At 38.4% G+C, this 288,358-nt stretch overlaps 6 protein-coding genes and 1 long non-coding RNA gene across 14 annotated transcripts in view; 6 read left to right on the top strand and 1 right to left on the bottom strand.

Annotated features, from left to right (window-relative positions):
* Positions 1-48,061: 48,061 nt before the first annotated feature.
* Positions 48,062-51,279, top strand: LOC113891872. Its single transcript, XR_003510894.1, has 2 exons — positions 48,062-48,277; positions 51,054-51,279. It is a non-coding gene; the product is annotated as an uncharacterized LOC113891872 (long non-coding RNA).
* Positions 51,280-67,807: 16,528 nt separating this feature from the next.
* Positions 67,808-80,681, top strand: STEAP1 (STEAP family member 1). 2 transcript variants are annotated; one of them, XM_027539318.1, is made up of 5 exons: positions 67,808-67,899; positions 73,670-73,785; positions 76,101-76,613; positions 77,416-77,580; positions 80,320-80,681. In XM_027539318.1, exons 2-5 carry the CDS (start codon positions 73,702-73,704, stop codon positions 80,575-80,577), a joined length of 1,020 nt encoding a protein of 339 aa, XP_027395119.1. In that variant the 5' UTR covers positions 67,808-67,899; positions 73,670-73,701; the 3' UTR covers positions 80,578-80,681. The 2 variants fall into 2 exon arrangements, with proteins under 2 accessions (XP_027395119.1, XP_027395120.1); XM_027539319.1 differs by lacking the exon at positions 73,670-73,785 and having other exon boundaries at positions 67,811-67,899.
* Positions 80,682-118,031: 37,350 nt separating this feature from the next.
* On the top strand, positions 118,032-149,000 carry STEAP2 (STEAP2 metalloreductase). The gene is made up of 5 exons (XM_027539317.1): positions 118,032-118,231; positions 133,610-134,134; positions 136,942-137,469; positions 140,350-140,514; positions 142,642-149,000. Exons 2-5 carry the CDS (start codon positions 133,643-133,645, stop codon positions 142,927-142,929), a joined length of 1,473 nt encoding a protein of 490 aa, XP_027395118.1. The 5' UTR covers positions 118,032-118,231; positions 133,610-133,642; the 3' UTR covers positions 142,930-149,000.
* Positions 149,001-155,304: 6,304 nt separating this feature from the next.
* On the top strand, positions 155,305-223,466 carry CFAP69 (cilia and flagella associated protein 69). Of its 6 annotated transcripts, XM_027539310.1 has the most exons (23): positions 155,308-155,640; positions 164,730-164,789; positions 166,211-166,276; positions 168,824-168,933; positions 171,661-171,737; positions 175,195-175,293; positions 178,285-178,434; positions 178,536-178,713; positions 180,402-180,525; positions 182,909-182,957; positions 183,054-183,175; positions 185,838-186,054; positions 190,027-190,191; positions 193,226-193,344; positions 195,019-195,137; positions 201,620-201,701; positions 207,315-207,507; positions 208,888-209,025; positions 209,601-209,677; positions 211,149-211,346; positions 212,988-213,074; positions 214,636-214,740; positions 215,235-215,786. In XM_027539310.1, the coding sequence occupies exons 1-23, from the start codon at positions 155,521-155,523 to the stop codon at positions 215,403-215,405; spliced, it is 2,826 nt and encodes a 941-aa protein (XP_027395111.1). In that variant the 5' UTR covers positions 155,308-155,520; the 3' UTR covers positions 215,406-215,786. The 6 variants fall into 6 exon arrangements, with proteins under 6 accessions (XP_027395115.1, XP_027395112.1, XP_027395111.1 ...); XM_027539314.1 differs by lacking the exons at positions 214,636-214,740; positions 215,235-215,786 and adding an exon at positions 221,950-223,466 and having other exon boundaries at positions 155,305-155,640; XM_027539311.1 differs by lacking the exon at positions 214,636-214,740 and having other exon boundaries at positions 155,305-155,640.
* A 636-nt stretch (positions 223,467-224,102) lies between these two features.
* LOC113891361 (protein FAM237A-like) lies at positions 224,103-225,235 on the bottom strand. The gene is made up of 2 exons (XM_027539309.1): positions 224,833-225,235; positions 224,103-224,355 (listed from the first exon to the last, which is right to left on the bottom strand). Exons 1-2 carry the CDS (start codon positions 225,192-225,194, stop codon positions 224,334-224,336), a joined length of 384 nt encoding a protein of 127 aa, XP_027395110.1. The 5' UTR covers positions 225,195-225,235; the 3' UTR covers positions 224,103-224,333.
* Positions 225,236-245,363: 20,128 nt separating this feature from the next.
* Positions 245,364-272,301, top strand: GTPBP10 (GTP binding protein 10). Of its 2 annotated transcripts, XM_027539308.1 has the most exons (11): positions 245,364-245,550; positions 248,511-248,704; positions 252,390-252,481; positions 253,144-253,288; positions 261,053-261,126; positions 263,136-263,188; positions 265,460-265,567; positions 266,088-266,165; positions 268,224-268,347; positions 270,039-270,126; positions 271,615-271,691. In XM_027539308.1, exons 1-10 carry the CDS (start codon positions 245,518-245,520, stop codon positions 270,107-270,109), a joined length of 972 nt encoding a protein of 323 aa, XP_027395109.1. In that variant the 5' UTR covers positions 245,364-245,517; the 3' UTR covers positions 270,110-270,126; positions 271,615-271,691. The 2 variants fall into 2 exon arrangements, with proteins under 2 accessions (XP_027395109.1, XP_027395108.1); XM_027539307.1 differs by lacking the exon at positions 270,039-270,126 and having other exon boundaries at positions 245,368-245,550; positions 271,615-272,301.
* Positions 272,302-286,377: 14,076 nt separating this feature from the next.
* The window catches only part of HUS1 (HUS1 checkpoint clamp component), a 12,457-nt gene continuing 10,476 nt past the window's right edge, over positions 286,378-288,358 (top strand). The window contains exons 1-3 of the mRNA XM_027539305.1: positions 286,378-286,572; positions 287,377-287,504; positions 287,605-287,781. Coding sequence (XP_027395106.1) covers positions 286,521-286,572; positions 287,377-287,504; positions 287,605-287,781 — 357 coding nt within the window. The 5' untranslated portion in view covers positions 286,378-286,520. The remainder of the gene's footprint in view (positions 286,573-287,376; positions 287,505-287,604; positions 287,782-288,358) is intronic.

The following is a 288,358-nucleotide window of genomic DNA, read 5'->3' as shown; positions in this document are numbered from 1 at the left end:
GGTTACTCATCAAATGCACAAGGTACAGTTTCCTGCTAATCTCTGAGCAGCAAGTTTCAGCTCTCTGCCAGTCTGTGGAATTCTTCAAACAAGCCAATGACACTGTCCCACTGCAACCATGAGGTATCTTATCCTCTTTGTACTACACAGCCTGCCTCCCACAGCCCCCGCTTGTTTACTCCAGTCTTGAGCACAACCCCTATGAGGCCCTGTGTGACAAGGCCCTGTCCTTTTCTATCAGGTTGTGAATGCGTGTATATCTTCCCATCTGGCAGTTGGTTTTGGCTTTGCTACGGGCCTCACCCTCCCTGTGTTCCTCCATCCTCAAGTATGCTAGTCCAGGCTTCCTCAAAACACATCACTAATTCCAAGAGTTGTCAGTGTCATCTGTCCAGTGCTCGGTGTTCAGTCATCTCCCTAGGATAGGAATTCCTCCCTCACAGCGTGAAGAGGAGGTTATTCTGTTCTCTATCTCCAATTTTAGTCAGATTATGTCGTGAAAGAACTCTGATAAAGAATGCATGCATTTTGCCAATTGACAATCTTCAGTGAAGTTCACTACAGAAATAAAACCCTTTTCAAATGGCACTTGGTTAATAAGACAATTAACCACTGTAATCCCTTTGATCTTAATTCAACTTCATTTTGGAAGGTATCGTTTACAACTATTTCTATCAAGTCAGTTTAACTCTAACTTGATTTCTCATCAGAAATGAAAACATTACACAGAAGGTTTTCTTCTATGCTGAATATCAGAGGTATCCAATTACTCTTTTTGGCTGGGAGCAGATGTTGAAGCTGAAACTCCAATATTTTGGCCACCTGAGCGAAGAACTGACTCATTTGAAAAGACCCTGATACTGGGAAAGGTTGAGGGCAGGAGGAGAAGGGGATGACAGAGGAAGAGATGGTTGGATGGCATCACCGACTCAATGGGTATGGGTTTGGGTGGACTCCGGGAGTTGGTGATGGACAGGGAAGCCTGGCGTGCTGCGGTGATGGACAGGAAGGCCTGGCGTGCTGCGGTTCATGGGGTCACAAAGAGTCAGACATGACTGAGCGACTGAACTGAACTGAACTGAGAGCCTGCCCACAATACCTTGGCTATCTCGAGTCTGGAGATCAGCATCAGCTCTCACAAAGACCACTTGCTGAAAAACAAAACCACCTGCTGTCTGTACTTCTAACTAGAAGGGTTTCCCTTTGTTGTAGAAAGCAGCTTCTTTATGAACTTGAACATGTTTTCTTCTCTTCACCTCTGGGTTTAACGGTACCTCCCATAGAATAAGGAGTCTTAACTTATTATAACTCAATAATAAAGGCAGAAAATTGAAGCTCGCTGTATCCTGTCAGTATGATTCTCTCACCAGAAAGAAAAGGTTAAGCGCGAAGGTTGACCTTGCCAAAGTTAAACATAGTCATGGCTTTTATTGAAACAATCTTGTTTTATAAAATGGGGAAATCTTTACAAAAGTATCTATTCAGCTGTAGATTATCATAATTTCCCACCTCATGATTCTGGTTTTATTGAATTTTCTTATTTTGTAGTTTTCAATATTATTGGCTTCTGCCTTTCGCTATGATTTGACCCTCTGAACTTGCTTTTGTGTGTTTAGTGTAGATGAATACACATCATTAGCCAATAAGGCAGGTGAATAAGCTAGTGCAGGTGTTGTGAGGTATGCCTTTCAGGAAAGGTGACCACAGTATACTACAGAGTTTAACTTCCATAGCACTGGGGCTGCATCTTCTCTCCTGTCCTACTTTATTAATAAACTCAGATAAAAAGCACAACTGACATCACTGAACATGAACTATTTGCCAGGCACTGTGATAAGCACTTTTTTATGTGTAGGTTCATTTGATAACACTCAGCAGCCCCAGGAGCGGTCCATTATTCAGTCACAGAGTTTTGGGAAAAGGGAGCTTTTCCCGTGTTTATGTTATTTCTAAATTTTTATACCTGCATGATTGACAATGAATGCAGTAGCCACATTTGATAGTTCTGAATTCTCCCACAAGAAAGTAACTTATTTATGAAAATATGAGCACAAGAAAAAATCAGATAAATTACAAAGTTTTTGCTTTATAAAAAAATTGAAGATCAGAATTTTTATAAAGCTACACATATTCACCTGATGAATAGGAATTCTATTCCTAAATACTTATCCCCACCCCCTCACTCCTAACTCACAGTATAGGATTTCCCATCCTCTTGTGTAATCCACAGACTGGGGAACAAGTATTGGTCGGGCAAGACTTATCTGCTTCCAGCCTAAAGGTGTTCAGCCCTGGTTAGGAAGTATCTTTCTCACTGTAATCAAGGTTAATAACTCCCACAATCATTACGCTCTGTTTAAGCAATCTGAAGCCTATTCTTAACTATCTAAGCAATTCTGGAGAAAAATGTATTTTAAACTTTGAAGGAAACTAAACTGAATCCATTAGCATTGGAATGAACTGGGCCCACACCCACGACAGCTACATGTAACCCTGATGTCCCCACTGTGTCAGTCACTGTTAGGGAATCAGTCTCTTAGTGTTGCATGTACTGCCCTCTTCCTAGAGGCAACCTCTGAGTCTGTTTGATTCCTATGATCACTTCAGCCAGGAATACAGTCCCACTTTTTTAAGGATGACAGGCGAATACCTAGTTGATCTTTTATCATTCCATTTACCATTTAAATGCCACCTATTTTCAGAATGTAATAAGGTGGATGGGAAACCCAGACAACTTTCATGTATTTTTTCCCAGTGCTGGATGTCTCTGGCCATGATGAGTCCCCATAGTCTCTGGTTATGATTCTGGAGTACACGTTTGTAATTGGTTAGAGACGATTACAATGTAATTGCTTGCATCAGTGGTTCAGTGGTAAAATTCTCGCCTGCCACACCGGAGGCCTGGGTTTGGTTCCTGGCCAATGCACCGCACTGTGTGTTTTGGGCTTCTCTGGTGGCTCAGATGGTAAAGAATCCACTTGCAATGCAGGAGAATTGGGTTTGATCCCTGGGTTGGGAAGATCCCCTGGAGAAGGGAATGGCAACCCACTCCAGTATTCTTGCCTAGAGAATCCATGGACCGAGCCTAGCGGGCTACAGTCCATAGGGTCGCAAAGAGTCAGATACGACTGAGTGACTTTCACTAAAGGAGAGCCATAATAGTGGTGTCTGCTGCCACTTCAAATCATAAGTTGGTGTCCATTCTGCTCAAGACAAATTATTTACTCAGGCTTATAGAGAAGGATCCAATATAGGCCATTTGTCAGTTATGTATTGTAGGTCTCCACATTGGTGTCCTAAAGGATGGCAGCCTTGTAGGCGTTTAGGGCTGTAGTCATCATAATTTCAATTTTTAATCAAGCCTATTTTTAAATTAACAATTTAACTTCAGCAGCTTAATTGGTAAAGTAAAATAGTAAAATTTGTATTATTTATTTTACAACCTAACTTAAGGGTGGCAAAGCAAACTTGGTCACTGGAGCTTTTTAATTTTCAGAAAAGATTCACTTTTCTGAATGTGGCAGTAAGAGGAAACTAAATGATAAGGATAGTTTTACTTGAAAGTCTGATATATATATTAAATTCAGTTTTGTACTTAGGACTTCATGTTTTGTATGTAAATGAAGCTTCAGTTTTGAAAGCTTCATTGCTTCCTTAACTGCTGCCATCACTACAAAATAACATGCCATGATTTCAGCACTTCTCCCCACTTGTCAGTGGTTTCAAGCTCACATCAACATAAACTTCCAGCATCACTTCAGATTATGACATAATACCCCCTAGATGTTAGGTTAAATTTTTTCTCTCTTTATTTTTCTATTCTGTCAGGTAACCGCGATAAGCATGCTAATATAGCATTGATGGATGTTGTTGAACTCTTTCAAAAAACACAACTTTTTTATTCAAAATGGAGTAATTGAAAGGGCACTCTAGTATGGCAGACTTCATAAACCTGAAGTCTTTAGTATTCATAAATTCCAAAAAGACTACTCCTTCATTTCTGGGCAATGATTTTAAGGAAAACTCACTCATATTTAAACATATTTAGCTGCTCAACTATTCAGCAGAGTCTAAAACAAAGAGAAATACAGTCCCTATTGCCTTGCATAGAGTGTACCTGAGTAAGAGACAAGGCATACCCGTCCAGGTGTCACTCTTTGCTTTTTGGTATCAGCTTCACTCTAGCTGATTTCCAGCCCCAGAACAACTAATAAGTGGGAGTCCTGCCAATGACTGGAAATAGAAGAAATTCCACCCCCTACTCCAGCCAGAACATTTTTCCTTTCCTCATCACCAGCTGACTGCCAAACGCTTTGGCTTATAGGTGGCATCTGAGAGTATTTTCAAGTTCTGGATATATGTAGAGCAGAGTATCACATCATGAAAAGTGATTTAAAGGACAGAAACAGGTATTGAATAATTCAATCTGTCTCTCTGTCCTTCAGTGAACCCTTGCCAACATCCTCCACCATGACCTTTTCCATCATTTCCCAAAGGGAAAAGAATGTCTCATTCATCTGGATATCTTTGTGACTTTTGCAACATTTACTTCACCTTTCTTTAAACACTATTTACATAAACTTAGCTTTCCAATGAACTGTTGACACAGTACTCACAATGCAATCAATCTGATTTTTAGCAGACAGTACAGGTGTCTTCATGACTAAGATTAAAAAGGCTAAAGAAAATGAAGGATATTTTAAGACTAAAATAATGTAGTGTTGCAAAGAGAGGAACAGTTAAATATTTTCAAAACTGTTATAAACATTCTTTATATAGAAAGGAAGTTTAAATTAACTAGGTCATGTGGAATTGATGACACCTCAAAACTTCTAGAGTTCATATCTTGGAAATATTTACAAATAACTTTTGAAACTAAGCGGAACCAAAATAAATAAAAAATAGTACAACGCAACTGTTTTGTTATTGAAAATTGATTCTGCAAATGTTCACTAAGGACTTCAGAAGATATCCAGTTTATACAGCTTACAATTTAGAGTCTGGTTACCCAAGAATGCCACAAATAAGTTGCTTGTGAGGTGTTTCTGCATACCACTGCACTAAAAGTGAAAGTCGCTCAGTTGTGTCCGACTCTTTGCGACCCCATGGACTGTGTAGTCCATGGAATTCTCTAGGCCAGAATACTGGAGTGGGTAGCCTTTCCCTTCTCCAGGGGATCTTCCCAACCCAGATATCAAACCCAGGTCTCCCACATTGTAGGCAGATTCTTTATAAGCTGAGCCACAAGGGAAACACCACTGCACTAAGAAATGCTATTTATTTTGACAATCATTTCCTCACTTATGTCTAAAATCATTATTCATTTGAAATCCCTTTTTTTTTTAATGTATCTTACTGCCACCTTGTGGTTAAAATGTTTTTCTTTCTTTTTTCTTTACAAATGTGTATGTCTATGTGTGTATGTATGCGGATGTCATTTCAATGAAAATGTAAATTTCTGCTCCAGAGTAATTTTTAGTAATACTACCCATATTCCTAATAGCAGCCACTTTAGATCAAACAAACCCTTTACTTTTTCATTGTTAAATTAAACTATGCATCTTTAAGTGAACTATATTTCCAAATATACTTGCATATCTATATATTTAAAAGGTTTTCTTCTAAATTCTGACATTATTCCACAAAATGATCATAGAATGAGATAGAACATGACTCTGGATCTACATATACAAAGAGGAAAAAAAAAAATAATGAGGCCATCAGTCACATAGCTTAGAGGAGAAAATGACAACTTTAAGACCAGTAAGAGTCTTCAGCCTTATTAAATGCTGCAGGTATGGAGTCCCACTATTAGCATATAAGATCTTTGACAAAATACCAAGAAGGCCAGAGGCAAATCAGATAATCCGACAAGAGTCAGACAGTCAGATTCTCCAGGAGCTAGCTTCTTCCTATTCCATGTGAACCCCAAACCAGAAGCTTTAGCAACATCTGAGAGCTTGTTAGAAATTCAAGGTCTCAGTGCCCAGACAGATGTATGAGGCATAACATCTGCATTTCAAAAAGCTCCCCAGGTGATACATATGAACGGTATAATTTGGAAATAGTGCTCTATCCCTTGTGTTCATGACAAGATGTTGCTTACACTGATTGAAACTGTTACCTCTAAAGATCTTGCAGATATGGTTAATAAACTTCATGTGCCTATAGGCTTCAGAATGTGGTCAGTTTTTTCAAATTTCCTACCCACCTGTGCCAAGAACTGGCCATATATAAGTATAAAAATTCCTATAAAAGACTTGTCAGAGGCTATTATCTCTGTTTTGATAAGTAAATTAATACCTAACACAAGAGAAAGGCATGTGATGATGCTGGCTTTCAATTTTTCTCTAGTTATTTTCTTAATATTTTAATGGGAGAAAAGAGCTTTTTGATTTAGTAACAGTAATGCTAGTGGATGTGAGAGTTGGACTGTGAAGAAAGCTGAGCACTGAAGAATTGATGCTTTTGAACTGCGGTGTGGGAGAAGACTCTTGAGAGTCCCTTGGCCTGCAAGGAGATCCAACCAGTCCATTCTGAAGGAGATCAGTCCTGGGTATTCTTTGGAAGGAATGATGCTAAAGCTGAAACTCCAATATTTTGGCCACCTCATGCGAAGAGTTGACTCATTGGAAAAGACTCTGATGCTGGGAGGGATTGGGGGCAGGAGGAGAAGGGGGTGACAGAGGATGAGATGGCTGGATGGCATCACTGACTCGATGGACGTGAGTTGGAGTGAACTCCGGGAGTTGGTGATAGACAGGGAAGCCTGGCATGCTGCGATTCATGGGGTCTCAAAGAGTCGGACACGACTGAGCGACTGAACTGAACTGAACTGAACTGAATGCTAGTGGTAAAGAACTTGCCTGTCAATGCAGGAAATGTAATAGATGCAGGTTCAATCCCTTGGTCAGGAGGATCTCCTGGAGAAGGACATGCAAACCTTCTATTCTTGCCCAGAGAATCCCCATGGACAGAGGAGACTAGCAGGCTGCAGTCCGTAGGGTCACACAGAGGTGGACATGACTGAAGTGACTTAGTAATGGAACAATGAAGAGGTCCAACTACTATTAGGCTCTATCAGTACAAGTAAAGTCAAAATGTTTTCTTAAGCTACCAGGTATTCATTCATCATTTCAAAAACATTTATTGTCCACCTCTTTTCCATTAGTTGCCATGACAGACATTCAAAGATCAGATCAGATCAGTCACTCAGTCGTGTCCAACTCTTTGCGACTCCATGAATCGCAGCACGCCAGGCCTCCCTGTCCATCACCAACTCCCAGAGTTCACTCAGACTCATGTCCATCGAGTCAGTGATGCCATCCAGCCATCTCGTCCTCTATCGCCCCCTTCTCCTCTTGCCCCAAATTCCTCCCAGGATCAGAGTCTTTTCCAATGAGTCAACTCTTCGCATGAGGTGGCCAAAGTACTGGAGTTTCAGCTTTAGCATCATTCCTTCCAAAGAAATCCCAGGGCTGATCTCCTTCAGAATGCACTGGTTGGATCTCCTTGCAGTCCAAGGGACTCTCAAGAGTCTTCTCCAACACCACAGTTCAAAAGCATCAATCCTTCAGCACTCAGCCTTCTTCACAGTCCAACTCTCACATCCATACATGACCACTGGAAAAAACATAGCCTTGACTAGATGGACCTTTGTTGGCAAAGTAATGTCTCTGCTTTTGAATATGCTATCTAGGTTGGTCATAACTTTCCTTCCAAGGAGTAAGTGTCTTTTAATTTCATGGCTGCAATCACCATCTGCAGTGATTTTGGAGGCAAAAAAAAATAAAGTCTGACACTGTTTCCACTTTTTCCCCATCTATTTCTCTTGAAGTGATGGGACCAGATGCCATGATCTTTGTTTTCTGAATGTTGAGCTTTAAGCCAACTTTTTCACTCTCCTCTTTCACTTTCATCAAGAGGCTTTTGAGTTCCTCTTCACTTTCTGCCATAAAGGTGATGTCATCTGCATATCTGAGGTAATTGATATTTCTCCTGGCAATCTTGATTCCAGCTTGTGCTTCTTCCAGCCCAGCGTTTCTCATGACGTACTCTGCATATAAGTTAAATAAACAGGGTGACAATATACAGCCTTGACGTACTCCTTTCCCAATTTGGAGCCAGTCTGTTGTCCCATGTCCAGTTCTAACTGTTGCTTCCTGACCTACATATAAGTTTCTCAAGAGGCAGGTGAGGTGGTCTGGTATTCCCATCGCTTTCAGAATTTTCCACAGTTTCTTGTGATCCACACAGTCAAAGGCTTTGGCATAGTCAATAAAGCAGAAATAGATGTTTTTCTGGAACTCTCTTGCTTTTTCCATGATCCAGCAGATGTTGGCAATTTGATCTCTGGTTCCTCTGCCTTTTCTAAAACCAGCTTGAACATCTGGAAGTTCACAGTTCACGTATTGCTGAAGCCTGGCTTGGAGAATTTTGAGCATTACTTTACTAGCGTGTGACATGAGTGCAATTGTGCAGTAGTTTGAGCATTCTTTGGCATTGCCTTTCTTTGGGATTGGAATGAAAACTGACCTTTTCCAGTCCTGTGGCCACTGCTGCATTTTCCAAATTTGCTAGCATATTGAGTGTAGCACTTTCACAGCATCATCTTTTAGGATTTGAAATAGCTCAACTGGAATTCCATCACCTCCACTAGCTTTGTTCGTAGTGATGCTTTCTAAGGCCCACCTTACTTCACACTCCAGGACGTCTGGCTCTAGGTGAGTGATCACACCATCGTGATTATCTGGGTCATGAAGATATTTTTGTACAGTTCTTCTGTGTATTCTTGCCACCTCTTCTTAATATCTTCTGCTTCTGTTAGGTCCATACCATTTCTGTCCTTTATTGAGCCCATCTCTGCATGGGCTCATGCAAATGTTCCCTTGGTATCTCTAATTTTCTTGAAGAGATCTCTAGTCTTTCCCATTCTGTTGTTTTCCTCTATTTCTTTACATTGATTGCTGAGGAAGGCTTTCTTATCTCTCCTTGCTACTCTTTGGAACTCTCCATTCAGATGCTTATATCTTTCCTTTTCTTCTTTGCTTTTCGCTTCTCTTCTTTTCACAGCTATTTGTAAGGCCTCCCCAGACATCCATTTTGCTTTTTGCATTTCTTTTCCATAGGGATGGTCTTGATCCCTGTCTCCTGTACAATGTCACAAACCTCTGTCTATAGTTCATCAGGCACTCTGTCTATCAGATCTAGTCCCTTAAATCTATTTCTCACTTCTACTGTATAGTCATAAGGGATTTGATTTAGGTCACACCTGAATGGTCTAGTGTTTTCCCCACTTTCTTCAATTTCAGTCTGAATTTGGCAGTAAGGAGTTCATGATCTGAGCCACAGTCAGCTCCCAGTCTTGTTTTTGCTGACGTTATAGAGCTTCTCCATCTTTGGCTGCAAAGAATATAATCAATCTGATTTCGGTGTTGACCATCTGGTGATGTCCATGTGTAGAATCTTCTCTTGTGTTGTTGGAAGAGGGTGTTTGCTATGACCAGTGTGTTCTTTTGGCAAAACTCTATTAGCCTTTGCCCTGCTTCATTCCATATTCTAAGGCCAAATTTGCCTGTTACTCCAGGTGTTTCTTGACTTCCTACTTTTGCATTCCAGTCCCCTATAATGAAAAGGACATCTTTTTTGGGTGTTAGCTCTAAAAGGTCTTGTAGGTCTTCATAGAACCATTCCACTTCGGCTTCTTCAGCGTTACTGGTTGGGGCATAGGCTTGGGTTACTGTGATATTGAATGGTTTGCCTTGGAAATGAACAGAGATCATTCTGTCGTTTTTGAGATTGCATCCAAGTAATGCATTTCAGACTCTTTCGTTGACCATGATGGCTACTCCATTTCTTCTAAGGGATTCCTGCCCACAGTAGTAGATATAAGGGTCATCTGAGTTAAATTCACCCATTCCAGTCCATTTTAGTTCGCTGATTCCTAGAATGTCAACATTCACTCTTGCCATCTCTGTTTGACCACTTCCAATTTGCCTTGATTCATGGACCTAACATTCCAGGTTCCTATGCAATATTGATCTTTACAGCATCAGACCTTGCTTCTATCCCCAGTCACATCCACAGCTGGGTATTTTTTTTGCTTTGGCTCCATGAATAGTATGAAAAGGCAAAATGATAGGATACTAAAAGAGGAACTTCCCAGGTCAGTAGGTGCCCAATATGCTACTGGAGATCAGTGGAGAAATAATTATGGAAAGATAATGGCTACCTCCTTCAAAAGCTCCCATGCATGGACTGCTACACTCAGTGCCCCCAGCCCTGCAGCAGGCCATCACAGACCCATGCCTCTACCAGAGTCTCCTGGACTCTTATGGGCAAGTCTGGGTCAGTCAAGACCATACACAAGAAAAAAATGCAAAAAGGTAAAATGGTTGTCTGAGAAAGCCTTACAAATAGCTGTGAATAGAAGAGAAGCCAAAAGCAAAGGAGAAAAGGAAAGATATACCCATTTGAATGCAGGGTTCCAAAGAATAGCAAGGAAAGATAAGAAAGCCTTCCTCAGTGAAAGACTGGAGATCTCTTCAAGAAAATCAGAGATACCAAGGGAATATTTCATGCAAAGATGGGCACATTAAAGGACAGAAATGGTAGGGAACTAACAGAAGCAGAAGATATTAAGAGGTGGCAAGAATACACAGAAAACAATCTTCATGACCCAGATAATCACGATGGTGTGATCGCTCACCTAGAGCCAGACATTCTGGAATGCAAAGTCAAGTGGACCTTAGGAAACATCACTACAAACAAAGCTAGTGGAGGAGATGGAATTCCAGTTGAGCTATTTCAAATCCTGAAAGATGATGTGTGAAAGTGCTGCACTCAATATGCCAGCAAATTTGTAAAACTCAGCAGTGGCCACAGGACTGGAAAAGGTCAGGTTTCATTCCAATCCCAAAGAAAAGCAATGCCAAAGAATGGTCAAACTACTGCACAATTGCACTCATGTCACATGCTAGTACAGTAATGCTCAAAATTCTCCAAGCCAAGCTTCAGCAGTTCATGAACCATGAACTTCCAGATGTTCAAGCTGGATTTAAAAAATGCAGAGGAACCAGAGATCAAATTGCCAACATCCGATGAATTATCGAAAAAGCAAGAGAGTTACAGAAAAACATCTATTTCTGCTTTATTGACTATGTCAATGCTTTTGACTGTGTGGATCACAACAAATTGTGGAAAATTCTGAAAGAGATGGGAATACCAGACCACCTGACTTGCCTCTTGAGAAATCTGTATGCAGGTCAGGAAGCAACAGTTAGAACTGGACATGGAACAACAGACTGGCTCCAAAACGGGAAAGGAGTATGTCAAGGCTGTATATTGTCACCCTGCTTATTTAACTTATATGCAGTGTACATCATGCAATTACAGACTGGATGAAGCACAAGCTGGAATCAAGATTGCCAGGAGAAATATCAATAACCTCACATATGCCGATGACACCACCCATATGGTAGAAAGCGAAGAAGAAGTAAAGAGCCTCTTGATGAAAGTGAAAGAGGACAGTGAAAAAGTTGGCTTAAAACTCAACATTCAGAAAACTAAGATCACAGCCTCTGGTCCCATCACTTCATAGCCAATAGATAGGGAAACAGTGGAAACAGTGACAGATTTTGGGGGGCTTCAAAATCACTGCAGATGGTGACTGCAGCCATGAAATTAAAAGATGCTTGCTCCTTGGAAGAAAAGTTATAACCAACTTAGAATACTAAAAAGCAGAGGCACTACTTTGCCAACAAAGGTCCGTCTAGTCAAGGCTATGGTCTTTCCAGTAGTCATGTATGGATGTGAGAGTTGGACTATAAAAAACACTGAGTGCCAAAGACTTGATGCTTTTGAACTGTGGGGTTGGAGAAGACTCTTGAGAGTCCCTTGGACTGCAAGGAGATCCAACCAGTCCATCCTAAAGGAAATCAGTCCTGAATATTCATTGGAAGGACTGATGCTCAAGCTGAAACTCCAATACTTTGGCCACCTGATGCAAAGAACTGACTCATTGGAAAAGACCCTGATGCTTGGAAAGACTGAAGATGGGAGAAAAAGGGTATGATAGAGGATGAGATGGTTGGATGACATCACTGACTCAATGGACATGAGTTTGAGTAAATGCTGGGAGTTGGTGATGGACAGGCCTGGCGTGCTGCAGTCCATGGGTTTGCAAAGAGTCAGAAACAACTGAGTGCCTGAACTGAATTGAACTGAAATTTCTAAGCATCCCATAATCCTGTCAAGTTGACACATAAAGTCAACAATCACACTAGCTTGTTCTAAACAACTCACTTGATGTCTCTCTGGAACTACTAGGCTTTGTACCATCAGAGTGTGGGAGATAAATGCTATTTGATGGAAAAGAATTCTCCTACCAATGCAGGAGATACAAGAGATGTGGGTTCAATCCCTGGGTCTGGAAGATCCTCTGGAGAAGGAAATGGCAACCCACTCTAGTTTTCCTGCCTAGAAAATTCCATGAACAGAGAAGACTGGCAGGCTACAGACTATGGGGTCACAAAGAGTCAGACACAACTGAGCACACATCATAGACATAAAAAACAATTTTAAAGCTATCTGTTTTTAATGGTCATTAGCTCTGTTCTTGCCCAACATTAAAATCAAATCAACAGAGTGCATATCTCTATGCATGTATGCTACGTCGGTTTAGTCATGTCCAACTCTTTGGGACCCTATAAACTGTAGTCCACTAGGCTCCTCTGTCCTTGGGATTCTCCAGGCAAAAATACTGGAGTCAGTTGCCATGCTGTCCTCCAGGGGGGTCTTCAATCTCAGGGACTGAACCCACGTGTCTTATGTCTCTCGCATTGGCAGGCAGAATCTTTACCACTAGCATCACCTGGGAAGCGCTCTATACTTGAGAATAAAGCTCAAAAATTAAGCAATATAGGCAACATAAAAAGCAAATATAGAGAATGGAAATATGAAGCTTCACCCACTAAAACATGTGTCTGCTCAGTAGTCTCCACACTTTAATTAGAGAGCAGGACCTAAACATGGAGAAACCAAAGAGAGTTCTCCATTTACTTACTGGCACTTCATATGTATAGATCAAAAACAACTTACTTGTAGTAGAGTATCAGTATCATATAGTATCAGCATATAGTATCAGATATCACAAATTTTGATCCACAACAGTTCTGTGTATCCAAAGTGCAATAAAAAAGCAAGACTTTTTTCTGTCAGCATCAACATAAAAGTTTTCCTATTTCAAGAACAACACTTTAGGCTCCCACAGTCCCTAAACTCGGACAATATCCCATCCTTTTCTAAAAGTCAGGAGTTCTGAAAACTGAGTGGCATTTCATTGGGTTTAAAATCATCAGATTCCTAGTCAAGCTACTTACTCTGAGGAAGGAGTAATTGCATTATAGGTTTAGCTAGCGGAGGAACCATGAAATAATTCTAACTAGAAAGTCGTATCTGAACACCTCAACTAAATCAATAAAATTGGGAAATTTTTACATTAAAAATTTAATCATTTTGCCATTTTGGGGGGGTTTCTCTGTTGGCTCAGACAGTAAAGAAGATGCCTGCAATGAGGGAGACCTGGGTTTGATCCCTGAGTTGGGAAGATCCCCTGAAGAAGGGAATGGTTCCCCACTCCAGTATTCTTGCCTAGTGAATTCCATGAACAGAGGCAGCTGGCAGGCTACAGTCCATGGGGTCGCAAAGAGTCAGACACAATTGAGTACATACGCATGCAGGCTATATTTATACATACAAGCAAGTTCACTTGAATTCATATTTTAAAGCTGAGTTCAGCAAACAGAACTTTTCATGTCTCCATATTATCAATAATTTGTTCAACTGAATTTTCACCCTTTTTAACCAGTCATTTTGTTTCTATATAGACACAGCCAAGCAGAACTTCAATTTTCACTTCATGTTTTGCTTGTTATATTTGGTTATAGTGTTATATAAGTGTTGGACTTGCCATCTAACAACATTCCTATTCCTTTGTTGTAAGATCATTTTTTGTCTATCATAAGACACCAGAAGTGGCCTCTATCAAAAGTCTTCAAAGATATTTTGCAAGGAAAATTTCCTTTCCAATTCCATGGTTTAATATTTTATGAACTGGAGTATGATCTTATGACCTAAAACATAAAGCTCTTAAATCATCTGCTTTACTATATAAATGTTATTGGTCATAAAAATTCTCCCAATCTCATTTTGAATCCAGCTGTTATAACTGACTTGATGACCTCCTGTGGTAATAAACTCCACAGACTGTATAAAGGCAATCTGGGAAGCAACTCTGTCTACTGTATTACTTATACCTACTGAAGCTGGTGTGAACAAGGAAGAGGTGAGCAGGGGCTCAAGTTTTTTAGAAGTGGAAATTGGACTAATTACTTTCCAGTGACTATAGCTAACAACTGTAGAATACCATACAAAGTGTGGATCTTCTCTGTGTTTTTGCTAATTGAGAAAACTTATTATTTAAGAAAGGAAGGTTATCTGTGTGTATTGTATGTTAATTACTTCCTTTCAAAACCACCTACTACAATATATTAAGTGCACTTCTAGTATGCATCTTTAACTTGGAATATAATTTAGTTTGGGCACTGGTTTAAGATGTACATATCTTTCAACTCATCCATCTACTTTGGCTTTTACCTTGGCAACACAAGCATCAGGTGTGTAGCTCACAAAATTTTATATTTTGTTCTTTCTTATAAAAAGTACTTTTTCCCATATTGTTTGTCCAAATATAATTTCAAGATATGATACTTAAAAAGGGATCAAAGATTTTCTCTTGATTCTTCCACCAAAAAAAAGTAAAACTTGGGAGAATGAAAGCAAATGTAAGAATAATTTAGATCCAAAACACTTTACTGAAAAATGAAATAATACAGGACAGTCTGAGGTAATTTAATTTGTCTATATTGATCAAATTTATTTATATAGCAAAAGTGTTGATTTCTGTTCTAATTGGCCCATGTAGACACAATTAAAAGCAGCTTTCTTGTAAATCTCTATCTCTTTACTCCTTTTATCTCCAGTGGGAAAAATTTAAATATCCTATAATTCTGCTGAATTTCTCTCCCATGTTAAGTTGAGACATTCCACAGTATCACCTCATTAATCTTGACCATACTACTTCAGGTAAATAATGAGAAAATATCACTATGTGCATTCATGAACATGTGATAAAACACAGAAAAAGGTAATTAACTTGCCAGAAGTCGTACAACCAGTCAGCCTGGACCACATCCATTGCCTTCTGTCTCCTAAGGCCTCATGTTCCACATTCTCCGCTTGGCCTCACTGCTCCCTGCCTTCACACGGGCAAGTGAGCTTCTGCTACACTTCTGAAACCTGAGCAATTTTATGATTCAACTTTGGTTTTCATTTTATCCCACTGTGCTTTTTCTTTTAGGATATATACAGCTATGTATTTGGGTTGAAGTTTTTTGTTTTGTTTTGTTTAAACTTTCAGCTATGAGTTTTTTCACCCTTAAAAAAATTTTGCAACAGAGCTCTCTCAATCCATCAGTGATTCAAAAAGTGTTTTGTTTTCTTCTACATTTATATCACTGCAAAACACTGAAATCCAGCCATCAATTTGGAATGCTGCTCATAATTCTGAGATTCTATTATTATGTGGCTATTTCTTAAACAGACTACTTACCTATTGCAGAATTAGAATTATAGAAACAGAATTAGAACAGGCACTGAATTTGGGGCTATAATGAAGGAAGAACATATTTGAGAATCTTACTGTATTAGACAAGGGAATCAGAAAAAGCTAGCTGGGGAGTACCAGAACAGAGGTTTGAATAAATGGGGCAGGGGGTGTCAAGTAAGATTATGAATGACCTGACCTTAGTAATGAGTCAAAAGAGTTCCAATTTGATTGGTAACTTTGGACAAAAGTTAACAAAATCCTTTCTTTTCTGCACAAGACTGCTGCTGCTGCTGCTGCTAAGTCACTTCAGTCGTGTCCGACTCTGTGCGACCCCAAAGACAGCAGCCCACCAGACTCCATCCATGGGATTTGCCAGGCAAGAGTACTGGAGTGGGTTGCCATTGCCTTCTCTGCACAAGACACTAACCCTCAATTAACATGCCATCACATTCCTCTGAAACCCTAATAAAAGTAAAATGTTCGCTATATTACTACATAACACTGCTTACAGTAAAAATGAGCCTGAAGGAGAAAATATAAATGAACTCTAAAGAACTGGTACAGATGCCATACTTTGGATTTCCCTGAATGCGGTCACTCTTTTAACTGACATGTCCTTTCAAGGACCCTGGAAGCTATGACTGTGGGGTTACTGCAAGAGCAATTGGCACCTGTGGTGCACAATATTTCTAAACCAGACAGTTCCCTTGCCCCTGAGCTATTAGATTGCTACAACTACCTCTGAAGAAGAAGACCTACCACTGCCCTATGCAATTTGTGCCTTGCTCCCTTTGAGTAGGCTCGCATTAATGTAGCCTTTGATAGTCAAAGTGAGTCTGAATGTTTAGTTGGGCCTAAGAAGACCCTGCTTATTTAACTTATATGCAGAGTACATCATGAGAAACGCTGGACTGGAAGAAACACAAGCTGGAATCAAGATTGCCAGAAGAAATATCAATAACCTCAGATATGCAGATGACACCATCCTTATGGCAGAAAGTGAAGAGGAACTCAAAAGCCTCTTGATGAAAGTGAAAGAGGAGAGTGAAAAAGTTGGCTTAAAGCTCAACATTCAGAAAATGAAGATCATGGCATCCGGTCCCATCACTTCATGGGAAATAGATGGGGAAACAGTGGAAACAGTGACAGACTTTATTTTGGGGGGCTCCAAAATCACTGCAGATGGTGACCGCAACCATGAAATTAAAAGACACTTACTCCTTGGAAGGAAAGTTATGACCAACCTAGATAGCATATTCAAAAGCAGAGACATTACTTTGGCAACAAAGGTCCGTCTAGTCAAGGCTATGGTTTTTCCAGTGGTCATGTATGGATGTGAGAGTTGGACTGTGAAGAAGGCTGAGCGTTGAAGAATTGATGCTTTTGAACTGTGGTGTTGGAGAAGACTCTTGAGAGTCCCTTGGACTACAAGGAGATCCAACCAATCCATTCTGAAGGAGATCAGCCCTGGGATTTGTTTGGAAGGAATGATGCTAAAGCTGAAACTCCAGTACTTTGGCCACCTCATGGGAAGAGTTGACTCATTTGAAAAGACTCTGATGCTGGGAGGGATTGGGGGCAGGAGGAGAAGGGGATGACAGAGGATGAGATGGCTGGATGGCATCACTGACTCGATGGACGTGAGTCTGAGTGAACTCTGGGAGTTGGTGATGGACAGGGAGGCCTGGTGTGCTGCGATTCATGGGGTCGCAAAGAGTCAGATACGACTGAGCGACTGAACTGAACTGACTGAACTGAAGAAGACCACACAAGTATGGTATGATAACCAATCCAGATTGACCATAGTTTCTTGTGTGGCAAGATAACATAAAAGTAATGGATGACTTGAGTGTTAGATGCAAAAGTGGTGTAGGGTTCACTGTAAATTAGGGGAAAGAGTATGGGATGCATGGTTGATTAAAGCAAAGAAATATTAGAGGCACAGTTGATTAAAGTAGTGAAATATAAAGTGGCCCTTAAGATATTGAGGGCTTAGATCAGCATGGTGATCATAGAGAAAAAAAATATATAACAAAAAGGACAAATCTAAGAGATAACCTGAAGAAAAATAACTTGAAAACAAATAAGAATATAAAAACAGAAATTATGAAATGAAAAATGAGCATAACAGAGAAGTCACTAACAGAGGAAGACAAATAAGGAGGGAGCATTACTGATGAAAACTCAATGAACATCAGTTGTCTTCTAGACACTGGCAGAGACTCAACTGTAGCTATTGAATGGACAAGGCTATAGCAGGTCTTGGCTACAGACATACCCATCTTTGTAGTTGACGGAGAAACCATGAACGTGGATGAGGACTTCAAGATACTAAACGCTTAGACAGAAGAACTGGGGATTAAGTATTTAATATTGGAGGAATTCCAAGAATTAAGGTGTAGGAATAAGAACTAGAAAAAAAAAGTCACACACACAGAAGTAGGAAGTGATCAGTAACTACATGGAAAATGAAGGAGGGAGAGCTTTGTCAAAGTTATCCGAGAGGTCAAAAGAGAAAGAGATCAATAGGGACTTTTGAAAAAGAAATATGTCAAGAAGTTAAGAGGTCATGAGAGGAAGAAAATTAAAACCACATTTGAAGATCACTTACTATTTGGCAGAAAAAAGAGAAATAGGATGGTAGCTAAGAGAAACATAGGGCACCATGCAGCTGTGTATATGATAGAATCATATTTGAAAGCTGATTTATGGAAATAAACTATTGAGGAGTTGGCCAATAATCAATCGAGAAATCAGAAAAAAAAAAACATATTTATTGAGGACTACTGTGAATCAAGCAATGCACTAGATGCTGGAGGTACACAAATATGACATCATTATTTCCCCAAGTAGCTCATAATATAGGAAGATAAGTAATACATATAAATTAGACATAATGTGACAAGTGCTACTTAGGGAAGAGGGAACCTAGACTGGACAGCTGGGGCAAGGCTTTGCTTCGGAGATGATCTTAAAAGTGAGTTCACAGGGACAGGTAGGAGTTGAATGGACACGTGAAAGTGGATCATGTTGCCAGGGAACACAGCATGTGCAACAGAACATGGGTGTGGAAAAGCTGGCAATTTGGGAAAACAGCAATACTTTTGTAGGCATGGCACACAGGATGGAAATTAGGGAGTCAAAATAGATGCGACCCTTAATTAATGGTTAAAAACAAATAACAAAAAGCCTTTTAGTCAAACTAGAGCCCTTGATGTTCTTCTGAAAGCAATGGAGGTCGACTGAAGGATGTACAGCCTTTAAAAGAAGCTTTCGCCGAAAGCTGTAGTAGTTTCCTATTGCTGCTATAACAGTTTACTTCAAATTCAGTAGTTTAAAGGAACACAAATTCATTACCTTCCAGTTCTGTAGTTCAGGAATCCGGAAAAGCAGATGCTGGGATCGCAGGTGCCGCTACCGTGGTTTGCTTGGGACTCTCCTTGCCTCTGTTTTCCGCTGTGGTGGTGCTGTTGCTGATGGTGCGGCTGGACCACAGTCTACCTGACCAAGTTGGTGAGGAAGGTGACGGCCTCGGGTCTAAGATGCAAGTCCGTGGTGCCAGGGACCGGGGCGCAAAGCCCAGACGTCTTCTCTTCCAGTGTGTTGTGCCTTCGGAACTGGAGGCTGGGCGGACGGCGTCCACGTGTGTCCACGTGCAGTGGAGTAAACGAACCGCACCTGAGAGAGGGAGGGGTGTGACTGCCTTCGGTCCCGCCCTGGAGGCACCCGGAAGTGAACTCAGGAGGGCCGGCGGCCCTGCCTTGCCCAGTGACTTTGCACCTGGGAGAAAAATCAAATGTCCCCTTGGAAAAGGCATTGTTTGCCCTCATTGTCTTTAAGGCCACACCCTTCCAGAGACTCTGGTATTGGGATGAATCTAAAGCAAGTTGTGATGTAGATCAGTGGTCTCAAGCTTTAAAGTGCATACCATCATCTGCGATTTCTGTTAAAATGCACATTCTGATTCAGCAGATGCTAGTGGGAGGGCGGGGTCTGCATTTCAGGCCAGCTTCCTGGAGCTGCTGCTAAGTCGCTTCAGTCGTGTCCGACTCTGCGACCCCACAGATGGCAGCCCACCAGGTTCCCCCGTCCCTGGGATTCTCCAGGCAAGAACACTGGAGTGGGTTGCCATTTCCCTCTCCAATACATGAAAGTGAAAAGTGAAAGTGAAGTCACTCAGTCGTGTCCGACTCTTATCGACCTCATGGACTGCAGCCTTCCAGGCTCCTCCATCCATGGGATTTTCCAAGCGAGTACTGGAGTGGGGTGCCATTGCCTTCTCCGAGAGACTCAAAAGTAGCATACTCAAGTAGCAAGGACTTCGGTAACTAGCTTCTGACTACTAGACTTCTAATTGTACCTTAGACCCTGATTCTTCACACTAATACCCCTTAAACCACCACATACACAAACACACACACACTGCCACCTGGACACACACATCCTGGGTGTGCGGCCCGTTCTTAAGTTATTTGGGAAGGGTAGTACAATTGTCTGACCACACGCTTCAAGCAGCCTTTTTAAACTGCGTATTGGGGGTGGGGTATTATATGAGAGGAATAAAATCATATAAATTCTCAAATGTTTGATAAAAATTCCAATTAGGACTAGTATTTGTTTTAAATAGAATACTGTAGTTTAGCTTTGTGTGTTTTAGGTTCAACAGTAAAACGAAATGATAACTTAACACTGCTTGGTTGCATTTAAACTTGCAAAGTGAGATTATACAGAGGAATCCTTAGAGCGAGGGCTGGGTTCTGCCACTTCCTAGCTGCTGTAACCTTGGGCAAATTACTCTCTGTATTTCCATTTCTTCATCTTTAAAATAGAAACGATAGTTGTACAGATCTCCTGAGATTATAGAGAGCATTAGATCAATTCATCTACGTAGAGCCTTACTACTCAACCTGAGATTCAAGGACCAGCAGCACTTGTATCCTCTGGGAGCTTGTCAGAAATATAGAATCTCAGGCCTCGTTCCTGATGTACAGAATCAGAACCTGCATCCTCATGCGATCTCCAGGTGCTTCCTCTGCACACACGTGGCATAGTGCTTAGTGTGTCATAAGCAGTATAGGCCACTGCTTATTTAAATAGAAGTTTTGATGTTTGGAAAAAATTTAAGCCACATGATTTCCTTATGCTGCATATGTGACAAAAATCCAAAATATAAAGAACTTTTCAAGACTAAAAAATAAAAAACGAAAGGGAAATCCAGAGTACGTCTCACTACGCTGAAGTCAAAGTGATGGTAGGAAAGCGTTCCTTTCTACAGGCCTCAGGGGAGCATCTGTTGTGCTTTCCTTTGCCTGTTTCTCAGAATCTCCCACACTCCTTGGCTTGTGGTTCATTTCCATCTTCAAAGCCATCAATGTCCTATTGAGTCTTTCTCATATCTCAGTACTCTGATACTTAACAATTCTACATCCCACTTCCATATTTAAGGACCCTTGTGACTACACTGGATCCACCGCAGATAATCCAAAATAATCTCTTCAATTTCAAATCCTCAATTTAATCACATCTGCAAAGTCCTTTTTGCATCATAAAGTAACATATTCACAGGTCCCAAAAGTTAGGATGTGGACATTTTTGAGAGATTATTTTTTGGTCCATCACAAGTTGCATTATGTTATTTTTTTTTTAATTCTCTTTAGTATCTGGCTTAACCAAAGGCAACTTGATCTTCTGCATTCATCCACTGCAATATTATACAGCAAATAACCTTTGGAAAACTCTGCTTTGCACTTTTGAAAGAATGGAAATGAAAAAGGAAAATAATGTTTGAATATTATAATAAAATAATTTTAATCTTGTTAACTGCCTGAAAGGGTCTCAAAAATTCAGGGATCCTGAGCCACACTTTGAAATCTAGCTGTATTAGCACTTTATAGGCCACAAGAATCTGAACATTACATAACTGAGCTGAGTAATTTACAGAATTGCTGCAGTGAGATAGAAGACATTATTATTAGAACTCTTTACACTTTGAATATAAAGTTAAAATTATAAATATTTAATTGCCCATCATCACTGTCTATTTATATTGAAAATATATACATATATATTCTCACCAAATCTATTGCATTGTACCAATCAGGAAATATCTCTCTCCTAAATCCTATATGTATTTTCTCAATTCCTTTCAAAGCATCTTTGAGAAAATCTACAGTTTGAAAACTAGGTAAAATGAGTGTGCCATTATATAAGAAAACAACTGAAATCACAGGTATTTTTAGTGGTTTCCTTGAAATACTCAACCCTAAAAATAACAGTGAAACTCAGAAGGCAAATTTCTGGATAAGAGAGAATGTACAAGAAAGCAGAGCATCTCAGTGGAATATGTATTTGCCAGTGATAATAGGAAAAACAAAGGCCATTATCATTTTTCCCAAATTTAATGCAAAGGACTAGCAAAAGAGAAAACATCAATTCAGAATCTCTCACAGTCCCAAAGACCCTTCTGCCTTAATGTATGAAATAAGTGCAAGCTTCCCAAAAGATTATATATTAGTCAAAGGATTACATTTAAAAAATAAAGCATTATTTGCAAAAATAACTACTGGAGGTACTAATTAAAAATGGCCCTTGGGTTTCATTCCCTGATATAATCTATTCCCCTTTCTATTAGAAATACCGAAAAAAAAAAGAAAACCAACAAAGATTGACCGATAGTCAACCTATTGCCAGAAACCCAGAAGAACTCTTCCATAATTATGCCTCATCAATGTCACTGATTGAACACCGAGAAACACAATTTATGACATGAATATTTTGCCAACTAGAAACAGTAAGCTGCTCATCCTAAAAAGATGTAGGGAAGATACACTATCATTTACTCACTCAGGAATGCAAGAGACTTACAAGCTAAGAAAAACTGAGCAGTCACCCCAAATTGAGTGGACACTGTATTTTGAAGCAGCCAGAGTTGTGCACCTTAACTCTGCCTTCAGTTTATCTTTCCATAGACAGAGACCAGATCTCAATTCCAACTGCAATAAACAGTTGGAATAATAAACAACAGCTCAAAAACAGAGACGGAAGCCCTATGTTGTCACATGCCTCTGCAGTAATATAAACCCCAGTAGTAAAGTACTTCTGTTAGAAATAAATTAAAAGTTCAGATATTGTACAGGTCCTGCATTGCTTCCTAGTGTTAAAATTTTTTAAGCAGAAATGGTAAAAGAATAACCCACACTTCATTCAGCCAGCAAAGATAGATAACTGCTGGACACTGGGAATTAGAACTATGTGGCCACCCTGTTTCTGGAAGGGATTTATGTGGAGTTCAACTAGCATCACATTGGTAGATTGTAATACAAACACTTTGGCTGTTTATATACATCCTATATAGTAAGAAGTCTCTTCACTCCAGAGATGGTGGAGAAAGCATGGTCTTTCAATTCACATGGAATGAGTTTTAATCCTAGCTTCTGCACTGCAAGCCTCAGCTTCTTGCTCTATTACATGGAAAAAATAATCATTGATATATAAAAATATCCAGCCGAGTGTCTAAGCTGGAGTGGACACTCAATAAATGACAGCTATTATTATAAGAAACAATAAAGAGAGGAAAATTAAAGAGTTCAGTTCAGTCGCTCAGTCGTATCCAACTCTTTGCGACCCCATGAACTGCAGCACGCCAGGCCTCCCTGTCCATCATCAACTCCGAGAGTTTACCCAAACTCATGTCCATTGAGTCGGTGATGCCTCTAACATCTCATCCTCTGTCACCTCCTTCTCCTCCTGCCTTCAATCTTTCCCAACATCAGGGTCTTTTCAAATGAGTCAGCTCTTCACATCAGGTGGCCAAAATATTGGAGTTTCAGCTTCAATTTCAGTCCTTCCAATGAACACCCAGGACTGGTCTCCTTTAGGATGGACTGGTTGGATCTCCTTGCAGTCCAAGGGACTCTCAAGAGTCTTCTCCAACACCACAGTTCAAAAGCATCAATTCTTCGGTGCTCAGCTTTCTTTATAGTCCAACACTCACATCCATACACGACCACTGGAAAAACCATAGCCTTGACTGGACGGACCTTTGTTGACAAAGTAATGTCTCTGCTTTTTAATATGCTGTCTAGGTTGGTCAAAACTTTCCTTCCAAGGAGTAAGCATCTTTTAATTTCATGGCTGCAGTCACCATCTGCAGTGATTTTGGAGCCCCAAAAAATAAAGTCAGCCACTGTTGCCACTGTTTCCCCATCTATTTGCCATGAAGTGATGGGACCAGATGCCATGATCTTAGTTTTCTAAATGTTGAGCTTTAAGCCAACTCAATTAGGGAATTCTAAACAGAGAAGGAACTTTAGGGTGCTTTCTTGCTTAGTTGCACAGTCATGTCCAACTCTTTGCAATCCTTTGGACTGTAGCCCACCAGGCTCCTCTGACCGTGGGATTTTTTTCAGGCAAGCATACTGGAGTGGGTTACCCTTTCCTACTCCAAGGAATCTTCCCAACCCAGGGATTGAACCCGTGTCTCCTACATTGCAGGTAGATTCTTTACCTATTGAGTCATCAGGGAAGCCATCAAGGGCTTTGGGAAACCACAATAAGGTTAATGATCACTCAAGAGAGTATTGGGAAAATTCTCAAACATTGTGGGCTTGTTTGTTATGTTCTACTCAAAAAGCAGAACAAGTCACTTAGCATCACAGCCAGATTGGCTTGCTATTTCCTTAGCAACAAAATCATGCAAAAGAAGCACAAAACATGCCCCAAAACAACAAAAACAAAAAAATGGTGATGTAAGATCCACATACTGCCCATTGAACTCAGTAAGTTCATGATCCCTAGGACATGCCCTCTGCACACATTAAAAACAATAATGTGTGGACCTAGCTTGACCATGTAGGGACAAAAAAACTCCCCCTACTCAACCTGGAGGAGGAGCTGACAATGGAAACATGATGTCTACTCATGAAAGACAAAGAAAGGACTTTGCTGATGGTCCAGTGGCTAAGACTGCAGGCTTCCAATGCAGGGGGCTCAAGTTCAATCTCTGGTCAGGGAACTAGATCCTACATGCCAAAACTAAGACCCAGCAGAGCCAAATAAATAAATAAAAATTTTTTAAAGAGAAACACAAAGAAGTTCTTTTTCCCCCTTCCCATTTTTCCTTTGATTATAAGACTGCAGCCCACTAAGTTCCCAGGGCATAGCACCCCTAGCCTGCCTGCTTGTAAGCCTCACAAGTATCCTATTCTAATAAATCACTACTTATCTATCACTTTGCCTCTTGCTGAATTCTTTTCTGCACTGAGATTAAAGGACTATAGTACTGGAACTCTTCAGAGGCCCCAAAATGAAAGCCAAATGGCTTCAATTCCACTTTCTCAAAAAATTAAAAAGACACAACCTCTAAGGAAAAGAAATAGAACTCCAAAGGGACAACAAAATGAAGTTAAAAATAAAGAGAACCAAAAGGATCTGCAGGATAAAATTTAAATTTTAGTATTAAAGGACTTTACCGTCTGAGCCACCAGGGAAGTCCTTAAGACAAAAATAAAACATGATAAAAATTGCAGAATTGAAACTGAAAAATATAGAATAAGTAATAAGTGCAAACTTGAAATGATCTCACAGAAAGCAAAGGGGAAAAATTCAGAAACAAATGAAAAGGATGAGAGTGAAAGGAAGGAAAATGGAGACTAAAACTAAAAATTCTTGATTTTTCTGAAAAATGCAATAATTATTAGATCAGATGCAATTTATCAAAGGTAAGCCTTGAAGAAAACTTCCCAGAGCTCTGCCAACCAACATATAAAGAAAACATACCATTGGGATATTGTTTTTGAGGAAAGTATTCCAACCATATGGAAAATAAGATCAGAAAGAGGCTTTCAAGAGAGAAAAGATGAAATTTGGTAATTAATGAAGACCTTACTGGAAGCTGAAGCTATAGAAATTATACATTAGCAGAAAAAGTACCTCTAGACTAAAGAGTGAACAAAAGTGGACAGATTCTGGTCGGAAGCACATGGCAAAATGAAGGAGAAAAAGGAGCTGTAGGAAGTAAATTCTCTGATTTTGTGATGTTTACACTCAAACTAAGTGCAGTTGGCATACATATTGGAATCAGCAAGCACGACAGGAAAGGGAAATTGCAGTCCTGCTTATGTAAACATACATGTTCAGAAAATCAAAACATTTTCTGGCTAGGTCTCATGGATCAGGAATAAGTTAACTCTGATCCAGAACACATTCCAAAGTAAAATATATTAGTGTAACATTTAATACATAGGCAATATGATTTTAACTCTCTCAAAGGGAATGTAATTACAATAATAATTTGTAGGATATTCCCACCCAGAAAAGATATTGATTTTCTTTCTTTACCTGGAGATAAAATAAGTGGAAATTTAAGAAATTTATCATTTTTAGTTATTATTCTTAACCAGGAAAAGCATAATTACTTAGTTTATAGTCAAAAATATTACAACTAAATGTCCAGTGACCATCCACGCTCAGGGTTCGGAGACTGTGGTTACAAAATAATCACCAAGAAAATGTCAAACAACCTCTTTGTCTCCACAGAAGTTTTCCCCAAGATTGTATTTATCATAATGCTCCAATATTATGGGTATTTTTAAGTTACATTTCCTTATAGCTCAAGCAAATAAAGCAAATGTTTAACATGCGAGGCAAAATAAATTTCATAAAGATGCTCTATCAAAGGTAAGGTAAGTATGTAAAAATAGAATTGCTTTTTTTAAAGCATTATAGTAAAATCACAACATATATGTTTTATAAGCTACCTTTAAAGAAGTAAACCATTTTATAATGTGACAGATGTAATAAAAAACAATCCTTAAGACTTTATATAAAAACCATTTATTTTCCATTTATAATGTCCCATTTCCTTGCATCATCAGATATAAGCATTTATCACTAAAAGCAGTTTTAAGTCATTTTATGAACAATTTATCTGAAGTATAAAGTTATATAATTATCTTTTAGATGCATTTTGCAATGAATTGAATCCTTTTTATGGTCTCCTGGAGATAAAAAGAAAACATTCACATTAACACATTTTACCTGATTTATTATAATGGAAGACTATATAAACCAAAAAGCTAATTTGATAAATCAAATCCAATTATGAAATTCTATAGAAATATGACACTAAAGAGGAAAATCATTCATGCTATTTCATCTGTTTTGAAGGACTACATATCATTACTTTGGGGTAAAACAACTTTTGAGGTGTTAGATATTTTCCCAAGAAATTCAGTTGTTCATTTGTTCCTATCTATATAACCTGGATTTCTCTCTTTGGCAGCTGAAATGATGTCACAGCAAAGAGGACAGCTATGGCAGAGAATTATAAGGAAAATTTCAACAGCATAGTGGTCCACCGATGACACAGACCTTCCAACACATTTATACACAAAGATTTATAGGCAGATTTAAAGAATCATCCTGTCCCCAGCCAGCATGCATCCCCATAGTTAGTACAGATGCAGTAGTGCAGAATCACTCTAAAAGAAGCAATTACGGGGGGGGAAAATGTCCTAAAATCTGTTAATAATTTACAACATTGTTTAATATATACTACAGCACAATAGAGCTGAGATTCTCTTTAAAAAAACAGATTCCTAAACCCTACCCCAAACGTACCAAATGAAGATTTCTGATGTGGTTCCCATATATTTATATTTTTTAATTTTTTTTTTACTTATTCTGGTGGGCAGCCAGATCTGAGAACCCTCCAATATATAAATCACTCCAACACAAATCCAGCTCTCATGAAACCCATCAAACTGTCAAATGACATTTACTTATAATTTTTATTTTTTGTCTTTTCACAGCTGCTGTGTGTTTTAACTTGTGTGAGAACATTCTTAGCCTCTTGACAGAGACTGAAACATTAAAATCACAATGTTTAGCTTCTTTCTAATTCCTTAGGTAAGCATTAAGGCAGAGTCAAAATCCAAAACAACAAAATTGAATTCAAAATGGAATAGTTTTATGTCTTCTTTGTATATTTCAAACTTGAAATATGGGTTTAAAATAACGCAAAGGGTTGTACACTTTGAATATTGGTGGCATAGTGTCAGAACTTTCCTCCTGGAAATCCCAAAAAGTAACAAGGAAAACAAGCATAGAAATGGAAATTCTTCCTTTAGCTACATGTAAAATACAACTAAAAAGAAACTACATAAGCATAAATAATTTCCTTTAAAGCAGACCAGAAGAAATGAAACATTGCCATTATTAAAATATATAATGCAAGAAAAAAAATACAACAGTTCTAAATCCATACATCCACTGGGGAAAAACAAAGTCAGTCTCAACTTTTTTTGAGATGAGCTCAAACACCTCAGGAGTAACATTTAACACTTAACAAGGTTAGTGGAGGAATTATAAAAATGGTAACCCAAGATATAAACATAGTCAAATGTTTCAGCTCAGTTTAGTTCAGTTCAGTCTCAGTCGTGTCCGACTCTTTGCAACCCCGTGGACTGCAGCACGCCTGGCTTCCCCATCCATCACCAACTTCCAGAGCCTACTCAAACTCATGTCCATTGAGTCGGTGATGCCATCCAACCATCTCATCCTCTGTCATCCCCTTCTCCTCCCGCCTTCAATCTTTTCCCAAATCAGGTTCTTTTCAAATGAGTCAGTTTTTCACGTCATGTGGCCAAAGTATTGGAGTTTCAGCTTCAGCATCACTCCTTCCAATGAATATTCAGGACTGATGTCTTTTAGGATGGACTGGTTGATCTCCTTGCAGTCCAAGGGACTCTCAAGAGTCTTCTCCAACACAACAGTTCAAAAGCATCAATTCTTCGGTGCTCAGCTTTCTTTATAGTCCAACTCTCACATCCATACATGACTACTGGAAAAACCATAGCTTTGACTAGACGGACCTTTGTTGGCAAAGTAATGTCTCTGCTTTTTAATATGCTGTCTAGGCTGGTCATAACTTTCCTTCCAAGGAGCAAGCGTCTTTTAATTTCATGGCTGCAGTCACCATCTGCAGTGATTTTGGAGCCCCAAAACATAAAGTCTGACACTGTGTCCACTACTTCCCCATCTATTTGCCATGAAGTGATGGGACCAGATGCCATGACCTTAGTTGAGTTTTAAGCCAACTTTTTCACTCTCTTCTTTCACTTTCATCAAGAGGTTCTCAAATCTTTGTCTGAATACAAAGGTACCAGTCAACCAGTTTTAACATGGAAAGAAATCTAATTTCCCATTCCCAGCCTCTTTCTATGTGGAGGGAGCACTACTAGTACAGCATTGCTCTTCAATGCCTCCGCCTCTCCATTCTCTCCTGAGAACTAACTACCTTAGCTTATTATTAATACAGTGGAATTAAGATCTTGACATTTGGCCCCAGGCTTCCCTGGTGGCTCAGGCAGTAAAGCACCTGTCTGCAATTCAGGAGACCCAGGTTCAATCCCTGGGTTGGGAAGATCCTCTGGAGAAGGAAATGGCAGCCCACTCCAGTAGTCTTGCCTGGAAAATCCCATGGATGGAGAATCCTGGTAGGTTACTGTCCACGGGGTCGCAGAGTCGGACACAACTGAGCAAGTTCACTCACTCACTCACTCCTTCCTCTCTGCGGTTGCTGTCAATAGTTGCCTGAGAACAGAGAATATAACATCTCAGCCACTATCAACCCAGTACCTGCTGCTGCTGCTAAGTCGCTTCAGTCGTGTCCGACTCTGTGCGACCCCATAGACAGCAGCCCACCAGGCTCCCCCATCCTTGGGATTCTCCAGGCAAGAACACTGGAGTGGGTTGCCATTTCCTTCTCCAATGCATGAAAGTGAAAAGTGAAAGTGAAGTCGATCAGTCGTGTTCGACTCTAGCGACCCCATGGACTGCAGCCCACCAGACTCCTCCGTCCATGGGGTTTTCCAGGCAAAAGTACTGGAGTGGGGTGCCATTGCCTTCTCCGCAACCCAGTACCACACTATCACAAAGCATGAGCTAGCTCATGCCTGCTTCATCAAACATCCCTGATAGCTCAGTTGGTAAAGAATCTGCTTGCAATGCAGGAGACTTCAGTTCGATTCCTGAGTCAGGAAGATCCACTAGAGAAAGGCTAGGCTACCCACTCCAGTACTCTTGGGCTTCCCTTGTGGCTCAGCTGGTAAAGAATCCACCTGCAATGTGGGAGACCTGGGTTCGATCCTGGATTGCTAAGATCCCCTGGAGAAGGGAAAGGCTACTCACTCTAGTATTCTGGCCTGGAGAATTTCATGGACTATATAGTCCTTGGGATCACAAAGAGTCAGACATGACTGAGCATCTCTCACTTTTGTCAAACTCATTTCACTCCATACTTTGCCCTTTGTCTCTGATCCTTCTCTCCCTAAAAAGATAAATAAATAAAAATAAATTTTAAAAACACATATATCAGATCTAGTATAGCATTCTAATGTAAGGATTTTTGACATTATGGGAGGGATAATTTTTCATGAATTACAAGACCTGACACCCTGCTTCCCACCTACTAAACGTCAGAAGTACTTCCTAGGCACTGAGACAAATGAAACTGCCTATTCAGATGCAACATATAGGGAAGACCTCCAGCCAACTCACTTGGTTACCAGCTTGAAGAAAAGGTCCTTTCATGGATGAGTCACTCTCTGGCCTGCTCATGACTCGGGTTGATATAGCTGCCTAATTCTTGCATTCAGTATTAGTAAGCACAACTTAGCCCTTCTTGCCTGTGAATAATAGTACAGAGAATAAATAACGGCTAACGTTTATTGAATGCATACTCTCCCAGGCACAATTCTAAGAATTTTAAATGTATTCATATTTAAACTTTGAGTCCTCAAACATAGTTTTAAACACTACCATCTTCACCATTGCATAGCAGAGGCACAAAGAAATCATGATACCATCATTGAATAAATAGGCAAGGAATGTTGGAAAAAAGATTCAGACATGGGAGAGTTAAATATGACTTGCAGATCATGTTTTCTGATGCAGCCAGAAAGTAGTTTTAAACTTGGGTAATATTTTGCTAAGTGCAGACCAAGAAAGTTCTTGACCTCTAAAAAACAAGTACTATGAACTACATGCATGAATTTTCCCAAAAAATTCTCCTGTTAAAGTTCTAATCCCAATGTGATGGTCTTAGGAGGTGGCATCTTTGGAAGGTAATTATGTTTAAATGCAGTCATGAGGGTGGAGCCCCTATGATGGAATTGGTGCCTTTATAAGAAGAGGAAAGAGGAAGAGACCAGAGAGCACTTCTCTCTTTCTTCTCTCTCTCTATCTCTTTCTGTCTGTGTGTATGTGTGTGTGTGTATGTGTGTGTGCCATATGAGGATACACAGCAAGAAGACAGCTGCCTACAAAGCAAGAAGAGGGCTTTCACCAGAGACTGAATCCATAGGCACCTTGGTCTTGGACTTGCCAGCCTCCAGGTCTGTGAGAAATAAATCTGTGAAGTTTGAACCATTCAGTCTATGGTGTTTTGCTATAGCAGCAAGAACTGACTACAACAGCCAGTGAAGGAGCATAAGAAAGAGAAGAAAAAAAAATTGTTTTGACCAAAATGAATACAAACACTTAATGGCAGAAAAGAGAGACTTTGAAGGGTCATTTGCAAAGTTCACTTCCTCAACCACTCGCTCCACAAGGGTCCCCACACCAGTCTCAGCAGAGCGGGGTCTGCTGCGGCCACACTCACCCTAGACCACCTCTGGCTTCGGTCCCCCAGGGATCAGCAGCATGGGTCACCCGCCACCGGCCTGGGGACCAGCCGGCAGCCTTTGCCTGCAGCAGCCATGTCATGAAGCCCTGAATAGTCCCTGAGCTTGGCATCGGTGAGCAAGAGCACCTGCTCCCATTGCCTGGGATGCAGGAAAGGCTGACAAGTGTAGTGCTCATCCAACGGTGTCCTGGAAACCAAGTGGAGAAAGGTTTTCAATGATCAGAGATAAGCCATGTTAAAAGCTACCAGTATGTCAAGTAACATGAAGACTGAGAACGACTGGTGATATGGAGGTTACCTTACCAATGAACTTGAGAAGATAGTTTCAATGAAAAGCCTGTGTATGTGTGTTAAGGGGGCAAAAGCATGATTAGTGGGCTCATGAGACTACTGGGCAGAATATAAACAACTCCTTTGGGGGGGATTTTGCTATAACAAAGAGGGAAAAAATGGGGCAGTATTTGACAGCAGGAGTAGGAGGTCAAGAGAGGTATTTTCTTTAGGATGGAAGACATAATAGCATGGTTTTTAATAGCATATTTTTATGCCGATGGAGATGATCTGGTTGAGATGGAAAAACTGATGATGGAAGAAAGAAAAGCAGAATAGCTGGAATGATGACCTTAAACCGGCAAGAGGTAGGTACATAAATGAAGAGGCTGGACTTAGATTGGAACACAGATAGTTCCCTACCAGTGCCTGAATGCAAGACAAAGTACAAAATCAATGCTTGTAGGTAAGTAAATTGGATAGGGGAGGCTTGTGAAAATTCTCCTCTGTTTTTCTTTTCTCAGTGAAATATGAAGCAATTACAACTAAAAGTGAGGCTAGGGAAAGAGTTAATATAAGTTCAGCATGTCCAAAATTGGACTCCTCACTTCTCGCCACTGTATTCATTAGACTTTGTTATGTAACAAACTATTGCAAAACATGCTATGGCTCAGATGGTAAAGAATTTGCCTGCAATGCGGGAGACCTGGGTTTGATCCCTGGGTTGGGAAGGATCCCCTGGACAACGGAATGGCAACCCACTCCAGTATTCTTGCCTGGAGAATTCCATGAACAGAGGAGCCTAGTAGGCTACAGTCCATGGGGTTGCAGAGACTCCGACATGACTGAGTGACTAACACTTTCACTTTCCCTTTCTATTGCAAAACATGCTGACTTAAGCACCATTTCTGTAGGTTGAATTGTTGCTGCTACTGCTGAGTCGCCTCAGTCATGTCTAAGTCTTTGCGATCCTATAGACTGTAGCCCGCCAGTCTCCTCTGCCCATGGGATTCTCCAGGCAAGAACACTTGATGGGTTGCCATGCCCACCCCTCCAGGAGATCTTCCTGACCTGGGGACTGAACCTGTGTCTCTTACATCTCCTGCATTGGCAGATGGGTTCTTTACCAATAGCACCACCCGGGAAATCCAAAGGTTGAATTATTGTGTCCCCTCGAAAGAGATGGTGAAGTCCTAACTTCTAAGACCTATGAATGTGACCTTATTTGGAAACACATTCTTGCAAAATTTTTAGTTAAACTCCAATAACTGGGGTCCTTATAAGAAGGTCATATGAAGAAAAAGAGAAATATACAAGGAAGAAGACCATGTGATGATGGAGGCAGAGTTTAGAGTGGGCATATTCCCTGCTACATTGTATGCCAAGGAATGCCAAGAATTGCCAGCAGCCATCCAAAACTAGAAAAATTAAAAAAAAAAAGATTCTTCCCTAAAGCCTTACGAGGAAGCATAGGTCTGGATATACCCCAATTTTAGACTTCTAGCTTCCAGAATTGTGGAGGAATAAATTTCTGTTTTAAGTCACCCAGTGACTTGAACTCCTGAGTTAACTCCTGATTTTGTGGGTCAGTTGTATAGTTCTAGCAGAGGAGCCTGGTGGGCTGCCATCTACAGGGTCGCACAGAGTCAGACACTACTGAAGCGACGCAGCAGCAGCAGCAGCAGCAGCAGCAGTCTAGGCCAGCTCGCCTGGTATCCACTGGGCTTACTTATGCACCTGTCTGGACATCTGAAAGCTGGATAATCTAATGCATCTGTGGTCTTTTGGCCAAGATTCCTCAGATCTTATGCGTGGGTGGGGGAGGGAAAGAGTGTTGACTCAATGTCACATTGCAAAGGAGTTCGTGTAAGGGGGAAAGAATTCTTGACCCTATTTATAACCTATCACTACACCTAAATCTGGGCTTCCCAGTTGGTGCTAGTGGTAAAGAACCCACCTGCCAACGCAGGAGACCTAAGAGATGTGGATTCAATCCCTGGTTCAGGAAGATCCTCTGGAGGAGGGCATGGCAACCCATCAAGTATTCTTGCCTGGAGAATTCCATGAACAGAGGAGCCTGGAGGGCTACAGTCCACAGGGTCACAAAGAACTGGACATGACTGAAGTGACTTAGCTAGCACACACGCACACCTAAATCTGATCTACCTGAAGCCTTCTCCATCTCAGTGGCCAGCAATTCCATCCTTCCATGCATTCAGCCTAAAACCTTACAATCATCTTTGACTGCTTTCTATCTCTCACATGCAAATGCAAACTACCAGCTAATCCTGTAATCTCTAACTTTAAAACATATCCAGAGTCTACCATTTCTCATTACCTTTATAGCATCCTAATCTAAGCCAGTATCATCTTTCACCTGAATTACTACAATAACTTCCCAACAGGACTCTCTGCTTCTACTTTTACCTTCCTACCATCTATTACTCTCAACATAGCTTCCATAGTCATACTTTTAAAATATAAGTCAGATCATATCACTTTTCTGCTTAAAATCCTGAAAGATCCCCATTTGACTCAGAGTAAAAGCCTACGCTCTTGAAATGGTTCATGAGCCTCACACAGTCTGGCTGCCCTTTTCGTCTCTAACTTTATCACTTCTTGTTTAGTCACTTAGGCTACCATAACAAAAATACCATCGGTTGAGTGGCTTATAAACCACAGAAATGTATTTCCCACAGTTCTGGAGGCTGGAAAGTCTAAGATCAAGTTTTTGGAAGATTAAGTATGTAGGCAGGGCTCAATTCCTGGCTCATAGGTAGACATCTTACTCTAACCTCACACAGTGGAAGAAGAGGTATCTCTCTGAGGCCTCTAATCCTATTCATGAAAGTTTCACCTTCATGACCTAATACCTCCCATGCACCTCACCTCCTAATACTAGCACATTGGTTATTAAGATTTACAATGTGAATTGAGGGGCAAAATAAATATTCAGTCTACAGCATTCCACCCCCTAAAAGTCAAGCCCTTCTCACATGCAAAATATATTCATTTCTAGATATCATCTTAGTCAGACATTGCAAGCAGAGAGTGTAAGGGATACCCACAGAAAGAGAACTGGGCATGCTTTCTTGACATATGAGAAGCCCATTTTTGGCCTAAGCCATTTTGTGGTCTAAACCTGGCCACAATGCTTGCCCTTAAACAGGTCTCAGTGACTAATCATCTTAAGGGAAGCAAATAGCGAAGGAAAAGCAGTTAAGAAAAAATAGTTCAACGATCAAATAGAGACCTAGTTCCTTTTCAAAAGATATATATATATATATATATATATGTATCCCTTGATATATATATATACACACACACATATACATATCAGATTGTTTTCATATCTTCGAGTTCTGCAGGAACTAAGGATCCCACCCAGGTGGAGGATGTTAACTGCGTGCTGAGATCTCAGACTTCTCAGAATCTAAGAGCCAGGATGCTGACTTTTTCTGACCCTCGTGATTTCAATAAACTAAAGCTTGGGTTCAAGCACCTTTTGCCCCAACACTATGCTGAATTTTCCTCTGCTCAAGCCCCTTCATGAATATGCACTTACTACCCAAATACCTTCATGAATATTCAGGTAACCGTAGTTTGAAACATCCCCAATTTTGCTGTCTGGGGAGACAATGCTTCGGCAAATATCCCCAGTGGTCTCCTTACTTGCAGCAAGTATTGAATAATAAATCCTTCCTTCTCCCACTCTGGCTGGGTTGTGTCTTTTGGCTGGACGCCCACCAAGAGGCAAACTCAACTTTCTGATAACAATATGGTTGAGACTAAAATTATAATTCATCCTCAGGTAAATTGCCCTCCAGTAATCCTCAGGTAAATTGCCCTCACACAAGTTTCAGTTCAGTTCAGTTCAGTTCAGTTCAGTCACTCAGTCGTGTCCGACTCTTTGCGACCCCATGAATCGCAGCACGCCAGGCCTCTCTGTCCATCACCAACTCCCGGAGTTCACTCAGACTCACGTCCATCGAGTCAGTGATGCCATCCAGGCATCTCATCCTCTGTTGTCCCCTTCTTCTCCTGCCCCCAATCCCTCCCAGCATCAGAGTCTTTTCCAATGAGTCAACTCTTCGCATGAGGTGGCCAAAGTACTGGAGTTTCAGCTTTAGCATCAGTCCTTGCAAAGAAATCCGAGGGCTGATATCCTTCAGAATGGACTGGTTGGATCTCCTTGCAGTCCAAGGGACTCTCAAGAGTCTTCTCCAACACCACAGTTCAAAAACATCAATTCTTCAGCGCTCAGCTTTCTTCACAGTCCAACTCTCACATCCACACAAGTTCATGTACTTCCAAAATACAACAGTTGGATAGACATAGGATAGACATTCTCATTCAAAAAGAGGGGAATCAGAAAGAAGAAAGGAGTGACAGGTCCCAGATCAGATCAGATCAGATCAATCACTCAGTCGTATCCGACTCTTTGCGACCCCATGAATCGCAGCACGCCAGGCCTCCCTGTCCATCACCAACTCCCAGAGTTCACTCAGAGTCACATCCATCGAGTCAGTGATGCCATCCAGCCATCTCATCCTCTGTTGTCCCCTTCTCCTCCTGCCCCCAATCCCTCCCAGCATCAGAGTCTTTTCCAATGAGTCAACTCTTGGCATGAGGTGGCCAAAGTACTGGAGTTTCAGCTTTAGCATCATTCCTTCCAAAGAAATCCCAGGGCTGATCTCCTTCAGAATGGACTGGTTGGATCTCCTTGCAGTCCAAGGGACTCTCAAGAGTCTTCTCCGGACAGGTCCCAAGCAAGTCCAAAATGCAACAGGGCAAATCCTATTAGAACTCAAGACTCCAGAGTAATCAATCCTCTTTGGTTCAATAATCTGTCTCCCAGGTCCCCTGGGGTGGAGAGCTTGCCTTCTGAATACATTGGAGAAGAAAATCTCACTCTCTAGATTGATTGGGGCCTGGTCCTACATCTTTGGATGACCCTGCCCCCATGGTATTTCTCTGCCTGGGCTCCTCCATCCAGATTTCCAAGGCTGGGGTCCCAAATCGATAACTGCTAGGAGGCCCTGTCCTTTGAAATCTAGGTAGAGATAGCCATACCCCTATGGCTCTGCTGGGCACAGACCAAGCCACTCCAGGGCCCACCCAGACTGGCAACTGAGGAACCATAGCACCAAAGCATGGAAGTAAAGCCCCGAGACATAAGGTGGTGCCAGGCCACATGCACCAAAATCCCAAAGGTGCCAGAACCCCTTCCTTTGAAACCAGTCTGCCTCCCAGGACCTTGAAGGCCCTTCTCCACAAGATAGCCCACAACCTGTGATAGGGATGAGAGCTCTGATGTTTTCAGAATTGCCTCCCAAATCACCCTTCTGTTTGCAGAAGAAAACAGATAAGCAGCTCCTAGGTTCTGTTGAGATGGCTGATCCTTACCAATCTTACTAAATAGTCATTTGGCCACATGCTTAGTATTCTCTTCTGAGCATACTTTCTCATTTTCTGCAGTATAAATGGGTTGAGATTTCCAAATTTTTAAGCTCTGCTTCTCTTTTGATTAACAACTCTGTCTTCAAACCATTTCTCTCTTTTCACATTTTACTTTAAGCAGTCAAGAATTATCTTTTGAATCACTTTTAACACCTCACTGGTACCCTCTGTGAAAGGAAAACCAAAATAGTGTGGGTATTGCTAAGAGAGTCCTCTAAAATGGAATAAGAAGTCATTGAGGAGATGGAACTTATGTACATTTCCGCCAGAATGGAATGTGAACTTTTGACCACATATTGTCTTAATGCAGGCATCCAGAACATCTGCACAGTGGTCCAGAAACTTAAGATACTTATCGGACCCCTGCCCTAAATCACTTACGACAGCCTGTCTCTTAAGGAAAACTATTTCCTTTTTCCATCAGAGCCAGTCATAATTCTTACAAGACAACATTAACAGCCTTGTAGCTTTTGCCTTTATAAGCCTCTTACTCTTTCTCTTCCCCAGAACGCTCTTTTGATTTTGCCCGAATCTGTGTGTCCCAAATTGCAATTCCTAAGACCCCAAATAAAACTTTGTTCTTTGTAGCCTCTAGACTGATTATTATTTGATGCCTCATTAAAGAGCTACTTTAAATTTTTGGCAGATGTTCATTTTATCTTTCTATGAGCATCGTAATTTTAGCTTTTTGAAAATTATACCTTATCACCATGGATCTAGAAATTATGTAAATTAAAAGACAGTAAGAAAGAACAACATTTTCACAGAATTGAATCACTGCTAACAATCAAAATAATAGCTACTATTTATTAAAAGCCTAATGTGTACCAAACATGATACTGATGTCAGCGCTTTGGTTTTCTTTCCAATGGCCCTGTGTTATTACTATCATTATTACTATTTCACCACACTTTAGGTGAAAAAAAAATTTTTTTTTTTTTTTTTTAAATCATCAAGTGAGTCGACTGAGATCACAGAACTGATCATTACAGTCCAGGTTTCAATCTGAGGTCTGGCTGATTTCTGTTTTCACTAGCAGTGCTACCAGCCAATCTCTTAATCTCTCTGGATATGATTCTGTCACCTATTATCAAATGGCAGCCTTTCAAGGTCCCACATGTTTTTAATTACAGTACATTTCCCAGCTACAAGCCTTAATTCATTCAAGTGATTTCCTTCTCTGAGTACATATTCAAAAAATCAAAAGGTGAACTTTTAATTTGAGGAGTTAAGAGATAAAAATAATACAGCACGGCACTAATTAAAGTAATTGAAAAAAATCAGCAAAAGTAATTAATAAAGCATCCAGCTAAAGCACTTATTTAGGTGCCCCATTGAGAATGGGGCCTGTTTCAGACAGGAAATAATGAGAGGGGAGCCACAATAAGATAAATTAATGAGCCCTTTAAACAGTATAAGTGATAAGTTGAAGCTCAAGTAAACTGGAAATGCTAATTAAATGTAAAGAGTGTTATGAGTTAGAAATTATGTGTTCCAAAAATGAGGGAGGCAAAAATCAAAGGGTGGATGAGTCTAAACCCAATGACCAGCAGCAGTGGCGATGAGAGATGGCTTCTAGACAAGGGCCCCTAAGACTGAGTCTCCACGAAGTGATGCAGAGAACAGAGGAAAACTACCCAAAAAACCTGGGTCCTCAAACCCACTCTCCTGTGACTGCCCACATCACCACTTCACTGTGCGTACAGAACACAGCCAGAAGCCATGGCACGCTGAGGCATCAACTGCAGCTGCAGATCAGAGAGGAAACACATACACAGCAAGCACAAAGAAACCCGGCAACCACACGTTTACAACTTCTACCTACACAACCCCCTGCAAACCTAACGTGTATAAACTGGGGAAGCCAATAAGCTAATGACTTCTTTGGTTGACCTTTCATTTGGGAACTTAGATATAACCTCAAACTGGCTTAACTTTTTCTGAAGCTAATCCAATTTCTGATGATGTAAAGAAAGGCCCCTTTCTTTGCTTCATCCCCAAGACCACATGATACAGCTCTGGAACTTCAAGTCAGAGACACTGGCTTTCCCTCTGGCTTCATTTACCTGCTCCGTGACCTTGGGCAAATTACTTATGTACTCAAAACCTCGGTTAGGTGAAGTGAAAAGAGTGAAATAACAGTTATCTCATTAGACTGTGGAGAGAACTAAACAGAATAGCATATTAAGTGCCTGGCCTGTGCCTGCCACAAAGAACTCACTCAACAAATATTCTGATTTATTCCTCTTCTTCCTTACAAAGTGCCTGGGGAATGATCCCAGGATTCCTTACTTCACTTTAAATAAAGACAAGTTATGCTAAATTTTCCCAATAGAATTAAATCACTGGAAACAGAGCTCTGTAGAATTAAATACACTCCCAAATTTTTCATGTCATGGCGTATTTAGAAAGTAATAGTATTTCTTTGGCACAATGAGATACACAGACAAGGCAATCTTAGCCAGCGGCAATAGGCCTATGGCTCCGGCCCTTCTACAAGTTGCCTGCCACCCCAAAGCTCACTTGAAACCCACTAAAGGCACATAAGTGAATCACAGTGTAGGCATTTATGGTAGGGGTCCCTGAAGGAGGAGAAACAGACATGGCTTTCTTGACATAAGAGAAGCTATTTTAGGCCTAAACCTGGCCACAATGCTTGCCGTTGCAGAAGAACAGGACCCTTCATAAATATGCAGGCACCCTTGCCCATTGGTGAATAATTATCCACCCTTATAGCTTAAAATTTCCCTAGTTTTGTTATTCAAAGAAACAATGGTTTGGGAAATATTCCTGGGCTTCTCTTTACTTACTGCAAGTAACAAACCCTTCCTTCTCCTGGTCTTTGACTTGGTTGTGTCTTCTGGCTAAATACCCACCAAGAGGCAGATCCAGTTTGTGGGTAACAACAGGTCACTTACTAGATCTTTCAAGGCATGGTACCCAGACCAGCAGTAGGAGCCACCTGGGAACCTGTTAGAAATGGATTTCTTCCCCATTCCATCCACCAAATCAGAACCTTGACCTGTGATTCTGATGCATGCTTTGAGAGTCTGAGGACTACTGCTTTGTATGGATCTCTGAAGTTCGTTAATTAAGAACCTTTTCTGTTCTATTGAACATACTAATTTTTTTTAATGTTACCATTTTAGTGATACATGTGACCCTTAGGTAGGATCTACTCTCTGATGACATTGAAGGACAGAAGAATTTGTCACAAAATATGCATAAGGATCATTTTAGGCTGATTATGTTTAAAAAACAACAGACGTGAAGTAAGCCAGAAAGAAAAACACCGATACAGTATACTAACGCATATATATGGAATTTAGAAAGATGGTAACAATAACCCTGTGTACGAGACAGCAAAAGAGACACTGATGTATAGAACAGTCTTATGGACTCTGTGGGAGAGGGAGAGGGTGGGAAGATTTGGGAGAATGGCATTGAAACATGTATAATATCATGTATGAAACGAGTTGCCAGTCCAGGTTTGATGCACGATACTGGATGCTTGGGGCTAGTGCACTGGGACGACCCAGAGGGATGGTATGGGGAGGGAGGAGGGAGGAGGGTTCAGGATGGGGAACACATGTATACCTGTGGCGGATTCATTTTGATATTTGGCAAAACTAATACAATTATGTAAAGTTTAAAAATAAAATAAATGTTTTTTAAAAATTAAAAAAAAAAACCAGACAGGAGAGAAACTGAAAACCAAGTCAAAGTTACCCTTTGGTAAGAGAAATTAACATTTATAAGGGGAATCTCTATTTATAAGGACGTCTCCCTCTCAGTACCAGGAGGAGGGATGTGTGTGTGTGTGTGTGTGTGTGTGTGTGTGCTGTCATGTCCAACTCTTTGTGACCGCCAGGCTCCTCTGTCCATGGGATTTTCCAGGCAAGACTACTGGAGTGGGTTGCCATTTCCTACTCCAGGGGATCTTCCCGACTCAGGGAGTGAACTCACATCTCCTGCAGCTCCTGCACTAGCAAGCAAATTCTTTACCACTGTACCACCCCAGAAACCCAACCAGGAAAAGGAGGATGACTACATCTACAGAAATCCCTATCACTGGAGAAGACAAGGACTTAATTCTGCATAGTAACCATACTCTTGTTTACTGTGCTTCGTCTGAAAACCTGGCTCTCCCCCACACAATATCTTTTGCTTTTAGCTAGAAATGTTATTTTAAGATGATGGCTTGAGCCAGCTTGGTTTTCCTGGGTATATCCTTTGTATGAGGGCTTCCCTTGTGACTCAGCTGGCAAAGAATCCGCTTGCAATGTGGGAGACCTGGGTTCGAGTCCTGGGTTTCAAAGATCTCCTGGAGAAGAGAAAGGTTACCCACCCCAGTATTCTGACCTGGAGAATTCCATGGACTGTATAGTCCATGGGGTCCCAAAGAGTTGGAAACGACTGAGTGACTTTCACTTTACTTTTCCTTTGTGTAAAGGAGGATGTCTGTGCTTTTTCTCCTGTTAATCTCTCTTATTACAGGGGTCAGGGGAAGGTCTCAGCCAAGTATCTAGAAGGGTAGAGGGAAAGTTCTTTTTTCTTCCCTACTACCTCTCCCCATATATGTATGGTATGCTTCAAGACCAAAAGGTAAGATTCTATAACCCTACAGCCCAGCAGCAAATTGTCACCTTAGGGACTGGAGGGTCGATATTTTCCAGGGAGAGGGATAAGGAAAATGAATGAGTCAGAGTGAAAAATATTTAATTCTTGGAAATCCTTTCCAAAGGGCCTTAGGTCCTACACTGCCTCCTAGAACCTGATTCCTTGAGCAACTATGCAACCTGATGTTTTGTGAAAGACAGTCTTGCTTAGAAGATGAATGAGATTTTTCACTTGGGTCTTTGGAGGGGAGGCCTTGACCTTTCTCACTCCATTTCATTATGAAAATTAAAGTTAAATAGCCTAATGGAGAAGAGGGAGATTTATTTCGTATTCAATTAAAGTATTCCAGATGATCAATTGAAATTGTGTAGTATATTAGGTAGCAAAAGTGAAAAAGAATCATTCTTCAGATTAAAGTGCCAATTTTATTACAAAGTAAGCATTTTGAAAAAGGACTTTTACAATTCAAATAGCATCTCACTTATCCTCTCATGGCCACAAAAATGAGAGACTTGTCCTTTTGTTGTGAATAATTTCCAAATGAAAGAGTCACAGTGGGGGTGAGAATAGCAGAGCTACAAAAGAGATTGATTCATCTTTTGACATTTTGGTTTCTTGTGTATTTATTAAAAATTATACCATTTTAGTGGAATAGCTTTTAATAAATGTCAACCTCAAGCATTTTCACATTTTTTAAAAACCAATTTCACATGTCAGCTGATTCTCTATGCTTCCAGTCTTGGTACAATTTGAGCAGTGTGCATTCAGGAGTCTCACTGGTCTCCACTGAATTTTCATCAAAGAGGATTAACAGTGCTCCAGTTAAAGATTTTTCTTCTGTGTTACACAACTTTATATCTTGTGGGTTCTTTTCCTTTCACAAATGCATGTTACTCATTTCTAATTTTGTTATTTTATACTTAATTAGAACTCCACAATATTCATTTCTGAAAACATCTTCTGAATTTCATAATGTCCTCTGTATTAAATAATGTCTTTAAATTAGTCACAGTAAATAATTTACCCCCCTAAATTTTTTGCAGGATATATTAATCTGAAAAGGATTTTGGGGTGGGGGTATCTAAATGTGAAATTGAAAGTGTATGCTGCATGCTAAGTCACTTCAGTTGTGTCTGATTCTGCCAGCCTATGGACTGTAGCCCACCAGGCTCCTCTGTCCATGGGATTCTCCAGGCAAGAATACTGGAGTGGGTGGCCATGCCCTCCTTCAGGGGATCTTCCCCACCCAGGAACTTTTATGTCTCCTGCATTGCCTGTGGGATTTATTATCACTAGCGCCACCTGGTGTTGGGAAGAAATTTTCCTCCACCCTTTCTAGGTTATTCTGGCTGGTCTAAGAATTAAATTGACATGAGACAGAATAATGGAGAAAAATCAAAAAGTTAATAACATGAACACGTGGGAGAGACTCAGGAAAAACTCATCAAAATAGCTGAAAACTTCACCTTGCTGCTGCTGCTAAGTCGCTTCAGTCGTGTCCGACTCTGTGCGACCCCATAGACAGCAGCCCACCAGGCTCCCCTGTCCCTGGGATTCTCCAGGCAAGAACACTGGAGTGGGTTGCCATTTCCTTCTCCAATGCATAAAAGTGAAAAGTGAAAGTGAAGTCGCTCAGTCGTGTCTGACCCTCAGCGACCCCATGGACTGCAGCCTACCAGGCTCCTCCATCCATAGGATTTTCCAGGCAAGAGTACTGGAGTGGGGTGCCATTGCCTTCTCGGTTCCAAGAGACAGGCTTACCTAAATTCCTCCCTGTCTCCACGTCTAGTTCATACTTCAGCCATTCATCTGTGGTCACGGCTCCCTTCCTGGAATAGGGCCTCTGTCTTCATTCTTTACACAGTTAGGGGAAAGGCTGAAATTTCCTACTGAGTCTTTTGAACCTTGATTGTTTTCACCTTGAAATAATCTACATGCCAAAGAGACATTTTGAGGGAGCAAATTTACAACAGTTTATGATGTTTATATCTCTTCCATTTATATACAAAATGATGTCATTATTATTGATCTCAAAAGTATGATTGATTTATTTACAATATTTTTCACGACTTTGTTGTCTTTCAATGTTTTGTACTTGCTTTTTATTGTCTGTATGTTAATTGCCACCACTACCAAAAAAATGACTTTAAAATGCTGAATGGGAATCTGCCACGTAGTTCTTGGATTGTGCGGTTTATCAGAAGAAACATAAAGAGGGGTAGCCTTCCTTTGGTGATTTTACTGAGAAGTTCTAATTTGCATAGCAGCAGGCAACAAAACGTGGTGGTTTTGAAATGAGAAATTCCTGGGTTCTAATCCTAGCTCTTCCTATTACATGAGTTGAATGACAATGAGAAAAATATTTAATTTTAAGTACAAGACACATAGCAAGGCTGACAGCAACTAAAAAAGTATTTTTAGAGTGTTTGTGCAATATCACCCATTGACCTGCAGAGGGAGGGATTCAGCTGATGTGGCTGGTAGATAATTATCCCCTTTTTTTCCTCAGAAACTGCATTCAAGGTTAAAACTTTTATATGTATATATACATAAAGCTATCCTTCCCCAATTAGAAAGAACTGTTCTTAAATCAAGAATATAAAGGAAGCCATGTTCCACTGTCAGAAGGATGGTATTTTAAAAACAGGGAGAATACTTATTTTCATCAGTATTTTTAGAATCAATTTCTTTAAAAGGGGCACAAAAGACTTTGTTTTTAAATTAGCATACCACTGTGGTCACAGATTTTTTTAAAAATTATAATTTAATACAAATTTCTTGAAAGAGAAAAATTAAATAAAAAGGGAATAAGCAAGTGGTGGGGGGGAAAGAAAAAGGAAGGAAGAAACAAAGCATTTGATGTCATTGATTGAAAGGAACCTAGATTATGGTCAGAATTTAAAGCAAACTAAACCAATATCTCCAAAACACTTAAACCGCCCAGCCAAGAACTCACATTGTAAGATTAACTCTGTTTACTAGCATAGTAAAAGCTCTGAAAAGTCCTGCAATAAAGAATATTGTCTATATTGTCTTGAATTGTCTAGGATTTCCAAAACTTCTTTAATCATGAAACCTTATTTTCCTTGAAATATCTCTAAACACTTTGCTGAGCTAGCTTTCTAAATAGTATAATTTGGAGACTGCGACTCTTAGCTAATCACTGGGTACATCTGAAAACCTAGGGCCAAGTCTTTAAATATTTGAGGTCCCAGAGATCTGTCATACTTTGGGCCCCACTGTCCATCTTCATATGCTGAAGCCTAAACAGACTCTATGCCATTGACTAATTATGTTAGATACTTGCACAGTTTTGTTTATGTGGTCCCTGTTCTATTAATCAAAATCCCAGTTATCCTCAAGACTCAGCTAAACTATCTTTCTTAATCCTCCTGAATAAAATTAATTTCATTGTGGCTGCTGCTGCTGCTGCTGCTAAGTCGCTTCAGTCGTGTCCGACTCTGCGCGACCCCACAGACTGCATTATGGAGGATCCTACAGTACTGTGGAGTCTTGACTCTAATACAGATTTTATTTGACTCCTGAAATTTTCTTTGCATAATTAAATCATACACATACATATTAAACAAAATACAGCTCTTATACTGCCTTGTATAATGACATATAATTTGCCTCTAAAACTGGGCTTAAAATCCTCTTGAATCTTTAAATCTTCCGTTAAATTCTACAGAATGCTTTACAGAGAACAGAAACTCAAATGTATTTCCCACTTGAATTAAATAATGACCCAGAATCAGAATCACAGATAATTTGAAGCTAGTTTAGAAAAGAGGAAATTGAGTTTGTTTCTAATATTCCCTCCATCCTCCATCTAGACCCACACTTACTAGATTAAACTTCTTAAGACAAGAAGATAAAACAACATATTTTACCCTCTGACATTAAAATATCATGGAGAAAAATCCATCCATAGTTTAATGATTTCTGAGAACTAGCTCATATGCATTATATTAGCAGATAATTTGGGCCTTTCAGTATGGGCAAAGATTGTAGCGCAGCTAACACATGCATTCAAATAAATGTAAAAAGTCAGTGTGCATAATTCAAATCCAAAATCCATCGAGTGGGTTTTATTGGCTCGTATCATCAGGAGAATTTCCTTTCCCCTTAGTTTACTTGCACTGGCACAGCTTTAGGGAAATGAATCTGCAGATAATGCTTTACTTCACATCGAGGCATGGAGGGAATTCTACGTTTCTCATTAATTTTCTTTATTGTCTTAGATTCTATTTCATGAAAAACACTTCTCAATAAACTAGAGTTAAAACTTTGGTGAGATGGAATCTAACCAAAGAATTCTTAATCTTCCAACAGACAAAAATTCTGGGAGCTGGCATGCTCTCCTAACTTCCTGAAGAACATTTTTTTTCTTATGATATTTATTGCTTTCTCTCTAATTTTACAAGCACTCTTGTACAAGAATGAAAAGTGTACATTGCACCTCACCCAATTGCACTTCACTGAGACTCGCAGACACTGCATTTTTTACAAACTGAAGGTTCGTAGAAACCCTGAATTGAGCAAGCCCACCAGTGCCATTTTTCCAACCACATTTGCTCACTTCATTCTCTGTGCCACATTTTGGTAATTTTCAAAACAATGCAGACTTGTTCACTGTTATTATTACTAACCTGTGGTGAATGATCTTTGATGTCACTACTGCAAAAAAATAATGACTCATGGAAGGCTCATATGACAGTTAGCATTTTTTAGCAATAAAGTATTTTTAATGAATGTATGTCCATTGGTTTTTCTGACATAATGCTATAGCACACTTAGACTACAGTGTGGTATAACTTTTACATGCATTATGGAACCATAAATTTGTGTGACTTGCTTTATTGTGATACTCATTTCAGTGGTCTAAAAACTGAACCCACGATATCTCTGAAGTATGCCTATATATCCACATAAGTGTCTTTTCTTTCACAGGCTTATGGAAATTAATTTGAACAATATGTTTATTTCTGATGACAGTTCATAATATGAGTTCTAAGTTCTTTACATGAATTAGTTCATTTAATCCTCACAACACTCTCATGGGCAGGTACTATTATGATCCCCATTTCATAGATGAGAAAACTAAAGTACATAAGGTTGGTTAGGAGCTTCCCAGGTGGCTCAGGGTCTGTGTTGGGCCCACTTTTAGCAAGAATCCTGCTCTATCCACTTAGAAGAGCAAGTCCACACAGTTGATTTCTGATCACTGTAATTATCTGATCACATTGCTCAACTGCTCTCTTTAATATTTGATCACTCGGGCCTGCCTTCTGCAAGAATCCTGTCAAGTTGGTTCAGCCAAAATCCCCCCTTAGTCCCAATGTTTCCTCTCAGTAATTTTCCATCCATTGACTGTCCCCCCGACTCCCCTCTACACCCCTTGGCTACAAATTCCCACTTGTTCATGTTGTATTCAGAATTGAGCCAGTTTTGTACCAGGGTCTCTTTTCCCCTATCACAACTGTCCTGAATAAAATCCGTTTTTATTACTTTAACTATCAACTAGCTCTGGTTTTTCTTTAACATAATACATCGGAAATTGCATGGAAAGGCGTTAACACACTTTTTATTGGATGTATATCTGTGCTATTAACCCATCAAAATGCATTCAACCATTCCCCCTAAAGATAGAAAGTGATGTCCAAGAAAATTATGAGAAGCAAAGTGCTGATGGGAAAAAACAAAATGGTGGGTGAAACACATATATTTACTCCCGCTACAGGCTTACTAAAAAGAACTCACAAGAGATTTATTATAAATCACAGGCCCACAGCAACAGGAAGAATGGAAGAGTGCATAATAACAACAACATTTGGAAGCTAGAAAGCAAATGGATGTTTTATAAATCATGTTGCAGATCCGATAAAAAAAATCCTGGCAGTGCTGAAGAAAGCCAAAAACAAACCAGTTTACACTGTGTTTGCTTGTGCTAAGTCACTTCAGTCGTGTCCAACTCTTTGTGACTCTATGGACATAGCTCACCAGGCTCCTCTGTCCATGGGATTCTCCAGGCAAGAATACTGGAGTTGGCTGCAATGCCCTTCTCCAGGGGATCTTCCTGTCCTAGGGATCGACTCACGTCTCTTACATCTCCTTATCTGGCAGGCGAGTTCTTTACCACTAATGCCACCTGGGAAGACCAATTTATACCATACTCTCCCCTGAAGAATCAAAATTGGTGAAAACACATATCGCTAGAAGCGGAGCTGAACAGAGGCTAAAGTCTATTGATTGAAAATCTATTTAAGAAACAGGGGAGGGAAAAAAAAAAAGAAACAGGGGAGGTGACGTCAAGATGGCAACCCAGATCATTTCCAACCTCAGTTCCCCTCACCAAGAAGACCAGCAACCAATTATGCACGGACTAGACACCATCATGAGAATCCCAGAACCTGAGGGTGAGCTTGAAGAATCTCCCTGAGTGACAGAAGGACCACACAAGCAGGAAAGAAGCACAGCTTTACCTTGGCTGCCAACCTCCCCCAGCTTGGCACAGCATCATGCCAAGAAGCCCGCTGGGCCTGTGGCCTCTCCAGGGGAAAGAGAGAGCACAGGTGGGTATCTAGCTGCCCCAGCCTTATGGAACACTTCTCAGGAAGCCCACTTGGGTCTCGCCTCACAAGGATCATGGGGACAATCTACAGAGTTAGACCAGTGGGGACCAGATAGAGACAGAGAAGCAGAGGAGGGCTTACAGCAATCAGTACTCAGATCTCGGAGGATTACGTTCCTCCGTCAGCTGTCCCTGGGCAGAGACCCAGCCAGCAACTGTGCCCATTCACAGAGCTTAACCATTTACCTTATTTGGTCAGGGAGCTAGGTTGGCAATTCTGCTTGACCTGGATCCCCAGCCAAGAGGCTACACCTGTCATGAATGAAGCCTGTTCTACAGCCCTGCTCAGGTAGGGAAGCAAATTTCCAGTTTCTCCCCAATGGCTGAGCCTAGCTTCCAGTCCCACCTGACCATGAAGCCTAGCCAGAGACCCTGGACAGCCACAAAGCAGCCCATCCTGCAGTCCCACTCAGACAGGAAACCAAGCCAGCAGCTCTGTCCAGTCGTTGGGCATAGCCTCTGGCCCCACAGAACTAGGGAGCCTGAACAGTGATACTGGGCAGCCCCAGAGCCCAGCCCACTACATCACCCAGCAGTGGAGCCCAGCCTAGGGACTGACACAGCTGCTGACAGAGCCGGAGCTTCACCGGAAGGGAGCACAGCCATGACCCCACCCCCGTCACAGAGCACAGCCTGTGGACCCACTTGAACACAGCTTCCCTGGGGGCTCAGACGGTAAAGAATCTGCCTGCAATGCAGGAGACCCAGGTTCAATCCCTGGGTTGGGAAGATCTCCTGGAGAAAGGAACGGCAACCACTCCAGTATTATTTCCTGGAGAAGCTCATGGACAGAGGAACCTGGCAGGCTACAGTCCATGAGGTTGCAGAGTCGGACATGACTGAGCTACTAAACACACACCACTTGACCAGAAAGTCTAGACAGCAGCACAGCCCAGCTGGCCAGTCTCCAGCCTCACTCAGTTATAGGAAACAGCTTTGGGTGATCAAGGTGTCAAGTTTTACAGTGTTAAATCATTATGATTTGAGAATGTTTTATAACTAATTATTCTTTATTAGGATAAAGAATAACTTACCTAGAACCTATTACTCTGAAGTGGAGAGTTTTATGACAAAAAAATAACCAAAGAATCCTAAAATATGTGAGACTGACATGGGGTTCAAGTAAACAAACATGAGAGTTTGGAAGGCTAGAGACACCTGCAATGCCAGGCAAAATACTTGATAAAACTGCTGTCCGTGATAACTTGAAAGACAGGCTGCTGCCTATGCATCTGTAGCTTTAAAATAAGTGGTTGGAAAGTGTTCTGTATTGTCTCCTATTGCCAGCCTTCAGCAAGGTATTATGTGGAAAAGATGAGCTCAGGCAAAAATTTGTCTGGTTTCCAAGCAATTACAGAAGGGAATAAACAAATTCAAATGCTTCACGAGGTTAGAAAATCTGTTTCTCCTTTCCCCAAATATGAAGAGAAAGTGAAAGTCACTCAGCCGTGTCTGACTCTTTGTGACCCCATGGACTATACAGTCCATGGAATTCTCTAGGCCAGAATACTGGAGTGGGTAGCCTTTCCCTTTTCCAGGGGATATCCCCAACCTAGGGATCAAACCTAGGTCTCCCGCATTGCAGGCGGATTCTTTACCAGCTGAGCCACAAGAGAAGCCCAAATACAAGGAGAGAAGGTGTTTAGACACCTTAAGCAACAAAATCCAATAAGACTTCTCAGCTAGGCAAAGTAACTCAGCCTTGCAACAGACATCAAAATAAGGGTGCCACCTTCCCAGCCAAACCCTGACTTACGGCATCCAGTCTTCAGTTGAGAGACACAATAGTGAAGACAGGGAAAGCTTATGAATTACATATAGGCGAAATCTATCTGCATGGTAACCAGCATATGGAACTTACCAAAAGTGAATAGATTGAAAACTGTCAGAATTTTGGTGGAACTACCAAAGAAATCAGGAGGATGGTTTAAAGATGCCTCTTTTGGAAAAGTTTTAACACAACCCTTCAGGAAGGAAGGGACAATGGAAGCTACACACACTCCCAGAAAAGGCATTCTCACCAAAGTCTGTGTCTGATGTGAGTATAAAGGGTAATGGATGAGAAAGAACTTCCCAAAAGGAAAGCCAGGGTCTGTGCAGAGCAGTGATCAAGGAAATTCCTCTCTGAAAGCAGAATCAGGGCCAAGGAAAGAATTTCTTCCACCTCAGGTTAGAAAGCCTTAAGAACGCTTTTTTAATAGAATTTCAGAATCTATGAACCAGAGATTGCCATGTCGCCCATCCCTTTCTTTTCCCAGTAGAGTTTTCTTTGTGTTTATCCTGTGCCTGCTCCACCATCCTAAGTGGGTAGGGAAAGATAACTTTCCTTCCCTGTTCATATGTCTATAGCTTAGAAGATGTCACTTCCAGCCCTCAGAAAGGGACTGCATCCCACCCAGAAATGTCAAACCTGGAAATGGATGCAGCAATCAGATAGGCTGTCTGTCTTGGATGATGTGTTCTACACATGGGAGGAATATGAGACAGTCCTAAGTACCAACAGAACAAGCAACCATAAAATTTTCTTGAGTGTTCACAAAACCTTTCCAGGCACAAGCTAGATTACATTTTCCCAACTTGCCTTCCATTTAGGTGTGATGGTATATAACAGAGTTTGACCAATAAAATATGAATGTAATGATATATCTCAGCTCTAGGTTTGGCCCATTAAAATCCCCCAAGGTGACCCTCCCTGTCTTTTTCTCTCTGCATGGCAGATTCAGAGATCCCAATAAGAGGATTCCAAAACCCTCGGGAACAGTACAGTCATAAGATCACACAAACAACAAGAAGTCTAGGTCCTCATAGAACCATGAAAGGAAAACCAAGAAAACAGCCAGGAGGCGACCATCAGCAAAGAGTGGAGAAAGTTTTCTAGAACCAAAGGACAATTCATTCTTAGTTTCTTCCACAACTTCCATGTTTCATTCAATAAATATGTACTTTTGTCATTGGAAGCCACAAGAGACATAATGTTTCAAAATAACATTATCATAGTTCCGATTGTTATCTTCATCCATATTGATATGCATATATGAGAATGGGAGGAAAGGGATAATTTTTATCTTTATGGGACAATCGCTTTTAAAATATTGAGAGTCCCTTGGACTGCAAGGAGATCCAACCAGTCCATCCTAAGGGAAATCAGTCCTGAATATTTATTGGAAGGACTGATGCTGAAGCTGAAACTCCAATACTTTGGCCACCTGGTGGGAAGAACTGACTCATTTGAAAAGACCCTGATCCTGGGAAAGATTGAAGGCAGGAGGAGAAGGGGATGACAGAGGATGAGATGGTTGGATGGCATCACCAACTCAATGGACATGAGTTTGAGAAAACTCCAGGAGTTGGCAATGGACAGGGAGGCCTGACGTGCTGCAGCCCATGGGGTTGCAAAGAGTCAGACATGACTGAGCAACTGAACTGAACTGAATATTTATTTGAATATGCTCATTACCAGCATTAAAAATGAACCAAGAAACTGGTAGACTCTCTCTGTGTCTGGGACTAAAGGAAAATATCCTTCCATTTTCGCAGCCTCTAAAAGTTTAGAAACAATCCAATGGACTACTTTCTACTTTTCTTTTGTCCAGTAGCCATGTGTATAAAAGATAGATGCAATCCTACAAAAATAAGACTTTTTTCTAGGGAAAGCTCAGAAAGCATAACTCTATTCAAAATATATTAGCCCATAAAATCAACTTACTACTATTCATATTTAGGAGCTTACTGAGAAATAAGTCTCTATAAGGTTATATAAAAAGTAAAGATAATAAAAAAAAAGTAAAGATAATAGAAAGCATTTTGAAGAGGTCACACACAAAAAGAACCATAGTTCTCTCGTAATGGGGAAAAAATCCCATTACAGGTAGCCTTTCTAGGAAGAAATGTATTGAATGCACCATAAACCTGAGAATACTGTGCCAAGGAGAACTAAGAGTCCATGTAAGTTGTCCTTTTGATTTAAAGTTATAATCCCTTGCCCTCCCTCAATTCCATATTGTATTTCAGCAACTCAAGGCTCTAAAGTGAGTTCATATAACACAGACAAGTACTATCTTAGTCTCATGCTTGCAAATACCCTGATTAACCTAAAGCAATGTGATTAGTGGGAAAACGACACCAGAATCAAAGTCAGGAGTCCTGGATTCCTGTCCTGGAGCTGCCACTAGCCAACTTTGAATAAGCCCTACAACTCATTTTTCTTTCCTGTAACATGGTTAAATTAGATAATCTCTAAGTCTCATGCCAGAAATTCTATGGCTCTCTGGCTGGTGGAAACCAGGATTGAAGAACTAACAGATTGTTCCGTCTCTGTTTGCAACTAAAAGACCCCCCTCCTCTACCACTCAGTCCTGCAGTAAATCTGGTCTTCCTTCCTTTTCGTTGTCCTTTCTCTTCTTCTGCCAGGTCCCTGCCTTCATTCAACACTACCGTCCATTATTCTCCAACAATAAGGGTAATGTTCACTGCGCCAAATACTTGACATTCATTATCTCACTTAATCCTGACAACTGCCTCATGAAAGGAGTAAAACTATTTTCTCATTTTACAGATCATGAGCCTGAGACTTAGAAAGATAGTCTTTGCTTCCCTCTACCTATGACTGTTATATTCTAGGGTGTATGACGGAACAATCATTAAACACACTGAATGGAGTCCTTGGCCATGGTGACGAGAGTAGAAGGAACAAATGAACAACCTCACAAAGTCTTGGCTCACAACCGCTGTGCAGGGTGAAGCCCATCCCTTACGTGACGCCTGAGGTTACAGTGGGGCTGTAAAAGTTGCTTTGGGAAGGGAGTGATCCCTCAAGCTGCTTTACTCCAGTAACTTTCCCAGATCTCAGCGGCACTTTAGCTGCATCGGGAGTTTAGATGTGATATATCCACCATGAACAAGGACAAGATCTTCACACTCATGAAATCTAATCACAACGGGTCAGGAACCAGAGACAAACATGTTGGTCACAGGGTCTTTCTTCCCCTTATACTTAATTCACTTTACTCTTATTTCTCTATGAGTATATTTTACTCACAAAGATGCTGTGAAAGCTAAACTATGAGAAGCGTTCAATTGTGACTGTAAAGAGTGAAAAGGTTTGGGGTCCTTGAGCAGGTCATCCTTCCTAAGCCCCAATTTCCTCATGTGTAAAATTATAAAAGTACCTATTTTCAAGGGTTTTTATAAGGATTGAATAAGATAATTTATACCACCTCACACTGGGTAGAATGGCTATTATCAAAAAATGAAAAATAATTGTTGGTGAGGATGTGGAGAAAAGGGGGAGTCCCAGTAAACGGTTGGTGGAAATATAAATAGGTGGAACTACTATGGAAAAAAGTATGGAGGTTCCTCATAACAAATTTATAATAAAACTACTATATAATCCAGCAATTCCACTTCTAGGTATTTATCTGAAGAAAATGAAAACACTAATTTGGAAAGATATATGCACCCCCATCTTCACTGTGGCATTGTTTACAACAGCAAAGATACAGAAACAACCCATGTCGACCGATAGAAGAATGGATAAAGAAAATCTGAAATATATGTGTGTGTGTGTGCATGTATATAAGTGGAATATTACTCAGCCATAAAAAAGAATGAAACCTTGTCATTTGTGACATGGATTACCTTGAGGGCATTATGCTAAATGAAACCAGTCAGACTGACAAAGACAAATACTAAATGATTGTCTTTACATGTGGAATCTAAAAAAAAAAAAAAAAAAAAAAGCCCACAAAATAAAAAAACAAGCTAGTAGATACAGAAGTTCAGAAGTTGGATTGATGGTTGCCAGAGGTGGGTAGATAGGAAGTACCTGATATGAGTGAAGGGGGATAAAAGAAAAAACAAAAAAACTTCCAGTTATGAAATACATAAGCCATGGGAATATAATGTATAACATGGTGACTATAGTTAAAAGATGCTTACTCCTTGTAAGGAAAGTTATGACCAACCTAGACAGCATATTCAAAAGCAGAGACATTACTTTGCCAAGAAAGGTCCGTCTAGTCAAGGCTATGGTTTTTCCTGTGGTCATATATGGATGTGAGAGTTGGACTGTGAAGAAAGCTGAGCACTGAAGAATTGATGCTTTTGAACTGTGGTGTTGGAGAAGACTCTTGAGAGTCCCTTGGCCTGCAAGGAGATCCAACCAGTCCATTCTGAAGGAGATCAGCCCTCGGATTTCTTTGGAAGGACTGATGCTAAAGCTGAAACTCCAGTACTTTGGCCACTTCATGCGAAGAGTTGACTCATTGGAAAAGACTCTGATGCTGGGAGGGATTGGGGGCAGGAGGAGAAGGGGACGCCAGAGGATGAGATGGCTGGATGGCATCACTGACTCGATGGACGTGAGTCTGGGTGAACTCCAGGAGATGGTGAGGGACAGGGAGGCCTGGCGTGCTGCGATTCGGGGGGTCGCAAAGAGTCGGACACAACTGAGCGACTGAACTGAACTGAACTGATAGTTTAAAATATTGTATTGTATATTTGAGGGCTTCTCTGGTAGCTCAGACAGTAAAGAATCTGCCTGCAGTGCAGGAGTCTTGGGTTCTATCCCTGGGTTGAGAAGATTCCCTGGAGAAGGGAATGGCTACCCATTCCAGTATTCTTGTCTGGGAAATTCTATGGACAGAGGAGCCTGGAGAACTACAGTCCGTGGGGTCACAGAGAGTCAGACATGACTGAGGAACTTACACTCTATTGTATTTAAAAGCTGCTAGAGAGTAGATTTTAAAAGTTCTTATCACAAGAAAAAGTTCATAACCATACTTGGTGACAAATGTTAACTAGACTTGTGATCATTTTTCAATATATACAAATATCAAATAATTATGTTGTACACCTAAAACTAATATAATGTTTTATGACAATTATAGCTCAAGAAAGAAAAGACAATTTATGCGAAATGCTTGAAACTGTAAACAGTAAATTTTAGATACAAATGTAAATATAGATTAAAACAAATATTATTATATAAGGATACAAGGACATATATATACACATAAGTAAATGCATATATGATAGAAGATAGAAAGATGAACACATACAAAAGTGAGTCTGTACATACAAAATCTTTCTTTCCAGTGAGTTTGAGAAAGTCCTTAAAACAGCAGCGCCAGAGGCTCCTAAGTTCATTTTTATTGCACAGGGCTCTGGCGCCACCTTATGGCCACATAGCATAGCAGCCCAGCACTGACCAACCACAGAAGCTGCGAAGTCTGACCTCTCCAAAGAATTTCCTTAAATACTGAAAAGATGAATAGCTTCCTTGATTGGAAGAACTCTATCTTGTTTCAGATGCAAACAGTGCATAAAGCTCACTCTATCATCCACAAACCCACGTGCGTGTTTTTTATTGAATTATCCCAACTAAACTTATTCTCCCTGTGCAGCTCAAGTTATGCCCTTAAGAATTCTGCACCTGTCAATCAATTGAGAGAGAGGCATGATACACAACTGACTAAAACAGGATCAGAAAGAGCTGGATGGAGGTGTGTAGACAGAAATGAACGTTTTGGAGGGAAACTAACCAGAATGCAAAAGCAAGACTAAGGGCAGGCTACACTAAGAGTTGGGTGGGAAAATTCGATTCAACACATTTTCTTTGAGCTCCAGCTCCTCTGGGTCAGGCTCTCTGCTAAGGGCTAGAGATCTGAAGATGGCTACTACCTTCAGAAGCTCACCGAGGAGATATCTTGAGGGAGTACTAAGGAATCACACCCAATACACCATGTTAGAAATTCTCTGTTTAACCCAAACAAGCAGTAAGTTGAGGAGAAGAAAACTACTGGATTTATAAAGCTAATTCCGGGACATCAACATGTTGCTAGACCAAAGCAAAGTTTAATCCATATATGCTACTTCTTCTTTTGGAAAGAAAACAAAATCTTCCCCTTTGTTTTCCCCAGAGAAAAGTTGTTCCCTCTTCTGAGGCCAAGTTCAAAACATTCCTTCTTCCATTGTATCTCCTCTCACCAACTGAATCCCAAATTCACCAACTGAAGCCCACTGTTTCTATGAACTTTAAGCACTCCAGTCCTAATTTTATTACTCAGGATTTGGTTCTGAGTGATTTTGCACTTTTTTCTCCAGTGAACTCAATCATTCATTTATCATGTCCCAATTTCTCCTAAATAAATACTGTACTCTTTGAAGGTACGAAACAGGCCCTCAATTTCTGCAGTCTCAAAGTCCCTGCCTCCATCGCTTCAGCTGGTCTTGATCCCCATATGGCATAAGCTCACTTACCATCCTTCACCTCTGCCCACAAGGCTATGTACATGGAACCTCTCCTTCTTCATCTTCCTTCCAAGCCCTCAGACAGAGGTGGCCCGCTTCTTCTCGGAGACTCTTTCCACCATGTTTCTGGTTTTCATCATCTCCATTCACTTTTCTCCAGCACCTAGCATCATTCTTTGGTGATAAATCCTTAGGTTACTTCCACATCTTGGCTATTGAACATCAGGGTGCATATCTTTTCCAATCAGTGTGTTTGCTCTCTTCAGTAAGAGAGCGGGGCTGCTGCATAATACAGCAGTTTTAATTTTTTGAGGCCCCTCCATACTGTTTTCTTCAGTGGCTGCACCAAATTTACATTCAGACAGTGTACTAGGGTTCCCTCTTCTATACATCCCTGCCAACATTTATTATTTGTTGTCCATTTGATGATAGGCATTCTGACAGGTGTGAGGTGATATCTCACTGTGCTTTTGATTTGCATTTCCCTGATGATAAGTGATGTTGAGCATTTTTTCATGTGCTCAACAGACTTTTTTCTTTCCTATCTCATTTGACTTTTTTTTATAACACTTGACACTGTGGACCACTTGCCCCTCCTTAAATTCTCCCCAGATGCTCTTCGTTCAGTAAGTGTTTATCAGCTTTTCACTATATCCTATGCTCTTACTTAGTTGAGGAATCAAATAGAAAGTAGCAATGCCTGCCCTCAGCACTTTCCAGTTTAGCAGGGAAAGCTGAATACCCTGTAAGGAGAGGTCAGGACAAGAAGTAGATGAGTGTCCTGGTCTTCCTACTGAACTTTTCCATGCTCTTCTTTCCCCACAACAAAGGTCTCTGCGACTATGGATCACATACCCTATTCATGTATACATCCCCAACACAGCACACATATACTTCAGTTTCAGTTCAATTCAGTCTCTCAGTCATATCTGACTCTTTGTGACCCCATGAATTGCAGCACGCCAGGCCTCCCTGTCCACCGCCAACTCCTGGAGTTTACTCAAACTCATGTTCATTGAGTCAGTGATGCCATCCAACCATCTCATCCTCTGTCGTCCCCTTCTTCACCTGCCTTCAATCTTCCCCGGCATCAGGGTCTTTTCAAATGAGTCAGTTCTTCACATCAGGTGGCCAAAGTATTGGAGTTTCAGCTTCAGCATCAGTCCTTCCAATAAATATTCATGACTGATTTCCCTTAGGATGGACTGGTTGGATCTCCTTGCAGTCCAAGGGCTCTCAAGAGTCTTCAACACCACAGTTCAAAAGCATCAATTCTTCGGCGCTCAGCTTTCCTCACAGTCCAACTCTCACATCCATACATGACTACTGGAAAAACCATATCCTTGACTAGACGGACCTTTGTTGGCAAAGTAATGTCTCTGCTTTTGAATATGCTATCTAGGTTGATTATAACTTTTCTCCCAAGGAGTAACGGTCTTTTAATTTTATGCCTGCAGTCACCATCTGCAGTGATTTTGGAGGCAAAAAAATAAAGTCTGACACTGTTTCCACTGTTTCCCCATCTATTTCCCATGAAGTGATGGGACCAGATGCCATGATCTTCGTTTTCTGAATGTTGAGCTTTAAGCCAACTTTTTCACTCTCCTCTTTCACTTTCATCAAGAAGCTCTTTAGTTCCTCTTCACTTTCTGCCATAAGGGTGGTGTCATCTGCATATCTGAGGTTACTGATATTTTTTCTGGCAGTCTTGATTCCAGGTTGTGCTTCATCCAGCCCAGCGTTTCTCATGATGTACTCTGCGTATAAGTTAAATAAGCAGGGTGACAATATACAGCCTTGACGTACTCCTTTTCCTATTTGGAACCAGTCTGTAGTTGCAGGTCCAGTTCAAACTATTGCTTCCTGACCTGCATATAGGTGTCTCAAGAGGCAGGTCAGGCGGTCTGGTATTCCCATCTCTTTCAGAATTTTCCACAGTTTATTATGATCCACACAGTCAAAGGCTTTGGCATAGTCAATAAAGCAGAAATAGATGTTTTTCTGGAACTCCCTTGCTTTTTCAATGATCCAACAGATATTGTCAATTTGATCTCTGGTTCCTCTGCCTTTTCTAAAACCAGCTTGAACATCTGGAAGTTCACGGTTCATGTACTGTTGAAGTCTGGTTTGGAGAATTTTGAGCATTACTTTACTAGTGTGTGATATAAGAGCAATTGTGCAGTAGTTTGAGCATTCTTTGCATTTCCTTTCTTTGGGATTGGAATAAAAACTGACCTTTTCCAGTCCTGTGGCCACTGCTGGGTTTTCCAAATTTGCTGGCATATTGAGTGCAGCACTTTCACAGCATCATCTTTTAGGATTTGAAATAGCTCAACTGGAATTCCATCACCTCCACTAGCTTTGTTCATAGTGATGCTTCCTAAGGCCCACTTGACTTCACATTACAGGATGTCTGGCTCTAAGTGAGTGATCACACCATCATGATTATCTGGGTCGTGAAGATCTTTTTTGTATAGTTCTTCTATGTATTCTTGCCATCTCTTCTTAATATCTTCTGCTTCTATTAGGTCCATACCATTTCTGTCCTTTATTGAGCCCATCTTTGCATGAAATGTTCCCTTGGTATCTAATTTTCTTGATGAGATGTCTAGTCTTTCCCATTTTATTGTTTTCCTCTATTTCTTTGCACCAATCACTGAGGAAGGCTTTCTTATCTTTCCTTGCTATTCTTTGAAACTCTGCATTCATACGGGTATATACTTCCTTTTCTCCTTTGCTTTTTACTTCTTTTCACAGCTATTTGTAAGGCCTCCTCACACAGCCATTTTGCTTTTTTGCATTTCTTTTTCTTGGGAATGGTCTTGATCCCTGTCTCCTGTACAATGTCACAAGCTTCCATCCATAGTTCATCAGAAACTCTGTCTACCATATCTAGTCCCTTAAATCTATTATATTATACATATATATACTATTATCAGCTAATATCTCAAGATAATAAGGTGAGAGTTGCCATTAGCTTCCCTGGTGACTCAGACGGTAAGTGTCCACCCACAATGCAGGAGGCACAGGTTCAAACCCTGAGTCAGGAAGATCCCTGGAGAAGGGAATCGCTACTCACTCCAGTATTCTTGCTTGGAGAATTCCATGGACAGAGGAGCCTAGTGGCCGACAGTCCGTGGAGTCACCAAGAGTTGGACACTACTGAGTGACTAACACTTTCATTTTTTTTCACTACTTGCTGGATATAAACCTGCATTTCAAATAGTCTTCTGTATGGTTTACCCAAAATTACTTCATAATCGAACTGACAAAAGATTAAATTTGGAGTAAGAAAAAAACTGCAAGCTGGAAAAGATATGGAAAAGAGGGAATCCTTAAACATTATTAATGGGAATGTAAACTGGTATAGCCACTATGGAAAAACAGTTAATAATAATAATAATAGAACCACCATATAACCCAGCAATTCCATTTCTGGGTATATGCTTGAAATAAATGAAATCACTATTCCAAACAGATATCTGAACTTCCACGGTCACTACATCATTATTCATAATATCCAAACAAGGAAACAACCAACCTAAGTGTCAATCAGTGGGTGAATGGATAAAGGAGATATATATATATATATATATATATATATATATATACACATACATATATATACACACACAAAATATGCACATTATATACATATTATATTATATATGTAATGTTATTATGTTATATATTATATATAGTTTTATATATTATATATATTTTATTATATATAGTTTTATATAAAATTATACATTTTATATAATTATATGTATAATATATAAAACTATATATATTACATTATAACATATAATATATACATAATACATATTACATACATATTTAGTATATATATCATATTATTCTGGGGTAAAATCACATTCCACAAACATTTACAAGTCTGTTCCACCAATCTCCAAGTTACAAGAGATACACAGATAAAAATTGCCGAGGACCAGCCCCGGCTGATCCAGGGTATTCGAAGGGGAGACGGCGTCGGCGACCTATTCAAATGGTAATTAGAGATATAAAGAGTAATAGAATGAGGATAGCTCAGTAGGAAAATTCAGTGGAGAAAAGAGGCTGAGTAGCTTGGTTTACGCGGAAAATCAATACAACCCGTGACACCAGGTTAGCTCTGACCACGGAGGCCGCAGGCGCCCTCTCGAATAGGGGAAGGTGCCCCACCTTAGACACCTTCTCGAGTGGGTCTTAGAAGCCCAGGCAAATAAGTGGTCGCAGAGGATATCCACGATCCAGATGGAGACTTCAGCCGGAAGTTAAAGGAAAGAATGACGTGGGGAGACCAAGCATTGGTGAGCAAGGCCCGTAGCTTTATTTTTAACAGGGGCTTTTATACCCTAAGTTACACATAGAGGATAATAGGGGATGCAAAGTCAGCAGTCTTTGATTCTTATCAAAAACCAGGGTTTCTTTCCTGCAAATTTATTGTATACAAATGGTTTAGGTGATTTACATCATCTTCTGGCCAGAAGGCCTACTAACATTTTATGACTCTTGACAAGAACTTATCAACAAAGACTTATTTTCTCTAAGAGTAATTATTTTAAGGTTTGGCGCCATCTTCCAAAGATAAAATTGCATTCCTATAGGGCGGATGTGTAATGGGTTTACAACAAAGAAAATAATTTATTACCTTAAGGGTCTAAAGTTACTAACACCAAGGCCACTACTTATTTTTTCTACATACCAACTATATTAATTAATACACATTCAAGGATACAATTCAGGGGATGTGAAAACTTGGCAACAAACATTGACTCATCAATGAAATCCTTTACTAGTCTTATTCTGACAGTTTCTAACTCTCTGAGAGGCTCTAAGCTATTTGAATATCTTAAGCTTCCTGTGCCTCTCGAGGCTGGGAGACTGTAAACAATCGTATGCATAGCTGTAGGAGTCCAGGTAAACTTGTCAGGCGAGTTAGAGAGCCATCTGAGGGGTTTGGATTTAAACACTCCTAATTGCCCAGGAACTTTATTAATTGGAGCTGTAAGTTAACTCTTTGACAGAGAGAGCGAGATGGTGGTAGGGGACAGCCCCCAGTAAAGTCAGAGGTGAGAGCACAAAGCAATAAAGTAGGCAGACTCTGGTTTTTTTGGGGGAAAATGCTCGAGAACATCCGGGCGGACTCCTGAGGCTCGATCCCGCCTTTGCGTATGCCGAGCCTCCTTCCTCATGACCTTTGTCACGAGCGGAATGCCTCACTGGCTCCCAGCAAAAAATGGCAAGATTTCTTCTCTCTTAAAGCTCACAATTTAATGAAGGTAACAGAAACACATATAAAAATCTCCAATACAAGACTAATTCTTAAAAATGCTGTAATATAATATCTAACAAGCTCAGGTAAGAGCTAAGCTACTGTAACAAAGGGGACCCAGATAGTGGTTTAAAGAAAATATTTTTTTCACTGATATGTATTGTGTGATACAGAGATGTGGGGCAAGGAGAAATTGCCTAGTTGAAGTTATATGATGAAGGTGGTGAAATCTGTCCTTTTGACTCCAACACTTCTATTTATCCCTAAGGTATAACCCTTTGACGGCCTTCCAGTACACAACTTCAGTATTCTTATATTTCACTCTCTATGCCGGAAGGTACTTTCAAAAGAGTATTGAGGGACTTCCCTGGTGGTCCAGTAAGACTTTGCCTTCCAGTGAGGGGAGGGGGCCTGAACCCTGATCGCAGAGCTAGGATCCCACATGTCTCTTAGCCACAAAGAAGGCATGGAGCAGAAGCAGTACTGTAATAAGTTCAGTGGAGAATCAGTTCAGTTCAGTTCAGTTCAGTCACTCAGTTGTGTCCGACTCTTTGTGATCCCATGAATCGCAGCATGCCAGGCCTCCCTGTCCATCACCATCTCCCGGAGTTCATTCAGACTCCCGTCCATCGAGTCAGTGATGCCATCCAGCCATCTCATCCTCTGTCGTCCCCTTCTCCTCCTGCCCTCAATCCCTCTCAGCATCAGAGTCTTTTCCAATGAGTCAATGAGGTGGCCAAATGGTCAAATTAAAAAAATCTTAAAAAAAAAAAAAAGGTACAGAAATATTCATTGATTATATGATGCAAATAATTGGTGAGGTTCAATGTGATCGCACTTGCAGGTACCTTTTCACAGATCACAACATATTTAAAGACAATCAGTTCAGTTCAGTTCAGTCGCTCAGTAATGTCTGACTCTTTGCAACCCCATGAATCACAGCACACCAGGCTTCCCTGTCCATCACCAACTCCCGGAGTTCACCCAAACCCATGTGTATCGAGTTGGTGATGCCATCCAGCCATCCAGCCATCTCATCCTCTGTCGTCCCCTTCTCCTCCTGCCCCCAATCCCTCCCAGCATCAGGGTCTTCTCATGAGGTGGCCAAAGTACTGGAGTTTCAGCCTCAGCATCAGTCCTTCCAATGAACACCCAGGACTGGTCTCCTTTAGGATGGACTGGTTGGATCTCCTTGCAGTCCAAGGGACTCTCAAGAGTCTTCTCCAACACCACAGTTCAAAAGCATCAACTCTTTGGCACTCAGCTTTCTTCACAGTCCAACTCTCACATCCATACATGACTACTGGAAAAACCATAGCCTTGATTAGACAGACCTTTGTTGGCAAAGTAATGTCTCTGCTTTTCAATATGCTATCTAGGTTGGTCATAATTTTCCTTCCAAAGAGTAAGCGTCTTTTAATTTCATGGCTGCAGTCACCATCTGCAGTGATTTTGGAGCCCAAAAAATAAAGTCTGACACTGTTTCCACTGTTTCCCCATCTATTTCCCATGAAGTGATGGGACTGGATGCCATGATCTTCGTTTTCTGAATGTTGAGCTTTAAGCCAACTTTTTCACTCTCCTCTTTCACTTTCAAGAGGCTTTTTAGTTCCTCTTCACTTTCTGCCATAAGGGTGGTGTCATCTGCATATCTGAGGTTATTGATATTTCTCCCAGCAATATTGATTCCAGCTTGTCCTTCTTCCAGCCCAGCGTTTCTCATGATGTACTCTGCATAGAAGTTAAATAAGCAGGGTGACAATATATAGCCTTGACGAACTCCTTTTCCTATTTGGAACCAGTCTGTTGTTCCATGTCCAGTTCTAACTGTTGCTTCCTGACCTGCATATAGGTTTCTCAAGAGGCAGGTCAGGTGGTCTGGTGTTCCCATCTCTTTCAGAATTTTTCACAGTTTCTTGTGATCCACACAGTCAAAAGCTTTGGCATAGTCAATAGGATACAAAATAAATAAATAAATAAATAAAGACAATAATGTTTTGGTGGGTTGCTGTGTTTTGTTTTTGGCCACACATCTTGTGGGATTCTAGTTCCCCTACCAAAGACTGAACCCAAGCCCTCAGCAGTGAGAGCAAGGAGTCCTAACCACCAGACTGTCAGGGAAACACCCCTGCCACACACACTTTTTTTGGTCACGAGATTGTGAGCATCGTCAAGCAGTATTTGGACAGAAATGGATCTGTAAGCCTTGGAAAAAAGCACCTATTCTTTTTTTTTTTTTTTTTTAAACTTTACATAATTGTATTAGTTTTGCCAAATATCAAAATGAATCCGCCACAGGTATACATATGTTCCCCATCCTGAACTCTATTCTTAAAATCCGTCTCAAACAGATGTTTGACTGTCAACTGTGCTGGTGAATAAGCAATTAAAGGGCTTGAGTTGGGGGGGAAATACATGGAAGTATTTTTTAAAAACCTCCAGTCTCAGGGGTGGATTCTTTCTGCCCCAAAGCACTTTCGTATACAAACACTGGAGACTACTGACCACATACCTTGAGCATTATTCTACTTGTAAAGAGAATTTATCATGAGACTAGTAGAATCAGCAAATCAGGCCAGTAGAGCTTTACCATGTCTGTGCTAAAATAATCATTTTGACACAATAGTTCTCCATGAACTTTAGGTGATTTTTTGCTTTGCTGCTAAGTTGCTTCAGTCGTCTCCGACTCTGTGCGACCCCACAGACAGCAGCCTGTCAGGCTCCCCGTCCCTGGGATTCTCCAGGCCAAGAATACTGGAGTGGGTTGCCATTTCCTTAAAACAAATATGACCATTCTTACAAAGAGATAGACTTGGAAATACTGTTGATCATTATTTGAATTATTGTGCCCTTAGGAGTTAGTTTGATTTCCAAAGGAGAGAAACTAAATACAGTTCTTATCATCTACTTACAGTTTACTGCCTATTGATCATTGTGATTAACTTTAACAGCATGATCATTTTTATTTTATCTATCATCACTGCACTCCATTTACTTCTTGAATGGCAGTTCCAAAGTAAAAGTACTTTTGGATTCTAAATTATTATATTTTCCCCCTGACATATTATTGTGAAATCACTAACTTAATATTTGACCCTATATTCAATTGAGGAGGGGCTTCCCTGGTAGCTCAGCAGGTAAAAAAAAAATCAGCCTGCAACGCAGGAGACACTGGCTGGATTCCTGGGTCGGGAAGTTCCCCTGCAGAAGGGATAGGCTACCCACTCCAGTATTCTTGGGCTTCCCTAGTGGCTCAGACAGTAAAGAATCTGCCTGCAATGAATGAGAGCTGCATTTGATCCCTGGGTTGAGATAATCCCCTGGAGGATGGCATGGCAACCCACTCCAGTAGTCCTACCTGGAGAATCCCCTATCAAAGAGCTGTTTTGTTAATATGCTTTCTTGCTATCTGGAGAAGGAAATGGCAAACCTCTCCAGTGTTCTTGCCTGGAGAATCCCATGGACAGAGGAGCCTGGTGGGCTACTGTTCATGGGGTCGCAAAGAGTCAGACACGACTGAGTGACTAAGCACCTAAGCCCCTTTCTTGCTAGAGTTTAAGCTTATTACAAAATATTCTGAATGATCCAAATTGCTTAGTAACTTACAGTTGAATTCCTATACTAAAATCCTCTAGTGCTCACAAGTCATACCAAAACTAACTGCTTTTCAACATTTGTATAGCATAGCATTGTTTTCCACAATCATAGTGATTTTTAAAAGCATGTGCTATACAGGCTGACTCAGAGCATCTTCAGATGCTTTGGCCTTGTATTTCTCATAAAAGAAAAAAAATCTTTCCCTTCACCTCATACCCAAGTCACAGAACATATGTCTGAAAAAATTGCAGAAACTTTGTCTGTAATATTAACTCCTAATAGCTCAAAGTTCTTTAATACTATGTTTTTTTAATCCAGGATAGTGTTGCCTTTATAACTATACAAATCAATTAGTAAACAACTTCACATTTTCAATCATTTTACTTTGAAACATACTACATTTATTCAGTACATTTAAAAACTGAATTAAAAAATTTTCAGAAGTATGGAAATAAAAATTTTAGTATCATTAAAAGCAAAAGTATTTGGGGCTTGATGCCAAATGTTTTAATAAAAAAGAAAAGCAGTTTTAAGTGGACCTTGCTATAATTAGCCAATTTATATTAATATATTAACTTCCTTGCCCTCATCACATACAAAATAAATTATGAAAAAGTGAATGCCCTTTGTTCTACCAAATCTTAAAGAATAAAAGCATATTGCTTTGTCTGACGATTTAAGACCTACCATTGTTTTTAAAATTCAACAATGCTTAGACATTTAGCAATTTGTCTTAATTTTTTGAAATCTGTGCTACAAACACATGTATAGTTTTTTCTAAAACTTTAAAAAATGATTATTTTCTAGTTTCACTACAAATAAAAATTATAAGATTCTATTTCTACCACAAGGCGTCAGTCCTTGGTAACAGTACCCTTCAGAGAGTTTTACCACCACCCTGTGGATAGTTAATGACTCCAGAAAATTACATAGTAAAATATGAACAGCCCTAGGCGCCATAGGTACGAGTAAAGAACAATCAAGGAAAATGTGATTGAGAGTTTATTTTCCTTTTACTAATCAGATTAGTTCTGGGGATGTTGTACACCAAATCCTCAAATGTTGCAATTCAGGTCTGAGACACTCTATCCGGAAGAGGAGTAAATCCCGGGCTCATATTTGCTCTTTCTCCATACTGTCATATTTTAATTACAGCCTTAAACTTTTAAATAGTGATGGTAACTCTGCATTAGGCTCGGAGTGCTTGATTGGGTCAAGGTAAGGGAAGGTGGCTTGAATATCTGAGGTGGGGAAGGGAAGAAGTAAATGTAGGGTTTAAAGGTTTATTTAGCTATGGGACAGGGTTTGTGCGGTTTAGGGTACAAGATTTCAACAATTTAGAGGGCAAAAGAGAATCGGATTCAGATTTGTCAGTTGTATATTACAACCACTTCAAAAATTTGCTGTGAAGTTTAAGATAAGTTAGCTAAGCTCTAAAGCAGTCCATCTCACAATGTGATCTGAGAGTGCTTAAGCATTACTGGGAACTGGAGAATTCATGCCCCTTCCCACATCGACTAAAGAAGAAAAGAAACAGCAGAGGGAGAGGAAGGAGGAAAGGTAGCTAAGTCGCTTCAGTCGTGTCCGATTCTGTGTGACCCCATAGACGGCAGCCCACCAGGCACCGCCGTCCCTGGGATTCTCCAGGCAGGAACACTGAAGTGGGTTGCCATTTCCTTCTCCAGGAAAGGTGGGCGTGGACAAAAATCAGTGTTTTAAATAAGCCCTACAGGAGATGTACGACTTCCCAGGTGACTCGGTGGTAAAGAATCTGCCTGCTAATACCGGAGACTCTAGAGACGTGGGTTTGATCCCTGGGTAGGGAAGATCCTTGGACAAAGAAATGGCACTCCAGCTTTCTTACCTGGAAAACTCCACTAATAGAGGAACCTAGCAGGCTACAATTCATGGGGGTCACAAAGAGTTGGAGACGATTGAGCTACTGAGCCTGTACGCGGGCGCTGGCGCATACAGCCGGGCGATTCAAGTTAGAGTTTGAGAACCACTGCTTTAAAGAACTGTATGAATGTTCAATAGTTGGGAGATTAAAGAAAGGCGAGGAGAAAGAAGGGAGAGAGAGACGGAGAGAAGGAAGGTAAAGAAAAGGAAAGGAAAGAAAATCGAGGATCGAGAGGGGGCGGAGTCGACCTCAGGCAGAGGACCCGGCTCTCTGAAAGGAAAACGGGAGTGGTCGGATGGCTCGGTAGGGGAAAAACCTAAGATGGGTTCTGGGACCTCCCAGGACTGTCCAGTCAAGTAGGAGCCTGGCAACGCCGGGCACCGGCAGGTGGCGCTGGACGGGCAATTGACAAGGAGGCGGGGTCTGCCCCGGGAGCTTAGGCAAGCTCTCTGAAGGCACGGGCGCCGCGTGGGGCTGACTGGCACCTCCGGGCTGGCGCTGTGGCCGCAACTTACCGTCAGGTCACGACGAGAAGCGGGTGAGTCCCTTGAATCGTTCTGGTTCCCCTTGCTCCCTGCCTCTGGGTGTCCCTGCGAAGCCGGGCGCCGGCTCCTAGCCTCGGGAGGGGTGTAGCGGGTTGCGATCCGTCCCAGGACTCGGGCGGCGGCGCTTGTGGGCGAGCACAGCTCAATTTGCCCCTTGTGAGCCGCTTCGGGACGCGCTGCCTTCCAGCGAACTCTCCACAGAACACACAGCTCCATTGAGGCCGGTCCAGGGGCTGGCAGACAGGGACTCACAGAAGAACATTCTCGCTGGGGACTCAGGGGATATGATGGGTTGTTAAGTTTGTCCTAAGGTCGAGCTCTGATGGCAAGTTTTCCAACTTGGCAAAAGCGTCACGAGTTTGTATAGCATTGATGAATGATTGGTATACAGCACTTAAAATCGTGCAACTTGTCTTCAGGGTTCCTGTAACAGAAAGTTTTTATTTTAAGTCCTGGGAACATTAGTCTGACTCTCAGGATCTGGTTGGGGTTCAAATTCCCTCCAGTCAATCAAGGCTTTATATTTGTCAGAGGTCAAAACCACTGGAAGAAGTTTGTAGACATAAAATTTACCAACACTTCCAAATTCCCGACTCTGTTCTTTTTTTGTTTAAAAACTTTTTCTTCTTCTGTTAATAAAAGTTCGCTCATTTAGCACAGAATGTTAAGCACAGGGAGGAAGCAATGCCTAACAACACAGCCCAGTGAAGAAAAATATCTCCTGTTCACATAGTTAAATGTGGTAGTTTGCAGTTGAAAGTATAGATAGAAGGTTTGGAAATGCAACAAAACTCACGATGTATCCCAGTCATTGAGTTTCTTCATATTCTAAATTCTTTGACATTAACATAGTCAGTTGGGCTGTGTTAATATTTAGCAGGAACCTCAGGTCCGGCTACAGCAAACTGGAACAGTCACATCAGAAATACGCTTTGGGTTTTAATGGAGATGAAAGAAATATACTTTGGGTTTTAATGGATCAAATTCTGGAGTTCCTAACATCTGAATACTGTGCTGTTTCCTGTTGTTTTTGTTGATGAAAAAATTTTATTGTAGAACTTAAATTATACATTTGGTTACTGTGTGAGGGAAACCAACATACTTTACTTGACTGATATTTTCTTGGCTTCAGGGCACAAAGAGGACTGTGGGCGACACAGTTAACAAGCGCCCTTGCCGCCTGGGGTTTTTCCTTTGCTCTCCCACATGGTCTTCCTACCACACAGATGAATGGTTGGATACCTCCACAGGGCCACTCCGGCTTTGCACCCAGATTCTGTACACAGTGGCCCTCAGTCAGCAAATTCTGCCAGCTTGCTAGATGCCCCAGGGCCAGGGCCAGATGAAGCCTTCACCCTTCTCATGCCTCCTTCTGTCCATAAAATTTTGTCTTCCTTTCCTATACACTGCACTACTGTGTAGTCAGTTCTTGAAATGTCTGCCTTGTCTCCTAAACTTTGAGGTTTTTGAAAGCAGAGTCTTCATCTCATTTAACTTTATATTCCCACTGCCTACCTTGTTCACAGTATGATTAATGACTTAATATTGAATAAGTATAGATTTGTATGTTACAATCTTTACCATCCTGAAACTTACAGTTAAAACATCTTCTAAACATAGTGAATTATTTGTCTTTGATTACAATAGATAGAACTTGTATTCCTAGTCACATGCAAACTCCCAAATTACCACAATAATAATGTTGGTTAGATCACCAAATGATTTGGAATAATACTTCTTAAGGAAATAGATTATAAACTGCTCCAGAGCAGACATGAAATCTCTTTTCTCCTTTTCCTGCTTATTGTTGGTCATAGGTTTGCATTCATAGATACTTGACGATTGGCATATGCTGTACTCGAAACTCTTTCAACTGCCAGTGATACACACCCAACTCAAACTAACAAGCAAAATAGGTAATATATTGGCTTGTGTAACCAAAAAATTCAGGATCTGGTTTCAGAGACTCTATATACTTGAATATGCCAGGTCTCTTCTGTGTCTGTCCTCATTTGTTGCCTAGGCTCCTGTGTGTTGGCTTGCTTCTGTCCTGTTGAAGACACCTTCCTCCTTTCAGCATGCAGAAGAAGGCATGGAGGCTTGTATCATCCCAATATAACAAAATGTTAAACACATTTTGTATTTATCTTCCACTTTCAAATATAAATATATCAGAGAAGGACTCTATTTGGCTCAAATAGAGATGTGTACCATCTCCCGAATAATCAGTGTGATGAACAGAATAGAGAACTGTCATTAGTCAAGACTGAGTCACATGCCCATATCTGTGGCCAAAAGAGGGCATTTCTTTGGATAGGAGATGTGTTTTAGATCATAAAAATAAGTGGGAAAAAAATGTGGGTAGACCAAAACAAATAATTTTATCATGAATATTGTGAAATTTTGAAACAAGCAACAGATGGAAAATGTTCTCAGAGCACTTCAACAAAGGCACATGTTGGCATTATGTAAAGATGGCTCCACTTTATTCTTTGTGAAGCTCAAACCTCTAAAAGTTGGAGAACGGGGACCACCCCCGCCCCTCCACGCCGTGGTCCAGTGGTGAAGACTCTGTGTTTCCAATACAGGGGATGCAAGTTTGATCCCTGGTTGGGAACTAAGATCCCACATGCTGCCCAGCACAGCTAAAAATTAAAAACAAATAATTATTTTAAGTTGGAGAATGTTTTGATGTGTTTTAAACTACTGGAAACAACTTTCCACTTAATAAAGTATGACAAGTGGTCTAAAATCCCATGAACAGCTGAGCCTAGAAGGCTGTAGTCCATGGAGTCACAAAAGACTCAGCCATGATTTAGCGACTAAACAACAAAAACAAAATTCAGAAACACTTGGAATGTTTCTATCAGTCAAATGGTTGTATAGATAATCTGTTTTCTTATTGAATTTCATAATGGACAAATTGGTGATGTATTCCTATGGAAATAAATTTAGAACTAATAAAACAGTGAATAATATTGTGACATCATATGTTTCCCTTTCCTAAAAAATGTTACACCAACCCCAGGTGAAGATCTGTGAAGGGTGTTAAAGAAAGTTCAGTTCAGTTCAGACCCCATGGGCTGCAGCACGCCAGGCCTCCCTGTCCATCACTAACTCCTGGAGTTTACTCAAACTCATGTCCATTGAGTCGATGCTACCATTCAACCATCTCATCCTCTGTCCTCCCCTTCTCCTCCTGCCTTCAATCTTTCCCAGCATCAGGGTCTTTTCAAATGAGTCAGTTCTTCGCATCAGGTGGCCAAAGTATTGGAGTTTCAGCTTCAACATCAGTCCTTCCAATGAATATTCAGGACTGATTTCCTTTAGGATGGACTGGTTTGATCTCCTTGCAGTCCAAGGGACTCTCAAGAGTCTTCTCCAACACCACAGTTCAAAAGCATCAATTCTTTGGCACTCAGCTTTCTTCACAGTCCAACTCTCACATCCATACATGACCACAGGAAAAACCATAGCCTTGACAAGACAGACCTTTGTTGGCAAAGTAATGTCTCTGCTTTTTAATATGCTATCTAGGTTGGTTATAACTTTCCTTCCAAGGAGTAAGAGTCCTTTAAATTCATGGCTGCAGTCACCATCTGCAGTGATTTTGGAGCCCCCCAAAAAATAAAGTCTGCCATTCTTTCCACTGTTTCCCCATCTATTTGCCATGAAGTGATGGGACCGATGCCATGATCTTAGATTTCTGAATGTTGACCTTTAAGCTAACTTTTTCACTCTTCTCTTTCACTTTCATCAAGAGTTTCTTTAGTTCTTCTCCACCTTCTGCCATAAGGGTGGTGTCATCTGCATATCTGAGGTTATTGATATTTCTCCTGGCAATCTTGATTCCAGTTGGTGCTTCATCCAGCCTGGCATTTCTCCTGATGTACTATGCATGTAAGTTAAACAAGCAGGGTGACAATATACAGCCTTGACGTACTCCTTTCCTGATTTGGAACCAGTCTGTAGTTCCACGTCCAGTTCTAGCTGTTGCTTCCTGACCTGCATACAGATTTCTCAAGAGGCAGGTCAGGTGGTCTGGTATTCCCATCTCTTTCAGAATATTCCAGCGTTTGCTGTGGTCCACACAGTCAAAGTCTTTGGCATAGTCAATAAAGCAGAAATAGATGTTTTTCTGGAACTCTCTTGCTTTTTCCATGATCCAGCGGATGTTGGCAATTTGATCTCTGGTTCCTCTGCCTTTTCTAAATCCAGCTTGAACATCTGGAAGTTCACAGTTCACGTATTATTGAAGTCTGGCCTGGAGAATTTTGAGCATTACTCTACTAGTGTGTGAGATGAGTGCAATTGTGCAGTTAGTTTGAGCATTCTTTGACATTGCCTTTCTTTGGGATTGGAATGAAAACTGACCTTTGCCAGTCCTGTGGCCACTGCTGAGTTCTCCAAATTTGCTGGCATATTGAGTGCAGCACTTTCACAGCATCATCTTTTAGGATTTGAAATTGCTCAACTGGAATTCCATCACCTCCACTAGCTTGTTCATAATGATGCTTCCTAAGGCCCATTTGACTTCACGTTCTAGGATGTCTGGCTCTAGGTGAGTGATCACACCATCGTGATTATCTGGGTCATGAAGATCTTTTTGGTACAGTTCTTCTGTGTATTCTTGCCACCTCTTCTTAATACCTCTGCTTCTGTTAGATCCATACCATTCCTGTTCTTTATTGAGCCCATCTTTGCATGAAATGTTCCCTTGGTATCTCTAATTTTCTTCAAGAGATCTCTAGTCTTTCCCATTCTATTATTTTCCTCTATTTCTTTGCACTGATCGCTGAGGAAGGCTTTCTTATCTCTCCTTGCTATTCTTTGGAACTCTGCATTCAAATGGGTATATCTTTCCTTTTCTCCTTTGCTTTTCACTTCTCTTCTTTTCACAGCTATCTGTAAGGCCTCCTCAGAGAGCTATTTTGCTTTTTTGCATTTCTTTTTCTTGGGGATGGTCTTGATCCCTGTCTCCTGTACAGTGTCACAAACCTCTGTCCATAATTCATTAGGCATCTTTTATCTGGTAGGAAGTGTGACAAAATAATTTCCTTAGGGCTAAACCAGGAGAGTGCGCATGTCAGTGACTGAATACATCTCAACAACCCCACTGGAAAAATACTAGAAATGCGTGTCTTACCAACAAAACCACGTCTGTAACTCTGATGGGAAAATGGCACACTGAATATAGAACATTTCAGTCCTTCATGGTGCTATTAGGATTCACCTTACTAGACTGTCTATTCTGTTTGTTTTCTGAAACTAAGAATACATATCCCCATAAAATCATTTCACTATTGTTTCAGATTCGTGTCAACCCCAAAAGTCTATTAAAACACAGCTTCCTGAAGTATAATCTTATAGCATCGAACTCTGTCACTGACAATATTGTTACTCTTGAAAAACTGCATTCCCAATTCTATTTATCTTTGAGGGGAGTTGACTTTCCTCCAAATGAACACCTGAAGTTAAAGTCTCCTAAAATAAAAGGCAACATCTGACTCTTTGAATTCCATATAGATACTTGGGTCATTCATTGCACTGATAGCTGGACAAAGAAATACACTCACTATTGACACAAGAGCACTTGTTTGAATTTTTACAGATTATAATGTGAGGTTAAATGAGTCAGTCACTGTATTTTAAACTGTATTTTCTCACACTAGCCCTCATATGAGTTAATTTTTCATATTTCCCTATCAAACATTAATATCATAAATAGCATAGACATGAAGACAGTAATTTTTATTTTTATAGGTGGCTGAAGCCATACTATTTTATAGAATTAAATGGAGAGCAGACAAGACATCACAAACCAAGAAGAACTTTGGAAAATGAAGCCTAGGAGAAATCTAGAAGAAGATGATTATTTGGTAAAATAATAATTAAAATCTATAAATAATTCAAATGTTGTTCAGTATCTCCTAATGTTATAAAGAAGTGATTTTCACCCTTTGCTCTGATTCCTGGTACTGATATTGTGATGGGTAAAGGGCACTGTGGGCTATAAGAGAAGTTATACCTTGATGGTCATGAACTTAGCCAAATAACCTTGAATAAGTCGCTGAAAATCCAGATCATCTCCAAGGCCCTTCCAATTCTTTCTAACATTCTGTGGGTCTAAGGTTTTTGAACAAGTCATCACTGCCCATATAACAGTAGTTTCGCAAATGTGCTTTTTCATAGGCACATGGCATCTTACCAAGAGATCATCAAGTTAATTGATGATTCACTATTTAACCAAATAAATTCAATTTTGGAATAAGAATCATCTGTCACACTTTTACCCCACATCAAGATTAAATGCTTTTTATTAACTTATCTGACTTAATGAGTGGTGGAAAATATTGGTTCCAAACTTTTTACCTTCCCAACTGATATCAACTACAATTTTAACAGAAAGTATTTATTTTATCTTAGTTATCTTAATAGAAAAAATTAAGTAGTACAAGTAGATACTGTTTAAAATGTACATAAAATCATTTTCATTTTTTGAGTGAACTGTCTTGCTTGCTGTCCCATAATTCTTCACCCTTAACCAGAAAATTGATCTCAGTGGACTATTTTAAATGCAGAGATGGCAAAATCTATATTATGCTCAGCTCCCTTCTAAATGAAGTAACTGGAAAAATTACTGGATGTAGCAGTGATTTATTACTGAAAGTAAAAGTCAAAGGTCAAGAGGTCATTTTTAAACACGAAAAATGATACAGAACTATGTGAATTAAAGTTACTCTGCAGAACGTGAGGAAATAAGATAATCACTATCATTTTGAGCATTAAAATGTTATAGGTCTGCATATAGAGCTATAAGAAATTAGAAATAACATATTGAGTGAGAAATTTATTCATAAAGTAACACAATATGAAACCCTGATATAAGTTCCTATTTTTTTTTAATTTGCTGCTGTATCAGTCAGTTGTGGAAGTGACAAACTTCTCAATGCAAATTTTTGAATCGTTGACTACCTATAAATGCAACTGGGTAAAGAAATATAACTTTCTCAGGAAATAGATCATCCCTGTGGGATTTAACTCCTTACATAGTCTTTGTACCATTTAACAATTTATCTGTTAGTATTTATACAAATGAAATATTTTGTGACTATAAGTCTATGGGATGGGGGAGAGAGAGAAATTGGGAGACTGGGCTTGACATATACACACTACCAAATATAAAATAGATAATTAATTAAAACCTACTGTACAGCATAGAGAACTCTACTCAATAGTCTGTAATGACCTATCTGGGGAAAGAATCTAAAAGAGAGTGGATATATGTATACGTATAACTGATTCACTTTGCTGTACAGCAGAGACTAACACAACATTGTAAATCAACTGTACTCTGATAATAATTAATTTTTTAAAAAGACTACATGATGCAAATTACATGTTTTTATCTAATAGTAACGACTGCGTTATTCCTGGCCCTTTGTACTTGAATGAATAAAGAATTCATTCTTCAGATCTTCACAAAGAGTTGTCCAAAAGAATTATAAAACAAATACGACTATGATAATTTATAAGTGTTATTATTTTTACCAAGGATTACTGGATTTTTTTTTTTTTTTAGTTTTTCGGTTTTTGTTTCCCAGTTGCATTATTTCATTCTTTTATGCTTTTAAGATAGAAACACAGTGGTCTGAGATCCAGTGAATGTATCTGAAGCATATATTTCTTCTGACTTAAAGAAAAATGAGTAACATAAATTATGGAGAACCCCAACAAAGAGAAGGAAATGGCAACCCACTCCACTATTCTTGCCTAGAGAATCCTGTGGGTAGAGGAGCCTGGTGGGCTGCTGTCCATAGGGTCGCACAGAGTTGGACACAACTGAAGGGACTTAGCATGCATGCATGCATTGGAGAAGGAAATGGCAACCCACTCCAGTGTTCTTGCCTGGAGAATCCCAGGGACAGAGGAGCCTGGTGGGCTGCCATCTATGGGATCACACAGAGTCGGACACGATTGAAGCTACTTAGCAGCAGCCAACAAAGATAGGATATCTAAGTGCACCTTTGATCATTGCCACGTAGTGTATGCCATCTTCAGTTAATCAGTATCCGAAAGTAGGGTTCTAAATGTCCTTTTTTACTGATAAGCACAATGAACAGTAAGTAATTAGTTTGAGAGACATCCCATTGTTTTGTTCAATTTTAAGATGTTTATTTTCTTTCCTTTGTAGAATAAAGACTCAGAAGAGATCGGCATGCTGAAAAGACATGTGCTTTTGCACTTGCACCAAACAACCCATTTTGATGAATTTGATTGCCCCCCAGAGCTTCAGCAAAAACAGAAACTCTTTCCAAAGTGGCGCTTGCCAATTAAAATCGCCGCTATTGTATCATCTCTGACTTTTCTCTACACTCTTGTGAGGGAAATAATTCACCCTTTTGTGACTTCCCATCAACAGTATTTTTATAAAATTCCAATCCTGGTCATCAACAAAGTCTTGCCAATGGTTTCCATCACCCTCTTGGCACTGGTTTATTTGCCAGGTGTGATAGCAGCAGTTGTGCAGCTTCATAATGGAACTAAGTATAAGAAATTTCCGCGCTGGTTGGATAGGTGGATGGTAACAAGAAAGCAGTTTGGTCTTCTCAGTTTCTTTTTTGCTGTACTACATGCAATTTACAGTTTATCCTATCCGATGAGGCGATCCTACAGATATAGGTTGCTGAACTGGGCATATCAACAGGTAGGATGACATGGCTGACCATTAAACTAAAAAGTCTAAGTCTCCTAACAAATCAACTCTTTCTTATTTTAATAGCAGTACCCCCAAACCTCTATTGAAACCCTGTGTTGGGAAAGTATTCTGTTCTAAAAAAAATTTTTTTATAACTCTTTACTAGGCTTGGTTGTATAATTCTACATGAGGAATGTTTTTTAAGCTGAAAATAGTAAGCTACAACTTTAACAACACAAATAAGTGTTTTGTTCATGGACAGAGCCACATTTCAATCTTCTACCACCCTCAGAAGGTTTATTTTTAATGCTAACTCTTAGTATTTTCTGCTTCTTTACCACATATGACAATTCTAACCATTAGCTATTATATAAATTAATAAAACAGATTATATAAATGTTGCATTCAAGGAAGGAGGTTAATAGCGCCTATGTCATTTCTCTTAGAGAAATGCAAAAAATACCGTCATAAATTTGTGGAAGCCCCTAGTTATCAGGGGGCTTCCCTGATGGCTCAGACGGTAAAGAATCCGCCTGCAACGCGGGAGACCTGGTTTCAATCCCTGGGTTGGGAAGATCCCCTGAAGGAGGGCGTGGCAACCCACTCCAGTATTCTTGCCTGGAAAATCCCCAGGGACAGAGGAGCCTAGTGGGCTACAATCCTTGAGGTTGAAAACAGTCGGACGTGACTGAGCAACTAAGCGCAGCTAGTTATCAGGTCCTCCACAGCAGAGGGAGCATGGAAGGAGGTTCTTACACTGGAAACAAGTGTTGTTTGCATATTTTTCCTTCCTCTTTTCACCCTCTGTTAGGTCCAACAAAATAATGAAAATGCCTGGATTGAACATGATGTTTGGAGAATGGAAATTTATGTATCGCTGGGAATCGTGGCACTTGCAATACTAGCTCTGTTGGCTGTGACATCTATTCCATCTGTGAGTGATTCTCTGACATGGAGAGAATTTCACTATATTCAGGTAAATTATATACAAAATAACTCTGACTCCTCAGCAAGGTAAATCTTTTTGTGCTTATACTGTCATCAAGTGTATAGACTTTAGTATATGGGCTTCCCAGGTGGCGCTAGTGGTAAAGAGCCTGCCTGCCAATGACAAGGAGACATAAGAGACCAGGTTCAATCTTGGTCGATCCCTGGGTTGGGAAGATCCCCTGGAGGAGGGCATGGCAATCCACTCCAGTATTCTTGCCTGGAGAATCCCATGGATAGAGGAGCCTAGCAGGCTACAGTCCATAGGGTAGCAAAGAGTCGGACATGACTGAAGTGACTTGGCATGCATGCATATAGACTTTAACCCATAAAAAATAACATGGTTTTCCAATAACGAAGATCTCATACTTGTTCCAATTAAAAATGTGCTCTTCTGTCATTTTCCCTCTTGCTTATAAATACGGGAAATGTTTTTTAGACACATACAAAAGGCATTGCTCAAAGAAAAATATTATTTCTAACATTTGAAACTCATTAGACCATTTGCTATCTGTTTAATAACAACAAATTTGATGTTTTAGAAATTCAATATTGTTTACTTAGTTCTCCAAAGATAGAAAGAAAAAAAATTTGTCTGTCTCTGACTTTATTCATGCCTTTTAAGTTACATGGCTTTGTACTATCCTCCTTGAACTATGGCATTTTATCTACCAAACTATGGAATTTTATCTATTTTAGTATCTTATTTTAAAGGCTTCTTTTTCCAAGTTAATTTTTTTGTAACTTACTCACTTGAAGTTTCTCAATATTCTTGGAATTCAAAATTATCTCAAATTCACCAAGGTTAACTTGCTAGTGGTAGATTATACCCTAAAAAGAACAATGTGCCAGAAATCACAAGGGGATCCATGTCACAATATTCAAAAGGCTGAGCTTAATTCAGTCCTAAGCACTGCCAAGATGCTAAACCACAGTGTTCTATCTTTTATGAGTGGACATCTTTAGAAATCTCACAAAGTCAGCTAATCCTCACTGTCCTTTCTACACATCCATGCATATACTCCAACAGACACTTTAATCATCTGATTAAGCTGGAAAGAATGTCTCCCTCTGAATTATTCAACTGTGGTTTAGAGATGGTGCCATGTTTTCCAAGCACAATAATTGCTGATTTTGTTGGTTTAGCTTGATAGCCATTAAATATTAGCCAATAGTCTATTCCTCATTAAATAACTTTCTTCTTACACTGCTCTGCCTGCCACACATATGCTGTGCGTCACTTTACATATTTAATGATAAAGTCAAGCACTATGTCTAGACAACCCATCCCATTCCACTCAAGGTACAACACGTAGCCCATACTGCTGCTGCTGCTGCTAGGTCGCTTCAGTTGTGTCCGACTCTGTGCGACCCCATAGACGGCAGGCCACCAGACTCCCCCGTCCCTGGGATTCTCCAGGCAAGAACACTGGAGTGGGTTGCCATTTCCTCCTCCAATGCATGAAAGTGAAAAGTGAAAGTGAAGTCGCTCAGTCGTATCCGACTCTTAGGGACCCCATGGACTGCAGCCTACCAGGCTCCTCCGTCCACAGGATTTTCCCAGGCGAGAGTACTGGAGTGGGGTGCCATTGCCTTCTCTGACCTAGCCCATAATATGTACACAATACAAATTTGGTAAATTAATCTCCAACCAACTACATATATTTTTTAATTAATAACCTAGAAACTTTTCATTAACAATCCAAGAACTGATTACTCTATGATTTACCTTGGACATTTATATCTAAAAACATAAACTTAGCTATTTGATTGTATTCACTGGGGCTTATTCACTGCTGAATAATTGTGAGTTGGATTCATTCTAGCAGTCTAGTGAATATTTCCCATAAAGTGAATAGAAGTCAAAAGATATCTAGAAGAACTATTGTCAGAATGCCATGAAACTACATAGGTGAACAATTATTTTTAAAACTTTGTCTGGATGGTGCCAAGTATCCTAGTGCAAGCTAAAATTTTTCTTCACGTCTACGTCTACATATCTGTTTTGTTCAAACATTGAGATAATTGTTAGTGTTTTTCCACTTTATCAAAAATGTTTGATTTTTTAAACAAAGGCCAAGATCATTCACTTTAGTATGAATATACCAAAATCATCGTCAATAACTTTGTTGTTGTTGTTCAGTAGCCAAGTCATGTCTGACTCTTCATGACCCCATATACTGCAGCCTGCCAGGCTTCCCTGTCCCTCATCATCTCTTGGGGTTTGCTCAAACTGAATCACTTTAGTTGCCTTTATAATTGACAAAGATCACTAGTACCAAGCTGATTTTGCACTGATCTTCAGTCAACCTACAAATATTTATTGAGAACCTAAAACGTGCAAATCATTGTGTTGATTCTACAGGGATCCTGTGATGATAAGACAGAGTTTCTGAGTTTAGATGTCTCTTGTTAAGCAGAATTAAGGCAAATACACAGGGGATAGAGCATCATAAAATAAATATCATAAGAGAGAAAAACAAGATATGGAGAAGGAGAGGACAGTGTTACTGATTATCTGAGACCAAAAGGAGAATGGTTGTGAATTTTCTCAAATAGCCTGGAGACAAAGGCATTACCCACATGTAGAAAGAGTGGAAAAAGATGAGTGGATAATAACAGATGAATGGAAGAATGTCTAAGCAACATAACAGATCTAGATGATATAGGATGAAATAAACTCTTAATGAACCATTCTCACCAAGATAATTCTTTTTCTCTTTTGCAGAGCAAGCTAGGAATTGTTTCCCTTCTGCTGGGTACAATACATGCATTGATTTTTGCCTGGAATAAATGGGTAGATATAAAACAATTTATATGGCATACACCTCCAACTTTTATGATAGCTGTTTTCCTTCCAATTGTTGTCCTGATATGCAAAGTCATACTACTCCTGCCGTGCTTGAGGAAGAAGATACTGAAGATTAGACATGGTTGGGAAGATGTCACCAAAATTAATAAAACTGAGATGTCTTCTCAGTTGTAGAATTGCTGTTTATACACATTTTTGTCCAATATCGATATATTTTATCATAAACATTTCAAATTTGTATTTGTTTAATAAAATGACCACTTGAGGATCTTAACATATCTCTTTGTTTATGGGTGATGTTTGTAATGTGTGTATTTCCTTTCAGATTTGATTCAAAGTGAGAAATTAATCTTTAGCACATTCCATATGTTCAGCAAAGCTGAGCATAACAAAATAATCACATCTGATTTATCAGACTACATAACATTATAAATAATAAAAGGCCTTAAAATATCAGTCCCTGATACTCCTTAAAAGTTATCATGAGCCATGAAAAAAGATACTATCTGATGGCCAATAGGCACATGAAATGATGCTCAACATCACCAATTATGAGAGATGCAAATCAAAATTACAATGAGGTACCACCTGACACCAGTCAGAATGTCTGTCATTAAAACCTCTACAAATAACAAAAGCTGGAGAGGGTGTGGAGAAAAGGGAACCCTCCTCCACTGTTGGTGGGAATGTAAGTTGGTGCAGCCACTGTGATAAATAATATGGAGGTTCCTCAGAAAACTAATAATAGAATTACCATATTACCCAGCAATCCCATTCCTGGACATATATCCAGATAAAACTATAACTCAAAAAGGTACATGCACCACAGTATTAATTGCCACACTATTCACAGTAGCAATAACCTAAATATCCATTGACAGATGAATGGATAAGAAGATATGGTACTTACATATAATGGAATACTACTCAGCCATAAAAAGTAGTACCATTTGCAGCAACATGGATACAACTAGAGATTATCATACTAAGTGAAGTAAGTCAGAAAGAGAAAGACAAGTATCATATCATATCACTTGTATGTAGAATCTAAATTATGACACAAATAAACCTATCTATGAAACAGACTCGCACATAGAGAACAGACTGGTAGTTGCCAAGTGGGAGAGAGTTGAGGGAAGGATGAAGTGGGAGATTGGGATTAAAAGATGTAAGTTTTTATATACATAATGAATAAACAAGGTCCTACTCTATAGCACAGAACTATATTCAATATCCTATGATAAACCATAATGAAAAAGAATGTTTTTAAAGAAGAATGTATATATTTGTATAACTGAATATGTTGCTGTACAGCAGTAATTAACATTATAAATCAACTACACCTCAATTTTTTTTAAAAAGTTATCTAAATCTACCACACAAGTATATCCAGTGTTTATGATTGTTGTTAAAGAACCTTCTTTTCCTGTAACTGGATGTTATTCATATGACACCTATCTCAAAAAAACACATGGATTATAAATATACAAGTAAAGCAGCAGAATAAGTTCAGATACACACCCAGGCAAAATAAAACTCAGGCTTTCCAGGAAATAAGGTAAATTCAAAGGTAAAATTATACATTTGAGTTAGGTAAAACTCAGTTTAACTTTAATACATTGGCCAAAGTGTTGTCAATACAACTCCATATTGAAAACTATTTCTTTGAGTTGCTTTTCATTGCTTCTATTATTACAGTCATACATAATGTCCTGCCAAAGAGGACCCTGCCTCTCTACCTGACTGTTAAACTAAAGAGCCTTTGTTCAGCTCATAGAGAGATACTCTGACCCTGCCCACCTGTGAATCAGTTCAGTCAGTTCAGTTACTCAGCCATGTCCAACTCTTTGCAACTCCATGGACTGAAGCATGACAGGCTACCCAGTCTTTACCATCTCCTGGAGCTTGCTCAAATTCATGTCCATTGAGTCAGTGATGCTATCCAACCATCTCATCCTCTGTCTTCCCCTTTTCTTCCTGCCTTCAATCTTTCCCAGCATCAGTCTTTTCCAATGAGTCAGCTCCTCATATCAGGTGGCCAAAGTATTGGAGTTTCATCTTCAACATCAGTCCTTCCAATGAGTATTCAGGACTGATTTCCTTTAGGATGGACTGGTTGGATCTCCTTGCGGTCCAAGGGACACTCAAGGGTCTTCTCTAACACCACAGTTCAAAAGCATCAATTCTTTGGTGCTCAGCTTTCTTTATGCTCCAACTCTCACATCTATACATGACTACTGGAAAAACCATAGCTTTGACTAGATGGACCTTGGTCAGCAAAGTAATGTCTCTGCTTTTTAATATGCTGTCTAGGTTGATAAAAAAAGTTAATAGCTTTTCCTCCAAGGAGCAGGCATCTTTTAATTTCATGGCTGCTATCATCATCTGCAGTGATTTTTGGAGCCCCCAAAAAATAAAGTCACTGTTTCCATTGTTTTCCCATCTATTTGCCATGAAGTGCCACCTGTAAATAGCTACAACAAAAAGAAGAGATTAATACACCCCTTTCAAAGGCTGGCCCTTCCAGGAGATGTTTTGCAAGACTGAAGACCTTTTCGCTTTGCTTCCCTACCGCATCTCCCTTTCTACTCACTTTACTTCCCCAATGCCTCTCCCTCGCTATTCTGCCTTTGGACTTTAGTTCCTCATTGCTTCTCTCTCTCTGACTCTGTAAAAGATGCTGACATCCAGATCCCAACAAGATGTTTACTTTGAGACCATCTTCTCAGTCAGCCAGTTTTCTGGATAAAGTCATATTCCCTTCCTCAACACCTCATCTTTCAGATTCACTGGCCTATTGTGCAAGAGAGCGCTTGGACTCTGTGAAGACCATGAACCACATCCTCACAGAGCAAACTATACATCAACTATCAGGGCTCACTAACTCAACTGACTATACTTCAGAGGTTTTTCATAATTGGCAAAATTAACTATAAACTTAGTCTTTTATACAGATAAGTTATTTATTATGATTAAAGACAATAGAGCTAATGCTAATGGTGGTGGTGTTTAGTCGCTAAGTCATGTCCGACTCTTCTGCAACCCTGTTGTAGCCGTGTTCCAGGAAACAAACTCACTCAGAAGGACAATGCAGACAGTGGAATGTAGTTTATTACATGGCGGGCCCAAGGCAGAGTCTCCTCATAGCCAAGGAACCAGACCAGTTTTTGTGAAAACCTTATATACCCTAAATGTACTTGCTCAAACCCACCTCCCCAAATTTCTAGAAACTAGTCTGGACAAGGTAAAAGAGATATGATCAAAGTTAACCCATGATTCATGTGTCATAAGCCTAGATAGTTAAACAGTGGACATTTAGTAATAGGCCTGTGGTCATATCCCAATAAATATAATGGAATTTACGACTTTGTTCTGTTACAGAGATAATTAACATATTCTTTTAGGTGACAGAGAGTCCAAGTACAAGTCCTGAGGCTCTTTTATCCGGGTGGTCTGGTTTTCCATTGGTATGCCATTTCTATAGACACCGGGCACAAAGTTCAGAGTCCATTGGGAGAGTGACCACGCTTGTAGCCTAATGTTCACAGCCTGGCCTAAGACGGAGTCCAGCTCTGTCTGTTTCCTCCTTCAACCCCATGGACTGTAGCCTGCGAGGTTCCTCTGTCCACAGGATTTCCCAGGCAAGAATAGTGGAGTGAGAAGCCATTTCCTTCTCCAGGGGGATCTTCTTGACCCAAGAACTTAATATTTGTCTCATGTACTGTAGGTAGATTCTTTACCACTGAACCACCTGAGAAACAAATGCTAATGGTACAAATTAGGGAAAACTATTAGTACATTCATTGAGTTAAATTCAGTTTTTTTAACTTTTTGTTCTATTGTTGTTGCTCTTCAGTTGCTAAGTTGTGTCTGACTCTTTATGACACCATGGACTGCAACATGCCAGGCTTCTCTGTCCTTCACTATCTCCTGGAGCTTGCTCAAATTCATGTCCATTGAGTCAGTGATGCATCCAACCATCTCATCCTCTATCTCCCCATTCTCTTCCTGCCCTCAATCTTTCCCAATATCAGGGTCTTTTCCAATGAGTCAGCTCTTTGCATCAGGCTGCCAAAGTATTGGAGCTTCAGCTTCAGCATTAGTCCTTCCAAAGAATATTCAGGGTTGATTTCCTTAAGGACTGACTAGTTTGATCTCCTTGCTGTCCAAGGGACTCTCAAGAGTTCTCTAGCACCACAGTTTGAAAGCATCTGTTCTTCAGTGTTCAGCCTTCTTTATGGTCCAACTCTCACATTCGTACAGGACCACCGTACAGCTTCAACTGTACGGACTTTTGTCAGTAAAGTTATGTCTCTGCTTTTAATATGCTGTCTAATTTTGTTCTGTTATAAATGATGAATATTCATTATTACATGGGTGCTAAGGCAACTTCTGAAGTGTAAATTTGCATATTAAATTTTATTGGGATTTAGACATATAGATATATATTGCAGACAGTGTTGAGGGTGAACAACTGCAAATAGAGTAGACAATGGTGTCTTGAGAAATAATTCACCATAAGAGAAAAAGGAATCCAGGGCTCTAAGATTTCAAATCAGATGCAGCAAAGAGGTGTAACTATAAGACCATTTAACTAAGTGTGACATGTGTTATGCCATATCAACCAGCTCTGCTATGCAGGAGTCAAGTGCCTGCATTCCCAACTGCATTGCAAGATGGCAGAATGTTAGCATCTCCAGTTCTGAGAGGGAGAAATTGAGTTTCAGCCTTTCTGGCACTAAGATAACATAGAGGTTACAGCTTGGGACAGGGTTCCAATCTGAAGTAGCATTTCATTGTAGGGACAACAGCTGAGTTCTGGCTTGGTTACTGGAGTCCTCTCTCTGTTAGCCATGGTAATAAGTGACCTCAGACTTATTCTGAAAGACAGAATCACTGGTGACAGGAGATAGGAAGTCTACTAGGGCCTTACAAGTAAAATACAAAAGCCTCTAGATTCAATTTGTACTCAAGGGCTATTGAAAACTAGACCATTACCTCTTTGTATCTTTTCTGAATTTTTAACGTTTGTTAATATTGTTATAAGCAGAAGAAAACAATAAAAGTTGTCTTAAAAAGAATAAATATTATATTCTAGTATAAGCTTACATTTCCTGTTACTCAATTAAAATGTATAAAACATCTCCCATATACCAGGCCCAGTGCTAGATGGAGGATATATGAAGATAGAAATGACCTACTTCCTGTTCACAGTCTCATAGGGAACACAAATTTTAGTACAGCAATGAATTCTAGATTTACTGGTATCACTATATAGGAAATGGCCAGTTCTGTTTAAAAGGGTAAGTCAGGAAGTTGTGAGGTTGATCCAAAAATTAACTATTTGAGCTGGGTATTAAACTATAAGTAGGAGTCCTTCAGCTAGAATGGGAAGATAGGTAGCTTAGTAAGCAGCATGGAGTTGTAAAATGATGCAGAAAAATATATTGGAAGGACTAACATTCAGGAATAGAGCAGGTGAAGGAAATACCAGAGTGGGTAGGGATCTGGACTTTGTCCTCCGAGGATTAGGGAGGTCACTGAAAAATTTTAAATGGGTACTTAACATGATCATAATTTGTAATTTAGAAAGATTTATCTGTAGACTGTCCAGGAGATAGATTTGCTAAGGATTGGGGGAGGAGCAGAAGTGGTAGTACAAAGGGTGAAGGCAAGTTAGAAAGCTGGAAAAATATCTAAGGAGACAACAGCAGTATCCCAAGATAGAGGCCCTAAGTTTTCAAACAGGTTGTTACAGAGGGAATGGATAAAAAAGGAGAGCTAATGAAACATGGTAGGAAGATGGAATTTCCAGGAACTCATGACCAGTGGACCATGAGGATTGAGGGAGGGGAAGGTATTTAAAATGGGACTTCTAGGATTCTATTTGCCTGGAAGACTTAGAGAATTATGCCATTAAACAGGGTAGGGAATTCTACAGGAGAAGCATATTTTTTTAACCAAACTGAAAACAGAGTTAGATTCTGTACACTGTATGCTATTTACAAAACACAGTTGTTAACAAATTCCATGTGGTTTTTTTGTTTCATTATACACAAATATAATTATGAAAGACATATAGTTTGTGGCAGTGGGAAGGAAAAGTAAGGTATTTCCCTGCCTTTTGATAAGGTTTTGTTTTGTTTAGTTTTTAACACAGTCACACAGGGTCTCCCTGGAGCGCAAAGAACACCTAGAAAACTGCTAGCCAGGAGCCTGGCGCCTTTCTCCCTCAGAGCTTCCTTTCCTGCTCAAAATGAAAGCTGCTGGGGTTTATTTTCTTGAAGTATTTGCTCTATAGGAATCTTATAATCTTCAGTTTTAAAAAAAACTACTAAAATGATGCCTTTTTATTATTGTAATAATGTCGTATTTAATGATGTTTAAAGACAATAAAAAAGAAATTTATGATCATGATCTGATTTTCAGACTATAGACCACATGTCTAAGGAAGCCTGTAAGAAATTATGACCTATTAAACTTGGGAATGCTAAAATTAAACATCTGAAATAATAACAAAAATATGTAATTTTAATTGGTAATATTAATTCTAGAACTTTATTTTCCAAGAAAAGGAACAAGATATAATAGCTGCTTTTCCTAAAATTGGTCTTCCACGTAAAAATGTGTTAGAAATTTTCCAGTTTGGATTTAACATTAGGTTTTACTCAGTTAATTAGACATCACCTTTTTTCTTCATGCCAGTTTCTCCAGATGTCTTCAAGAGGGCCTTTGAAGAGGTAATAAATTATTTGATCTCTTATTTGTTGAAAATAATCCTATGCTTGAATAAATTAATAAATTACCAACTTGTGACTATTACACATGACCTGAAGCTAAAGTCCAGTACCTTCTTCTTCTCAGCTAATTCCATTACTTCAGCCGGTCAAGGGGTCCTCACATTTATTGTCAGTGAGTATGTGACATTCCCAGAATTATTAATGGATGCCCATTTGAACTCTGCCCAGAACAAGTTGCCAGTTCATGCAGCTATAAAATTATTGAACTGGAAGAGACTGATGAGATCACCTGAGCTCACTAATCCCTTGCCTGGAGGCATGACCCCACTGAAATAAGGCTCCCTCAGCAAAATATTTGTATTTCTCAACAACTGAAGAAAGAGAAAGAGGGAAAAGAGCATAGGTGCCAAAATGGTAATGATGAGAAAGCTGGTGTTCTTAGAAAAAATGCCCCCTCCTGCCCATCGACTGAACCAGGAAGTGACTGACTAGACAAACTCTTCTGAGAGTCAGAGAATCAGGAAACTAAGCTTGAGGCTGGGGATGACCTGGCCATAAGGACCAGCATGTACCCTGGCAAGTGATATGGGAAATGATTTCAGACCGCCCTTGGAACTTGAAGTGGTATTATCACAAAAGATAAACATTAATGGGTTTACACAGTGGAGTTATACAGTGTAAGAGCTGGAAGAGTAGGCTTAATTTTCATCTTTTAAATAGCAAAATTCCTAACAAAAGCCATGAGTAGGAAAGGAGTAGGAAAGGGCAACCCACTCCAGTATTCTTGCCTGGAAAATCCCACGGACAGGGGAGCATGGTGGGCTAAAGTTCCTGGGGCTGCAAAGAGTTGGATACGACTGAGCGACTAAGCACACACATACTCACACACATATCCACACAGCCTGCTCATAAGCCCCTGTGACAACTAGGACTCCATGGTACATGGTTTGAAAACTCTACCTCATTTATACAGATAAGGTAATGGATCTTTTTTGTCAGGGATTGCTTATTTGCAAGGCACAAAAACCTTCTCAAAGTCTCTTAAGTAAGGGGGGAAATACTGATAACAGAAGAGGAATACTGATATAACTTACATGTCAATGTTAGCAACACTAACTCGTGAACCCCACCTTTATCAACAGCTACACTGCAGGTGATTTCCTTCAGTCTATGGCCTTAAATGGGCTTCCTTGGTAGCTCAGCCAGTAAAGAACCCACCTGCAACGCAGGAGATCCGGTTCAAGTCCTGGGTAAGGAAGATCCCCTGGAAAAGGGATCAGCTACCCACTCCAGTATTCTTGGGCTTCCCTGGAGGCTCAGACAGTAAAGAATCCACCTGAAAAGCAGGAGACCTGGGTTCACTCCCTGGGTTGGGAAGATTCCCTGGAGAAGCGAACAGTTACCACTCCAGTAGTAGTCTTGCCTGGAGAATTCCATGAACAGAGGATCCTGGCAGGCCCTAGCCCATGGGGTTGCAAAGAGTCAGACACGACTGAGTGACTTTCACTTTCAGGATACTACTCACAGGATGGCCTTAAATATGAAACATTAAAAGTTTGTTGATCAGTTCCAAATTAATATCCCTAGCCTTGACTTTTCAGCTGAGCTCCTTATATCTGTCTTTTTGACAACTTCACTTGAATGTCTAAGAAACATCTCAAACACGAAGTTCTAGCAATGGAATCTTAATTTCTTACCCAGCCCCACCCTGTTGCTCAAGACAGACACTTAAGACCAGAAACTGTAAAACTCCTAGAGGAGAACATAGGCAAAACACTCTCTGACATACATCACAGCAGGATCCTCTATGACCCACCTCCCAGAATATTGGAAATAAAAGCAAAAATAAACAAATGGGACCTAATTAACCTTAAAAGCTTCTGCACATCAAAGGAAACCATTAGCAAGGTGAAAAGACAGCCTTCAGAATGGGAGAAAATAATAGCAAATGAAGCAACGGACAAACAACTAATCTCAAAAATATACAAGCAACTCCTACAGCTCAACTCCAGAAAAATAAATGACCCAATCAAAAAATGGGCCAAAGAACTAAATAGACATTTCTCCAAAGAAGACATACAGAGGGCTAACAAACACATGAAAAGATGCTCAACATCACTCATTATCAGAGAAATGCAAATCAAAACCACTATGAGGTACCATTTCACGCCAGTCAGAATGGCTGTGATCCAAAAGTCTACAAATAATAAATGCTGGAGAGGGTGTGGAGAAAAGGGAACCCTCTTACACTGTTGGTGGGAATGCAAACTAGTACAGCCACTATGGAGAACAGTGTGGAGATTCCTTAAAAAACTGGAAATAGAACTGCCTTATGATCCAGCAATCCCACTGCTGGGCATACACACTGAGGAAACCAGAAGTGAAAGAGACACGTGTACCCCAATGTTCATCGCAGCACTGTTTATAATAGCCAGGACATGGAAGCAACCTAGATGTCCATGAGCAGATGAATGGATAAGAAAGCTCTGGTACATATACACAATGGAGTATTACTCAGCCATTAAAAAGAATACATTTGAATCAGTTCTTTTTTTTTTAATTTTATTTTATTTTTAAACTTTACAATATTGTATTAGTTTTGCCAAATATCGAAATGAATCCGCCACAGGTATACCCGCGTTCCCCATCCTGAACCCTCCTCCCTCCTCCCTCCCCTACCCTCCCTCTGGGTCGTCCCAGTGCACCAGCCCCAAGCATCCAGTACCGTGCATCGAACCTGGACTGGCGACTCGTTTCATACATGATATTATACAGGTTTCAATGCTATTCTCCCAAATCTCCCCACCCTCTCCCTCTCCCACAGAGTCCATAAGACTGTTCTATACATCAGTGTCTCTTTTGCTGTCTCGTACACAGGGTTATTGTTACCATCTTTCTAAATTCCATATATATGCGTTAGTATACTGTATTGGTGTTTTTCTTTCTGGCTTACTTCACTGTGTATAATAGGCTCCAGTTTCATCCATCTCATTAGAACTGATTCAAATGTATTCTTTTTAATGGCTGAGTAATACTCCATTGTGTATATGTACCAGAGCTTTCTTATCCATTCATCTGCTCATGGACATCTAGGTTGCTTCCATGTCCTGGCTATTATAAACAGTGCTGCGATGAACATTGGGGTACACGTGTCTCTTTCACTTCTGGTTTCCTCAGTGTGTATGCCCAGCAGTGGGATTGCTGGATCATAAGGCAGTTCTATTTCCAGTTTTTTAAGGAATCTCCACACTGTTCTCCATAGTGGCTGTACTAGTTTGCATTCCCACCAACAGTGTAAGAGGGTTCCCTTTTCTCCACACCCTCTCCAGCATTTATTGCTTGTAGACTTATGGATCGCAGCCATTCTGACTGGCGTGAAATGGTACCTCATAGTGGTTTTGATTTGCATTTCTCTGATAATGAGTGATGTTGAGCATCTTTTCATGTGTTTGTTAGCCCTCTGTATGTCTTCTTTGGAGAAATGTCTATTTAGTTCTTTGGCCCATTTTTTGATTGGGTCATTTATTTTTCTGGAGTTGAGCTGTAGGAGTTGCTTGTATATTTTTGAGATTAGTTGTTTGTCCGTTGCTTCATTTGCTATTATTTTCTCCCATTCTGAAGGCTGCCTTTTCACCTTGCTAATAGTTTTGATGTGCAGAAGCTTTTAAGGTTAATTAGGTCCCATTTGTTTATTTTTGCTTTTATTTCCAATATTCTGGGAGGTGGGTCATAGAGGATCCTGCTGTGATGTATGTCGGAGAGTGCTAATGAGGTGGATGAAACTGGAGCCTATTATACAGAGTGAAGTAAGCCAGAAGGAAAAACACCAATACAGTATACTAACGCATATATATGGAATTTAGAAAGATGGTAACAATAACCCTGTGTACGAGACAGCAAAAGAGACACTGATGTATAGAACAGTCTTATGGACTCTATGGGAGAGGGAGAGGGTGGGAAGATTTGGGAGAATGGCATTGAAACATGTAAAATATCATGTATGAAACGAGATGCCAGTCCAGGTTCGATGCACGATACTGGATGCTTGGGGCTAGTGCACTGGGACGACCCAGAGGGATGGTATGGGGAGGGAGGAGGGAGGAGGGTTCAGGATGGGGAACACATGTATACCTGTGGCGGATTCATTTTGATATTTGGCAAAACTAATACAATTATGTAAAGTTTAAAAATAAAATAAAATTTAAAAAAAAAAAAGAAAAAAAAAGTTATCTTTGATATGGTTCTTTACCTAACACTCCACATCAAATTTATTAGCAAATTCTACTTGTTCCACCATCGGAATACATTCTGCATCTAAGTGTATATATCTCATCACCAAAATCATGGTGATGGTTTAAGCCACTGTAGTCCTTCACCACTTTCACTTTCATCAAGAGGCTTTTTAGTTCCTTTTCACTATCTGCCATAAGGGTGGTGTCATCTGGGAAATAGATGGGAAACAGTGGAAACAGTGTCAGACTTTATTTTGGGGGGCTCCAAAATCACTGCAGATGGTGATTGCAGCCATGAAATTAAAAGACACTTACTCCTTGGAAGAAAAGTTATGACCAACCTAGACAGCATATTGAAAAGCAGAGACATTACTTTGCCAACAAAGGTCCATCTAGTCAAGGCTATGGTTTTTCCAGTGGTCATGTATGGATGTGAGAATTGGACTGTGAAGAAAGCTGAACACCAAAGAATTGATGCTTTTGAACTGTGGTGTTGGAGAAGACTCTTGAGAGTCCCTTGGACTGCAAGGAGATCTAACCAGTCCATTCTGAAGGGGATTAGCCCTGGGATTTCTTTGGAAGGAATGATGCTGAAGCTGAAACTCCAGTACTTTGGCCACCTCATGCCAAGAGTTGACTCATTGGAAAAGACTCTGATGCTGGGAGGGATGGGGGGCAGGAGGAAAAGGGGACAACAGAGGATGAAATGGCTGGATGGCATCACTGACTCAATGGACGTGAGTCTGAGTGAACTCCGGGAGCTGGTGATGGACAGGGAGGCCTGGTGTGCTGCAATTCATGGGGTCACAAAGTCGGACATGACTGAGAGACTGAACTGAACTGAGTCCTTCTAGAATTCTTGAAACTTCCCAACTTGTCTTTCTGCTTCCGCTGTCATCTTCATTCTCTACCACGACCACCACTCCCAGAGGCTTTCCCACATAGCAACTAATCTGATGCTTCGAAATTGTAAATATTAGCATGTCACCCCTCTGCACAAAAACCTCCAGTGTATTCCCATGAAACAAAGTAAAATGCAAACTCTATATTATGGGCTACGAATCCCTAAAACATGTGCACCATGCCCACCTTTCCAAAGTTAACTCCTGCCACTCTTTACCTTACTCAAATCACTCCAATGACACTGGTTCCCTTGCTGTTTCTCAAACACAAACTCATTACTATCTTAGGGCCTTAATACTTACTATTTTTTCTGCCAGGAATGCTCTACCTTTCTTATGATTAGTTCTTTTACATCTTTACTTCTATATTCAGATGGCGTCTCTTCCAAGTGATTTTCCCTAACTAAAAGAGTTCTGTTCCTGTATCTCTCTCTCCTTCCCCTTGGCTCTATTTAAGTAGTTCTTATTACTACCCAATATTATATCTTTTATGGGTATATATGTGTTTGTTGGTTGTCTAATTTCCCTACTCAAGAGAATACAACCATTGTCTTATTTATGGCAATATTCTCAAAACCTAGAACAGAGCCTGGCACATAGGAGAAACTCAATAAAATACTTATTGAATGAATGAACAAATGAATAGGGAACACAGTTGTATTATCAATAAATGGTTGAGATGGTGGTGTTTAGGAAACATAAGTTATTTAGATGAATGTTTCTCAAAGTGTGGTTCACAGACCAGTAGTATCAGCATCACCTGGGAGCTTATTAAAAATGCAAATTCTGGGACAGCCTCAGTCCCACCCCAGACATATTGAGTCAGAAACTGAAAGTGAGAAGAGCAATCTGTGTTTCATCAAGTCTTTCCAGAGATGCTGACGCATGATAAACTTGAGAACCACTGGTTTCAGGGATATGTCAAACTTGGCCCACAGCCTATTTTTTTATAAGTCAAATTTTATTGAAACACAGCCACTTTCATTCATTTACATATTGTGTAGGCTGCTTTTGCACCATAACAGCAGTGTTGAGTAGTTGCAAGAGAGACCTTATAGCCAACAAAGCCTATAATATTTTGCTCTCAGGCCCTCTGAAGGAAAAGCCTTGTGACCCTCTAGTTTAGATCAACACCATACACCATATATTTATGGCAGAGCAAACAGGTACATCTATCTCCTTCCCATCTAAATACCACTATTTTAAAGAAAAGATATGGTTAAAGAAGGATCCAAAACAGAGAGAAAAACAGGAAAGCACAGCATCAGTGGACCAGAAAATGTGAGGAATTTCCAGTACACAAAGAGTGTGTGGGGGGAGGGGCAGAAAGCAGATTTACAGAGAAATGAGAAACTGCAACACAAGATCCAAATAGAAGCTATTGCAAAAGGAAGCAAAAGTTCCTAAGAAAAATCCTGCATGAGTTTTAGGCACTGAACTAATCAAACCAAATCAGTCCTGGAGAAATCATCAGATGAGTCATTAAAGGACCAGTCAGAAGATCTGGCCAGTGACCCTTTGAGGAAAGATCTGTGCAGTTGACTGCAGATCTCATTTATAAACAAAGCTAAAAGGCTTTGGGAAAGGCTCCTGGTTTCGGTGCTGGGGCCTGAGAAGCAGAGACTAGCAAGACTTCCACAGTGACAGCAGAGGGAGGAAATAAAAGAATATTCTGATTCTAGCATTTGCCACCAGGGTAAACTGTCATGTTGCTATTGTTTTAGTTGCTAAGTCATGTTCGACCCTTTGCAACTCCGTGGACTGTAGCCCATTAGGCTCTTCTGTCCATGGGATTTCCCAGGCAAGAATACCGGAGTGGGTTGCCATTTCTTCTCCAGAGGATCTTCCCAGATCAGGGATCAAACCTGAGCCTCCTGCACTGGCAGGCAGATTCTTTACCATGAGTCACTAGGTACAGGTCTTGAAACTGGGAGTTCTGGAATCAGAGACTCCCAGCAGAGCTTCTGGGAATGGAGGACAATGTACAAGGTAAGGATGGGAAGCCCACTTTTACTCAGTGGACAAGATATTTACCCACTGCTAAAGGTTAAATTGTATCCCTCAAAAACGTAAATTGAAATCCTAATCCCTAGTACAGTCAAAACATGATCTTATTTGGAAATAGGTCATTGCAAGTTTAATTAGTTAAGATTAGGTTCTAATGAAGTATCATGCTCATGCATGCTGAGTCGTATCCATCTCTTTGCAACCGCATGGACTGTAGCCCACCAGGCTCCTCTGTGTATGGAATTTTCCAGGCAAGAATACTGGAGTGGGTTGCCATTTCTTCTCCAGGGGATCTTCCCGACCCATGGATCAAACTTGTGTCTCCTGCACCTCCTGCATTGGCAGGCTGATTATTTACCACTGCATCACCTGGGAAGCCCAAGTGAAATATGGTTGGTCCTTAACCCAATATGATTTGTATGTTCTTATAAGAAGAGGAAAGAGACAGAGAGAGGAAAACACCACGTGAGAACAAGAGACACACAGACACAGAGGGAAGATGGATTTATGTTATCACAAGCCAAACAGTGCCTAGGGCTGTCAGAAGCTGGAAGAAGCTTCTCTTAGGGGCTTGGAGTTCGGATTGCCTTGCCAACACCTTGATTTTGAACTTTTAGCATCCAGAACTGTGAGAGTTGGACTGTGAAGAAAGCTGAGTGCCAAAGAATTGATGCTTTTGAACTGTGGTGTTGGAGAAGACTCTTGAGAGTTCCTTGGACTGCAAGGAGATCCAACCAGTCCATTCTGAAGGAGATCAGCCCTGGGATTTCTTTGGAAAGAATGATGCTAAAGCTGAAACTCCAGTACTTTAGCCACCTCATGCAAAGAGTTGACTCATTGGAAAAGACTCTGATGCTGGGAGGGATTGGGGGCAGGAGGAGAAGGAGATGACAGAGGATGAGATGGCTGGATGGCATCACGGACTCAATGGACGTGAGTCTGAGTGAACTCTGGGAGTTGGTGATGGACAGGGAGGCCTGGCATGCTGCAATTCATGGGGTCACAAAGAGTCGGACATGACTGAGCAACTGAACTGAACTGAACTGAACTGTGAGAGAATAAATTTCTATTCCTAGTTTGGAGTACTTTGCAGCCTAGAAAAGTAGGCAGCCCTAGAAAACTAATACGCCAGCCCTGTGGGTGCACATCTCACTGTGTTCTTCCTTTATCAGCAAAAGAGAGACATGCATTAACAGACAAGTAAACAGGGATTCTCATCTGGTCAAGGAAACAGACAATAAGAACAGATAATCATTACCAAATATTTGAGGAAAATTAACATCACTGGAAAGCATCATTAATTCAAATAACAGAAATAAAACCTATAGAAAGTTAATGGGGACAACAAAATAAGACCTTAAAATATGTATAACATCTATTTGGAGAGATTTGAGAAGATATTACACTGATGAGAAAAAATATGGTTGCTATAAAAAAGAGAGACAATTGGAGTTCTTAGGAATTAAAACTATTACTGCCAGATTTTTTAAAAACTATGCTGCATAGCACAATATTGTACATTTATAACAATAGAAAAGCATGCACAGAAGACAACAAAATATCTTTGGGCATGCAAGAATATATGCAGATTCAAGATCTTATATTAAGTATACTAAATGGAAATGTGGTGGGGAAAATGGAAATGCAAATCAAGGATGAAGTTTAGAAAAATAAATGAGTGAAATAAGATTCTTACATGGACAAATGATAAAACTGTGCTATGAACTAAGGTGTTATAATTAAGTCAACTTTTTACACTCAGGATTCAAACAGGAAAAAAAATTATAAAGGAACTGACTATCAGAACAGATATCGTTAAAGACTAACTTTCAGAACTAAAAGACCAAACTGAGGACTCGTCCCAGAATGCAGTACAAAAGAAAAATGGAAAATGTCAAGGAAAACTTAAGAGACATGGAAAAGAGACCTAGATGATTTCAAATACCTCTCATGTAAGTCCTCAGAAGCAGGAAATGGAAGTAGTAAAATGTGAAAATAAATATGAAAGAAAATTTCCTGGAGCTAGAGAAAAACACCAGACTTCAGACCCAAGGGCTTTTTAAGATGAATTAGAGAGTTGGGGAGCTCAGGAATCTATGCCTATTCAGTCTTGGTGAAATTTCAGGTTACCAAAAATAAGAGAAAAATCCCCAAACCTTCCATAAAGAAAAAACAGACTAGTTAGAAAAAAGTATCCAAGTTCCAAGCAATTGAAGAGAGAGTGTGGGTGGTTACGCACATTACTAAAATTTGGCTCTAGAAAAAAGCTGGGCAGTAGATGGTGTTGCTAGAAGGGATATCATTAATAATGACCTAAGGTTACAAAAATTATCACTTTTCTCACAAAACCTCATGTTCTGGCAGGAACGAGGCAATTATTGTGGTCCCTGCTGTCAATGAACTGGTGCCAAAATGTCAGTGCTCCATCAGCCGGCTTTTTATATGAAATCCATCTCTCATAAGAAGCAGAGTCTATAAGAGTTCATTCTAATGTCTACATATTCCTAATCCAAAATAGTTTCTGTAAATTCTAACTATGTAGCGTAATTTCATTTCATAAATCCCCATGAATCTCATTGTATAGCCAACTCTGAGGTCAGAGAGAGGAGACTGTTCCAGAGTTACACACTGGTAAGCAGCAGAAGGTCTGAGACCCAGGGCTCTGTGACTTTGTAGTCACTGTGTCATGCCGAGAGTTTAGCACTGATCCTTCTACACTCTTGGGTTTGGTCTCCTTTGTGATGAAGGATGTGCATTTGTGCCATTGCAAGGGTTGGGAAAGAATCCAGAGACTCAAGACAGAGAAAATATCTCTTGTCTGCAGAAACCCTCAGTCCTGGCTTGACAAGCTCACCATCCAGAGGCAGTAAATCTGAGGCTGCCAAAGGGTATGAAGTGTGTAACAGAGCTGGGAAAACAGCCACTTGAAAACTTATATCCGGATCTCATTCAGTGATTGCTAATACTAAATACTTCCTTCTATTGGGACAGACACTAAGCAGTCTTATACCCCATTAGTCACTACCATGAATTCTTCAGTTTTCAGATCCCTGGACTTTATTGCTAATTAAGCAGTATCTCTAGCCATAGTTCCTCTTCAAAAGCAACCCCAGAATAATCATTAAAATCCCATGGACTAGTCATAGTAGTGAGATATTATTTCAAATTAAGAGATATCGTTTCTTCTGTTTTAAAAAATTATTTTTAATCTACCAAAAAATAAATCTAATGTAAAATTCATTGAATATTGTTTTTAAAACTTGAAATTCAAATATAGAATAGCCTATTAGTGCCTACGTTTTAGGCACACTTAAATGCCATACCTACTAAAGTTTCCTAAATCTATATTACTTAGGCTTTAACATAAAATGTTTTCAGCTAAACAAAGCAAGTCTTTCTGAATTTTCTTTTAGGTCCATTGTTTTCAAATAGACCAGTATTTTACACTTTTCTCATATCTGTATTAGTCAATCCAAAACCACATTTCTTTCTTCATAGTAATCCTTTGACAAAATCCATCTTTTTGTTATTTTCAGAGAGTAAGATGGAAACTGTTACTAATTCATAAGAAAAGGTCGGTGAAAACCAAAATTATTTTAGTTTTTCATTACATTTGTGCAATATCTCTAGTACAGGGGTAATGGTTTTCCAGACAACTTTCTGGATGGAAAATATGAGTGGAAAAGACACCAAGCTTGCATATTTAAACAATTTCTCTTTTCCCCATAGCAACTAAATGCTTGATGTTCATAATTCAACATATAATTTTAAACTAGGGCAACCAGATTTGCAACATGAAAACTAAAATCTTATTACTAAATTACACTTGTATACTGTACAAGTCATACCCAAAGAAAGAGCAAAATATTTTTAAAACAATCTTATACAATGAAGGCTCAGGAATCTTCTTGAGGTGACTACAGAAAAAAAAAAAAAAGAACACTTTGCCGGTTGAGAGCTGAGCTAAATTTGTTCCATTAAAGCTGGTGAGATTTATTTCTCACTTCTAAGGGGATGAAGGAAGAAGAATGAACATTGTCTTTAAGAAAATTCAGAGTACTGCCAAAATTCTGCCTCCCACATTGGCATTCTGCCTTTATCCTGAAAGATAGTATCTTCTATATTATAATAGCTTATGGTAAGATGAACTGTCAACAAGAGGAGGGAGGCTGCAGGGGGGGACAGAGGAAAAGAACAACATCAAGAAGGGGAAAATTTTGAGGTCAGCTGATCCATGATTTGGGTCTTGATTTGTATTTGCATATGCAAATAGAATTTAAAAATCAACTAGTTCCTTTAGCCCATCAGGGTGCTTAAAAATGGCTGCCTGGGAATTTCCCTGCTTTTACGAAGTAAAGGATGAGGGAAAATTGCATCAGCTTAGTCTTTCTGATGTTTCTAGATGGCATAAGAAAACTTAATATGTTAAGTGTCTTTCCAATGATGAAAAAACTCTTTTGTAGTTTTACAAAATCACTCAAATTATCAAATCTTTTCTAAGAAAAACCCTATTTCTCATTAAAATATTCAAGGAATATTTTGAAATGATGCAAGAAAAATAAATAATAAATCTTCAGGGTAGGCATCTACCAAATTGATCAAGCAGGGGAGATTTTTCCAGACTTGAAAAAAACGAATGTACTGGGCAAATCCAAGGTGACGGGGTAAAGGGAGGCTGAGAATGAGGCAAGAATCTGATGAACCTGTTTTATTCCCCATTGTCCCACTTCCTTATTTGCTGCTTTTCACAAATCCTATTGAATATCAAGATTTGGCTTCTTATGAATAAGATGCTTAGTAGAAAAGCATATTAGCTTTTCCAAGCCCATAAATCCCTTTTAAATGTCCACAGAATTTTACAATTTGATGAAAATTTATTGAAAAACATAATTTGTACAATTGTGTCATTAAAAAAACGTTTAACTATTATTAAAGGAGTTCAGTGCTGTTGAATACAAATATTTTGGATTTGCTATTTATGTTTATGAGCTGAAAGGAATTTTAGGAATTGTCTAATTTCCTCACTTTACATTTCTGTTTTATTTTCTGCAAGCAAAATATTTTGTTTACTTTGGGATTATGTTAAAGAAAAGGGAATTTTTTTCAGAAACAAAGAATAGGTGATAACTTTTTTTAAAAGAAAAGAAAATTAAGGAAAAGGGTGCTTTGACTGCACTGAGCAATATAGGAAAGATATTTACCAGACAAAATTATTTCTAATAGAAAGAAGACATATAGGTTTGTCAGTTTGCTAGAGTAGCCTTTGGTTTCTTTGGTTCTTTTTTAGTGTTTTCTGAGACGGTCAGTTTTATACAGCATAGAATCAAGTGAAAGTGGAACTGAAATAATTTGCAAAGTTGAGAGATGGTTGTGACCAAAGCCCCTTGATTCTGGTTCTAATCTGTCTAGTGAACTGGGTGTGCTCCAAGAGATTAAAATTCACCTGATGCAACAAGTGAGAAACAAGGAAAAAAACTTTGAAGAGCTCTAAGGTAGGAGAGATTATGGCTATTGCCTCCGTTTATGTTAAGTATCCCTTTTTTTGAGTATGTGTTTGTATAACTGATAGAAATCAAATCATCTACTTGCATGTGATTTTAGATGCTATGTTTTTATAATTAGTTCAGTCTCCAACATCTTCAACAAGGAATCATACAGTGACAGAGAACTCAGTGTTTTGTGAGACAGTCTATTTCTATCAATACCAGCCATTGTTTCTAATGCTACTATCCAGAATCTTGACCTGAAAAGATATTCTTTATCTCCTCTTATCCTTCTCCCACAACAACAAATCCCCTTTCAAGACATTGCTACATCTGTTAATGATATAACCATTTGCTAAACTAAAAAACTTGGTGTTCCCTTTTATCTAAAAATCAAGTCTTGATACTAAGTCTAGATTTCACTTTGGAATCTGTAGCTTCTGTCCCTACACAGTTTCATTATACCATCACTCCTGCTTATACTCATTCATCATGCGAAGTGAAGTGAAAGTCGTTCAGTCCTGTCTGACTCTTTGTGATCCCAAGGACTATACAGTCCAATAGAATTCTCCAGGCCAGAATACTGGAGTGGGTAGCCATTCCCTTCTCCAGGGGATCTTCCTGACCCAGGAATCAAATCCAGGCCTCCCGCATCACAGGCGGATTCTTTACCACATCTGAGCCATAAGGGAAGCCCAGAATAAGAAGTGGGTAGCATATCCGTTCTCCAGAGGATCTTCCCAACTCAGGAATCAAACCCAATTCTCCTGCAATCGAATTGCAGGTGGATTCTTTACCAACTGAGCTATCAGAGAAGCCCCATTCATCATATAGACATAGACCGACTCTGATACAATATGCAAGAAGATTATACAAGGACATGAGTATCAGAAGGGAACATTGAGGACCATCTTGGAAGCTGGCTACCATATAATATGACAGGAAAGATGTCCACTGACAATGTTAGGATCCTTGAAGAAGAGGATATCTTTCCTGATAGGTCTAGCAGAAAGAGCTCTAGAGATAAAACTGATTTTCTTACTTTAGAGTGTGTGCCCATTCATGAACCAATAATTATGACTAGAGGAATGGACTCCTTTAATTGGGCACATCAGGGTCATCTGCTCTTGGCAGGGGATGCTGTCATCTCCACCAGAAACACTGAATCAGAAGAAAGGGGATGCTGCACAGAAAAATTACATATGTCCTCTGTTCTACCTCACACTTGCACTGCTTTGTTAGTCTTCTAAACCTCTTCACATTACCTCACCTCTTTGCCTTCCTTTTCAAATGGTACATGGCTAACAATTAATCTCCTAAACCTCAACTTGGATAAAGTTTTCTCTTTTATCAAAATCTCCTCCAAATAGCTCCTCACCACTCATTTACATGGTAAATCTTTATTCCATAACCTGGCATTCACACTCTTCCACAACCCGACTCCGAACTCCTTTCCTAGTCTAGTCTACAGTTTTGCACCTCTCTGAAAAACTGATTTTCTCTCTCTTCCGAAAATGGCTTTGACTCCATGGCTTTGTTCACACTGTTCTCATTCTTTATCTCCAAGAATGTTTCTACCTCTCTTCATCCATATTCAAAGTCCACCCGTTCTTCAAGTACAACTCTTTCAGTTTACTTTGATATAGCTTTCTATACTCTTCCCAGTATGATAGAACACCTCTCTCTCTCATGGTATTTTTGTTGTATCATTCTTTGGCAAGTATGATATACTGCTTTATTCAATTGTGAACTCATATCTTAATAAATAACACATATTATCTACCTATATCTATTTATTTAGATTGCAAACTTCTAAAAGGCAAAGATTATGGCTCTTTTCATCCTATGTAAGGCTTAAAGTAAAAAAGTGAAAGCCGCGCAATTGTGTCTGACTCTTGGCAATCCCATGGACTGTAGCCCACCAGGCTCCTCTGTCCATGGAATTTTCCAGGCAAGAATAATGGAGTTGGTAGCCACTCCCTTCTCCAGACGATATTCCCAATCCAGGGATCAAATTCGAATCTCTTGCAGCTCCTGCACTGGTAGGTGGATTCTTTACCACTGAGCCACCTGGTAGGCTTGGCTTGCAAATTAATAAACATTTGTTTATTTGTTTATTGATCTTACCTCTGTCTTTAACCCAGTATGAATGTCTTTAACCCAGTTTAGGAATTGAATGTCTTTAACCCAGTTTAGGAATTCAAATTTCTGATCAATGTACACATTAAGGAAAAATGCCAAATTTCCACTGACTCTTTAATCACTGTACCATGACACTCACATTTTTAAAATTCCTTTGACATCCTAGGTTCAACAAATTCTACACCTGAAGAAAGACTGTTCAGTAATTAGAAAGATACTCCCATTCTAAAAAGATATGTACTTTCTACCACATATCTGTAGAAAAGATGAATGGTGACTTGGAAAAATTAATTGAATTACTGACAAAAATCTAGATGATTTTAGCCAAAAGTTAAACACTACTATTCCAAGCCATCTATCTGCAATGATTAGATTTACCATGCTTTTAAAGATTTACACTTTAAAGGAGGCTGTTTGGACCAAAGCACAGTCAATGCGAATTGCTTCTAGGAAACTATTTTTGAAGGAATTTGGCTGTTTATGTCTTTGGCCAGAATTACTTGAGAGTTTTGGCCAGAGGTCTGTATTTTACTTTCCTGGTACAAATGTGTACTAACAGTATTCTGCCTGCAAGAATACCTTACCAAAAGGAAACCCACACCACTTCATCACAAAAGGACAAGAACTCTCTCAAGAAAGCTACTGGCGTGCCGTCTAAATGAAGAATCCACCATCATTATATCCTTACCAAGTATCTACTAAGAGACTGTTCTAGGTACTGTGGATAAACACTGTGCTAAGTGTTGGAGATATACAAAATCCAAAGGTTACTCTAGACAGATTCCGAATACAAAACAGTATGCAAGCTCTACACTGGTAGGAGGGTAATGTATTAAACATGGAGAAGAGGGAGTTTTGTGTGGGCTGGGAGAAATTAAGAAAGGTCTCATAAAGAAAAGGGATCTAACCATCGGATCACTTAGTAGAGGTAGGTAAGTTAGTAGACTTCACCAGGAAATAGGACTGAAAATGACATAATCTAGACAAATAGGATGTGAAAAGAGAGCTTACACATGGATATAGCAGGGAAAAGAAGGTAGGCAATTTGGAAATACACAAGAGAAGAGTTTTGGTAGCCTATGTTTTGTCCTACAGACAATGGAGATTATTGAAAGATCACCAAATAGTTTTAATATAAAATAAGAAATAAATTGCTAAAATAATTTTTAAAATAAATGAGACAGACAATTAAAAACAGAATCTTTTTTAACAGAAATCACAGATAGCTTAGAAAGGAATTAATAAAGCTTTATGAGTAGGAGAAGGAAAAAGCTACCCACCCTAGTATTCTGGCCTGGAGAATTCCATGAACTGTAGAGTCCATGGTATTGCAAAGAGTCGGACACGGCTGAGCGACTTTCACTCACTATGAGTAGGAAGTATAGAATTTAAACATTACAGTAGTTAAATCATACATAACTAAAATAATTCAGCACTTTGATTAATATTTAGTGCTTTTTCCTATTTACAAAACAATCTATACTCACAGGAATCCTTAGAACAAGATAACTGAAAACTTGGTAAAAAGGAAAATTATAAGTAAAAATTTTAAAGCTATTGTGATATACAAGGGAGATCAAAAATTTTGCTCCAAAATTCAAGTACATAATTTTTGTGAGAACTTTACTTAAAATCTATTCACAGATACTTTTGACATGATTATATCATGCTTTTAATTAGTTTGAAGCACTTAAGATGTAACAGCTTAGAAGAGTTTTGCCGATAGGTGTTGGCATATCAATAGCTTCAGAAAGTTAAAGCTCAGGCTTCCCTGGTGGCACAGTGGATAAGAATTTGCCTACCAATGAAAATTCAATCCCTGGGTTCAATCCCTGGTCTGGGAAAATCCCACATGCTGCGGAGCAACTAAGCCCTTGAGCCACAACTGCTGAGTCCACTAGCCAAGCTTACTGAAGCCTGCACTCCTAGAGTCTGTACTCTGCAAAAAGAGAAGCCACGGCAATGAGAAGGCCATGCACTGCAAGGAAGAGCAGCCCCCCACTCACCACAACTAGAGAAAACCCATGCAAAATAACAGAGACCCAGTGCTGCCAAAAATACATACATAAATAAATAATTTTGTTTAAGTTAATGCTCATGTGGAGAGTAGTGACCAAGAAACAAAAAATCCACACTCACCAGTTAGAATAATCCCTTTAAGTACAGAAACAAACAGCTACTTGTATCAGAAATTAATTGTAATTATAACAAAGTAATTTACATTTCTAATGACCTTGCATCATGAACAAAACATTAAATTACATAGCACTTAATCTGTTTAAGGTCTTGAGAGATTGCTATCAGAATAATTTTGCTTCCATAGAGATCAGACTTGTGGTTGCCAAGGAGTAGGGGGAGGGAGAGGGATGGACTGGGAGTTTGAGGTGGGTAAATGCAAACTATTACATTTAGAACAGATAAACAACAAGGTCCTACTATATAGCACAGGGAACTATATCCAATCTCCTGGGATAAACCATAATGGAAAAAACATCAAAAAAGAATATATTTATGTGTATAACTGAGTCACTTTGCTGTACAGCAGAGATTGGTAAAACGTTGTAAATTAATTATACTTCAATAAAGAAATTTTAAAAAGAATAATTTTCTTTAAAAATTTTGGACTTAATAGGGAGATTTTAAATTATTTAAACCCATAATTATTCAAAAGAAATTATAAACTTTGATAATAATAATTAGCTTGGGAAAGTTGTCTATTTAAATAGCAGCTTCAAAACTAGAAAAATATGAAAATTAAATAAATAACATAAAATAAAGTTGCAATTATATTCAAAGTCAACACGATCCTAATTATGACTTGTATATATGTTATACATATACTGGGATACAAGGAGACAGGCACAGCAGTCACTATTTTAACAAGCTTTTAGTACTATTTCTCAATCAGAATGCCACCACACTTACGAAGAGTGCTTATTATTGAATCAAAATATCTTTTGAGCAAAAAGTTAAAGCATGAGTTGGAAGGTTATATGTACAAAATAATTAAGGGATATTATAAAATTATTATACCTCTTAATGTTTTATTTCGGCTAGAAATCCAGGTTAGCAAAAGTCAAATGGAAAAACAAGGATTTTAAAAGTTCAGTTCAAGATGAGAAATGTTAACTGAAATGTTTGTTTTGTGGCTCTGGACATTTACTGATTTTCCCTGCCTAGATTCTTCCATTCTCAGTTGTTCTTCATCCTGGTATTTAACCTTTCCCAGTGTAGTCTTGGAGAAGGCAATGGCACCCCACTCCGGTACTCTTGCCAGGAAAATCCCATGGATGGAGGAGCCTGGTAGGCTGCAGTCCATGGGGTCGCTAAGAGTCGGGCACGACTGAGTGACTTCAGTTTCACTTTTCACTTTCATGCATTGGAGAAGGAAATGGCAACCCACTCCAGTGTTCTTGCCTGGAGAATCCCAGGGACGGGGGAGCCTGGTGTGCTGCTGTCTGTGGGGTCACACAGAGTCAGACACGACTGAAGTGACTTAGCAGCAGCAGCAGCGGCAGCAGTGTAGTCTATCTGCTCTTAAGGAAGATGCCCTCTTCCCCAGCTGTAGGTATGGATTCTGGATCAAACCATACCTGAAGCTCTTCCTTTCCATTTGAAAGCCAATGTATTTCTAGTATTCCTTTGTCATTTTGAATTGATTTGCATTACACTATAAATATGTTTTAGATTTTATTTTATTTCTATATAATTCATATGAAATATATGTGCATAGTTAAAATAATTTTAAGGAAATGAACACTCCTGTAGCAGACATCAGCTCAAGAATAAAATCTTAGTGTATCAGAGGTCCCCTTCCTTGTTATAGCTGACTCCCCACCTGAATCCTCAGAGGTAGGCAGTATGCTAAATTTTTGGTCTATCATTGTCTTGCTTTCCTTTATCATTTAGCTCCTATGTATTCCTATCTAAAGCTATTTTCAAAATAGTGTTAAGATAAACTTTTCACTTTCATTCTCTCACAAGTGAATGGTGGTATTTTTCAGTCCCTCCATGGCTCCTTTTGAGTATGATAAATGTTAATATTAGAGTAAATGGATAATTTTTTTACTCTTTTGGCTCACATTCTTAAATGTGTCTTATTTAATAAATCTATCCATATTCAAAGGTTACAAAGATATTTTCCCATGTTTTCATCTCTAAAGGTATTTTCCTATATTTTCAAGTTTTCCTTTCAGAGTAAGTCTTTCGTTTTTCCTAGATTTGATTTTTGTGGAAAGAAGTACAATTTCATTTTTTTCATAACACAATGTTTTATAAATTAAAATAAACAATAGCACTTCTTTCCTACTGACATACAAGCTCTGGCACATATCAAAGTTTTCCTCTGTGCCTGGGTCAGTTTCAGAGTTCTCTATTCTATTCCCTTAGTCTGTTTGTCTAACCCTGTGTTAAACAATTTTCTTGGCTTTATATTAGCCTTGATATCTAGAAGGGTAAATCATCTTACATTGTTTTTCTTCTCTGGGAATTTCATGACTTCTTGATCTTTTGCTATTCCATGATAATTTTAGAACTAATGTGTATAGTTCCATGAAAAATTCTGATGGTACAACCATTGGAATAATACTGAGAAAATAGATGTATTGGGGGAGAATCACAATTTTACCATATTGAGTTCTTCTACACAAGATTATGAAAGGTCTTCATGCTCATTTGGATATTTTTAAATTCCTTTTCCAATACACTTTGTTTTTCTCCAAAAAGAGACTGCTTATCTTTCATTAACTCTATTAGCAGGTACTTGGTGCTTTGAGTCACTGTAAGAAATGGCATCTTTCCTAATTGCATTATTGACTGTTCATTGCAGTACATAGAAATACAATTGGCTTTTATATGTTGATGTTTTTATCTAGCAATCTTGATAACCTCTGTTTAAATCGTATACACTATCTGTAGATTCTCAGGTTTTCTATGTAAAATTATAGTTGACCCTTGAACAACAGGAATTTGAAGTGCATAGGTCCACTTACATGTAGATTTTTTAGAAAGTAAATACATGCTATAACACTGAATGATTCACAGTTAATTAAACCTATAGATGAGGAACCATGGATACATAAAGCCTACTGTAAATACATACTTGGATGCTCACTGTGGTGAAGTGGAACCCCCACTGTTAACCCCCTTAACCCCTGCTGTTGTTCAAGGGTCAACTGTATTTCATCCATGAATAATGATAATTTGTTTCCTCCTTTTTAATCATTTTGCCTTTTATTTCTTCTTCTTTCCTTATTACACAAGCCAGGGCTACAGGTACAGTGTTGAACAGTGATGGTTATAGAGGACATCTTTGTCCTGTTCATCATTTAAGGATATGCTTTCAACACTATGTTAGTAAGTACTGCACATTTTTTGGACAGGCTCAATTGTAGGTTAAAAAAGTTTCCTTTTAACCCTCCTACGCTGTTAGTGGGAATGTAAATTGGTGCAACCACTATGAAAAGCAGTATAGAGCTTCCTTAAAAACACTAAAAATAGAACTACCATATCATCCAACAATCCTACTCTTGAGTATATACTTAGAAGAGAGAGAATGCTAATCCAAAATGATATGTGCACTCCAGTGTTCACAGCAGAACTACTGACAATTGCCAAGACATGGAAGTAACATAAGTGTCCATTAACAAATTAATGGATAAAGAAGATGTTGTATGTATGTGTGTGTGTGTATATATATACATATACATACACGTAATGAAATGTTGCTGCTGCTAAGTCGCTTTAGTCGTGTCCGACCCTGTGCGACCCAATAGACGGCAGCCCACCAGGCTCCACCGTCCCTGGGATTCTCCAGGCAAGAACACTGGAGTGGGTTGCCATTTCCTTCTCCAATGCATGAAAGTGAAAAGTGAAAAGTGAAAGTGAAGTCGTTCAGTCATGTCTGACTCTTAGCGACCCCATGGACTGCAGCCTACCAGGTTCCTCCATCCATGGGATTTTTCAGGCAAGAATACTGGAGTGGGGTGCCATTGCCTTCTCCAAATGGAATGTTACTCAGCCATAAAAAGGAATAAAATATTGCCTTTCAGAAACATGGATGGGTCTGGAGACTATCATAATAAGTGAGGTAAGTCAGACAGAGAAATACAAATATTGTATGATATCACTTATCCGTGGAATCTAAAAAATAATACAAATGAATCTGTTTATAAAACAGAAACAGATTCACAGACATAGGAAAGAAACTTATGGTTTCCAAAGGGAAAAGGGGTATATACATTAGGAGTATGGGATTCACAGATACACACTACTATATATAAAATATAGGAGCAACAAGAAATAACTGTACAACACAAGGAACAATATTCAATATCTTGTAATAACATATAATGGAAAATAATCTGAAAAAAACTATACATATAACTGACTCACTTTGCTGTACAACTAAAACTAACATAATATTGTAAATCAACTACATTTAAGTTTTAAAAGTTTCCTTCTATTCTGTTTGCTAAGAATTTTTTTATGAATAGAGAGTTATGCAGAATGCCTTTTCTGCATCTACTGAGATAATCATGATTTTGATGTATTATCTTTTTTAAAAATTTGCTATTAAGCAAATCAGGTTATTCATTTAAAAACATTTTCTATTTAATTAAAAAATAAAATTGTACCATATTTTAGTAACTTTTGTTTCAAGGTTATGCTAACCTCATAAAACAAGCTGGGGAACATTCTTTCTTAATTTGTTTTCTGAAAGAGTTTGTGCTATATTGGATTGGTCTGTTCTTTAAATGTTTAGATAACTGACCAGGAAAGCTTCCTGTGCCTGATTTTACTTGTTTTTTACTTTTTACTTCATAAAAAGAGTTTAATTAAAGATTCAGTTTCTCAAAAATGTATTAAATTCTCTTACTGCGGTGGCCGACTTTTAAAAATCTCCTTGTGATTCTGTCATACTATGTTTCGAGGCTACATTATTAGAGGCAAACAAATTTAGAATTGTTTTACCCTCTTAGTGAACTGAATATTTTACCATTAAGTAGAAGCTCTCCTTAAAGTCATTTCATCTGGTAATAATATATTTAGATCATGTTTCTTTTACTTGACATTTGACAGGTACCCCTTTTGAATCCTTAATTTTTAGTTTTTCTGTGTTCTTGCATTTTACACCTGATTCGTATAAATAGCATAAATGTTTGTTTCAATCCAGTCTAAAATTTTTGCCTTTTGATTGGAAAGTTTATTCCATTCATAGTTGTGATTACTGATATATTTTGATTTATTTCTATTTTATTATGTGCTTTTTATCTGTCCCATTTTGTATGCCTTTCCCTCTTCTCTCAAATTTTCATTTTCCCTCATCCTCACTCTCAGGAGACAAATACTCCCTGTATCACTGAGAAAAAAGCAGCAGTCAGAGGAGAACTTCCCCAAGCTTACCCAGAACATCTAGCCACTTCACTGCATCTAGACCCATCTATAGTGTCTTTTCTTCCATTGAGGATAAACTATTCATCCTCCCAACAAAGGCCAGCCCCACCATTCCTGCACTGAATCCCATCCCCTCTTACCTTCTCAATGACCTTGAGCAATTCTTCACTTAGCAATTCTTCACTCTCTGTTATGCATCATCTGTCTTCTGCTCTCCTTGGGATTGTCCCTATAAGCATATATATACAATTTTTTCTATCTTAAACTGTTCCTGGTTCTGAAACCTGTTTTCTCCTCCACTTATCACTTCAATTCTCTTCTTTATTTTACAGAAAAAGTCTTAGGAAGAGTTGTCTATACTTGGATTGCTCTGTTCTTTAACTTGTCTCCAGTTTCTGTTCTCCCCTTCTCTAAACGAATTGCCATGAGGTAAGTTATCAATGATCTTCACATTTTAAATCTTGTTCTTATTTCTCCTCTTACTTGATCACACAAAAGCACCTGACACTCCCTGGAGTACTCCCCTTTCCTTGAAATACTCCTTTCACTCAGCTTCCAGGGCACTCAACAGTTCCACTTTTTCTCTTACCTCGTTAAGAGAAGTATCTCTTAATGGTATCTTAATTTCTTTTGTCGTTTACTTTTCATCACTCTCATCACAACATGTTGGAATGTTCCACAGCTCAATCCTTGGAATTCTTTCCTTTTTTAACTACCTATACTCCACTGGTGAATTTGTGATTTAAATATTTCAGACTCCAGCACGTGCTTCATGGCGGTGGGGATCTGCTTTGTCCGTTACTGTGTCTCCCAGCCCCTTAGAGAGACACACAAAGAATATTCAATAAATATTTGTAGAATAAATTAATAGCTTGAAAAACATAAAAATAAAAGTTATTAGTCACTGTTTTAAAGTAAATATGCAAGTGGCTCAGTCATCTGACTGAGTCATCTGACTCTTTGCAGGTCACCCCATGGACTGTAGCCCACCAGGCTCCTCTGTCCATGGGATTCTCTGGGCAAGAATACTGGAGTGTGTTGCCATTTTCTTCTCCCGGGGATCTTTCTGACCCAGGGATAGAACCCAGGTTTCCTGCATTGCAGGCATGTTCTTTACCATCTGAGCCGCCAGGGAAGCTCTCAAAAATGAATCTTCTTAATAACATGCTTCTGGAAAAGATGGCTCAAAACATTAAGCTGCCCATAAAATGGGTAAATTGACTGGAGTAAAGTAATCTAGGAAATAATAAGGCCCAATATATATGTACATTGAAAATTGGAGACCTGGGGACTCCTTTATTAAATAATTGCTTAAGGAAAAAAAAGAGAAATGTTATCTTGGGCATTTTTAAGCCAATGACCTACCTTTTACTTTTTGCCTTAACAAAGTAGATTGCAAATTTTAGAACGGGCCTTTAAATAGTAATACCTTTGGTGAGCTGCTTAGAGAACAGTACTTGATTGTTCAAATTTAATGAAAAGGAAAAGAAAAAGAGATTATAGAAAGCCCATTGATGGTATCTTTCCCAGAGTCTCTGTTTGTTAAACAATTTTATTTCTTCTTTATTAAAATGTCCATCAATTCTTTTGTTCATTTACTGGAGCTTAAACTTCTATCCTGAATTTGTGTGAGCTATTTTAAATAATTTGACAACAATTTTATAAATTTACAGGAAACATTTCCCCTCATCTTATGTTTTTAAAAAACATAGAACTTCAAATTTTAACACTTTGACCTAAATAGAATTTATTTTGGGGTACTGTATGAAATTAAGTATTATAAAACGCTTTGTTATTTGTCAACACTATCAATTCTGAACACATTTGTAGTAAAATAAATGGAAACCTCTTTTTTAGGGATAGTTGGATTTAGTTATAAAATTTCAACATCTTAAAGGACATTTCAATTTTACTTAAATGTATTTTAAGATAAATAACCTAGGTTAAATATAATGTTAAAATAATAAAACAGATTTAAATGGGCTCCTGTTTAACATCTTTCCCACTCCTAATCTTCTCTGATCCTTTTATAGTAATAAGGGTCAAACATGTATGTTTATAGAAACAGTAGCTTTGTTTCTTAAAGATAGTTTCTTTCATGGGTATTAATTTGCAAAGTTGATGATGACTCAATTATTTCCAGAAAATGAATCTTAAACTGGGCATCAAAAAGATGATGAAATGACATAAAACCATGTCTTTGTGATTATTTTTTTTTTAAATGAATGAAACAAAGAGGAAATTGTCTACTGAAAAAAAATTATACGGCTATACTTTTCTAAAAAGGAGTTCATATGAGAGGGATATAAAGTAGATATAATTGATCAAAAGAGAAATGAGCATTTTTTTTTTGCCCTTAAGCCTATCTATCACTGCATAACAAATTGCTGCCAAATCGACAGCTTGAAACAGTTTATTATCTGTCAGTTTTGTAAATTAAGTTATTCTGGCTTGGTGACTCTCATTCTGGAGTCATGCTTTTGCTCAGATAGTAGATGAGGCTGGAGTTATGTGAAGACTTGCCTTGGACATCCAAGATGGCTTCTTCATTTCACACTTCAACTGGATAGGCTCTTCAGGCATCTCTCTCTTCCATGGCCTCTCTATGAGGCCAGGTTGGGTTTCCTCATAGAATGGTGGTCTAAAGTAAATTTTAAGTGGCTACTTGTTTCCCCTATAACATGAGCTCTGAGACCAAGGCAGAAGCTACAAGGCTTTTTGTGACTCAGTCTTAGATGTCACAAATCATCACCACTACTGCACTCTTATTTGTTAAATGGGCCAGCTCAGATTCACTGTGGAGGATACTGCACAAGGGTGGTAATTGCTATAACTTGTTCTTCTGACTAAATGCTCTTCTCCTACTTTGGAGAATTTAACTGTGTATTCAGACTAATAGCAGAGAATGAGAAAAGGGCAGAACAAGCATCTGAAAGTCATGTCCTACTCTTTGTGACCCCATGGACTGTACCCCGCCAGGCTCCTCTGTCCAAGGGATTCTCCAAGCAAGAATACTAGAGTGGGTTGCCATTTCCTCCTCCAGGGCACCTTCCCAAGCCAGGGATCGAAGCTGGGTCTCCTGAATTGCAAGCAGATTACCCACTAAGCCACCAGAGAATCTCCCAACTGAATGATAACACATGAAAGTTTGGCCCCTTGAAGGGCACATTTCTTTATTAAGTGCCAGATGTAATAACAACTTATCATACTATAACAGTGGGCATATTGAAAATGTCATAAAATTTTAGACCTTGAAGGGATTTGAAAGTCAATCTTTTTTTTCTGTTTTGTTTTTTGGCTACATTACATGGCTTGCAGGATCTTAATTCTCTAACCAGGGACTGAACCTGTGCCATGGCAGTGAATGCACCAAGTCCTAACCACTGCACAACCAGGGAATTCCCAAAAGCAAACTCTATTTCAAAGACATTCCAACTAAGGCCAAGAATGGTTAAACAACTTGCTAAAGGTTTATATAAATCACTGAAGACATTCTAACTCTTAGTTTACAAATTTGCATGCAACATGCCTCCTTCTTTTATCCACAAGTATTTGAACTAAAAGGCTTCCCTAGTGTCTCAGACGATAAAGAATCCACCTGCAATGTGGGAGACCTGGGTTCGATCCCTGGGTTGGGAAGATCCCCTGGAGGAGGGAAAGGTTACCCACTCCAGTATTTTCACCTGGAGACTCCCCATGGACAGAAGAGCCTGGTGGGCTACAATGCATGGGGTCGCAAAGATTTGGACATGACTGAGCAAATAAGCACATTTGAACTAAAACTTTACTAACAAGACAACTGACCTAAGTATGGTTTTCCTTATTAATTTTTAAGAGCTCAGAGAGTGACACCTGTGATGTATTAAAAAGTATATATAGAGAAAAAAAGCCCAAGTTTATTATAGACTAATAATTCTCAAATTTGAGTAAAGTATGAACCCCTTTTTAAAAAAAAAGAAAGGAGAAAAACTCTCAATGGCCACATTATTGACTTAAATTTCTTATTTAAAAAACTACATGATTATAGTTTTGTATCATATTTCAATTATATATTTGTATTATAGTTCAATACAAAACTTTGTGTAAAATTCTTAGGATTAGAACATGTACATAACTATGAAACCAAAACAAATGTGCAAGTTTGTTGAATAATATCTAACACATATACTAGTTAATGGATAATAACCATTTTATATGTAGCAACTCATTTAATACCCAGAATAACTCTATAAGGTTGGAGACTATTCATTTAATAGATGAGAAGTCAAGATACAGCTGGTCAGTGGGGACCTGGGTTTCACAATTAATTGAGTATGAAAAATATTGTTGGACAGAAATTAAATTGCTGCTTGTAAATTGAGTGTGGTACTGACTGTACCTCTGTAGATCTTCTGGGTTTAACATACTTAAAATGAGTACTTGAAAAGATACAGGTACCCCAATGTTCATGGCAATATTATTTACAATTGCTAAGACATGGAATCAACTTAAGTGTTCATCAATAGATGAATGGATAAAGAAGAAATGGCATATATAACGTATGTACACACACACAGAGAGAAATACTACTCAGCCGTAAAAAAGAATGAAATTTTGCCATTCACAACATGATGGACTTGGAGGGCATTATGCTAAGCAAAATAAGTCAAAGAAAGAAAGACAAATACTGTATGATATTACCTATATGTGGAATCTAAACCATACAGGAAACTGCTGCAGCTGCTGCTGCTGCTAAGTCGCTTCAGTCATGTCTGACTCTGTGCAACCCCATAGACAGCAGCCCACCAGGCTCCCCTGTCCCTGGGATTCTCCAGGCTAGAACACTGGAGTGGGTTGCCATTTCCTTCTCCAATGCATGAAAGTGAAAAGTGAAAGTGAAGTCACTCAGTCGTGTCCAACTCTTAGCGACCCCATGGACTGCAGCCTACCAGGCTCCTCTGTCCATGAATTTTCCAGGCAAGAGTACTGGAGTGGGGTGCCATCGCCTTCTCCAACAAGAAACTAGTGAGTATAACAAAAAAGAAGCAGAGTCACAGATATAGATAACAAACTAGTGATTACCAGTGGGGAGAGGGGCAACACAGGGGTAGGGCTTAAGAGGTACAAAGTATTAGGTATAAAATAAGCTAGAAGGATATACTGTACAACACAGGGAACATAGCCAATATTTTATAATAACTATAAATGGAATATAACCTTTAAAAATTGTGAATCACTATATTGTATACCTATAACTCACATAAAATAAATTTTTAATTAAAATGAGTTGGAGAGTGACTAATTTCTCCCATCTCTTTTTTCTCTTCTGTCAGCTGTTAACTACACCTTGAAAAAGCACAAATTAATGTTATTTGGTATTCACTTGAAGCGAATGTCTTCTTAGAAACTAAGTCCACAGATACATTCAAATCATTTTTCCATTTTATACATCATTTGTCCATTTTATAATTGGGTTATTTGTCTTTTTATTGTTCAGCTCTAAGGTCTCTCATTAGACTTTGACAGGGTGATACTGCTAGGCACCAATGCCATTATTAATGCAAAAACATGCGTTCTGAAATTGCATACTTATACTCGGTCACAAAGTGGTCATCTATGAGATCCAGAGTCAAATCTGCTTCTACTGAAATTTTGTAGATTATAATTAAAAATATACATTTTAAATGTTTAATAAAATACTGATATCAGAAATATTCCTTCCACTTACTATAGCAAAGAGCAAATTTTTCAAAGAGGTTAAGGCAGTGTTAGTTGCAATAGCAAAAGAATAAAAAAAAATGTGTCTTCCTAAAGCTCAGGGTAAAGAAAACAATTCTATACTAATATTATGGACGATAGCAATTAAAAATTATAAGCATCTGGACTATATTGATGCATGCAAAGTCATTCATGAAACAATGTTAGCCACAAAATATGTCTTAAACAGATATACACTCATACATTCTAATAGATTTATAAATGTGTCTACATCATTTGTCTTCAGACAAAATTTATGAAACATATTCTTATAAATCTACCAAAATTTATTATTATACTTATAAATGTATATAATTTTATCTTCAATATACTTCAAATATATTATATATAAATTTATTAAAGTACATGAATATGCATTGACAAAAAATGTAAAGTAATGGTAACAGAATTTTATGTTTATTGGTTTCAGAGAGCAGTGTTTCAAAAAATGGTTCTATTTCATTAATATTCAGTCCTCAAAAAAGTTTGGGAATTTGTTGGGGAGAAGTAAAGGAAATGTCTTTTAGGTAGAAATTCTCAGAGCCTTTAACCCACTAATTTGAATTGTGAATCTCTAAAATAAAGAAGTTCATCATATTATTTATCTGTTATTATCTGTTATTTTAGTCTGTTATTTTCATCATGATTTACATTTATTTTACTTGTGTAAACAAATTTGTGTAAATCTCATTTGTACTTGTTCATTAATTTATTGTCCCCAAACTATCAATTCTAATGGGACAGGTAAGTATGTCTATTCTTCACCATTTTCCAAGTGCCTTAGCCAGGGCACACAGCAGGAGCTCAATAAATACTTTTGTAGTGAATGCATTTCTTGCAAGAGCATTTTGAGGGACTAGAGCTTGAAGTTACATACTTTGGAAATGACCACTCTAAAGTTACTCAATTGTATAATAACTTCAAAGAAAATACTGTGTGAACGTCTCTAGGCCATTAGAAATCCATTTAATAACTTATTGCTGTACTTCAGTGGAATCCATTACTACTTCATGGAACTAAAGGGATTTCTCAGAGAGCATGTCATGACCTGGAAAAATCTTGCGAAATCATTTTTATACTCTGCAACTCCAAATGACAACTGTAGTAAAAATGACAGTAACCATGGAAGAAGTTGAAAGGAATCATGTTTGCATCAATACCAACAATTCTGGGAAACACATCTGGTGACCTGAGATTTTCCATGGAGAATGTCTTATTTTAATAGTTCAAGTAGACATGTCTTCTGGAAATTGCAAATTACTGACTCATTGGTTCTCTTTTAGGATAAGCGATTTCACATATAACTTGATTTTTTTGAATAGTTCAAATCCATGTTAAGACAGCTATTAAAAATATTTAAAATATATGTCTTACCTACCTGTTTGATACAATAACATAGTTTAGGATACTTAAAAATCCTTTGTTTTTAATAACCCTTGTGGAAGTTATATAATGCTATTGTATATTTTAAGAACATGGGAAAGCTAAGCACTTCATCAACTACTAAGTTTCATGCATTTCCTCTACCTGCCCCATAGAAGTGTTAAAAATACTAATTTCATTATTTCATAGTGTTGAAACAAAATAATAAAAATTGATACAAAATTTAATTATTTTTTTCCCAGTTACCAACGTGGAAAGAATTTTACCAGATGCCAGTGCCACCACATCATGACACATCATTAATGGGTAGCTCATGTCTAAACTTTTGAACTTAATATTTGGCTGTGGGGGAGGGGGCACATGTCAAGTCAAACAAAGAATGTATTTCCAAAGCAGCATTTGCAAAGGTTAATCTCGGTATAGACTGCAAAGGGGAAAGTGCAGTGTTCAGTAATCGATCCAAGACCTGCTTCAAGAGTTTTTCCCCCCTGGTTAATAAAACACCGGAAGAGATTATTTTTTAAACTTAAATTTGCTGAAATGGGGATTTACTGATCTATGAAAACTAATTCCCCAAATTTAAGAATCTTCAGTAAATCGATTTGACATTTGAAAATAAAGATCTCTTGCTTCTGCCTGCATCTTCGGCACAAAAGATGGATACCTGGCTATTTGGCAATCTGAGGGGTTGGGGGGGAGGGGGTATTTATTTACATAATCCTCAAACCAAATCCTCAAACAGCTCAGGAATCTTCTGAACACTCAAGGCTATTGTGGCGTAGGCAGTTAAGTGGCATTCCCAGGAACCCAGGTATCCTACCTCACCTGCCGTTCCCCGCTCCGCTCCCCCCCTCCCCGCTCCCGACCTATTACTCTTTTTCTCCTACACCAAGCTCAAGCACCACCAGCTAGAATGAAGGTCAAAGCTAACAAACTGCTATGTGGTCCGCCAGCTCTGAGGGTTCTCTCCTATCCCAGGGAGTTGTTAAATGTTGTTCATGAAAGGGCATTTCTGAACATTTTATTCCAAGGACACAGTCAAGCCAAAAGATGATTTGGGTGGGTAGAGGCGAGGGAAAGAACACGTACAGGATAAAAAGCGCAGTTTCTTGGAGACTTGCCAGGAACTGAGAGTGGGGAGAGCGGGGGTGTAATTAAAAGCAGAGTCTAGACTGGAAAAGGCGGCTGTACAGCACACAAGCAATGGAGGAGAAAAGTGGGCTCAACTGTTCTAAGCGGCTTCAAAATGAATACTGGAGGAGCCCTGCAGGGAGGCTCAGGCCACGGGTGGATGGATACACAGCGGCTCCCAGGAGGTGCAGAGGTTAGGGGAAGCGCCAAGTTGTAACCGTACAGCCAGTACTCCCCGCCGCTTTGCTTGCACTTCCTGATGGTCCACGTACTCCCGGGCTCTCCCCAGATCTTCCCCTCACCCTCTCCGAGCTCTCCGACTCCTCCCCCGCCGCCTCAGCTCTCCCACCTAGCCCGCTAGGGGTCCCCGGTCCCGCTCCGCGCTCTGCGGGCTCCCTGCGCGCAGCCCCTAGCGGTGGGTCTTGTGAGGCCGGCATCAGCGCGCCTCCCTCCCTTCTTCCTCCCTCCCTCCCTCCTCTCCGTGCTCCCCTGCCCTGCGCGATCCAGCTTGGGGAGGCGGGGAAGCTGCCCGAGCGCGACCGCAGCGGTAGCCACCCTGCAAGCCGCCAGCCAGAGGTACGGTCCCTAGGCCCTAGAGCCCGGGGAGGCCCCCGGGGAATCGGCACTGCTGGAGAGATCTGCGAGGCCCGTCCCTGCCCGGCGCGGAGGGCGCGGAGGTGAGTGTTGGGGAGAGCGCCAGGCGCGGTAGCAGCTGCAGAGTTGGGGGTCAAGATGCGGTCGGTGCCAAGCGCTTCATGCCTCTTTCCCAGGATTCTGCGGCGTCCGCTCTGAGCTTCTGGGGTTCCTGATCGCCTGGTACCTTGAGGCAGGGAGTGGGGAGGGAGTCTGTTCCACGGATTCAGACCCCTACTTCGCCGAGCTCCCAGAAAGTCCTGGGGTTGGTTGGGCCCAGGAGAAAGGAGGCCAGGAGAGACACTGTCCCAGGTAGGATGTGGCCCAAGGGAACGAAGGGAAAGGACGGACAGGTTACCTTAGTCTGCCTGATACTCTTCTATCCACTTTAGGTTCATGCAGCGTATTTCACTGAAGATACGGCAGCGCTGCTTTGCGAACGTGTATATCTTTCTAGTAGTCATTTTGTTTATTACCCAATGATGTGACCGTGGTGTGTTTAGGCCATTATGTGTTAGAAAGTAATTGGCCTCTTCTTTGAGTGTCCTAAATTATCTAAGCCCTGTATTCAGCCACAGCCAAAACTTGTTGAAAATTATGGCCTAAAAATCTTGCTCTTAAAATAGAGCAGAGAGATAAAGAGAATTTTTGTTGAGAGATTTCCAGTTATTATCTTCCTTACTGCCTTGGAGAAGGATTGGTGTCAGTTTTTGCTCCTCAGGCAATACATTTTTTAGATGGAAAAACTTATTCCAGGTCACGGTTAATTATCACTCATCACCTTGAAAGAGGGAGGAGTCGAATTTCAAGTCCTGCCCCACCCCCACTCTCTTGACTTTGATTGGATTCTAGTCAAGCTAACAACCCCCGCGCTGGGAACCTTTTTAGTTCTCTGCAAACCACGTCCTCGCCACACCCACACACTTTTTTCACCTATATTATTTCTTCGTCTTGTTGATCTCCATTTACTTATTTTTTCTTTCTCTAAGTCTCTTATTGTTTTTTAGTCTGCAGCTGTCTCTGTTTCTCTTCAGAAGAAAAATACCCATCCTAGAGATTTTGCAGGATATTTAGAAACATAATTTGAAAGGCTACAGTTTCTTTGTCTTAGCTAGTCAGACTTGGAGAGGGGGGGCAGTGTGAGGGGGTAGGGGATGGAGAGGTGTTGAGGGAGTGAGACAATATCAGTAATGATGAATTGAGCAAATTGTGCAGAAAGGAAATGAAAGGCTATATCTCCAGGTCACTTTTTATTATCTAGTGACATGGAAAACAGACTTATAGTGAGTGAGCATAATTATAATACTGCAGTTTCAGTGAAGAACATATTCAGGGCATCGGAGAGATGCATTTATTCTGTGTTCAGCCAGTAACCATGACATTGACTTAACTATGACATTGATATATCACCCCCTTTGGGCCTGTGGGCTTGCTGTCTTCATCAGCAAAATGAGGGATCTTATCTGGAGACCTATTACATCTCTTTTGTCCATGATATTTTTGGATGCATTTGACAAGGAAGAATATTTATCGTATTCTTATGTACTATGTGTCAGAGACTACGGAGGGAGTGATGGACAAGACAGACATGGTTCTACCCTCAGGGAGCTGATTTTCCGGTCAGGAAAATAGTAATGAGTAAAGAATAATTACATAAGAAAGGAAACTTAACAGGGGCTCAAAACAAAATTGGTGTGAATCATTTTACTGAAGAGACATGATAGCCTGTTCATAGAATGGGAAAGTGACTGGTCCTTTCTACTTCAAGAAAAGGATTCTGTGACTGGAACATAGGGAGGAACAGTCATACAGGATGATATTGAAGAGTTATACTGGGCCTAGCTAGTCCATTCAGAGCCTTCAGGTTAGGTTCATTTAGGTCAGAAAGGTGTGTGAGTGAGGGCTGAGTTGTGTCCAACTCTTTGTGGCCCCATGGACTATAGCTGGCCAGGCTCCTCTGTCCATGGAATTTTCCAGGCAAGAATAGTGGAGTGGATTGCCATTTTCTTCTCCAGGGGATCTTCCTGACCCAGGGATTGAACCCATGTCTCCTGAATTGGCAGGCGGATTCTTTACCACTACCACTGCCACTTGGGAAACCCGTAGGTCAGGAAGGTGACTGTAATTCAAAAAGCAACACGAGGCCGTTGATTTTTAAGGAGGTGAAAGATATCATCTGATCTAAATTTTAAGACAATCTTAGCTGCTACCTGGAGAATGGTTTGGAAAGAAACGAAGAAATATGTAGAGAGACCCATTAGAAAATGTCTGCAGAGTTCAGGTGAAAGATGAGAGAGACTTGGATTAAGCTAGTGTCATTGGAGAGAGATTTTTAAGAAATATTTGGGAAAACAGAAGTTGGTGTTGGGTTTTACGTTAAGGGTGAGGGAAAGCAAGGACTTGAAGTTCACGTCTAGATTTCTGGCTTGACCGAATGATGGGTATGTATGCTTAGTTGCTCAGTTTTGTCTGACTCTTTGCAACCCCCTGGACTGTAACCTGCCAGGCTCCTCTGTCCATGGGGTTTTCCAGGCAAGAATACTAGAGTGGGTAGCCATTCCCTTCTCTAGGGGATTTTCCTGACCCAGGGATCGAACCCACGTATCCTGCTTTGCAGGAGGATTCTTTACCACCTCAGCTACCAGGGAAGCCCAAATGGGTAATGATATCATTTACTGAGAGGAGAAAATTTGGATGAATGTGAATAGATCTGAGTAGAAAAAGCTGTTTCATTTTGAACCTGTTAAGTTTGAGATGTCTCTGAGGAGATCATAACAAAAGCTGCTTGGAAGGAGAAACGGGATGGTGTCCAGGCCAGAAATGGACAGACTGTCCTTTGATAGGTGAGATTGATAATGGTGAATTTAAGGTGAGCTGAGTTTTCAGATTTTTCTTTAGCAGCTTTCACCAACTTGAGTGCAGATAACAGTGAAAATGGATAGCTGGGTTCTTCCACAACTAGAGATTTGCCAAGTGGATGTGATGGAAAGGAACTACAACAGAATACCACTGCCTGGGTAGCTTAAACCACAGACATTTATTTCTCACAGTTCTGGAGGCTGGCAAGTCCCAGATCAAGACACCGGAAGATTCAATCTGGTAGGGGCCCACTTCCTGGTTCATAGACTTCTCTCTGTGACCTCATGGCAGATAGGAAAAGAGAGCTCTCTGGGTTTTATTTTATCCAGTTGATAAGGGTTCCACCCGTGTGACCTAATCCCCTCCCAAAGGCTGTGCATACTAACACCCTCACATTGGGAGTTAGGATTTCAACATATAGTTTGGGTAGGGTGATAAACATTTAGTGTGTAACAAGAGTCCATCTTTTTAAGTGAGTAATGATAAATACACACTGTGAAATCTAGGATGGATAAAGAAACCAGTAGAGTGAGAATATAGTAAACAGATCAGATTTCTCCTGCTATCTGGAATTATCAGTGTGACTATTTGACTAAATTATTGGAAGGCCAAGAGATAGTGCTTGGAGATATCTGAGGTGAGGTGGAGGCAAAGATTCGTTGCCTTAGATGAAGGAAATGAAGCCATGAGATTAAATGGTTCATCCATTTGAATGATGAAGTGGTCAGCATGACAACTGCTGGGGTAGAGAGGAAGACTGTGTTAGTATTGGGAGCCAAAGTCACTGGTAATAATGAATAAGCCAGAAATCAGTAGATGATAGCAGTGGGCATAGGGAGAGGATATTTAATTTTGCCATGAGCTTCAAAGGAGCTTGGGGTTTGCAGGACAGAAGAAGAAAGATTCAGTATAGCCTGCAAAGTAAAAAATACACCAACCTCATTGCCTGGCCCCAGAGGATTACCTTTTTTTGGTAACATATCCAAATCAGCAGGCTTTGAAAGCCACCAAGATCTCTGAGAACAACAGTCCTTTCATAGTTATTATCATCCAACAATTAATGTTCTAGATGTTTGTGAAACAAATGTGGTTCTGTTTTATAAAATTAATATAACACAACAGCTGCCATTCAGCCAGAGGAATGTCAAGGAAACTCCACTAAATTGAAAATCTTATGAGGTGATGTATCTGAGTGTAATAGAATTCTCTTAGCTTGATAATATACTTCAGGTGGAAGCAGTGACAAATTTCTTCTTCTTGGGCTCTAAAATCACTGGATGGTGACTGCAGCCAGAAATTAGAAGACAGTTGCTTCTTGGAAGGAAAGCTATGACAAACCTAGACAGTGTATTAAAAAGCAAAGACATCATCTTGTCAACAAAGGTCTGTATAGTCAAGGATATGGTTTTTCCAGTAGTCCTGTATCGATGTGAAAGTTGAACCATAAAGAAGGCTAAGCACTGAAGAATTGATGCTCTTGAATTGTGGTGCTGGAGAAGACTCTTGAGAGTCCCGTGGACAGCAAGGAGATCAAACCAGTCAATCCTAAAGGAAATCAACCCTGAATACTCATTGAAATGACTGATGCTGAAGCTCCAATACTTTGGCTACCTGATGGGAACAACTGACTCCCTGGAAAAGAGCCTGATGCTGGGAAAGACTGAAGGCAGAAGGAGAAGAGGACGACAGAGGATGAGTTGGTTGGATGGCATCACCGATTCAATGGACATGAACCTGGGCAACCTCTAGGAGGTGGTAAGGGACAGGGAAGCCTGGTGTGCTGCAGTCTATGGGGTTGCAAAGAGTCAGACATGACTTGGCAACTAAACAACAACAACATACTTCAGGGATTAAATGCATACATCAAGTCAAAGGTCCACTCAGGAAAACTGTGACCTTGAGATTTCAAGGAGTCTGTGTACTACTTAAATCATAATGTTAAAGGTCACAAATTTGAAGTGTTACAGTGTTAAATATAAGCTAGCAATTCCCATTATTATATAGCTATTAGTCTTAGAAACTAAGAGTTTTGCCAAGAGAACGCACTGGTCATAGCAAACACCCTCTTCCAACAACACAAGAGAAGACTCTACACATGGACATCACCAGATAGTCAACACCAAAATCCGATTGATTATATTCTTTGCAGCCAAAGATGGAGAAGCTCTATACAGTTAGCAAAAACAAGACCGGGAGCTAACTCTGGCTCAGATCATGAACTCTTTATTGCCAAGTTCAGACTGAAATTGAAGAAAGGGGGGAAAACCACTAGACCATTCAGGTATGACCTAATCAAATCCCTTATGACTATACAGTGGAAGTGAGAAATAGATTTAAGGGACTAGATCTGATAGACAGAGTGCTTGATGAACTATGGACTGAGGTTCGTGACATTGTACAGGAGACAGGGATCAAGACCATTCCCATGGAAAAGAAATGCAAAAAAGCAAAATGGCTGTCTGGGGAGGCCTTACAAATAGCTGTGAAAAGAAGAGAAGCGAAAAGCAAAGGAGAAAAGGAAAATTATAAGCATGTGAATGCAGAGTTCCAAAGAATAGCAAGGAGAGATAAGGAAGCCTTCCTCAACGATCAATGCAAAGAAATAGAGGAAAAAAACAGAATGGGAAAGACTAGAGATCTCTTCAAGAAAATTAGAGATACCAAGGGAACATTTCATGCAAAGATGGGCTCAATAAAGGGCAGAAATGGTATGGACCTAACAGAAGCAGAAGATATTAAGATGTGGCACGAATACACAGAACTGTACAAAAAAGATCTTCATGGCCAAGATAATCATGATGGTGTGATCACTCACCTAGAGCCAGACATCTTGGAATGTGAAGTCAAGTGGGCCTTAGAAAGCATCACTATGAACAAAGCTAGTGGAGGTGATGGAATTCCAGTTTAGCTATTTCAAATCCTGAAAGACGATGCTGTTAACGTGCTGCACTCAATATGCCAGCAAATTTGGAAACTCAGCTGTGGCCACAGGACTGGAAAAGGTCAGTTTTCATTCCAATCCCAAAGAAAGGCAATGCCAAAGAATGCTCAAACTACCGCACAATTGCCCTCATCTCACACGCTGGTAAAGTAACGCTCAAAATTCTCCAAGCCAGGCTTCAGCAATACATGAACCGTGAACTTCCAGATGTTCAAGCTGGATTTAGGAAAGGCAGAGGAACCAGAGATCAAATTGCCAAAATCTGCTGGATCGTTGCAAAAACAAAAGAGCTCCAGAAAAACATCTATTTCTGCTTTATTGACTATGCCAAAGCCTTTGACTGTGTGGATCACAAGAAACTGTGGAAAATTCTGAAAGAGATGGGAATACCAGACCACCTGACCTCCCTCTTGAGAAACCTATACGCAGGTCAGGAAGCAACAGTTAGAACTGGACATAGGACAACAGACTGGTTCCAAATAGGAAAAGGAGTATGTCAAGGCTGTATATTGTCACCCTGCTTATTTAACTTATACACAGGGTACATCATGAGAAACACTGGGCTGGAAGAAGCACAATCTGGAATCAAGATTGCCAGGAGAAATATCAATAACCTCAGATATGCAGATGACACCACCCTTATGGCAGAAAGTAAAGAGGAACTAAAAAGCCTCTTGATGAAAGTGAAAGAGGAGAGTGAAAAAGTTGGCTTAAAGCTCAACATTCAGAAAACGAAGATCATGGCATCCAGTCCCATCACTTCATGGGAAATAGATGGGGAAACAGTGGAAACAGTGTCAGACTTTATTTTTCTGGGCTCCAAAATCACTGCAGATGGTGACTGCAGCCATGAAATTAAAAGACGCTTACTTCTTGGAAGGAAAGTTATGACCAACCTAGATAGCATATTGAAAAGCAGAGACATTACTTTGCCAACAAAGGTCCGTCTAGTCAAGCCTGTGGTTTTTCCAGTGCCCATGTATGGATGTGAGAGTTGGACTGTGAAGAAGGCTGAGTGCTGAAGCATTGATGCTTTTGAACTGTGGTGTTGGAGAAGATTCTTGAGAGTCCCTTGGACTGCAAGGAGATCCAACCAGTCCATTCTAAAGAAGATCAGTCCTGGGTGCTCATTGGAAGGAAAGATGCTAAAGCTGAAACTCCAGTACTTTGGCCACCTCATGCGAAGAGTTGACTCATTGGAAAAGACTGTGATGCTGAGAGGGATTGGGGGCAGGAAGAGAAGGGGACGATAGAGGATGAGATGGCTGGATGGCATCACCGACTCAATGGACATAAGTTTGAGTGAACTCCAGGACTTGGTGATGGACAGGGAGGCCTGGCGTGCTGCGAATCATGGGGTCGCAAAGAGTCGGACACGACTGAGTGACTGAACTGAACTGAACTGAGTCTTAGAAACAAAAGAATTTTAGGTTAGAAAGGACTGCAGAGTCAAGTACAACTTTTTTTTTTAACAAAGGAAACTGAAATTCATAGTAACAAGATGATTTCAGAAGCCTAGGCCTATTCTTTCTCCTTGATACCACATAAATAAAACTTTCTACAAATGCCATAGTCCTCTCATTTATTTAGTCTGTATCACCTGTAAATAACATCAAAAGAAAAGATAGAGAAACTCTAGGGCCGTGCTAGTCCAAGTCTGGCCCATGAACTAGGACCATGTGTATCACCTGGGGTCTTGGGAGAAAGGCAGGCTCTCAAGCCTCCTCCAGACCTAAAGAATCCGAATGTGCATTGTAGCAAGATCCTCAGGTGATCCTACCCACATTAAAGCTTGATAATTGGTCCACCTGGAAACCCTTGTCTGTTCAGGTCAGTGGAACCTATGATGCCTGAAGAATTGAGGAGAGAAGCCCCTAGTTAGAGAAGGAAATGACAACCCACTCCAGTATCCTTGCCTGGAGAATCCCAGGGACAGTGGAGCCTAGTGGGCTGCCGTCTCTGGGGTCGCACAGAGTCAGACACGACTGAAGCGACTTAGCAGCAGCAGCAGCAACAGCCCCTAGTCAGACAGAAGAGAGACTCTTACTGAAACACTCTGAAATTTGAATGTTATGAAATAACAGGAACAAAATATGCCGTGCAGTGGGATGACACATTTTAAGGAATGGCACTGTCCTTTCCAAAAAATGAAGAGAGGAAATTGAAAAATAGTGAGTGGACCTTCTGAGACAGCTCAGAGCCTGCAAGGGAAAGGGCTGCATCCTCCAGCTTCCAGCATCCAGGGGCGGCTGTTAGTCTCTTGCTAGGGTTACTTTTCATTATTACAAACAACAATGTGAAAAGAAATGTAACTGAGTATCAAAAAGCCCTATCTGTTATCTCCAAATACTCAAATGAGTATGTGGTTGAATCCTGCCTCTTTTAGTATAGTTGTTGTCAATCTTGGCTGCGAATTAAAGGATATCATTTAAAATCCTGATGAAAAAATCTCTTAAAAAATTCAGACTGAACTTTAGACTAATTAAATAAAATCTGGGGTTAGGGGTGGTGGTGACTGGGTATCACTATGTGGTAAAGCTCCTCAGGTCACTGGAGGGTGCAGCTGGAGTTGAGAACCACAGCTTTAGAAGGTTGTTCTCCATTGTGGAAAGAGGCAGCTCTGAGACTGAGATTCTGCCTCTCCACTTAAGCCAAGTAATAGGTGCCTCTATTTCACCCATAGTACCAAGCAGAATCAGCAAAAGACAGGCCACAATCTACTGTGTGAAAGCCAGGGGGATGTTTAGGACATTGCAGGAAGAAGGATTTTTTTTTTTTTTTAAGAAGCATATACTAGTTTAAAAAACAAAAAAGAGGCATATGCTCTCAGCAAATTTTTATTAAAATTTGAGTAACAACAGTTATTGCTGGTGGGAATGTTCTAAAACTGGATTGTTGTGATGGTTACATAACTCTAAATATACTGAAAATTATTAATTTATACATTTTAAATGGGTAGATTTCATGATATGTAAATTGCACCTCCGTAAAGCTTTTTTTAGTTGCTATATATGCTTCAATATTTATAGTTTCATCATATTGTTTGGAAGACCAAGAAGCCAGTGCTTGTTTGGTGTCACTGAAGTGTTAATACCTAGCTGAATGCCTGGGGGGTCAGGCTCAAAAAGACACTGGATGGGAGAATGGTTGGGGATGGATGGTGAGTATCCTTATGACCTTTGGCTGTAGACAGATTTCTAAATTGATGTCAAAAATAAATAAATAAATTGATGTCAATCATCAGAGATCCCTACGGTTCACAGCACCCAGTGGACACTGGTGCCTTTTCTAGCCTGTTCATGGTATGGCATTGAAAGGGGAAATGGGTTTGTGTAGAGGCTAGAGTACTAGGCCTTTCATAGAAGATTATTTATTTGTAAGTTGCTACAACACAGGAAAACTTGTATTTGCTAGCCAGTAAACATAGGTGTGGGCTTCTCTGGTGGCTCAGTCAGTAAAGAATCTGCCTGTAATTCAGGAGACCCAGGTTCCATCTCTGAGTCGGAAAGATCCTCTGGAGAAGGAAATGGCAACCCACTTCACTATTCTTGCCTGGAAAATCCCATGAACAGAGGAGCTTGGCAGGCTACAGCCCATGGGGTCACAAGAGTTGGAAACGACTTAGTGACTAAACATAGGTGTCCTTATCTCAAAGTATAATCTGCAACACGTTATAAAATGGGGAGATTATATCAGCATGATATAACCTGCTATTCCCAGCTTCATTTGGGAATATGACATACCCCCTTGTCATTCAGTTTGCATTGCTACGAGAGTCCAGGTATGCACAAGACCCCTGACTGTGCTTGATGTAACAGGCTTTCTTATAAGGTGGATGGAAGGATGTGTATAGCATCTTCTGTGCCCTAAACATAGAGGAAAAGTGGGTAGGAAGGATGTTGTTGCTTTAATTTATTGAAGAAGATCCTAAAATATTTTTATCAACTGAAGTTGTTGGGCAATACATTTTTAAAATTGAATTTCTAGACTAACCTAAATTTAACCACAAAGCTTTTTTTGTTTAAAATCTTCCTACCATGAATTAGATTGCTTTCTTTCCCTAATAATTTCAACATAATAAACATATAAAGTTTTGTTTTGGTGATTTAGGACCTAGAAATATCATAAAATCATACCCATATAAAATATATTGAATACATACTGAGCCTAGGAAATATTTTGGGAGTTACTTGTTATTTTGCTTATCTCATTTAAATTCAGGTTATTTGAAAAGTCTGGAAGGCTTGGAGTTAGTTAGCATTATTTTGCTCTAATGCTATTATATTTCTTTTCTGAAAATTCTTCAGTTGGTTCTAGAAAACATGAACACAAAAAGACACTCAGATCCAAGTATGAAAAATTAATGAATCATTTGTAATTACCATAGTTTATAAACAGAATTTCAAAGAATAAATCTGCATAGTTTTAATAAAATTAGTTTCATAATTTTGAGGGAATGATTTTTAAATGAGGATGCATACAAATTATCCAAGAGTTTCAGCTGAAAGAATTTAATAATCTGACTTAAGTGGATTTAAATATTCAAATGGTGAATAGTGGTTGGACTGCCTTACATTAGGGCAGTTATTCTCAAACTTTAATGTGCATCAGAACCACCTGAGGACTTTTTATAACAGATTGCTGGGCTCCACCCCCAGGGTTTCTGATTTAGGAGGTCTGGGATAGTGCCTAAGAATTCACATTTCTAACCAGTTCCTAGTACTGCTGATACTGCTGGTTCAGGGACCATACTTGGACAGCTGCTGTGTTAAGAAATCACATTCTGATTTTTCTAGCAGAATTGCAGCTTTGCTTCTGGGCTTGTCTAAAGGACTTACAAATTTCTTCCAAAAAATGAAAGCCTAAAAAAAAAAAGACCCCACCTCTTCCCTCAAAGAAAGTCTTTATTGTTATAAACAGGTGAAAGTGAAAGTGAAAATCACTCAGTTGTGTCCGACTCTTTGCGACTCCGTGGACTATACAGTCCATGGAATTCTCCAGGCCAGAATACTGGGGTGGGTAACCTTTCCCTTCTCCAGGCAATCTTCCCAACCAGGGATCAAAGCCAGGTCTCCCACATTGCAGGTGGATTCTTTACCAGCTGAACCACAAGGGAAGCCCATAAACAGTTGGGTTTTATGTTTATTTAAATACTGAGAGACTGTAGAGGTTATCTTTTTGCAACTTAAAGATCATGATAGTAAAATCTCTAGTTACATAAAATTAGATGGGGATATTTGATATATCATCTGAGGATTAAGCAGACATCTCCAGCAGCAGGGAAGTTGTCCAGGGTGCTTTCCCACCTCTTCCCAGAAAGATTTTCTCTCCAAAAGGCTTAAGGAGCACTTTTATATAAGAGTTTCCAGTAAAATAAAAAGAAGGGGAGAGGATCTATATAGGACTGCCAACTCAAACAACTTTTATCACTATCCTTATATGAGAAACAGACATTTTGACCCCTAAAGTTAGTTAAGATATACTCTCAGAGAAAAGGACAATTTGGCAAATTGAATAATTTTATTAAAAACTCCCTACTGTATCCATATACTTTTTAACTGCTGTTGACCAGTGATAGCTTCATATTTGGGAGCCAGTGCTCTAGTACTTTGAAAGTAAGGTCACAGAAAGCCAAATTTAATTTTGGGTCCTTGAGGTCTTAAGCTAGAATAAACCTGTAGTGTACCTCCCTTGAAACATTCTGTGTAATTTTGAGATTATTTTGCAAGTACAATTCATATATATAGAATGATTTGAGGTAAGGAGACACCATATGATACTTTTCTCTCCCTGATTTTCTAGAATAACTATGCTCTGATCATACTATCTAATTCTTAATTATATGCTGATATGAGTCTGTTTTTCTTTCTCTTGCTTTTTAATTCAAGTATATCTTGTCTTTTCTTAAATGGAGTGTAAACTTAAGTGTAAGCACTGTGCTTCTCTTCTTTATATCTTCTGTGCAAAGTACACAGTGGCCTGAATAAATTCATGCTGGACCACGGAAAAACAGATCTCCCTTTAGATTATAGTTGCATCACTCCTTATCAGTGGAAATGTACAATGTAAGGTATTTATGACTCTTACTTTGTAAATAGGTAAACCTTTTTCAGCTGTTGACATTATTCACTTCTTATAACCCTATTAAAAAATATTTATTTATTTCACTGCACAGGATCTTAGTTGTGGCATGTGGGATCTAGTTCCCTGACCAGGGATCGAACCCAGGGCCCCTGCATTGAAAGCTCAGAGTCAAAGCCACTGGACCAAGGAAAGTCTCTTATAACCCCATTTTTTATGGACATCACAATTGTAAACTTCAGCTCAGCTGTTAACTAAGTGATCCAAAATGATAGCTTACAGAATTGAAAGGAGATTCATGAGATTCTTACTCCAGTGTCTTGGCACCCACAGTTTGTGGAGAGGAGGTGCTTTTTAGGTCTATGTACAGGTGAGTTCCACAGGACCCACACATATTTCTTGGCTCTTTTTTCCTCCCCTCTAGAAGCAGTATATACCTTCATGGTATTTTCAGTGCCCTCAGAGAAAATGGGTTGCTACCTGGGGGTTCTTCAAGAATTACCCAGCAATCAATCATGGTTTTTTTTTTTTTCATAGTATTAATAAAGTTATATCTTGGTTGGTTTTGATCTAAAACTTGGATTTACTGATGATTGATTAATAGCTATAAATCCAAACTATATAGCTTTGTCATTGTTGTTCAGTTAGTTCTAAGTCCTGTCCAACTCTTTGCAGCCCCATGGACTACAGCACACCAGGTCTCCCCATCCCTCACTATTTCCTAGAGTTTGCCCACTTTATAGTTTTGGGTTTACCTAAAACTATCTGAGCTATGATTCATACTTTATTTAGAGTTAGTATTTCTTTTTGAAGAATAAAACTAATGGGTGACTTTTGGTGATCTTGATAGTTTTAAGATATCCCATACAATGTTTGCACTGCAGTGTTAGAATTAGCAGAGGTCAAAAGACTTATATGTGAAGCTGAGTTGTGTTAACTACAAAGTGCACTCTCTTTGATAAGTTGCTAAAGTTCTCTAAGCCTCTGTTTCTTCATCTTTAAGATGGGCATAGTAGGTACTTCACAGCCATCTGAGAATTAAATAAGATAATATATGTGAAAATATTGCAAACCATGAAATAGTATGTGCCATTATCATATGCTTTCAACAGTGTACAAATAATCCATCTCTCAAATCCATTAAAAGTTGTTTTTTTTTCCTCATGAATGCTTTTAATTACTTAAAACTTTGATGAGAAGAGTCTCATTTATTAGACCAACTTCTATTTATAGGCACAGTCATACAATTAAAGGGTTCAGTTAAAACTTGCCATTAGAAATACAATATGAATAAGGCCCAGACACGTTAGGACAGAGTCATCTATTAATATGTATAAGATACATGGTATTACGAGGTACCCAGAGATGACATTATTAGGCCCTAATATATTTTTACTTGTTCACATTCTGATTTACAGAAGGGGTTTGAACTTACTTTGTAAAATAAGCAGATAAGTGATACTGTTTTTATTTTTGCTTTCATTTGAAAAGGTCTTGATCATCATGATTCTTGGGAGATGCTACGATCTCTACTCAAAAGAACTTGAGACTGGGATACAGGAAACTTGGTTTCCTGTGTGAGAATCTAGTAACTCTCCTTACCCTTAGATAATATATATGACTAGGGGTAGGTCAGTCAGTCCACCTTGAATTGTTTAATGAAATGAGCATTGATTTAATTACTTCTGGTTTCTTTAACTGCTCCTGATTCTCTAAATACCAGGAATATTTCTCGGAGGATGCTGATAGTTTTGTACCGCCTTAGTGCCTCTGACACCCCCTCCACCCCCGCTTTTCAGGGTGTGTGAGATCACCCCAAGGGAAAGCAAATAATTATCACCCCTTATAACTTGAAAAGTGTGAAATGAAACATGTAATAGACTAAAAAAATAGTGAGTTTTCCCCTCTCCCAGGACCCAAGTTAGACATTGAGATGACTAGGTAATGCTAAGGAGCAATGACATGGCTAAAGAAGGAGAATATACTCATACGAACACAACCATCTCTCTTCTACCTTGCCACTGCCCTCATATCTTTCTTTAATTCCTTACAGGCACCCAAATGAGACATACCTTGCTAGATTGCCTGGGTTCTAATCCTGGTTCCTCTAGTTTCTCTTTTGTGACCTTGTACAAATTATTTTCTGCATGTATCAAGTTTTTTCATCTGCAAAATGGGCACGACAATATTAGTACCCATCTCATAGGGTAGTTGTGAGGATGCAGTCAGTTAATCTATAAAGCACAGGGCTGGCACACAGTGTATGCTATATGAGTATCAACTAATATTATTGTCTTTCTAAAGATTAATTTACTGATATATTTGCAGTCATTGAACATGTTCCATTTCTAGGGTAAAAAGTTGAATTTTCCTGGCTCCAGTAATTTCAATTTCCAGTTACTAAAAACCAGAAAAACATGTTTTTTTAAAAACATTCCACCTGTTCCTGTAAAATCCATTAAGTTCTCTGAAGAGATCCACATCTGCTGTTAGTATAAAAGAAATTGAACATTGCAGATAAAATGGAAGAGTGTTTTTCATTCAGACCTAACAGTGACACTGATTCCTGGCCATCTGAATAGTATTCTTGAGCAAGTTACTGCAAATAGGAACTTTCCAGGTGTTAGTCACTAAGAAAAGAATTTGACAGATTTTTTTCCGGAAAAAAATAACTGCATTATATTCAAGGCAACCGATGCAAAAAAGGGAAGAAAAAGATTTCGTAAGTATTGTGTAATTTAAGACCATAAACACATTACTAACCCCCTTTATACGGGAAAACTTTCTCGATGATAAGTTAATGAGACATAAGGTGGATGATAGAAGTCTATAGTATTTAATTCTTTATTATATTTTGATGGCTACTTTTCTGAAAATGGTAAACCCCAGATTTCATTTTTTTTAGTAGCTGATTTAGCTTACTCTCATTTAATAATAAAGCTCTTACTAGCTACTTACTAGCTACTGAGGTAGTCCCAAATGACTCTAGACAGTTTGGGGTTATAAATGGTCCTTTGGGTTTTACTATTGTTTGTCCGTCTTCTCTTGTCTCATGAGCTATGATGAGTCGTCACAGTCCTTCTTTACCTCTAGTGGCATTCACACTGGTTGCAACTGCGTTTTTTTAAAAGTTCTCCCTTGTTGAAAACTTCATTCTCGTTCCTTTTGTGCTCTAGAGCCTTGCTGTTCAAAGAGGGGCCCCACAGACCAGCAACATTGGTATCACCTTATTAGAAATGCAGAATCTTGGGCCTCACTCCAGACTTACTGAATCACAATTTGCATTTTAACAAGATTCTCAGATGATTCAAATGTACATTAAAATTGGAGAAGCTCCAATTTAGCACATCAACTTTGTGACAGTTCATTTTTCTATTTCGAGATCCATTTCTGGCTTACAAATTGTGTCTTGTGGTGTTTGATGTTATATAGCTTGCCAGATTGTTTTATCTCTAGAAACAGGGATGTTGTTATAACATCTAAAAGTGTATTCATGTTTGGTAATAAGTAATTGATGAGTGCTTTATTTTCTCTCCCCTAGGATATCCCTGGTGATCTTGGAAGAGTCCATATCATGGAATCGATCTCCATGATGGGAAGCCCCAAGAGTCTTAGTGAAACTTTTTTGCCTAATGGGATAAATGGTATCAAAGATGCAAGGAAGGTCACTGTGGGTGTAATCGGAAGTGGGGATTTTGCCAAATCCCTGACCATTCGACTTATTAGATGTGGCTATCATGTGGTAATAGGAAGCAGAAATCCTAAATTTGCTTCTGAATTTTTTCCTCATGTAGTAGATGTCACTCACCATGAAGATGCTCTAATAAAAACAAATATAATATTTGTTGCTATACATAGAGAACATTATACCTCCCTGTGGGACCTGAGACATCTGCTTGTGGGTAAAATCCTGATTGATGTGAGCAATAATATGAGGGTAAACCAATATCCAGAATCCAATGCAGAATATTTGGCTTCATTATTCCCGGACTCCTTGATTGTGAAAGGATTTAATGTTATCTCAGCTTGGGCACTTCAGTTAGGTCCTAAGGATGCCAGCCGGCAGGTATGTATTTTTACATTTTATTCTTATTTAGCTGGTATTTTATACTTAAATAGGTAGACAAATATAGACCTAAAAAATGAATTCTGATGCTCTCCCATGATTATCATTTTGAAAACTATGTATGAGCTCCTGAAGATTCGTGTCCTGACCTTGTAAGGACATATTTCTATCCTCAAAATGATGTAAAAATCTGAGAAAATAACTTGAACTTTCCTATCATAATCAGCTAATTGAAGAAAAAGACAAATATGTAAGAACATATTTCTATCCTCAAAATGATGTAAAAATCTGAGAAAATAACTTGAACTTTCCTATCATAATCAGCTAATTGAAGAAAAAGACAAGATTCGTAGATGAATAATGGGCCATCTCCTTGCTTCCTCAAAAATTAAAACAATCTCAAACATGTCTTTTTTCTTTGCCTCTCTTCCTCCTACCCTTTCTTCCTTCCTCCTCCTTTCTTTGCAAACAAAAAGATGTAAACAGTGTTTGCCTATTTAGTAAACAGTGTTCCATCTCTGCTTTTATAAGTAAACACATAGAGTAGTGCACCTTAAAATTTTTTCAGAAGTGTAGTTATGCATTATATTGGAGCACGATGATAAAATACTTTTATTATTTTTGCCCACAAAGACAGTTGAGTAGATGTCTTAGAAAATAAATTCAAGTATTTACATCACTGTATGCAGTAAAGAATCTGCCTGAAATGCTGCTGCTGCTGCTGCTAAGTCGCTTCAGTCGTGTCCAACTCTGCGCGACCCCATACAACAAAGACATGGTTCAATCCCTGGGTAGGGAAGATCCCCTGGAGGACGGCATGGCAACCCACTCCAGTATTCTTGTGTGGAGAATCCTCATGGACAGAGGAGCCTGGCAGGCTACAGTCCATGGGGTTGAAATGAGTCAGACATGACTGAGTAACTAAAGCACAGCACAGCATGCTGCATATGAGAGTCATGATTAACTATTCATTTTCAGGTGTTTAATTTGGAAGACCTAGGAAAAGAATATATACTTTCCTAGAGACTGTTCCAGAGAAGGCAATGGCACCCCACTCCAGTACTCTTGCTTGGAAAATCCCATGGACAGAGGAGCCTGGTAGGCTGCAGTCCATGGTGTCGTGAAGAGTCGGATACGACTGAGCGACTTCACTTTGCCTTTTCACTTTCACGCATTGGAGAAGGAAATGGCAACCCACTCCAGTTCTTGCCTGGAGAATCCCAGGGACAGGGGAGCCTGGTGGGCTGCCGTCCATTGGGTCGCACAGAGTTGGTCACGACTGAAGCGACTTAGCAGCAGCAGCAGCAGCAGCAGAAACTATTCTGAAGCATTTTTTTCTTTTGCATATCCACCAAAGTTTAGCAATAGATCAAATCAAGTAAACGAGAGATAAACCTGAATTTAATCCTTTGCCTGTATTAATGATAATTTTAATATTCAATAAAATAAATTATGGAACAAGAGATTGTTCAATGTGAAATACAGAAAGAGTTTCATTTGTGTCTTCTTTACATATGTTTGATTTAGTCTTTTAGGTAAATTATAAAGTTTTATAATTTTTAGTGTTTTTCCCCAATGAATTAAATAAAAAAGTTTAATTGACCATTGTCACACCTGTAATAAACTGAGAATGCCTTTCCTTATTTCTTTGATATATATTTCTCTACCTTCACTGTTCCATTTTAGAAGTTCTAACAGTATAGACTTTTTCATTTATATGGCTAATGTTAGATAAAATTAATAATCCTAAGAAGTCTACATTCTTTCCATTATATAACTAGGTTTAGCAGGCAAGAATTTCAGTGTGGTCTGTTCCAGAGCATGTATATAAACATCTTCAGGGATATATTTAGGAATTTGTTTTCCCTGAACATCACTCAGAGATTTTATAGCAAACTTTAGTGAACTAATCCAGGTTCACTCCAGCATGAACTTGGTGTTCAACAAATATTTGTTGACTTCTCAACCATATTACAATATATAAGAGTATTCGGTAGTTTGAAAGCCCACCCCCACCCCTACTGATCTCGATCACATCAAATGGCAGTTACTTTTACTATTTAAATTAACTAAGCCTAATAATGCCATTTCCCCCCACCAAATATATTATCCTCATTTAAAAATGAAAGAATTTCATAATTCTGACCAATGAAGTAATATACCTGAGATTATCCCTGGTTTTGGTTAATTGGTTTCTAAGCCAGAAGGTAAATTTTATAAATAGTATAGCATCATGACATAATTTAGAAGTTTTCATTGCAAATTCAGCCATCTCATGCTTATTCAGCATACTCATCTTTTCCCTTGCTGAATAGCCATAAAGGGCATTGCCTACAATCGCTCTGGAAGAATCACTGCAGTCCTAGAGCTAAGCTGTCCATCAAAGCCTGGAGAACCAGCCCCAGCCCACGCCCTGCAGGAGTGTGGGAGCTGGATGGGGGAGGGGAATGGCCAGCAGCTTGAATTCCAAAGAGAAGACCTTACCTTATCTGTTCAGAAGCACATGGTTTAGAAATCTTTCCTCCTGCCTCCCTTGCCCTGAGGACCTGGTTCCAGGTTCACGCTAGACTTTTCTGCATTTTCATTTCATGTCATGGAAACTAGCAAGGAGTTTGTTGTTTTTTTACAATACTGTCTTAACCTATAAATAAACAGATTAATAAATTAACAAATGCTTTATCACCTTAGTTTTTTGTATCACTCAAGGTCATCATATGTGATGCTCCATGGATTAAATGGAGCATGTGATTGTTAGCAGTTTTATAAGCAACAATGGTAATGATGAGTCTTCTGGTTTTTTCCCACAGGTTTATATATGCAGCAATAATATTCAAGCTCGACAACAGGTTATTGAACTTGCCCGTCAATTGAATTTCATTCCCGTTGACTTGGGATCATTATCATCAGCCAGGGAGATTGAAAATTTACCCCTGCAACTGTTTACTCTCTGGAGAGGGCCAGTGGTGGTAGCCATAAGCCTGGCCACATTTTTCTTTCTTTATTCTTTTGTCAGAGATGTGATTCATCCCTATGCTAGAAACCAGCAGAGTGACTTTTATAAGATTCCTATTGAGATTGTGAATAAGACCTTGCCGATAGTTGCCATTACTTTGCTGTCCCTGGTCTACCTGGCAGGTCTCCTGGCAGCTGCTTATCAGCTTTATTATGGCACCAAGTATAGGAGATTTCCACCATGGTTGGAGACCTGGTTACAGTGTAGAAAACAGCTCGGATTATTAAGCTTTTTCTTCGCTTCGGTCCATGTTGCCTACAGCCTCTGCTTACCAATGAGAAGATCGGAGAGATACTTGTTTCTCAACATGGCTTATCAGCAGGTATGGAGCATGTTTGATATTTATCTGATGCTGGTAAAATACTTGATTAGTATAATTTATAAAAACTAAGATTTAAAATAGTGTAAAACTTTACATACTTTGTAATAGAAATGTTGGTATATTTAGGGAGGGGAAAGAATTATTCTTTAAACAAGGTTTTTGCATAGAATTATATGGCTAATTCAGAATAATTTATAGTTAAAACTTCTGTCATCCCTTTCTCTGCAGAATAAAAGCAGAGAAGTGAAGAGTTGGATTTTATTTTCCTTTTTTGTTACAACTGCAGTGATTACTTTCAGCATCAGTTAATTATTTTATAATTGGCCATGTTCCGTGAAATAATAAGGCAGCTTTTAGTAAACACATACAATAAAATTAAGCCTAGTGAAAATATAAAAAAGAATAGCAAGTCAGGATTGCTGGGTTTTGTTATCAAAAAGCAAGAAAGGTACTGGTTCCCCAGGTGAAGCTTTTCTAGCACTTAACTCTTAAAGAAAATCTCAGGGACAGCCTCGTGGAATTGGCTTGATGATGGCATAGACTATGATGTTCCTCAACAATTTCCATTCAGTAAATATCAGGGGTTTCATTGAAGCTCTTTGATGTAGCATTTTTCAGTGAAAGTTGAGCACAGTATAACAAACACATGTGTAAGAGCTTTTGCATTTTATAAGGAAACAAAGCATTATGGTCCAAGTGTGTAGCATCCAGTAATTACACTTGTTTCAACAATAAAACCTAAAATAATTTGAAAAAAAATTACTAGATTGATGTTCTTTAAGCCATTTTCTCTAAAAACCACTTCACTTAAATGAATGGTAAGGCTTTGATATCTACTCTACCAGCTTCCTCACCTCCTTCAAGTCTTCCATTTGTTGACAAAAATAATAATCAATAATCAGATTAGAAGAGAGTTTTATCCACACCAAGCTGAAGGCTATAACCTGGGAAACAACCTCTCAGTAACTCTGAGGGGACTGCTCTGAAGAGGCAGGGAAGGAGCCAGAATGTATATGAATTTTTTAGCTAGGAAATAAGTGTGGTCAAACATACATCCTTGATAAAGGATTACTGCTAATCACAAAGAACAGATATTTCAAGTTAATAATTTCAGTGTTTTTCTATGTATTGGAAGATGCAGGAATCTGGGGTCATTGAAATTCTCCAAGAAGTATGCATCTGAACTATCGAGGGGCCAATATTTCATAGCCCAGAAAGCCTCACCCTTCTGTTTTCTTCCTGAATCCTCCTCATGGCCCATTGTGAACTGACAAAGGATCGTGATTAAACCCTTTGTAAAACTTGATGGTGGGCAGCATTCTTTTTTTTAATGGTAAAGCTGGATGTACAATGTATGTTTGTACATAAGACAGGCTGTTCTTAGTTATAAAGTTCAAACCAAATCATGTATGAGCCAGAATGTGAGATTTTTTCCCATCAAGTCCTTATCTCCTCAGCAGGGCCCTCATTGGACACTGTTTGACATTCTGCCACCTGCTTCTGACTCAAGCCTGGTACTCCCAGCCTCTCCTACTTCCCCTGCTGTACCTTCTCTTTGTTCAATAGTATTTTCCACCTTCTAACACACTTTGTGTTCTTTATTTCCTGTTCTCCGCCTTCTCGCATCAGAGTGTAAGTTCACAAGAGGAGGAGTCTTCGTCCATTTTGCTCACTGATACATGCCTAATGCCTGGAACTGTGCCTGACACATTGTAGACACTCAAAAAACATACTCATGGAATGAAGGGGTGAATTGGGAGGGCGGGTATTAATAGATAGACACAGGTTGTAGGCTCCAGGTTTACTGGGGTATGCTGTTATTCTGTATTGTTGTATAGATGCCAAATGAGATAGTAAGAACCTTTTCTCCACAGAGGAGCTCTGTGGCTTCTTTCAGAATGTTGGTATTGATTGCTTCAGTGAACTAGTGGCTAAGAAATAGCCTTTCTCTCTTTTGTTTAAACTTCAGGTATGGTTACCTGGTATGGTTCAGGTATGGTTACCTGAACTAAACTTCAGTTTGGTTACCTGGAAGTGGACAAAAAGTAAAGCTGGTATTAAGTTAGAACCTGTTTTCCTTGAATAGATCAAAGCTTCAACCCAAGGAATCCAAACCTTGATTCATACTCTAATTATATTGTTTGCATGTAAACAGACAATTCTAAAAGTAGTTGCTATGCAGAATCCGACATATTCAGAGTTAAAGTCTGGCTTGATTATATGTGCATTATCAATGTAAGGAGAAGACATTTGGAAAAGTACTGAATGAGGCAACTAGACAGTTGAAAAGTATATTAATGAGGTCATTCAAGTAGATAAATATTTGTGCTCCCTAGGGCTTTATCCTCAGGGCAATTTCAACTTCCTGGGGAAAAGAAGGTAAGAAGAAAGAGGTAAATCAACATGTAAATATTTTGTGAGAAAGGAAGGAACAAAGTTTAGAAATCCCCTGCTTGGATTCTAAGTTGAACTAAGGCCAGAATATTCAACCAAGTTGAAACCAACTTTTAAAAGTACTGGAAAACTAACTGCCACTACTTCTTTAGTCTCCCTGTGGAACCAACCACTCAGTATTTCAGTGTTGGGACTCCAGAGTCCATGTCAGCATGATGTATTACAAATGTGTCAACTACCCTTATCACATATGGGTGAGGAAGGAGAGGACCTTAGTCCTTTTTCTGTTTAACTCTCTCTTTTCTTTCCCACACACCTGGAACAAATACCATCCAGTAATAGGTTCTCCATAACAGTTCATTAAATTGAATTAGTGCAACTTAAATATGTATGTATATGACACATTCTTAGGCCAAGAGTGAACTCTGTGCTGAATCAGTTAATGTTCTACCAAACAAAGGAAATTCACATTTGCTTTCTTGTTAGGTTCACGCAAATATTGAAAACTCTTGGAACGAGGAAGAAGTCTGGAGAATTGAAATGTATATTTCCTTTGGCATAATGAGCCTTGGCTTACTTTCCCTCCTGGCAGTCACCTCTATCCCTTCAGTGAGCAACGCTTTAAACTGGAGGGAATTCAGTTTCATTCAGGTACATGGTGTTTGGTGAGGGGATGGCTGGTACAGAATTTTAACTACAATTAAGTACAATTAAATTTTAAATATGTTCCTTATGAAAGAATGCCCCTGGGACTGCTGTTTATGCAAGTAGCTCGTGGAATACATGCTGCTAGAGGCCAGCTTAGGACCATTCTGGTTTAGTTAATAAAAGACCAGTACAGGACTTTACTGGAAGGTTTTGATAGCACTGCCTACTATGTTACAGATACAGGTTATTTTAAAAAGTAATAGAAAGTGGGAGGCGAGTCAGCTTAGATCAAATTTAATACCAAAGTCAATGTATTATTGGCCAACTCAGTGGAGACTTATTTTATATTCTGAGTCATCTTAATCTGTCTAGAAAAGTTTCATTAGTTGTAATTCAAGTGGAGAGAAGCTCAGTCTGAATATTTTAAAGGAAATGTGTATATACACACAAATACAAGCAGTAATAAAACTAGGTTAATGGATTATGACAAGCAGCCAGCCTTATGAATCTTGTTAGTATATGTATTTGGTACATCAGTTGTATACATATGTGTATGAGGGATTTCAAAATAACATTTGTTGTATGATAAGTTAAACATTCACTTTCTCTAGTAATAGCTATTTAATGAATTTGCATATTTTTAAAATATATAATTCAAATTTAGACGCTACCTAAATTATCATAAAACCAGTATTGGTTGTATCCAAATGATTTATAGCACAATATGCAGATGAGTGGCATCTGGTGGTAAACTAACTTTTAGTTGTTTTGGGGTTTTGTTTTTTGCCTATTTGCTTGTGTGTGTGTGTTTTTTTTAAGTGGTCTAAGAACCTCATTCAGAATAAGGGCCTATCCCTCATCTAAATTAATTTTTACTTTTTGGGGGAAATAAAATGTGAATATTTTTCCAACTGCTAGTTTAATCTCACCTGAAAAGAAATAGAAGGCACTCTGATAAAAGGAGCTGCTGCTGCTGCTAAGTCGCTTCAGTCGTGTCCGACTCTGTGCGACCCCATAGACAGCAGCCCACCAGGCTCCCCTGTCCCTGGGATTCTCCAGGCAAGAACACTGGAGTGGGTTGCCATTTCCTTCTCCAGATAAAAGGTGCTAGACAGGTGCAAAGTATCATGATAAATTTAGATGAGTAATTGCAAGCAGAACAACTTTCTGCTAGAGAGTTCATCCTTCCCCAGTGAAGTTAGACATTACATTATTATGCTGATAGAGTGCTACATTTTGTGTAATATAGACCATTTCTCAAATAAGCAGTTAAACATAATAAAGGGAACCCAAAATGCTGAAGTTCTCTATTTTTAAACTGTAAACTTTTTAACAAAATACTCATAATCTCATTCAATATGGTTGGTAAAACCATTTGAAATGCTTTTTATGTTACACATTAATACTATAAGATTTTTCATATTTATCTTCAACTATATGTGTGTATACCCATAGTGCTCTTTAGCATTTAATTATATGCGTGTGTATATATGTATACATGTATTACATATATAATATATGTACTATATTATATATAGTATATATATACACTCACATACATTTTAAAAAATATACACAACTGGTAGAAATGTGGATAACCTTTAAAAGAAGTTTTCCAGTTTTTATCAGTATCCTTAAGGAAAAGCCAGATGTTTTGACCAGTAATCCCACTATTAGAAACCAATTCTAAGGAACTAAACCAAAATATAAAAAAGGGCTTAAAGTGATATTATAAAATAGTTGAAGAAGGTAAAAAAACAGTAAATGATCAACAAAAAGGAATGGTTAGGAAAATTATAGCACATCCATTCAGTAGAATACCTTGTAAATTAAACTCATGCTTTCATGTTTAATGACATGAGGAAAAGTTCTAGATGTAATAAATAATCAGAATATTAAAAGATATGCAATTTGGCCTTATTTGTGTAAAAGAGAGTGTGCATATAAATGTAAGAAATATATGAAAATATTAAAATTGTTTAATTCAGTAGATAACAAAGAGTAACTCAATAATTTAAGATAAAGTTGTGTTTTCAAAATATAAACATAGTATATCTGGATGGATTAATTTATGAGTTTGAATAATTTTGCTTCTTATTCTGTTTCTCTTTCTTCTTCCCCTGTCCCAAGTCTACCCTTGGATATGTCGCTCTGCTCATAAGTACTTTCCACGTTTTGATTTATGGATGGAAACGAGCTTTTGAAGAAGAGTACTACAGGTTTTATACACCACCAAACTTTGTTCTTGCTCTTGTTTTGCCCTCAATTGTAATTCTGGGCAAGATTGTTTTACTCCTTCCATGTATAAGCCAAAAGCTAAAGAGAATTAAAAAGGGCTGGGAAAAGAGCCAATTTCTAGAAGAAGGTATTGGAGGAGCAGTTCCTCATCTCTCACCGGAGAGGGTTACAGTGATGTGATGATAAATGGTGCTCCCTGCTGCTATATGAAGTTCTCCTCATGCCATTATTTTTATGACTTCCTTTATCTTCACTTGCAAGTGCTCTGTCAAACTGCTGTGGGCTGAAACCTGTTCAATGAGATCTCAACTGAATTAATGGTAGAATTTTCTTCAAATTTGTTTTCCCTAATGTCACATTTTGCCAATATAAATGTTTGTAGTCAATTTACGTTGAAACATAGGTATGTTTTGTTTTGTACAATTGTAATGCTATTGTTATTTTAATAAACTTTATTCCATAATCAGGCAGAAATATTTGTAGTTAATAGTATAGATACAACATAATGTTAAAAAAAAAACCTGTGCAAACCAGCAGAACTTCAAGTTTTAATATAATGTGATGGATATTTTTTCCTGAAGCTTAAGTAAGATTCTAATTATTATTCAGCTTAAGAAATAGAAATGCATAACATACATTATTTTTAAGAAAGGACACATTAGGTTAGCATCTAGGTAAGGGTATATGTTAACATCCCTATATTTCTTTCATAAGATAGGGTTTGAACCAATGTGATTTGTGAGCAAACACAAAGAGACAAACTGAACTTGAACTTGAAATTATATTTAAGATGCATTGTAGAAATGAGATATATACTGGTAATGTGTACCTCATGAAAAGTTTTATTCTTTACCTTGTTGCAGAGCAGTTTTATTTGCATATTAATATACTGACCAGGGAGAAGACAGTAATATATGGCCTCCAAAACTGATTTTTCTAATACAATACAAATCCTGGGAATCTTATAATTATTTCTAGTTAGAGGGAAAGCGTTAAGTTTACATACGAATAGTTGTTTATCCGCTGAGTTTTGCTGTTGCACCTTAGCCAGTCATACTCTGAATGATACAGGATTTTACTGACATTCATTAAGGGATTATAACATGCCAGGCACTGTTCTAAGCACTTTACGTATATTTCCCATACAGTACTTACAACAGCCCCTTGACAGAGGTGATTATCCTCATTTTACATATAAGAATACTGGATGGAGGATAGAAAAGTTAAGTAATTTGCTCAAGGTCATGCCAGAGCTGGTATTCAAGTCCAGGCAGTCATATTTCAGAGGCTATGGTTTTAGCCACTAGGCTGTTTGGCCCCTGCCCCATCCCCATGCATTCCAATCTAGATGCTTCCTCTTTAGTATAAAGGCACTGACATTCTTTATCGTGTGTCATGGGTGTCAAAAGATATGTGAAGATATAATTGTAAATTTATCCTTGCTTGGGGATATAATTCACACTCACCCTAGGAAAGAATCTTGCCTGGGACAGAACCCTAGAGATCAGTGGCAGTCCATATACCTCTTTATGCACCAAGGGACTCCAGTAGAGATAGGACTGTAGTAGTAGTTAACAGCGGAGGTCCTATAGAGTCCTAAAAAGTCCCTGTAGATTTGGTCATCTCTTTCTCTCTTCTTGAGACATCCTCCTGCATACTCAGCCATTCATTAGGGAGCAGTTTGCAACTATGAAGGATATTTAGATGAGTGGGTTAATTATGAATCTACTCTAGAGACATAGAATCATACAAATTATTCATGAATTTTTTCAGTACTGACATTACACATTAAAATTGCATTTTGTTCATACTTTGGTTAGAAAGTCCTACATTTTCCCCCCTATTTGCTCTTTCTTTATTAAAAGAGAAAGTTGCAAACAAGATACAATGATATGTATTCCTCTTCCTGAAATTTTAACATTGTAAAACTTACCCAGTAAGGTTCTACTGAAACCAGCTGCCAAAAAGAAAAGGACTTTTATTCAGTAGAAGCTACCTTTCCCACCAATGGCTCGCTCCCTATCACCAAATCATGTCAGTTTGGTAAACTGCTCATGATTCTCTGATATTCTCTCCTTGGTGAATTTTAGTAACTTGTACTTTTTAATTGAGCTTTTCATTTTAATTGTAGCCTTTCCATCTTGATAATCATTTACTTGTTAGTTCTCAGCAGGAATTCAGTGGGGTGATAACTTCAAGGTAATATCTATAAACTACATAGTGGACTTGTGAAATTAACTACATATTTGTAATAATTTCTTGTCCCTTCAGTTTCACTCCATTTAAGCCACGCTTTCACCAGTTAATGTGAAAATACAGTGAAATAGTTTTAAAACTTAGACTACTATTGAAGTATATTTATATTGTTGCATGTATATATTAATTAGCTAATAAGATAAAATTATCACTATTACAGATAAATGGGGCCTTTGAAAATATGAAAAAGCGAAGTTTATGAAGTGTATGTAAGATGTAACCATTTGTTTGAAATGGTAATATCTTCTTTTGCGTACTACAAAGCTGACATAATTTTGAAGTTTTAGAATATAATATGTGCATGCTCAGTCACTAAGCCATGTTCAACTCTTTGCAACCCCATGGACTATAGCCTAACAGGCTCCTCTGTTCATGAGATTTCCCAGGCAAAAATACTGGAGTGGGTTACCATTTCCTTCTCCAGGGGATCTTTCCAACCCATGGATCCAACATTGGCAGGTGGATTCTTTACCACTGATCCACCAGGGAAACCCAAGTGTAATATGTTCATTATAATTCTAAATGTTTAAAAGCTTTTCTAAAAGTGGAAAAATACTGACTTTTAATTGCTTTACTTAAATAACTTTTAACTGCTTTATTTTACTACTTCCTACCTGATTACTTTTCTTAATCATCATTTCTCATAATCATTCTTTAGAAATCATTACTCTGACCTCAGACGTATGACTGAATTTTGCTCTTGCTAGATGTGAGAAAGTAGTGGGAACTTTAAAGTAGGAGGCTTGTTTTCCTAAACTATATTTTGAGAAGTGTCCCTGAGAAAATTATAAGAATGTAGAAAATATATCTAGTTCTGAAAGTGAAAGTCGCTCAGTTGTTTCTGACTCTTTGCGACCCCATGGACTATGGAGTCCATGGATTTCTCCAGACCAGAACACAGGAGTGGGTAGCTTTCCCTTCTCCAGGGGATCTTCTCCACCCAGGTATTGAACCCAGGTCTCCCACATAACAGGCGTATTCTTTACCAGCTGAGCCACATGGGAAGCCCTAGTTTTAATCCTATGCAAAATAATTTATTTTTTTCCTAAGAGGGAATTAATTATTGGACTGAATCATGCTACCTAGCTTTTATGCACAGATTTCATATGTCTCCTCTATTAAGGATATTTAAAATCATGTTTAAATAGGAATATATTCATGTTAGCATATATTTTTCAAAGCATATATAGAAATTAGCCTAGATTGTCTACAGGTAGAGGTTTTTATTTAAATTTTGAAATATTTTAAAGTATGAATAAATTATATTTATAGGTATTTATCAGAGATAATTATTTTGTGCTATATATGGGATTGGTTAGTGAGCTCCAATGCTAAACTACCTGATTAATTTCTTATAAATTAGCATAATTTTGAGTTGATTAAGGGATTTTACTTTCAAAATTAATTTGCTAATAGTAGCCTAACATATATTCATTCTTACAGTGAAATTATGAAAATTATTTGTGTAAAAGGGCTTTTGAGAATATATCATATCCAATTTTTTATTGTTTATCTCTTAGTAATGTGATAGAATCTTAATTATTTTTAATTGCCTTTTTAAAATATAAATTTATTTATTTTAATTGGAGGCTAATTACTTTACAATATTGTATTGGTTTTGCCATACATTGACATGAATCTGCCATGGGTGTACATTGCCATTAAACTATTTCATAAAAAATTCTGTACATAGAGGTTCCCCCTGCCAAAAAGTTTTTATTTATGAAATTTAAAGTTTCTTATGTGATATTTTAAACAAAGTGCCATCAGTGTAATTCATAAATATTTCTTTAGGAATACTATGAACACTGAACCTGTGTCAATCTATAAAATCTCTATGTTGAAATAAGTATTTAAACAGCCTAAATTGTTGCATTGAAATTATTTTATAAGTTCATGACTTAAAGTAGTGTAACACGTAGTATAATAACCCGAGCCTGGTGTTAAGATTTATATTTGTGATGTGTTGTCCTAAAAATGAGCTGCTCCACCCTCAGTTGTTCATAAGCCACTAAAGCAAATTCTGATACATACTCATTATATGTAATTGCTCTAAATGAAACTGTAATGATTTAAGTGGAAACAATTTGTTCATACTTTTGAACAGTGAATTTTATAGAAACAAATAGCTTCTTCAATTTTGTTTTAAGCAAACTTCTAAAGTGCTAATATTCAGAGATTCTGTCAATATGTTACCAAAAAACATTTAATTTAGCTGAATACATGTACACACCATAGTCTCCCCTACCATGGTTTCATTTTCTGTGATTTCAGTTACTCACAATCAACTGTGGTTTGAAAATATTAGATGGAAAATTCTAAAAATAAACAGTTCATAACTTTTAAATCATGTGCCATTCTGAATAGCATGGTGAGATCTTGGGTGTTCCCACTCCAGCTGGCCTAGGACGTGAATCAGCCCTCTGTTCAGTATGTCCTTCCCTTAGTTACTTGGTAGCTGTCTTGGTTATCAGATTGGCTGTTGTGGTATTGTAGTGCATGTAATTCTTATTTTACTTAATAATGGCCCCAGAGTACAAGGGTAGTGATGCTAGGAATTCAGATATGTCAAAAGGAAGTTGTAAAGTGTCCCCTCTAAGTGAAATGGTGAAAGTTTTTGACTTAATAAGGAAAGAAAAAAAATTGTATCTTGAGGTTGCTAGGATATATGGTAAGAATGAATCTCCTATCTATGAAATTGTGAAGAAGGAAAAAGAAATTCATGCTAGTTTTACATTGCACTTCATACTACGAAAGTTATACAGTGTGTGACAAGTGCTTAGTTAAGATGGAAAAGACATTATATACAATAAGAGATTTTGAGAGAGACAGACTACATTCACTTTTGCTACAGTACTTTGTTATAATCTTCCTATTTTATTATTTGTATTTTGTTGTAATATCTTACTGTGCCTAATTTATAAATTAAACTCTGTCACAGGTATGTGTGTATGGGGGGAAGAAACATAGTATATATAGAGTTTGGAACTATTAGTGGCTTCAGGCATCCACTGGGGGGTCTTGAAACATCCCCTGTGGATAAGGGGAGGGCTACTGAACAGATTTTTTTTTTTTTAACTTCCCAAATCATTGGATTAACATCATGCAATCATCCAAAATTAGGGCGGACTATTTGGATTCTCCCAATGGCTAGATGAGCTAATATAAATGACCAAAGCAGGTGTTTTTTTAATGATTTCCAAATTGCCAACTTCAAGGATGATTCTTTTATTTTCTTTAAAGGTCTTTCATAGTTTTGCAGATACTGCGTCTGAAGGGGGACTGGAATTGTCTCCCTGTGTCTAGTTACCCTGCTTTAAAAGCTGCTGCCCATCACATTCAACAGCCCTCGCAGTTAAGTCTTCATTTGTGACTGAGTGTGGACCAGTGAGTGTAGAGGTGCAAATAAGTGAATTCTTAGAAGTCTCTTCAAATAAAAGCAGCATGTGTTCCTTTATCTTAATCCTCTGTCTTGCTGCCAAAACTGTCGTATAATAGGAACTCTTGCAAATATCCAAGAAGACCAAGACTAAACCCTAAGGAGGGCATGTTAGAAATTAAAAAGGTTTTGACTGCTTCACTACTTTTACTGCCTTTTCCTGTATTTAATTCATTGTAAATTTGGGTTTCTTTATATGAAATCAAAATTAATCCATCCTGGCCTTCAGTTCTTTATTACAATACCGTATAACACTGTTTGAATAAACTAGATTGCAATAATTCTTATGTTTAAAAGTTTTTAAAGGATAGTGTGCAGTTCACATTAGAATTGATTTTCCATTGTTAATTAATTCTACTCATTTTCCTGCTTTTATCTTTCATTGAGTATTTTGTATCTGCTTAGAAAATACTGTCTTCTGTATAACTGTGTAATAGATATTTGATAAAACTCCATAATCTCCAAAATACCATTATCAAATTAATGCCATGTTTTTATATCATTCTCATAGATCTGCCTTATAAACATCTAAATAAAAATGTACTATTTAATGTGATTTAATTTCTTTTTTGAAATGTTATGTACAAATGGATTTTTCTTTCTTACTGAATAATCATTCCGGTATTTGATGGAAGCCATACTTTACATACATACATACATACTATACTTTGCTGGCTGTTTCTTTTTAGAAGCATCCAGAAAGCATTCATGTAATTGTTTTGTGTTTGGGGGGAGTTTTGTTTGCTTTTATCAAAGCAGACGTGTAGAAAAACATCCATCTAATGAGATGGTATTCTTAAAAGTATTTCACTTCACTAGCATTTATTAAGTATCTTTAAACTAGGACTGAACACAGTATTCAAGCTATAGTCTATAGATCCTGATAGCAGGAACTCTGTCTTACTACTATATTCCTTTGTTGTTCAGTCGCTCAGTCGTGTCCTACTCTTTGTGATCCCATGGACTGCAGCACATCAAGCTTCCTGTCCTTCACCATCTCCTGGAGTTTGCTCAAACTCATGTCCATTGAATCAGTGATGCCACCCAACCATCTCATCCTCTGTCATCCCCTTCTCCTGCCTTCAGTCTTTCCTAGCATCAGGGTCTTTTTTAATGACCCTGATGGCCAAAGTACTGGAGCTTCAGCGTCAACATCAGCCCTTCCAATAAATATTCAGGGTTGATTTCCTTTAGGATTGACTGGTTTGATCTCCTTGCAGTCCAAGTGACTCTCAAGAGTCTTCTCAGTTTGAAAGCATCAATTCTTGGCGCTCAGCCTTCTTTATGGTCCAACTCTCACATCCATACATGACTACTGGAAAAACCGTAGCTTTGACTATATGGACCTCTGTTGGCAACTGTATTTCTAGTGTCTAGTAAAATACGGTCCTGCAGAAACCAATGAGATAGTATGACTTGCCTCATTTTTACAGAAAATTATGTTATTTATCAGCCAATTTCTATGTAGCCATGCCTGCATCCTCCTGCCCACACCCTCCCCATCACCATCTCAGCTTCCTATTTTGCCTCCTGGCTAGTGGTTAGAGCTGCCCTATGGGCCCAGAGAGGAGTCATTGCTATTGCTGTCAGTGCCACCATCACCCCCACCACACTGTCGTACTGATATTCGTGCCTGTGCACAGGATCTGTGGAGGTTCTGGCTCCCCCTGCAGCTGCCTGGAAATGTGTGGGTATTAATATCCTGAGAGTAGAGTTCAGATAAAATACAGGACACTCAATCAAATTTGAACTGCAGAGAAACAACAAATAAGTGTAATTCTGTTACAAATACTGCATGGCTTTTCACCTTTAAATCTGGCAACCCTACTTCAAGGGTGAACTTTGATCAGAGTTGAAGCATAAGAGGGTGCTAGTAGGTAAGTTCTCCCTTCATTTCCCCAGATGGACTGTTCCAAAGTTCAATAATTCACAAGGCCTCCATGAAAATATCCCAAAAGACCGAGCACTTATAACTCCATTGTTCCAAAGCTATGGCACCTCAGTAACACCTATATTTGTACATCCTCCTCCACTGCCTGCCTCACTTCCATCTTTTCCTCCCTCTGCTTAGCAGAGACAGTGCCTGCCCCCAACCAACTGGCAGAAGGGGAATGTTTCTTGTTTGTTTGTGGAAGACTCTAGGGAACCTAGGCTAGCACCCTAATTTTGGTAGTAGATTCTTCAAATGGAAAAAAAATATGAAATGATGATTTTTACAAAGTCAGGCATAGGGCTCTGCAGACTCAAAATCCAGATTGGTTGAGAACCTTGAGTGGATACATCTCCCAGGGATGGATTCACACTGATAAATGTACAGTGATAGATTGTTAAGTCAGAAATATCTGAGAAATACCTGGACTTCCCTGGTGGCTCAGATGGTAAAGAATCTGCCTGCAATGCAAGAGATGTGGGTTTGATCCCTGGGTTGGGAAGATCCCCTGGAGAAGGGAATGTCTACGCACTGCAGTATTCTTGTCTGGAGAACTCCATAGACAGAGGAGCCATTGAGAAATATCAATGTCCTAAAGGCAAAGAAACTGATAATGCCTCAACTAAGCACATTCTACTCTTCAATCTGTTCTTTACAAGAATTCTAATTATAGTCCAAAGGATGTCGGGATCAATTACAGGCTAAATTATGTCCCCCTAAAATTCACATTAAAGTCCTAACCCCTAGTACCTCAGAATAACTACATTTGGAGAAAGGGACTTTAAAGAAGTAGTTAAGGTAAAATGAGGTCATAGTGGTGGGCCCTAATCCAACATGACTGGCGTCATTATAAGAACAGTAAGAGTAGATAAAGATACAGAGGGAAGACCATGTGATGACAAAGGGAGAAGCCAAGGAGAAAGGCCTCAGAATGAAACCAATCTTGGACACCTTGATCTTGGACTTCTAGCTTCCAGACTGTGAAGAAAAAAAATTTCTGTTGCGTAAGCCACTTAGTTTGCTGTATTGGTTCCCACAGCCTTCAAAGACTAAAACATGGTTCATAGAATCAGAACAAGTCAAGTTAGTTACAGAAATTGGGTAATTAACGTCACTAGAATAAGCTTGTCCGATTAGTCCTACTCCACAACAAAGACAGTTCTCTCCTGGGGTTACTATAACCTCCCACCATGTAAACACAATAAATAGCTTTTAGTTCTAAAAGTTCAAGAACATTTTCAGTTCATGGAACTATGAACTGGAACTACGTCATGGGGCTGAAGCTTTGATCAGATAAAAGTCACTCTTTATAAGTTAATACCATTTATTTCATTGCCCCACTAAACATGAATAGCTCTTGCAGCTTCCCATTTAAAAATCACTTGCAATTTGGATTATTAGTACACTTCATTAGAATGGTTGACAACCAAACAATGGTTGACTTTGTTTTTATGTTCCATGTACTTATTACTTAGTATCAAATTGAATGATTCTGTTAGAAGGAGGTAATTACTTTTGTTTCTTTTTTATGCTTTGTTTCTACAACACTCAACTTGAAAGATTTTTGAAAACAGGACAATAGATTAAATTTCAGCTTGCATGTATTTTTTCTGTTACATAATTCCCCTACAGGGAACTATAATCACACTTCCCATGTGCTATAAAATTTTTCTGTTTAAAATAAATTACTCTCAGAAAGAAATAATACTTGTGTGAACATTTAGAACACTTGGCACTATGTTATTGACTACCAGATTCATATATAATCTAAATATTAATTAGAAATATTCTTAATTCATGCTAGTGAATAATTAAAATTTTCCTAAATATTGTTAATTAGGGTGCAAACAACTATCAAGAAAAAATCAGAAGAAGAATATTTCCTAATATTACATTTAAGTTAAAAATATATTTAGCTTTCAATGTTACTTTTAAAAATGGTGCATAGTTCAAAAAATTATTAAAACTTGGAGTTAATCTTTAAGTCTACAGCAGCTTTTAAGAAATTATAATTTGTAATTCAACAGAAATGTTAAATTCTGCTGAATTGTTACCAGAGTGAAGTATTTTTATTCTCTGTGTATGTCATCTCTCATACATTTCTCTACTATTAATTTATCTTTTTGTGAAATAATTTACCATTTCGGTAGTTAGCCATTTAACCCCACATCCTTCTGGGTTCTGCTGTCATAAAAATGTCTTTTGTGTTCTTAACCGTTTTTAGAAATCGATACTAAAGAAGGATCCATGGGCCTTCCCTGGCAGAACAGTGGTTAAGACTCTGCTTCCAGTGCAGGGGTTAAGGATGCTGGGGGCGGTTAGGGTACAGTGTGGGGTTAGGGACATCGACCCTGACTTGGATGAAAACCCAGGGGTAACATTACAGTTAACCCTCTGTATCCAAGGTTCCATATCCATGGATTAAATCCACCAGTTTGTGTGGGACCGTAGTCTGTATTTATTGAAAAAAATCTGCTTGTGAGTGGAACCCACAGTTCAAACCTGTGTTCTTCAAGGATCAACTGTACATGCAAACCCTTGAACCCTACCCCTACTTACTAAAGCAGACCCTGGAAATGGGGCTCAGAAGTCTTTTAATTAGCTCTCTGGACAATTCTCATGCACATTAAGTTTTGAGAAATACTTCTCTAAACACTATGCCAAAGGCTTGGGGTGTAAAAACCTGGGTAAGTAACTTTCCTTGTTTTAAAAAATCTCAGTCTAGCAGGGAGTCTGCTGAGCCAGTAAATACCATTAAATGTGTGGAGAGTACAAAAACAGAATGACAGACAAAGCAGCACCTAAAGTAGCAGAGTATATAGAGAAGGTTTCCTAGAAAAGGTCCCAGGAACTGAGCTTCATAAGGAGTTAGACATTGGAGGACAGTCACGAGTACAAAAGAAGCAAAGGTAATGCCCGAGGAAGTTTGGCACCTGTGTACAAGTGAAGTAATTTAGTCCATATGGCTTGAGCGTGGGGTGACTGAGGATTCTATTCTGGTTGCTTCTCACCTGTCAAAAGATAAAAATCATTAAAGCAAAAAAAAAAAAAATTGCAGTTAGATCTATTAACTTCCCAGTAATGGACTCACTGATGGAGAAAAGTCAAAAGTTTTTAAGTGCTGGAAAGGGGGAGTTCGTGGGATTTGTGCTAATTAAGGATGGGAAACTGGTACTCTGGATATGGGACAGAATGAATATATAGGTTGGTACACAACTGGTTAAAATAAAACAAAAATCCTATTGTTCATTTGTTAGAAAAACGTCTTCAGTTAAGTCCAGTTAGAAGAGTTTGGTTTCCCAGGGCCAGTGAGGTTTATGGACTCTCATCACCTTCAGTCTATTGTGCTAAATCACAAAAGTCAGCTGATATCTCCTAGGTAAGCTCACTTTAAGTGGAAAATTTTCCTTGGCGATCCCTTTTCTTCATCCTTCCTCATCTTGAGATGCCAGAATGAGCACAGAGAGGATTGCAAGTCATTGGATTATCAGCTTTCCAAGCACCATTTTAGGCTTTGGTGCCATTCTCACAGGATTCCAGTCTGTTTATCTAAGTGGTTTCAGTCTCCTCTTGATGTAGTATACTTACACAGTAATTAAGGTTACGTTAACAATACAGTTCACACACCCTTTGCACTTTCTCAGGTTAATAGCAACCTTAGACCTACTGAACCACCTCTGGGTGTGAGGCCTGAGAGGAGCTCTAAAAGCACCAATGAGTAGCTGTAAAGATTAAAAAAAAAAAAAAAAGAATGCTGAAAATGAAGCTAGGGAGTTTCAAGAAAGGGTGAGTGGTCAACAGTGTAAAATACTATAGACAAATATACACCAAGATGCTGCTGCTACTGCTGCTGCTGCATCGATTCAGTCGTGTCTGACTCTGTGCGACCCTATAGATGGCAGCCCACCAGGCTCCCCTGTCCCTGGGATTCTCCAGGCTAGAACACTGGAGTGGGTTGCCATTTCCTTCTCCGATGCATGAAAGTGAAAAGTGAAAATGAAGTCGCTCAGTCGTGTCTGACTCTTAGTGACCCCATGGACTGCAGCCCACCAGGCTCCTCCGTCCATGGGATTTTCCAGGCAAGAGTACTGGAGTGGGGTGCCATTGCCTTCTCCGACACCAAGATGAGGACATGAAAATGTACACACTCTTTGACCACAAGTGGTGGTAACCTCAGTAAGGGCAGTTTCCAAGGACTGGGGTTAAACAGAATTGAGGAAACAGGGACTGGAAGTGTGCAGTACTCTTTCAAAGAAACTTGGTTTCTTTGGCTGTGACTCACATCAAGTGCTGCCAAGCCCAATCTAGGTTCTCCATTTCTATTTGTAGAGCCAGAAATGTCATATAGATCATCTTGCTTATTATGTGCCAAGCACCACTTTACAAAACCATCATCTTATTCAGTCCTCTCACAGCAATCCTATTGATGAGAAAAGTGAAAAAGTTATGAGAAAAGTGGAGTTTCCAGGGGTTAACTTGCTCTAAATTCAACGATTTTACTCGAAGGCCTTCCAGCATTGTGTACAATGCTTTGGTGCTCACTAAAGTACAGAAGAGGTAAAAGGCTAGGGAATGTAGGTAACACTGGTCTCTTCTTAGGGATGAGATAAACTGCTCAGCTTCCAGTATTAGCATTCTATCTTTCATCATTCCTGCATCCCACATCCACCACCGGCCCATTCTTGTTTTAAGAAGGCCCAGCGCAAACTACAAAGATTGAGACACACAAGCCAAGGTAACACTCCACCGTTACCTACTGAGGTCTTCGCCCCTCTTCCCTCTGGAACGCATGCAAACCTAGCCCCTCCAGAATTTAGGATGTAGATAAGGGTTTGGGGTAATTTGGATCCTCCGGCTTCCGTAGGAGCCCTTTTTGCAGCTTCTGGCTCCTCCCCTAGCAACGCTTTAGCTTGTTAGCAACTTGCAAGCCTGAAAGCGGCAAGGTGTGCGGGTGGGCGGCAGGGGCGGGATGCGAGTGGCGTCGCGGCAGCAGAGGCCACGGGCGGACCCCCGGGACCTTTCGCGACTCTAGCCGCTCTTGGGCGGCTTTCACTTTTCGGTCGCGGATCCTTTTTCTGTCTCGCGGCTGCGGGCACAGTGTAGGAAGGAAGGAGACGCACCCATCCCTCGCTCCACAGCCACAGCCATGTCCAGAGCGGAGGCTGCGGAGCCGGCCGAGGCCCCGGAGCCCAGCAGCAGGATCAAGTTCAGCAGCCCTCGCCAAATCCCGATAGTCGGAGTGGTGACGGAGGATGAGGAAGTGCAGGTATGGCCAGGTGTCTGTGCTTTGGAGGGTGTCAAGGACTGGGCGGGGTTTGAAATCTGGGGGCGGGAACGATGCCTGGAGGCAGCGAGAGCGGAAGTGGGGGCCCGAGTGGAAACCAGGGCAACCCACGGGACGGAGGTTCCAAGCGCAAAGCTGATCCTTCGAACTGCGCTGCCTGCGAGGGGAGTTGGTTGTCGTCAATCAACCTGTCTGGGGACTTGTGTCTCGAGGTCCTCCTGAGTCCTCCCAGAGCGTCCCAGTAAATTGAGTAGCCGAGGTTTGGAGACTTGGCTTCGAAAAGTGTGAGGCGACGAAAGGCCTGAGAGGGAGGGAAACATTCTTAGCGAAAATTTGATTTGCATTAGGCTTTTATACGTAGAACCCTGTTGTCGTGTGCTGTTCTTGATACAGGGGTAAATCCTCATGTGTTTGAATTTGCTGCTACCAAAACCTGCATCTGGAGGGGAGGAAAATACTATTAAAATTAGAAATTAAACAACATTTTTATATGAAATTGGAATCTAGTTTGGGAGGGCGTTGGAGAGAATTGGAATTGAATAGAATTGATTTTATTGTGCTCGTATATTTTGGTTTTTACTTTTTGTCATACAAAACTAATTCTAATTTCTGTTGAGAAATTTCACTTCAGAACCCTGTGGATCTGTAGCAGGGGTCTTTAGAAACTCCAAGTTGTTTGTTTCATACTAGGGTTCCATTGCTCCTCCCCAGAGAGCCATGATCAAGCCTAATATTAATGTGAATTCTACAGAGGAATCCTGCACTACCTCCTCACAGTGATGGTGTGGGGCCACTCTGGGAATTCCTGTTGAGGCCTCACAATGCTCAGGCTGCGTCAGGAACCCTGTCTCCTGTGCCCACATCCTGGAGCCTTGGAGAGTTCCTTAGGAGCGGTTGGTTGACTGGGGACCTCTCCTGTGGTGGGAATAGGGTTGCACCCTCTGAAGATAGACAGACATTTAACTTATGGAGCAGCAACACTTTTGCATGAAGAGGAGCAGGTGTTGAGGGAATTTACCTAATCGATTTTGTGCAAGTAGTGCAGTCCAGGCAGGGAGAAGAATTTTGAGGAGCAACAGATGTCCTTTCACTCCCAAGGCTGCAAGGGGGCTCAACGCTACCACTGTTCTCCCAGGCACCTGGCAAAACTGAGAAGTAGGTGAATTTGGCATCTGATGGCTCTCATTCCTCCTTTACTTGGTATTACAAAAGGGGGTGGGGTGCGAAGTTATAGGAGGCAGGCAACCATGGGTTAAGAAGGAGAAAAAGGGGGAAATACTTTTAACAGACCGTTGCCAATATAGTCCACAACATATCAAGTAATGCAGAACAAGCATACCTGTGTATATATGTGTATATTTTCTCCCTTCCCTTTCCCTTTCTTTTTTTCCTTTTCTTTCATTACTATCTCTTCTTATAGAGCCTAGGATTCTTCTCCAGGTAGAAATCAGTTTGTATTGATTAAAGTTCCTACCCTGTTAATAACTGCTTCAAGAAGGCAGTTTAGCTGGGTACTGTAGATTTTCTCAATCATAATCCCCAGTGTGGAGCCTGGGACTCTTAAAAACCTCCCTCAAATGATTTTTGGCCTCGAAACCTCTGAACTAGATGCATGTAAGGTCTTTGCCATCCTCAGTGTGTCAGGTCTACTTCTCTGTCCTGTTTGCAGGGTTTCCTAATGCGTAACCTGTACTTTATCTCTACCACACAGTCTGCTTAGAGCTACCTCTGTGAGGGCAGAAACCTTCTCTGTTGTTTTTTCTGTAGTGTCCCTATTATCCCCCAGTAGCAACCAGCACAACACCTGGTACACAGGAGGGGATATTAACTGTGTGTGGAAGTGCCCCCTATTATCCCCCAGTAGCAACCAGCACAACACCTGGTACACAGCGGGGATATTAACTATGTGTGGACTGAATGTCCTCCCCTGTTTTTGGAATTTAAATCTTACCCTACCTTCAGGTCCTACCTTTCCACCATAAAGTATCCCCAATAGGAAGCACTTCCCATTCATTTTCACACTTACAGACCTTCTTCTCATAAATGGGTATAGTCCCCAGCCTGAATCACACAGTTTCTTACCTAATGATCTCTTGTTTTATATTTGTTACTATTTCATTAGTCTTGTTTTGTCTCTCCCATTAGCGTATGGTGCCAGAGAAGGCAATGGCACCCCACTTCAGTACTCTTGCCTGGAAGATCCCATAGATGGAGGAGCCTGGTGGGCTACAGTCCATGGGGTTGCTGAGAGTCGGACATGACTGAGCGACTTCACTTTCACTTTTCACTTTCATGCATTGGAGAAGGAAATGGCAACCCACTCCAGTGTTCTTGCCTGGAGAATCCCAGGGATGGAGGAGCCTGGTGGGCTGCCATCTATGGGGTCGCACAGAGTCGGACACGACTGAAGTGACTTAGTAGCAGTAGCATTAGCGTATGGGCTTCTTAACTGTAGGACATATATCTTAATACTTACATGTCCTTCCCCACTCAACTCTAAACTGAGAGTATATATTTAATTCTTCTTAAGTAGCTTATAAAATCTTCTGTGTTCCAGCCACACTGGCTCCCTGGCTTCTCCTCAACCATGCCAGGTGTACCCTGCCTAAGGGTCTTTGCAATTGCTGTGCCCACTGCCTGGAAGTTTTCCCCTTGATATCCATGGCGTGTTACCTTACCTCCTTCATGACTGTAGTGAAATGTTACCCACTCTCCTCTTTTACCGACAATTGCTTGAGCATCTTAGCACTGTTTACTCCCATTTCTCCAGAGCATTATTACCTTGCAGTACACTGTATAACTTATTGTCTCCCCCAAACCATATCACTTCCTTATGGAAACAGAGATTTTGTGTGTTTCATTCAATACTATGTCTTTACCACTTAGAACAATATCTAACACAGCAGTTCAATTCAGTCGCTCAGTCGTGTCCAACTCTTTGCAACCCCATGAATCGCAGCACACAAGGCCTCCCTGTCCATCACCAAGTCCTGGAGTTTACCCAAATCCATGTCCATCAAGTCAGTGATGCCATCCAGCCATCTCATCCTCTGTCGTCCCCTTCTCCTCCTGCCCCCAATCCTTCCCAGCATCAGGGTCTTTTCCAATGAGTCAACTCTTCACATGAGGTGGCCAAAATATTGGAGTTTCAGCTTCAGCATCAGTCCCTCCAGTGAACACCCAGGACTGATCTCCTTTAGGATGGACTGGTTGGATCTCCTTGCAGTCCAAGGGACTCTCAAGAGTCTTCTCCAACACCACAGTTCAAAAGCATCAATTCTTCGGCACTCAGCTTTCTTCACAGTCCAACTCTCACATCCATACATGGCCGCTGGAAAAACCATAGCCTTGACTAGACGGACCTTTGTTGGCAAAGTAATATCTCTGCTTTTCAATATGCTGTCTAGGTTGGTCATAACTTTGCTTCCAAGGAGTAAGCATCTTTTAATTTCATAGCTGCAGTCACCATCTGCAGTGATTTTGGAGCCCCAAAAAATAAAGTCTGACACTGTTTCTACTGTTTCCCCATCTATCTGCCATGAAGTGATGGGACCAGATGCCATGATCTTTGTTTTCTGAATGTTGATCTTTAAGCCAATTTCTTTACTCTCCTCTTTCACTTTCATCAAGAAGCTTTTGAGTTCCTCTTCACTTTCTGCCATAAGGGTGGTGTCATCTGCATATCTGAGGTTATTGATATTTCTCCCAGCAATCTTGATTCTAGCTTGTGCTTCTTCCAGCCCAGCGTTTCTCATGATGTATTCTGCATAGAAGTTAAATAAGCAGGGTGACAATATACAACCTTGACATACTCCTTTTCCTATTTGGAACCAGTCTGTTGTTCCATGTCCAGTTCTAACTGTTGCTTCCTGACCTGCATACAAATTTCTCAAGAGGCAGATCAGGTGGTCTGGTATTCCCATCTCTTTCAGAATTTTCCACAGTTTATTGTGATCCACACAGTCAAAGGCTTTGGCATGGTCAATAAAGCAGAAATAGATGGTTTTTTGGAACTCTCGTGCTTTTTCGATGATCCAGCAAATGTTGGCAATTTGATCTCTGGTTCCTCTGCCTTTTCTAAAACCAGCTTGAACATCTGGAATTTCATGGTTCACGTATTGCTGAAGCCTGGCTTGGAGAATTTTGAGCATTACTTTACTAGCATGTGAGATGAGTGCAATTGTGCGGTAGTTTGAGCATTCTTTGGCATTGCCTTTCTTTGGGATTGGAATGAAAACTGACCTTTTCCAGTCCTGTGGTCACTGCTGAGTTTTCCAAATTTGCTGGCATATTGACTGCAGCAGTTTTACAGCATCATCTTTCAGGATTTGATGAACAAAGCATCACTTTGTTCGTAGTGATGCTTTCTAAGACCCACTTGACTTCACATTCCAGGATGTCTGGCTCTAGGTGAGTGACCACACCATCGTGATTATCTGGGTTGTGAAGCTCTTTTTTGTACAGTTCTTCTGTGTATTCTTACCACCTCTTCTTAATATCTTCACAGCAGAGGCATACAATAATATTTGTAGGTTAAATACATTATTGTAAACAGTTGACTTGAGTGGGTGTCATGGCTGAGCTTCCTTGCCCAAATTTGTTTTCCTTCTGAGAGCCTCTGAGAACTTACACAATTTGTTGCTTGATGTCATATCCTGGCACTATCTATAATTCTTCCATGTACTGTGTACTTAAAGTGGCCTATCCCTGTTGTGGAGTAATTGCTAGAAGTAATCTCTGGGTCAACTGAGGTGTCAGGCAGAGAACTAAGGTACAAAGAACCAGTGTTTCTGCATCAAACAGCCCTGCTAGCCCATACAGTCACTATGTGACCTTAATACGTTAGATCTCAGTTTCAACAACAGCGATAATGATTCTACTTTCATATTGTAGATTTGAGATATGTTAATTAACATATAAAGTACCAGAGACATAAATGGACCATAATAAATGTTAGTTCTTTCCCTGTAACTAGGTATCAGATGAGCAGGAATTTTTCCCCTTTGAAATGTTCATTGGTAAAGTGGGAAAATAAGTGCATCCTATGACTTGAAGTAACTGGAGGTGTAATTTTCTTCAAAGCAGTTAATTAAATGAGCTTTTGATCTTAAAAGATTTCGTTAAATGTTTTTATAATCTTCCATAAAATCTTGTGATGATAATCACAGTTATTTTTATATTTACATTTGTAAATTCTCTCTTGCTGCTGCATTCTGCTTGTGTGATCTTGTTTACCTAATCTCTCCCCATTATTACTTTAAGCCTGTGATTTAGAAATCTCTGCCCCAAATTTAACTCATCTCCAGCCTCAACACAAGCCTCTTCCTCCAGCGTCCCTGTTTCAACAAACAGTGCAACCGCTTATGTCATTCCTCAAGCCAGTCAGTCATCCTTACCTTTTCCTTCTCTTTCCTGCCAAATCAAATCACTTATTAGAACCTGCTGATTCTGCCTCCTTGATGCTTTTCATTCCACTTATTGTTGTGTATCCTGGTGGCCACTGCTTTAGTCAATGCCTGAAGTCACAGACTAGTCTCCCACCTCCAGTCTAGATCTTTCCAGATCAATCTGTACTCAGCAGACAGAATTATCTTTATTGTTACATTCCTCTGGTTAAAACCTGTGGAAATCAACAAAGATCACCCTAATGAGAATGAACACCGACTGTTTATGCAGAGCTTGGTGTAGAAAGAGTCAGCCAGCATTACTTATATTTGGCAGAGACTCCAAGGGAAGCTTCACTGTGAATAAAAGGGAGGCTTCTGCTTTGCTCTTGTTGTTGACTGAATGATTGATTTGGGGAGCATACTTGGCTTTTTCTGGTTGGCCCTGAGTGGCAGATGTGGTCAAAAAATAGGGAATGTGATGATCATTGACCAAATACTGACTTTTCTGAGCCAACAGCTGCAGAGGTTGTGGTTTGACTCCCTAGGTTGCTTGCTGCAGAGGTTGGAGGACAGAGTTCTGTTACCAAGTAAAATCTGGCCATTGCCTATTTTAATATCCAGTCTCTCAAACCATTCAATATCTTCTGATGAGCCTTATCATAGTATATACAAGGCCACCTGTAAAATGGTGTTAATAGTATCTACCTCACAGAATTCAGTTAGTAAATATTTAAAGAGCTTACAACTGTACCATCATTGTTATTATCACTAAGATTAGTATTCATGATTTGACCTCTGCTTACCTTATCAGCAGCATCTGTAGCTTCTATCCCTTGCACTATCCTCTCCTACCTTTTGACTCACCAATCCTCTAAATGCCATGTTTTTCTTGTCTCCAGGCCTTAACACATGCTACTCCCTTTGCTCCATCTCTCAAACCTTCAGTTTATCTCACAAATCCTGTTCAATCTCACTCTGCCTGCAGATTGCTTCTTTCAGAAGCTGTCCCAGATTCCCATCCCTCCTCCCCATGCCATTCTGTCCCTCTCTGTATAGTTCTGGAACACACCTCTCAACATTCATGAACCATTTTGTAGCATGTTACCTATATTACCTATATCTCATGCCAGATTTGATAGATGCTTGAAGTCAGGACAAATGTGTTCCCCACACCTACCATTTCTGAAATGTAGAAGCTACTTATAAATATTTATAAATGGAAGAAAAGGCTAAGGGAAGGAGGGAGAAATCTTAAAAATATAACATTTGTCATGCAAATAAAACTCTGAGTAACACGAAGTGATAATATAAAATAAATTTAAGATAATATAAGTTAAATCTATGCCTTAATCTTTACCTACCTGGTCATTTAGGGGGAAAAATTCTGATAATAATACAGATTTTAAAAATAAAATTCTGCACTGACATTTCATTTCAATATCTTTTCCAACCCACAAAACCAATATTGCAGAAAATCAGAAAATAAAAATTCACTGTACATTTTTATTTCTCTGAGAACGCAGGGAGAAAAAAGGACAACTGAGGTGGCGGCAGATGGCACTGTTAAAACTCCAAATCTTAAAAGGCAAAATTCTATTTATCAAAAAATTTTTAACAGTAAATTTAATAATTTAAGCAATTTAATAGTAAGATGTAACACTGTTAATGATAATCATAATACCTAGGATAAATAAGTATATAGTACACCTTTTTTGATAATTTTTAAAATGAAAATCATATTAAGTAAACTCAGGGACTTATTCTGCAGACAAAGTTAGAACACTTAACTGAAAATTGTATTTGACATTTCTTAAGATCAGAACATATTAGTTTGTAATTGTGAAAGGAAAGGAAATTCTAGACCTAGGAGGCAATGAAATAATGACTATGTAGAAATATGGAAATGTATGTATTATAGACTTAAAAATCAGAATATAAAATAGTGTTAGCAGTAAATGAAATTATGTTTTTATATGTGGAAGCAAAAACAGAAAATAAAATATAAGTAAATATATAAAACAGAAAATAGTATATAAAAATAATAAGATGTATTTTGATGATAAGAATGGAGGCGACACATGAACTGTGTCTCAAAGGACCTGTGAGGGTTAACCAAGGAGACAGATAGGATCGTAACAACAATGAAAACAGACGAGGGGGAAGGGCATTAGTGGAGTCACTGAATGATTTAGATGCGTTGTGTTCAGATTTGAGTTTTATTGTTCTGACCAGAGGGGTAGAGGACAGTGTTGAAGGGTGCAAGACTAGAGGTAGGGAGAACAAATAGCAGGAAAGCTTCACAACTGAGTGAGAAATAAGAACTGAATAAATCATTAAGCTGGAGTGGGCCAACTACCATAAAACTCTTAGAGGAAAACATAGGCAGAACACTCTTTGACATACATCACAACAAGATCTTTTTCGATCCACCACCTAAAGTAATGAAAATAAAAATAAACAAATGGGACCTAATTAAACTTAAAAGCTTTTGCACAGGAAAAGAAGCCATAAACAAAACAAAAAGACAACCCTTAGAATGGGAGAAAATATTTGCAAACAAAGCAACTGACAAGGAACTAATCTCCAAAATATACAAACAGCTCATGCAGCTCAATATCAAAAAACAACCCAATCAAAACATGGGTGGAAGATCTAAATAGACATTTCCCACAGATGGCCAAAAAAAACACATGCAAAGATGCTCAACATCAGTAATTATTAGAGAAATGCAAATCAAAAACTACAAGGAGATATCATCGCACACCAGTCAGAATGGCCGTCATCAAAAAATTGATAATAAATGCTGGAGAAAAGAGAAACCCTGCTACACTGTTGGTGGGAGTGTCAATTGGTACAGCCACTATGGAGAACAGTATGGAGGTTTCCTAAAAAACTAAAATAGAGCTACCATATGAGCCAGAAATCCTACTCCTAGGCATATATCCCGAGAAACCCATAATTTGAAAGGATACAGCATCCTGATGTTTATGGCAGCACTCTTTACAACAGCCAGGACACGGAAGCAACCTGAATGTCCATTGACAGATGAATGGATAAAGAAAATGTGGTACATATATACAGTGGAATATCACTCAGCCATAATATGAACAAAACAATGCCATCATTGTAAAGCATCTCTATTCCAATAAAAAAATTTTTTTAAATGATGGAGTGGGCTCAATAAATCTTTAAGATGTAAAATCTGTAGAACTTGGCAGTTCCTGTTTTCTAATATGGGTGATGTAAGACTGCTGGGAGAAGGGATACCTAGTTCAGGAAGGTGGTCTCCTACCTGTAGTTTAGAAGCTAGTCTTAGGTATATCTGCATAGGCAAACTCAGTGTATATGATGTGTATCCATGAAATGTGTAATATGTATGAAATCACTTTATTTCTCAAGGCATGGAAGTGCTGTTATTCCAGATGCTCTCTTGGGCCTTTTGGAACTATTGAAATTTAAAGACATTGAGACTCTAAAATAATACCAAAATTCAGAGGGTATTTTTTTTTTTAACTCCAAAATTTATTTACTCCTGTAAGTCTCAGCTGCTTTTCATTCTCCCCTCACTCTCTTTTTGTCATAAGGTATTTTTAAGTTGCTAAGAGATAATACCATATAAAAATAATGTGTTTGATGTGATTTCTTGATTCTCATGATACAGAATACTGTGAATTGTGTTTTTAGGGTGCCTTCAAGTCTATGGACCTAAATCGTGTCATCAAACTCTTCGAAGAGACTGGTAAAGTAAGCTTTGGGAGAAAATTTCTCCATTTCACTTAGAAACTGTGATTACCCTGAAAGGTAATATGTACTCCCCTAAATATAAGTCCCATTTCTCCTTTCATTGACAACATTTCAAACAGTATATGTCTTCTGTTTAAATTTAGTATGAATATATTTAACCTGGTAGGTACATATATATGAATATAATATATACATATGTTATACGGGTGAATATAAACAGAAATCATAAGAGTATATTTGACTCATCTAGCCTTTGTTCATGCTTATTACCAAGTAGGATGTGGGCGCAAGGGTAGGAAACATGTATCATGATATAGTACTTAAAAATTTTCTGATATGAAATTAGGATATATAGATACTCATACACAGTCATAAGTAATTTATTTTGAGAGAACTCTCATACAGAATGTAATGGAAATAAAGATACAAGACTCAAAACTGAGAGTTTAGGCTTTGGCAGAAAGGATAATAAATGCATGTGCATACATGTTTATAGGACACTCTGCTGATGTTACTCAAGAATTGACTGAATGCCTAAAAAGTCAGTATACACTAGAAAATTATTACAGGATGAAGATTGCATGCTTTCAGTATGTGGGAAGTAGGCTGACCATCGTATCAAAACAATGTCCTGTGATTAACAAGTGCAAAAATTTAGTCATTGTCGTAACATTTTTTAGTTTCTATACTTTTACATAGAAAGAAAAAACACAATAAAAATAATGCCTTTTATAAGAATAATTTCTTTTGTTGGCTCTGAATTGTTGTGAAAGTTATTTTTAATTGTGAATATATCTACAGTTTTTAAAAAAGGAAACCCAACTACATAGAGCTCTTAATAGCTTGTTAATTAAGGGTAGCCAAAATATGTGTGTGTGTGTGTATGTTTTGTTTAAATTGACTGAAGATGTTTAGTTTGAGCCATTATATTCGGTGTATTTTAGGTTAAAAATACAACTTCTGGAGTCAGATGGTCAAAACTGACTTCATACATCACCGGTTATTAGCTGTATGATTTGGAATAATTAGTGTTTCAGCTGAGTTTCCTGTTCCAAAAAAGAAGGGTAATAAAAATACCCTCCTAATAAGGTTATTTTGAAGATTAATGAAATGATATCTATATATATTGCCTAAATGGTATTTGGCATAGAAAAATGCTCAGCATACTTCAAGTATTATTAATATTTCTGGAAACAGTTACTGCTTTTATATTAATCTAGTTTTGATTTGCAATTTCCTATTTGAATATATAGTTTATTTTTACCTTCACTATTTTAGGGAGCATTTTATAATGCTTACATTATAATAAAGTAATTTAAGAATTACCTGATAATGTGTCTACTTTCTTCTTACATTAAGGGAAAATTTTAAAAATCTCAACAGAATAACACAAAACAACTAAAATAGATAATTTGTTTCAGGATGATTGGGAACAAAGACAACTTAAATCTGTCAAGAAATTGGTGCAGTGTTATCAAAATGGATTTGTATCCTTTACTTATATGTGTATGTTTGTTTCCTTTATCCTAAAATGGGAGAATTTTTATTAGGAAACATGTTAGTTTCCCATTGCTGCTGTAACAAATTACCACAGACTCAGTGCCTTAAAACCACATACATTTTTTGTTTTATAGTCTGGAAGTCTCACTGGGCTCAAGGAGAGGTGTTGGCAGGGCTGGCTCCTTCTGAAGGCTCAAGGGGAGACGCCATTCCTTGCCTTTGTCAGCTTCTATTAGCAGCCAGCATTCCTTGGCTTCCTGGGCCCGTCCCAAGAGGTAGCAAAGGACCACCCCTCTCACCTCTACTTTTGTCATCACTTCTCTGACCCTCTCCTGCCTCTCCTTTCCTTATAAGGACCCTGTGATTGTATTTGGCCTACCTGGATAATCGTGGAAAACTTTCCCATCTCAAGGCTTTTAATCACATCAGAAAATTCCCTTTGCCATATAGTAAGAAAGGTAACATTCACAGGTTCTAGGGGTTAGGATGTAGATAACATTGTTGCTGCTGCTGCTGCTGCTGTTGCTAAGTCGCTTCAGTCATGTCCGACTCTGTGCGACCCCATAGATGGCAGCCCACCAGGCTCTCCCGTCCCTGGGATTCTCCAGGCAAGAACACTGGAGTGGGTTGCCATTTCCTTCTCCAATGCATGAAAGTGAAAGGTGAAAGTGAAGACGGTCAGTCATGTCTGACTCTTAGCGACCCCATGGACTGCAGCACACCAGGCTCCTCCATCCATGGGATTTTCCAGGCAAGAATACTGGAGTGGGGTGCCATTGCCTTCTCCGAGATATCATTGAACAGGCCATTATTCTGTTTACCACAGAAAATATCTAACATTTTATGTCTTTTAAAAAATTATATTTTTACCAGATAATATAAAGTGGAAGAAACAGTATAATGCAACATTAACTGTGTAGTGTCAGTTTCTATAGACTCAGAGAGACAGTAGATGTAGTTAGGAGGGACAAGTCAAAGTCCTGTTTCTACCAATTTACTTGAGTATTTGCACTGTTGATAAACTTTTTAATTTTTTCACCCTTATGAAACAGGGATAATAGCTCCTCATGAGGTCACAAGGAAGACTAGATAACACACCAGCATTGCTTGATAATCTTCAAAACATTCTATAAATGTGTTATTCCCAATGAATATACCCCCATGAATATATAGAGACTAGTGTGTTTCAAAACTATGTGTGATTCAGAACCAGTTTGCTGCCGGGGGGTTGTTTTCTTTTTTAATCTTTGCATATACATGCTATTGTAAAATACAATAGAATTGTCACAGGAAACTCACTTTCTATAGTTATTTTTCCATAGACTGGTAACATACAGTTCCAGAACTGGCATGGTCCACAACCACAATTACAGTAGTATTGATCTAAATAAACTTTAATAGTTGTCCAACCAGGTTTAAAGGAAATACCAGTCTCTAATTTAGCTTAATATTTCAAAACATCATAAGCCTCCCATTTAGAGAAATGTGCCTTATAATTTTCTCTAACTCTTTTCTCACCTTATTTTAGCCTTGTTTTATATGGATTTGTTTGGTCAGTCAGCTACTGAGGGCTTGTGGCTATCAAGCATTGTTTACTGGTAGCCGAGAAAGTGTACTAGCACGTGATTTCTTTTCCTATCTTAACCTGGTAACTCAACACCTCCATTGTTTTTTCTTCTTCAGGCCAGAGAGCTGGTGGCAAATGGCTCTGTTTCTGAATGTCTTTAATAATCTGACTTTAGACTTTATAAAACATAAAGCAAGGATAGGTTAGAGAGGTAGCTTAGTCATTTCCCTAGGAAGTTAATGGAAGTTTGTATTTCTAATACATCCAGTTCTCCTGTCTTTTTCAGAGAAGCTCCTAGAAAGAGACTAGAAGTGATCAGATTCAGTCAAGAAATACAAGTCACAGTTACCACGTCCCCTTAACTATTAAAAAAGTGAAATTTGTTTATGTATCAATTGGGTTTTTTAAACAGATAAAATAAAAGTTGCTTTTACCTGAAGGTCTAGAAGGGTACATTTTGCTTTCATAAACTAGTCTTAAATAAAATTTCAACCAATATAAACCTTAAAAACAAGAAAAGGCAACTGAATAATGTTAATAAAATAATGCAGGAAAGTAAGGTAGGTTTGGTTTGGTTATTCCTGAGCAATGTATGTTTTATATTTGAGTGGAGATGAAGGATATAATTGAGCCATTAAGTTATTTTTTTTCAAAGTGTTATTACTCATTGCCAATAATAAGTTATTGCTCAGCTGAGTATGTGATGTGGTAGTTGGTAATCAGATTCTAAAGATGTGGTGAGAAGAGAAAAAATATTTTGAATAAGAGGTTACTGAGACAGTTAAATAATATTCCTTTAAAAAACTGGTTCTGTTTTTCTCTTTACACTTCAAAATTAGTGTAATTAAAGTAGGGTCAACCATGTTTAACGAAATAGATGGAGTTCTGTAGACTTTCTTGATAGAAATACTGTACAGAATATGTTAATAAAAATCTTAATTTTATTTCTTAACTAACAATATTAAAGCCCTTAAGGGATTTAGCACAGATATTTAAAATTCTGAATTTGTGTGCAGAAAAAATTAAAACACAGCCCCATTTTATAGAACCTGCATATAATATCATAAAATTATGTGGGTAAGTTTTTAAACTTTATTTTATATTAGCACGCATGCAGTATTTTATGTTTTATCTTACAAAGACATTATGCTTTATGGTGTAGCAAAGCAATATAGAACTCAGGAAGCTTCACTTGATCACTTGATTCCAGCAGCTGATATCTCAAAGGTAGTCCATTTTACTGTAGTCTGAGATTGCTGGCCACAAGAACTTAAACTGCAAGTATATTAAAGTGTTTTCTCATAATAAGTTACCTCAAGTGAATGAGAAATGTGAGATGTAAATGAGAGGTTATAGTATTTTTAGAGAATCCTTGAGAAAATTTATGGATAATACTAATTTCTGTCTAGTTTTTTCTATCTCTTTAAAATATTTGACTCTCAAAGATATGAGAGTCAATATGTTTTATTTGATCTTCCAAATTTGAATAAAGAAGGATTTATCACCAAATTATTTGGGGGATTATTTTTCAAAATGTAGATTAGAGATCAGAATTATAAAATTTATATATTCCATCCTCTGTACTATTGTTTCAGCAACCATTTGGGGGAACAGCCATATAGTTGCTAATCAAGATGTATATTAAAATACATATTCCCAGTTTTCAATATAATACAGTAGAGGAAATTTCTTTAAAAAGAGATAAACTTTTTGACAATTGAACCTTCTAAACCTTTCTACCAATTTAACTTTAAAAAGTGAGTTTCTTTTAATTATAAATAATAGTATTTATACATAGTAAGTATATCTCTCACTTTTAGTAGCAATAATATTTCCAATTTTCCTACTAAGTTCATTTAAGTTTTTTGATATCTGAACAAATGATTGAAAATACTTTATTGAAAGTCCTTACCATGCCTTTTTAATAGAGACCATGGAAAATAAAGAAATAAATTATTGCTCTGATGCTGTCAAGGAACTGTAATACACTAATTGGAAATTATTTTTATATTGATGTGAGATAATATTATGTAAAATAGTTTCAGATTTTGAGGCCATGCAATCTTGTTCACAAGCATTACTTTCCGTATCAGTGTTACTTGAGCACTCCACCAAGAATTGGTTCTTTAGGAAAGCTGTAACTGAATGTTTCATTGCATAATATGAGAAATCTTTAGAGATGCACTCTTCACTTACCTTCATAGTTCATAATTGTCCACATTCTTTTTTAAAAATTTCCTAATTTCTCCTTTTATCATGCACTTTTCCATACCATACCCTCACTTGATTCCCTTTTCAGGTCATTTTGGGGATATAAAAACATTGAAAATTTAAAAAGTAAAATCAAGCCCCTCTGTTTTGGCCTCTAAGTAATTCATTTTTCTCAGTGCATCAGAAGCATAATGCTTACTTTTTTCATAACCTTTTTGGTGGGAAACTTTTCTGATGCTTTATCCTTTAGTTGTTTTCTTTGGTAATAAAAGGAAAAAAATATGACAAGAAGAATTCATTTTAGAGTTTTTCACTTTAGAGATTCAACAATGAGCTGGGTGTCAAGTAGTAAATTGCTTGAAATAAAAAATTCTAGAAATGACACCTAAAAATACTAGAAATGAACCTTGATGACATTTATAAAATTTTCCTTTTCATAGTTTAACCTTGAAATATCTTTTAATTCTAATTGGCATATATATATATATATATATATATATATATATATATATATCCATATGTGATAGTTCCCAGTGCTGTTTTTCAACCACTTGGTTAATTTTTCTTGAAAAATATGATTTAAAAGTACTATATATATAAGATATATATAGTACTTTAATATTATATATGTAATATTAACATAATATATAATATTATATTATGCATTATAATTATATAATATATTTATATTATATAATATATATAAATATATAGTCTATATATAATATAATACATAACATTATATTATAATATAATATGTAATATATTATATATACTTATATATATAAAATATATATAGTGCTTTAATATTAAAGATATTAAATATCTTTAAATAGCATATAAAGTTCAAATTTTGAACTCCTGAAGTGCTGAAATAGTTGGTATTTTTTATTTAGGAAATGACTTTTATCTCTCTGACAGACTAATGACGTAGGTTCAAGTGCCCTATCTTTTCTGATTTGTGAATCAATAAATTATTTTCAAATAACTTTGGTTATATTGGTGTGAAATATGATTCAAATATAATTAATATTTGTTAAATTGAATTCTTTAGTGTCTCAAAAAGTATATTTGTTATTTTGTGGATGGTAACTAATCCAATTAATAAGGAAAAAGTCACTAACCCTTAAGAACAAATAGACCATTGATATATTAACTGGAGTTTCAAAACTTCAGGAAGAAAAATCCCTAAACAGCCTTTAAGCTATAAGTAAAACTAGACCTGTGATTTGTATCAGCTTTTCTAGTGTACTCCTAATTTTGATAGAAGTACAGATATAGTATTATCTTACCCTCAGAGAGGAAAGAGGATTCTTAAGTTTTGTATTTATGTAGTATTGTGAGATGGCTTTCTTAACTCTTGGCTTTTATGTCCATCTCTCTTCATTTTTATAAACCAATTTTATTTTGTTTTATTTTGGTCAGCTGGTTAGAAAAACAAATTTTTTTTTGGTAGTTAATTCTCCAGGACTAAAGAAACAGGATATTTATCCTCATTTTAATCTTTAGAAGAGAAACTTTCCTCTGTTTTGCAAATGATGCTTCAGTGAAGGACTTCATTAAACATAACTCATATATTCATTCTTATTGAAGCTTGCCATTTTTGAAAAAGAAAGCATCAGATGAAATAACATATGCTGAAGATACTGCTAATTCAATTGGACTTTTGGGTGAGTTAAGATGATTGGGCCACTGACAAGAAGGAAATATCTCTTTCACTAAGTTTCACTAAGAATACTCCTTCTCTTTTCTTGTTTTCTGGTTGCAGATTAATCATAGTGTGCTTGGTGATATTTTTGTATTATCTTCCACTCAGGTGTTTCATGATACCAACAGGATTTTTTGTTCCTTAATTATAAGGACTGGCAGATACTTCTTTGTGCTTATATGTCTTGATGTTATGTATTTAGTTTGTTGAAATGTTTAACATTTTTTTGTGTGTAAATCAGAAGTACATGTTCCTCTCAGTAATCACAGAAATGTTTTCGTCTTTGAACTCTAATAACTGCTTGAATCTAATTGATTGCTGGAATTGATTGAGGGCCCAATTATTTATTAAATAATTTAAGATCATAAAATGCTGGAATATTGGGAACTTTAATATAATATACATAAAGATGCCTGTGTTTTATATACAAAAATATAAAAAAATCACAGGCAGTTGTTTATATTTGGCTTATAGCTCAATTTTATAGAGAAAGAAAATAATAGAAATAAGATAAAACACTATGGCTCCTTGAATCAGCCCGAGACATGACAGCATGTTCCCAAAACAAATCCTAAATTAAATTTATGCTTATTAATTTAGTTTTTGTTTATATAGTAGAAATAAAAGAAATACAAATTATAAATAAGTATTTACTGAATATTTATGTTCCTAACATTATATTCCATATTGAAAGATGACAGAAACTAGTAAAGTACTAGTATCATTTAAAATTTTTAGCATAGACACTAACACTTTTATGTCTAAATAAAGTTTCATAGTCTTCATCTGTAGATACTTTGGGAGGAATTATTGTGGCCTACAGTGGGTGAAGAAGGATATTAGAATAAACATGGGGAGTTAGATAAGATGACCTTAAGGAACAGGCAGGTTGGAAACTAATGGGAAACTTTAATTCTATGAATCTCTATCATCAGTAGAAATTTACAGTGAGAAGCCAACCCGGAAGAGGATATGATAGTTATTAACAGATTAAAATGTGTAGATTTGGTTTGGTTGATAACATTTAAAAACTCTCTGTTGCCCTTATTACTTTTAAATATGCATTTGTATAATAAATACATAGCCCTTTCTTACTGTGTCAGTCGGCTGTTTGTTGAATGCCTGCCCACAGAGCATGTTATTGCCTCATTTGAGGGCAATATGAACTCTTAGCTAAAAAATGAACTCCTTTCACTGATTACTTACAATAAGTACTGCTGTTCTGTCCTTTATTAATTGCTGGAAACATGAGTTGAAACTAAATTGTAATACAAAGTTTTGAAAAAAGGATATTCATTTTAACTAATAATTTCCAGTTTCTACTTGTGCTGTTTATAAAAGTGAATTATATTACTTTTTCTCCTAAATAATAGATATTTTTCCACTTAACAGCAGGATTCTGGAAACACGAAGGAAAAAGTTGGTACTCCACCCTGAGATTGTAAAACAGGAAACCATGAAAGATGATCTGAACTTACAGGAACTAAAATGATAGTGAAACAGACAAGAAATCTTAGCATTTCCCATAAACTTGGCTTGGGTAATTTTGTTGGAAAAGTTTAGTTGTTCCTATTGCCTAATTGTTTCAAAACATAGTTTTCAACCACAAAGGAGGGTCCTCCAAAATTAAGAGAATAATCTCGAGCCTGTCTTTTTTTTTTTCTCCAGTGTTAGTTTTTGCAGATAGATTCTCCTAAAGCTAGGCTGTCTCCTTCATGCTCCCTCCTCCTGTCCACTTGCTTACCCACTCACTGACTACCCTCAGAGATAAACATTATGCAGGACCTAATGCAAAACACAGATCTTCAAGGGACATCTAATTATCTCTTTCCCTCAGAGAATCCAAGCAGATCTTTTTCCATCCTGAAGCTGATACTCCTGACTGCAGTTGTTCTGCAGGTGCCCAGAAGGCATGGATCATTTTCAGAATCCCACTGATCATTTTCAGATTCTCTTAGGGATCATACTTGGAGGACTTCGCCAGAGCAAATGCAATCCAGTTTGAAGTATAGGCTAAAGCCAATTCAGAAGTTGTTTAGATATGACTGAAAAGGAATCTTCCCTATCCTCCATCCCTGCCACAATAACTTGAACATAAAATTATTACCAGCAGGACAAAGACTGCCTAGAAACACTATCTTCCAGTCTGTCACTAAACTGAGGGGGCAGAGCTCAGCTGGAACTTTTCTAAGCAAAGGATACATTATTAGAGGCAATAGATTACTGACTCTCTATCTAGGGAGGAAAACTCTCAGCCCTTTTCTCAGGCTAACTCATTTAATTCTCACAGCAATCTTTAAAGTAGTAACTATTTCTATACCAATTTATGGATGAGAAAACTGAGACACAAGTTTATACAAGCAGTAGGATGGCAGAAAGTGAAGAGGAACTAAAAAGCCTCTTGATGAAAGAGGAGAGTGAAAATTTTGTTTAAAGCTCAACATTCAGAAAACGAAGATCATGGCATCTGGTCCCGTCACTTCATGGCAAATAAATGGGGAAACAGTGGAAACAGTGTCAGACTTTATTTTTGGGGGCTCCAAAATCACTGCAGATGGTGACTACAGCCATGAAATTAAGAGACGCTTACTCCTTGGAAGGAAAGTTATGGCCAACCTAGATAGCATATTAAAAAGCAGAGACATTACTTTGCCAACAAAGGTCCGTCTAGTCAAGGCTATGGTTTTTCCAGTGGCCGTGTATGGATGTGAGAGTTGGACTGTGAAGAAAGCTGAGCGCCAAAGAATTGATGCTTTTGAACTGTGGTGTTGAAGACTCTTGAGAGTCCCTTGGACTGCAAGGAGATCCAACCAGTCCATCCTAAAGGAGATCAATCCTGGGTGTTCTTTGGAAGGACTGATGCTAAAGCTAGAACTCCAGTACTTTGGCCACCTCATGGGAAGAGTTGACTCACTGGAAAAGACTCTGATGCTGAGAGGGATTGGGGGCAGGAGGATAAGGGGACAACAGAGGATGAGATGGCTGGATGGCATCACCAACTTGATGGACATGAGTTTGGGTGAACTCCGGGAGTTGATGATGGACAGGGAGGCCTGTCATGCTGTGATTCATGGGGTCGCAAAGAGTTGGACACGACTGAGACACTGAACTGAACTGAACTGAACTGAAGTGGTCAAGCAGGATTTAATCTTAGGCAATCTTGTTCTAGCTGCTAAATACCATTCTTTTCTTCTTGGGAAGGAAAGGCTGAGTTGATTGTTGGCCAAGTGGTACAAGGATAGATAGGGTGTTTTGTGTGTGTGTGTGTGTGTATGTATGTATGTATTTAAAATTACATGATCCAGTTTGAATCTCTGATGATGATATTTTAATAATCATGTTACTAACACTTTATCCTTAAAACTGTAAATAAACATATGTCATTGTTATTAAATAGCATTCATTCATCTTTCTGACAGGTGACTTAATGAAAATACAAAATTCTGAATTGAGGATTCAAATTTGTAAGTGTATTATTGACTTTTATCATGCAGAACCACCAAAAAAGCATATTACAGGTAAAGTTTTCAATACTGTTTCAGTAATAACTTGTGTCTTTATAAAACAGAACATTCTCATTTCTCTTTGAACTTGTAAAGACAGAGTGGGGATCATAAATGCAACACATCAAAAACAGTCTTTTTTGGCAGTCTCAAGCTCGTCAGTCATTTTAAACAAAAAAATTATGTTTTTCTCAACTTTAGATATTCTGATGTTAAATATTTATAACAGAATTTTTAAGGTTAAACCCAAACTAGTTTAATTATAATTATTACTATTAATGTAATTTAATACTGTTGATAATATTATTATTTTCTAACATTTATAATGTTAGATCCCCAAAGCTAATACCATTCTCCACCACTTCTGGAAAAAGAATTCTGCACGTTACAGCTAAGGAATCTTAATATATAATGATAAAATGAGTCACACTGAAATGGGTAGTATCAAGACAGGGGGCACTTGCAATATGGAGGATATAATGTTACTTTAGGATATATTTCCTACCTTCATAGTTTCCATAATTTATAATCAGTTTAGGAAAGGAGAGAAGATATAAAATACATTTTAAAGTTCTCTTTTCCTTAAGATAGGTGAAAATAAGACTCTGGTAGGAAAAAAAGATTACTTAGAATAGGGGAAAATGGGAAGACATCTGAAGTGAAGAAATGAGTAGAGAGATTATTAACTCTCAGATTCGAGATATCAATGAGATAAACAGGAGGAAGTGTTTGATAGATAGTAGACACTGCATACTAATGGAAATACAGGTTTGGAATTCACCCAAATAGAGATGAAAATTGAAACCATCTGGATGCTTGAGTTTTTCCCAGGAGATAAAACACATACATGGGAAAGAACCAAGAATAACAGCATGGAGAGGGCCCATACTGAGATTCAGGGGGAAATAAACGATCCAAAGAAATTGGCAGTGACAGAAGGTTCAAAGTGGAGGATGAAAAGCAAAAGATCGTCATGTCTTGTATGCCAGTGAATAAAATATTTGATGAAGGAAGTAGTAGTCCTAATGTCAAATACTGTAGAGGCTTCTGTAATTGAAGAGTCAAAGTACCAATTGATGTGATATCTGGAAAACTCTAGTACATCTTTGGTGGAACTATTGCCATAAATAGAACAGATACAAGACCAAAGAATGAAAGGATTGTGAGAATAGAGGCAGTGAATGCAGACTTATATATTAAGATCAGATGGAGAAGAAAAAGAAGGAAGATGGAGAACAACTCAACTGGTAGCAAAATCAAAGAAGATATTTGGTTTCATTCATAATTTTTTGGATAGGGGAAAACTTCTTTTTTCCCCTATAGGCAGAGAAACAAGAAGCTAGTATGTGGAAAATGAGAGGAAGAAATTCCCAGAGCATGAGAGGATGGAATTAAGAGTACAAACATAAGGTTAACCTAGGCAATATATACACTGTCTTTTTAAGATAGAAAAAAAAGGAAACAAATGATGTATAAGATAAGACAGAGGAGTTAAGGTACAGAAAAGTGAGGCTGATCTTAATTTAACCAGGCTCTGAATATTGGAAACCTTAGGCAGTGCTCTCAGTAGCTGTCACACAGTTGGTTTCAGATGATGGCATGGCTGGATATCTGGGACCACAGCTGAGAAGTCATCAGTAGGGCAATTGTATGAGACATATCCCTGGGGACAGGAATCAGGTTCATGAGCCTTAATATTACAATATCCTTCTATATAAATGTAAACTAAATATATAAAGATACAGTAAGCATGAAGTACAGGCATGCAACCAGGCTATTATGCAAATAAAACCATGATTTGGGAAAATATTTTATAGAATGAGAAAAGGCTTACAATAAAATGTTTAGCGGCTACAATTGAATATAAAATTCTACATACAGTGTATTGTTAAAATTATATGATACATTAAAAATATCAGTACTGTAAGAAATATACCAGAATGTTAAGGTTGTTATCTCTGAATGATGAAATTATGCAACTTTTGGTTTCCTCTTTATACTTTTTATATACCTAAAGTGAGTAGCTAGGGCATACCATAGAGAACCCATCATAGCAAAGGACGGGGTCATGTCTGGGGCTAAAGATCAAATGCATAAAGATGAAATAACAGACGTCTCAGAACCATGGCAAAGAATCTAGTTGGTCTCAAAAGTCAAGAAATCAGGGAGGTAGATACTATATCACTACGAGAGAAAATAACTGCATCTCAAGTAAGCAGGTACCCTCTGCTGTGTATTTAATCTCTCTTGAGTTGAGAGATTGTTGGGCAACCACCTGTGCAGCTGTGTCAAAGGAGAGGTGGTAGGGTTGCTCATGGGGGCTGTTATCACCAAGAATCATACTTCCTTAAAATACCATTACATTTCACTAGCATTTATCAGAATAGCATTATATTTTCATTGCCAAATTACATCACCAAATTGCATAATTGTGGTTCCTTGAAAGCACTAAAGTCGTGAATTGACTTGAATATGAATACATTTAGTATTTGTAATTGTGCCATTTTCATTTATGGAAAAGTATATCTAGAGACAAGAAATAATGTTCATTTTAGCATTTAAGATATGTCTCTAAAACTGTGGTCCTATTTCAAATTCTACACTAGGAATCAGCAAACTATGGATCCTGAGCCAAAACCAGCCTTCTGTAAATAAACTTTTATTGGAACACAGCCATGCCCACTTATTTTTATACAGTTTATACCTGCTTTCGTGCTATGGTAGCAGTGTTGAATATTTGAAAGAGAAACCTTATAGGCTACAAAACCTAAGATACTTATTACCTGGCCTATTATAGAGTAAATTTGCCTGCCCCATGCTATCCCATTTTAAAATGCCATATCAGTTCAGTTCCGTTGCTCAGTTGTATCCGACCCTTTGCCATATACTTTTAAAAAATTTTTGTTGTTGTTGTTGCTGTTCAGTGATAAATTACTCATTTGTTTGTTTAATGTAGATGATTTCTATGCGAAATAATTGCACATATTATTCACTAATCGTTGTTAGGTTACCAGCAGGCTAGTTCCTCATATAAGATTAAAATGGCTGAAGTTGGAGAACTGGCAAAAACAATGATCCAGTCATTGGAGTTGCTTGAAAATCAGCTTGTTGAGAAACTTTGGGTACTTAAAGCTCTGCAACATCTCTCAACTTCTGGTTTGTATATTATGTACATAACTGAACACTTCATTCTCAACTATTTTTGTTTTTATCTAATAATGTCGAGTCTATAAAACAATTTTAGAATTTATTTTCAGAAGTTAATTGTACTTTAATGGTGAAAGCACAAGCAGCCAGTGGAATCTGTGCTCACCTCAATGACCCAGATCCCTCTGGACAACTTTTATTTCGTTCATCTGAAATACTTTGGAACTTACTGGAAAAATCTTCAAAAGAAGAAATCATACAACAGCTTAGTAACTTGAAATGTTTGCTGTAAGTATATGGAGTTAGATAGGAATGTTTTTAGCCTTAAAATGATAGCTGGTGACATAACTAAACTCTTTGTTTAAATTTGTGTTCAATTAGGTTTTTGATTCATGTGATAGCTATGTTTCAGGACTTTTTTTTGTACCATGGTATAAATGTATTTGCATAATAACAAGTCTTTTCTTTCTATGTGGAAGACATTTAAAGTAGCTTGTTAACAAAAGTAAATTGTGTCCTTGAGTATATATAAAGTAAAATTAGATATTTAAAAGGACTCTCTCATTTGTTCATTCAGTAAACCTATTTTTGAGTATTTACTCTCTTCCAGATATTGCAGTAAGCATTAGCAATAAAATGAGTGAGACTTATTCATTGATTTATCAAATAATTACTGTCTGCTCTGTACCAAGTTCAGTACTAGGCTGTGGAAGTACAACTGGAAACAGTATAGAGGTGGTCTCTATACTGCCATGGCTTTCATGGCACTTGTATTACGTTAAGAGAGAGAGACAAGTAAATAGACAACTAAAAGAGAGCATACTAAACGTTATGAAAGAGAATTATTGCAAGGTCCTTCATGTTCTCCAGAAGAGGGTAGATCAGTACATTTTTGTTTGCAAGTGACTGAACCCCTAACTCAACTGATTTAAACCAAATAGGAAATTTATGAGTTCATGTAACTACGGAGTCAAGGATAAAACTGATTTCATGTGCAGCTGTATTCAAAGCTCAGCAAATATCAGGACTTGAGCCAGCTTCATCTCTCTTCACTGTTTTCCACTGTGTTGGCTTAAGTCTCAAGATCCATATGGTTAGACCCAAGAAGTCTAGAATCACATCATCACAACCCCAAACCAAGCAGAAGAGAAGACTTCCTATTCCAAAAGCTCAAAGAAAAATTTTCTGAGTTCCTGCTAACCTGGTGCTGACCATATGCCCATTCCAGAGTGAATTACTAGTGACAGAAAGAAGGAATGCTCTAACTAGCTTCCTTTTAGTTAAAGGCAGCATCACAAGAAACAGAAGTGGGGTAAGAGTGACTGCCTAAATAAAAATAAGGATACTGTTATCATAAGAAGAGCAAGCAGGTCCTAGAAGATAAAGTGACAAATGCCCATTGTACAGGGAACCTAACCCGTATTTGGAGAGTTAATGAACACTTCATAACAAACCCTAATCTGGTATCTGAATGCTAAATGTGAGTTAGCAACACAAGAGTTTTGCATGTAGAGAGCATCCTAGACAGAGGAAGAGAAGGGAAAGCAGAATTTAGCAAAATTGAAAAATTTAAAGAAATTCAATATAGTAAGAGAGAAAATACAGGGTAGAATGGTGAAAGATGAAGCTAACGATGTTAGCAGAGATCATAGCATGGAAGGCCTGATAAGCCATGGTAAAGAGGTAGGACTTTATCCTGAGGACAAAGGAAAAAGCCTTTAAGTAATTTTAGAAAGAAGAATGATGTAACTGAATCTTTATTTTAGAAAAGTCACTTTGACCACCATGTATAGACTCGATTGAGAGATTCTTATTTGCTCCCTCAGTGAATTACAGGTAGATTTGGAAAGAGAAAAGATTAGAAATATTTTGAAATGAATAAAAAAGGGAGATTTTGGTGGGAAATACTTGAGTATTTCTATGGCTTGAGTAAAGCCATAGAAATATGGCTTTAAAGATATGATTTTATTTTTTAGGGCTTTGAAGGAAGTATTTAAAAATCTGTTTATAAGAGGCGTTAGTCATTATGATCGTCAGCTTAGAAACGACATATTAGTGATCACAACAATTATATCTCAAAATCCTGGGGCACCAATGATTGTAAGTATAAATCAAATTGCATTTTAATTTTAATTGTGGAAGCGGTGGGTGTAGGGGGCAGGAAGGAGTCCTAAACGGTGTTGTAACATTTATGTGAAAGTGAAAGTCATTCAGTCATGTCTGACTCTTTGAGTGACCCCATGGACTGTCCATGAAATTCTCTAGGCCAGAATACTGGAGTGGGTGGCCTTTCCCTTCTCCAGGGGATCTTCCCAATATTTATGTACTTTGTTGTAAATACCAGGTTATATCATTATGGTCACCAGTATACTTGCAGTCTGCCAATTCTTCTTTGCATCCCTTTGGACAGCTGAGATCTTCCTCATGTACTCAATATTTACTATTCATGATGTTTTTCTTCCTAATGATATGAGTTTCTAACTGTTATCATTCCTTTCACCCAAAGAACTTCCTTCACCATTCCTTGTGATGCAGATCTGCAGACTGCTAGCAACAAATTTTCTTAGTTTCTTGTATCTTGGAATAGCTTTAATTAACTTTAATTCTTGACATCTGTGTTCACAAAATATGGAATTCTAGATGCAATTTTTCTTCTGTTTTAGCACTTTAAAGATATCATTCCACTGTCTTCTGACCTCCATTGTTTTCTATGAGAAGCAGTCATTATTTCAAATTGCTGTTCTATGTAAAATGTATCACTTTGTCCTCTGACTGTTTTCAACATTTTCACTCTATTTTTGGTTTTCAGCAGTTTTACTATAATGTGCCAAGATATTATTTTTTCTCTGTATTTGCCCTGATTGAGATTCATAGGTCTTCCTGAATATGTTATTGTTGTTCAGTGTCTGACTCTGCGACCCCATGGACTGCAGCACGCCAGGCTTCCCTGTCCTTCACCATCTCCTGGAGTTTGCCCAAACTCATGTCCATTCAGTTGGTGATGCCCTCCAACCATCTTATCCTCTGTCATCCCCTGCTCCTCCTGCCTTCAATCTTTCCCAGCATCAGAGTCTTTTCCAATGAGATGGCTCCTGGCATCAGGTGGCCAAAGTATTGGAGCTGAAGCTTCAGCATCAGTCCTTCCATTGAATATTCAGTGTTGATTTCCTTTAAATTTACTTATTAACTTTGATTTAAATTTCCTGAATATGTAAATTTAAGGAAAAACCAGTGATTCAGTGGCTCAGATGCTAAAGAATCTGCCTGCCATGCAGAAGACCCAGGTTCAATCTCTGGGTTGGGAAGATCCCCTGGAGAAGAGAATGGCTACCCATTCTAGTATTCTTGCCTGGAGAATTCCATGAACAGAGGAGCCTGGAGGATTACAGTCCATGGGTCTCAAAGAGTTGACCCGACTGAGCAGGTAACACTTTCACTTTCACTTGGAGAGTTTGAGACCACAATTCTTTAAATATTTTTCCAACCCGATTCTCTCTCTCCTGTCCTTCTGAAACTGATTATACTTAATTTCTTTGATATTATCCCACAGGTTGCCTGTGATTGCCTCTGTCTTCTAGTTCTTCAAACCACTAAGATTACAGGTTTACCCTGAATTTTAGCATCTGTTTAAGGTGCAGGGCCTGGCCTCAGTCTAAAAGTCATTTTTTTCATTCATTACCTACATAGCTTCCTAGTCAAGGCTGCAATATGTAGGTGGACCTATGTTTCTGTGGAAGCCTTTGGTCAGTCAATAAATCTTCATTAGCATCCTTGCAAACACTTGGGTGAATTCCATGAATGTGAATCAACAGGTATAACATCTTCACATTTTCAAGAAAACAGGTAGATCTTAAAGTAGTAGGAATATGTAGTTGCAAGCTCAAAAGCCCAAAGTTTGTCTTATAAATTCTTCCTAATGTACAAAGTCCACCTAGAATATCTCTGTCAGGAACGAGTTCCCTCATGCTGAAATGTTTGCAGTTCTCGTCATTCTTCAGGGCTTTTTGGGTTAAATAGGAATTGTTTGTTTTCTCTTGACCAAGCCTTTCATATATGAGAGTGGTTGATGTCAGGATGGGGAACTGGGGGATGTTAAGAAGAAAAGCTGTTGAAAATAACTATTTTCTTTCTTTGTTTTGTCAATTGAAGCTGTGGATAATGAATTACATAAGTAACTTATAGTAAAACATTTTTAGGTTCCTAACAAATTTTAAACAGCATCTTATAAAATATTCATAGAATAATGTAAAATATTTCTTAGGACCTACAAAATTAAGTTTAATATTAAATAAATTACAGGCTTATCTGGCTATATGCTTTTATTTTCTTGCTTTCATCCCTTCCTATTATTAGTGCTTTATGAATTCAAATCAATGACAAAGGAGAATGTGACAATTATACTTAAATATTAGGTAAATATGGGAATCTGTAACCTAATTTCCATATAACTAATTCATCCGTTTCTTTTGTGTATTTTTATTAGGAATCTGGCTTTACCAGGGATTTGATATTATTTGCGACATTTAATGAAGGTAAAAACCATAAAATTTTCAAGTTATAATTATCTTAATATGTCTTATACATCATTTTAGCTTTTATTTTCCTTTTCCTTTTTTTCTCCCTCACAGTTAAAAGTCAAAATCCTTTGGTAAAAGGTCTTAAGCTTTCTAATTCCTATGAAGATTTTGAGTTGAAGAAATTGCTGTTTAATATAATTGTGATCTTATGTAAAGATTTATCTACTATACAGGTAAAAAGTAATCAAAACAAAAACTTAAATTGTCTCACTTTGTAGTATAATTTTTTAAAAGTCACAGCTGCAAATCTTTCATCAGCCCATATGTTTACCATACTACTCCTACTACTAAGTCGCTTCAGTCGTGTCCGACTCCGTGCGACCCCATAGACGGCAGCCTACCAGGCTCCCCGCCCTTGGGATTCTCCAGGCAAGAATACTGGAGTGGGTTGCCATTTCCTTCTCCAATGCATGAAAGTGAAAAGTGAAAGTGAAGTCGCTCAGTCGTGCCCGACTCTTATCGACCCCATGGACTGCAGCCTACCAGGCTCCTCCATCCATGGGATTTTCCAGGCAAGAGTACTGGAGTGGGGTGCCATTGCCTAAGTAACAAACTCTTACTCACTGGAATTTTACCTTTTCAAAATTTTTCATATCTATTAATGAATAGTGATTTTACCTAAATTAAAATCAAACAAGTCAAGGAAAAGCAGGAGAACATAGGAGATTTATTTATATATTTAGAGCTGCTAAAAAGAGAACATAATATGAAAGGCAATCCATATAGGCCCACCCAGCCTAATAGTCTCTCTGACCATAGTAATAAGGGATGATTTAATGCTAGAAGAAATTGCTCATCTCTGTGATGCCCATTTCAAGCCCTATGACCCTGCTTTTTCTCCACACAAATCTAACTTCTTTGTACACACACACACACACATATAAACACTCGGCCTTCCCTGGTGGCTAACACAGTAAAGAATCCACCTGCAATGCGGGAGATCTGGGTTCGATCCTTGGGTCGGGAAGATTCCCTGGAGAAGAGAATGGCTACCCACTCTAGTATTCTGGCCTGGAGAATTCCATGGACAGAGGAGCCTGGCGGGCTGCAGTCCATGGGGTCACAAAGAGTTGGATATATGAGTGACTGACTCATATATATATATTACCCATGAATTATCTTAATACTTTATATCCTAAATAAAGCATGATGTAATTTGAAGAACACTGGAAATGAATTTCAGTCTGTATTATCATCTACTTGCTATATGACCTTGGCAAAGTCACCTGAACTTTCTGAGGCTCAATTCCTCTGTCTCTTGTGAGACTGAGATAAAGGCTTTGTAAAAGGTAATAGAAAAAAATAACTACTTATTAACAATTCCATCTGTTTAGTTAATAATACTACATTAGTTGAAATTTCATTTTAGTCTTAAAACTCAAGTTCCAGGGAGGCATTCAGTCTATTAACATTATTAGTAATAATATAAAAGTGGTATAGTATAGTGATTAAGGCTTTAGTCAGGTAGACTTCAGTTTCTTTGCTTTCTAGTTAATGTGAATAGTTAATACTTGAATAAGTATTTTAGCTTATTTCAATTCCAGTTATCTCAATTTCAAAATGGAAAAAATATGTATCTCATGAAATTATTATGAGGATTAAAAGAGCTAAGAAAAATTTTTGGTAGTGCCACTTTGAGGAATATACCAAAACATGCTCAGGAAAAAGCCCGTCTTTACAATTATAACTTTATTATTCATATCAAAAACATGTACTCTGTAGAACCTAAATGTATTTTCTGAAATGTCATATAGAAAATTAATAGAATGTGTTTTATTATTGCAATGGAGTATCATATAACTATTAAAATGACAGATACAGAGTCAAATGGCACAAAGGTTATGGTAAGTTACTTAAAGCACAGATGTAAGCAGTGGAATCAATCAATTTTTTTTCTGTCATATGTTTGTGTTTGTGGCTCAGTAGTGGTAGTAATAATGAATATGTGTACTATTACAGTTCACAGAGTATTTCAAAAAAAATTATTCACTTAATATAGCAATGCTAGAACTAATAGTTATTTTTGCTTTCTCAGTTCTAAATCTTGTGCTCTTTCCATGTGGAATAATATAAATTTCAGAAAAATCCATAGATACCGTTGTGAAAATGTCTTTGTAGAATAATGCCAGATGAAAAGAAAATTGAATAGAATATAGCACATGGTGTGTTACTATCTTGTGAACCATAAATATGTATCAGTCAGAATCAACTATAATATGAACTTGATTGTCATATTATCATAGCATTGTACTTTTTATTTTTATTGAAATCATGGATTCAATACAAACTAGATAGAGTACTTGTATAAGTTCTGTTGCCTATGCTTAAAAATTAGCTGTAGTCTTGATCATAACTTCAGACAAAATTGATTTCTTAAAGTGTACAATTTCTTAAATTATACAACTCAAATATACAATTGAGTTTCTAAAAGGTTTCTTTTTTAGAAAACCAAGGAAGGCAGAAATAACCACCAGCTTATTTGCCCCAAATTTTTGACTCTTGTGGTTTTATCATAAGCAGGAGCTATGTTATAGCAGTTCTACAGTTACAGAAACTGCATATATAAGTAATATAGATTTTTTAATTACTACTTATTATATATTATTGTCAGCCATAGAGTGCATAGCCCAGAAAGGGGGATCATAGTGAACTGTTGTTATTATTGAGTTTGGGTTTTGGTTTTTTAGTTTTTGGTACTTAACATAGCTTGGAATCTTTAGGAAGGAAATATTTTGAAATCATCATCAATAACACATCAAATTGGAAATCTTTTATTAAATTTCCTTAAATTGTTTTAATTATGTTTCTAACATAGTACTTTTGCGTTTCTCGTAGCTATTAATTGATGGCAAAGTTATTTTGGCTTTGTTTACCTATGTTAAAAGGCCTGAGAAACACAAAATACTTGAATGGTCTGCAGCACAGTATGAAGAACTACAGCTGCACGCAATTGCCACTTTGTCATCAGTGGCTCCTTTTTTAATAGACGAGTACTTGTTCTATAAGGGAAATGATCAAGTCCTTGAATTTCTAGCATGGTGTGATAACGAAGGTAAGTGGGCTTTCAGATTCCTGTCAAAATTCCAATTTACATATTTCAACTGAATAAAAGTGAAAATGAAGTCGCTCAGTCATGTCCAGCTCTTTGCGACACTATAGACTGTAGCCCGCCAGGCTCCTCTGTCCATGGAATTTTCCAGGCAAGAATACTGGAATGGGTTGCCATTTCCTTCTCCAGAGAATTTTCCCAACCCGGGGATAGAACTTGGGTCTCCCGCATTGCGGGCAGACTCTTTACCATCTGAGCCACCAGGGAATCCTTCAACTGAATGGTGGTATACAAAAAGAAATACAATTAAAAGGAGAACTAAAAATGTTGCTCTGACCTTCAGTGATTTTAATATATTTAAATTCTGTTTTAAAAAAAAGTCTGAGATTTCATTTAGAGTCAGACGTTAGTAAATGTTAGCTATACCTGATGCATACCTTTCGGTAAAGGAAATCATTCATTTAAACTGATTTAAATTTTTTGTATTATTAGATCTATCCAATAATTATACTAAGTCCTATAATATTGAAATTAGTCATTCAACAAATATTTATTGAATGCCTCGGTTCAGTTCAGTTCAGTCGCTCAGTCGTGTCCGACTCTTTGCGACCCCATGAATCGCAGCACGCCAAGCCTCCCTGTCCATCACCAACTCCCAGAGATCACTCAGACTCACGTCCATCGAGTCAGTGATGCCACCCAGCCATCTCATCCTCTGTCGTCCCCTTTTCCTCCTGCCCTCAATCCCTCCCAGCATCAGAGTCTTTTCCAATGAGTCAACTCTTCCCATGAGGTGGCCAAAGTACTGGAGTTTCAGCTTTAGCATCAGTCCTTCCAAAGAAATCCCAGGGCTGATCTCCTTCAGAATGGACTGGTTGGATCTCCTTGCAGGCCAAGGGACTCTCAAGAGTCTTCTCCAACACCACAGTTCAAAAGCATCAATTCTTCGGCACTCAGCCTTCTTCACAGTCCAACTCTCACATCCATACATGACCACAGGAAAAACCATAGCCTTGACTAGACGGACCTTTCTTGGCAAAGTAATGTCTCTGCTTTTTAATATGCTATCTAGGTTGGTCATAACTTTCCTTCCAAGGAGTAAGCGTCTTTTAATTTCATGGCTTCAGTCACCATCTGCAGTGATTTTGGAGCCCCCCAAAATAAAGTCTGACACTGTTTCCACTGTTTCCCCATCTATTTCCCATGAAGTGATGGGACCGGATGCCATGATCTTCATTTTCTGAATGTTGAGCTTTAAGCCAACTTTTTCACTCTCCACTTTCACTTTCATCAAGAGGCTTGTGAGTTCCTCTTCACTTTCTGCCATAAGGGTGGTGTCATCTGCATATCTGAGGTTACTGATATTTCTCCTGGCAATCTTGATTCCAGCTTGTGCTTCTTCTAGCCCAGCATTTCTCATGATGTACTCTGCATATAAGTTAAATAAGCAGGGTGATAATATACAACCTTGACGTACTCCTTTTCCTATTTGGAACCAGCCTGTTGTTCCATGTCCAGTTCTAACTGTTGCTTCCTGACCTGCATACAGATTTCTCAAGAGGCAGGTCAGGTGGTCTGGTATTCCCATCTCTTTCAGAATTTTCCACAGTTTATTGTGATCCACACAGTCAAAAGCTTTGGTATAGTCAATAAAGCAGAAATAGATGTTTTTCTGGAACTCTCTTGCTTTTTTGATGATCCAGCGAATGTTGGCAATTTGATCTCTGGTTCCTCTGCCTTTTCTAATGCCTACTAGTTACCATATGTTGTTTTATCTGCTAAAGAAACATTTATGTTCAAAATAATAAAATCCTACCTTCATGGAGCTTCAAATCTAGATCTCTAGCCACATATTGTCTGCTAAATTAACAAGAGCCATAATTTATATGACTATTTCATCTCAATTCTCATAATTCTTAGAAGGGAAATATATTCTTTAAAAAAATTTATACGGAAGATACTGCTTTCTTTTCTGGTAGTAACTTTGCTTTGGAAATAATTTTACATTGTGAATTTTTATTAGATCAGGAATAGCACTCATTTATCAATGAGGGAAAGAAAACTATGGCTTATTTTTTTTCTCTAGCTTTTAATATGATGAGTTATTAAATTGTCATGTTAAATTCAGTTCAGTTCAGTCGCTCAGTCGTATCCGACTCTTTGTGATCCCATGAACCGCAGCACACCAGGCCTCCCTGTCCATCACCAGCTCCCAGAGTTTACCCAAACTCGTGTCCATTGAGTCAGTGATGCCATCCGACCATCTCATCCTCTGTCATCCCCTTCTCCTCCTGCCCTCAATCTTTCCTGCACGTTAAATAAAACAATTTTCCTGCATCTCCTTTATATAATTTATATTTATAGAAATCTATGAGACCAAAGAAAAGCAAAAGGTAATGCTGCTTAACCAAAGGAACCCTGATGGCTAACAGTTATTTAGTACCTACTGTGAGGTAGGCCTTAACCCTTTCAACAGTATTAAATTGTTTAGGCTTCAAAACAAATCTAGGAGTTATAGGTTCTGTTATTAGCCCTGTAGGTCAGTGGATAGAACTCAGTCAGAGGAGTTCAATAACTTGTCCCTTTCAAATAGTAAGTAGCAGAGCCAGGATTTAATACAGGGAGTCTAGTTCCAGAATGCACATTCTTAAACGTATACACATTACTGAGAATAGTATTTTGAACTTTTTTTTTTTAGCACCAAACAAAAAGGTACCTCTAAAAGAACCTTTCTAAGAATGCATATTATATCCAAGAAAGAGCAAGACTGACCATAAAGCTAGAGTAATTAAAATTATAATGTACTAAACTTGGAATAGACCAGTGAAATGGAATATATGGGAGGTGGGCATTATCAGAGATGATATTGCCAATCAATGAGAAAAAAATAGTGCTCGGGCAGTCGGCCCTCTGTGAGAAAAATAAAGATTAGATCTTTTCAACTTGTTTTAAAAAGTTAATTGCAAAATGAACTAAAACCCTAAATGTAAAACACTGTAAAAAATCTTAGAAGAAAACATGGGAAATTATCTCTATGATAATAGGGTGAAAAAAGATTTTTTTAAAAAACAGAAGAGTTTAAACTATAAGATTATAAAAGATTATTAAATGTATCAATTACTGTAAAACAGAAATATCTGTGTGACAGAATGACAGAATCTGAATAAGATAACTAACAATCTACAAATTGAGAGAAGATATTTATTCACCCCTCTGACTGATAAACAATTGTAATTCAGGCTCATAAAGAACTCTTAAATATCAAAAAGAAAATAACTCATTAGAGTAGACAAAGAATAAGGTTTGCCAAGAAAAATTTTCAAAATTTTTGAAGAAAATCTCAAATTTTCAAAAAAAGAAAATTAAAAGACACTCAACCCCACTGCACTACAGAGGAAATGTAATTGCTCTGCAAATTAAGATAACAGTGAACTACCATTTCACATTTAATAGATCAAGGGAAAAAAAATCTATTTATATACATTGTACTCATATAACCACTTTGGGAAACAATCTGGCAACTTGAGTAGAACTCCATGTGGGTGTACCCTACAGGATTCTGGTGTCACAGGCAAAACACTTTGTGGAAACAAGAGGACATGAACTAGAATCATCTTAGCAGTTTGTACTAGTGAACAGATAAACTGTTATTTATAATGTGGATGTGGAAAACAGTTAAAACTGAGTGATCTAGATCTACTTGTAACCATGTGAATAATTTTTAAAACATAATGTTGAGTTAATAAAAAACAAATGACAAAAGATACATGCAATAATGATACATTTGAGTAAAATTTAAAAATATATATTTGTATACAGTAAATAGAAAGAAGAGGGGAATTGAAATCACATTTACTTCCCTAAAAAGAAAAATCCTGAAGTATGACAAAATTTTACCATCTTTTTAAACATATATAGACAGAAATAATATCTAAATTTCTTGATGTAAACTAAACTATTAATATTTTTCTACAGATTCCTTCTTTAGTCATGGTAACAGTTTTCATGGTGCAGGTGGCCGTGGCAACAAGTTTGCCCAGATGCGTTACAGTTTAAGACTCTTGAGAGCCATGGTCTACCTTGAGAATGATACTATAAACAAGGATCTGTGTGAAAACGGAGCAATTCAGCAACTAATAGGTAAAACATAACATGTTTCTGTCCTGATGAAAGTAGGATTCTTATAAATTAGAAATTTTGTTTGAAATGTTTTTCTATACATTTATTTTGTCTGATAGCTGACAAACTCCTGAATATTTCTTGATTTTTGTTTCATACTATTGGTATAAATTAGTTTGTCTTTACTAAAACATCAGGATTACTTATCCTTTAAACATTTGTTTATTTAATTCAGATATGGTTTCATTTAGGATTATCTTTATCCTTTTTTTAATCGACTATTGTTATGTCTCATTCTGTTAGTAGTAAGATCACCATTTTTTGGCCAGGCCTTTTGGAGTCATTTTAAAAGAGGAAAACATTACATTTTCCAATGCATTTGACATACCAGAACACTGGTACACTGGTGTATTCAGAAATTTACATAGGCTTTCTGGTGTGAAATATCAGGATATCCTTAATTTCTAACTTAGAGTTGACAATGCCAAGTCACTTTATCCCCAACATTCATACATGTGAGCTCAAAATTGAGTTCTCAAAAAATTGAGAACCCCTAAAGTTAAAACGTTATGCCTTTTATTATTAAAAAAATAATAAATAGTTCTCTGGCCCTAACCTTTCCTGACTTTGAGAAGTAAGACTTATATTAATCATATTCATGTTCAGTGACTGCCACATGGGTAAGTGATATAATTTGCTGGATGTCAGTTAATTATAAATGCTTACTCAAAAACTTTCTTGTCTGTTAAGACAAGTGCCCACTCTTCCATCAGTAGTAGATTGGGATGAAAGTGAAAGTCACTCAGTCATATCCTACTCTTTGTGATCCCATGAACTATATAGAGTCCATCGAATTCTCCAGGCCTGAACAATGGAGTGGGTAGCTGTTCCCTTCTCCAGGGGATCTTCCCAACCTAGGAATTGAACCCAGGTCTCCTGCATTGCAGACAGATTCTTTACCAGCTGAGCCACCAGGGAAGCCTGGATCGGGGTGGTACCCTCTAATATTATTACAAATAAACCAAATGAGGATTTTGAAAAAAAGGGGCTAGGCAAAAACATTCACTGTATTGATGAGTTTACTTAGGATGACCAAACCTGAAAGTAGATTTTATCTCTTCTGTGCACATTTCATTATGCAGAATTCAATGTTAAGGCCCCAGCCTAACAGGATGAATACAGTTTTCCATATATCCAGGAAGAAGTCTTAATCTTACCTGGGTGGTAAGTGGGGAAGGAAAAGCAAATAGCAAGGGTTCTTTTCTTCTTAGGACCTTATCCCTTTATCTTGAAAGAAACTGATCTTTATTATGTGAGTTCCTAGAGGTAGGGATCTTCTCTTACTGAGTCTAACAGAGGGCTCCGTAGTAGTAATAAGCTCAACAAATAGTAATTGCATTGTAAACACAAATGTTTATACACCTGTTGTCTAGGCACTGATGTCATAAATATGTATAGAGCAGAACTCTCAGGACCTTGCCTTAATGGAAACAAAAGGAAAGATATACGTCATAGAAAGATAATATGAGTTACCCTGCACCATCAGTAAAGCACCTAGTGAGTAGTACAGAGAGTAAATGGCACAGGGTAGTTTTCAAGGCTGGGCAATCTTAACAGGAAACTTTATGAGTAAGGGTGTGAAGGTAAGGCTGTTTCAAGAGGAAAAAAGAGAAAGAAATGGTCTTTCACACAAGGGGACAGCATTAGCAAAGACACGAAGCCAAAATATACATGATAGTGTGTTCAGAGATAGTTTAAGTGGAGTCAAAGTTTTATGAAGATAAATAATATGAGATAAAGTTAAGTGTTAAGTCAGAGGCCAAGCTAGAAAGAGTTTTGAATGGCAGATAATAATAGACTTTGAACTTCATCCACTTTAAGCACAGGGAGCTATTAGTAGTTTGGATTAGGGAAGTTATATATACAATGCTATTTTAGAAAGAAGAAATACAAAAGAAATATATCTAATGATTTAAAATAGGACACAGGGAGGGTAAACGTAGGGAGTTAAAGAATAAATATTAAGAAAATAATTCAGTATTAACATTTATTACAGATAACAGAGAAAGTGACATAGCTGTACACAGATAGGAAGAAGAGGAGTTAATCTAGAAAAGAGAAGCAGACCTGAGGCAAGCCAAGTTGGATTCCTAGAAGGTGTCCTAATAAGAGAATATAGGCCTTCTGTCCATGGCATACCTTTGCCCTGGCCTCCAGCACACTCAACTAGCCTTCCTAGACTCTGATCCTTCACCTGTAATTCACCATAACAGGACCAAGAACTGTCCCTTCAGGGACAACTATGGAAATAGGCTATAGTTTCCATGGCCCTTTTACTTTGAAACATAGCTCCACACCTTGCTGTTAATGCTAATTCCCTTTGATTCCCTTTAAGTGAAGAAAAGTGACTTTTGTTCCTTATATAAAGTTTAAAGGAGAAGTCCTTTTTGAAGCAAAATGTTCTTGTGAATGACATTCCATCAGTGTAAGTGACTGTTTTCAAGTCTTTTAAAATTTTGATTGGAAGCAAGGAAGAACTTTTAAAGGACATAGAGATATTGCTACCTCAGTTGTCAAAGATGCTTTTGGGTAGACATAATTAGACAACACAGAAAGAAGTAACAGAAATAGAAAACATACTTAGGGCACTCTTCCAAATTGACCCTGTTAATCATAAGGACAAGAAGAGATGAGGCAAGCTAAGATCAGTATTTTGGTCATATATTTGCAAAGGCATGTGTCTTTGCCTCATGAAACTGCATATTTTTAAACAGTTTTGATTTCTTGGTGAAGTATCAGGTTGGAGAAGGCTGCTTTTAATAATATTCAATTAATTATGTACTAGAAATTCTATATATATCAGAATATTGATTGTATTGAGAGCTCAAAGAATCTATTTATCATCTATCTACAGCTTCTAGGAAACCATGCAATGAAAATAACCCTTTTAAAGATAGTTCTAGTTGAAATTTTATAAGAACTTCAGAACAGTAATTGATCAAAATAAAAATACAGTGTTCAATAACTTTACATTCTTTAACTTTCTTCAAATCAGGAATCTTTAAAAATACAATAAGCAAGTATAATGATAAGGAAGAGGCCATTCTTCTGGAAATTCAGTCTGATATTTTACTTATTTTGTCTGGTCTTTGTGAATATCATATTCCTGGGAAGGTATGTATGCCTGTGAATCATTGTTCAGATCTTTCAATCCCATAACATTAGGAACTATTTCTTAGTAAATGTCCATAAATGTTGGTGTTTTTTAATCTTACGATAATTACGTAAAGTATATAGATCTTAAGTATACAGTTCGATTTTGACAAACATCATCCATTTAACCAATATCCTAATTAATATATAGAATTTTTTCTCTCTATAATTCTTTCATGCTGCTTAGCAGCCATGCCCCTACTTGCCTCTAGGCAACCCACTGTTCTGATTTCTATCTTCATAAATTAGTTTTGCCTATTCTTTAACTTTATATGAATCAGTTCAGTTCAGTCGCTCAGTCGTGTCCAACTCTTTGTGACCCCATGAATCGCAGCACGCCAATTATCTACCCTATTAGTTCTGGTTTTTGTCACCCAGCACCATTTCTGAAATATATCCATGTTGTTGCATATATCAATAATTCATTCTTTTTTATTGCTGAATAGTATTTCATTGTGTACCAAAATTTGTTTCTCTATCCCTTGGTGATAAGCACTTGAGCTGATTCCATTTGGGACCACTATGTTTAAAGCTTTAATTAAAGTTGCTGTACTAGTCTTTTTGTGGGGAAAAAATGCTTTCATTTCTCTTTGGTAAATACCTGGGAGTGCAACTGATGAATTATAAGCTAGGTGTTACATTTTGAAGTAACTGGCAAATAGTTCTCCAAAGTGGCTGTACCGTTATAAATGCTATTTTGTGTTTGAATTGGGTTCGTATCTAAAACTAAAAGTTAAAAAAGAGTTTAATTCCTTTTGATCTTTTTAATGCCTTAGAAAACTCTGAGTCTCAGAGATTAATAACTTACATAATAATACAGATTTGGAAATACAAAAATTAAAAATTATGAAGGCTTCAGTACAGTGATTTGAGGGAGAAGCAAAAAGAACAGTAAATACATACTTAGCTCCAAGCTTTGGTGAAACTTCTTATATTCTATCATCTTGTGCCTATGTTCTTCTGGAAAATACTCATAGTCTTGCTTACTGGGACCCAGAATAGAATAACAGGACTATAAGAAAGGTACTTAGTATGGGACAAATATTAACTGGTAATAACGTTATATAAATTATTAAAAGTTTTAACTGCTATTGATTATTTCTCTCTTGGAAACATTAGAAAATCTCCCATAATAGAATTTTAACCCCTTAAATTAGTTGTTGCTATCTGGTACTTATCTGACATTATGTTAGACTACATTCACTACAGTGTGAAAAAAAAAACCATGAGACAAGTCTTATGGGTTTTTTTTTTTTTTTAAGAAAGAGAAAGAGGAAAAATATACATGGGCATTAAGTTGGCATATTGATTGGTATCCTCTCTTAAAAAATGATCAACTTTACAATAATTTGTCTTAAGTTCCTGAGAAAAGTGAGTAAAAATTAAAAAAATAAAACTGTATTACTGTACTGTATTCCTTGCTGAGATAATCCCACGGACAGAGGACTCTTGTGGGTTACAGTCCATAGGGTCACAAAGAGTTGTTCATGACTGAACAACTGAACATGCACATACACACTATTTTCTTAACAATGTTGTATTTTCCTAGTTGAAAAGTTTTATGGGACAGAATGAAATGGGAAAGGAAATGAGTATTTGTTTATTTCAAGAAATAATTGTAAATAAATCTCTTAGGAAATTTTTGGAACTGAAGGAGTGGATATAATTCTTCATGTAATGAAAACAGACCCCAAGAAGTTACAGAGTGGATTAGGCTATAATGTACTTCTTTATAGTACATTGGACAGCATTTGGTGAGTATGGCTGTGCCCACAGTAAAAGAAAATTACCTCTCTAGCTATGTATCCATTTTCTTCCCTCAAAACTGCAGAAGAAAGACAAGCCTTTTTCTTTTCAATAGTCCAAAAATGACACTTACAAGTATACCTTGGAAAGTAGTCTTGTCCATAACTCAAATATAAAAACCATTCTTGTATCTAAACTTAGATCCTTATATTTGTGATTTGAATGCTTTCCATTTTGGCCTGGCCTGGGAAAACACAAGCATCTACTGTTACTCATATAGTATTCTTCATATCCTTCAAAAGGATATGAAGACTCTTGAATTCCTCATTCATCTTATCTTAAAGAGTTGAAAACCAATTGATTAGGTATTTCCTAGTCAATATTATTTCCCAAAAAGTTTAGCATCCCAAAGGGCAAATAATAAATAAACTGCTTTTCTTAACATCAATTTATGAAATTTTGTCTTGGGGGAAATTACTTGAGTTTCATATATCATTAACACTTATACATTTCTTTTGTTCTATTTGGGTGGAATTCATGAGAGATTTGTTTAAGAAAAAAAAAATCCTCATGACTAGAGACCTAATAGATGTATGTAGAACATTCTACCAATAACAGCAGAAAACACATTTTTAAAATCACTGTAATATTGTGATTTATAATTTAAAAATTTATATTTGCTCCATTTCTAGTACAGAACCCCCCAAACTCTTATAATTTCTTAATAAGAGCAATGAGAACATCTTTTGTTACAATATTTGGTCTTTTATTTTTAGTTCCTATAAAACTTTCAGAGTAATAAAGGTGAAAGTAGTATCTTTCTTTATTCATAACAAGCGCCTTTCAACTACGTCTGAATTTATGGTACTAAGGTGATTTTTGGAAATCCCCTAGAAAACCACAGGATGGGAGCCTGGTTGCCAGGGAACTAACTATATAGTTACTTAAAGGTTGTAACTTTCAGCTCCACCCTCAACCTCCAGGGAGGGGAGAGAGACTGAAAATTGAGTTTAATCACCAATGGCCACTGATCTCATCAGTTATACCTACACAATGAAGCCTCTATAAAAATCCTAAACCATGAGATTGAGGAACTTCCAGGTCAGTGAACACGCGGAGTTGCTGAGAGGGGCATGGAAGATCCAGGCCCCTTCCCTATATACTTTGTCTTGTTCATCTCTTCCATCAGGCTGTCCCCAAGTTATATTATTGTATAGTAAACTGGTACTCTAGTAAGTAAGCTATTTTCCCGAGTTCTGTGAGCTACTCTACATCTGGTTGGTCAGAAGCACAGGTGACAACCTGGACTAGAATCTAATTTTGGGGGGAGGAAAGCAGCATGATCTTGTGGGACTGAGCTCTTAACCTGTGAGACTGGATGCTGACTCTAGGTAGTAGTTTCAGAATTGAATTGAATTGGAGGATACCCAGTTGATGTCCACTGCGAATTGAAGAATTGTTTGGTATAGAAAAAACCTACACACTTGGTGGCCATAAGTGAAGTATTTAGAGTAGTTTTGAGAAGAGACACAGAGATTTTTGTTTGTTTGTTTTACAAGCACATATGGCACATTCTCTAGGGTAAGACATGTACAAGGTCACAAAACAAGCCTAGACAAATTTAACAAAATGGAAATCATTCTTTTCTGACTACAACTGAGTTCAACTAGCAATCAATAACAAAAGGAAACCAGAAAAATCCACAAAAGCATGGAAATCAAACAACACACTTTAGTATAACCATTGGGTCGGAGACAAAAACAAAAAGGAAACTAGAAGATTTCTCAAGGCAAACTAAAATGAAAACACAACATACCTAAACTATTAATAGAAATATACAATCTACCAAGACTGAATCAAGAAGAAATAGAAAGCCTGCTCAGATCAGTAACAATAAAGAGATTAAATCCACAATCAAAAACCTCCCAACCAAAAAAGTCCAGGTCTGGAGAGCTTCGCATGTGATCTGTACAAGGCAAGGATGCCCACTCTTACCGCTTTTACTCAACATAGTACCATAAGTTCTACTCAGAGCAGTTGGGCAAGAAAAAGAAAAAAAAGCATCCAAATCAGAAAAAAAGGGTAAAGTTTGCATCTGTTTGCAGATTACATGATCTTAATATGTAGAAAACACTAAAGACTCCACCAAAAGACTGTTAGAACTAATAAATGAATTCATTAAAGTTGCAGGATACAAAATTAACATACAAAACAATTGCATTTCTATATACTAGTAATGAACTATACAGTAAAGAGGAAATTAGAAGCAATGACATTTGTAATTTCTAAGAATAAAGTTCTTAGAAATCAACATTAACAAGAGGTGAAAGACATAGTGGTGCAATCACAAGCGATATGGAGGCTCCTCAAACAATGAAAAATAGAGCTGCCATATGGTCCAGTAATCTCACTTCTCGGAATATACCCGAAAGAATCGAAATCAGTATCTTGAAGTGATAGCTTCATCCTGTGTTCTATGCTGCGCTGTTCACTGTGAATAATTATTCACTATTCACAATAGTAAAGATACAGAAACAACAGAAATGTCCATCAGATGAATGAAGAAAATGTGTTATGTACATACAGTGGAATATTACTCAGCTTTAAAAAAGAAGGAAATCCTACCATTGGCAACAACATAGGATACATTATGCTAAGTGAAATGTCATTCAGAGAAGGATATCTCTTATACATAATTTCTCTTAAACACTGCATCTAAAATAGTCACCAGTGTAAAAGTAGATAATAGTATGTAGTACGATGGAGTATGTAGAATGATGGAGCGAGGGAGGCTTGATGTGTTGTTCAATGGATATAAAGTTACAGTCATACAAGATTAGTAAGTTCCAGAGATCAGATCTGCAGTGTAACACACAGAGGAGCCTGGTGGGCTACAGTCCAGGGGGTCACAAAGAGTCAGACACGACTGAGTGACTTCACTCACTCACTCACATTGCACATAGACCTACTCTAGAATATAGTGGCTAGAGTTAAGGTAAGATGTTGTGTACTTAAACATTTGTTAAGTGAGTAGATCTCATATGTTCAATGGTCTTATTCCCCCCACCAAAAAGAAACACCAACAACAAAAACACACAAAGGGATATAAGGAAACTTTAATAGGTGATAAATGTTTTTATTACCTGGATTGTGATGATAGCAACACAAGTATTTGCATATGTCCAAACTCACCAAATTATATACAAAACTATATACAGATTAAAAATTCCAATTATACTGCAATAAACATGGGGGTAGTAGGGAAACTCTGATGAATATTACTTTCCAAAGGATAAAGTAACTAGATGTATCCCCTGGAAATTCTCTCGTTTTATACAGAGCTGGAATAGTCAGCTCTCTTCCAGATAAACATGGGCAATGGGGCTAATCAATTATCTAGTTTCTTTTTTACTACAGAGAAGGATATAGTGATAACATGATAACCTGATCTTTAGTTTCAACAGCAAAGTCTTATTGACCAAAGTGCTGTATTAAGCCTAGTAAAAAGTTCAGACATGAGTATTGAGTACCTTCCTATATACCAATATATTGGGCTTCAGTGGTTACTGCAGAAAATAACTTGATGTTTTATCCCTTTTTTATTTGATATTTCAAAATTATACTAGGATAAAGATAAATGACTTTATCTGTGTCTTTTACTAAAGCACAACTTCAAATACCTTTGTATAATAGATGAGTAATAAATAAGTTGGAGATGAGTTTTAGCAAACTCTACTGCTACTGCTAAGTCACTTTAGTCGTGTCCGACTCTGTGCGACCCCATAGACGGCAGCCCACCAGGCTTGTCTGTCCCTGGGATTCTCCAGGCAAGAACACTGGAGTGGGTTGCCATTTCCTTCTCCAATGCATCGTCTGTCCCTGGGATTCTCCAGGCAAGAACACTGGAGTGGGTTGCCATTTCCTTCTCCAATGCATGAAAGTGAAAAGTGAAAGGGAAGTCGCTCAGTCGTGTCCGACTCTTCGAAACCCCATGGACTACAGCCCACCAGCCTCCTCCATCCATGGGATTTTCCAGGCAGGAGTACTGGAGTGGGGTGCCATTGCCTTCTCCTTAGCAAACTCTGCTGCTGCTGCTAAGTCGCTTCAGTCATGTCCGACTCTGTGCGACCCCATAGACGGCAGCCCACCAGGCTCCCCTGTCCCTGGGATTCTCCAGGCAAGAACCTGGAGTGGGTTGCCATTTCCTTCTCCAATGCAGGAAAGTGAAAAGTGAAAGGGAAGTCGCTTAGTCGTGTCTGACTCTTCACAACCCCATGGACTACAGCCCACCAGCCTCCTCCGTCCATGGGATTTTCCAGGCAAGAGTGCTGGAGTGGAGTGCCATTGCCTTCTGGGAGATAGTAAAGGACAGGGAAGCCTGGTGTGCTGTAGTTCATGGCGTCGCAAAGAGTTGGACACAACTTAGCAACTGAACAGCAGTAACAACAAAGTTCAGTGTTTAATTGGTAATACCAGGCATCAGATCTTTTTCCTTTTCTTAGAAACTTAAATGAGTGAAGTTCTCATCTATTCCTTTGTATCATGAAAGGACTTTAAATATTATCAAACACTTAGTTCTATATAAGTATCATATTTCTCCTTCATTCTGTTTACATGATACATCACATTATATTTCTTGAATAAGCCTGACCTGGTTATGGTGTATTATGTCTTTATTTTTTATGTTGCTGGATTCAATTAGCAAATATTTTTAGATTTGGGGGAGAATACCATGTTAATGTAAGTTTAATATTTCTTTTTTATCAATATTCCCTGAATAGTTTTGGAATCTAGTTTATTTTGACCTCAGAAAACAAGTTTGGAAGTATTCCTTCATTTTATTTTCTCTAGAAAGAGTTTGCCTAAGATTGTTTTTATATCTTTCTTAAATAATTTGTGGAATTCACCAATTAGTTTTCCAATTGAAAAGAAAACCGGAATTTTTTTTGTAGAAAGATTCTAAAGTATAGGTTTCATTTCTTTAATATGTATAAATATGTTAAGATTTTCTACTCATGTATAGGTTCTGATGTCTTTTTATAGGGACTTATTTTGTCTAAATTTTTGTTATTTCCTGCTATGTGAGCATTTATAATATCCTCTTAGTATTTTTAATGTCTGTAGGATATAAAGTGATGCCTTCTTTTTCTTTCTTGGTATTAGTCGTTTCTGCCTTCTCTCCTTTTCCTTGATGGGTTTCACTAGGGTTGATCGATACCAATATTATTAGTCTTTTTAAAGAATCAATTGTTGCATCATTGTTTCTATGCTATTTTGTTTTTCTATTTAATTAATTTTGTGGAATTTTTTTCATTCAATTTTATCTTTTCTATTTCTTGAGATAGATGCTAGGATCATAGATTTTTCAACTGTTCTTTTGCTCTAATATATCCATCTAAGGCTGTAAATTCTCCTGTGAAGCCAACAGGGTTCCATATGCTCTTATCATTAAATTCAAACTGTTTTCCAGTTTTCACTGTGATCTTCTTTTCAATCTTTGGGAAATTTAGAAGTATATTATTTAATTTCTGAACAGAGAAGGATGTTCTATTTTTTTCTCTTATTATTACAATAATGCTATGAATTAAAGAGGCAAAAGACAGGCCATGATAGGCATGAGAGAGTTACTACCTCAAAAGTGGGAACAAAATAAGTGTGACTCATACCCATAGGTGGTAAAACTTGAAAGCACATGAGTGAAAGAGGCCAAGCTGATGGCCTTTATGCACCAACCCTCACAACCACCACTACACACAACCACCATCACAAAACAGCCAGCAGAAACAGGTCTCTCTCTTTTTTTTCCCCAAGAGGGAGCCATGTTAAATAATTATCATATTATTTTTGAATCATAGATAAATACCATGTTAAATAGAAAAGAGATTTCGATTGACCCCAGCAGGCTTGCCATTCCTGGGAAGACTAGAGGGAGATTGGGCTCAATTTACCACCACCACCAGCAGTGACTTGTTCAGCCCATGTCTGTTGCAACCCAGGAAAACAGTGAAAGGAACAGTGAAACCCTGGCAACAACTTCAGCCCCTCACTCCATGTGAGGCACTTCACAGCAGGCACTTCAGCAAATAATCTCATGCCAAGATAAGATGTAATTAAAAGCAATTTAAAAAAGCAAGTATTTCAGGTATGCCAGCACTGTAAAAGACAGTAAATGAATAAAGCTTGAAGAAATAGTTAATAGAGCACCCAGAGGAGACCTTTAGGAATAATTAATTTGGGGAAAGCAAAGGAGAACATTGCATCTACAGAAAAAAGGCAGCAATGAGAAACAATTGGGATTAGTTTTTAAATAGTTGAAATTAAACTACACTGGCAAAGTCTCTTCAAAGTTCAATTTTTAAGCAAAGAAATAAACTGATTTGAGAGAATGAAGGAAAATATTCTTTGAGAAGATATTTTTGATAGAAATAAACTCACAAATTGAATTTAACAATAAAGCCTTGTTAAGTTATTACCTTCCTTTTTATTTAAGGTGCTGCATTTTGGGATGTTACCCCTCAGAGGATTACTTTCTTGAAAAAGAAGGCATTTTTCTCCTTTTGGATTTATTAGCAGTAAGTATAATAACTGTTTAACAAAAATTAAATATGTCTTTATTAGCTCTTTACAAACTGAGTATCACAGAACACTACTCTGTGATTAAATGTGCCCCCAAATAGTGTTTAAATGTTTGTTTTAAACAAAAATCCCTCCTGGAGTTCCATAATGTGCATTGGCATAATAAAGAGTCTGAAAATTCCTCCAGTGAAGAAATTGGTTTACTTAGATGAATGTTCCCAAACATATGACAGCAGGGAATTTGTTTTATGTGGATTTTCCCCCACAAAATTAAAGAAACAGCTAGACTACTTCAAAGTCAATAATCATTTACTAATAACTTCTAGCTTGACAAACAAGGAAAGATCAACATTTAAAAAAAAAACTGTGTGATTTGTAGGTAATGTGAAGACTCTAGTGTGTCATAGAATAATCCAGAAAGGCTGAGAAGAATGGCAAAGACTCACATTTATCCTTACAGTAATCCCCTCCTAGCCTCAATAAGTGTGTCCATAGTTAAGATAATATAAAGAAAAAGTATACTTTTGTTTCAGTAAAACTCTGAGAGATATTCTCATGCAGAGTTCTAGGTATGTCACTGCCTGTGATTGCCACCATTCTTGATATTATTAACAGAATAATGAACCTACTTTAACTTAGCAAAGATACTAAACTTATTTGTGTCCTTTCATCTCTGTGAAAGAAAATTAGTTGACACCAGAGATGATAGCAAGCTCATTAGATATAAAACACTACAAACAAAAAATAAGTAAATAATAATTATAATAATAAAAATAACCCACCTTGAATGAGTCATAAGCAGAAACCCTTTGAAAGTTCAGAAAATTGAGCATAATACAAAGGATATATGCATAGTTCTACTTGCTGCTAAGTCACTTCAGTCGTGTCCAACTCTGTGCGACTCCATAAACAGCAGCCCACCAGGCTTCCCCGTCCCTGGGATTCTCCAGGCAAGAACACTGGAGTGGGTTGCCATTTCCTTCTCCAATGCATGAAAGTGAAAAGTGAAAGTGAAGTTGCTCAGTCGTGTCTAACTCTGTGCGACCCCATGGACTGCAGCCTACCAGGCTCCTCCGTCCATGGGATTTTCCAGGCAAGAATACTGGAGTGGAGTGCCATTGCCTTCTCCACATAGCTCTACTTAGGCAGACTTAAACGACATATATCTCACCATGTTTCTCTGACTAGAGTATGTCTAGAAGCACATGGTCAGTGTCAGGGAATTCTCAAAGCTACAAAATTAATTTGTCATATCTTCCTGGAATGTAGCTTCTACTTAATATTTGGAAGTAAGGAATGATATTATGTGTGTGTGTGTGTGTATGTATGTATATATATATATATATATATATATAAAGTAATTAAAATTTATTTTAAAAATTAAAAGACATTTCTTACTTATATTCATTCTCCTTCACCATTAGGGTTTCTGGATGGAAAGATATGAAGGCTGGTAGGAGAAGCCATATAGCACAGTGATTGTGAGCACAGACTGGAATCAGTCTGATTGAGGCCTCTTGGAGTTGTTAGCTGTGTAACTTTGACAAATTATTTAACACCTCTGTTACCAATTTCTTCATCTATAAAATAGAGATAACAGTATTATCTACCTCATGCATTGCTGCTAGGATTGTATGAATAATTATGTGCATGTGTGTATACATTTACATGCAGTGGTTTGAATAGTTCCTGACATATTTTTGCTGTGTTTTCTTGAATGTAATTATTAGATTGTACTGAATGACTTCCAGAAAAACATCTATTTCCGCTTTATTGACTATACCAAAGCCTTTGACTGTGTGGATCACAAGAAACTGTGGAAAATTCTGAAAGAGATGGGAATACCAGACCATCTGACCTGCCTCTTGAGAAACCTATATGCAGGTCAGGAAGCAACAGTTAGAACTGGACATGGAACAACAGACTGGTTCCAAATAGGAAAAGGAGTGCGTAAAGGCTGTATACTGTCACCCTGCTTATTTAACTTCTATGCAGAGTACATCATGAGAAACGCTGGGCTGGAAGAAGCACAAGCTGGAATCAAGATTGCCGGGAGAAATACCAATAACCTCAGATAGGCAGATGACACCACCCTTATGGCAGAAAATGAAGAGGAACTAAAAAGCCTCTTGATGAAAGTGAAAGAGGAGAGTGAAAAAGTTGGCTTAAATCTCAACATTCAGAAAATGAAGATCATGGCATCTGGTCCCATCACTTCATGGGAAATAGATGGGGAAACAGTGGAAACAGTATCAGACTTTTTTTTTTTTAGGCTCCAAAATCACTGCAGATGGTGACTGCAGCCATGAAATTAAAAGACGCTTACTCTTTGGAAGGAAAGTTATGACCAACCTAGATAGCATATTCAAAAGCAGAGACATTACTTTGCCAACAAAGGTCTGTCTAGTCAAGGCTATAGCTTTTCCATTGGTCATGTGTGGATGTGAGAGTTGGACTGTGAAGAAAGCTGAGCGCCGAAGAATTGATGCTTTTAAACTGTGGTGTTGGAGAAGACTCTTGAGAGTCCCTTGGACTGCAAGGAAATCCAAACAGTCCATTCTAAAGGAGATCAGCCCTGGGTGTTCTTTGGAAGGACTGATGCTAAAGCTGAGACTCCAGTACTTTGGCCACCTCATGCAAAGAGTTGACTCATTGGAAAAGAGTCTGATACTGGGAGGGATTGGGGGAAGGAGGAAAAGGGGACGACAGAGGATGAGATGGCTGGATGGCATCACAGAATCAATGGACGTGAGTTTGAGTGAACTCTGAGAGTTGGTGATGGACAGGGAGGCCTGGCATGCTGCGATTGATGGGGTCACAAAGAGTCGGACACGACTGAGCAACTGAACTGAACTGAACTGAATGTAGATTAAACCAACCAAGCTAATTATAAATTACAAATAATCTTTAATGAAGTTTGTATATAAACTTCAACCATTGACATTTGCCTCCCTCCTAAAACTGAAGTATGTGGTGGTAGTTTTAGTTAAGTCATATCTGACTCTTGTGACTCATGGACTGTAGCACACCAGGCTCCTCTGTCCATGGGATTTCCCAGGCAAGAATACTGGTGTGGGTTGTTATTTTCTTCTCCAGGGAATCTTCCCAATGTAGGGATCGAACCCATGTCTCCTACATTGCAGGTGGATTCTTTACCACTGAGCCATTAGGCATTCCCAAAGTGAAGAAGAAGAATAAAAAACTGACTTGATTAAGGATTGTGATTAATACAATCTGTTAAAATATTTATTCAGTGTGTAATAACTGGACATGGAACAACAGACTGGTTCCAAATAGGAAAAAGAGTACATCAAGGCTGTATATTGTCACCCTGCTTATTTAACTTATATGCAGAGTACATCATGAGAAACACTGGGCTGGAAGAAGCACAAGCTGCAATCAAGATTGCCGGGAGAAACACCAATAACCTCAGATATGCAGATGACACCACCCTTATGGAAGAAAGTGAAGAAGAACTAAAGAACCTCTTGATGAAAGTGAAAGAGGAGAGTGAAAAAGTTGGCTTAAAGCTCAGCATGCAGAAAACGAAGATCATGGCATCCGGTCCCATCACTTCATGGGAAATAGATGAGGAAACAGTGGAAACAGTGTCAGACTTTATTTTTTGGGTTCCAAAATACTGCAGATGGTGACTGCAGCCATGAAATTAAAAGACTCTTACTCCTTGGAAGGAAAGTTATGCCCAACCTAGATAGCATATTGAAAAGCAGAGAAGGAAATGGCAACCCACTCCAGTGTTCTTGCCTGGAGAATCCCAGAGATGGGGAAGTCTGGTAGGCTGCCGTCTAAGGGATCGCACAGAGTCGGACACGACTGAAGCGACTTAGCAGCAGCAGCAGCAGTCAAGGCTATGGTTTTTCCAGTGGTCATACATGATTGTGAAAGTTGGACTGTGAAGAAAAGAGCATCGAAGAATTGATACTTTTGAACTGTGGTGTTGGAGAAGACTCTTGAGCGTCCCTTGGACTGCAAGGAAATCCAAACAGTCCATTCTAAAGGAGATCAGCCCCGGGTGTTCTTTGGAAGGACTGATGCTAAAGCTTAAACTCCAGTACTTTGGCCACCTCATACGAAGAGTTGACTCATTGGAAAAGACTCTGATGCTGGGAGGGATTGGGGGCAGGAGGAGAAGGGGACGACAGAGGATGAGATGGCTGGATGACATCACAGAATTGATGGACGTGCGTTTGAGTGAACTCTGGGAGTTGGTGATGGACAGTGAGGCCTGGTGTGCTGCGACTGATGGGGTCACAAAGAGTCGGACTCGAGTGAACTGAACTGAACCGAATAATTGCTCATAAAGGTTAAATATTACTGAGAGTTTACTATGTGACAGTGTGTGTGTATGTTAGTCACTCAGTCGTGTCTGACAGTTTGCGACCCTATGGGCTGTAGCCCTCCAGTCTCCTCTGTCCATGGGATTCTCCAGGCAAGAATACTGGAATGGGTTACCATGCCCTCCTCCAAGGGATCTTCCCAACCCAGTGATTGAACCTGTGTCTCCTGTAGCTCCTGGGAAACCCCATATAAGTTATAATAACTCTCTAAAGCAGGTAATATTATCCATAATTTAATCAAACAGGAAACTGATAATGTATGTAATTCAGACAACAGGTTACATGTTTCTTTTGCCATATTCTATTAGCAGTACACTGTAAGAGTTTCTCAACCAAAAATATTTCACACAGAAGCCATAACTGTGTGGACGCCTTTGCTCTACTTGGACTTCTCTAGTGTGCTGCCATCCGTGGGGTCACTAGGAGTTGGATACAACTGAGCGACTTCACTTTCATTTTTCACTTTCATGCATTGGAGAAGGAAATGGCAACCCACTCCAGTGTTCTTGCCTGGAGAATCCCAGGGACAGGGGAGCCTGGTGGGCTGCCGTCTATGGGGTCGCACAGAGTCGGACACGACTGAAGCGACTTAGCAGCAGTAGCAGCAGCATACTTAAATTTTAGTTTACTGAAAACTATTTGTAGAAAAACAGGAAATATGCTTAATAAGATAGTTTTTCTTAAATGCTAATCTACTCTTTTATGGTTGCTGAGTTTCAAACTATAAAATTATACTTCGTTTTGATTTATTTTCACATGTGACTGCCATTTGGAGTTACTATCAGTTAGTCTCTTAATAATAATGAGGTTACAGCAAGGATGAGTCTTAACAAACTTTAATAAACCAGGTAAATTAAAAAGATCCTATAATTACACTCTTATGTATAGAACAGATGACCTTGCTCCACTTAATTTCAATATTTCTTTTTCTTATTGAACTAAATCAATGACATTTTTGTTCAGGTTATGTTTATGACTACATCAGAATTATATTCAATCTTTTTATTTCTGTTTTTTAAAAGTCTCTATTGTTTGAAAATGAACTCATTACAATGGTATCTATTTTAACAGGAGATGGTCACAAATCATACTTAGAGTCTTGATTTTATAAGGCAGTCATTTAGGAAAAAAACCTACTGATTAATACAATATTTCTCTTTTAAAAGACAATAATTCTTAAAATTTTTATTTTTTTATTTAAAATATATGTATTTATTGCAACATTTTTCTTTTTCTGTTTCCTTGCAAAAGTTAAACCAAAAAAAATTCTGCAATCTAATACTTGGAATAATGGTTGAATTCTGTGATAATCCCAAAACTGCGGCTCATGTCAATGCTTGGCGAGGGAAGAAGGACCAGACAGCTGCTAGTCTTTTAATTAAATTGTGGAGAAAGGAAGAAAAAGAACTAGGAGTAAAACGTGATAAATATGGGAAGATTGTTGGTAAGTGTATTTGTAATTGTTTGTAGAAATAATTAGATCCGTATTTTTAGAAAGAGACATTAGGAAAGTATGGGGCCTTCTACCTCTTTGTTTAAAGTTCTTTTCACAGGGGTCTGCAGATTGAAAGAAAACTAAGTAAATTAGTAGGTTCATGTTTTTATAGAATATTTTCAGGAAATGGTATTTGATTATATTCTTTAACTTGGAAAACAAAACTTAACAGGAGCATTTTCTTTGGGTTATCTGCTTTTGTAAGTATTTTCAGTAATCTTTCATTTACCAATAAAATTTGAAAAAACCTAAAGCATTTTCTTTGGGTTATCTGCTTTTGTAAGTATTTTCAGTAATATTTCATTTACCAATATAATTTGAGTGCTTAAAAAGTAGAGTGCTTAAGAACAATTTTTCTGGTATTTTGAACATTTCTGTTGATTCTCATTTATAGTTTACTTTTTATGTAAAGGAGGAAACTTTTCTAAATAAAAATAAATCAATGGTCATAAATTTAAGTGACTAGACTCTAAATTAATGAAGTTTATAGTACCAGAATTTATATTTCATTTATCTATTCTATAGTGCTATATCGGAGAAGGCAATGGCATCCCACTCCAGTACTTTTGCCTGGAAAATCCCATGGACGGAGGAGCCTGGTAGGCTACAGTCCATGGGGTCGCTAGAGTCAGACACAACTGAGCGACTTCACTTTCACTTTTCACTTTCATGCATTGGAGAAGGAAATGGCAACTGACTCCAGTGTTCTTGCCTGGAGAATCCCAGGGACGGGGGAGCCTGGTGGGCTGCCGTCTATGGGGTCGCTCAGAGTCGGACACAGCTGAAGTGACTTAGCAGCAGCAGCAGCATAGTGCTCTATTACATTTTCTAAACCTCTTATGATTCTTATTATAATTTTATATGTTAGTATTGTTTATTTTTAAGTGAAAATACTTCCCCTTTAACTCCTGGTGATTTCTCTCTTCAATCCATTTGTATTATTTCTAACTTCTAACCCATAACATCATAAAATAGTTTTTATATTTATAGGATAACATATAGAAACCAAAAGCAAATAGGAGATTAAATCATTGTTAAACTGACATGTTCAGTTTCTGGATCTCAAAATTAGAAAAGTTTTTTATGTGAAAGTTTCAGTTTTAAAAAGTAATTTTGTGAAATTTTTATACTTTACATAAATAGTAAAAAATTAAATTTTTCCAACAGAATGGGGAAAAATTGCTGGTTACTTATGTTTTTAAAAGAGTAACCATGTATCAGGCAGTACTGTATTCTGTTAGTATGATGTCTAGACTAAAATCTTAAAATTATTAATTTACTACAATTTTTATCTGTCCTTTCTATATTTTTATGATATCCAATGATTAGATACAAAGAAACCTTTATTTACTAGTTTTCAAGAAGAGCAAAAAATCATACCACTGCCTGCTAACTGCCCAACTATTGCAGTTATGGATGTTGCTGAGAATATCAGAGCAAAAATTTATGCTGTGTTGGGCAAACTAGGTAAGAAGTTACTTGTCAAATTCTAAAGAGCCTCTCTTTCTTTGCTGAGTATTGTGAATTGATTTCACTTTGGAGTCCGTTTTTCAGACATGATGAATAAAAGTCCCTTTATATAGACAAATGCATGTTCCATTGTTATCACAATGCAACCAGCTGCCCCCTTGAGCTCTGGATTTGGGGGAAGGCATCAGTATTTTTTAAGCTCCCCAGGCAATTCCAGAGTACAGTCAGGATTAAAGACAGTTAGTTTAGATGATTAGACTTAAATAGTAGAATTCTGAATCACCTGAGGACTTAACTTCGCTTCTTATTAAGAAAAAAGTCCTCACTCTAAAGATTGTAAAAGTACAGTATCATGGTCTGACCACAGCACAGAAAGCGTTCCTTTTTTAATGACTACATAAGGATGACCTGGCAGAGGTTTGTTACAGGAGGAAGCCAGATGCTCACAGAAGTAACATTTTCATAAATCAGGATGAAATCAAAAGGAATCATTTGCATTTTTATGATAGATATATGCCTTTTAGAATTATTTGCTCAGTTAAAGTAATTCTCTCTTTATAAACTTTGTTTAGATTTTGAAAATTTACCTGGCTTATCTGCTGAAGATTTTGTCACTCTGTGTATCATACATAGATATCTTGATTTTAAAGTGAGTACCTTCTTAGCCTTGTTATTAAAATCTAGTATACAAGTCATCAGTTGGGAAAGATCTATTCATATTTGTGAGCAATAATCCACATACTATATAGTTTTTAGTTTTCATTTTACATCTGATACTATTCAAGGAGCATACAATTAATTAATTGGGTAATTCCATGGGATAAAATTTCATCCAACTTTTAGTTTATAAAGAAAGATAGACATTACTGAATAGAAGCCTAACAGATCTTTAAAACATAATTTCTTCTCTTTTAGAAGGGTATTTAGAGCTAGAATTGGGACTTCCCTGGTGGTCCAGTGGTTAAGAATCCACCTGCCAATGCAAGGGACACAGGTTCGATCCCTGGTCTGGGAAGATCCCACATGCCACAGGGCAACTAAGCCTGGTGCCACAACTACTGAGCCTGTGCTCCAGAGTGAGCCTGTGCTTTGCCACAGGAGAAGCCACTGCAATGAGAAGCCTGTGCATGGCAATGAAGAGTAGCCCTGGCTCTCAGCAACTAGAAAAAGCCCACACACAGCAACGAAGACTAAGTGCAGTCAAAAGTTTCAAAAATAATTTTCTTTAAAAGAGCTAGAATTGAATGAATTATTACTTATTAAAATAAATTATTAATACTTATTAAAGTATTGTTTTATCATTACATTATCCAATGGTCAAATATCAATTAATAGTCCTGGGTTGCTTACTTCTCTGGTTATATACTTTTTGGTAAATAAATGCCTTTGAACTTCTAGAAAAGCCTTTTTAAGTAAACATGCTCTTCTAATATTAGTACTATGTATTGAATGCTGTAAATGAATAAATCTCTACTTAAAAAGGGAAAACAAGGCTTAATTTTACCCATATCCTGGATGAATATTTTTTTCCTCTAAATTTAAATATACTCAAATGCAGTAATTTCCATATATCCCAGTATATGAGGTGGAGCTACAGCATGATGAAATCAACATATTAAGAGTTTTAGGTCAAGTATTACCTTAGCTAGAAGATGAGGGACAAGGCCCTGTTTCTGGGATGACTAGGTACCAGGATTCCAGAAATCTCCATCTTCACTGTTCTATAAATTCATCTTGACCCAGTCTTCAAACAGGGCTTTAGAAAGGAAAGCATCAGTACTTCAGGAGGATGAAAGTAAAGCAACAATTTGTGCAGCTGTGAAAACAGAGTGACTATAAAGGAGAGGGCAGTGATTATGGCAATGAACTACACTTAGATAGTAGAGCCTTCTCTGTGAATACTTATCATTGAAAAACATTAGGTAAGTGATTCCTGAATACTCAAATGTAACTGTTGCCTCAAATCATTCCCAGTGCCACTTATTCCCAAAGAGTAAGTTAGGAAAAGCTGGTTCCGTAAGTGTTAACTTTGGAATGATCACTCAAATACATTTTAGGTTACCTAAAAGTATATCATTTATTTTTGGTTAGTTTAACTTGTTTAAACTTTGCTATAACAGATTGGAGAAATATGGAATGAAATATATGAAGAAATAAAATTAGAAAAGCTAAGACCAGTCACCACAGACAAAAAAATTTTGGAATCTATTACAGCAGCATCAGAAAATATTGGAAAGATGGTTGTTTCTCTGCAAAGTGAGATGATTGAAAGCCAAGCACGCCAAGATGTGCAAAATGAACAAAAAGTATATACAAAAGTAAGCCAAAATAATTTCAGTGTATAAACTAGTTGAAATTATCCCTAAGGTATTTGCCTTATTTGTGAATGCTTCAGCACTTAAGAGTCATTTTGTGATTTTCTTTTATAGTTACTTTCTGTGTCTTTGTACAGATTGAAAGAAAACATGGAGTAAATAGCTTGAAATTCAATTATTGTAGTCAATGCTGGTCTATGACATTATAATTTTATTTCTAAAGGCTTACATTTCCATTTTTGAAATGTCAGAGTTTCAAAAATTGTGGTCTATTTAAGTGCACATATCTAGAAAATTCTGACAAACAGTGTATCTCTGTGACTGTAAGTTTAACCTCAATGAGAAAGTCGGCCCTTGTCCCTCACTCTGTGACAGGCCCTCACTTGTATGCCAACCAGAGGCACATCTCCTCACCTCAGTGCCAAATCACATGCTGTGAGCACTCTGTAAATGTGCTGTCTGACTTTAGCTAGTCAGAAAAAGCCTGTTGGGAAAATATAAGCCATTTTTCCCCAAAAGCTTTACACAGGTGAGAAACAACACACCTGACGTTTTTGAGCAAATAGGTTAAGTGACTAAGTGAACTTGTCCACCGATGCAGAGATGATATAGACTCCCCATTGCTGCTTGGTGATCCTTTATGACTAAAGTTAAATATTTAGAACTCTTTAAGGTGATTTCCAAAGTGTTTTTCTATTGCCTGATGTTTTCACTTATACTGTTAAATGTTTATGTCTTCCGTCTAGCAGAACTTAGCATCCACTTATAAATTCTGCTCCATCTTAGATACCTCCCTTCTTAAAAGTTTTATTTGTTGGAGAGTTTTTATTGCAAGGATACTGCCATTTAAGCCATTCTTTGGATCTTTAGTGGAGTATCCCTGATGGAAGTTCTGCTTCTCAGTAGTTATATTGAGTGGCAGTGTTCTGCTGTGTGGACTAGCTATTGCTGATCTGCTGATTATCGTTGCTTTGTTATCATGGCTCTGACCCCACTTATTTTTTAGCAGTTGTTTAATTAAATACCCTTAGGTTCATAATTTAAGCTTAATAATATACTATATACCAACCAAGGGCATGTGTTTTCTGATTATATATTTAGTGGAGAGTCTGTTGAGAACCACAGTCTTTGTAGTTTGTCAGTAGTATTTCCCAGACTGTAACTCCACAACAAACTCAGCACTCTCACAAAATTGCTTGTCTTGCTGAAGTCATAAATTAGAAGAAGCTCCACCAATATAATCTTGCCTAAACTATTATCAGTGGCAGCAGAAATCTCTTTATTTTCTCTGTGGATTTGCTGTTGGGTCATTTATGTAACTTGCTCTGGATTATACTCTGTTTTTGCAAGTGATATTTATTTAAAACAGTCTTGCTGAGAACGATTATTGTTATTCTCATATTTTATATTTTTATAACACCAGTTTTTCATTACATTTCATGGGAAGCAGTTCAAACCTTGGCCACGTAGTGAGGAGAGAATTTTGTTTGTTTGTTTGTTTTAAGACTTTCGTTATTTAAGTTGTTAAACTCTAATCTTTTTGCTAGTTGGCCTTAAAATTTATATTGGCAAAAACTAGCTCTTTCTTCAAAATAGAGGTATTCAAGCCCTTTGACGAACTCTTAATTATCTTTCTCATTTCAGATACAAGCCACACACAAGCAAAGAGAATTGGCTAATAAATCATGGGAAAATTTCTTGGCCAGAACATCAAATGCTAAAACTTTAAAGGTAGGATTTTTTAAATATTATGATAACCACAAAAAGCAGCCAACTCTGACAGAATTTTTCAGGGAAATATTCATTCACCTTTTTCTGTTGATCTTTCTGTGGGATACCAACATTGTTGATCCTCATTTGCAGTTTAAGATGATAACTGAAACTAAGCATTTTTCACAGTTTCAGAAGATACCACTCTGAGCTTCATTTGGCTTAGCAGGGTGATGCAAGGATGGTGTTCCTGGTTTGCATAAAAGAGATGAGAGTTAGTCAGGAATAAGCAGGAGTGTGCTTCTGCTTTCCATTCTGAGCCTTCTTATTCACTGATTCTGTAAGAAGCAGAGTGAAGGACACAAATAACAACTGTCCATATTGCCCTCTCGATCAAAGATGTTTTCCCTGTGACCACCATAAGAAACATTATATTAAAGATTAAATAGGAATTTGAGAAAATGTGATAACCTGCTTCAGCAATAAGCTTGAAAGTAATCTAAAAAGTTTATAATGCTAATTGTTCACTTGAAATATGTAAGAACATCATAGAGTTCTAAAATCTCATTACTTTTTTCCATTTGTGCTTGGGATACACTTTTACATAATGTGATAATTTTTCCTCTAAATATGAAATCATTAAATGATATATTAGCCCACAAAAATAGTGGAACCATATTAAGATAGGAAAATCAAAATTAACAACAAGCTTATTCAAGATACCATGTCTCCCCCTTCTCATGAAAAGTTCTTCCCAATGTTATTTACCAAATAGCCCCATAACTACCTGTACTTTTAAGGAAGAGTTTATGAAAACCCTCCCACACAGATTAGTTGTTACCTAGGATTTCACCTGTTCTAGTGCCTCAACTATTGAATTTGAAGGTAACTGCAGCAAATTATCAGAGAAGGCAATGGCACCCCACTCCAGTACTCTTGCCTGGAAAATCCCATGGACGGAGGAGCCTGGTAGGCTCCAGTCCATGGGGTCGCTAAGAGTCAGGCATGACTGAGTGACTTCACTTTCACTTTTCACTTTCATGCATTGGAGAAGGAAATGGCAACCCACTCCAGTATTCTTGCCTGGAGAATCCCAGGGACAGAGGAGCCCAGTGGGCTTCCGTCTATGGGGTCCCACAGAGTGGGACACGACTGAAGTGACTTAGCAACAGCAGCAGCAAATTATATAGTTTGCATTATTCTGAATTCTTAAAACATTTAAGTGTACTGGATTAGTATTTGTACAAAATAATTTGAAAACATGCATCATCTATTGTAAATTTAGTAGTTTATTCAACCATGTGCAAAAAACTGAGCCTGATTTCCTTAGGAACTATTTTATCCCTTGGTCATATATTGCCAGTACCTCTGGAAATTTCAGTAACATTTTTAGTTGTTTCCTGCAATGTGCAAAGGATATAACTTGCTAATAACTATTTTCTTAGCTTAAATGAATAAATGCTAGATCTAGTGCTAATAAATTATAAACCAGACACAAATATATTTTGTATACTTCTTTGTAAGTACCATAGTTAATGCTTTAATAACAATTTTATTTTCTTTCTAATTTAAAAATCTTCAGAAAGCAAAAAGACTTCAAGAGAAAGCTATAGAATCCTCTAGATATGGTGAAAGACCACCAAATGCGATATTTCACAGAACAGATATTAAAGGCCTTAACGCAACAGTAAGATTTTTTTTTTCTCCATAACTTTTCTTAATAGATAATGAATTTAGTTCCCAAAGAATGTTATTTCCATGAGGTTTTGTCTCATACTTTTTCTTTTTGCTTTAAAATGTCAAGTAGTTAAGGCATATTTATCCCTGCCCTTACCTAGTGCTGGTTTAGACCAGACCTAGCCCTCCAGGATTCCCAAGAAACTGCTGTAAACACTAGTCAAAGTAGGTCTCTACATCTCATTGACAGGAAGTGTGCAGTGCCTCCTTTGCTTGTTAATAGATCCATACCATATTCCAGTGTTCTTGGTGTCCTCTTCTGGAAATAATTTGGCCCTGATTGCAAAGGCCCCAAAGCCCTGATTTTTCCATTATTACACACTGCCTCCTAGTTACTATATGCATTTTGTGTCTTATCCAAAGTTAGCTAAAGGATGAATAAATTTTCCTCTTAGTGAAAATTTTTATAAATGGCCTCTTAAATGTTTAATTTTGCTTTTATAGGTGCCTTCTGGTGGGGTAGTAACAGTGGAAAGCACTCCTGCCCGATTAGTGGGAGGACCTCTGGCTGATACAGATATTGCTCTTAAGAAACTGCCTATTCGAGGAGGAGCCTTACAGAAGGTGAAAGCAGTAAAAACTGTGGATGAGCCAAAGAAGAGTGATCCCGCATAAAATACTCTAAAGGATTTTTGAAATAAATTCCACTGATAATTTTTAGCTAAATATCTTTATATATAAATGTAAAGCAAACATTTTAGAATAAATATTTTAGTAAAATACTATTAAAAATAAAAGAAAGGAAATATAATATATTGTTATTAAAAGTATCAACATATACTGTGAGAAGAGTTATCATCAGTTTCTTTCTAAAGATTACAGTCCTCTTAACTGAAAATTGTAAAACATATTGTATCAGTTAAGACTCTTTCAACTGATGTGAACAGCTCCAACTGATTTGAGCCAAAAAGCAAAACAAAAAAAAAAAACACAATAACAAAAGTCAAATATAAAACTAATTAAAACTATAGGCATTGTTGGATCCAGAAACTGAAACTCTGTGAGTAGATCTTCTCTTTGCCTAGAAGCTCCTGAATTATATTCTCCCAGGTTGATATCCAGTAGGAAAGAGTGCATGCCTACCTCTCAACAGTCTCTGCAACTGTCTCTGCATCTTGAGACATCTGATTGGCCACATGCCCACTCCTGAACCATTCATCATGACCTTAGCCAGATCTGAGGACTGCTTACACCCAGAGCCTGAAGGTCAGTCCCATCTAAAGCATATGGTTAGAGTGGGGTCAGGCTAAGTACATAAGTTATTATAAATATATATAAATATGGACAGCAAAAATTTTGCAGCAAGTATGTTGGTCAAAGTAAAAGTTCTTCTCCTATAAAAACCAAATGTTAGTCAGAAGCTAAACAATAAAAATTAAAAATAAAGATAGTTTTTAAAAAATTGTATTTATACTTAACTGGAGAAAAATTGTTTTACAATGTTGTGTTGTTTTTGTTGTTCAGTCACTCAGTCATGTCCAACTCTTTGTGACCCCATGGACTGCAGCACACCAGGCTTCCCTGTGCTTCACTATCTCACAGAGTTTGCTCTAATTCATGTTCGTTGAGTCGATGATGCCAACCAACTATCTCATCCTCTGTCACACCTTTCTTCTCTTGCCCTCAATCATTCCCAGCATCAGGGTCTTTTCTAGTGAGTCAGCTTTTCACATCAGGTGGCTAAACTATTGGAGCTTCAGCTTCAGCATCAGTCCTTCCAATGAATATTCAGGGCTGATTTCTTTTAGGATTGACTGGTTTGATCTCTGTGCTGTCCAAGAGACTCTCAAGAGTCATCTCCAGCACAGTTCGAAAGCAGAGTTCTTTGGTGCTCAACCTTCTTTATGGTCAGCTCTCAGATATGACTACTGGAAAAACCATAGATTTGACTATCTGGACCTTTGTCCTCAAAGTGATGTCTCTGCTTTTCAATATGCTGTCTAGGTTTATTATAGATTTTCTTCCAAGGAACAAGTGTCTTAATTTCATAGCTGCAGTCACTGTCCACAGTGATTCTGGAGCCCAAGAAAATAAAGTCTGTCACTGTTTCCACTTGTTCCCCATCTATTTGCCATGAAGTAATAGGACCAAATGCTATGATCTTCGTTTTTTGAGTGTTGACTTTTAAGCCAGCTTTTTCACTCTCCTCTCTCACCTTCATCAAGAGGCTCTTTAGTTGCTCTTTGCTTTCTGCCATTAGGGTGGTATCATCTGCATATCTGAGGTTATTGATATTTCTCCCAGCAATCTTGATCTTGTTATTCATCCAGCCCAGCATTTCACATGATGTACTCTGCACAGAAATTAAGCAGGGTGACAATACACAGCCTTGTCATACTCCTTTCCCAATTTTGAACCAGTCTGTTGTTCTGACTATTGCTTCTTGACCTGCATATATTGGTTTCTGTCACACATCAACATGAATCAGTCATGTCCCCTCCCTCTTTAAGATCCCTCCCACCTCCCACCCCATCCCACACCTCTAGATTGTCACAGAGCACCAGGCTGAGTTCCCTGTGCTATACAGCAATTTCCCATTAGCTATCTATTTTAACTCTTAATATATAAATAAATCCCAATGATACTTCTCTTTAATGGGGATGGAAAGTGGGTGTGGAAGGAAACTCTTTTGGTGGTGGAGGTACCTTGCCACATAGAGGTAGATCCCTTAATACTGGATGTAGAGCAATAAGTGTCTGTGTCCCTGTGTGCCATTATGTGTTTCCAAAGCCTGGAACCCCATCAACCCCCTTCTTCACTCAGGAAGCTGCAAAGTTGAGTTCCTGTCCAGGGCTGGGAGAGACAAGACTCTGTTTCCTCAGAAAGGAAAATATGTTGGAATTTGAGCCTAGTCTCTAGACCCATAGGGTGCACATAGCAGTGTACTGGCTAAATGTATAAGAACCAGCTCTTCAAGGGGAAAAAGCTCTTATATATAGTGTTTGCCAATTTGCATGATATAAATATTCCCAGGATGACCAATTTCAAGCTACCAACATGGTGCTGCTGAAAGCACAGTTGGGAAGATATGCATAGGATCCACTTGCATTATCAAATAAAAGAGGGTTCCAACACCCCACTGGGCCCACCCTCTCCTACTTTCTCCTCCCTCTTCCCCTTACACTTCCTCCTCCAACTCACATTCCTCCAGGATTTTTCATTATTCCCTCTGTGAGGATAGTAGCATTTGCAATGAGAGAAGAAATGACAGCTACTGATGTTGTTCTAATTAGAATGAGTTGCCAGTGACCTCTCAGCCTGGCCTGGTTGCCCACTCTCCTGTGGCTCATAGGGGTACATAATATGCATCAGCTTATCAGTGAGCTTTGTCTTCTCTTGAATCCCTTTCTCTATTACCACCACCCCCAAGAGGACAGCAGAAGGCATAATTTGTTCCTCTTCTTCACAGGCAGTCCTAAGCACAAAAGTTCCATGTAAAGGGGAGTGTAAAGAACCCGTCTGCCAATGCAGGAGACTTAAGAGACGTGGGTTTGATCCCGGGTCAGGCAGATCCTCTGGAGACAGGCATGGCAACCCACTACAGAATCCTGGTGTGGAGAATGCCATGGACAGAGGAGTCTGGCGGGCTACAGTCCATAGAGTCGAAAAGATTTGGACACGACTGAAGCAACTTAGCATGCACGCACACATGCAAAGAGGAATGACTGAGACACAAGAATGGGTGTGGACAGGAACCTGCAACAATGAGATGGCCCATACAAAAAGCACCAGATACACATTGGGTACATCTGAGATACATACAGAATGGAGATGAAGTGTCCGTGACTAAGAGAAAGGAATGTTTACCCCATTTTGTAGACTATAAGTTCCTTCCTCAGGCTCCAAGCTCCCTAAAGACAAGACAGAGACCATATCTCATTCATTGTGGTAACCAACACCTTAGTTAATTACTGAATAAGTGTGATTGTAGCCCCAGCTCCTGGCAGCCTTTCCCTCAACTTACGCAAATACAGCAAAGTCCTGAACTCAAAGGGAAGATTCAACCAACAAAACACTATACAAGGAATGCTAAACACAGACACGTTATGGTAGTTCAGATGCATTCACTTCATAAGAGTGGTAGACTTTCTCTAAAATCAGGCACAAGTACTATTACATTAATATGACCAGAGAGTAGAAATAGAATTGATATTACTTGGGTGAATATCAATTTTTGTATATAGTACAACTTGGTATCTCCAGATTTATTAGGACTGACTGTAATCAAAACAGTCTGTGCCTTCTGTAGAACTTCTCCCTGTTGTAAATCTCACCCATCAGAAAGAAGAAAGGTAAAATAGGGCAGGTTATTACCATTCAACAGAGGAAGAAATGTATGTGGATGAAGAGTAGTAAGGTTGCTTAATCCAGACGCTTGTACTTGGTAGACAGACAATACCCAAGATCCCATGTTATAGTTCTAGGCACCCAGCAGTGAGCCTGCAAATCAGTCCCTCTGTCTGACATTGTCACTAATTCTAACAAGTCTCCATCTCTGCTCACATCTGTGCTCCCACTACATCACTCCTGAGCCCATCCAGCCTGGCTGAAAGGTGGATAGTATATTTCCTTCCATGAGTCAACTGAGACAGAATTTTAGCTCCCAAACTTTTACTAATAAACTAAATGAAAAAATAGTCAAGAAAATAAAAATGGAGTTTAGTGAGCCCAGAAGAAAGTGGCTTCAACGCTGTTCAATGAGAATCTTACTACATGAGGGAGGAGTTCATTACCTGATTAGATCCTTTCAGCCAGTGCTTGCTCATATTGGATGAAAACCAGTGAATAATTAGGTGAACAACTATTGCTCTTCTGTTCCTCAGTCTGCCTTCTGGAACACAGGGTACATTTCATATCACAGGGAAAAACTATGATGTTCACCCTAAGTCTTTGGGGATCAAATATCCAGTTTATTTAATCATTCCAGACTATGAATCTGGCCAGCTCTTTCTGAAGTGCTGAAATTTGTTAATATTCCTCTATACTGACACCAACAGAACCAAACAAAAATTTACAGGTTTAACATAGATACATAGAGGGTATAATAAAACTAGTCCCTCTCATTACTTTGTCAACAAAGGTCTGTCTTGTCAAGACTGTTTTTTCCAGTAGTCATATATGGATGTGAGTGTTGGACTATAAAGAAAGCTGAGTGCCGAAGAATTGATGCTTTTGAACTGTGGTGTTGGAGAAGACTCTTGAGAGTCCCTTGGACTGCAAGGAGATCCAACCAGTCCATCGTAAAGGAGATCAGTCCTGGGTGTTCACTGGTAGGACTGATGTTGAAGCTGAAACTCCATTACTTTGTTTGGCCACCTGATGTGAAGAGCTGACTCATTTGAAAAGACCCTGATGCTGGGAAAGATTGAGGGCAGGAGGAGAAGGGGACGACAGAGGATGAGATGGTTGGATGGCATCACCGACTCAATGGACATGGGTTTGAGTAGACTCCGGAAGTTGGTGATGGACAGCGAGGCCTGGCATGCTGTGGTTCATGGGGTCGCAAAGAGTCGGACACGACTGAGCGACTGAACTGAACTCATTTTTTCTCACCTACGGCCAACACAGCCTAAGCTTACATTAGTCATTGGCAGCCATGTTTCATGAACACTTATATTTAATTTATGTAGATAGTTCCTTTTCAAGGAAATGTAACATAACTTCCCATTCCCTAAAGTGTGGGTTATGCTTAATGCCATGCTTTCAAAGAATACAACATAGAAAGAGAAGGGAAGGTAACTTTACAGCTAAGAAATCTGGTAAATACTACCTTGCATACTAAGTCACTTCAGTCGTGTCTGACTGTGACCCCATGGACTGTGTAGCCTGCCAAGCTCCTCTCCCTATGGGATTCTCCAGGCAAGAATACTGAAGTGGGTTGCCATGCCCTCCTCCAGGGGATCTTCCCAAGCCAGGGATTGAAGCAGCATCTCTTATGCCTCCTGCACTGGCAGAAAGGTTCTTTACTACTAGTACCACGTGGGAAGCCCAAATACCTTAGCCAAGGTTAAACACCATCCGTGGGGTATGTTATGTTGACAGCATGTACCCTTGATATGAAGTGTTGAGGACAGTGCTTTACCTCTGTAGTTTTCATCCCCCAAAACCTATAACCCCCATCAAAACCAGAGAGAAACATCAGGCAAACCCAAATTGAGGGACATCCTGCAATATACCTGGCCAGTATCTGGAATTGTCAAGGTCATCAAAAACATCTTCTTAGAGTCTAAGGAGACATGACAACTCAATGTAAATGGTGTCCTGGATGGGATAGGGTTGAGTGGGGAACAATTCATAGTTTTCTTTTCCCTTATTCCAAATCATCAGACTGGAACAGCAAGAGGACATAAAGGGGGAAAACTAGTGGAATTCAAATAAAATATGAAGTTTAATTTAGGTTGTATCAATACTGGTTCATTAGTTATGACAAACATACCAGACTAATGTAAGATGTTAATAATATGGAAAAATGGGTGAGGCGTATATAAGAACTCTCTGCACTATCTTGCAACTTTTCAGCAAATTTGAAACTATTCTGAAATAAAAAGCCTATTTAAAGTAAAAAAAAAAAAAATTCTCTAGGAAGAGCAGAAGAATTTTAAGCATAGGCACTCAGTAAATTAACCATTGTATCACCTCATGAAGAAATATTTTGGGAGCAATATTAGATGGTTTTATTTGTTTTGTTTCTCTGCACTTTGAAGCATGTGGGATCTTGGTTTCCCGTCCGGGAACCAAACCCACGTCCTTTGCAGTGGAAGCGAGAAGTCCCAACCACTTGACTTCCAGTGAATTCCCAATATATGTTTTGCTATCTTTTTTCCCTCCTTAGCTTTCAGCACTATGAAAAAACAACTGGTTTTGAATTAAGCTATAAGAGTTCAGCATATACACAAAGCTGTGAAACTGATTGAGTCTTTACCATAACACCACTGCAAGAATGGGTGGGTTTGAATTTTTTTTTTTTTTGGATCATCGTCGTATCTGACTAGTCTGATGATTTGGAATATGGAAAAATAGAACTATGAATTGTTCCCCACTCAACCCTATTCTGCTACCATTTCTCTTTGGTTAAAAAAAAAAAAAAGCTTATATTTTGGTATCATAAAAGTGATTTTGAATTAATTATATTATTTTCTGCTGCATCTTTGTCCCACAGCAGTGACAATTCTGGAAGCAAGGATTGTGTCTGGATTACTCAGCAGTGTACCTCCAAGCTCAAAGAATTTGTGTTGAATAAATGATGAAAAAAGAATAAAATTTTCTATATACAAATGACATGATTTGTGCCCAAAACTGGGGTGATTTAACAGAGCATTATATCTAAGTATCATCAAAGAGACTTAAGATGAACGGCTCTAAAACCAGAATGCTCAGTTTATTTTTAACATCTTTAATAATCCAAGGTAGCATGTAAATTTAACTAGGAGAACTATGAAACCATTTTCAGTTAATCTATTTTGGAAGGTTAGAAATTAATTTTATTAATATTAAAAAGCTCATCATTGGTGCAATAAAATTTTTATGACAACAAGGATTGCTGACAACTGGCTGAATAATTTTTTAGGCTAAAATGACATGATCTTGCTTTATGGCACTCAACTGTTGAAGTTCCGAAAGAGGGCTGTTTTCTAAGGAAAATCATGACCCCATGCCTCTACAAAAGGAAATGAATTAATCAGCTTCATGGGTATTTGGTCATTTTTATAAAAGAACATATGGCCTACCCTCCAACTAGTTGATTTTCTGAGCTTAGGGATCTATCTGTAATTGGCAAGATAAAATATTCTCAATCTAGAAACTTATAATATTAAACTTAAAACCTCATATTATCTGTAACCAGTTATTATACAAAACTTATTTATATGAAATGCTACTTGTAAAAAAAAATACCTGAAAGTTATGCAGTCCATTAGGACTCATGGGACCCCTGAAATTATGTACAAAGTATGAGTGTATGTATATAAAACCCCTAGTAGAGGGTCTATAATGTCATCAGAATTTCAAAGTGGTCCACAACTCAAAGAATGTCAGGTCCCCTCCTTTAATTCAAAATTTATTCTTGGATCAAATGAAACCATCAGACAATTCATATTATTTTTGATGCTTTTGAAATTGTATTTAACTGTGTTTGGGTGTGCTGGCATCAGGTTACATTGAAGGCTAGCTGTCACTGTTGGGATACTTGAAAACACAATGCTGTAACCCATGGCAGCCATTATAAAAAACCTATGGGACAGACTTCTATTGATCCTCAGACCTAGGAAAAGCTAGGCTCCCAAACATATTGCTTGGTCCCACTGTGAATCTTGAAACCGCTCATGAGTCCCAATTCACATTGGAAATTCAGACTAAATTTATGGCTACCCTTTATCAAAGGTATAGAACTTTATGACATGCATTTAAAAGCACTGACCTAAAACTTTAACTGCATATTATTTGTTTTCTATCTATTTCTCATCATCCCAACCTCTTCATCTAATTCATGTTATTCTATTGTTTGGTATACGTCTTTAAATTCCACATCCTTTTTACAATAAAATGTGTTATATAAAAGGAAATATAAAAACAATTTTGTCTTCTAAAGACAAAAATTCTATCCAATTACATTTTACTAAAGGGCTTCCCTGTTAGCTCAGTTGGTAAAGAATCCACCTGCAACACATGAAACCTCAGTTTGGTTCCTGGGTTGGGAAGATCTAGAGAAGAGATAGGCTACCCACTCCAGTATTCCTGGGCTTCCCTTGTGGCTCAACTGGTAAAGAATCTGCCTGCAATTGCAGAAGACCTGGGTTTGATCCCTGGGTTGGTTGGGAAAATCCCCTGGAGAAGGGAAAGGCTACCCACTCCAGTATTCTGGTCTGCAGAATTCCATGAACTACAGAATCCACGGGGTCAGAATTAGACATGACGGAGTGACTTTCACTTCATTTTTGCACTTTACTAAAATGAAGTTTCTTACTACTTTTCTGTTTGTTATTCCTTTTTTAAAAATGAGGACAATAAAAATGAGAACATAAAATGAAATTTTAGTCCTTAATGGATAAAAAATAATATATAAGATAGCTTGGTGATGAGACACATATATCAGAAGACACAGAGTACACTACATCAAGATTAAATATTACTTTTTAGGATAATATTGGCATTAGTTTTGGCACAGTTTTAAGGTCAATATTACATATAACACCAGATAAAACTGGTTGTTATTTTACCCCATTGATCATTGTATTAAAATATATATACTGTATTTGCATTTTAAGTGGTGTTTTTTTTTTAAAAAAAAAATGCTTTACAAAGATGCCTTCTAAATTAAAAATTACTGAAAAATTATCCAAAAATATAGAAATGATGACTCAATAGGCATAAAACAATTACACATCAACAAAAATACAACCTTCATCAATATTAAATAACTGGAAATAACAATTTTGATAAATGCTGTAGGAAATATTTGAGCTCATAAATACTGACACAGGGTTAAATTTTCAGGTTGGTGCCATCCTGCTTGAGGTATTTCCTGTGTTCTCTTAAATGTAAAACTCACGTTTTATAAAATCCAGTCCTGTAAAGTCAGAGAGGAAAAATTGTTAACACTTACTTTAATATGATTCTTGAGTTTCCCTCCCTTTAAGCAACCCTACTGAAAATATTAATTTCAAAAGTCTGAACACATGTTGATGTTTAAAAAATTTTTAACAAATGTAATATGAATAATTACAGGGCTAAATGACTCTCTTATGAACTATTCATGGGGAAAAATAAGATGATAATTTATCTAATGATTACCAAAATATATTATATTCCAAGATCATTTAAAATCAAGTATTTGCACATCAGAGCTCCCATGCTTTCTAAACAATATAAAATCAGCAAAAATGAAAATCAAAGCTGATCAAATTAGGAAAAATATGGCAAATTTGCTAGCTTATTAGATAAACTTTAAAAATCAGAAAGATTAAATGTTGAATTTTTAAGAAAACCAAACTGCTATTATCTAAGTACACATTTAAATTCTCTTATCTTCTGTAGAAAATTATACCTGGGAGACATCAACTGTCTTCTGCCCATTCCATGAGATCTTGAAAGCAAGCAGTCTACATACATGTCCCAGAAATCCTGAGCTATGCTTAAGAAGACATTATAATGTCTAGGCCACTGGGATTTTTGCAGGAACAACATGAAATTCCAGAAAGCATCCACATTGTGCTCTATCTTGAGTTCTTTGAGCTCTATCAATGTCAAAGAGCAAGTATTCCAGCACTGGGGATCAATGTCTTCCATGATCCCTGGGTTGTTGCTGGCAAGTACGCCCTTTTGAAATTCAAAGTCAGCATGAGTCAGATGGATCAGCAACATGCAACCCAAAGGCAAGTAGAACCATCTTCTTGTGGCAAAATCCATATTCTGTACAGAAAAAAAGGAATATGTTTTTAGCTTAAAAAGAAAATTATTCAATTACTTTATGATCTGTTTAAACCTAAAAATTATAAATACTTATATATTTGGTTTTCATCAAATCAAAATTGCCTACTATGTATTTGTTGGTTTTCCTTTACCTTGCTGACTTTCAGACCTCCCCTCAAAAGGATATTAGAGTAACAACTTTACCAACATTCTGATAAAGTCTTCAGGAGTCACTGAAATCCAACACATGTTTATGAAGTTGTGATGAGATTCATTTCATCAAAGATCTTTGAAGCATGTGCTCCAACCTTTCCCATTTACAGGTTAGAAAATTTCTCTTGATATGGTTCAGCAAGTTCTTAGCTCTTCTGTCTCCCTATCCAAAACTCTTACCACCATACATTTCAATCAAGAGGATCAAAACGCAGCCCATTTTATGTGTAACCATAAGAAAAAGAGTGTGTAGTGTTTCGCTGGCATTTTCCAATCGATCAAGTGTTGAACACTCAAGCACCATTTTAGGTTTCAAAGTTACTGATGAACTTTGAATATTCATTAAAAAATATGTTATGAACTGATTACTAGTGGATCCCTGCCTTTTCTCAAGTTGTTCAGGAGTATGAAGACAATAAAGATGATAGAAGCTAATATGACATGGTGCAGCACAAATGACATTCAAGAAATGTCATTCAAGAAATTCAAGAAAAATCCTGATATTTTCTTAGGATTCTGTGCACAAGCTTCTCTAAAAACTGACTGCTCAGTAAATGGGCCTGAAGCCTATAGATGAAGTCAAGGTCTAAATTCGCTTTGAATGGCCATACAGTTAACCATTCCAGGCTGGCACTGGAAATGTCCCTGACACAACCTTTACAACCAGGAGTGGAGTGTCCAGAACAGATCCAGGAGATGGGACTCACATTCTTCCCTGTGTACAGCGGTCCTTCACTTCCCCTCCCTCCAGCACCCCGCCTCCCGGCCAAAAGAAATAAATAAAGTTAGGTGAAAGACAAATCGAAGGAAACAAATTTAAATTTAGATTATTCAGGTCGTTTCACACTGTGGAAAATTGTGCAGATTTCCCAAACAGAGCTAACACGACTTCCCCCAAATTGTGTAGATTTCCCAAATAGAGCTGACAGTAGCCAGTTTATGACACAAAGGGACTGAGTGGGACCAGAGAATTTTCTTCCCCGAGAATTTCAGGTTATACTTTCCCAACCAGTGCTCTCCTCCCGGATCGGGTCACCTGCACGCAGAGGGAGCTGGCGGGGAATGGTACCTCTCGTAGGCGGCAGAGACAGACGTCCTGGTGTGATGTCCTGCGTTCGTTCACTGCGCTCCCTCAGGTACGAGGGTGGCTCCTGCCTAGAGGGGGACAAGAGGTCTCAGAGGGGACTCCCTTCCCCTGCCCAGCCAAGCCCACCCACTGCAGGCAGGTGACGGGCGAAAGCGGTGCTGTGACCTGCCGCGAGCGCTCACCGGGCACCCTGAACTCGCCCTGAGGAACCCTCTAGGCGGCACCGTGCTGCGGAGTCAAGCGGCTCAGGCGCCCTGAGAGCGGCGCTGCGGGACCTGCTGCGGCCGCTGGGGGACCTGCTGCGGCCGCTGGGGGCTCGGAAGTCAGCCCTGCAGACCGAACCTCGCGCCTTTTCTAGAGACCGAGAGCCGGCAGAGAGTGGGTGGCTGCTCTCAAGGCCCCGCCCTCACCTTGCTCACCTCCGCAGCTCTGAGACCCAGAAACAAAAACAATGTGAAAAACAGTAGTAAAGTCACAAGACCATCTCACTAAAATATGATAGGTGAAAAATCCTAAACAAAATATTATCAAACCAAATTCAGGAGGATCTAAGAAAATACACACCAGCATCAAGCTGGGATTATCCTAATTAATGAAACATCAACACATGAAAATCGATTAGTGGATTCACCACATAATTCACCACATAAGTTGAAGAGAGAAACCATTTGATAAAATTCAACACCCATTCAAGATTAAAACAAAAAATATTCTTAGTAAACTTAGAAGGGAATTTCCTTAATCTCTTAAATGATTACGGTTGCCAACAAATGTATTAGGTATATTCTTTTCTACTGTCAAATAACGCATGTTAAAACTTCTAGAACAGTGACAAAATTATATATTTCAAATACATAAAGACAAAGCTTAGTAACTAGTCACATTGATATGCTGCTGCTGCTAAGTCGCTTCAGTCGTGTCCGACTCTGTGCAACCCCATAGAGGGCAGCCCACCAGGCTCGTCTGTCCCTGGGATTCTCCAGGCAAGAACACTGGAGTGGGTTGCCATTTCCTTCTCCAATGCATCGTCTGTCCCTGGGATTCTCCAGGCAAGAGCACTGGAGTGGGTTGCCATTTCCTTCTCCAAGACATGAAAGTGAAGTCGATCAGTCGTGCCCAACTCTTAGCAACCCCATGGACTGCAGCCTTCCAGGCTCCTCCGTCCATGGGATTTTCCAGGCAAGAGTACTGAAGTGGGTTGCCATTGCCTTCTCTGCACATTGACATGAGACGGAAAGAAAAGATAACTAATGTTTTCGGTATGCCTGCTTTTGGGGGGTGACAGTAACAATATGAAAAACAGAAAGGAAGATTAGTGGGGAAGTTAAACTTGATCTGGGATGTGTTGCATTAGAATTGATTCTGGATCTTCTGGAGTATCTAAAATTTAGCTAGAAATAAAATTAAGTTGAGCGATCTCTGTTTTGATAAAAATTATTGCTTCCACGAAAGTATACACTGATAAAAGAAAGTTAAGATGAAGATAGAAGACTATGCCCAAACTTAGGGGTCCATGAACTTCAAATGGAATCAGTGAAGGAGGAAGAGATAGAACAATCAATCCATACAAGCTCCAGGGTGGTATGATGTTACAGAACCAAAGGGAGGATGCTATAGTGTGAACGTTTGTGCCCCTCCAAAATTTATGTTGAAACTCTAATCCCCAGAGGTGATGGTATTAGGACATGGAGGCCCATGGGAAGTGTTTATGGGACCAGTGCCTTATAAAAGGTGGTGGCTCAGATGGTAAAGAATCCACCTGCAATGCAGAAGATCCCGGTTTGATCCCTGGGTGGGGAAGATCCCCTGGACAAGGAAATGGCAACCCATTCCAGTAGTCTTGCCTGAAGAATTCCATGGACAGAGGAGCCTGGCAGGCTATAGTCCACAGGGTCACAAAGAGTCAGAAATGACTGAGCGACAAACACTGCCTTATAAAAGAGGCTCCAGAGGGAACCTGGCCCCTTCTATCAGGTGAGGACACAGCCAAAAGAAGGCAATCCAGAAAGGAGCCTTCACTAAAACCCAACCATGCTGGTACCCTGATCTTGTTCTAGCTATCAGAACTGTGAAAAATAAATTTTTGTTGTTTATAAACTAGCTGTTTTGTGGTATTTTGTTATGTTATCCCAAATGAACTAAGACAGAGTATATAGCTGAAGAATCAAAACACTGATATGGGTCTCCACTTGGAAAACTGGTCTAGAAAATATTATTTTTCATGTGGCAAAAAGGAGTGATGAAACTCAAAAGTACACAATTTATTTAAACATGCTGCTGCTGCTGCTGCTAAGTCACTTCAGTCGTGTCCGACTCTGTGCAACCCCATAGACGGCAGCCCACCAGGCTCCGCCATCCCTGGGATTCTCCAGGCAAGAGTACTGGAGTGGGATGCCATTGCCTTCTCCGTTATTTAAACATAGCCATAATAAATTCATGTAGAAGCTTAGATTTAACAACTTGTTATTTATAAAGTCAAGTTAACTAATCCATCTAATTATAATTTCATCTAAAACAAACCCTGAATAATATCCAACTTTCCATGTCAGGTATCATTTTTACCAACATACTTGACCAGCAGCAACATATTCATCACCATCTTATCATGATCCTCTTATTCCCAGCATATTCCCATTGTCCCCAGACTTCATCATTTAAGTTATATCCTATCTCTCCCTTTCTCTCTGTTATGTTAGGCCCTGATCCCACTTTAAATTCCCCTCCATTTAATTCAGCCTTCCTTCTGCAATTAAGTATCCATTTTCACTACAATAGTTGGCATCTATTTGTACTTGGCATCTATGGCTATATATATTGTCTTTTCCCCCCATGAGAACATGTAATCTTTCCTACTATCTTTCAGTTCAGTTCAGTTCAGTCACTCAGTCGTGTCCGACTCTTTGCAACCCCATGAATTGCAGCACACCAGGCCTCCCTGTCCATCACCAACTCCCGGAGTTCACCCAGACTCGTGTCCATCGAGTCAGTGATGCCATCCAACCATCTCATACTCGTCCCCTTCTCCTCCTGCCCCCAATCCCTCCCAGCATCAAAGACTTTTCCAATGAGTCAACTCTTCGAATGAGGTGCCCAAAGTACTGGAGTTTCAGCTTTAGCATCATTCCTTCCAAAGAAATCCCAGGGCTGATCTCCTTCAGAATGGACTGGTTTAGGAAATATTAATACTACCTAAATACTAAAAATACTATCTTTATTTCATGTTCTTCTGGTGACTGGCATATGATGCAATCAGCACTCAGGAAATAATTTTTAGCTGATTTATCCTTCATATCCATGATATTCACTCCACTTAGGGAGTTTTGTCAGCTTTACTCAAGGCACACCCAAGTCTTTCAGAACTCTAGTATTGCCTGTGAAAATTTCCTGGGTTAGTCAGGCCAGTAGCTTTTTCATTTGCTCCCATGCTTCCTACCTTACACTTATCTGTCACTTTTGTTTACCCTATTTCTTCTTTATATAGCTTTTATCTCCAGGAAATACTGCCATAATCACACTCCCACAGAATTCAGAAGAGCACTCCACACACAGCAAGAACATGTTGACTAATGTTGAATACCCACACAAAGAGTAATTTTTCAATTCACTGACTTTCTGACTCATTATAATGAAAGACATTAATTAAAAAATCTACCGATATAATGGCCTTTAGTAAACCATAATAACAATGTATTTATCAAAATGTGATTCAATGACCTTAGGGAGAAAACGGGCAGGAAATGAAGTTGAAACAAACAAGTACCCTGCGGAGAAAACAAGCACTAGCTGACTGCTGACAAATTGAAGGGAAAATATGCAATTTTTTTTTCAAGAACATAGGAGAAAAAGATGAACCAAATACTGACTCTGAAACAGGAGAAAAAGAAAGAGTTGAAGAGAGAAGTTGAAAAAAAGATCATATAATCTTAACCCTTGGCAAAAAAGACCACTAACAGAAATATTTTGTCATCATTTAATAAGTACAAGAAATAAAAAGTTTGACTTAGGTTTCTGTATCTTTATCTTTGGTTTACCTAACACAGCATATGCATAAACATGTATTCCAGCATCCTTATTTTACCTCTTTGCATTAATTTTTAGTGGTTGTTTTAAGGATCACAATGTATATCCTTAACTTTTCACAGCCTACTTAGGGTTAGTATTGAATCAATTCATGTCAAATACAGAAATCTTTTCAAGACAGGAGTTCATTCACTCACCCTTGCCTGTTTTTGCTAAAGCTGTCAAATGTATAACATCTACATACATTAAAACTCCATGATAGATACTACAATCTTCAATGCTCTCATCGCCACCCCCAACAACAAGATCTGAATTTGCATCTCTTTGTATTTCTCTTTAGCCTGTAGTACTTTCTTTAGTGGGGCTTCCCTCGTGGCTCAGATGGTAAAGAATCCACCTGCAATGTAAGGGAGTTGGGTTTGATCCCTGGGTTGGAAGATCCCCTGGAGAAGGGCATGGCAACCCACTCCCAGTATTCTTTCCCGGAGAATCCCATGGACAGTGGAGCTTAGCAGGCTACAGTCCATAGAGTCGCACAGAGTTGGACACGACTGAAGAGATTTAGCATGCATGCACGCACTTCCTTATTATTTCTTATAGTGCATGCCCACTGTCAATATATTCTTTTAGTTTTCTTTTTCTGAAAATATATTTTATTTCACCTTCATTCTTAGAAGGTAATTTTCACTGGATATAGAATTCTGATTTGTTGTAGTCTTGTTATCCCTTCCCCTCCAGTACTTTAAAGATGCTCCACTGTGTTCTGGTAGTCAATAATTCAAATTCAAATGCAATGTGTCATTTTTCTCTGAAAGCTTTCAAAATAACTTTTTCCCCTCAAATTTGATAATAATGTGCTTAGTTGTGCACAGTGCAATTCTGATGCTTGTTGGGGCAATCTGAGCACAGATTGGAAAAGAATTTCCAGACACAGTGTGTTTTAGTTGCTCAGTCATGTCCAACTGTGACCGTATGGACTGTAGCCCACCAGGCTCCTCAGCCCATGGAATTCTCCAGGCAAGAATACTGGAGAGAGTTGCCCTGCCCTTCTCCAGGGGGATCTTCCCGGCCCAAGATGGAACCTGGGTCTCCTAAATCACAGGCAGATTCTTTACTGTATGAGTCACCAAGGAGGCTCCAAGACAGAGTACTGCAGAAAAGAGTGAGTGTAAGAACAAAGAATAGAGATAAAGTGGGTACTGCAAGTGCAGCAGGCCAGCTTCCTGACAGACCAGGGAGAGTCAAGCGTTTTTGAGAGTTAATAGCCAATTTTTATAGCCTCAAGACAAAGAAAATTCCTGTTGGAAGGTTAGTGTTAGGTAACTGGTTGGAATGCTATAAGGTGTCTACTGTAGTGGGCATCTTTGTCTAATTGGGAGTCAGAAATTTTGTTAGTGATGATCATTGGGGCATTTGGCAATGGTTATAAAGGGGCTCAGTCAGCTTTAGAGGTGAGCTTAGTTCTGGGTTTCCCTTCTGTGACTTTGGGGCAATGCCTCAACCTGTAGTCTGGGGGGCAGGACTCAACAATGCTAACTACCTAGAATTAGGCCACATTTGGCAAGTTAGGAGCATAATCCTACCCTCACATCAGAAGCCAGATGCAAATTCCAGAGTTTTCAGGTCACCCATGCTTCTGATCAACTGACTACCAACACAGAGGTTTCCAGTACTCCCCAAAGTATTGTAGTTAACTAAGATGAGTCACAGAACTTGTACTTGCATGTTCAGTTGCTCAATCATGTCGACTCTTTGCCACTCCATGGACTATAGCCTGCCAGGCTCCTCTGTCCATGGGATTATTTTTTTATTGATTTGACTATACCAGGTCTTAGTTGCAGCATGCGGGACTTTTCATTGTGGCATGTGGGCTCTTTAGTTGCAGCATATGAACTCTTAGCTGAGGCATGTTGGGTCTAATTCCCTGACTAGGGATGGAACCCTATAATTTTATCATAAAGTATATAAATCAGGACCAGCCAAGTGGAAAGACCCATAGAGTGAGGTCTGGGGGTCCAACCCACAAAGCTTTTGTGTCCTTAGAATGCCCGATCTTCCAGGCACATTTCTGTATAATTACCTAATCAGGCTCACCTCAGTGACTAGACTTTTTACTGGAGTTTCATTACATAGGCTTGATTGACTGAATCAATTTTGAATATTTTGATTGAATCATTGGCCATGTGCTTGAACTCAATCTCCAGCCAATCCTGCCCTCTTCAGAGGCTGGGCTTATAACACCTAACTCAAAGCCCCAATCCTGTAATTCCATGCTTGATCTTTCTCATGTGGCTAGCCCCCATTTGGAGTCATCTTATTCAGGTGTGGGCCCAGAGGCCCACCATGAGTAACAAAGACTTTCCTATCACTCCAAGAAATTACAAAGATTTAGAGGTTGTCTCCTAGGGAGTAGGGACAAAAAAACAGCCAAATTATTATACAACAGTGTGGTTTTCTTTGTTGTTATTTCATTTAAGGTTTGTTAAGCTCTTGAATGTGTAAATTTATATCCTCCACCAAATTTGGAAAATATTCAGCCACATTTTCCTTATATATTATTTCTGCCCATTATACCTTTCTCTCATCTCCTTCTGGGGTTCTAATTACACATGTCCTAGAGCTTTCAGTATAGTTCCTGAGGCTCATTCATTTTTACTTCATTATTTTTTTTTTCTCTGTGTTCCTCAGGTTAGACAATTTCTATTAATTTTTTTCTTTTTTCTTTTCTGGCTGGCATGTAGGATTTTAGTTCCCTAACCAGGAATTGAACCCATGCCCTCTATGGTGGAAGGCCAGAGTTCTAACCACTGGACCACCAGGGAATTCCCAATAATTTCTATTAATATACCTTCAGCTTTGCTGATTTTTTCATCACCTTCATTCTGTTGTTAAGTACATCTGGTAAATTTTTATTTCAGATATTACAGTTTTTAGTTCTGGAATTTACATTTCTTTTGTTATAGTTTCTATTTATCTGTTAGATTTTCTATATTTCATTCATAATGCACATATTTTCTTTTATGTCCTTGAATGTATTTTATAGTAATTGCTTTAAATCATTGTCTGTTGGTTTCAGCATATGGGGCATCTATGGGTTGATCTTTGTTGATTGTCTTTTATCTCAAAAATGAGTCACAATTGCCATGTTTCTTGGTTTATTAAGTAATTTTAGGTTGTATCCTTAACATATTATTATCCTAGCAACTTTAGGTATAGCCTTAACATATATTTTGCAAACAGATTGGAGTCTGTAATACTCTCACAAAGAATGTTAGTTTGTTTTTTTTTTTTTTTTGGTATGTTTGTTTGGTTTAGCATGCAATTGATGGATTGGGCTATATTTTGGAAAGCTGACTGCTTAAAGTTTGTCCTGTTCAGGCGTGATTCAGGCATTGGCAGAAGAGTCATTAAAAAGATTTAAGGATTCCTTTCTCTGGATCCCTCCTACTTTGGATTTTCCCCTTACTTTCAAGCAACTATAGTTATGCCAAACTCAGTCCTCTACTCTTCAAGCCACAAAACCTAGTGTTTTGTAGCAGAATTTTAGCCAAAATGCAGGGAACAGACTCAGTTTTGTCCTTAGTCTGGAAACAGTGAAAACAAGGGACCTGAGTACAACAACCCTTCTTACAAACTGTCAGCTTCGCTCTAGAATCTACTTACTTTTGGTCATTCTCCAATGCCTCACTTAGAGTTTACCCATGTCATATGTAGAAGGATCATCTAACAAGAGCAACTCATGTTAGAATTCCTCCATCACCCTCATTTATAGGTTAAAAAATCTATAAAAGGAATTTATTAGAATTGAGGCTCACTAGCATGAGAGTTTGGAGAGGGCAATGGCACCCCACTCCAGTGCTCTTGCCTGGAAAATCCCATGGATGGAGAAATCTGGTGGGCTGCAGTCCATGGGGTCGCTAAGAGTCGGACACAACTGAGTGACTTCCCTTTCACATTTCACTTTCATGCATTGGAGAGGGAAATGGCAACCCGCTCCAGTGTTCTTGAATGGAGAATCCCAGGGACGGCAGAACCTGGTGGGCTGCGGTCTCTGGGGTCGCACAGAGTCGGACACGACCGAAGCAACTTAGCAGCAGCAGCAGCAGCATGAGAGTTGAGTTGAGTTGTGGTAGTAAGACAGATGTTACTGGGCAATTTCCTTAAATTTAATAAATACCACTAGTTTGAATTCATTGGCATGACAGTCAGTGTTAATTAAAATTCTATTATTTCTATAAGCACATGTTATAAAAACTCAGAGTATAATTGTGACATCAACTAATTTCATAATTTTTAATAAAAGAAAACCATCATGCACTTTACTCAAGAAGTATCTAATTAGCACTTACTTCTTGCCAGATGCTGAGCTAGGTTTGGAACTGTAGTGGAAAACAAGTAGACAAAGCACTAGAGGTAGGAGACAGACAGTAAACAAGTAAACAGATATATAAAGAAAGGGGACCGTTTTAGATAGTGGCAAGTGTTATGACAATAACAGAAGATAACTGAGAGGTGGCTACAATCTTAGACGTGGTGGTCTGGAAGATGTTTCTGAAGAGATGACATTTCAGCTGAGACTAAATGACATGAAAGAGTTGGCTAAGGGGACTTCCCTGGAGGTCTAGTGATTGAGACTTCACTTGCCAATGCAGAGGGTGCAGGCTTGATCCCTGGTTGGGGAGATCCCTCATGCTTTGCAGCCAAAAAACCAAAAACATAAAACAGAAGCAATATTGTAAAAAATTCAATAAAGATCTTAAAAATGGTCCACATTTTAAAAAATCTTTAAAAAAGAGAAAGAAAGAGTTGGCCAAGAATATAAGAAGAGCTGGCTATGTTAGAACATGTCAGGCAAAGGGAATTAGCTAGCAGAAAGGTCTTAAATTCAGTATATGGGTAGTGTGTTGTGTCAAAAGAATGTCATGAAAAAACTGTCAGGGACCAAGTCATGTGGGGCCTTATAGCTTTGCATTTCACTCTAATTGCAATGAGGAGATATGAGAGAATTTTAAGCTAGAAAAGAAAATTATCTGATTTATGTTTTCAAAGGATCCAACAGGTTACTCTGTGAAGCATGAACCAAAGGGGTCAAGGGTAGAAGCAGGCGAATCAACTGGGAGGCTTTTACTACTGTCCAGGCAAAGGATAAAGGTAAGAGTGAAGATGGTGAGAGGGTATTGGAATTGGGAAATATATAGGGGGTTTGGCCAACTGGATCACTGAATTCCTGATGGAACTGGTAGGAAGTGGGGGTTCATAAACTCCCTGTGCTTATATGGATGAATTTTTCAGGAGCCTTGAATGCCCTCAAATGGAATGAAATTTTTTGTGTATATATTCACAGGGACTTTGTGTTGGGAGCATACACAAGTTTCATCAAATTCTTAAGTGAATTTGAAGTTGTCTCTGGAAAGCAAAGTCAGTGCTTCCTAACACTTTACCCTCTGGATTTTCTTTTTCCTTCCTTTTCTGTTTATGATTATGTAAAAGCAGAGAAGAGAGTAGAGACTGAATTGTTATCAAAGAATTTTAAATTTATATAAAGAAAGGATACATCTTGAGAGTCAGCTTTCTTTTTAATTTTACTTCATTGAGTATATAAGTACATATATATAAGGTAGACAAAAGACTCAAAGAACTCAACTTTCTGTTTCCAACAACTTAACCACTCCATAATGTGTGAAATTCTCAGACATTATGATTAGTTCTAGCATAGTGATTTTCATAAACTAGGGCTACAGTTGTTAGTAAAATGATACTCATTTGGGGATGATATATCCCACCTCTTTTATTCTTTTTTCCCTGTCTGATATGTACAAGAAATAATAATAATATAGCTCTGACTTAGTGGTAATTCCTATGTGCCTATATAAATTAAATGAGTCAAGATCACTCAATTTTATATCTATCTAATTTTATATCTATATATATCTAATTCTGCTATAGACTCTAATATATAGCCTCATAGCAATGTTTTACAAGTAATCTTTGTTTGCTTTCTTGTCTCAACACTTTAATATCTTAGGAGGAAGTAATACAAAATTGATGTAAATATTATTGATTTTTCAATCTGTGAACTGTAATTTCTACACATCATAGATCTTATTGTCTTTTAACAAAAAAGAGTGCTTATTAGCTAATGAAACACCATTTTCCTTTGATTAAAAGGAAGAAACTACCTTTCATCTATGAGAGAATTTTCTGTCAGAAATATTACATGGCAAGATGGGTAATATTAACAAGATGACATTTCATGTGAAAGATGATTTCCTTAATGAAGAGATGTAATCACCCCCAACTGTTGGAGAGGCAATTTACAGAGCAGGCAAAGAGAAGTCCAAATTTGAAATGAATGGCACACAGGAGAGTTTTCACAGTCCAAGATCAGCCCTCCAAGATTTACTTGAAGGATTATTTTTATTATTTCTTTTACACACCAGAAAGGGAAAAAAAGAATAAAAGAGGTGGGAAATGCCATCCTCAAATAAGTATCAGTTATTATAATAGAAATGTTGTAAAGAGAAAAATTCATATTAATTCCTTCTCCAGTTCCCCATAACTAAATTATTAACCAGGAAGAGAAATGACAAATTTGAGATCACACACAGATGCAAGAAAGAACACAAAATAATGTGTTAACATCTTGCTGCTGCTGCTGCTGCTAAGTCGCTTCAGTCGTGTCCAACTCTGTGCGACCCCAGAGATGGCAGCCCACCAGGCTCCCTCGTCCCTGGATTCTCCAGGCAAGAACACTGGAGTGGGTTGCCATGGCCTTCTCCAATGCATGAAAGTGAAAAGTGGAAGTGAAGTCGCCCAGTCGTGTCTGACTCCTAGTGACCCCATGGACTGCAACCTACCAGGCTCCTCTGTCTATGGGATTTTCCAGGCAAGAGTACTGGAGTGGGTTGCCATTGCCTTCTCTGGTTAACATCTTAGTCAAATTCAATTCCAGCTCCAAGTTTCTTATTTTTTCAAAAAGGGAATATCGTAGGATACTGAATGACAAGTTACAGCTGAGATATCAAGAGGACAGAGATACTTCATACCCAAGGCAGGTGCCAGATCCAAATTCAGATTTTTAAAGGAAAGGATCACAAAATTCCTGGACCTCCAGGTCCTCCATCCTGGATGCGTAGGGATTAGGCTATGCCTGTTCCCTCACGCTCATTTGGATGTGTCTCCAGGAAGCCTACTGAAAGGAGCCTTTGAGAAACCTACTAAGAAAACGTATTGTCTTACTTCTGCAGTGATGAGGCAAAATGACTGCAGAGAAATCAAGGAGTCAAGAGATTGACTCAAAAACTGCTTTGATGGTAATGGGAGAGAGGTTCTGCTGTTTGGGGACTGGCCAGAACTCTCAAATGCGACCAGGTAAAGTCTACATGAGGGCTTCCCATGGCATGGAGGTGGGTAGTATATAAGAAAAAGCTCATCTGGATTTAGTACAATAAGGCTACAGAAAAGGATCAAGGGGCTCAATTTACAAGGATAGGATCTATGTGGACCCCCAATTTCTGGAGGGAGCAAGGGCAGAGAGAGCCTAAATCTACCACTCGAACAGAGATCTATCCATTAGGAAATCAGAGGTGAGAGGCTCCAGTGATGGGACTCTGCCAAGTACCTACAAAACCATCCATGAAAGGGTCAGCCCTAAATATTTCTCAATCCCAGGACCTGAAATCTAGCCCACCAAACAAATTTTGAGTAAGGATTTTCTTACCTTCTTACCATATTTTTCTTCCTCTCTTTCACGCTCCAACCAAATCTGGAAAGGTCTGAAACCAAGATTAGCAAGCTGGCAACTAAATTCAGTCATAGCTGAGAGAGAGGAAAGATGTTACTGTAAGTTAAACGAAAGTGTGTTAGTCACTTAGTCATGTCTGATTCTTTGCGACCCCATGGACTGTAGCCTGCCAGGCTCCTCTGTCCACAGGGTTCTCGAAGCAAGAATACTGGAGCGGGTTGCTGTTTCCTCCTCCAGGGGATCTTCCCCACCCATGAACCTAGGGCTTGTTCAATGTAAAAGTAACTAAATCATTCACATATAAACTTTAACCAACTGCATCATATAATGCTACCTAGAATAAACAACTTACTCTTTATTCTCTCTAAATACAGCCTTAACTTCTCCTTTGTTCAACTACTGCCCTGTCCTTCTAACTCATCAGAAACTGTTTCAGCATTCTGTAACGTCAAGGGTAGGAGGGGTGATGCTTAGCATAACTACAAAACACGTCAGTTTCCCCTGGCCTAAGTTTTGTTACGTACTAGGGTTTTAGCTTAATCTTTCTCACTAAGAAGTATGTAAAAGCATTATGTAGAATAAAAGCTTCTATGGATTATGTTACCTTTTGATAGCTTCATTTTTTTCTCCTTTATTAGCATTCAATTTGGTCAACAAAAAATGGGGCATATATAATATACCTAATATCCTTTCTAATGGATATTTCCAATCAAATAAAATATGGTTTGAGAAAAGGACTTAGTGTTTTCATGAAACAGTAGGAACAGAAATAAAGTTCTAGTGGGTTGAAGAGTGAGTGGGAGATAAAGAAATAGATATAAGAAATTAATACCAAAATATCTGGGAATTCTGCAGTAATCAAATGAAAGATTTAGTGTTCTTGCAAGAGCTAGATTGAATGAATTAATGAACTGAAAGGCCAAATGGGATTATCACAGATTGAATTTTTTAAAACTTGTGTCTATGACTCTTAAGAAAGATTGAAAACATTATATATATTTTATATTCTATAAAGCTCTTGAACAAAATGAGTTTTCAATAAACTTCATTTCTGCTCACACAACCATGTCCTCCAATAAGCTATATGTTCTGCACCATCTCAGAGTACATTCTCTGTCATAAGCCCAAGTAGGCTACACAATGAGTGCAATGTGTACAAATGCTGTTCCATTCCAAAGTTGTAGCTTACCATGTATGGAGTGATAGTCTAACACACATGCCTAGGACAATGATTTACAAACTCTTACATTTTTTTAAACAACAATTTGTAATCAGAACTTTAATCCTAAGGATTCTCACTAAACATATTACAAGTGACAGCATAAAAAAAAAAATCTTGCACAGTAACTCAAAGTTCAGCACTACAACGTAACTTTCAACTAGCAGGACACTGTTATTTTGAGTAGTCTCAAATTTCCAAATAAAGAATGTTACAAAGAATTACTATTCAAATTATCTAAGAATTCTATTTCTTAGTAAGTGGTTACTGTTTTATGAAATATCAATAACAAAGAAATGGTTTACATAAATGAGAACTCTGAGTATACTACCAACTTTCCTGCTGCATAAGTACTTTTGTTTTGGACAAGCATTAAGCATCATTATCAAAGGCCCTTCTGATAATGCCACTGCCATTTTTATACCTGTAGATGATTAAAAGAAAGTATTAAAAAAGAGAGCAATCAATGACTACAGCAGAAGCCCTTTAAAACACTTTTTTCCTCCAGTACAAATGGTTGACAATGGGGGTCTTAAAAACATGATTCAAATATTTCTTAGGATTTCTCTCTATATATATATTTCCAAGAAAATAAACTTTCAATGATATCCTTCAAATTAAAAACCCAGGGATCGAACCCAGGTCTCCCACATTGCCGGCAGATTCTTTATCCGCTGAGCCACATGGGAAGCCCTAAATTAAAAACAGGGTGCATTAAAAGCAAAGCAAAATCCTGTTCAATAGAAATAAGTTTTTTCCACTCACTATGAATTCAGGTATCTAACACTAAAATTTTCTTTCTCTCATTAATATAACTACTATGCTTAATTATTCTTGCTTATTATTGCTTAATTATTCTTGTTAAACCATGGCAATGTTTTAGCACATAGCCAAGTGTATGGGACAAATTAGGAACTTGGTAATTGTTATATGTAATTTAAAATTATATGAAATTAAATTGTTATATGTAATTAAAAATTGTTATATGAAATTAAAAGATGCTTGCTCCTTGGAAGAAAAGCTATGACAAACCTATACAGCGTATTAAAAGCAGAGACATCACTTTGCTGACAAAGGTACGTTCAGTCAAAGCTATATTTTTTCCAGTTGTCATATATGGATGTGAGAGTTGGACCATGAAGAAAGCTGAGCACCGAAGAACTGATGCTTTTGAACTGTGGTGTTGGAGAAGACTCTTGAGAGTCCCTTGGGCTGCCAGGAGATCAAAGCAGTCCATCTTAAAGGAAATCAGTCCTGAATATTCATTGGAAGGACTGATGCTGTAGATGTAGTATCTACTACATGTAGATAGCTACATAGTTGGAGATGGCAACATATTCCCATTAAAAAAAGTATTTTCAAGATCAAGGTGTCAATAAGATATAGATATGGAATGACCAAGAAAGAAACTTTATAAATGTTCCCATCTGAAACATGCACACAACAGTCATGCTGAGCTCATGAGGGGATCTTGAACTCAGTGATATGATCAAATCTGTATGTTTAAGAGGAAAAAAAAAAAACTTCTCTGGAGATCATACGGATAAAGGACTACAGTGAACAAGACCTTTGTGTTATATTATTTTCTTTGGGTATGAAAGCTCGTGAAACCTGCTAACTTGAGTTATAGAATCAAGAAAATAATTAAGGTTAGACTGAATCTTATAGAAACAATGTCAGCTGCTACCTTCTCTTATACAAAGGATACCAAGAAGCCTCCACTGCTTTCACATATATCTCCCATGGAAGGCTCTCTCACACTAAAGTTGGACATTTTTTAGAAGAAGGTAGGGCTTTTTGTTCATTTCACAATTAGAGATAAAAACTAAAAGTAAATGCCCTGAGAGCAATACACTCACTTAAAAATCACATCAGCTTGTAAAATGCAGGCATCAAAGCCATGCCTGAGGTCCAGTTTTGATAGGTACTGTGATAGAAAAGCAGAAGGGTTCTTACTACCTGTAGTAAGAAGAGGTGATTAAAAGAAAGGAAGTAGAGGAATGCAGGAAATAAGGGTTAAGAACTAAAAACAAGCAATTATTTCAACGTTTTGTCCTTGTGGTGGCTCTGGAAGAGGAACTGTGGAGAAGAATCATTTTGTTAATAAGGCAAAAGCCTTTGATGTGTAGCTGACAACAAACTGTGGAAAATTCTTATAGAGACAGGAATACCAGACCACCTTACCTGTCTCCTATATCCTGAGAAACCTGTATGCAGTTCAAGAAGAACAGAACCTTACATGGAACAACTGACTGACTCAAAATTGGAAAAAAAAAAAAATTGGGAAAGGAGTACCACAGGGCTGTATATTGTCACCCTATTTACTTAACTTCTATGCAGAGTACGTCATGCAAAATGTTATGGATGAATCCCATCCATGAATCCCAAACTGGTATTAAGATTGCCAGGAGAAATATCAACATCAGACATGCAGATGATACCACTCTAATGGCAGAAAATGAAGAACTAAAGAGCCTTTTGATGAGGGTGAAAGAGGAGAGTGAAAAAGCTGGCTTAAAACTCAACATTCAAAAAACCAAGATCAAGGCATCCAGTCTCATCATTTCATGGCAAATAGAAGGGGGAAAAGTAGAAGTAGTGTCAGATTTACTTTCTTGGGGTCCAAAAACCTGCAGACAGTGACTGCAGCCATGAAATTAGAAGATTGCTCCTTGGAAGCAAAGTTATGACAAACTTAGACAGCATAAAAAGCTAAGACATCACTTTGCCAACAAAGGTCTGTATAGTCAAAGCTATGGTTTTTCTAATAGTCATGTATGGTTATGAGAGTTGGACCATAAAGAAAGAAGGCTGAGAGCCAAAGAATTGATGCTTTTGAATTATGGTGCTAGAGAAGACTCTTGAGAGTCCCTTGGACACTGAAGAGATCAAACCAGTCAATCCTAAAGGAAATCGACCCTGAATATTCATTGGAAGAACTGATGCTGAAGCTGAAGCTAAAGCTCCAATACAGCTTTGGCCACCTGCTACAAAGAGCTGACTCACTGGAAAAGACCCTGATGCTGGGAAAGATTGAAAGTAAAAGAAGGAGACAACAGAGGATGAGATGGTTGGATAGTATCACTGTCTCAGTGGGCATGATTTTGAGCAAACTCTGGGAGATAGTGAAGGACAGGGAAGCCTGGTGTGCTGCAGTCCATAGGGTTGCAAAGAGGCTGACATGACATAGTGACTGAATAACAACAGCAACAAACCCAATTTAATCATTACATCTTGCTAACCTATATTATTCATACCAAAAATTATAGATCAGAAAGTTAATATCACAGAAAATGCTGGGGTAAATTACCTCTTGAATAACTATATTAACAGAGAGAAGTGACAAAGATTATAAAATAGCATTATAAAACACCAGACTCCTTGATTATATTTGCTCATTTTATGCTTAAAGTAATACACCACACTTGCATATGTGCTCAGTCGTGTCTGACTCTCTTCAATCTCATGGACTGCAGCCTGCCAGACTCCTCTGTCCATGGGATTTCCCAGGCAAAAATACTGGTGTAGACTGCTATTCCCAGGGATCAAAGCTGTATCTTGTGTCTCCTGGATTAGCAGGAGGATTCTTTACTACCAGTGCCACTTAAGTGTTTACAAAATACAACGTGGTGTTCAGGATTGGATCCTGGAACATAAAAAGGTTATCAATGAAAAGCTAGTGGTATCAAATAAAGTGTATAGTTCGGTAATAGTATAATAGTATTGTACCAAAATTCGTTTCCTAGTTTTGACAAATGGTTATACAAGATGTTAATTTTAGATCAAGCTGAATAAACAGTATACAGGAACTCTTTGGTCTATCTTTGTAACTTTCTTGTAAACTTAAATTATTCTAAAACAAAACACTTATTAACTTATTAGAAGTCTAGTTTATAACATTAAAAAAGTCAAATTGTACCTTATGCCAATTGGTCATTTGAGATCATGCTTATTACACAACATTCTCTAGCAGTCAAATTTAAAGGAAATCAGTCCTGAATACTCATTGGAAGGGCTGATGCTGAAGCTGAAACTCCAATACTTTGGCCATCTGATGGGAAGAACCGATTCATTGGAAAAGACCCTGATGCTGGGAAAGAGTGAAGGCGGGAAGGGAAGAGGACCACAGAGGATGAGATGGTTGGATGGCATCACCGACCCAATGGACACGAGTTTGAATAGGCTCTGGGAGTTGGTGATAGAGAGGGAAGCCTGGTGTGCTGCAGTCCATGGGGTTGCAAAGAGTCAGACACAACTGAGCAACTGAACTTTTAATCTCCTGAGCAACCATGGGGAAGGCATTCTATCCACTCAATGGCAGAAGTCAGAATACTTTCAGCTAGTAATGACTTCTGCATCAGGTCTGGATAACACCCTGGGTCATTTCAACTCATGTTCATTTCAGCAGCACATTTCAAGGGAGCAATTTACATTTCATGTTTCTTCCACTATCTAGTAACCAGAGCTGTAATAAATATTCCAGGCTCTGGTGGTGTTTTGTTCAAGAAAAATATTATGTTTTCTCATTCGATTATAGCACCTAATGTTCCCCAGTATTTCCAGATGTTTTTATATCAAATTCTCATTTATTTTTATTTGCTGTTATCATGTTCCCATGTAAATGCTATGACAAAGAAAACAATTTGGGCTTGTGTTCACTAGGAAATAAACCTTAGAAAATAAACAGATTGGGCTCAACATAATTCTGACATTATAAGACCTAAGAATAATAATCGAAAAGGACACAAACGTTATTAAGATTAATCATCCAAGTAGTAACAACCTAGTTTCCTTTATTTTTTGGCCGTGCTGCTGGGCTTGTGGGATCTTATTTCCTCCTCCCAGGACTGAACCCGGGTCTTCTGCAGTCAAAGCATGCCGTTCCTCACCAGTGGACCCAGGGAATTCTCAGCCTAATATCCTGATTAATTAAATGACAATTATAGTTTTATTGATGGGGGAGTAAAAAGCGGTTCAGTAGTAGGAAAAGAATCAACACAGAGAGGGATAGTTTCTACATCGTGTCGTAAGTTAGGGGTAGAGATGGGAGAAGGATTGTTTTAAGTTCAGAAAGATGATAAGGCTGGGAGAATAATCCAGAGCCGCCCAGCAGGACTGTGTACGTCAATTCTTCGCGTGAGGGCAGAAAAGCGGGTGGCGGGGCGGACTGCGACCCCGCCGCTATGCTGGTCCTGCCCCTCCTGAGGCTCGCTTCAGACGAGTTGGATAATGACCCAAAATATCTACTGGACCCCTAGAAGCTTGGAGGAGGAAACGGCAACCCACTCTAGTATTCTTGCCTGGAGAATTCCATGGACAGAGGAGCCTGGCGGGCTACAGTCCATGGGGTCGAAGAGTCTGACAAGACTGAAGCACAGAACACACCCAGAAGCTACTAACAGTTGCAAGATTCCTTCCCCACAGAACGCAATGAAATTCTTACAGAACTCAGATCCTGACCGTCGGGTCCCAAGTTGTAAAACATCTCCTGGAAGCTTTTGCTAGACATTACTCAGCTGGTCAGTGAACGGTTTTTTTTTTCCCCCAGCTGAGTTTGAGTTTTTCATGCGTTAGTTTTTACTGTCCGTGGGAGTTTTTTTTCCCCTACTCTGTGGAGAGGGGGAAGAGACTGAGGTAACTTGCGGTTTCCTCAGCATAAGAACTCCTCCAAGGCAACCCAGGTTCCAGTGCCATCCTATTCAAAATATTCCTGAGACAACCACTTCGCACCCGACTGTCCCCTGTCACACTGCCTCTCGACCTTTACACAGCATTTTATTCAGCCTGCCGCCAAGCGCCACCTTCCACCTCCGCACGGCGTAAGGAGTGGGGGTGGGGCATCACATTGCGCATGCGCATGTTTCCGAGCGCGCCCGCGCGCGCGCGCCTTTTGGCAGGAATGGCTGTCAGGCACGAGGGGCGGGGAGAAAGCGTGCGAACACAAAATTGCTGCGGTGGTCGGCGGTGACGTAAAAAGGCAGCGCCGTACTTCTGTGAGTACAGCTTCCGCCGGAGGGGATATTCGCTCTTCGCAGGCATGGTGCGCTGCAGTTGCGTGTTGTTCAGAAAGGTCCGTGGCTAGTACCCCCTCAGCCTGATGTGCGAGGCCAGGTGCCTCTAACCCCACCTGAGGGTGCAGGTTTTTCGCTTTCCTCCTTCCCCACGTATTTCTTCCTGGGGGCCTCTTTCTTGCTTTTTTTCTTAGTCCTTTTAGCCTCTGGAGAACTCGGGCTTGGCCTGTAATAAGAAGGGCGTGATCACCGATCTTTGTTAGGAAGGTTGTTTGGAACAGGGTTTGAGATTTTTCAGGGCATAGTGTGCACGTGAGATGCAGGGCTGGGATACTTGCTTGCCGTTTAGGCACGCGATATGGTTATAGGTGGAGTGTAGGTTTGACTTTTGACTCAAATACGTATTTTCCTTCTTTTAAGTAGTAATATCCATAACTTGTTTTTACATATTTTTTCTTTGAATGCATTGATACAAATAACTTTCTAAAGACGATTTTTATCGGTAAACGAAAATAGGTAACTGACTTGCCTTCTTGTGAGAAACTAAGAGTTTTGTGCACTGTGGGTTTAAGAATCGTTTTTGTAAACAATTCGCAGTTCTTTTCAGATTTAAAAACCACTGTAAGATCCTTACTAGCAATGTTTTTTGAAACCTACTGGCATCATAGTTTGATCATTATTACTAAGGACGAGATTGGGATAATCCTTTTAAGTTTGGGTTCTAAATCTTTGATAAATCTAGAGCAGTAAAAAATGTCACATATTGTAAGGAACTTTAAAAACAAGAGTTTTATTTCTGTCGGAGGAAAGGCGTGGTTAATGAAGTTTTACTTTATTCAGCTATTTTCCACAAAATAGGTGGTCAGAAGAGAGACTTGTGAAGCATAGTACTTAGGTATCTAGGGTAACGAATCCTTAGGCAAAAAAAAAAAAAAGACCGACTACGTTTTTTTGCTGGTTATATTATTAAAGGCTACTTGTGTAACTACTGCCATAGCGGTCACTGCCAGTCCATGTTTTTTTTGCAAGGGAAATCTACCTCTTCACTTACCTGTGATGCATTTCTGATCTAGCCCTACTAAACTAAAAAGTAAATTCTTAAGCTCTCAGAGAAAAATGCTCTGGCTCACTCTTAAGTTCAGTTTTATATATTCCTTCCACCCTTACTATACTGTTTCATGACTATATTTCCATACTCAAATGAAAACCTGTTCTTTGAAACTTTGCTTTTAACTTTCACTGCAATCTCAAGTCTAGACTTGAGATTTACCAGTATCACCAAAGGAGCTTTTGATAAATGTGCTGGTTTACCCTAGTCTCATCCCCTTCTCCAAAGTATATCAGAATGGTCAGTGAGTGTATGTATTTTTTAAAAAAGTCCCCAGATGTTTTTGATACTTAAAACTATATACTAAATGACTAAAAGATGGGAAGATTATGAATTTAAGAAATTACTCTGTAAGGAATTTTGATAGTCCAGGTGGCTAAGACACAGGATCTGACCAGTAGGAAGTTCTTGATTTAGTGAGGGAAACAGAAATAAACCCTAGATGCAGTGTAGGATTTCTAGAGGCCTAATGGCAATTTACTCCAGTATTCTTGTCTGGTGAATCCCATGGACAGAGGAGCCTGATGGGCTATAGTCCATAGGGTCACAAAGAGTCAGACACAACTGAAATGACTGCACAATGTGTATACACATTATATATACATATATATATGTATGTATATAATAATAGATATATAATTAAAATTACTGAGTGCCCAGCTAAGCCAGTAGTAAATATTAAGTTGAGAAATTAAGAAATACATCAGAAAATAGGACATTTGGATGGGTTTATGATAGAAAAGAAAAAATGACATTGTAAATAGATGAAACAGCATGAGCAGAATGTCATGGAGAAGTGACAGTACATTGTGTAGTATAGAGTAAAGAGGAGCAGGCTATAGGAGGGGTTGAGTGAATGGCAATGAAACTGGAAGGGTAGGTTAAAAGCTTTAACTGTAGCACGGAGAATTTTAGACTTTATTTTGTAAACAGAAAACCGTGAATGGTTTTTGAGTAAGGGAGAAATATGTTTAGAGATCAGATCAATTTTCAGAAAAATAAGCTCTGGCAGTGAGACAGAATATGTTTTGAGGAAGGAATGACTAGATGCTGAAAGACCAGTTAGGAGCTAATGTTAATGGTCAATATACTAGAGCATGTAGTTGTGCTATAAAGGAAAAATAGTAGAGCTTCAGGGAGAGAAACAGGTATAAAGATTCCCATATGTAGCTCAATGAGTAGAGAAGCTTTAGTTTCATTATTTGAGAAAACATTGGAGGAACAGAATTTACCTAAGGAAAAATTGATTTTGTTTTATAACATGAAAGGTGACTGTTATCCTTTCAATACATAAGATATATATTTGAGGGATTTCAAGTATAAGATACAGATCTTGTTTCAGTTGCTTTAGACTATTAAGCTTACATCTGGTGGAGATGTCCAACTCATTGGAATAGAGAATATCTCACCTGGGTGATAGTTGCTAGTACAGACTGAGAAAGTACAGAGGAAAAAGTCTGTTGAAAAGTGGGCCAATGTCAGACCTTCAGGTTAGGAAGGACAACAATTGATAATGAAAAACAGAGTTAATATGGGAAAGTGAGATCAGACAGGAGGTAGACTAAGCAAAAACAGTAAATGTGGCATACAGAAAAACCTTTTATATTTTTAGGAGTTTTAATGGCATCAAAGAACTAGAAAGGAGTTCAAAATTGGCAAGCACTTAATGGTATCAGTTCAGTTCAGTTCAGTTGCTCAGTCGCGTCCGACCCATCATGACCCGGTGGACTGCAGCAAGCCAGGCCTCCCTGTCCATCATCAACTTCCAGAATTTACTCAAACTCATGTCCATTGAGTTGGTGATGCCATCCAACCACCTCATCCTCTGTTGTCCCCTTCTCCTCTTGCCTTCAATCTTTCCCAAATCTTTGTTTGGTATACAAATGTTCTTTTTTTCTCTTTCTTTATTAGTATGGAAACTTCATTGATAACCTGAGACTTTTCACCAAGGGAGGAAGTGGTGGAATGGGCTACCCTCGTTTAGGTGGAGAAGGTGGAAAAGGTGGTGACGTCTGGGTTGTAGCCCATAACAGAATGACTTTAAAACAACTTAAGGATAAATATCCTCAGAAACGGTTTGTGGCTGGAGAAGGAGCAAACAGTCGGTAAGTATTTACTGAATGATTTTGATTTTATGAAATGAATTCCTCCCAGAAGAAGAAAAAGTTAAAAGATAAAAATTTATTTGGAATTTGAAGTAAATAATAGCCTGAATTTGTAACTGAGCAAAAATCTACAATTTTTGTCTCTAGTTAAAATAACAGATAAGTACTAAGATGGTTCTGAAATTTTTAAACTTTTGTCCTTCCAGTGTTTATATTCTTTCACACTTCCGTTATAGAAACAGAAAATGATCTGAATCTCCACTGTTTTCTTCTGAGATTATCTTTGACAATCTTTTTAGTAAACTCTCTAGAATGTTACCTGGCTACTCCACCCGACTGCAATGCTTAAGATGTAAAGACTGTTTGCTGCTATGTCTCTTGAATGTTTTCCTTTTGTCTCTGTTTTCATTTTCTCTCTGTGAAAGCAAGATCTTCCGTTTGTTTTTTGTTATGTTGGCCTTAAAAATAGGAGTATTTTTTCTTTCATTGTAAAAAAAAAGAAAAAAATTCTTAAACCTTCCATCAAAATACAGACTATGATTCCTCAGGCCTGTATAATTCTGTTATTCTTTAGAAGGTTTTCGTACAAAGCTTAGGCTTTCTGTTCCTTTTTTGTTTTCCCTTCCCAAGCAAGTGTTTGGGTATATGTCTATATATTTTTAAAACTAATTTTCTTTATTTATTTGTGGCTATTCTGGGTCTTGGTTGCTGCAAGGGCTTTTCTCTCATTGCAGTGAGGGGGGGCTGCTGTCTAATGGAGGTGCACGGGCTTCTCATCGAAGTTGCTTGCCTTGTTGCAGAGCGCGGGCTCTGGAACGCGTGGACTCGGTAGTTGTGGTTCCCAGGCTCTAGAGCACAGGCTAGGTAGTTGTGGAGCATGGGCTCAGCTGCTCCGTGGCATGGGGAATCTTCCTGGACCAAGGATTGGACCCATATCTCCTGCATTGGCAAGCAGGTTCTTTACCAGGGAAGCCCCTGTTTGGGTACATTTATTTGTCACAATTGTAGATGATGGAATGTGGCACTTGCTTGGGGGATGGGTGTAAGCAAAGGCTAAGAGCCGTACACAGGCTAAACAGCCTGCAACACAGAGTGAGGAACGTCCCGCCGCAACCACAATAGCAAACATTCCTGCCGCAAATATCCAGCAGTCCTCTACTTGTAAAGAAATCCTTGGAGAAACCCCTTAAATTTCTTTTGAGCATTTTTATTTTATGAATAGTCTTTATAGGGCAAATTTTGAGTTCCCTATATTAGAATTCAGTAATCAGTTTAAAGATCAGGGTGGTGTTTTGCTATTTTGTTGTTACAGGTGGGAAATAACCTGCAGTTTACATCCCAAAGTAAAAATTTTCACCATTCTATAATTTCTTTTGAAAAGTACGGTTGCTATAATTCCAAACTTACTCTGTTTAGATCAGTGGTGAGCTAAAGATGGTATATAACATTAAATGTTAAGAAAGATTTAAAAAGAACATTTACTGTGCTTGTGTGTTGCAATTTTTAGACTGTAAAGGCTTAAATCTAAAAGATTAATAAGAGCCAACTGGATGAAGGAGAGGAAAAAGCATTACAGGAAAGCTAACAACATGAAAGACCTAGAGATAGAAGACAAATACCAATAAAAGACACTAAAAGAAGGCCAGTGTGGGTGGTATGCAGAAAACATAGACTGTAGTGGAAGATGAGACTAGAAAGATTCAGAGCTTTATCATTTCTAAAATCCTTTGGTATTCTCGAGATTGTCTCCTGTCTTCAGTCTCAGTCATCACCTCCAATCGATTCTTTATCCAATTATCTCCAGTGCTTTTTCTGTAGCATCAAATTTGTTAATGTGACTTGCCTATTTAAAATCCTTCAGTGTTCCCCATCACTCTAAGATAATATTCAAACTCTTTAACATAGCATATCAGGCTCTTTGTGATCTGGCCTACAGTGTCTTCCACCCCATTTCTACTGTGCTTATGCTCAAAATAACTTATTTCACCAAATACCTAGTTCCGTTCTAATCATGTGTGTATGTGTGTGTGTGTGTATTTTTTTTCTTTCACTTGCCTGCCTTGATTATCTGGCAAAAATCTTCCTCCCCTTCCAAGTTCAAGCACCACTTCCAAAATGTTGGTAACTGAGTAAGATCTTAATTGCAGATATCTAATAATGTCTACTGAAAGACTGCTTTCGTTCATCATGAAATCTAATCTCAGTAAATTGGCTTATGCTTGCTTAACTATGAAAATGATCAAATACCATTTCAGTTATTTAAAAAGCTGTTTATAAAATTGTTTTGAAATTTAAGTGGCAAATGTTTTTAATAAAGTATCTTAATAGAATATTCACTAGCAGTAACAAGAATGAAAAGTGAGTCTTGTCTTTACATTTAAAAATTGCAGCATAATCCCAGTAAGAGAGATGTTCTATTTAAATCTTTCTTTAATATATTTCAAATTCATTCATTTTTGTCAATCTAGTTCAATCAGTTGATGTTACTTGAGTATCTACTTTGTGCCAGTGACTATACTAGATGTCTAGGATAAAATGATGATCTAAACTGTTGTGTTCCCTGCTGCCTTGGAACCTAACAGTAGTCTCGTATGAGAGCAAATATTTATCAAATAAATGAACGATAGAAAATTATCACTGTGACAAGTGTTATGATTGAGAGCCTGCACATGAAAATGCATATGGCAGTTCTGACCTAATCAGAGAAACCAGGAATAAATAGGTTTTTTAAAAGGTCTGCTGCTGAGTCACTTCAGTTGTGTCCGACTCTTTGCGACCCCATAGACGGCAGCCCATCAGGCTCCCCCATCCCTGGGATTCTCCAGGCAAGAACACCGGAGTGGGTTGCCATTTCCTTCTCACATTTAAAAGGTCAAGTACTTATAATTCTTCTAACCAGAAAAAACCATTATCAACCTTTTCATGACTTCTCTAAGACTTTTCTGTGTCTTTATGCAAAGGTAATTAACTCTGTATATAATATTTGGGGATATAAAAACAGGAGCACAAAATTTAGTAACCTTCTCTTTTAACTTTTTTTTCCCATCCCAGAAAATAGTTAAGAATGCCTGAATAGTCCGATAGTATTGGAAAGAACATAAATTACTTTGTCATTCATCTATTTAATTATTGATTTTTTTTTTTACTGTTACTATCACAATGCAATACATGTCTTTGTGCACATAATAGTTTACATGGTTGTTCACTTATTATTTTTTTTTTAATAAATTCCCAGAAGTGGAATTACTAGTTAGAAGTTTGTACCACTTTATCCTCTCTTGAGCAGTTTAAGAATAGCCATATGAGCCTCCTGTAATTAAAGTACTCTCATTTGAGGGGATTTTTAAAAAATACCTTGTTATTCATCAATGGATTTTTCACATTTATTTGTGTTGTTGGAATGATCTCTTTCTTTCAAATATACATTATTTTAGCTTATTATCAGTTAAAATGAGTTTTAGTAGTTAGCTTGGTAACTTAAATCGTCACTTAATATTTTTATTGAGATATAATATCCTAAAATGCAAATAAAATATTTATTTTTTCTTCATTATTTGACCACTTAACATCTGCATTAGAAGAACAGGTTGATTATCTTCTTTCTATACCATTAAATTTGCTTGAAGCATCAACCATTTAATCTGGCAGGTTTTCTTTATGTTAATCTGACTTTATTTTTTTGTAGAGTTAGTGCACTGAAAGGCTCCAAAGGAAAAGACTGTGAAATTCCTGTACCTGTGGGTGTTTCAGTAACTGATGAAAATGGTAAAATTATAGGTAAGTGTACTGTAGCTTCTTATATTGTGAATGATAATGCTGTGCTCTGCTTAGATGTGCCCAGCTGTTTGCAACCCCATAGACTGTAGTCTGCCAGGCTCCTCTGTCCATTGAATTTCCCAGGCACGATACTGGAATAGGTTGCCATTTCCTTCTCCAGGGGATCTTCTCCATCCAGGGATCTAACCCAAGTCTCTTACATCTCCTGCACTGGCAAGCTGATTCTTTATCATTGCACCACGTGGGAAGCCCATAAAATTGTGAGAAATGTGCACATTTTCAAAAATTGAGAGCTGTAAGGAATAGCACCTCTCAAGTTTCAGGATTTTTTTTTTTAAAACGTTAAGTATTTTAGTTGCTAGTTTGTAAAACAGCTTTTAAAATCATTACATAAAAGTTGTTCAGAATTAGCCACTAGATTAAAAATTATTTTAAAGACAAGAATATTTACTTGGTTTTGAAAAAAATAACTAGCCTTTTCCGTCCACTAGCAAAGGTGTTTTTCCAGGGTCAGACTTTTAATAGAAACTTGATTCTGTTATTAAGCGCTTTAGATTTGTAAATTAGACGTTCCTGGCTTCTGTATCTGAAAGAAGAGTGCCATTAGTGATTAGCTCCATTTATTAACCTTTGCGTTAAATATCTTCATCTCTCTTTTTAAGGAGAACTCAATAAAGAGAAAGACAGACTTTTGGTAGCAGAAGGAGGTCTTGGTGGCAAATTACTTACAAATTTCTTACCATTGAAAGGCCAGAAGCGAGTAATTCACCTTGATCTAAAACTTATAGCTGATATAGGCCTGGTGGGGTAAGTATCATTCATATTTTTATTTTTATGCTTTCAGAGAGGTAATTCATGAAGGAAATAAATATAAATGGTAATGTGGGGGCTGCATTATTTCTTATTTGTGGAAATTGTGTGTTGTTTGTGTACTTTTAGAATATGCTGCTAAACGTAGTAGTTTTCATATTGCCAACGTAGAGAGTTTCATAGTTACTGTTCATTTGTCAAGTTCAGTTCAGTTGAGTCGCTCAGTTGTGTCTGACTCTTTGAAACCCCATGGACTGCAGCACGCCAGGCCTCCTTGTCCATCACCAACTCCCAGAGTTTACTCAAACTCATATCCATTGAGTCGGTGATGCCATCCAACCACCTCATCCTCTGTTGTCCCCTTCTCCTCTTGCCTTCAATCTTTCCCAGTATCGGGGTCTTTTCAAATGACCCAGTTCTTCGCATTAGGTGGGCAAAGTACTGGAGTTTCAGTTTCAACATCAGTCCTTCCAATGAATATGTAGGACTGATTTCCTTTAGGATGGACTGGTTTGATCTCCTTGCTGTCCAAGGGACTCTCAAGAGTCTTCTCCAATACCACAGTTCAAAAGCATCAATTCTTCAGCACTCAGCCCTCTTTATAGTCAAACTCTCACATCCATACATGACCACTGGAAGAACCATAGCCTTGACTAGACGTACCTTTGTTGGTAAAGTAATGTCTCTGCTTTTTAATATGCCATCTAGGTTGGGCATAACTTTTCTTTCAACAAGTAAGCGTCTTTTAAGTTCATGGGTGCAGTCACCATCTGCAGTGATTTTGGAGCCCCCCAAAAATAAAGTCTGTCACTGTTTCCTCATCTATTTGCCATGACATGATGGGACCAGATGCCGTGATCTTAGTTTTCTGAATATTGAGCTTTAAGCCAACTTTTTTACTCTCCTCTTTCACTTTCATCAAGAGGCTCTTTAGTTCTTCACTTTTTGCCATAGTGTGGTGTCATCTGTATATCTGAGGTTATTGATATTTCTCTAGGCAATCTTGATTCCAGCTTGTGTTTCATCCAGCCCAGTGTTTCTCATGATGTACTCTGCGTATACGTTAAATAAGTAGGGTGACAATGTACAGCCTTGACGTACCCCTTTTCCTATTTGGAACCAGTCTGTTGTTCCATGTCCAGTTCTAACTGTTGCTTCCTGACCTGCATACAGATTTCTCAAGAAGCAGGTCAGGTAATCTGGTATTCCCATCTCTTTCAGAATTTTCCATAGTTTATTGTGATCCACACAGTCAAAGGTTTTGGGATAGTCAATAAAGCAGAAATAGATGTTTTTTTGGAACTCTCTTGCTTTTTCGATGATCCAGTGGATACTGGCAATTTGATCTCTGCTTCCTCTGCCTTTTGTATAACCAGCTTGAACATCTGGAAGTTCACCGTTCACGTACTGTTGAAGCCTGGCTTGGAGAATTTTGAGCATTACTTTACTAGCGTGTGAGATGAGTGCAATTGTGTGGTAGTTTGTGCATTCTTTGGCATTGCCTTTCTTTGGGATTGGAATGAAAACTGACCTTTTCCAGTCCTGTGGCCACTGCTGAGTTTTCCAAATTTGCTGGCATATTGAGTGCAGCACTTTCACAGCATCGTCTTTCAGGATTTGAAATAGCTCAACTGGAATTCCATCACCTCCACTAGCTTTGTTTGTAGTGATGCTTCCTAAGGCCCACTTGACTTCACATTGCAGGATGTCTGGCTCTAGATGAGTGATCACACCATCATGATTATCTGGGTCATGAAGCCCTTTTTTGTATAGTTCTTCTGTGTATTCTTGCCACCTTTTCTTAATATCTTCTGCTTCTGTTAGGTCCATACCATTTTTGTCCTTTTTGTGGCCATCTTTGCATGAAATGCTCCCTTGGTATCTCTAATCTTCTTGAAGAGATCTCTAGTCTTTTCCATTCTATTGTTTTCCTCTATCTTTGCACTGATCACTGAGGAGGGCTTTCTTATCTCTCCTTGCTATTCTTTGGAACTCAGCATTCAGATGCCCGTATCTTTCCTTTTCTCCTTTGCTTTTCACAGCTAGCTATTTGTAAGGCCTCCTCAGACAACCATTTTGCTTTTTTGCATTTCTTTTTCTTGGGGATAGTCTTGATCACTGTCTCATGTACAGTGTCACGAATCTCTGTCTATAGTTCATCAGGCACTCTATCAGATCTAGTCCCTTAAATCTGTTTCTCACTTCTGCTGTATAATCGTAAGGGATCTGATTTAGGTTATAACTGAATGGTCTAGTGCTTTCCCCTACTTTCTTAAATTTGAGTCTGCATTTGGCAATAAGGAGTTCATGATCTGAGCCATAGTCAGCTCCTGGTTTTGTTTTGGCTGACTGTATAGAGCTTCTCCACCTTTGACTGCAAAGAATATAACCAGTCTGATTTCAGTGTTGACCATCTGGTGATGTCCATGTGTAGAGTCTTCACTTATGTTTCTGGAAGAGGGTGTTTGCTATGACCAGTGTGTTCTCTTGGGAAAACTCTATCAACCTTTGCCCTGCTTCATTCTGTACTCCAAGGCCAAATTTGCCTATTACTCCAGGTGTTTTCTTGGGTTCCTACATTTGCATTCCAGTCCCCTATAATGAAAAGGACATCTTTTTTGGGTGTTGGTTCTAGAAGGTCTTGTAGGTCTTCCTAGAACCATTCAACTTCAGCTTCTTCAGCATTACTGGTCGGGGCATAGACTTGGATTACTGTGATATTGAATGGTTTGCCTTGGAAACAAACAGAGATCATTTTGTCGTTTTTGAGATTGCATCCAGGTACTGCATTCCGGACTCTTTTGTTTACTGTGATGGCTACTGCATTTCCTCTAAGGGATTCTTGCCCACAGTAGTAGATATAATGGTCATCTGAGTTAAATTCACCCATTCCAGTCCATTTTAGTTCACTGATTCCTAAAATGTTGACATTCACTCTTGCCATCTCCTGTTTGACCACTTCCAATTAACCTTGATTCATGGACCTAACATTCCAGGTTCCTATGCAGTATTTGTCTTTACAGCATCGGACCTTGCTTCCATCACCAGTCACATCCACAACTGGTTGTTGTTTTTGCTTTGGCTCCATCTCTTCATTCTTTCTGTAGTTATTTCTCCATGACTCTTTGTGACCCCATGGACTGTAGTCTCCCAGGCTCCTCAGTCCATGGAATTTTCCAGGCAAGAGTACTGAAGTGGGTTGCCATTTCCTTCTCCAGGGGATCTTCCCAACCTAAGGATTGAACCTGCGTCTCCTGCATTGCAGGCAGACGCTTTACCATCTGAGCCGAAGGGAAGCCCAAGGGGCTTCCCACGTGGTGCTAGTGATAAAGAATCTGCCTGCCAGTACAGGAGACAAAAGAGACACAGGTTCAATCCCTGGGTTGGGAAGATCCCCTGGAGAAAGAAATGGCAACCCACTCCAGTATTCTTGCCTGGAGAATCCCATGGACAGAGGAGCCTGGCAGGCTATAGTCCAAGGGGTCACAAAGAATCGGACACAACTGAAGTGACTTAGCACTAGCACTAATCTCCAGTAGCATATTGGGCACCTACCGACCTGGGAAGTTCATCTTTCAGTGTCCTATCTTTTTGCAGAAAAATCAATCAAATGCAGTAGTATAAGAGGGTAAAAGAATGTTACCGGATCTTAGGAATAAAATTAGGAATCCAAAGAAACCACATCTTAAAAAGTACATAGAAAGAGTAGGGGGAAAATGACTAAGATATTCTTACAAGTTTTAATAGAGGTATTGAAGTATCATCAATCAGATGGCTAAAGACTGGTACAGGTGATCTCAGCCATTAGCTTTACACACTGGTGAGCACCATGTTGGATCTTGTAATGACCACTCCCCTGTCCTTCACTCTCTGTTTAGGAACTGTCCATTCTCAATACTGCAGACCTTACAGTGTTGTTCTCTCTCACCAGCCTCCACCTTCATCATACAGTGCTATTTAGCTGTAGGGTTTGCAGTACTGGCACCAACTGGAGGGAGATATATAGCAAGGTAGAAGGCAGATAAAGGAAGGGAAATGCTCAGCTTTGCGTGTCTCCTCTCCCTCTGTCTTCCCCTCCCAAGCTTCACTGCAGCATTCCATGACAGTCAGATGGAAGGCCTAAGGAAAAGTGAGCAGAAACTGCTGCTCTACTCCAACTGCCACTTCATTCCTTGCCTTCCCATAGTTTCTCATCTCTTTTCATCTTCCTCTTCTCACATCTCACTGCTTTTTTATCACACTCTGAACTCCTCACCTCATTCCATGCCTGTCTAAATCTTACCAGCAGGGGCTTAGAGTTCACAGAGGCCTCATACCTGCTGAAGTTGTAACAGAGAAAGATGAGATCTTGGCATTAAAGCTTGCTATTCAGATTTAATTTTTTTTCAATAAAACATAGTTATGATGGTAATGAGTCATAGGTTCTGTAATACTATTGGGATGGGCAAAAAGTTTGTTTGGGTTTTTCCATAAGATGTTATGTTGTGAAAGAACTTTTTGGCCAACCCAATATTTATTTTTAGGAACTTTATGGACTGGATAGGATTTTGTGGATAAGACTGAGAATCCAGCCATTCACTTTCTCGTTTTCTGGAAAAATATGTTTCAGTTTCCATAAAGATACCTTTACAGCCTAACAAGAACATACCAAGGTTGAGTAGTGAATACAAGTTGGGTGGTGATGGGAGACTCAAGTGAGACCGTTTGTCTTAGAATCTCAAATCTTCTGAAGGCCGGCTGGATGGTCTTGAATACAATATCTCTAAGCCTTTGTTTTCTCTTTAATAGAGGATGGCAGTAGTCCTGCCTTAAAAATGTTATTGCTGAGTAAGATTACATTTGCAGCATAACAGATGTCTTGGATTTATGAATGCTCAATGAGTGAATGGTAGCTGCTATCATTATCATCATCATATATTATTAACTTATTAGAGACCACATATAGTGAAATAACTAAGCTTTTCAGAAGTGGACTTCATGTTAGTTAATATCAGGCATCATGATTTTAGAGCACAATGTTTCACATGTATGCTAGTGCTTTTAATTAGGTAAGTATTCTTAAAAAGTTACCTAATGTGAATACCAGCATAAGCAGATACCCCTTAACTTTTAAGCCAGCTTCGGGAATGAACTGAGCCTTGAAAGCAAGTTATCATGTAATGAGTATACTTGTATTGCTGTGGTCAAATCTGATCTTTGCATGGGTTGGACTTCAGCCTGTAAAATCTTCATTAGGTAACTTTCAAGAAAAATTTGTTATTGGTTCTTCAATCATTAGCTTCCTTTTTCTTCTTATATTTTGCTCTCTTTGGAAATAGGTGCATTTTTCTGTGCTAATATTGTTATGAATATATGAGAATATTAGAAATAAGCAAGTCCAGCTAGTGACAGTCATGGCAAAAATGATTGCAATTGCTTTTCAAAAAGTTACAAGAGCCTGGGTATAATAGGATATAAGAAAATACTGTTTTGCCAGGGGAAATGAGTCAAGCAATCTCGTGTAATTTTATTCTAAATTTATTGTAGGAATGTTTTAATAAGGAAGATTGTTTAAAGAACTTCATTAACAGCTTAAAATTTTTTATAGAATTCCAAGTTAATATTCATAAAATATTTACACTATTATTCCAAATGAAAATTTGGCAGTTTTGAGAAAAGATCATTATTTGAATGAAAGCTGTGAAGACAGGGATAACATTTTTCCTGTTGGTTGCTGTATTTCTCATGCCTAGTATATTGCCTGACCGAAGTCAATGCTCAGTATTTGTTGGATGATTTTTTAAATTGAGATACACTTGACATAGAAGTTTCAGGTGTACAGTGTAATGATCTGATATTTGTATATGTTTATCACCACCGTGGTAAGTCTAGTTAGCATCTGTCACCACGTGTAGTTTAAAAAATTTTCTTCTTGTGATGAGAATTTTTAAAATTTACTCTCTTAGCAACTTTCAAATAGTACTGATTATTAATTATAATCACCATGCTGTGTATTACATCTCCATGACTTAACTTATTTTACAATTGGATTTTTTTTTTCGGCTGCGCCACACAGCTTGCAGGATCAGAGTTCCCCAACCAGGGCCTGAACCCAGGCCCTTGGCATTGAAAAGCAGAGAGTTCTAACCATGGGGTGGTTAGACCCGTGGTTAACCAGGGAATTCCCTACAGTTGGATGCTTTACTTTTTCACCCCCTTTACCCGCCTTACACCCTCCTCCCCCTACACACATTTTTCTCTGTGCTTCATCCGTCATTGGACACCTTAGATTGCATTCACATCTTGGTTATTATAAATAGTGCTGCAGTGAACATGGGGGTGCGTATATCTTTTCAAGTTAGTGTTTTGGGACTTTTTTTTATAAATATCCAGAAGTGAAATTGCTGGATCATATGGTAGTTCTATTTTTAATTTTTTAAGGAATCTCCATACTGTTTTTCATAATGACTGTACAATTTACATTCCCATTGGTTGAATTAATTTAATGAAAATATCTGAATGATTTTAGGAAATTACCTTTTAAGTGGCTCCCATTCTTAGTATTTTCTTTCATCCATTGGGGGCTTTTCTTGAGGGATATTTAGCAATAAAATAAAAACCTTTAAAACAGCCAGATATTTTAATGTAATATTTCCTTATCTAGAAATTTACCTCAAGGAATAAAGGTATATGTAAAGATTCAAGGATATTCACATCAGTGTTTAAATTCTTTTTTAAAAAAAAGTTTGACAAGAAATTAGTGCTCATTTAGTGCAGAAAGAAAATTAGTGCAAAAAGAAACAAATTAGTTCAGAAAGAAAAAAAGAGATGTCTGTTAGTTGCAGCACTTAATGTTAAGGTGACTTACTGTTGCTGTATGTCTTTCTAGCTGTATGCACATTTTTTGCAATGTTATTTATAACAGTAAAAAATTTTGAGACCACCTAAATGCCTAATAATAAGAAATTAGGTAAGTAAATTACAGTGTACCCTTGAAATGCATACCTTATATAATTCAGTTTAAAAAGAAGGCCAACCAACTATAAGTAGCCTTTTAGTGAAAAAAGGAAGCAAAGTTGAATCTAATCAGATATCTACCAATTTATAGGAATATGTTAAAGGGCACCATGTGTGTCAGCAGAAAAAACAGACAGGAAAAGAAACTACAGGACAAATGACCCAGTTTCTTTAAAAATAAAATTGCAAAGGGGAGACAAGTTTTAAAGGGAGCCTGTACTAAGAGAAATTTAAAAGATACGTCAACTAGTTGTAATACGCAGACCTTATTTAGGTTTTTATTTAAATAAACCAACTTTTAAAAAGTTATTAAGAATGTATTAATATTTGTTGAAGCTAGATGATAGCTAAATCAGGTTCATTACTTTGCTAGTGAAATGTCCATATGAAATGGTTTAAAAAAAAAAATCCACAAAACAATATAAGAAATATTTTGTCAATGTTGGCTAGAGATAGTGAGTTGCAGGTATTTTTATTAATTTCTTTTTGTTTTTCTAGAGGTTTCTTTTGTTCTACATTTTTTTTTTAATGTTACTTGATTGTCAGTAGTGAAACATCTTTGGTGTTCACCATAAATTTATCTTTACCTTTTTATAAGTATATTTTATTCCTCAGGTTTTTCAAGATTGTAAATTTATATTCTGCTTTTAATTCCAGCAATATTCAAGAAGTCTGTTTTTTGAAATGTTAGGAATTCACAGATAAGTATTTAAAATGCTGTTATTTGTTGTGACATATTAATATGAATTTATTTTCTTGTTTCAGATTCCCAAATGCTGGAAAATCCTCTTTGCTAAGTAAGATTTCTCATGCAAAACCTGCAATTGCAGATTATGCATGTAAGTACAAATTTTTTAGTGTGTGGGGTATATTTTAAAGACTAATTTTTCTTTGAGTATGAATAAAATATAACTGGGGTAGCCTTAGTTTGAAAATTCTTGGCAGACAGAATATATGGATTTCCCATTAATCTTTGAAACCTCTATAGCTCTCAGGAAAGTTCCTGGTACTTGGATACTTTGTCACATTTATTTCTCTGTTGCATAATCATTTGTTTGGTTTAGTTATTATTTTATGAGTCCCTACCCTTTATCAAACACTGTGATAAATGCTAGGAAGGCAGAGATCAGTTCTTTTATTCATTAAGCAAGTATTTATTTCCAGGAACTATAATAAGTTCTGGAGTTATAAAGATTGGTAAACAGAAGTGAATACACTTACTAATGAATATAAGAGGGTATAATATAAGAGGGTGTTCTGAAAGAGTGTAGGTGATTGCTGTAGATTTCTTTGGGAAGTGTGATTGTGGGGATGAGATATGAACAGTAAATGTGAGTTAATTGGTGACAGACAATGGAGGTTGGAGTCTTTTTAGTGAAAGGAAATAGTGTGTACACAAAGGCTTCATGGTGGCAGGGCGTAGATTTGTTTGTCTAAAGAACATGTCGTAAGGGGATGAAGGAATCAAGCTGAGGCTAGAGATGCAGGTGATCTATGATATAGGCCATATAGGCTGTATTTGATCTTTATAGCTTTAGAAGAGGTTATAGCATTTTAACAAAGGATAAAAATGATTAATTTGCTTTTCAAAAAATATCTCTTTGCATATAATGTATAAAATGGATTAATGTGGGACATAAGTGGATCTGGAAAGAACTTAGTAGAATTAGCTATTGCAGTAGCAGATAAGGCATAATGGAAGCTTAGACTAAAAGTAGTGAGTGAATGGGCTTCCTGGGTGACTCAGTTGTAAAGAATCTGCCTGCAATGCACAGGCCTCAGGAGAAGCAGGTTTGATCCCTGTGTCAGGAAGATCTCTCGGAGGCAGGCATGGCAACCCACTCCAGTATTCTTGCTTAGAGAGTCCCACAGACAGGAGCCTGGTGGACTATAGTCCATAGCATCACAAAGAGTTAGACACGACTAAAGTGACTTAGCAAGCAAGTGAATGAATATAATAGGATCTCTACCTTCATTAAACAAAATGGCACAGAATGACATTAACATGGAAAGTGAAAGTCACTCAGTCGTGTCCAACTCTTTGCGACCTGATGGACTATACAGTTCATGGAATTTTCTAGGCCAGAATACTGGAGTCGGTATCCTTTCCCTTCTCCAAGGGATCTTCCTAACCCAGGGATCAAACCTAGGGCTCCCACTTCGTAGGAGGATTCTTTTCAGCTGAGCCACAAGGGAAGCCCAAGAATACTGGATTGGGTAGGCTATCCCTTCTCCAGTGGATCTTCCCAACCCAGGAATCAAACCGGGGTCTCCTGCATTGCAGGCAGATTCTTTACCAACTGAGCTGTCAGGGAAACTATTGAAAATAAAATCATGAAAAATAAAATCAAACAATTCTAGGGTTAGACTCTTCTGATAAAGTAGAGTTAATTTTGTACTAACTGCTATAAATCTCTTGGCCAGTATTTATTGTTAGAAAATAGGGGATCTTTGAGAAGGAAAGAAGAAAAGCAGAAAGTCATAGAAGGAGGGTACTGTTAGACTGATGAAGTTTGAGGATAACTGAATGAGAAAGGACTAATAGATTTCACATGTAGCCCAAATGATAGAAACCTAAATTCTGCCCCCTGCCCTCAACACCTTTGCCATGCTCTTAAAGTTTGAGAGGGACTTTGAAGCCCACTAATTCCTATGCTTTTGCAGATTATAAAAATCTATATTTGTCCTTTTCCAAAATAATTATACCTTTAATTTCAATGAATGAGAACATAATCTGAATTAGGTTGTTCACAGAAAGGAAATATTATTTATTTTATACATAACACTCGGATAGTTTTGAGAGTACAATGCTTTATTCTAGCCTTAATGTACTTTTTTTTTTTTTTAGTTACAACAATAAAGCCTGAACTTGGAAAAATTATGTATAGTGATTTCAAACAGGTGGGTGTTTTTTTTTAAACTTTTATTCTTTTAAAAATATTTATTTATTTATTTGGCTGCTCTGGCATCCTTAGTTGCAGAATATGGGATTTAGTTCCCCTGACCAAGGATTGAACCTGGGCCCCCTGCATTGGGAGCACAGAGCCTTAATCACTGGACCAGCAGAAAAGTCCTGTAGGTGGCTATTTTTAAAATAAGACTCTTGGTTAGAAATGAAAGTACTTGCCTTATTGCTTAGATTTTATAACATTTGACAGTTTCTGTGGTGTTGGAAAAAGTAGCAGGATTTTTTTTTTGGTAATTGAAGTCATGATCAAATCAATTCTGATGAGCACTATCTGAGTAAAATATTATATAAGAATAATTCTTCCAAAGTTTGGATACAGTTTGTAATTATAACATTGATTGTATCTTATTCTCCTTGATGTGTTTGTTCTCACTGCAATTCCATATTTTATTGCCATACTTGATTATTGATTTTCATTTCCTAAAAACATATTCTAAAGTTCATGGATGTAATTTTATCTCACTTTACTGTTCAAAAAAAATGTTTTTAATTGAATGGAATTTTGGTCTTAGCTAGCTATTAAAATTTATTTTTCCTTGGTAAAGAAGAACTATAGTTTTTTTGCATAATTAAAATAAAAACAAAAAATGGAAAATAATAAAAATTTAAAAATATGTATGATCAGCAGTTGCATTCCTTAGTGTTTACCCAGATTAATTGAAAACTTAGGTCCACTCAGAAGCCCACACATAGATGTTTATAGTTGCTTTGTTCATAATTGCCAAAACTTGGAGGCAACCAAGATGTCCTTCAGTAGATGAATGGATAAATAAGCTGTGTACGTATTCAAAATTGAATGTCACTCAGCACTATCAAGCCATGAAAGGACACAGAGGAACCTCCAGTGCTTATTACTAAGTGAAAGAAGCCAGTCTGTAAAAGCTACATCCTGTATGATTTCAACTATATGATGTTCTGGGAAAAAGGCAAAACTGTGGCAATAGAGAAGATCAGTGGTTACTAAGGATTAGGAGGAAAGAAAGGTTGAATAGGTAGAAAGGTTGAATATGCAGCATACAGAGGATTTTTAAGGGCAGTGAAACTATTCTGTGTATTGTAATGGTAGATACATGTCATAAATTTGTCAAAACCCATAGAATGTATAAAACCTAGATGACGAACCCTAATGTAAAATATGGACTTGAAGTGATGATGTATCAGTGTAGTTTCATATAATCCAATGACATAATTCAAAAGATATCAAAGATGTATATTCATTAATCATAGTTGTATAATAGTAAAAATTTTTTTAAAGCTTTAACAATTACATAGAATATTAAATAATAAGTAAAATTATAAGTGCAGGATAATATGAATTTAGAAAACATTATTGGTAATTTTTAAGGGAAATCAATAAAAAGACCTCTGAAGAAAATTCCAGAACATGAGACCTCTATATGTACTTTGGTTTGTCACATAGCTACAGCTTTCTTTAAAACCGAACATTTTAACCACACAAGCAGTGTGTGTAAAGCAGTGTTTTTCATCCCTTATTGTACATCAGGATCACCTGACTAGCTTAAGAACAACAATGATAAATCAAGCTTGGGCCCGGTGATTTGAAACCAAATCCCTGGGGATAGGGCTTGAGGATCTGTAGTTTATAGCAGTTCCTTAGATGATTATGATATGCGGTGAGGTTTGAAAACCACAAGTGTTGAATAATGGTTAATGACTCTAATAATGGTTAATAGTCCTAAATAGAGTATAGGGACACTGTTTCCTTTACTTTTTAAAAATGGTTAAATCCTGGTAGAATATGAACAGTAAAGGAACAGTGGAACCAAACAACCATTTACATATAGAATAAAACACTTTACAGTGCTTACATCCTAAGTCAATGTCTGCTGATTTAATATCCTTGTTTACTTTTAAGAATTTAAAAACTTGAAATTCTTTGAAAAGTTCATATTGAACAGTATAATTTATGGAATTCTAAAGAGAATTCATATTAATAAATGTTAAGCTAAGCCCTAGAATTTTTAGATTGTTAAAGTAAAAATGGGACTCTAATTTCTGATAGCAAAGGATTTTGATTCTTAATACATTTATTTTGTTATCAAAGTATCTTGGGTTTATTAGAGATGCAGTAATTCAGTGGTAATCACAAAATAGAAACTTTATAATTGAAATATGAAAATTGTTGGATGTAATTAGATTTGTGTTTTCATTTTTTATTATTAAACCATTTAATTTTGTATTAGATATCAGTAGCTGATCTTCCTGGTTTAATAGAAGGAGCACATATGAACAAAGGAATGGGCCACAAATTCCTCAAGCATATAGAAAGAACTAAACAACTGCTTTTTGTTGTAAGTCATATGCCTATCAATGTAATGCTTAAAAGAATGTGAGAATCAATGAATTTAGTTTTCCTAGACATTTTTATAATAACATTTAAAGATAAAGTATTAGCATATATTAATCCACTACATCTGTTTAGATAGGAGTCAAATTTATTTATAATATGGGTGTGGAAATGGAACATTTACTGTATCAGATGAAAGTTTGGCCATATTTGTCAGGTTTATTGATTCCTTAGGATTTTCTGTGTACTACTAAATTACACAGCATTATTTTCCTATTTCATGAGATTATCTTTATTAGTATAAGTTGTTTTATCGGTACTAGTTTCTTATTAATGATTGTGATATTATAAGAATAATTACAGTGATCTTAAAATATCAATTTCTCTCATTCACATTACTAAATTACCAAAAGAGTATAGATTAAGAAGTTATTTATAGCTTGAATGAGTGAAACTTTTCAAAACAGAATTGTATACCTGTCATTCTTACATTAAAGGCAATCTTTTATCCTTTTTTTTTTCAGGTTGATATTTCTGGATTTCAGCTTTCTTCCCAAACTCATTACAGAACTGCTTTTGAAACCATAATACTGCTTTCAAAAGTAGGTTTTTCTATCTGGTCTAGTATTCAGGGACATAGGACTGTATGAAATAACATATGACAATTAGAATAAATATATCTTCTACCTCTACTTTTTAAAACTTTGGTGTCAGTTAAAGAATTATCTAAACTTGCTGTCTCCAGTTTCTTAATATTCATCCACTTCTCAAACTGTTGTAATCAATAAAACCTTCCTGGATTTCAAATCCCTATTATATAAATTCTTAGACTGAGTCTTGTTTAACTTAATTCCTACTTCTTAGACTATTTCCCGGTCTACTTTTTAGGCACTCTGATACCCAGATAGTTTGGTTGTACTTTAGATTAGCTGCCTATTAGATATCTTTGATTGGATGTCCCATTAACTTCTCAAATTTAATATGTGTAGAACTGAACTTGGGCTTCCCTGGTCGCTTAGTGGTAAAGAATTCACCTGCAGGGCAGGAGACCCAGGTTCGATCCCTGGGTGGGGAAGATCCCCTGGAGGAGGCCATGGTTACCCACTCCAGTATTTTTGTCTGGAGAATCCCATGGGCAAGAGCAGCCTGGTGGGCAACTGTCTGTGGAGTCTCAAAGATTCGGACATAACGGAAGTGGCTGAGCATGCACACAGAACTGAACTTTTTTTTTTTTTTTTTTTTAATTTTCCAGCATCCCTCAGAAGCTTATTGAATATGTAAGCCAGAAACCTGGGTGATAGTGATTCTGACTTTCTCACCACCTGTATCAAGCCTTGTCAGTTTTATGCCCTAAATTTTTCTGAAATGCAGCTATTTGTCTTCACCCGCACTGTTGTAATCATCAGCCTTTCTTAATAGCTGGTCTCCCTGCTTCTAGTCTCACTTCTTTTCAGGCCATGTTTTATAGGCAGCTAGAGTGATCTTTGTTAAAGAACCAAGCAGATGTTTGTTCCCTGCTCTGATGGTCCCCCATAGCAATGGGTTAGGTTGAAGTCTAACCTGAACATGGTATATGAGGCAAAGTTAGGTTCCTGCCAAGCACTGTATCTCTATTGTTCCTGCACCCTCTCCCGCTTCCCCAAGCAACACCCTGTGCATTCTCTATCCAGCCATATGATTTCTCTCTAACACAACATGATGTCTTTTACCTTAATGACTTTTATATCCTATTCGCTAGCTACATTTTTGCCTATTATTGATAATGCTGTGAACATTTGTGTACAGGTTTTTGTGTGGGTATGTTTTCCTTTCTCTTGGGTATATATATATATCTCTAGGGGTGAAATTACTGGATAATAAGGTAAATCTAATATTTTGAGGAACTGCCAGACTATTCTCCAAAGTGACTGCAGCATTGAATTACTTTACAATCTTACTAACAATGTATGAAGGTTCCAGTTTTTCCAATTAATGTCAACATTCATTATTACCTTTTTTACTTTGACTTTCCTAGTAGGAATGAAGTAGTATTTCATTGTGGTTATGATTTGCATTTCTCTCATGACTAATGTTGTTGAGCATCTTTTTATGTGCTTATTAGCCGTTTGTATGTGTTTGGAGAAATGTCTATTCAGATTGGTTGCCCATTTAAATTGGGCTATCTTTTAATTGTTGAGTTGTAAAAGTTTTTTATAATTTGGATACAAGTCCCTTATTGGTTATATGATTTGCAAATATTTTCTCCTATTCTTTCAGTTGTCTTTTAACTTTCTTTCAGTTCCCTTCTGAAGTATGGAATTTAAAACTGATAGAGTTCCCTGTGTCTATTCTTTCTTTTATTCCTACTTTTAGTGTCAAATATAAGAAGCCACTACCTAATCCATGGTCACAAAGATTTACTTCTAAGCATACTTACTTTTTCCAAGAATAATACAGGCATAGGATTAATTGTCATTATTTAGTTCTGAATTTTATCTATGTGCTTAATATAAGTCCAAATATCTGTATTTGTCTCTAGGCACAAAATCACTTACTGATATCAGAGGTGTGAATGGGCCCTAGAATACCCAGGCCTATAAAGTATAGAAAGACATTACCAAATAGGTCATTTATATAGGTATTTTAATACAGTTATTTGGTTTTTCTCTTTTGATTTAAAGGAGTTAGAGTTGTACAAAGAGGAACTTCACACAAAACCTGCACTCCTTGCAGTAAATAAAATGGACTTGCCAGATGCACAGGGTAAATTCCATGTACTGATGAACCAACTCCAGAATCCTAAAGGTAAACCCGTTCATTCATTTAGTGCCAGTTTAATGAATATCTATTTCTGCTTTATTGACTATGCCAAAACCTTTGACTGTGTGGATCACAATAAACTCTGGAATATTCTGAAAGAGATGGGAATACTAGACCACCTGACCTGCCTCTTGAGAAATCTGTATGCAGGTCAGGAAGTAACAGAACTGGACATGGAACAACAGACTGGTTCCAAATAGGAAAAGGAGTACGTCAAGGCTGTATATTGTCACCCTGCTTATTTAACTTCTATGCAGAGTACATCATGAGAAATGCTGAGCTGGAAGAAGCACAAGGTGGAATCAAGATTGCCAGGAGAAATATCAATAACCTCAGATATGCAGATGACACCACCCTTATGGCAGAAAGTGAAGAACTAAAGAGCCTCTTGATGAAAGTAAAAGAGGGGAGTGAAAAAGTTGGCTTAAAACTCAGTATTCAGAAAACTAAAATCATGGCATCTGGTCCCGTCACGTCATGGCAAATAGATGGGGAAATAGTGTCAGACTTTATTTTTTTGGTCTCCAAAATCACTGCAGATGGTGACTGCAGCCATGAACTTAAAAGATGCTTATTCTTTGGAAGTAAAGTTATGACCAACCTAGATAGCATATTAAAAAGCAGAGACATTACTTTGCCAACAAAGGTCCGTCTAGTCAAGCCTATGGTTTTTCCAGTGGTCATGTATGGATGTGAGAGTTGGACTATAAAGAAAGCTGAGCGCGGAAGAATTGATGCTTCTGAACTGTGGTGTGAGAAAACTTTTGAGAGTCCCTTGGACTGCAAGGAGATCCAACCAGTCCATCCTAAAGGAGATCAGTCCTGGGTGTTCATTGGAAGGACTGATGTTGAAGCTGAAACTCCAATACTTTGGCCACCTGATGCGAAGAGCTGACTCATTTGAAAAGACCCTGATGCTGGGAAAGATTGAGGGTAGGAGGAGAGGGGGATGACAGAGGATGAAATGTTTGGATGGCATCACCTACTCAATGGACATGAGTTTGGGGTAAACTCCGGGAGTTGGTGATGGACAGTGAGGCCTGGTGTGCTACGGCTCACAGGGTCACAAAGAGTCAGACACAAGTGAGCAACTGAACTGAACTGAACTAATGAACACCTACTATTTGCAGAGACTTTTAGGTGTACTGTAATTAGTGGGGGAAAAAAATGAAACCTGTTCCTCTTAAAAAAAAAACAAGTGTGTTTGAAGAAAGAACACATACCATATGAAACTTTTAAATGTGATATGGACAATCTGTTATAGGACATAGAAGGGATGAAAAATTAATTTGAGCTGAACAGTTCAGGTATCATCAAGAAGTAAAACTGGGCTCTTAAAGAGTTAATGGGATTTGGATCAGAAGAGGAAAAAGTCAGCATATATTTATGAAGTCTTTTCACTTTTAACTTATTTCACAAGTTCTAGAACTTCATTCCCCTAGTACATTATGAATTTAATAACAGGGCTAGTAGTTCTAAAGAGATATGTATCTTTGCAGTGCCAGGTCTATAGATCTCTGGAGAGTATCAATCTTCTAAAAAGAACTTGAGTTGTATGTGTGGCACAGAATAAAAGATGCTGTTACTTGTAAAGTATTTGTGTGAAATTGGTCCCTAAATGGACCACTTTGTATAAAGGAATTTGTCTCCATAGTTTTAAATATTGATGTTTGCAGAACAAACTCTACTGTATAGAGATGATGCTTTCATTTTTCTGAGTCTAGTAGAGGACCTTTGGCACAAATGAGAAAAGTAGGATGGAAGGTAAGTGGTTAACATGTTTTTTAAATAGACTTAACCTGTTTTTATCCTTGAGATAAAAATTGAGGAAAATAAATTATAATGTACTAGTACTATCAGACAGCACCAGAAAATCCTCTCTCTTCTCGTAAAAATCCTTATATATATATATATATATACATATTGGGCCTGCCCTTGAGTTAGTAAGTTACTTTGGGGGTATAAACATTCCTCAAAAATTTATAAAGTCTTTATTCTTTAATGTCATTTGTTTTATGAGGTCATTAGATCTGATCACTGGTTGATCTTGCAGAAAAGGGAATTTTCAGAAGTACCAAAGCAGGGGGCGGGGGGGAACTCAGGAGTTTGTGGCTATTTTGGCCTATCATAAAAACAATATAGTCACCTCAGTGATAGTTTCCAAATTAGCCTCTCTTTTCCTTGGGGGTAAATGAATCCCAGAAACCAAGCTTTGTATTGATTTGGTTAATCTCTTCTAGCCAGCCTTTCCAGGTGACATCAGTGTTGATCCATCCCATCAGTATGCCATCCTCCCTTCTGTTGCCTTGGTAACAGAGAAGAAGCAAAAGTTATCTAATGGTTGTCAGTCCCAGTGGGGTGAAATATTGGATTCATCTAAAATGATCTCTCCTTAAACTGTTTTCAATTTTAGTATTCCTCCTAGTACCAGTGATGATAGGTCTCTAAATTTGGACAGTTAAAGGCCACCTGTGTGCTGAAGCAAACTAGAATATCCCAAGTCACAAATGAGTTTATTTTTGTAGAAAAGTTCTCTCAGAGCATCTGTGTTGCCTTACTTTATTGAATGCCCCAAAACAAAATTTATTGCTTCTGTAAGTAAATCATCTTGTGTGATTTATCTTTTGATTGGAGCGTTGTGTGCTCAGTCGTGTCTAGTTCTTTGTAATGCCATGGACCAGAATCCGCTAGACTCCTCTGTCCATAGAATTTTTCCAGGCAAGAATACTAGAGTAGGTTGCCATTTCCTACTTCAGGGTATCTTCCTAATTCAGGGATTGAATCTGTGTCTCCTGTCTTCTCCTGCATTGGCAGGCAAATTTTTTACCACTGCACCATTACCTGGGAACTTATACTTCATTCAGTTAAAAATATATTCATGTAACAAATATTTACACAACTCAGGAACTTTACTTTCACTTTTCACTTTCATGCGTTGGAGAAGGAAATGGCAACCCACTCCAGTGTTCTTGCCTGGAGAATTCCAGGGACAGGGGAGCCTGGTGGGCTGCTGTCTATGGGGGTCGCACAGAGTCAGACACGACTGAAGTGACTTAGCAACAAATATTTACTGAGCACCATTCATGTGCCAAGAACCTTACCATTGTCATTAGTAAAAACCAAAGGTGCTAAGAGCTTATTAGAGAAGGAAAAAATAAAAACTAAGTTTTTGGTTCACAAATGAAACCTCTAGAATAGTTTTGACTTATTTTCAAAGACAATGAAAATCAGCTTTTATCTGTGTTGTTTCAGAATTTTTTCATCTGTTTGAAAAAAACATGATTCCAGAGAGGACTGTGGAATTCCAACACATCATCCCCATCTCTGCAATTACTGGAGAAGGAATTGATGAACTAAAGAACTGTATAAGGAAATCTCTGGATGAACACACTAACCAGGAAAATGATGCATATCATAAGAAGCAATTGCTTAACTTACATATTTCCAATACAGTATCTTACAGTGAGCCACCATCAAAGACTGCTGTTTCTAGTCCTAGAATGGATATCACTTAAATGTATTAAAAGGGATATTGAAATTATGTTCATTTGAAAGCTCTTTGACAAACATTTTTTAGAATGTTGGTTGTTACTAAACTGGTGTATATACCATCATTCAAGAAACATATTTTTAAAGATGTTTTGTAGTTAAGTTTATCAACAGATAAAAAAATAACTGAGGGTTAAAAATGAGAGGTTATAATATTATGGCTATCCACCTGTAATAACATCCTATAGTATTCTATATGTATGTCTCTAGTGAGATAATTGTTATATTATAAAAAAGGATTCCTTATGAGCAACTAGGTTTTATTTGTTTTTGAGTTTATCATTACCTGGTTCTCCTAAATTAGTAATAGTTCTCTTTTTTTGGAAAAACCTCAAACTCCTGAATTTGAACATATTCACAAATAAAGATTACTGATAAACAGCAGATTCAGTTCAGTCGCTCACTTGTGTCCAACTCTTTGCAACCCATGAACCGCAGCACGCCAGGCCTCACTGTCCATCACAAACTCCTGGAGTCCACCCTAACCTATGTCCATTGAGTCAGTGATGCCATCCAACCATCTCATCTTTTGTCATCCCCTTCTCCTCCTGCCCACAATCTTGCCCAGCATCAGGGTCTTTTCAGATGAGTCAGCTCTTCGCATCAGGTGGCCAAAGTATTGGAGTTTCAGCTTCAATATCAGTCCTTCCAATGAACACTCAGGACTGATCTCCTTTAGGATGGACTGGTTGGATCTCCTTGCAGTACAAGGGGCTCTCAAGAGTCTTCTCCAACACCACAGTTCAGAAGCATCAATTCTTCAGCACTCAGCTTTCTTTATAGTCCAACTCTCGCATCCATACATGACCACAGAAAAACCATAGCCTTGACTATACATACCTTTTTTTTTTTTAATACGTACCTTTGTTGGCAAAGTAATGTCTCTGCTTTTTAATATGCTATCTAGGTTAGTCATAACTTTACTTCCAGAGAGTAAGCATCTTTTAATTTCATGGCTGCAATCACCATCTGCAGTGATTTTGGAGCCCAGAAAAATAAAGTCAGCCACTGTTTCCCCATCTATTTCCCATGAAGTGATGGGACCGGATGCCATGATCTTAGTTTTCTGAATGCTGAGCTTTAAGCCAACTTTTTCACTCCCCTCTTTCACTTTCATCAAGAGGCTTTTTAGTTCTTCACTTTCTGCCATAAGGATGGTGTCATCTCCATGTCTGAGGTTATTGATATTTCCCCCAGCAATCTTGATTCCAGCTTGTGCTTCCTCCAGCCCAACGTTTCTTATGATGTACTCTGCATATAAGTTAAATAATCAGGATAACAATATACAGCCTTGACGTACTCCTTTTCCTATTTGGAACCAGTCTATTGTTCCATGTCCAGTTCTAACTGTTGCTTCCTGACCTGCATGCAGGTTTCTCAAGAGGCAGGTCAGGTGGTCTGTTATGCCCATCTCTTTCAGAATTTTCCACAGTTTATTGTGATCCACACAGTCAAAGTCTTTGGCATAGTCAATAAAACAGAAATAGATGTTTTTCTTCAACTCTTGCTTTTTTGATGATCCAGCGGATGTTGGCAATTTGGTCTCTGGTTCCTCCACTTTTTATAAAACCAGCTTGAACCTCTGGAAATCTACAGTTCACATATTGCTGAAGCCTGGCTTGGAGAACTTTGAGCATCACTGTACTAGCGTGTGAGATGAGTGCAATTGTGCGGTAGTTTGAGCATTCTTTGGCATTGCCTTTCTTTGGGATTGGAATGAAAACTGACCTTTTCCAGTCTTGTGGCCACTGCTGAGTTTTACAAATTTGCTGGCATATTGAGTGCAGCACTTTCACAGCATCTTTCAGGATTTGAAATAGCTCAACTTGAATTCCATCACCTCCACTAGTTTTGTTCGTAGTGATGCTTCCTAAGGCCCACTTGACTTCACATTCCTGGATGTCTGGCTCTAGGTGAGAGATCACACCATCGTGATTATCTGGGTCATGAAGATCTTTTTTGTATAGTTCTGTGTATTCTTGCCACCTCTTCTTAATATGTTGTGCTTCTGTTAGGTCCCTACCATTTCTGTCCTTTATTGAGCCCATCTTTGCATGAAATGTTCCCTTGGTATCTCTAATTTTCTTGAAGAGATCTCTAGTGTTTCCCATTCTATTGTTTTCCTCTATTTCTTTGCATTGAACGCTGAGGAAGGCTTTCTTATCTCTCCTTGCTATTCTTTTGAATTCTGCGTTCAAATGGGTATAGCTTTCCTTTTCTCCTTTGCTTTTCGCTTCCTTTCTTTTCACAGCTATTTGTAAGGCCTCCTCAGTCAGGCATTTTGCTTTTTTGCATTTCTTTTTCTTAGATCTTTGCAGTTTTAGCTTTTGGAATTTTTTGTTTCTTAAGTATGAATATTATTTTCCTGCTTTGGATCACATTAATGTATATCTCATTTTCTGTCTGTTTCAGTACTTCCATATTTTAGTAAGGAGAATAGGAAGTACCGTATTAACCAATATTATCAATCATCAATATATTCTCAGGAGATTGTAATTTCTAAATTTCTTCTTGACTTTTAAAAATACTTAAAATTAGACATTTTCTTGTAATGTATTTTATTATAAAATATACATATTAATTATAAAAAATAACATTTACACAGTACAAAAGCATATATAGTAAAAAAGAAAAGTTCCCATCTTTTTGCATCAGGCTTTTCCAGTTCTCAGAGAAAACCGCATGTTCCTACAGGATTTTTTTAATGCATGTATCTTTTTGCCTGAATGAGTTCATTATACTTTTCCAAAGTTTTTTTGTTTGTTTTTACAAAATAATAGCAAGTTAAAGAGCTTCTGAAAAGTATTCTTCAGTGCTACTATTAAACTGTTAGGAATTGTTTTGGAATTTAAGGCTAAGTGAAGCCTTGAAAAGAAAGTGTTAGTTGCAGTTTTATCCAACTCTTTGCGACTCCATGGACTATAGGCCACCAGACTCCTCTGTCCATGGGGTTTTCCAGGCAAAAATACTGGAGTGGGTTGCTGTGCCCTCCTCCAGGAGATCTTCCTGACCCACGGGTTGAATCTGGGTCTCCTGCATTGCAGGCAGATTCTTTACCGTCTGAGCCACCAGGGAAACCTTCAGTTCAGTTCAGTTGTTTGGTCATGTCTGACTCTTTGCGACCCCATGGACTGCAGTACCCCAGCCCTGTCCATCACCAGCTCCTGGAACTTATTCAAACTCATGTCCATTGAGTCGGTGATTCCATCCAAACATCTCATCCTCTGTCATCCCCTTCTCCCGCCTTCAATCTTTTCCAGCATCAGGGTCTTTTCAAATGCGAAAATGGGAAGCTTTAACAAGTATTAAATAAAAATCTCTGTATCATTCTACTTAAATTTATTCTGATATGACAGTGTGACTTCTTACAAGTGTTATTTCACTTTTATTTGTTCTGTTTTCTATTCCCCACTCCTACCTCCCATCCCAGTCCCCAGATCACGGGCTTTTCTTGTATTTGTTTTCATGAATGGTGTTTATTGAGTTTCTCCCTTGTGTCAGGCACGGTGCAGGGCACTGCATGTACAGTGTTGAGGAGAATAGATAGGACCTGCTACCCTCAAGGATCTCACATTCAACAGCAGAAGCAGCTGGAGATTAGAGCACTTTACAGAAAAGTAAGAGTGAGGAAAGCATTTGGAATTTGAACATCTCTACTGATTGTAGTGTCCAGGTTTCATACTGGGTATGTTTTACATTTATGACTTGAGTCTCATTTTTCTCTTTTTCTATCATTGCTACTTTTTCTACTTCTGTTATTTCCTAAGTATAAACAAGTAGCAGTGTGTGAGGACAGTTTCATTGGGTGAATTTCTGACACCATAATTTTGCTTTTTGCTGTAACAAAGGGTAGCAGATGTGTGTTGAGGACTAAGAGGAACTGTAGCTTATTATGTCTGTATTACCTAGGTTACTACTCTACAACTGAAACATTTTATGTAACTCGCTGAAATGTTCCATTATTTTTATTTTCTTACCAAAAGTGTACCCTCTATGCCTTTTTTTGATGGTTGATTTTTACTCTAAATTAAAGAAGAAAATCTGAATTCCTTTTTCATTTTATAAAAAATAAGTTTAAACACTTATTTATTTTGAAATAAATATTTTAACTGCCATTTATTTTGTCCTTAAGCAAGACTTTTTCATTTTCATCTTTCAAAATAAATACTTTTTGGATCCTTAATTGCTATAGTACTGAACGGCCAGGGTATCAATACACTGTGTATAACAAATTTTAACCAAGTCCCAGTAGTTCATGCAGAGCTTGCTACATCAGATATATTTACCATCATGAATCACAAATTTATACTACCAGACACTATCAAGTATTAAGTATACTATACTGTGAGGTTGGAAAGATTTTACCTATGGGAAGAAAAAATTCAGAAACTTACTATGTTGTTCTTTTTATAATATATATCCATAATATTCTTATCATAGCAAAATGACCTTTATGTTAAATTAAGGTTTTCTTTTAAGTAATAAACATTTATTACTCTGTGTGGGGTGGGGGAATCTGCTTTCATAATGGGAAAAATTAGGTCAGGGGTATTTTATTTCAGGTTTTATCCAGTTTTTTTTATAAAGTTATGTTTTGTTTTAGCTCAGTGTTCATTTGTTTTGTGAAGATAGAGTCAGAGATTCTTTGGAGAATGTTAATCAAAGCTACAAATTTGTTTTTCTTGCTAAATATATACACTGACATATGGAGTATTTCCCAGTTTCTTGAGGTTTAATAAAGGTAACTTCCATCTAGAAATTTGTAATACAGTTTGTAATGTACCTTTGGGGCTTCCATGATGGCTCAGTGGTAAAGAATCCTCTTGCAGTGCAGGAGACGCGGGTTGGATCCCTGGGTCAGGAAGATACTCTGAGGAGAAAATGGCAACCTACTCCACTGATCCCAGAAAATCCTATGGACAGAGGAGCCTGGCAGGATATAGGCCATAGGGTCATAAAAGAGTTAAATGTGACTGAGTGACTAAACGACAACAATATACCATTAAGGTACATTAAAAATAGTGTTTCAAAGCAACAGCATATAAGTATACTTACAAGCTATAGCTTTAAAAACAAAATGAAAATGAGCAATAATATAAACAGTAAAACTTACACAAAAGACGCTTAAATTTTAAAACTATGTCAGCATTTTTTTGAAAACCAAATTGTTAAGTTGGATAGTAAGTACATGAGTGTTTTTTTTTGGCTTTTTAACTTTTTATGAGTCTAAAGTATTTTATAATTAAACATAGCTTGCCTTCCAAAAGTTTGTACCTTGGGAATTAAGATACAAACAGTGTTGATAAATGTTTGCAGACAACATGCTACAATCTTTACTGCAGAGTTTAATAATGAAAAATATCCATTTTTTTCCTTAAAGAGCTATTTCAGAGAAGCATTTGATTTGTTTTCTGTTTTGTGATTGGAAGTGGCAAAAGAGGGAACATATCAGAGGAATCTCTAGTTTTGAATGGGTGTCACAAGCCAGCTGAAGGAAAAGCCAAATCAAATAAGTGATAGGAATAAGAAAAGGAGAAAGAAGAGAAAAATATGTAGTTGGAAAGTTGGGAGAATTTTCTTGTGGAGTAAAAGGTGGGCTCTGTGCCTCAGCTGGATGAAAAGCCAGTGGCACTTTGAACTACCTTTTCAGACCATAAGTAACCACTAATTTTCAATTCAGTTCAGTTCAGTCGCTCAGTCATGTCAGACTCTTTGCGACCCCGTGAGTCACAGCACGCCAGGCCTCCCTGTCCATCACCAACTCCCGGAGTTCACTCAGACTCACGTCCATCGAGTCGATGATGCCATCCAGCCATCTCATCTTCTGTCGTCCCCTTCTCCTCCTGCCCCCAATCCCTCCCAGCATCAGAGTCTTTTCCAATGAGTCAACTCTTTGCATGAGGGGGCCAAAGTACTGGAGTTTCAGCTTTAGCATCAGTCCTTCCAAAGAACACCCAGGACTGATCTCCTTTAGAATGGACTGGTTGGATCTCCCTGCAGTCCAAAGGACTCTCAAGAGTCTTCTCCAACACCACAGTTCAAAAGCATCAATTCTTCCTCACTCAGCTTTCTTCACAGTCCAACTCTCACATCCATACATGGGCACTGGAAAAACCATAGGCTTGACTAGACGGACCTTTGTTGGCAAAGTAACGTCTCTGCTTTTGAATATGCTATCTAGGTTGGTCATAACTTTCCTTCCAAAGAGTAAGCATCTTTTAATTTCATGGCTGCAATCACCATCCACAGTGATTTGGAGCCACCAAAAATAAAGTCAGCCAGTGTTTCCCCATTTATTTCCCATGAAGTGATGGGACCAGATGCCATGATCTGTTTTCTGAATGTTGAGCTTTAAGCCAACTTTTTCACTCTCCTCTTTCACTTTCATCAAGAGGCTTTTTACCTCTTCACTTTCTGCCATAAGGGTGGTGTCATCTGCATATCTGAGGTTACTGATATTTCTCCTGGCAATCTTGATTCCAGCTTGTGCTTCTTCCAGCCCAGCGTTTCTCATGCTGTACTCTGCATATAAGTTAAATAAGCAGGGTTACAATATACAGCCTTGACGAACTCCTTTTCCTATTTGGAACCAGTCTGTTGTTCCATGTCCAGTTCTAACTGTTGCTTCCTGATCTGCATACAGGTTTCTCAAGAGGCAGGTCAGGTGGTCTGGTATTCCCATCTCTTGAAGAATTTTCCACAGTTTATTGTGATCCACACAGTCAAAGGCTTTGGCATAGTCAATAAAGCAGAAACAGATGTTTTTTTGGAACTCTCTTGCTTTTTCGATGATCCAGCGGTTGTTGGCAATTTGATCTCTGGTTCCTCTGCCTTTTCTAAAACCAGCTTGAACATCTGGAAGTTCACAGTTCACATATTGCTGAAGCCTGGCTTGGAGAATTTTGAGTATTACTTTACTAGCGTGTGAGATGAGTGCAATTGTGTGGTAGTTTGAGCATTCTTTGGCATTGCCTTCTTTGGGATTGGAATGAAAACTGACCTTTTCCAGTCCTGTGGCCACTGCTGAGTTTTCCAAATTTGTTGGCATATTGAGTGCACCACTAATTTTAGGCAGTTCTAATTTTAAAAGTTTTGTTTCTTGTTATATGATAGTAGTAAATTAATAATTGTTGGGTACTTTGAAGACTTCAGAGGAAATAATGTCCTTTGTGTGTATTATTAATGTGTTCATAATAGAAATCAAATCCTTTGGGGTACCCAATACCAAGCTATGTGAAGTATAGCTATTATCTGAAACATTTCCTTTCGTTTGAAATACTTGGAATTTGAAGAACAGGGTATGCAATTTATAAATAATTCTGGAGCAATATATGGCAAGGCAGTTTTTTCCTATTTATTTTGAAAACTGAGTCCATTGAAGGTTGAAAGCAAAGGACAAGAGCTTCCTTTGTTCATGACACATATTTCAATATATTTTTTTCTGAAATTGTCAGTATCTTCTGACCAGTGCCTTCATTTTCTTATTTGTTATCAAATACGGTTATTGGTATTATTTCTGTATAAAAGGCTTTAGGAAGGCTATGGTATAATTTTCTTAAGAAAAAAGATACTATTATAAAGCTAAAACATACTTTCAGTTTTATTTGTATATGGTGTGCTACAAATTGGGGAGATGGAAAATATTTTGTCAGGAGCAGACATTGAGTAAAAGCTTAGGGCTGTTGATGGATTTGAAACACGATTATATGACAGAGTAAATAAAAGCCCCTGGATATATAAAAGTCCCTGGTCTACCAAGTTCTAATGGGGGGAAATAAGAGTACTATGTAATAATGGAGCCTCAGTTTTAAAAATAAATCTTTCTGTGAACTGATACTACTGACAGCGTCAATAGAAGTTGTAAGAACAACATTGAGCACACATTGCCTTTCCCATAAAAACATGACCCAGAAAACTCACATGCTTTGTTGTTTTTCAGTCGCTCAGTTGTTGTGTCTGACTGTGACCCCATGGACTGCAGCCAGACTTCCCTGTCCTTACCTCCTCCTTACCTTTCCTACCTCCTAGAATTTGCTCAGACTCATGTCCATTGAGTCCATGATGCCATCCAGCCCTCTCATTCTCTGTTGCTCCCTTCTCCTCTTGCCCTCAGTCTTTCCCAGCATCAGGGTCTTTTCCAGTGAGTTGGCTCTTCACATCAGGTGGCCAAAGTATTGGAGCTTCAGCATCAGTCCTTCCAATGAATATTTAGGATTGATTTCCTTTATAATTGACTGGTTTGATTTCCTTACTGTCCAAGGGACTCTCAAGAGTCTTCTCTAGCACCACAGTTAGAAAGCATCAATTCTTTGGTGCTCAGCCTTCTTTATGATCCAACTCTCATATCCATACATGACTACTGGAAAATTCATAGCTTTGACTATACGGACCTTTGTCAGCAAAGTAATGTCTCTGCTTTTTAATACTCTGTCTAGGTTTGTCATGGCTTTTCTTCCAAGGAGCAAGTGTCTTTTAATTTCACAGCTGCAGTCACTGTCTGCAGTGAATTTGGAGCCCAAAAAAATAAAATCTGCCACCATTTCTACTTTTTCCCCATCTATTTGCCATGAAGTGGTGGGACCCATTAATGTCATAACGCCAAATTTGTAACACATTCATCAAATATTTAACATACAGGTTTCTCTTTAAAAACTGGGTTAAAAATATGCACAGTGAAAGACAGATTTAAAACACCTGAAAGCAATCCCGTGAAAAAGCCTTCAATTAATTATTGTACTTTAAGCCAATTGTGTTGTACACATTCCCTACCCTCCTGGCTCCCAAGAAGATCAGTAACAAGTGTTGTCATCCTTTGTTATAGTAGACTACACTTTCCTAACAGGTTGTTTTTTTTTCAAGTGTTAATCACTCAGTCGTGTCTGACTCTTTTCGACCCCATGGACTCTATGTAGCTTGCCAGCCTCCTCTGTCCACGGACTTTTCCAGGCAAGTGTACTGGAGTGAGAAGCCAATCCCCTCTCCAGGGAATCGTCCCAATCCAGGGATTGAACCTGGCTCTCCTTCATTGCAGGCAGATTCTTTACCATCTGAGCCACCAGGGAAGCAAGGCTTTATTGGGCCTTAATAAACAGGTATCCCTGTTCACTCCCCTAACAGTTTTCTTTCAATACAAATTTTTATTTATTTTTGGCCGTGCTGGGTCTTCACTGCCGTGTGGGTTTTTCTCCAATTGTGGCAAGTGGGGGCTACTCTCTAGTTGCAGTGCATGGCCTTCGCATTGCAGTGGCTTCTCTTGTGGCACACAGGCTTAGTTACTCCATGGCATGTGAAATCTTCCCCGATTAGGGATTGAACCCGTGTCTTCTGCATTGACAGGTGGATTCTTTACCACTGAGCCACCAGAGAAGTCCTCCCCTAACAGTTTTTAAATGTGACATCTCACTGTGTGATTTATCCAACACCTTCTTCCCTTATTTCCTGTATTACTTTGCTAAAGTTACCATAACAAAGCATCACAAACTGGGGACTTAAAGAACAGAAATTTATAGTCTCACAGTTCTAAAAGCTAGAAGTTGGAGATCAAGGTGCCAACAGGATTGATGCCTTCAGAAAGCTGTGAGAGAGGATAGGTTCCATGCCACTCACCTTTGGCACTCCTTGGTCTGTAGAAGCATCACCCCAATTTCTGTCTTCATCTTTGTATGGCATTCTGTGTGTGAGGTTGCCTCCAGATTTTCCCTTTTCCTAACAAAACCAGCCATATGGATTAAGGCTAATACTAATGAGCTCTTTTTAACTTGATTACTTGAGTAAAGACCTTACCTGCAAGTAACATTACATCCTGATGTATGCTGGGGGGTTAGGACCTCAGCAGATGAATTTTTGAGGGACATATTCAACCCACGTTTCCCTACTTCTCTTTCTGCACTTTTCAATAAGTATACTTATTGTACTTTACAAGTATACTTTACAAGTATAAATGTACTTCCTAACTATATGTGCCAACTTCCCAACTAGTATATTTTTTTCTCATTAATCTAAATTTGCTGAATTTTAGTTATAGATTTGGAGAAATACTATGGTGAGATACGACTGATGCATGGAAAAGAAACAGTATGTGCTAAATATAACTAGTTTACAATTTGAGGTTGAACTATGCTGTTTAGGGAAGATACAAATATTCAGAGAAGGGGCGAGTTAGGTAGGATTTAAGTGGGCCAAGAGGATACTACGAGGACATTCCAAGTTCAGGAATAGCTTCATTGAGCATTTAGAGTTAAGGAAATGGCAACCCACTCCAGTATCCTTGCCTGGAAAATCCCCATGGACAGAGGAGCCTGGTCGGGCTACAGTCAATGGGGTCACAAAGAGTTGGACATGACTAAGCAAGTTCACTTTCAGAGGCAGAAATCCAAAAATTGGAGATCATCTTGATTCTGGAGAATTGACTAATGACAGCTACCTTTTGGGAAGATCTACCACTTAAGTTCCTCTTGACTTTAGGCAAATTATTTAACTTTTCTGCATCTCAGTTTCTTTGTTGCTGGAAGGGACCCCCTTCCTGCAACAAATGTGCATTGCATTAGAATACTCAGTACATTCTCCTTTTCCATTCTTCCCCAAGTCCTATTCCTTTGAGGATGGAAACTACAAGTTTAAGATGGTAGCTGAGTGGGGTTTAAGGTTTGATTCCTCCCAAGGATCCATGTATCTTGGAAGGAAATTTCTAAAAATCATGAAGGTACTCTAATGTCCTTCTTCATGATTCCTACTCAGAAACACTGGGTAAGAACCCAGAGCTCCAGGGAAGTCTATTTTCCTAATTTCCAGACCAATATAATCTGTTGGACCTCTGCCAACATGGTACCTGGAGGTTATTCTTACAAATATAATTCTTTAATATTTTTTACACAATGTTTCTTTTTGAATAAGAAAATAAAGAATCACTTTTCAAAAGTGACTTTATCCTCAAGATACAGATGTTTTGCCTAACTGGTAAATGACACATTACTTAAGTATATATATATTATTGTAACTAGGTGGAACTTCCATTTTTAAGCTGAGTATATGATAAGTTTTTGTTAAAATGTGCCTTAACTGCCTAATACTTCAAAATAAAATGATTCTTTGGGGGAAAGGCAAAGTTAATGCTTATGGTATCTGATCCAAGTTCATGGTAGGGACTGCACTCTTTGATTAATAACACACTGATATATAGACTACTGCCTGAAAGCCATAAACATGGTGATGATCTCTTAAAGAAAAATGTAGGAGTTATGTCTGAGCATTCAGTTTCTGAAGTCTGTGCTATTCGAATCACAAAATCTCTTCCTTTTTCATTTTGTTTTTGATATGGGACTTAGCTGACTAATGTGTGGCCACCTTTAGGTCTCAAATCTAATGCTATAAATATGTATAAATATACAAAACAATGTGTAAATACAAAGCCCAAATACATGGCTACAGTGACGGCTCTGGAACATTTTTGCTCACTTTCAAAGGTTGAGAACTTAACCTACAGGTTTTCAGGGCAATTAGAATTTCTATATGGGGGTGAGACTCTGCTTGTGAATTGTCATCTTTGGTTATTTTCAGAATACATTTAGCATGTATGACCAGAGTGGTATGTTTCTGATAGAATATAAATTAAAAACTGGTTGACATTCACAAACAGCAATATTTTGTGAATATATTTTGGACCCTTAAATATATAATAACTGAAAAACAGCAATATTGTTACATGTGGTTATGTGCTAACTGTATTTGAAACAGATAAGTATGGTACATATTAAAAAAAAAAAAAAGAATACTCAGTAGAACACAGGCTTCTAGAGAGCTCTAGTGACTTCATTCCTGCCTTCAAATTGTTGGAAGAATATAGGGATGTAGTGTCTATATTTATCAATATTGAAATTATTGAATTATTAATTTCTTAAACCTATTTAAGGAAACTGCAAGAAAACACAATTCCTATTATCTTTCAGGAAAAGATCATTGCAGCTTAATTTTATATTTGTTGGGTCAGAATTCCCTATATTATTTGGGCCCTTACCTGTGTAGAATGTATAATCATATATCTTAGGAAGTTTAAAATAAAAATCTTTGTTTCAGGAGGTTAATATTGCCAAAGAGCTTTAATTTTTTTCCTCTTGAACAAAACTCAGTCATCCATGCTTAGACAATTTTCCCCGCAACATCCAACACCACTGATGCTATTATGCCTAAAAAAGTCTTTTTAATGGCAAAAAAATTAAGTATGTTGAAGTATCAGTATATTATAAAATATTGTTTACAGAGTTTGTGAGTCTATGTCCTAAGTCGTGTCCCATTCTTTGCAACCCTATGGACTCTAGCCCACCAGTCTCCTCTGTCCATGGGATTCTCCAGGGAAGAACACTGGAGTGGGTTGCCATTTCCTCCTCCAGGAGATCTTCCCCACCCAGAGATCTAACCTGCACCTGTCACACCTCCTGCATTGGCTGGCAGATTCTTTCCTACTAGTACCTCCTGCGAAGCCTATTTCAAAGTTTACTTCGTATTTAATCATAATTCATGATTTCCACGGGCTTCCCTGGTGGCTCAGTAGGTAGAGAATCCACCTGCAATGCAGACAGACCTGGGTTCGATCCCTGGGTTGGGAATTATGCCCAATCATGCCCGTTGGAGGCAGGCATGGCAACCCACTCCAGTATTCTTGCCTGGCAGGTCCATGGTGCCACAGAGTCAGACACTACTGAGCTACTAAGCACATAGCACATCCACAGCAACCACCTCATTTAATGATTTATCTATTTTTAAATTAACCTATAAGGTTAAAAAAAAAAAAAGCATGATTTTTTAGTAAAAAATTTAAATGTGACATTAATCACATTTGGTTTGGGAAATACTTGTAACAATGTAGATTGGAGCCTACCTTCATGTTATAGTCTTAAAATAGGCAGAACTGCTTGCGGTTTTTATATTTTGTGCTTTTTAAAATAATCTGTTTTTATTTTTCATATCTTGATTCTATATGTCAAGGTAAAAACAAAGTTGTAGGTTTCTATTTGCAAAGCACATAAAAATAAAACATTCTTAATATGGACTATCTTGTCTCTGAAAAATCAGTTTGGAGACAATTATTCTGTTTTTCTCGTTTTGTTTTTCAAAATTCTGCTACATCATTTGTATCATTTATGCTAGGAGACTTTAACAGGCTCTGGTGAAGTTCGTTTTGAATAAAAACTACAGAATTACTATCAGTGTTGTCAACTACAAATTGGCACTTACCAAGAGCATTGCCAAGGACTGAACAACAAAGGTGTTTGCCATCTGCCTCTTGAGCTTGAACCCCATGCTGCTATGGCTGTTGACCTTCAACAACCCCTGAGGGAGTTCAGGGTGGAGTGAGGCACTCTGTGCTCCAGGGAATCTGGTGGGATAGGTCTTTAGATGGTTGGATGTTTTTAGGAACAGATTTTATGATCTCAATCCTTGTAGCTCCTCATATCTAGAGCTATCAGATCCTCATGACTGACAAAAACCTTTTGTAAAATGTGTGCTTCATGGTATTGAACTCCCCCTTCACCAAAACCTTATATATAGACTTTCCCCCACTGCCGCTTTGGAGTAGTCTCTCAGAGCTATCTGAGATGCTGCCTCCAGGGCTGCAGTCCTCATTTTGCCCCAGATAAAACTCACAACTCTCAAGTTTTACATCTTTTTTAGTGTTGTTTAAACATCCCGTGTTTAGCACAGTTTAAGCAAATTTCAAAGCATAATCCAACGTGGTGCTACAGTGCTGAGGTACCAGTGTGAACGTCTGAGCCGTGGGAGGTTCTAAAGCTCCCCTACCACAAGAGCAGTGTGTATTTAAGAAATAAGTTATCACTATAAATAAGAGACTTGTCAGGGGAGTGTAATCTCCTTGGTTCTGTCTCGTCACAACAAAAATTTGCAGCGACGGACGTTAAAGCGTGCCACAGCTCTCAGACCGTGTTGTAGCTCTCAGCTCGACCATGTTATAGCTCTGACAGATCAGTGTTACAGCTCAGTTTTATTTAGAAAATAAAAGGAAAATATATCCTCAAGGCGTGAGGGCATGCCCACCCAAAAGACGCGAATAGAAGAAAGACAGCGAGCACGCGCGCGCGGGAGAGACCCTCCCCCCGGCCCTTTGGCGCCTCTTTATATAGGTTTTTTCCTTCCCCTGGGAACTTCCCTATGTAAACTGGGCTAGCCAGGAGTGCTTTTTGTTCTACCTGAAGTCCTCACTCCGGTCCTCGAACCTTCCTTTGTTCTATTTTTGCGGGCTTTTCCCTTCCTTGTCTTTTAGCCACCGCCATTCTGGACTCCTTTTTCCTATTCGACCTACCTAACAAGACTGATTTTATTTCCTATGGTCTAAAACAGAATTGGAAATACGTAAACACAGAGCTCAACCGGTGAAAACTCAGAGGCACTTCCGGCACCTGCGGCTTCGAATCCCAGCACTTCCGGCAGAGTTCGCGTCATCCCGAGCGCGCCAGCGGAAAGCCTGCCTACTGTCCGCAGGCGCGTCTCAGGCCCAAGTGGGCTGAACCCAGTACTGCGGTGGCGTTTCCCGCGGGCTAGGCTGGACTCTCCCGAGTCCGGTGCGGACGGGCTCCCGGCCCTTGCCACGTCCAGCCATGAAGTTTCGGGCCAAGATCGTGGATACCGCCTGTCTAAACCACTTCACGCGTGAGTAGAGGCCGCGTCAACCCTGGCGGCGGGGAGGACGGCAGAGGGCAGGGCGGGAGGCCTGTACGGAGCGATGCGCGCGGCCGGGCCCCGCGAAGAGGCTGGCGCGCTGCACAGGCTGGCCAGCAGGAGTTGACGCGGGCGCAGGTGCCGAGGGTTGTTTCTGAATTTTGATTCCTTTCGCGTGGCTGTTCTTAACCCGGCCAGTGGCTTCAGGACAACTTTATCTGGCGCAGACCGCCCTTCACAGCCAAGGCTCCGTGGTCCCCCTGCCCCAGCCGTGTCTGTCCTTGCCTCGACCCCTGCAGCACTCGGCGGCCCCGAGTGGACGTGGGAGGGAAGAAAGCGGCCAGTAGGCGCCAGTTAAGCTCCGAGTCTCGGTTTCCTTCTTCCAGGTTGTTGGGAGGCTGGCTTGACCCCAGCGGCATTAAAAGCCTCCCGGTAGGTAGAAGTGGAAACCTTGATTTTCCCACTGGGACGCTCACTGTGCGCAACTGGTAATTCTGCGCTAAATTGGTGTTTTGGATACGCAACGTACTTCTCAGTTAATTCTTTACTGGAACCTTTTTGCTATAGGGGGCTTCCCTTGTAGCTCAGTCGGTAAGGAATCTGCCTGCAGTGCAGGAGACCCAGGTTCGATCCCTGGGTTGGGAAGATCCCCTGGAGAAGGAAATGTCAAACCACTACAGTATCCTTGCCTGGAAAATCTCATGGACCCAGGAGCCTGGTGGGCTGCAGTCCATGAGGTTGCAAAGAGTTGGGCACGACTGAGCGACTACACTTAACTTACTTACTTTGCTATAGGAGTTAGTAACATGATAGCCAAGCTTGCCAAAACCTGCACTCTGCGCATCAGCCCGGATAAATTGAACTTCATCCTCTCTGACAGAGTGGCCAATGGAGGGGTGAGCATGTGGTGTGAGCTGGAACAGGTGAGTGGAGGCTCCTGAGAGACCTGCAGCCCGCCCCCTCCCCCACGCCGAATTCCACTGGAAAGGGCACAGATGTCCCCCCTCCTTTTCCTTCCTTTAGGAGAACTTCTTCAGCGAATTTCAAATGGAAGGTGTCTCCGCAGAAAACAATGAGATTTATTTAGAGCTCACATCGGAAAATTTATCTCGAGCCTTGAAAACCGCCCAGAATGCCAGAGCTTTGAAAATTAAGCTGACTAATAAACACTTTCCCTGCCTTACAGTTTCTATAGAGCTGGTGAGTAGGAAGCTACCATTTCTGAAACTTCCCAGGAATTAGAAGTAGTTATATAAGCCTTGGCTTTCTACAGGAGAAGCTAATTGGTTTTATTAAAATGAGAGATTGGTACATCACTGTTTTTTCATTGGAATTGGGTCCTCCTCATATTTAAATAGCATTGTAATCTCATAATCAGCAAGGATGCTGGTCTTCCTATGAAATAACACTTCTGCATCTTTCTTCTCAGATCTGCATATCCATTTCTTTTAGTGGTATTGTCATCTAGTCTAAAAACCATTTTTGCCTTTGAAGTGTTTGTGTGTCCCTCCCTATCCCCTCACTTCTGCTGCTAACACCTTTAAATGACCTTTAGTGTTCAAGGAATGCATTTCTCTTCCACCCTACTCCCAGCTGAATTTAATGCATGGGTCTCTTCAGAACACATGTACCGCACATGAGAATGAGGTTGACATTTCTCATGTGCTGTCCAGAGCCCTTCAAGTGTGGCTCAACCCACTGAAGAGCCACTTATCTGCCCTGAGTGGGTCTCCAGGTGTGTCCCATTCGTTCCCAACTCCCAGGCTTTGGTGAGGTT

The sequence above is a fragment of the Bos indicus x Bos taurus genome, chromosome 4 (assembly GCF_003369695.1).
Source record: "Bos indicus x Bos taurus breed Angus x Brahman F1 hybrid chromosome 4, Bos_hybrid_MaternalHap_v2.0, whole genome shotgun sequence".
Lineage (NCBI taxonomy): Eukaryota > Metazoa > Chordata > Mammalia > Artiodactyla > Bovidae > Bos > Bos indicus x Bos taurus.
This window is presented reverse-complemented; position numbering and strand designations above follow the sequence as displayed.

What these genes read in the sequence shown, in the direction of transcription:
- LOC113891361 (XM_027539309.1), bottom strand. Translation starts at nt 225,194, where the DNA reads ATGGATTTTGCCACAAGAAGATGGTTCTACTTGCCTTTGGGTTGCATG. An exon ending in AGACAGTTGATGTCTCCCAG is followed by an intron (nt 224,356 to 224,832) that starts GTATAATTTTCT and finishes CTGACTTTACAG; the next exon opens with GACTGGATTTTATAAAACGT.
- STEAP1 (XM_027539318.1), top strand. Translation starts at nt 73,702, where the DNA reads ATGGAGAGCAGACAAGACATCACAAACCAAGAAGAACTTTGGAAAATG. An exon ending in TGAACTGGGCATATCAACAG is followed by an intron (nt 76,614 to 77,415) that starts GTAGGATGACAT and finishes ACCCTCTGTTAG; the next exon opens with GTCCAACAAAATAATGAAAA. An exon ending in GAGAATTTCACTATATTCAG is followed by an intron (nt 77,581 to 80,319) that starts GTAAATTATATA and finishes TCTCTTTTGCAG; the next exon opens with AGCAAGCTAGGAATTGTTTC.
- CFAP69 (XM_027539310.1), top strand. Translation starts at nt 155,521, where the DNA reads ATGTCCAGAGCGGAGGCTGCGGAGCCGGCCGAGGCCCCGGAGCCCAGC. An exon ending in AGCATGGTGTGATAACGAAG is followed by an intron (nt 186,055 to 190,026) that starts GTAAGTGGGCTT and finishes ATTTTTCTACAG; the next exon opens with ATTCCTTCTTTAGTCATGGT. An exon ending in CAAATGCTAAAACTTTAAAG is followed by an intron (nt 213,075 to 214,635) that starts GTAGGATTTTTT and finishes AAAAATCTTCAG; the next exon opens with AAAGCAAAAAGACTTCAAGA.
- STEAP2 (XM_027539317.1), top strand. Translation starts at nt 133,643, where the DNA reads ATGGAATCGATCTCCATGATGGGAAGCCCCAAGAGTCTTAGTGAAACT. An exon ending in CTAAGGATGCCAGCCGGCAG is followed by an intron (nt 134,135 to 136,941) that starts GTATGTATTTTT and finishes TTTTTCCCACAG; the next exon opens with GTTTATATATGCAGCAATAA. An exon ending in TCAACATGGCTTATCAGCAG is followed by an intron (nt 137,470 to 140,349) that starts GTATGGAGCATG and finishes CTTTCTTGTTAG; the next exon opens with GTTCACGCAAATATTGAAAA.
- GTPBP10 (XM_027539307.1), top strand. Translation starts at nt 245,518, where the DNA reads ATGGTGCGCTGCAGTTGCGTGTTGTTCAGAAAG. An exon ending in GGAGAAGGAGCAAACAGTCG is followed by an intron (nt 248,705 to 252,389) that starts GTAAGTATTTAC and finishes ATTTTTTTGTAG; the next exon opens with AGTTAGTGCACTGAAAGGCT. An exon ending in TGTATAGTGATTTCAAACAG is followed by an intron (nt 263,189 to 265,459) that starts GTGGGTGTTTTT and finishes ATTTTGTATTAG; the next exon opens with ATATCAGTAGCTGATCTTCC.